We start from the raw sequence: 283,758 nt of genomic DNA on the forward strand, positions 1-283,758 counted from the left end.
TTCAGGCGTGCCGACATTATATTGATGAAATGACGTTTTATTGACAAAATGACAGTTTAATACTGAGCTTTCCTCAAGCTGTATATCTAATCAATTGCCTCATTCTGCGAGCGAGCCCATCGGGGTAAGAACCAGGTAAATCTGTCTGTCTGCTCTGCGTGTTCTCCGCAGATCCGCGCGGGGGCGGGGGGGTGTGCACGCAGCATCACCGCACCTCGCGCGGATTTCGGTGAAGCTTTTGGGTGAATACCAGAGCGTGTTCACTCCTGCCGTGCTTATCTGATGATATAATATTGCTTTCCTTTCACAACAGTCTGCAGTCACAGCTCTTACAGGCCCAAGTTCGCTTTTGCCCCCTCTCGTGGGTTGAATGGTGTCCCCCACACCCACAAATGCTCGTGTTGATGTTCTGCATTGACTCAGGACGTGCCCCATTTAGAGAAGCGGGACTTTCCTGATGACCACGTGAAGGTGAGGTCATCAGGGAGGGTCCTAGCCCAGTAGCCCCGGTGTCTGCACAGAAAGGGAACCTTTGGCCCCGCCCATGAGCGCAGGGAGAAGATGAGATAAAGCCTGGAGCTCTGTGGCCCCAAATCAAGGACCCATAGAAGCCAGGAGAGGTGCCCAGAGCAGACCCTCCTCAGCACGCTCGGGGAGCCTGGCCACGTCCAGACTCCGGCCTGCAGGCTGGGGGCCGTGACCGCCGTTTGTCAGCTGCGCGCTTTCTCTGGTCTGCTCTGGCAGCCCTAGGCGGCCACCGCATGCAGCTTCCAAACCGTGAGTACCTTCGCTGCTCTCTGGACATGCAGAGACCCCAGAGCCAGGACTGCGCCAAGGGTCTGCTGTTCAGGCTTTGCTGTGGAGCCCAGTCTCCCAGAACTGGAGTGGCGGTGCCGCCGCTAAGTCGTGTCTGACTCTCCGTGACCCCGTGTACTGTAGCCCATCAGGCTCCTCGGTTCCTGGGATTCTCCAGGCACGAGTACTGGGGTGGGTTTGTTCCTTTCTCCTTCCCGACCCAGGGATCGAACCCTCATCTCCTGCCTCTCCTGCACTGCAGGCAGACTCTTTACCACTGAGCCACCAGGGAACCCCAGGAGGGATCTGGGTGGTTCCCCTTACATGGGTTTAGATGACGGTTAAATACGGGTGGGGGTGTGGGAGGGATGGAATGCTCAGGAACCGGTCTGGGTCAGCTCTCAGATCAGAGGTGGGGGAGACTGAAGCTGGTGGAGGCTGGACCGCAGCGTGGTCAGCCGCTGCTCAGGGAGCCTCCAGCCAAGCTCTTCACATGATCCTGCCTCCGTAGCACCTCCTGAACGAGTGTGGCTGCCCGGGCCTTCTTCCTTTAACCCCCACCCCACCCCAGGTGGCCTGGGTAACAAGGTACCAGGTGCTGAGGCTGTGGGATGCAGGCGGGGGGCGGGGGGCAGAGAGGGGCCCTCTCTGGAGCGGAACCAGCATGCTGGCAGGGACAGGAGAGGGCCTGGCAGGGGCATGCAGCGCCAAGGCTGCCTCAAGGACAGTGAGCGTCCCCCCCGACTGGTCACCTGGGGTCAGAAGGAGGTCAGTGGCTGCTCACCGGCAGAGCCACCCAAAAGCCGCCTGGCATCTGGTGAGACGTGCTGGTTTCAAGCCATCTCGGAGCCGGTGGGAACCCACATCCCTCTTAAAGCACTATCTTAATTGGCAATTTCAGCAGAGAGGTCCAAGAACGAATGAGGATCATTACTGGGTACAGCTTCATCCGCTCCGCTGTGCCGTGAGCATTTATCAGGAGGGCCACCGATGTATTTATCACGAGGAGTGCGGCTGCCAGCCTTCCTTTCGTCATTTCTCCATTACGCCGGTCGATGGCCGAGTTGGCAGGCCATCCCTGCCCTTGCGTGGGTCAGGCTTCTCCTTGATCCTGCCAGCGGCGGGCTCAGAGGCACCTCCCCAGCCAGGCTGGTGGGCTGGTCCTCCAGCAGGACTCGGCCCTACACCCCCCCAAGCCCACCCCCAGTGGAGTCAGCTCTCCTGACCTGGGGTGTGTGCTGGTCCTTGAAGAGTCACTCAGTCAAGCTGGGACCTTGTCCCCGAGATGAGGGTTCGAGCCCTGGGTCGGGAAGATCCCCTGGAGGAGGGCATGGCAACCCACTCCAGTTTTCTGGCCTGGGGAATCCCATGGACAGAGGAGCCTGGTGGGCTACAGTGCACGGGGCTGCAGAGAGTCGGACACGACTGAACAGGCACTGGCTGGCCGGCTGTAGGTTATACATACACTACAGAGTGTGGACTCCGGACTCTTTTTGGTCTGACTCTCACTCAGCCTGATTATTTTGAGGTTCAGCCACACTGTATCATGTATCACTAGTTCACTCCCCCTTTTTTACATTCTTTTTAAGGTGAAACTGAAAGTCACTCAGTTGTGTCCGAATCTTGCGACCCCATGAACTATACAGTCCGTGGAACTCTCCAGGCCAGAATAGTGGTGTGAGGAGCTGTTCCCTTCTCCAGGGGATCTTCCCAACCCAGGGGTTGAACCCAGGTCTCCCACATTGCAGGAGGATTCTTTACTGTCTGAGCCACAAGGGAAGCCGTTCTTTTTAAAACATCGTGGTAAAAAGCCTATTCTTGAGTAATATCTTCTGCCATTTCCCCCATGAGGCGCTCAGCCTTTTCTTATTGACTTATCAAAGTTCTACACGTACATACCGAAGGCCTTCACCCTTTAGTTATCACATTCATTGCCAGTGTTTTCCCCAGATTTTACTTTATAACTTAATTGTTGCTATTTAAAAAAATATACGTCAATATTTAAGAGCGGTCTTACAGACTGGTCCTCGTAGCAAAGAGAAATGGCACCAGTTCCAGGCCGTCTGAGACGGCCTGCGTCTTCTCGGGAGATCACAGCCCAGCGCGGCCCCGTGCGATGCGGCGGGGCGGGGCAGCCCGCCAGGAGCAGCGGTGAGTGGGCTCTGGGGAGAGAGCACCCTTCAGGTAGCCCAGCGGCGGGCTGTTTCGTCCAGATTCCCAGGTCTGCACGGCATATGTTCACCATCCGAAACTCCTTTGCACCGGCGTGCCACCCCCGGTCTGACCCTCGTCCTGCAAATCTCCAAGGGGATTACAGGAACACGTTCTGTCCTCGCGTCTGCAGCTGAGCAGACACCCACGCCGACTGTCTCAGCTCCAGTGGGTGGTCGTGGCGCTCGAATCGCACCCCCTCCCCAGCTCCCGTCTGCCCCTCCCCAGCCTCTGGTGACCGCTCATCTACTTCCTGTGCCAATGGACTAGCCTCTTCTGGATGCTGTATAAACGGGCTCACACGCCATGTGAACTTCTGCGTCCGCCTCTCTCACTGAGCGTGCTCGAGGATCGCACGCTGCAGCCTCCGTCAGGGCCTGCTTTCTTCTTGCAAACACTGTCTCCTCGTGTGGATGGACCAGGGACATCTATTCTTTCATCAGCCGGGGGGCATTTAGGTTGTTCCTGTCTTTTGGCTGTTAGCAGAAATGTTGCTTTGACATTTCGTGGGCAAGCTTTTGTGTGGATGCACGTTTTCATTTCCCCTCACTTATACTTAGGAGTGGAATGGCTGAGTCGTCTGGTAACACAATACAGAACATTTTGAGGAATGTGTGATGCTTCACTTATGTGTCAACTTGGCTGCCCCGCGGGTGCCCGGAGGTTTGGTCTGACGCTGCTCTGGGCATGTCTATGAGGGTGTTTCTGGATGAGATGAAAGTTTGAAACTATAGACTAAGGCTCATGCTCCCCAAGGCTGGGCCTCATCAGTCACCGGGAGGCCTGGCTGGAAGGAAGAGCAGAGTAAAGGAACCCTGCTGCCTGATGAGACTAGCTGGAAAGCTGGTCTTTTCCAACCTTTGCACTTACTCTTACCCGCTGATGGCTCAGAGGGTAAAGAATACACCTGCGATGTAGGAGACACAGGAGACTCGGGTTTGATCCCTGAGTCAGGAAGATACCCTGGAGAAGGGAATGGCTACCCACTCCAGTATTCTTGCCTGGGAAATCCCATGGACAGAGGAGCCTGGTGGGCTAAAGTCCATGGGGTCACAAAGAGTCGGACACGGCTGTGCGACTAGACAGCAATAACAAGACTCCAGAGCCTCTCTCCCTCTGTGTTCCCTCTCCCCCTCTCTCCCCACTATGTTAGGGCACGGAGAGAGGGTGACCATTTCCAGCCAGGAGGGGAGCCCTCCTCCAGACTTGCAGCACCTTGATCAGAGACTTGCCATCGTCCAGAACTGTGAGAAGGAAATTCTACTCTTCATGCCACCCCATCATGGTGGTGTGTGTTAGCACCCTTGCTGTTGACCATGGTAACGTACAAGGTTCTCCATGTCCTTACAACGCTTCTATCACCTGTCATTTTATTGCAGCCACCCTCGTCTGTGTGATGTGGTCTGTCATTGCAGTTTTGACTTCTCTTGGGGCTTCCCTGGTGGCTCAGCTGGTAAAGAATCCACCTGCAGTGTGGAAGACCTGGGTTCGATCCCTGCTTTGGGAAGATCCCCTGGAGAAGGGAAAGGGTACCCACTCCAGTATTCTGCCCTGCAGAATCGCATGGACAGAGGAGCCTGGCAGGCTACAGTCCATGGGGTCACAAAGAGTTGGACATGACTGAGTGACTTCACTTTCACTTCCTAATGTCTAGTGAAGTTGAACATCTTTTCATGTCTTTAGTGGTCACTTGAATATCTTCACTGGAGAATCATCTGTTCAGATCCTTTGCTTGTTTTTAATGGGTTATTTGTCTTTATCATCCAATTGTAAGAGTTCTTCATATATTCCTGATACAGGTTCTTTTTCTGTTGTATGATTTGCAAGAATTTTCTTCCACCTTGTCTCTTCACTTTCTGGATGGTGTTCTTGGAAGAACAAAAGTGTTTCGTTTTGACAAAGTCAAGCTTACTTATTTTTCTTTTGTCATTTGTGCTTTTAATGTCCTAAAAGCCTAAGAAGTCTTTACCTAACCCAGGTTATAAAGATTTGCTACTGTGTTTTCCTCTAAGAACTTGATAGTTTGACCTCTTAAATTTAGATCTAAGGGGACTTCCCTGGTGGGCCAGTGGCTAAGACTTGGGGCTCCCAACATGGGGTGCCTGGGTTCAATCCTCAGTCAGGGGGCTAAGACCCCACATGCTGCGACTAAGATGCCCCAACAAGACCAAGTGCAGCCAAATTAATGAACATTTTAAAATATAGGTCCGTGATCTATTATGAGTGAACTACCTTTTGCATGGTGTGAGGGTCCGGATTCATCATTTTGCTGTGGATATATCCTGTTGTCCTAGGACCACCTGCTGCAAAGGCGGTCATTCATATCTCCCCCACTGTGCTGCCTCGGGAACCGAGTGGGGCACCAGCGGACTGTACGTGTGAGGGCTCAGCCTGGATCCACAGTTCTTTTCCGTCCGTCGACACCGAGCTTTGCCTGTGCCTCACTCTCTTGATCGCCCTGCTCTGTAGAACGCTTGTCCATTGGCACAGCGAGTCCTCCAGCGCTGTTGCTCCTCTCCTTCCAGGCTGTTTTGGCTGGGGGGAGCATCTCCCGGGCCCTCTGCTCAGGCTCCCCTGCAGCCTGTCTCCTCCTGCTGGGACGTGTGGGAGGGAGCCCGTGTGCTGGGTGCAGCCCACCTGTCTGGGTCCCCGCCCAGTGGATGCAGGGGTTCCTGCATCTTCCTTGCGGCGCTGTCTTTGGGATCCAGGATACCCTCTCTAGGTGGTTTCTGTGCTTCACCTGATGCTGCTTTTCCATCATTTTCTCAGGTTCCTCCTGTTTCCCCAAGCTCTAGACACTGGAATGCGCCATGCTCCGCCCTTGACTTTTTTTTCTTCCTTAGGTCAAGTCTTTCCTCCGTGACTTCCTTCAGTCTCGTGGCTTTCAATATCCACAGTAAAGGTCAATAAATATCAGTTGAATAAAACAATAGCTGTCTTCATTTGAATGAATGAATGTGGTAGGCAGAATGATCACCCTTCCAAAGAACGTACTTGTGCATGTGGGCTCAGCCGTGTCCGACTGTGGGTAGGGGTCAGGTCAGTGATGGAAAACCAAGCAAAGAACAAGCTCTTGGAGGTGACCTAACATCTCCATTGTGTCCTCTTTACTCATTTATGTAAGGATGCTCTGACCGCTGTGTGGAGAGGCGGCTGATGAGAGAGCCGACAGCAGCAGTAGCACAACCCCAGCATTTCTGACGGAACAACCGTGCCCGGACCACCAGGAGGTCACCTGGGCAGACGTGTGGTGTCTCCACCCCAGTCTCCAGCCCTGGGACTGAGCGCCAGCAGAAGTGGGGACCGCACCGTCCGGGAAACCCAGCTGCTGTAAGCACTGGTCAGCATAAAGACCCTCTAGGTCCTGGGCAAGGCAGGGATTAGCATAACGAAGGGAGAATGAGTATTGATATTCTGTGTATCTGCAGCCTGATCCTGCTCTAGGAAGAGAGAGATCTCAGTACTAATGGAAATGTAATTGATGTACAAGTGCGATTCTCCCAGTGACTCAGAAAGCAAAACGCTGGCTCGTAAAATAGATAAGATTGGAGGCAGCACCAGGGATCCCGGGGCATTAATCCCAGCTGTGTTCATGGTGCCAAACGCTAATAAGCCAGTGATTGTTCGAATTCACACAGGTACCACCCATATTTATTGTCTCCTCTGGATCAGGCCTGCCTGCTGATGAGTGAATCAATAAGAACCCGTCATAATTTCATTTCTTCTCCCTCAACAGCATGTCAATGCACAGGATGACAATCCGGGGGGAGGCCGGAAAAGGCGCATCGGCAGGAGTCCCGAGTTCAGAGTGGAGGATCTGTGATTCTGTGTTTCCCGCATGTGGTCACTCGGGGGCTCCTGCATGTGGGGCTGCCCAGCCTTGCCAGGCCCCTCCCACTGTCCTGCTGGGGCCACTGCAGCCCCAGGAGCCAGGTGATGGCCCGGGTGATGACCCTTCACGATGCCAGCCCCAGCCCCCGCAGGACTGGGGACTCAGCCAGAGGAGGCACAGGTGGCTTTCTGGAAGCCGGGGGAAGGGAGGGGTGGGTAGCCTTCCTCTCAGAGGGTCTTGGCAGCGGGCGTCTCTGCCACAGGCCCAGCTGCCTCTGGAGTCTGGGACCCTGTCCCCCTCTGTCTTCTCTTCGAGGGATGGTAGTGGTTCCACTGCCACAGCTTCTGAGAGTCTTTCCGCCCCTGCTCAGTGGCCTGGCCCCCCGCTCCTGAGGCCCCCTCCACCCCGAGTCGCCGCCCTTTAGTCCTTGACCATTTTCCTGGTTCAAACCCGGCTCCTGTCCCCTCTTAGAGGATCACGAGATGATCTTGTGAGTCACAGGCGCTTTGGCCCCTTGGTAGAGCCCAGGGACTCGCTTCTCAGAGGAAAGGTTTTCAGGGTGTGATACAACATGTGAAAGGAACATGTTAGTCACTCCTTCGTGTCCGACTCTGTGCGACCCCCTGGCTCTGTGCAGCCCGCCAGGCTCCTCTGTCCATGGGATTCTCCAGGCAAGAGTACAGGAGTGGGTAACCATTCCCTCCTCCAGGGGATCTTCCTGACCCAGGGATCGAACCCATATCTCCTGCATTACAGATGTGTGGGGGCTTATAAAGGAGAACAATTGTTCTGAAACATATTTATCAAAACATTTGAACAAATGTGTGAGAGTAACATGCTCGCCTCTTAACCAGTGACTTAAACCACAAGGTCCCTGGTGTGGACGCCTCTGAAGGACGGACATGTGTAAGACACCTGGTGAGATCTGTGCACAAGTGTGGGGCGGCCCAAGTCTGCAGTCACATGATAGAAGTCTGCAGTCATGTGATAGTACATGTGTCTGCTTCGTCCTGCTGATGGTGGGTTGTTGCCATTCATAATTAAAGGCCTGTGAATTTCTGGTTGCAGGTTAGTGAAAACAAAGAGATTATTTCCTATCCAGGTACAGGGACTCCTGAATTTTATCCACAGAACTCTTAATATTTTTTTTTTAACTTTTTATTGGAGTCATGCTGATTTACAATGTTGCGTTAGTTTCAGGTGAGAAGCAAAGTGAATCAGTTATACATAGACATATACCCACTTTTTTTGGATTCTTTTCCCATACAGGTCATTACAGAGTATTGAGTAGTCCCCTGCACCATACAGTAGGTTCTTATCATTTGTCTATTTACATATATACAGTGCGGGAGACCTGGGTTCAAGCCCTGGGTTGGGAAGATCTCCTGGAGAAGGGAAAGCCTACCCACTCCAGTATCCTGGCCTGGAGAAACCCATGGACTGTATAGTCCACGGGGTCACAAAGAGTTGGATACGACTGAGCGACTTCCACTTCCCTTCACATTTTTATATATAGTAGCATGTATATGTCAGTCCCAGTCTCCCAATTTATTTGTATCCCCTTCCCCTGCCCTTGGTAACCTGCGTTACAGGCATAAGCTTGCTTTCTACATCTGTGACTCTATTTCTGTTTTGTAAATAAGTTTGTTTTCTGTATATCTGACTATTTCTGTTCATTTGCACCACTTTTCATGATTCCACATGTAAGGGACATCATGGGATATTCGTCCTTCTCTGGCTTACTTCATTCAGTGGGAGTCTCTAGGTCCATCCACGCTGCCACACACGGTCTGCAGACCTCCCGGGGGAGGGCCCCTGTGACACCTCAGCTCACAGCCCTGCGTGGATGAGACGCACTGTCCTTGAAGTTCAGCTGGAGACTCACTGCCCTTCTCCCACTGGCCAGCTCACTGTCACCCAGGTTTCTGAGTGACCGCTGCTTTCTCTGCCCCCCAGACATCTGGCCACATGGCTGCCTTCACCCTGCTGTGACCTCAGGGTGGGCGGAAGTTTGCTGGTCTCCGAAGCTGGGTGCTCTCAGCGGGCACAGCAGAAACCCACTTTCCCAAGACTGCTTTCAGGTTAGGAAGCCTGACTTCACTCCAGAGCCCTTCAGCCATCTCCTCTTCAGGGGAGGGAATCAGCAGGTGTGGCTCTCACAGCCGAACTCCACTTTTAATATTTTATGGAAATTATAGGAGAATGCATCTTCTCAGGGGAGACAGTTTCCTGGCCCCAAGCAAGCCATTCATCGCTGGTGGCTGGAGCAACCTTCCTTCCTGATGGAGTCACAGGCATGCATCTCTGGCCTCAGCGGTGTCCCCAACCGGATCAGTCAGGTGCTTTCCCAGGCATCCAGGGGTCAAGGCCAGGCCTGAGGCCAGGGATCCAGCACAGCGCCAGAGACCCCATCCTAGGGTCAAGGGGCTGGAAGGCTCCTCCATGGAAAGACCGTATAAATTCAGGCAAACTGCTGGTGAAAGCCAGAAAAAACAATCACTGAAACCAGCTGTTCAACTAAATTGTTTTTTCTCCTCCCTTTAATTAAATTGGTTGGTTGGGTAAAAAAATGATCCGTGTGACTCGTGTGTGTGGATCCCGCCTTCCCGTGACTCATGGGGTCATGGGTCCCTGTAGGAGGTAACTCACTACACACTTTGCGTTATTAGAGTCCTGGGGCTGCTGGAGCAAAGTGCCACTAGGGCGGCTTTCTTGTTGCTCAGCCGCTCAGTCGTGTCTGACTCTTTGCAACCCCATGGACCGTAGCATACTAGGCTTCCCTGACCTTACTGTCTCCCAGAGTTTGCTCAAATTCATATCCTTTGCAGTGGAAATGTATTATCAGCGTCCTGGAGGCTGGAGGCCCGAGACCAAGGTGTGGGCAGGGTGGGGTCCTGCTGGGGCCGCGAGAGCACCTCGGTCCCAGGCCTTCCCCCAGTTCCAGTGGCCTCTACTGTCCTTGGTGTCCCTGGGCTTGTAGGAGCATCACCCCCAGGCCTGCCTCCATCTTCACGTGGGGTCTTCTGGGTGGGCATCTGTCTCTGTGTCCAGGTCCCCTCCATGTGGAGGACAGTCCTGTGGGATCAGGACCCACCCTAATGACCTCATCTTAACTTGCTCACATCGGCAAAGACCTGATTTGCAAGTGAGGCCCCTTCTGAGGTTCGGGGTTAGGACTCCAATGTGTGAATCGGGGCGGGGAGAATGTAATTCAACTGATAAAGCACATGATATCTTATGAAATTGGGAACTTCTCAAAGCAGGAACCAGGTCCCACTTCTGTCTCATCTCTCAGACGCGGTGGCATCACTAACATCGGGTGAGCCCACGCTCAGACCAGCCCAGGGTTGGAAAAGTGGAGCCTACAGAAGTGATGCAACTGGAGAGAGGTCTTCGTGGGCTCAGGTCCACTGCTGTCCTCCCTGTGGGTGTCCTCTCCGCCGCGGCTGGGCTTGAAGTTGCTGGCCGGTGGGGCACACTGTCACCCCATCTGGCTGATTAATACCCGCCAGCCACTGTCCAGACAACTGTGCTGATGACTGAATAGCAGTGGTTCCTACTCCCAGATGGAAAGGGGCCCACCCGGGACTTGGGGTCTCCCCTTCTGCAGGACAGAGGTCAGTGGCCCTTAGGTGGGAGTGCAGGAGAGGTGGGTGGGGGAGGCTCATGCCTCTCACTGTGAATGTTGGGGAGCATTCCCATGGAAGTGGGAGCAGGATGGAGCTGGGAGAACACAGGAAGCTGGAAGAGTGTCCCGGGCTCAGCTCTGCCCCGGTGACCGTGGCTGGCCCCTTGCCGACCTCAGCCCCACTGTCTCCCTCTGGGGCAGGAGGTCCTGCCCCCTGGCCAGGCGTCCTCACGGCTCCTCTGTGACCTTCCACCTGGGGGTCCAGAGGGGGTCGGAGCAGCCCAGAACTCCTGCCACGTCGTCCTTACCAAGGGGTGTCCAGCTCTGCGGAGCAGTCACCCCTCACCCTAGCTGGGGTAAGCGGGGCTTAGAGAGGAGAGTCATCAGGCCATGAAATAAGTCATTGAGCCTCAGACGGTGATTTTTTTCTCTAAACCCAACCCTCTTAGTCAAACAACTCAGGTCCACAGAGATGAGCCAAGTCATGTTTGGTTTCAGGACACCAAGGCTGCTGATGGACTAACTGACCTTCGCCGGGCGGTCCTTCAGTGGGTGGAACAGAAGCACCTTCTGCACCAGGGACACGTCCCTGAAATCCTGTGGGCATCGCCTGCTTTCAAGGGTTCTCACCTGGGCACCCTCACCACCGCTGCCTCCCCCTGGCCCAGGAGAGCCCTCATTCTAGGCGGTAACTTCCAGAACACTGCCTGCCCTCCATCTGCAAAGCACCCCCTCCCCTGGCCCGCCCCCTCCTTCTGGAGCCTTCTCTCTTTCCCCGAGCTCTCCCAGTATGGCTGAAGCTTTCCACACCCCATTCCTGATCGCAGTCGCTACAGGGTTCCCCTCCCTCCCCTCTGAGTACAAGCCCCCATCTTTTTTAAAAAATTTATTTATGTATTTATTTTTGGCTGCGCTGGGTCTTCCTTGCTGCAGGCCTGCTTTCTCCGGTTGAGGCGCGCGGGGGCTGCCCTCCAGCTGTGTTGCACAGGCTACTCACTAGGGCGGTGTCTTCTCCTGTTGCAGAGCACGGGCTTTAGGGCTTGTGGGCTCAGGAGTCGTGGCATGCGGGCTTAGTTGCCCTGACAAACATGGGCTACTCCAGGACCAGGGACCGAACTCCTGTTCCCCACATCAGCAGGCGGGTTCTTATCTATTGCACTGCCGGGAAGTCCCACAGCCCCCCAGTTCTAGAATGTTCCAGCAGGCGCTTGGTTTAGGTTGATGTTCTGGACAGGGTTAGAGCCATTCTTGAGATGACTAAGTTAAAATGTATTTTAAAAAAGAGGGATCTCTGTGCACTGAGTAACCCGGATTGTGTCTCTCCGCCGGCGTGTGTCAGCCTCTTTGCCTGTCCCCGTGCAGGCCTCCTGGGGAAGTTCCGTGAAGGTGCCCGGCCAGCCCGGGCACGCCAGCGAGAGCACTCACCCTCCTGGGCCCCAGCCCGTCCTTCCTGCATGCTACAGAAAAGGTGCAGCCGTGCCGGGCGGGCTGGGCCAGGCTCAGGAGGTTTATTAGACTGCCCCCACTCCCCATTATAAGGCGCTTCCTGTTCCAATCGACACTGTTTGCAGGTAACCTAGCACCTTTGATCCAAGGTTGTTTACCTGCCCAGGGACACCAATAACTCCCTGAACCGTGGCTCAGCTCCAAGAGTTCCCGGGGACCCAGGTCTAGTTCCAGAACAATCAACTCTAAGTTGTTTAAGAAGCTTGTGTACATTAAAACAGCTATAAATCACAGTAATGAATCCACCAGCCTGGAGAGACATTCATTACACGTCTGATCAGGGGCTACATCATGTGCCTTGGAGGGCGATAATGCCGGATGAAAATGCAGTATCAACACACCGCCCCTAGGCAGAAAAAGCCCACATTTGGGGGGGGGGGGTGGATAGAGAGGAAAGAATCCCCCTCCTGCTCCCAACACATACGTCTTTATTATTGTAAGATTTCTTGGGGCCAACAGTTCAGCAAGGAGGATTTATAAACATATCATTTCAACCCTTGGAAGGATTTCAGCATAATTTGCTGGGGCTCCTTAAGTGAGGTGAAAGTGTCTCCAGGGCTTTGCAAGGTAATAAAAGAGGGAGCCTGGCTGTTTGTGTGCCTGTGACTTCATGGCCTCCGAGATGCTCCTACTTTCTCAACTAAGTAGGTCTGCTGGGGACCCGCGGGCCTGGCAGGCCAGGAACGTCTGGAAAAGACACAAGACACTCAGAGCCGGCGGCCTGGGCCTGCCAGGCACCCCAAGGTCAGTTGTCTTTCTGAAATCCTTTCATTTGGAAGGGAAAACGCTGATGCATTTCGGCACAGCCCTCATCTGATTTCCATTTGCAAATGAACAGGAATGATTTCTTCCACTTACCCTTGGTGATTAACCGCTGGCAATCAACACCACGCACACAAATGCGCCTGCCCCAGTTTCGGCTCCAGCGGCTGGCCCCTTCGGAAATGTCCCAGCTGCGGCTTCTGGGTCAGGAGCGGGCAGGCCCGGGAAAGAGCAGGTGCTTCACCTTGAGCCCGGGGCTGGGCCCTTCTCGCTGCAGTCTCTTCCTCTCAAGTCCGAGTGGGCCCTCTCCAGTGGGCAGCGCTGCCTCATGCCTGCTGTGAAGGACATAGCTGGCGGCGCCGATGTGGGCAAAGAGGCCGTGGGGTCATGTGGACCTTTATTCTGGGGTCAGGACGCCTCCCCCAGAGGGTCAGCTCAGGGGCCTCTGGGGCAGCCCCTGCCCCTCGCTGGCCCCCAACGCCGTCAGGACACTGTCCCTCTGGGTGTCTCGGGTCCTCGGCCCCCTGGAGACGCCCCTGGGTGGCTCCTCACATCTCAGGGCGAGACCCTCCCCTTCCTCAGTCTGCAGCCCAGACCCTCGGGGGCACTTGTCTGGAGAAACCCCCTCCCGCGTGCCTGCGGTTTTTGCCCTGGATGAACTTGACCTTGGGACGTCCGTGATGTCCACAACGTTCAGTCTGGAGCAAGCATCCCATCCTCACCTCTGTCCCCCGAGGGGGCCTCCGGCAGACTCTGGTTGGTGGGAGGGGCTTAGAGGAAGTCATCTGGCCACGGAGAAAGTTATCTAGCCTCAGACCTTCATTTTTTTTTTTAAGATTTACCACTGGCCTCCTCCTCTGTCCTGTCTGACTGTTCCTGCTCCAACTCCCTTGCAAGTTCAAATCCCGCGCTGCCAAGAACACCCTCAGAGACTGGTCCCGAGCTGCAGGGCCTTCTGCCCAAGCAGCTCCGGGACCGCGCCCTCCCCAGTGGCCGCCTCCACCCCACAGCGCCTGGCTGAGCTCCCTGCGTCTGGGAAGTGTTGCGTTTTCTCAGGGTTCAGGCCTGCGCCTCTTCTCACTGCAGGCGCTCTTCCTGTGCTCCTGACCTCATTTCGCGATTCTGACTCCCCGATCGGATCAACGTCTTTGCCCACCGCCTCTGTTTAGAGCCCCAGGCCGAAACAGTCCCCGCCTGCATCAGGTCTTCACTCGGGTGTCTCGCGGGCAATTCAGATTCACCACGCCCAGGACCAGACTCTCCTCCTCGCCCCACATCTGCAGCGTCAGTCCCGGGGGCTGAGCCAGGCACGTGGGGTCCCCGTGGTCCTCCCCGCCCTCCGCTGACACGGCAGACCCGCCACCAGGACAGCTAGAGTCTCCCACCTGAACCGCTCCTGAATCGACTTCTCTTCAGCCCTCTCATCCTCGTCCGAAGCTTCATCAGTACCAGCCTCAATTCTGCAATAGCTCGAAGCTCCTTCTGCATTTATATTGCCTTCCTTGAACCCATGTTCCACAGTGAAGCCAAAATGGCATTTCGGACAATATGTGCTCGGGATGAAGTCTGACCCCGGTCAGGGCCGTGAGTCCTGCAGGGTTTGACTGCTCTGCTGGCCTCACTTGAGCCACTTTATACTCAGTTTCTTCCCAGCACAAGACTGGAAGATCTGACAACATGCTGTCCCTTACTGAACATTCTTTCACAACTTATCATGATGACCTGGATGGGAGCGGGTGAAAAAGACACTATCAGCTGTCAAAAATGTTGCAGAGATGGCTGGAACTCTCCCGTACTGTTGATGGCAACATAAGTTGGTTCAACCACTTTGGGAAACTGTTCAATAGTATCTATACAGCCGATCATACAACCTATGACCCACTAATTCTACATCTTCCTATGAACCCAAAATGCAAACCCAGTCAACCAAAAGACGCAACCAGCAATGTTCATATCAACAAAATTTGTTATAACCCCCAACTGGAAATAACCCAAATTCATCAACAACAGAATGGATAACAATTGGTGGTATATTCATTCAATGAAACACTTGATGGTAATGAAAATCAAACTGTTGCTGTAGATAACAATATAGATTATTGTTCAGTCACTAAATCGTGTCTGACTCTTCACGACCCCATGGACTGCAGCAGGTCAGGCTCCTTTGTTCTCCACTATCTCAGTGAGTTTGCTCAAATTTATATCTATTGACTCAGTGACGCCATCCAACCATCTTATCCTCTGTCACCCCCTTCTCCTCCTACTCTGTGTCTTTCCCAGCATCAGGGTCTTTTCCAGTGAGTCAGCTCTTCGCATCAGGTGGCCAAAATATTGGCGCTTCAGCTTCATCATCAGTCCTTCCAATGAATATTCAGGGTTGATTTCCTTTAGGATGGACTGGCTGGATCTCCTTGCTGTCCAAGGGACTCCCAAGAGTCTTCTCCAGCACCACAATTCAAAAGCATCAATTCTTTGGCGCTCAGCCATCTTTATGGTCCAACAGTATCTCAAATGTACTTCCGTTAAAAGTTTTCTTTGAAAGACAATGGGCTAAAAAAAAAAAAAAAAGATAATGGGCTATATGCTTATCAAACCCAATCTAGAGGTCCATGTCCTTCAGTTCTGGGAAAAGTGCTGGTATTACTTTTTTGTTAATTTCCTCTTTTTTGTTGCATCTCCTCTCCTTTTCTGGAATTCCTGTTAGTGGAATGTGTGACTTTTGGGGGTTGATCCTCAAGTTTCCTTATTTTTTATGCTACTCCATCTCTTTGTCTTCTTGTATTTTTTTTTTCCTGAGAGATTTCTTCAACTTCCTTTACCAAACTTTCTAAATTTTTAAATATTTCTTATACTTTCTGTGTAAGAGAACTTTCTTACTTACAGGTTGTTCCCCTGTTAAAATAACATTCTGTTCTATTGCTGCATGAATCCGATATCTTCTCTTATTTCTCTGCAGATATTAATTATAGTAGGTTTGGTGGGTTTTTTGTTGTTGTTGTTTTGTTCTCTTATTTTCCTATATTGTCTGTGCTTTTTATAGTTTCTTTTACTTTTCTTTATCTTTGTCTTCATATTGGAGGCTTTCTCCAAATGTCTTCTGATATGTGGCCATCAGCTCACATTTGATAAGTCATTGAAAAACTGTTCAGAGCTCTGGGTATGTGGCTTAAATATAGCCATAAATTCCTTCTATTCCTCCCGTTGAGTTACATCCTGAGAGTTCTAAGGTCAGATCATAAACAGCCTTGTTTTTGCTGCCCCAGCCTCTTGGAGTTCTTGCCGATGCAGTTCAGCTGCCATGCTGTGGGGAAGCGCAAGCAGCCCTTGGAGAGGCCCACGTGGAGAGGATCAGCAGCCTGGTCTGAGCCCCCCACTGACAGCCCTGGGGCTGCGCCATTTTAGAAGCTGATCCTCCAGCCCCAGTCACGCCAGCCCATCGTATGGAGGAGAAACGAGCTGTCCATACCGAGTTCTGCCAAACTGGGCTTGTGCGCAAATGACTGCCATTGTTTTAAGGTGCTACATTTTGGGGTGATTTGGTACCCAGCATAGACAACCACTTCTGCAGCTAGGCGGGGGGTTTCAGCTGTGTGCTTACTCGGGGGTGGTCAGGTGGCAAACTGGCCTCTAGTTTGGTGAACCCCTGGGTTCCTGACCGTAGACAAGATGTGGCCACCTCCCGCCTGGAGCCAGCGTGGGAACTCCACCAGAACCCACCCCCTCCCCCGTCTGCCTGCACCCGCGTCCTTATGTAAGAAGCCTCTTTCATTCAGTCATTCCAGAGAAGAAATCGTCAGTCTCCTGAAGGAAGGGGACACGCAAGTTTCATGGTGATATTTCACGTAGAGGCAGCGAACAAGTACATGAAAATTTGGTCATCCGAGACATGGAAATGGAAACCACACGAGATGTCACTACACATCTGTCAAAATTAAGAGTTGTGATAAAACCAAATGCTGCCAGAGCTGCAGAGAAACTAGGTCATTTGTACGTTTCTGATGGGGATGCACAATGGTCCAGCCACCATGAACATAGTTTGGCAATTTCTTTAAAAATTAGAAATAGACTTCTCCTGCAACCCAGCAATTATCCATATATTCCAGAGAAATGAAAATCTATTTTCACATAGAAACCTGTACGCAAATATTCATAGCAACTTTATTTGTATTAGCCCCAAACTGGAAACTTCCTGAGTGCCCTTCAGAAGGTGAATGGCTAAACCGACGGGCATAGCCATCCTAGGCCACAGGATTCAGCCACAAATCGGAACCAGCACTAATACACACAACAACTTGGATGAGCCTCAAGGAAATTATTCTGCCTGTAAGGAAACATGCGGCTTGAGTAAGATAATGTAATTATCAGATTAGTTGTTGCTGGGAGTTAGGGACAAGGGGGAGACGATAAAGGGGTCTGTGGTGATGATTCAGCTCGGTAGCTTGATTGTGGTGGCTGCTTGAGGCTACACGTGTGATAAATCACACAGAAGAGACACACACATGAGTTTTTGTCTCTGGCTTTGACAGTGTACCACAGTGACAGACGATGCTCATAGCGGGTGGGGGATGACAGTGAAGGGTGCATGGGACCTTCCTGTGCATTTCTTTGCAACTTCCTGTGACTCTCAATTATTGACAAATTAAGGGTTTTCAAAAGATAGGCTGGGCCTGGGACTTCCCTGGTGGTCCAGTGGCTGAGACTCTGAGCTCCCAATGCAGGGGTCCTGGGTTTGATCCCCGATCAGGGAGCTGGATCCCATATGCTGAAACTAAGACTCAGCACAGCCAAATAAATAAATACTTTTTTTAAAATAGGCTGGGCCCATGGACAGAGAGGGGTTTCCAAGGTGGTGCAGTGGTAAAGAATCCACCACCATTGCAGGAGACGCAGGAGATGCAGGTTCAGTCCCTGGGTCGGGAAGATTCCCTGGAAGAGGGAGTGCAACCCACTCCGGTATTCTTGCCTGGAGAATCCCATGGACAGAGAAACCTGGAGGGCCACAGTCATGGGGTCACAGAGACTTGGACACAACTGAGCATGCAAGGACACACATGGACAGTGATAAATAAGCGGGAACTGAAAGCTGTGGACAACCTTCCAAAGTCAATCAGACTCCCCTCCTCAATCTTTATATTCCTCCTGCCATGCTTTCCCATTTCCTGGAAAGAGTGATGCTCTAACCCATCTTCAGTGGAGGCTGCTAGACTACCCCCAGGATCTGTGTCTCTTCTCTGACAATAGAATCCCTGACTCTTAGCTGCCTATTAATATATATCCACCCAGAACAAAGATGGCCTTTTTCAGCCTTCCCTACATCTAGTGGTTCTGTGACTAGGTTCTAGTCAGTGCTTTGTAAGCAGAAGAGGTGTCTGGAGTGGACGCTTAATGCAAGAGAAGGGACCCTTGCCTCATCCTTCTTCCTGGAATATAGACACGATGGCTGGAACTCAAGCATCCTCTTGAATCAAGAGGTGAAGGCCACCACTATTCTGGACTTTCTATCCTTTGTGGTCAAACTCACTGATTCACCATCTCAAGGCTTCTGCACACTAGTCCCAGGATAGAATTCCTCTCTGTTGTGTTTCTGCTCAAATCAGGCCTTTTTATTTTTAAGATTTTAGATTAAATTCTGCTTCCTCCAGAAAATCTTCCCTGAGTTGAATCTAAGGTGAGGCATGAGCCCCTGTGGGGTGTTCTCCATTTTCGTAATGATTTCCACTCGTGGATAACGGCCATCTCTCTAAAAGCAAAGTCCCAGAGGAGGACCCCAGAGCTACCTCTGTGTACCACCGTTGACTTTGGGGCAGCTGAACCTTGACTCAGCCTGGGCCATGCAGGGTCTCTGCTCCAGGGACAGGGGATCGAGACTCAGCAACTGTCAATCCTCACAGGTTGAGCCTTGAGCCTGGGCTGTCTCGGTGCTGTTACTGGAACTGAGTGACCGAAACCAACCCAGAGAAGGGAGCAGAAGTGGGGTGTGTGGAGGCCCAGGTGTTTCATTCCTGCCAGGACAGGCTTCTCTCTCCACAGTTAACTCAGGCACCACTACAACCTTATTATCATCATATTAAATCCTACCCTGCTCTTTTTTAGATTGTTGTTGCTCAGTTGCTAAATCATGTCCAACTCTTTGTGATCTCATGGACTGCAGCACGCCAGGCTTGCCCATCCTTCAGTATCTCCTGGAGTTTGCTCAGACTCATGTCCACTGAGTCAGTGATCCCACCCAACCATCTCGTCCTCTGTCGTCCCCTTCTCCTTCTGCCCTCAGTCTTTCCCAGCATCAGGGTCTTCTCCAATGGGTCGACTCTTTGCATCAGGTGGCCAGAGTATGCATAACATAAAACTGACCATCTTAAGCATTTGTAAGTGACAGTTCAGCGACAGTCTATCCCTTCACGTTGCTGTGCATCCATCACCCCTTCCATCTCCCGGACTCCTTTCATCTGGCAAAACTGAAACTCTATCACCTTCTGAATCAGCTCCAGGTGGTTTCTATTACTTGCCACTAAGAGTTCTAACCAGGACACGTGGGACTGGGCCAGGCATGTGTACTTCCTGGAGGGTTTGGCCGTGTGTGTGAGAAGCTAAGGTGGAAGGTCAGCTTGGAGGGGCCGCGTGGGTGGTGAGGAAGGCTGAGCTGGAGCCCCTGTCCCCTGGCCGTGGGGGAACACCACAGGTGTCTAAGCAGCGGGTGACAAGTGGGAAGTCTGACTTGGCAGTGGTGAGCAGTGCGGATTGAGGAGGAATATTAAAGGACACGGGATGAGTCCATTAACTCAGCAAGTGCTTATCGAGCTCCTGTGATCCTCCTGGCCCCATGCTTGGCCCTGCGAATACAGCGAGGGACAGGACAGACAAGGTCTCTGCTGTCATGAAATTTATACTCTACTTGTGGGAAGACACGTGGTGTGCAAGTCGATAAATACACAAGATGATTTCAGATAGCAAAACTGTTATTAATGGAATAAAATGCAACAATAAGATAAACAGTGACTGGGAAGGGTGTAGTCTCTTTTACCAAGACCTTGACTTAGTGTGAGGGGATGGAAGTGGTATGAGGGCAGAGTCTAACCCAGGAGGGAGTCATTCATTCCAGTTAAATTTCATGAATTGTTATGCACCTATTGTCATCAAAACTGGGCCATGTCTATACTAGCTTACAGTCGGGTAGTTTTGCGCCTAGATGGGATTGGGGTTGAACACAGGTCAGAGGTTAGGGGGCACACAAAGGGCTGGAGAAGAAAGCTACAGAGCCGCTGGAAAGAGGCTGGAATGTCTGCAGGAGGATTAGTTTAGGAGAAAGTTGATTTATTCAGCTTGGGACCTGGTGGTTTGGGGGTACAAATGGGACCCTTGAGTGGAAATGGTCAGCTGACCTGAGGTCAAGCCTGGAAAAGTCAGTCCCAGAAGCAGCCCAGCCTGCCCCTCCCTTCGCCTCCTGAGGCCGCATCTGGGCACCCACGGCTTGTGTGATTGCCCTCATGGTGCGAGGCACTCAGGCCGGGCTTCAGAAATGCTAGCTTCGAGTGAGGGGCAGCTGTATCTGAGATGTGCAAGAAGACTGGAAAGCTAAGCTGCTGAAATCAGGAGTTGGTGGCATTTTCATACTTTTTTCCCAGACGGTCAGGAAAAGGAGGCCTATCGGGCAGGAACACCTTGGCCCTAGGGATGCCTCATCCCTCAGCGCTCTGCTGTCTGCAGGGAGGTAATGGGGCACCTGGCACCATGAAGGAAGCTGGGGCTTTAAGGAGGGGCGCACGCTCACATGTCTGGGGGCCCCAGAGCAGTCCTGAGCAGCGAGCATCCCTTTCTGGGGCCATCTTTTGATCTTGGGTCACACTCCTCCCCTCAACCTCACCACCCTCTCCACTAATTAATATATGTTCTGGTGCTAAGTCACTTCAGTTGTGTCCAACTCTTTGGGACCCTATGGACTGAAGTCCACCAGGCTCCTCTGTCCATGGGATTCTCTAGGCAAGAATACTAGAGAGGGTTGCCATGCCCTCCTCCAGGGGATCTTCCTGACCCAGGGATCAAATTCACACCTCCCGAGACTCCTGAGTTGGCAGGCAGGTTCTTTACCACTAGTGCCACCTGGGAAACCCAATATATGACCTGATTACCCTGAAATATCTAGGTAATGAACTTGGAGTCAGGGAAAGTTTTTGCAGAGTGAGGAAATTGAGGTTGAGAGACTGCAAGTCACTTCTTCAGGGTCACACAGCAGATTAGTGGCAGCAGATGGTAGACAAGGCCTTCTTCCAAAAATAAAATCACACCTTCGTGCTTCCAAACTTGAGACAGTCAGCTCCAAGCAGCTGTGGGGCAGCTAAAGACGAGCACTGCTAGGTTGTCCCAGAATGAATCCCTTTCCTCCCTCCCCTGCACCCTTCAGACAAGATTTACTGAAGTCAAGTGAACCTTGGTTCAACCTTGTTCGCAGGTTCTAAGTGGTCGTTTCATTTAAGACATTTAACTAAAAGCCCTTTCCATGGAACCAACTCCTGCAGGCATGCTGCCAGCAATTAATGAAAGATGATAAAATAATAAAAGAAGTAATACATTAACTATATTATCCTTGCACATTTGGGCAGTCCTTTTCATTATATCCTCTTTATGGACATTCTCCAGCAACATTTGAAGAGCTCCTTTATTGCTGTTCTGTGACTGTTTAGGCTTCCAGACATTAACAGGCCACTTAAATGCTAATGCTCTCCTCTGCTCTCCGCCTTCGCTGGTAGGCTGGGAGGGTGCAACGCATCCATACCTCTCCCTTTTTGCTTGGCGAGTGAGCTGACAGAGAACTTGGGATGACGGATTTCATTTTTGGACTCTCAGCCTCTGAAAGAGATTGGTTTGCTAATTAAGAGAAATGATGCAATTGGCCTCCATCTCTAATTTGCTTAAAGAACAATTTGGTCCAGAAGCTAAGTGTCCCCGTGGAGACATAATTTCCAGGTCACAGTCCGTGGTGGGCATAACTGAGATCTTTCATGCCCTGAACAGAGGCCCTGTGGTGACATACTACATGCTGTGTGTGCGTGCCTCTTCTCTACCCAACTGACCTTCCGCTTTCCCCAGATTTTTACCAGACTCTTTAATACCCGTCGGACTCCTCCACTTAAGGCCCGGGTCTTTACTCACAAAAGAACTCTGAAGGACTTCCCTGGTGGTCCAGAGGTGAAAAATCCACCTTCCAATGCAAGGGACACAGGTTCGATCCCTGGTCGGGGAACTGAGATTCCATTTGTCTCAGGACAATTGAGTCCACACCACAACTAGAGATAGGCCCGAATACCATACCTAAAACCTGATGCAGCCAAATTAATTAATTAATTTTTTAAAAAAGAACTCTGTATTTGGAGGAGGGGAAATGTGCCCGACAAAAACACTAGTGCTCCAAAGCCTCTCTTGAAACTGTGGTGGCCATGTGACACAGTTCTGACCAATGGGATGTGAGTAGAGGTATGGAGGAGGCTGCTGGGAAAGTTTATGTGACCATGTGACACAGTTCTGACCAATGAGATGTAAGGAGCTGTGTGCGTGTGGCTTCTGGGAAGGCGCAGGTCACCATGTGACTCAGTTCTGACCAATGGGATGTAAGGAGCTGTGTGCGTGTGACTTCTGGGAAGGCGCAGGTGACCATGTGACTCAGTTCTGACCAATGGGATGTAAGGAGCTGTGTGCGTGTGACTTCTGGGAAGGCGCAGGTGACCATGTGACATAGTTCTAACCAATGGGATGTAAGGAGCTGTGTGCGTGTGACTTCTGGGAAGGCTGCAGGTGACCATGTGACACAGTTCTGACCAATGAGATGTAAGGAGCTGTGTGCGTGTGACTTCTGGGAAAGGGCAGGTGACCATGTGACACAGTTCTGACCAATGGGATGTAAGGAGCTGTGTGCGTGTGACTTCTGGGAAAGGGCAGGTGACCATGTGACACAGTTCTGACCAATGGGATGTAAGGAGCTGTGTGCGTGTGACTTCTGGGAAAGGGCAGGTGACCATGTGACACAGTTCTGACCAATGGGAGGTAAGGAGCTGTGTGCGTGTGACTTCTGGGAAGGCGCAGGTGACCATGTGACTCAGTTCTGACCAATGGGATGTAAGGAGCTGTGTGCGTGTGACTTCTGGGAAGGCGCAGGTGACCATGTGACATAGTTCTAACCAATGAGATGTAAGGAGCTGTGTGCGTGTGGCTTCTGGGAAGGCGCAGGTGACCATGTGACACAGTTCTGACCAATGGGATGTAAGGAGCTGTGTGCGTGTGGCTTCTGGGAAGGCGCAGGTGACCATGTGACTCAGTTCTGACCAATGGGATGTAAGGAGCTGTGTGCGTGTGACTTCTGGGAAAGGGCAGGTGACCATGTGACACAGTTCTGACCAATGGGATGTAAGGAGCTGTGTGCGTGTGACTTCTGGGAAGGCGCAGGTGACCTTGTGACAGAGTTCTGACCAATGAGATGTAAGGAGCTGTGTGCGTGTGACTTCTGGGAAAGGGCAGGTGACCATGTGACTCAGTTCTGACCAATGAGATGTAAGGAGCTGTGTGCGTGTGACTTCTGGGAAGGCGCAGGTGACCATGTGACTCAGTTCTGACCAATGAGATGTAAGGAGCTGTGTGCGTGTGGCTTCTGGGAAGGCGCAGGTGACCATGTGACTCAGTTCTGACCAATGGGATGTAAGGAGCTGTGTGCGTGTGGCTTCTGGGAAAGTACAGGTCACCATGTGACAGAGTTCTAATCAATGAGATGTATGAGCACGATTTCTGGGAGAGTTCAGCTAACCAGACACGGGACGCACTCCTTCCTTCTCTTTCTTTCCCTTTTCGTCTCTTCCCTTCCCTTCTCCCTCAAAACCATTGGGTGATAAGTCTGAGTCTGGAAGCTCGCATACCAGGCAGGATGGAGCAGAGAGAGATGGAGTCTCTGGCAGTGTTTTTCAGCTTCTGCACCTACGTGGATCACCCACCTTGGGACTTCTTACAATGTGAGGCCGACTCCAACTAATAAAATAAAATTTAATTAAAAAAAAAAAAATGTGTGGCTGAGTTCCCAGGCATGGGGGCCACTGTCGGACTGGTTTCGTACTTGCAGCTGGTTGCCTTCCCGGTGATACAGGACCTCATCAGGGTGACTTGGGCAGGATGAGCCGTGGTAACCCTGTAGGCTTGGATAAGGATGAGTATCTGCCAGGGGCCACTCAGGCCAGTTCCAGCCTCCTCTCTGCTATAAACTTAACTCTTACAGGCTCTGGTGTCTCAGACGGTAAAGAATCCATCTGACATGCGGGACACCTGGATTTAGTCCCTGGGTCAGGAAGATCTGCTGGAGACGGGAATGGCAACCCACTCCAGTACTCTTGCCTGGAGAATCCCGTGGATAGAGGAGCCTGGCCAGCTATAGTCCACGGGGTCACAAAGAGTCAGACACGACTTAGCAACTACACTTAACACTTTCATGGCCTCCTGTGCTGATTGCTCTTGTTCCTGAGCTTGCCTGGCAACAACTGACCTCTTGAGTCCTTGACCATGACTTCTGCTGGGGGCTTCTCTCCTTTCCCAGCATCTTTCACCCCAAACTCAGCCTCAGTTTCCAGTCCTGATCATCGTGTTAAGGGGGATACAGGCCCCGTCCCCCACACCTCTGCCTTCACCAGAAGCTGACTGGCCTGGGGGCAGCCTGTGGATCCAGCAGACAGTGAGAGAAGGAGCAGGAGACCTCAGACAACACGCTGTGAGTGTCCTTATGCCCAGGCTGTGTTCACCCACCACGAAGCACATTCTGCAGCCTCCAAGCATCATCCTTCCCTCTCTGAGCCCTCAGTCTAGGAACCTGACTGGCTTTTCTGAGCAAATCAAAGGAAAGGCGAGAGCCTTAAAAAATCAGAGTGCCCGGGGAGTGAGGGGTGGGGGTGGGGATGGCTCATCGGACCCTGACAGCTGGGGCTTCACTTGGGGTCTCAGACAATCTCTGTGAGGATGGGAGGGTCTCTCTTAACTGAAGCACACACTAAAAGAGGTCTCTCGTCACTTTGTTTTCCAGCTGTTTCTATCAGGAACGTCGTTTTCACTGCAGAGGTCCGTTTACCTAATTAAGTTTCAGGTCTGGGCCGCTGCTTGTCTGGCCAGCTTGCTTCCACAGCGGCAGCCACGCTTCCCCTTCAGTTGTGGAGGACGATGTCCCTCAGGGAGTCTTCTTCCCGCGAGAGAGTGAAATGGGTCTGGGCTGCACTGGGAACACAGGACGGAGAAGCTGTGCGAGAGGCTCCAGGAAGAGGTCAAGGTCAGAGCCCAAGAGGTCAGCCAGTCCCTGCCAGGCAGGCCCGGGAACAAGTGCAGCCAGGGGCAGGAGAGGCCTGGGAGCCTGGAAGAGAGCAGGCTTTTCCAACTTCAAGTGCATCCCTGCCCCTGCTTCCTCACCTGACCTTCTCGGACGGGCCCGCCTGTGTGCTGGGCATCCGGATGTCTCTTTGCTCCTGGCGTTCAGAGCCATCCTCCGGTCTGACCCCTCACTGTGACCGGCTGACTTCCCAGGCCAGCACAGGCCACGTTGCCCTCCGCCCCAGAGGGAGCGGTGTGGTCTTGGCTGGACAGCTGGTGTGTGGTTGTCCTGACCTTGGATCTGGCCCTGACTGCAGGGGACATGGTGAGGGCTGTTCAGAGGGGTGACCTAAAACTGACCCAGCCGGCCCCTTACAACACCCTTTGTTTGTGAACTGCACTGCTGTTGAGGGCTTTGAGGCCGGCAAAGCTTCAAGCTTCAGTGCTCAAGGCAATAGGAGTTTTTGCAAAAGGAGAAGAACAAAACGCCTAGGGCAAACCTTCCTGAATCAACAATAAAAGGCCCTGGTTTTGCCTAAACCCGCTCACTCAGTGATCAGTGATTTCGGTTTGCTCACTGGTGAAACAATGGCCTATATTTCCTATATTAAAATTTTGTGAACGATTACTCTTAGGTATCCTTTTTTTAATTCCTTTTCATTTTGCTCTTGGAAGAAATCCTCATAACCTTTCAATTTAGCGATTTCGTATTATTCACTAAGGAAATCAGAAAACTTTGCCAGATTGGAACTGAAATGTCAATTAATTGTCAATTCGTCACATTGAGTAATTGATTAATTGGCACAATGTTAATCTCTAAATCAGTGGTAATAAATTACTTGGTTTTTAATCTTGACCTTCAAAGTGCTAAAACTCTTCAAATTGCCACTGTTTCTGCAGGAAATGACTGATGAAGACACGTTCCTCCCATAATTTTTGTTGCTCCTAAAATTCCTGCCTAATTGAGACTCACAGGCGTGTCTGCAAGCCAACTTTGCTGGAGCGCGCCCAGCCGTGCCCAGACATCAGGTGGAAACGGCTGGAAACTGGGCCACCGAGGGCTGGAACGGGGAGGACACTGCAGGCGAGGATTTTTTGCAAAGCTAATCACTTTACTATCACACAGAATTAATTTAATAGTTGCCCTATTTACCACAAAATTTATAGCTAAACCACTGGGAAAGTTGCTCTTTTCTCTCACTCTCTCTTTTTTTTTTTCATTTATGGGACAGAGAACAGAGTAAGTCTTTACTGATTTCTGCTGGGGGTTTTGTGTGGTTTGTTTGTTTATATTTATTTATTTACTTTTGGCTGTGGGGGTCTTTGTTGCCGCGCTGGCTTCTCTCTGGCTGTGATGTGTAGGCTTCTCACTGGGGTGACTCTCCCGTGGAGCACAGGCCGTAGAGCAGGTTCAGTAGCTGCGGTGCCGCGGTCTTGGTTGCTCCGTGGCATGTGAGATATTCCTGGACCAGGGATTGAACCTGTGTCTCCTCCATTGACAGGCAGATTCTTTACCACTGAGCCACCAGGGCAGCGGCTATTTCTTTTTTTTTTTTAACCTGATTTTCCTGTGTTTTAGTTTCATATTATAAATCCTACATTCTCCTTGAGCAAAGCAATATGTCGTTAAATAAATGCACTGAGCCTGACCCCAAATGGCTTGTAAAGGTTAATGTTTTTGTAATCTGGAGAGCTTTGGGAAGAGTGCCTTTGAATTTTCTTTCTGAACCTAGACTTGGCTGTCTGTCCGGAATCAAGGTGAAGCTGTGGAGCAGGTGGGAGGTCACTTGCTTCTGGCTATTCCGTTCTCTTTCTTTCTTTTTCCTTTTTTTTCCTTCCGTTCTCTCTCCAGCCCTCCCTTTGGCCTCCACTCTGATGCGGCAGAGAAGTGTGGACCTGCCAACTGTCAGGGCTACTTGAGAATTAACCATCCTCCTGAAGCCCTCTAACGTCCTTCCCTTGACGCCCTGGGGCCCGGTGGGCCGTCCTGGCCCCTCTGAGCGCTATCTTCCTTGGGTGTTTGTTTGTGGGCTCTCTGGGTGACCCAGGCACAGCAGGCCGAGGTCCCATCTGGAAAGCTCTTTCTCTAGCCTCTTAGTGATCGTGCGGCTCCGGTGCATGAACACTGCCCGATGTCCACACGCTGCCTTGTGCTGGCCACTGTCTATCTGTCTCTAGGAAGCCACTTGCATCAGTAAAATGAGATGAATGTTGCTGACCTCACCAGATAGCTGTGAAAATTACTACATGAAAAAATGTTTAGGAAATGTAGTGTTGTATATATAAATTAGGCAGTGCTGTTACTTTTTTTTCTTTTTCTTTTTCTTTTCTTTTTTTTTTTTTGACATTTCTAGGAGTTCTGGCAGAATTCATGGCTTTTCTGAGAACCCCAAACCACAAGTCCATCAGGCCTGGAGGTGTCCTGGGGCTAACACAGCAAGTCCTTCACAGTCAGCGGGGTGGTGGAGGACGCAGCCGGAACCCACACATAAACCATCAGGCTGCTTGTGGGTCCCTTCCCAAGCTGTGTGTGAAACTTGCGTGGATCTGAACTTCCACAATTCAGCTTTAAACCAGTCAATCCTAAGGGACATAAATCCTGAATATTCATTGGAAGGACTGATGCTAACACTGAAGCTACAATACTTTGGTCACCTGATGTGAAGAGCTGACTCACTGAAAAAGACTCTGATGCTGGGAAAGATTAAGGGATGGAAGAGAAGGGGACAACAGAGGATGAGATGGTTGGATGGCATCACTGACTCAATAGACATGAATCTGAGCAAACACTGGGAAACATTGAAGGACAGAGGAGCCTGGCATGCTGCAGTTCATGGGGTCGCAAAGAGTCAGACACGACTGAGCAACTAAATAACAACAACAGGGGGCCACTGGGGAAATGTGAACATTACATGATGTGGCTGAGTTGTCTGCTCTCTTTGGTATGATAAGGATAGTGTGGTTGCATAAGTCGCTTTAGGAGATGGAGTATTTAGGAGTGAAAAGTCATGCTTGCTCAGTTCAGTTCAGTCACTCAGTTGTGTCCGACTCTTTGTGACCCCAAGGACTGCAGCACTCCAGGCCTCTCTGTCCTTCACCAACTCCTGGAGTTCACCCAAACTCGTGTCCATTGAGCTGGTGATACCATCCAAACATCTCATCCTCTGAAATCCCCTTCTCCTCCTGCCCTCAATCTTTCCCAGCATCAGGGTCTTTACCAATGAGTCAGTTCTTCCCATCAGATGGTCAAAGTATTGGAGCATCAGCTTCTGCATCAATCCTACCAATGAACATCCAGAACTAATCTCCTTTAGGATGGACTGATTGGATCTCCTTACAGTCCAAGGGACTCTCAAGAGTCTTCTCCAACACCACTGTTCAAAAGCATCAAGTCTTCAGTGCTCAGCTTTCTTTATAGTCCAACTCTCACATCCATACATGACTAATGGAAAATCCATAGCTTGATGGACCTTTGTTGGCAAAGTAATGTCTCTGCTTTTTAATATGCTGTCAAGGTTTGTCATAGCTTTATTTCCAATGAGTAAGCGTCTTTTAATTTCATGGCTGCAGTCACCATCTGCAGTGATTTTGGAGCCTAAGAAAATAAAGTCTATCACCGTTTCCAGCCATCTATTTGCCATGAAGTGATGGGACCGGATGCCATGATCTTAGTTTTCTGAGTGTTGAGTTTTAAGCCAACTTTTTCATGTTTGCTACTTGCTTTCAAATGTTTCAGCTAAAAGTGTGTCTACACACATCCACACACGCACACCTACACCCACATCGCCACAGGCAGGCACACCTCCTTTTGTCGCACTTTGCTTTACTGGGCTTCACAGACACTGCATTCTGTACAGACTGAAGGTTTGTGGCAACCCCGAGTCCAGCAAGTCTGCAGACACATTTCTCCACATTTTGCCCACTTCATGTCTCTGTCCTATTTTGGTGATTCCCACAATGTTTGAAGCTGTCCATTATTATTATATTAGTTTTGAGATCCGTGGTCAGTGGTATTCGCTGTGGCTGTTTTGGGACTCCACGCACTGGCCCTGTACAGGATGGGAAACTTTCTCAGTGTCGTGTGTTCTGACTGCTCCATTAACCAGCTGTTTCCCGTCACGCCCCCTCTCCTCGGCCACCCTGTCCCCTGAGACAACAGTATCGAAATGAGGCCAAATAATAAGCCTACAATGGCCTCTCAGGGTTCAAGAAAGAGAGTGATAAAACGCTAGAGATTGAATAAAACACATCTGTGGCCTGGATTTAACTGTCTGTCTGTAATAAATTTTGGAACTGGAAGTTACCTAAAAAAAATTTTTTAAGGTGGAAACCTATGGGATTTTTAAAATTTTATTTATCCACTTCTTTTTGGCTGCTGCTATGAGTGGGGCTACTTTTAGTTGAGGTGCACAGGCTTCTCACTGTGGTGCTTGTCTTGTTGCGGAGCACGGGTTCTAGAGCACACCAGAAATTCACTTAAACTTATATTCCAATTTTCTTGCATCTTTTAAGCTGCTGTAGCTTAAACATATACATATTTGAGAATAAGTGGAGAAATGGCACTTGCAAATTGCTCTAGCCTTTTCCTTCTTTTTTCAGATTCCCAGGGGGACCTTAAATTGCAGGGAGAAAGGTCTTGCTAAGTGTGCAAAATACTTCCTAAATTTATGGAGTTGAATAGACCGGAGAACTGAGCTGTAGCCACAGATAAGGAAATCATTCTGGATTCTCATAATTGCCCAGAGACTGTAGCTTCACAAGGATAGGGCTTGTTAATCCCCTGTGTTCTTCGAGCCTGTTCCAATGACCGTGAGTGATTGGTTCCTGGGTGCAGTGAGAAAGGCAAGTGGGGTTGTTTCTCCCCATCACTCCCAGGGGTTGGGTGTTGGCTGGTGTCAGAGACCTTGGGGGGCGGTGTTTGGATCCTAATTTTCATGGGTTAAGTCCTCTCCTGGGTTCTCCCCCTCCAAGAGATGTTCTTCTGTGTCCAGTGTGAAACAAGACTGAAGAATGTCCCAGAACACTCTGGAACTTTTCAGTTCGATTCTTCCCTTGCTATCCGGGAGGCTGCTTATCTTTACACTAATTAGAAAGAAGAAGCATGTCTATTCCTGGTAATGCCCAGGTTCAGTTCAGTTCAGTTCAGTTGCCCAGTTGTGTCCAACTCTTTGCGACCCCATGGACCACAGCACAGCAGGCCTCCCTGTCCATTACCAACTCCCGGAGTCCACCCAAACCCATGTCCATTGAGTCGGTGATGCCATCCAACCATCTCATCCTCTGTCGTCCCCTTCTCCTCCTGCCCTCAATCTTTCTCAGCATCAGAGTCTTTTCAAATGAGTCAACTCTCCACATCAGGTGACCAAAGTATTGGAGTTCAACTTCAGAACCAGTCCTTCCAATGAACACCCAGGACAGATCTCCTTTAGGATGGACTGGTTGGATCTCCTTGCAGTCCAAGGGACTCTCAAGAGTCTTCTACAACACCACAGTTCAAAAGCATCAATTCTTCGGTGCTCAGCTTTCTTTACAGTCCAACTCTCACATCCATACATGACCACTGGAAAAACCATAGCCTTGACTAGACGGACCTTTGTTGCAAAGCAATGTCTCTGCTTTTTAATATGCTGTCTAGGTTGGTCCTAACTTTCCTGCCAAGGAATAAGCGTCTTTTAATGCTCAGGGGCCTGGTCTTTAACTTGCTCTCCGTGCTGAGGTAGTAATGGGTGCAGCTATATGCTCACCTCACCGGGTGAGAAGATGGAGGTGGGGCCTGGCTGGAGCAGACCCCGGACACTTCAGAGCACAGGCGTCTGTGGCCGGAGGCCAGCTCCTCTGTCTGGATCGCCTGCACTGTTTCTCTTCGGGCCACTGGTTTGGTAGCTGGCACTGCGCGGGCCTTCGGGGGAACTTACTGTTGTTTCTCCACCTTCGGACCCTATAGAGGGCAGGTCTAGGGGACCCAGAGTCCGGGCTGTGAGTCAGCCTGTCGGGGGGAAGCGGAGCTCAGGGCTCAGTGCCCACCTGCCCGTTACAGATGGGAAAAGCCAGGTTGTGGTCTCTCTGCTGCCCAGTCTCCTCCCGGACGGAGCCTGTGAGACCAGCCTCGTTGCGTCCCCTCCAGACCCAGCCCTGGGGTGGGGGGACGCCAGCAGCCAGGCTGAGAGAGTGGGGGGACGCAGCTGCACCCCATCTGAGACAAGCCTACCAGTCTCAGAGCGCACACACATGCGTGGGCTCCTGACCTGCAGTGTCCTAACCAAATGCAAAATACAAAAAACCTCAGCAAGGCCGACGGCGGAGGAGGCTGAGTGCAGAGGAGTGTGGAGTCACAGAAGCCGCCCCGGGAAGGGGAGGGAGGGGAGATGTGGGTGGCTGTGCCCGGCCGGGGACCCTGATGGGCCCCGTGCTCCCCACCCCCCACAAGTCCGGCTTCCCTGGGCCTCGTTTCCTGCCGCTTATGCACTGGAAAGTGGTGGGAAGGAGAGGAGAGCGGGCCCGCGCACAGGGTGTTCACAGGTGTCTGGTTCCCATGCAACACTCCAGCTGCCCCCGACCCGAGAGGCTGCCCAGCGTCCAGGAGCACCAGGGTCCCCCCGGGGGCCAGTGACCACGGCTCTAGTGCCGGGGTCGGGGAGTCTCATGTCCTGTGGGATCCAACGTGACCCCATCCATGCCTTAACTAAGACCTCGGAGAGACTCCTGCCTGGATTCCAGCCTGTCCCTCTCACCAAGGGCAGACAGACCGCCGGGTGGCTTTGGGTTGCCGGGGACAGAGGGAGGGGAAGGAGGGGACAAAGAGGTGGCCCCCGGGCCTGGGCTCTGCGGGCACCACGGAGGACCTCGGGGGTCCAGGTGCGAACTCTCCTCCCTGAGTCACGGCATCTTCTGTCTGAAGGATGCAAATAACCCCTTCCTCCTTTTCTGCGAAGACAACCAGAGAAGTTTCATTTTCTTTGAAAGCATTCTTTCACCCTCTCTCTCGACTCTGCCTACCTACACGCAGAGGAGATGATAAACAGTAAATGGTGTTGACTACATCTGCCCTTCCAGCAGGTGGCTTTCCAGTTCCAGAGCAAGAAGACGAACGTGCATGGATGGACCTCTACCAAGATTTCTGTTTCCCTTGCTCGCTCTTCCCTCTGGGATGCAGCTTCTCAGAGCAGGGGTGCCTGCTCTCTGTGACGCCCTGAGTGGCCCCGCAGCGCCTGCCTCCAGCAGGGCACAGCCTGGACGCCACCCCCGTCCAGCGGGGCGGCCCTGCTGTCTTTGGAGAAAAGCCAGGAGACCTCAGCTCGGAGGCCCGGCCTGCACCTTCGGGTTCCTTGCCAGAGCCACTTGTCCGGGGCACAGCGCTCGCGGTCAGGAGCCCCCGGGAGCAGGGACAGATGGCTGGCCGGCCTCCAGTGTGAGACGTGACCCCACAGATGGCTGCCTTTTCTTCCACAGGCACCAGCTAAGCTGTTTCACACCCAGATCCGTTACATGAGCAGGAGAGGGAGTGTCAGACGGAGAGGCGAGGCTCCTTTTCAGACCGAGGGTTTCTCCCCAGCCGAGGGCTGCTCCCCAGGCCTATGGCTGCTCCCAGGCAGGGTGATTGGATTCACGCCCTCGGAGCCCACTTGTGAACTAAATCATTGTCCTTGGGCTTGGGGGCGGTTTCCAAGGAAGGTCCTGTGAAAAGGAACCCAGGGGAAGACAAATGACCCATTTGTTTGGAAGGAAAAGTGCTACAGATCAATACTGGGGGGCGAGGGGGAAGCGGGGAGCAGAGGTCGGGGACAAGAAGTGGGGAGAGACAGGCTCGGCCGGCCGTAGGTACAGTACCGGAAGCATTTAAAATGCAATCCCAGTTTTTACACCTAAAAATGTAAAGATGTCAATTTTCATTAAGGATGAAGCAAATGAAATCTAGATGGTGCCAAATAATTAATGACTTTTAATAACCCTAATAAATTTAGGTTTCATCAAAACCATGTTGCTGATAAGCGGTGATCACCAGCGAGGCTAGGGGCGGGGGGTGTCAGGGGGGCCTCACACCTGTGTGGGAACCCGGGCCGCTGACATCTTTCCCAGGTACATCAATTACAATTAAAGAGTCATAAGAATGCCAAAACGGACTTCTTTAGGGCTTTGGTACGGAGGCCCTTGCATTTAAAATTAAAGCCATTAATTGTAACTACGGTGCCTTGTGATCCCCCAGGTAACACACAAGCTGATTCACTGCCTTGGCAGTCACACCCATCCTGTTCATTAAGGATCTTGATTTATCCCACACGGGGAGCGCTGCATGTGTGCCCCAAACCACACTGATAGAGGGTCGCCAGACACTGCGCTACAGACAGGCTAGGAACTCACCATGAATTACGTCTCCAGAACCTGGATCGGACCTGACCGGAGACAGACATACGGGTGGCAGGCTCAACAAGGACCAGCCATCCGCATTCCCACCAGGGCAGAGGCTGGTTTTTCCCTCGTGCCCACTCCACGAAAATTTATTCTAAAGTAGAAGTTTTTATATGGTGCTTGGCAGGTTTGCTGACTGTTTCAGGTGGCAGGCTTTGTGATTCATCAGTTTTGACATAGACCCGGGGAGGCCGTTGGGAGAGGAGGAAAGATGGGCTTCCCAAGGGCCAGGTGGGTCTGTCGGAGGAGGAACTCAGGGCCGAGGGACTGGCACCCCCCTGGGCTACCACTAGCCTGGTAGGCACCTCGGCAACTGGCCCCCCAGCCGGGCAGGCACCTCGGGGATGGCCCCGCAGGGCTACTGTTAGCCGGGCGGGCACCTTGGCAACTGGCCTCCAAGCCGGGCGGGCACCTCAGGGACTGGCCCCCCAGGGCTGCCGTTAGCCGGGCGGGCACCTCAGGGACTGGCCCCCCAGGGCTGCCGTTAGTTGGATGGGCACCTTGGCAACTGGTCCTTAAGCTGGGCGGGCACCTCGGGGACTGGCACCCCAACCGGGCAGGCACCTTGGGAACTGGCCCCTCAGCCGTGCAGGCACCTTGGGGACTGGCCCCCCAGCTGGGCAGGCACCTCAGGGATGGCCCTGCAGGGCTGCTGTTAGCCGGGTGGGCACCTCGGTGACTGGCCCCCCAGGGCTGCCGTTAGCCAGGCGGGCAACTCGGCGACTGGCCCCCAAGCCGGGCAGGCACCTCGGGGACTGGCCCCCCAGCCGGGCAGGCACCTCAGGGATGGCCCTGCAGGGCTGCTGTTAGCTGGGTGGGCACCTCGGTGACTGGCCCCCCAGGGCTCCCATTAGCCGGGCGGGCATCTCTGGGTGCAGGTGACCCTTCCTCCTCTGGTGGGAGGAGAATTGGAGCAGCAGGGAGTGGCATCCACGGGCCCTGGCGCTGGCCCTTTCTCGGGGGAGGCCACCTGGAAGGAGGGGCTGGGTCCAGGGCTGACAAGCCCCCCTCCCGAGACCAGGAGTGCAGGGCACCCCGCACAGGTGGGCGAGAGGACAGCGGACACCCAGGTGCCGACAGGCTTTGGATAACAACGGGGAACACGGAGGTGCTGCCCGAGAGCCCAGTGCCCGACGCTCCTCCAGACCTGCTTAGGGAGACGCGTGATGTGGGGACACTGACCGCTCGCCCGGAGAGGCGAGAACAGCCTGCGAGAGGCCGAGGGCGGCCAGCGGCCGGGGGCAGCGACCTGGGTGGGACTGGCGCGTGGTGGCCGGCATGCGGACAGGAAGGGGCAGGACAGGAGAGCGGAGTCCAGGGGAGCCAGCCCCCGGCTGAGGCCAAGACGACGGTGTCCTGGGGCGCCCCGGACCGTCCACGGGTTCAGGGGCAGAAAGGCGCCCGTGGGGCCGGCGGGTGGGCAGCCAGGTCTGGAGCCTAGAGCGGAGGCAGACAGATGGCAGGGGGTGGATGGCACTCTGGGGCTGTGACGGGCAGGGAGAGTGGCGGGCGAGGGCCAGTCTCTTCTGTGCCTGCTCCCGAGGCCCCTGCTCGCTGCCCCAGGGCCCTAGCGCGGCCCTGCCCCACCTCCCCTCCCAGCCTTGCCTTTCTCGGTGCTTGTGTGTCCCTGAACCAGACGACGACATCCTCAGGACAGCCGTCCCTCGGTCACAGCTCACAGCAGGCGTTCAAAAAGCGCTCTGCACGGGGAACTCAGCTGGGTGGCACCGCTCCTGGTCTCAGAGACCCTTCGGGTTCTGTGGACAAAGGCCGCTGTGACGCAGCCGCCGGGCGTCACGGCTGGGGTCACTCTCTGGCTCCCCGCCGAGGCGAGAGGCTGCCCCCCACCCCCGGCCCTAGGTGTCACGGGGTAGCTCCGCTGCTCTGATAACCCTGAATGCTGCCTCTGGTCCTCTCAGAAAAGCTTCTCCTCCTTCAGTGTGAAAGGGAAAAGTTAGTAGCTGAGTCGTGTCTGACTCCTCGCGATCTCATGGACTGTAGCCTGCCAGGCTCCTCTCTCCATGGAACTCTCCAGGCAAGAGTATCTTAAATAAGAAACACACTCATGGCTGGTGGGCTCAAGACCCCGTGGAGATGCCCACAGGATGATCCCCAGAGCCTCTGGGCACCTCACGTTGCTAGACACAGGAGCCTTCTGCAGGCGTGATGGTGTTAAAGAATACAGACTTGATGGATTGTCCTGGATTATCTGGGTGGGTCCTTAATAAGAGAGAGCCAGGAGGAGATGTGCTGGGGAGGCAGAGGGGGAGTGAAGTGATGGCTGGGAGGAGCCATGAGTCTGGCGTGACTGTCTGCAGAAGCCAGAAAGATGAGAAGACAGATGCTCCCCTAAGTCGCAGGAGGACCCAGAACACACAGCTGTTGTAAGCATCTGAGTCTGTGGTCTTCCGTCACGGCCAGCAGGGAAAGGAATGCAGTGTGACGTGGTCACCTCCTACAATGGGAAACATAAGCCTTGCTTGCTTCATAAGAGCAAACTTTAATAGAATCAAGAAGCTCTGCCCAGGACTCCCCTGGTGGTCCAGTGGGTGGGAGTCCACCTGCCAAGGCAGGGGACATGGGTTCGATCCCTGGGCCGAGAAGATTCCATGTGCCTCGGGGCACCTGAGGCCGAGCGACACAGCCACTGTGCCCAAGGGCCAAGAGCCTGTGCCCCATGAGGCAAGCCACCGCGATGAGAGGCCCGCTCCCGCAGTGAAGGCCCCGAACAGCCAGAAAAGCAAATATGTGCATGAATACACATTTTTTTTTAATGGCCTGCCCAGAATCTCTGGGAAATGACCACCTCGATGCTCGCGGCCAGAGCATCAGCTGACCCTCTTGCTAGGGTTTGTTCAGCCGGCTGCCACAGCACCAAGGTCCCCAGGAGGCCCCAGCTGACTTCTGCGGTTACTAGTTATTACCCTAAGACTGTCTGACACAAGGAGCAAGCCAGTCTGAGTTGCCCAATGCGTGAACAATCCATCACACATTCAAAATAACAGCCATTTCGGCAGCCTCGGTGGGACAGTCTCTGCTTTTGGATTTTGAAATTCTAGACTTTATTTTCATTTCAAAATACCCTTCCAATGTATTTATCCTCACAGCAGACCAGGTAATCTGATGTTCATACTTTAAGTCAAAGAGAGTTAAAAATGTATTTTCATCTTGAGGGTTTTTTTTTTTCCCCAACTTGTGTTTTAAGGCTCTGAATTCCTTGGGAAGGTTCCAGGGTTTCACAAGCTCGGGCTTAGATCCTTGTCAGGTACAACAGACGGACGGCTATTGTACACGCCGACCATCGCCACGTGCCTGATTTATATGCTGCAACGTGCCTCTCGCTGGGGACGTGAGAGCAGCGCCCACACGAGGCTGGGCTGCTCCTCATCAAGATATTATGAAAAACATCTCCAAAATGTGCTGCTTCGGTGACAAAATCCTGTCCAAGTTGTTCTAAGATAGGTCTGAAAAATTCCGAGCAGCGTCCAAAAAAGAAATGAGTTTAAAATCATTTTAGCAGGAGGCGCGCTCCCATCCCAGAGAGCGGGGACTTGTCAAAATGAGTCTGGAGGGCAATTTCTAGAGCAAAAAGCTCCAAGCGGTTCTTGTTTGGGTTTATGAATTGCTTGTCTGGAGGCAGAGACCCCCGGTGGTGGCCTTCTGCCTGGGCCCGGCACAGACCAAGAAACTGGAAATGCTAGGTCTGTCCCGGCTTCATTTCATTGCACAGGCCGAGTATATTTTATGGGTTTTCGTGAAAGACATGATTTATGCTTTGAGACTCCTGGAAGAGCTTGCGGCTTTTAAAAATAATTTCTGAAAATGAATTTCTTTTTAGGGTCAGCGACTTCGGCATGTAGCTCAGGAAGACACAGGGCTTGCCAGCAGCAACAGCTTAGATGCTTTCCTCTTCCTTCAGGATGCGTGTGATCTTCTGAAATCTTCAGGAACTGATTAGCCACGGAACACACGCACCTCTGTGTATCATTGGCACGTTGGATATTTGTAGTCCCTTCGCCCAGCGTTACCTTAGCGCCCTCGCTGGTCTGACTGCATCTCAGGGCCCCTGCAAACACTTCCTGACGTAAAAACAGCAGACTGGGCTGAAGACCCAGCTGCAAGGCCTCATGGGTGTTTTACATCCCTACATGTCATGAAAAATCCACCCACCCATCACCTTCCATAGTGATGGTCGCTGAGTCGTGGGAACTGTTGTGTTGGGATCCAACAGCCTCCCTGAGAATTTAAAGTATACAGATCACACTGTTAACTGGAGTCACATGGCCATGCCTTGGGTTTCCACAACCTATCCTTCTTCTGTAACTGAAACTGGGAACCATCGACAAACACCTCTCCAAGCCCAGCCCCCAGCCCCGGGCACTCACCACACATATCTTAGTTCCCTGACCAGGGTTTGAACCTGTGTCCCCTGTGTTGGAAGCGTGGAGTCTTAACCACTGGATGGTTAAAGAAGTCCTCAGTTTGACTGTTTTAGATTCCACATCTAAGTGAGATCATGCAATACCTGTCCTTCTGAGACTAGATCTGGCCTTTTTTTTTTTTTAAGCATAATGTCCTACAGCTCTGTCCATGTCATTGCAAATGACATCTTTCTTTTTTGAGGCTGGCTAGTATTGTATTATCTGGAGAAGGCGATGGCCGCCCACTCCAGTACTCTTGCCTGGGAAATCCCATGGACGGAGGAGCCTGGTAGGCTGCAGTCCATGGGTCGCTCAGTTGGACAGGACTGAGCGACTTCACTAGTGTTGTATTGTGACATTTACCACATCATCTTTATCCACTCAGCCAGAGAAGGACATTTAGTTTGTTCTCATGTCTTGGCCATCACGAACGATGCTGCAGTGAACCCGAAGATGCAAGTGTCTTCTTGAGATTCTGATATTAAATCGTCTGGATAAATACCCACAAGTGGGATTTGCTGAATTGCAAGGCAGTTCCATTTTTAATTTTTTGAGGAACCTCCATGCTGTTTTCCATTACGGCTGCACCAGCTTATGTTTCAACAGTGTACAAGGGTTCCCTTTTCTTGACATCCTTGCAAACATTCACAAGCTTTTGCTTTTTTTTGGTAATAGCCATTCTGGCAGGTGCAAGGTGATGTCTCATTGTGGTTTTGATTTGCATTTCCCTGATGTTTAGCGACGTTGAGCATCTTTTTATGCATTTGTTGGCCGTCTCTATCCCTTCTTTAGAAAAATGTCTATTCAGGTCCTGTGTCTCTGCTTCAGCCTGGTTATTTATTTGTTGTTATTGAGTTGTACGGGTTCCTTGTGGACTTTGGAGAGGCCACATGATGGAAAGAGCTGACTCACTGGAAAAGACCCTGATGCTAGGAAAGATTGAGAGTAGGAAGAGAAGGGGGTGACAGAGGATGAGATGGTTGGAGGGCATCACTGACTCTGTGGACATGAGTCTGAGGAAGCTCTGAGAGATGGGGAAGGACAGGGAGGTCTGGCGTGCTGCCGTCCGTGGGGTCACAGAGACGGACACGACTGAGCGACTGAACAGCAACAGCCCCTCATCAGCTATGTAATTGGCATGTCTTACTCCCAGGCTGGAGGTTGCCATTCATTGCCCTGGCGGTTTCCTTAGTCTGGCACAAGACTCTCAGGCTGATGCCGACCCGCTGGCCTAGTGCCTAGTCTGCCCACCCACCCTCACCCCTCAGCTCACACCCACTCATCAGGATTCCTGAGGGTCCCCTGAAGCGGCTGGGCTCCACTTTCACTATGCCCACTCCTCTCTTTGAAAGGACCCCTTCCTCCCTAGCAGCAGCCTAGGAGGATGCACGGCCAACACCTTCTTCAGCTCAGAATGCCGTCAACCTTTCCGTGGGTCAGCCCCAGGGCAGGAGGGTGGAGAGAAGGGAATACAAGGGCAAGGAGGACGGGGAGTCGCCCGGGGACTCAGGGTCTGCACGAGGACTAACAGCACGAGGGCAGGGAGGACGGGGAGTCGCCCGGGGACTCGGGGTCTGCACGAGGACTACCCAGCCCCACAGTCAGGCAGCTTCTCCCTCCGTCTGGGGGTTGCGGTTGTATTACTTGGAGAAACTGGAGGCAGACCCCAGATTGGTCACCAGGCACATGGAGGGAGGAGGGGGGATGCGGCCGCGGGCCATGCCGTCAGGACCAGCCCGCAGGCCTCCCCACCCCCAGCTCCAGGGAGGAGTTCCGCTCTGCAGCCTGGGGGCAGCCTTGGGGCGGCCCCAAGCATCCTGCCCTGGAGACACAGGGCTACATGGAGCAGGATATGCAGTTATTGACCTTCGGGGTTTCTAGTCAAAGCACAGACGCCACCAAATATGGAAATGTTTTCCAAGGGACAAGCCCGCATTTGACACGCCAATTTCTCTCCACTCACACAACTTCCAAAGGTTTCTTTTTTAGTGCTGTGATCAGTTGAATGGGCAATGAAGAACATTATGGGATGCTTCCAACATCCCATAAAAAAAGAGAGAAAAGCAAGTGAAATGATGAAAGGGACTCAGACGAAGCAGAGACCATGGAAGGAGTGGAAGAAAATTACTAAATAATTGCCAACCTCTTCAAACTAACAAGAGAGAAGACTGTAGCTTTAAGGCACAGGAAAACTACAAATGAAAGTCAGAAAACAGGAAAGAGAATAGTGAACAAGCAGATAAAAGTTGAAGGAATTCACCCCAGGACTGCAGCCCCTGTCCATGGAATTCTCCAGGCAAGAATACTGGAGTGGGTTGCCATTCCCTTCTCCAGGGGATCTTCCCCACCCAGGGATTGAACCTGGGTCTCCCACATCACAGGCAGATTCTTTTACCATCTGAGCCACCAGGAAAGCTCCAATAAATAAAAGAACAAGAAAGAGAATAATGAACAAGCAGATAAGAGTTGAAAGAATTCTCTCAGAGAGTCTGCAGACAAAGGGATGCTCAGAGAGACTCGTGAGACCAGAGGGGCACGTGGGAGCCTGATCTGGAACTGTGATTGTCTCAGGAAGTTCTGAGACTGAAAGGGGCCCTTTCCACACCCCAGAATCAAGAATGTAAAAAGTCCCACATGGTGTGAAGTTCAAAATATGATGGGTGAGATCCTAAATGATTCCAGAGAGAAAAGAATCCCAAAGTTCTGTGCAAGGGATCGAGGTTGGAGCCTCCTCGCATCCTCAAAGACGCCGTGGAATCCAGCGCCCTATAGGCAACCAAAATGTTAGTCCCGCACGAGTGTGGAAAAAGAATTCACAGACATCGAGGACCTCACAGAGTCTACTTGACTCATATTCTTCCTCAGGAAGCTACTGGCAGATGCGTCCCATCCAGTGATGGGTGAGCCAGGTGGAAGGGGATCACAGCATTTCCAGAGAAACGGCATGGCTGATGGGGGTACTCACATCAACAGCTCACTGGGAACAATGGGGCACATTTTATATGGCTCTTGGAGATGAGGACACATTGCAAAAAGAAAGGAATGTATAAAAACATAGACAGTTATTAACTTAGGAAAAGAGTTACACAAGGAAGGAAATACAATCATAGTATAGAGCCAATGTGCTGCCAAATGACAACCCTGAGATGGGAGTGGCCACTGAAATTGTAATTAACTAGAAAGAAACAAAATTCAGCTCCTTAGCTGCATTAGTCACAAAGCTCATTGCCACCTATGTCTGGGATTAGGCCTCTCAGATGTAAAACATTTTCATCATTTCAGGAAGTTCTGTTGGACAGCGCCTGCCAGCATGGAGCTTTGGGTCAGCAGAGACAAATATTTACATCATCATAATGATGAAAACACTAAACGTCAATGTAATATGAACCTGTGACGCATCTGTCTGGGGAAGCTGGTGGGGAGGGGTATTAGAGAGCTTAAATCCTCTTCTATCAGGTCATGTCATTATGACGTCATGACGTCATCATGGTGAAGACTGAATCCAGAGTTTGCTGCATATGCTCCTTATACAGAAAGAACCAGAATAAAAAACTTGAACGTGGCCATCCAGGGGATTGGGGGTAGAGACTTAAATTTTTTTTTAATTTAGAAATATACCAAAAAACTGTGCATATTTAATGCATAATGTCCTCTGATTTCATCTGTGATGTCACAAATGATGGAAATTCCTTATGGAAGGCTGAAAAGCATTCCATCATATATGTATATGTGTAAAAATACATATATGATAAAAGTGAAAGTCACTCAGGCGCATCCAACTTTTTGCAACCCCATGGACTATACAGTCCCTGGAACTCTCCAGGCCAGAATGCTGGGATGGGTAGCGTTTCCCTTCTCCAGAAGATCTTCCCAACCCAGGGATCAAATGCAGGGCTCCCACATTGCAGGCAGATTCTTTACCAACTGAACCACAAGGGAAGCCCACATATATATGATACCTACAGCTAAATTTTTAAAATGTATTCACTCACTCTCTTTTCTATAATTATCCCTTGAAATCTTTACAGCTCTATTTGGGTTTTCGTCATCTTTGCATGACTGGAAAAGGTCAGTTTTCATTCCAATCCCAAAAAAGGGCAATGACAAAGAAATGTTCAAACTACTGCACGACTATGCTCATTTCACATGCTAGCAAGTCCTTCAAGCTCGGCTTCAACAGTACCTGAGCTGAGAACTTCCAGTTGTACAAGCTGGATTTAGAAAAGGCAGAAGAACCAGAGATCAAATTGCCAACATCTGTTGGATCATAGAAAAAGCAAGGGAATTCCAGAAAATCATTTATTTCTGCTTTTTTGACTAGGCTAAAGCCTTTGACTGGGTAGATCACAATGAGTGCAACTGTGAGGTAGTCTGAACATTCTTTGACACTGCCTTTCTTTGGGATTAAAATGAAAACTGACCTTTTCCAGTCCTGTGGCCACTGCTTACTTTTCCAAACTTGCCAGCATATGGAGTGCAGTACTTTAACAGCATCATCTTTTAGGATTTGAAATAGTCAAAGGGAATTCTATCACTTCCACTATCTTTGTAATGATGCCTCCTAAGACCCACTTGACTTCGAATTCCAGGATATCTGGCTCTAGGTGAGTGATCACACCATCATGGTTATCAGGGTCATGAAGATCTTTTTTGTACAGTTCTTCTGTGTATTGTTGCCACCTCTTCTTAATATTTTCTCCTTCTGTTAGGTCCACACCATTTCTATCCTTTATTGTGCCCATCCTTGCGTGAAATGTTCCCTTGGTATCTTTAATTTTCTTGAAGAGATCTGTAGTCTTTCCCATTCTATTGTTTTCCTCTATTTCTTTGCATTGATCTCTGAGGAAGGCTTTCTTATCTCTCCTTGCTTTTGTCGAGAACTCTGCAAACAGTTGGGTGTATCTTTCCCTTTCTCCTTTGCTTTTCACTTCTCTTCTTTTCTCAGCTGTTGGTAAGGCCTCCGCAGACAGCCGCTTTGCCTTTCTGCATTCCTTTTGCTGGGGGTGGTTTTGGTCACCGCCTCCTATAGTGTTACGAAACTCCGTCCACAGTTCTTCAGGCACTCTGTCAACCAGACCTAGTCCCTTGAATCTATTCGTCACCTCCACTGTATAATCATAAGGGATTTGATTAGGTCATACGTGAGTGGACTAGTGGTTTTCCCTACTTTCTTCAATTGGAGCCTGAATTGTGCAGTAAGGAGTTCATGATCTGAGCCACAGTCAGCTCCCGGTATTGTTTTTGCTGACTGTATAGAGCTTCTCCATCTTTGGCTGCAAAGAATTTAATCAGTTTGATTTTGGTACTGACCATCTTCATGAACTGTATGAAAAAGCTGTTCACCTGCTTCCTGGAAAAAGTAGTAGCTCTCTGTAGTATCGTGGAATTTTATTGCAGGAAGTGGGACCCCTTCCACGGCCCAAGAGTGGGCTCTTGACTAACACTCGGAAATGAATTGCCCGAGGAGACACATGTCTGACAAAGCCAGAGATTTTATTGGGAAGGGGCGCCCGGGCAGACAGCAGGAGGGTCAGGGAACCCAGGAGAACTGCTCGGCCGCATGGTTTGAGTTCTCGGTTTGATGGTGATGGGATTAGTTTCCGGGTTGTCTTTGGCCAATTGTTCTGACTCAGAGACAGAGTGGTATACACCTTGTTCAGCTGGTATACACCTTGTTCAGCTAAGATGGAAGCCAGAGAGAGTGATTCTGGGAGGTGTTCGGACACGTGGCGTCTCCTTTTGACCTTTCCCGAACTCCTCTGGTGGCTGGAGGCTTATTGGTTCCGTGTTCCTTACCAGGACTTCCTGTCATAAAACAACTCACGGAAATAGTTACTATGGTACCTGTCCAGGGTGGGCGGTTTCAGTCAGCGTGTTTCTCCTAACAGTTTGAGTGGAACCAAATCTCTGCCATCAAAAACTGGCCTTATATTGAACTATACATTGAGAAATCAATCAGAATAAGTGTTTACTTTCAAAAAAATAAAGGAACGTGAATAATGCCTCAATGAACTTGGGAGTGCAGACAGCTCCTGGAGGGCCTGATTTCATGACCTTTGGATAACTATTAATATCCAGACGTAGAATTGCTGAATCATCTGGTAGTTCTATTTTTAATTTTCTGAGGAACCTCCTTACTGCTTTCCATAGTGGCTGCACCAATGTACATTCCTGCCGACAGCACACAAGGCTTCCCTATTCTCTACATCCCTACCCGCACCGGTTATCTTTTTCTGGTTTGTTTGTTTTGGTGATAGTGGGTTTAACAGTAAGAGATCAGACCTCACTGTGGCTTTGATTTGCATTTCCCTGGTGATGAAGTGACATTGAGCACCTTTCCACGGATCTGTAGGCCACTTGTACGTCTTTGGAGAAATGACTGACTATTCATTTCCTTTGTCTCTTTTTCAATTGAATTATTTGCTTGTTTGTTATTGAGTTGTTACTGGAAAGACCTGCTTTTGTTTTCAGCCATGTAGTACTGCTTGATTTTGAAAACGATGCCTGTGTATTACTTTGATAAAGATTAAATCTAAGAACACTCCAAGCCGTACAATACGTGGACACACAGGACCGGTGGTAGGGCTGAATGGCTGGGGGAACACACAGCTTCCTTAGCAAACCACCTTGGGGTTGGGGGCGGACAGGGTAACTGGGAGGCAACCTGAGGGCTCCAACAACTGCTGGCGTTTTATTTCTTTAAGGAAAAAGAATGTGTGAGCTTCCCTAGCCTCCTGGTGGTTAAGACCCTGTGCTTCCACTGCAGGGGCTGCGGGTTCAGTTCCTGGTCTGGGAAGCTCCATATGGTGCATGGTGCAGCACCCCCCTCCACCCACCAAAAATGGAAAAAAAGTGTGAAGCAAAAGCGGGGAATGATTCCTAAATCTAGGTGACGAGGACACAGGGTATATTTGCTATACTCCATGTACTCGTGTCTGAAACATTTCATGAGAAAGATGAGTGAGAACTCTCACAAACTCTCCCTCGTCTGCACATGACATTGTCATCTGCTGTGTTTCTGCCAGAAAGCATTACGATGGGTTCCATCAAAAATGGAGCCAGCATCGTGTATGTGGAGCCTGGTATACCTCGTCATCCCACATCAAGGAAGCTATCAAAGACGGCAAGAGTCCTGCCCGACGGGCTCCGGAGCTGAGTCTACCAGTCTCCCCCAGCCAAAGATGGGGTGATATAAGCACCAGTAAGAACACTAGCTATAGCAGGCTAAGACATACCGCCTATGGTGTCTTTTTCTTATTCTTAAAGAAATTTCCTGGTGGTCCAGTAGCCATGACTCTGAGCTTCCAGTACAGTGGGCCCGAGTTCAATCTATGTTCAGGGAACTGGATTCTGCATGCTGCACCTAGGACCCAGAGTAACCTAATAAATAAGTAAGTAGAAATATATTTTAAAAAAAGAAGAAAAAACCTCTGCAAGCACCGATGATTCCAGTCTCATTGAAGCAGAGGATACAAATCAGAACCAGCCGAAGGGAGAGGCAGAGGGTGGGACAGGCGTGTCCTGGTCTTCAGGCCTCCTGAGCTCCCGGCACCCGCGTGTGACTGAGCTCCCGGAGGAGGACTCCTCCTGGACCTCCAGCCCACTGCTCACTGGGCCTCGCCCCCTGAGGATGTGTGGGCCTTTCCTGGGGGCCACCCCCTCATTAGCATAAGTGGGCGGGTGGTCCATGCACTTAAGGAGGACCCTCCATCACTCAGGAAGGCCTAGAGCATCCCTCCAAGGGATGGGAAAGACCAGCCAAGCTCCTAATGAGACAGCTGGCAAAACATGGAGGGTACCCAGGAACCAGTATGAAATCTTCAGAGCTGGTGGAGAAAGGGAAAAACCAATCAAGCATGTGCCTTCCTTTCCTGTGTCAACTGTATTGGGTCACAGAGGAGCCTGGCATGCTGCAGTCCATGGGGTCGCAAAGAGTTGGACATGACTGAGTGACTCAACAACAACAACATTGCCACCTATTTCCAGGTCAGTAGCTAAGACTAGGGATCTAGGAAATCAGGATACAGGACGGATACCCTTGATCAAGAGGACTTACCCATGGTGTCTGCAGAGAGCAGATCCCTGGCCTGGACGATGCAGTCCGGGGCTCTGGCCAGGCAACCTGCTCAGCTAGTCCTCAGGGCGTTTTGTTAAATATCCTCCCAGTCCTAAAATGCAAGGAAAAAGGCTCGCTTTGAAACATGATTGAGATAATTTTAGAATAATAAGCAAAGGCATGGTGATATTAATATAAAGAATGGGAGTTGGAATTTGCATCCATTTGGGTAATTTTCTTGATTTCTCAGAGTTCAAATTTTCTAATCTGTAAAATGAGGGGGTTGGACAAGATCCATAGCTATCAATCTCTGTTCTATTTAATATTGATCTATTTAATATCTGTATGTCAGTCTTTGCACCTCAAAAAAAACATAAAATATTTTTAAGTAATCACATTTCCTCAGGAAAAATACAATCATAAACCTACTTACCAAATTTAATTTGAAAGACAAGCCACAGGTGGATTAAGGCGCTTGCTTTCTAGTCCAATATTTGTGGCTCTGTGTTCATTTATTATTATAGTCTGTATTTTGTGTAGAAGTGACTGTGAAACCCAGATTCCAGGATATGACTAACTTGTTATCACAAATTTTTAATTTTAAATCTCTGTTGCACATCAATTCTATATATATTTTTATTACAAAGTCTCAGGACTTATGCTCTTAAATAGACTATGAATCAGTCACATTTTCAGTTTCAAGAGGAAAACCTCTGTGCCTCTGAGGCCTGGCATTGTGCTCCTCCACTGAATCACAGCCTTGCAACTACTCTCTGAGCAACTGTCCTGGGTGGAAAAGCATCTGAGTCACACTTTGCTTTCTCACGGCTGCGTGTGCTAAGTGACTTCAGCCATGTCCGACTCTGTGCAATCCTATGGATTGTAGCTTGCGAAGCTCCTCTGTCCATGGGATTCTCCAGGCAAGAATGCTGGAGTGGGTGCCATTCCTTCCTCCAGGGGATCGTCCCAACCCAGGGACTGAACCCACAGCTCCTGCATTGGCAAGCAGTTTCTTTACCATTAGCGCCACCTAGGAAGCCCCTTTCTCATGCATACCAGAATTCATGTTTTCTTTTTGCTGCTCTGATTTTGCCATAAGGGAGAAGTTTGCCTTTACATTTCAGGTGTTTTCAGCACCTAGCTGTGTCAGTTCAGCTCAGTTCAGTTCAGTCACTCAGTCGTGTCCGACTCCTTGCGACCCCATGGACCACAGCATGCCAGGCCTCCCTGTCCATCACCAACTCCCGGAGTTCACTCAAACTCATGTCCATCGAGTCAGTGATGCCATCCCACCATCTCATCCTCTGTCATTCCCTTCTCCTCCCACCTTCAATATTTCACAGCATCAAGATCTTTTCTAATGAGACAGTTCTTCACATCAGGTGACCAAAGTATTGGAGTTTCAGCTTCAGCATTAGTCCCTCCTATGAATACTCAGGACTGATTTCCTTTAGGAAGGACTGGTTGGATCTCCTTGCAGTTCAAGGGGCTCTCAAGTCTTCTCCAACACCATAGTTCAAAAGCATCAATTCTTCGGCACTCAGCCTTCTTTATAGGCCAACTCTCACATCCATACTTGACTATTAGAAAAACCATAGCTTTGACTAGTTAGACCTTTGTCAGTAAAGTAATTTCTCTGCTTTTTAATATGCTGTCAAGGTTTGTCATAGCTTTTCTTCCAAGGAGCAAGTGTCTTTTAATTTCATGGCTGCAGTCACCATCTGCAGTGATTTTGGAGCCCCCCAAAATAAAGTCAGCCACTGTTTCCCCACCTATTTGCCATGAAGTAATGGGACTGGATGCCATGATTTTTGTTTTCTGAATGTTGAATTTTAAGCCAGCTCTTTCACTCTGCTCTTTCACTTTCATCAAGAGGCTCTTTAGTTCTTCTTCACTTTCTGCCATAAGGGTGGTGTCATCTCCACATCTGAGGTTATTGATATTTTCCCCAGCAATCTTGATTCCAGCTTGTGCTTCATTCAGTTTAGCGTTTCATATGACGTACTCTGCATATAAGTTAAATAAGTATAAATAAATGACCCTTTTACCAATTTGGAATCTAGCTGTGTGCCCAAAGGAATAAAAAATAGGGACTCAAACGTGCTTGTACACCAACGATCAGAGCATCATTCGCAGTATCCGGAACATGGAAACAACCCAAGCTTCCACCAACAGATGAATGAACAAACTCAGTGAGGTCCTTCCACATGGAAGAATATCGGCCTTAAAAAGGAAAGAAACCCCGACCCCTGCGACAACGTGGATGAGCCTTGAGGACATCATGCTCGGTGAAATGTGCCAGACACGAAAGGACAAGTATACTCCTGGGAGCTTGCACTCATGATGGGGATGGGGGAGGGAAGGATTGGAGTTTGGGATCAGCATGTTAGTTTAGGTGATATACAGGATGGATAAGCAACAAGCTCCCACTCTACAGCACAGTGAACTGTATTTAATAGCCTGTGATAAACCGTTAATGGAAAAGAATATTTAAAAAAAAAAGAATGAGGGAACATCCCTGGTGGTTCAGTGGTTAAGACGCCGCCTTCCAACGCAGGGATGCAGGTTCAATCCTGGTCAGGGATCTAAGATCCCACATGCTGCAGAGCAACCAAGTCCTCAGGCCACAGCTGCGGAGTCTGCGTGCTCCGGGACCCAAGGACCACGACTAGAGAGGCTCTCATATGCGTGATGAAAGAGCCCACTGCTGCAACCAAGAGCAAGGCAGCCAAATAAATGTAAAAAAAGGAATGTGTGTGTGTGTGTAGCTGAATCACTTCCCTGGACAGCAGTAATTAACACAGCGTTGTAAATCAGGTCTACTTCAATTACAAAATAAACTTGTGGGGAATGAAAAGATGAGGCAGCCTCATCCAAGGCTCCGCTTTCAAGATGGCCCCCGGCCTGCTTGTCCGCGGGACGTGTCAGTTCTCTGTAACCTGTGCTCTGCCATGGGGGGCCTTGATGACCCCGGAGGAACTGCCTACCCCAGGGTCAGCCAGTTCCTGGAGAACGCGGCCACGTGGCCACCGGTGAGTGCGCTTCATGAAAGCAAACCTGCCCATGGTGCCCGCACCCCATCACCCCTCGTGCGTCGGGCTCTCCAAGGGTGGGCCACCGTCCACCAGCGCAAACCAGCTCGGGGCCAGTCCCAACAACGAGCGGCCACCCCTCTGCCCCAGCTCACCTGCCACTCCAGTGCCTGCGGCCACACCCGTCTCTTCCTGCAGAAACCACAGTAAATGCTCTAGACCAGGGAGCTCCGACCTCTGGGATCTAATGCCCGATGATCTGACGTGGAGCTGATGGAAAAATAATAGAAATAAAATGCACGGTAAATGTACTGCACTTGAATCATCCCGGAACCAGGCCCACCCTCGCCCCATCTGTGGAAAAACTGTCTTACATGCAACCGTGCCTGGTGCCAAAAAGGCTGGGACTGCCGCTCTAGCCCTGAACCCCCTCACCTCTTGCCTTGCGCTGGGCCTCCGGCGCGGTGGCACGCCCCTCCTCCTAGGATCTGTGAGTAACAGCTGGTTCTCTGCATCCCTCGCAGACACTCACCCAACACCGTTGCAGACCTGGGTGAGGGCATCGTTGGAGGCCACCCCTCTGGGATCTTGTTGAGGGGACAGTGAACCGTGTGGCCGGGTGTCACGGGGAGAGCTCTGAACAAGGTGTCGTTGTCTCTGGGTTTCCTTCCAGGCTCATCGCTGCCCAGAAGCTTGGCTCTCAAATAAGCTCTTTGTATCACAAGAGATTTACTACCCTAAGTATATCTGTATCTCGATTTAATGAAAATGTTAAGGATACTTTGATGGTCTTGCGCCAGTGTAATTTTAAATAAAATGTCTTCATTCTTTGGCAGCACATGCGGCCTTGATGTTTAACCGTCGGGAGGTACTTAAGTGGAGTGCTCTCTCCAATATTGTCTTTACAGCACTGGCTTGTTTCACAGCACTGTTTGTTTTTTTTTTCCCCAGAGTAAACAAAAAAAGTTTTATGGAAGTCTTTGAGGCAAAGCCTCAATTATGTTGCTAGAAATTGAACCTGGGCTGACTGTAGATTATAAGGTGATATGTTTGAAGGAAAACACCAGGCTTTGGAGCATCAGCTATGCACTGACAGGCTGTCAAATTGCTCAACTCTGAATATTCATTGGAAGGACTGATGCTGAAGCTGAAACTCCAATACTTTGACCACCTGATGGGAAGAACTGATTCACTGAAAAGACCCTGATGTTGGGAAAGATTGAAGGCAGGAGGAGAAGTGGACGACAGAGGGCGAGATGGTTGGATGGCATCACCAACTCGATGGACATGAGTTCGAGCAAACTGGGAGATAGTGAAGGACAGGGAAGCCTGGCGTGCTGCGGTCCATGGGATCACAAAGAGTCGGACACGACTGAGTGAACAACAAAGGCTTTGGAGCATCGGCTGTGTGCTGAGCGGCTGTCAAGTCGCTAACCCCCTCCTGTGTCCAGTCTCTGCACTGGTCAAATGTGGAGAATGACATTTAGGTCACAGGGCTGCCGTGAGAAGTATCTGAGTAACAGTCTATGTAGCATAGAGTGTAACGTCTGATAGAGCGTGAATGCCCAATAAACAGCAGCTTTTATTTTCCACTGCTGTGTTGATATACTCCTGCACTCAAATATTTTAGGTGACTTTGAACAGAAGTAAAGTCTAGCTAGCTTTCCAAACCCCGGTTCGCTTGGAGATTTAATACTTGAGCTGAGCTTCGGGAAGAGGCCCTCTCCTTGGTGATGCTGGCAGCTCGTGTCTGTGTAAGGCCGTCTGGAGCTTTTGCAATTTGGCTTCCCACTTCCCGCTCGCGGACTTACTGCCAAGCACACTCTTAAATGTCTAACCTTTTTAAATGATTAAAATGATGGTGATGATAATGCATAAAAATAGTAGCAGTAAAATGTTAACAGCATATTAATACTTGCTCTTTCAATATTGTTTGTTGTTAAAAAAAAATTTTTTTTTTTTGGCCTATGAACTTAGCAAAGTCCTACAGATGTTTCAGGCTAGCGACAATAGTTGGAAACAACTCGGCTTCATTGAGTGGGCTTGTGTCACCAAAGTACAGGCCTCAAGAGCCACGTGGACCAGGCCTTGCCTTCAACCCAGGGAGCATTTGGTCCACGTGGCAAACGAAGTCGGTGGGGGTCAGTGGCTGACCCAAAGTCATGCAGTTAGAGAGGGCAGGGCTCAAATGTGTCTAATCAATGCTTGACCATGGGAAAAAAAACACCTTAAAAATTTCTTTTATTGAGGTATAGTTGATTTACAAGGTTGTGGTAATTTCTGCTGTATGGTAAATATTCAACTATACATGTACACACATACACAATCTTTTTCATGTTTTTTTCCTTTATGGTTTATCACGGGATAGCGAACACGGTTCCCTGTGCTAAACACTGGGCCCCTGTTACTTATCCACCCCGTAGGTATTAGTCTGCATCTGCTAATCCCAGCCTCCCAGTCCTTCCCTTCCCTCCCCCGGCAACCACGGGTCTGCTCTCTATGTCTATGAGTCTATTCACTTGTGTCGTAGTTTAGACTCCACCTGTAAGTGATATCATGTGGTATCTGTCTTCCGTGAGCACATACCTTAAACTTCCTTTGTACGTTGACAGCAAGCATGGATATCTACGAATAGTATTTAATCTGTCATAGACAGCGTGAACCTGGTTTCACTCAAGAATAACAGCATCTCTGCAGCATACCTGGAAACGAAGAAGCATGGGCCATTTTGTTTCGGACACAGTCTAGTTTTTAGTAAAGAAAAGAATCAGAATTCTTCATCTTGTCTGGGAAGATTCCACATGGCGTGGGGCAGCCAAGTCTGTGTGCCACAGCTAACTACCGGGCCCACAGACTGCAGCTACCAAGCCCGAGTGCCGCAGCTGCTGACGTCCGTGTGCCTAGAGCCTGTGCTCCACAACGGGAGAAGCCACTGCAGTGAGAAGCGTGAGCACCACAGGGAAGCCTGGCCCCCGCTCGCCGCCACTAGAGAAAGCCCTTGCGCGGCAACGGAGAGCCAGCACAGCGAAATAAATAAATATCAGTTCAGTTCAGCTGCTCGGTCAGGTTCGACTCTTTGTGACCCCATGGACTGCAGCACGCCAGGCCTCCTTGTCCATCACCAACTCCTGGAGTTTACTCAAACTCATGTCCATTGAGTCAGTGATGCCATCCAACCATCTCATCCTCTGTCGCCCCCTTCTCCTCCTGCCTACAATCTTCCCCAGCATCAGGGTCTTTTCTGGTGAGTCAGTTCTTTGCATCAGGAGGCCAAAGTATTGGAGTTTCAGCTTCAGCATCAGTCCTTCCAATGAATATTCAGGACTGATTTCTTTTAGGATGGACTGGTGGATCTCTTTGCAGTCCAAGGGACTCTCAAGAGTCTTCTCCAACACCACAGTTCAAAAGCATCAATTCTTCGGCACTCACTCTCACATCCATATGTGACTACTGGAAAAACCATAGCTTTGGCTAGATGGACCTTTGTTGACAAAGTAATGTCTCTGCTTTTTAATATGCTGTCTAGGTTGGTCATAACTTTTCTTTCAAGGAGAAAGCGTCTTTTAATTTCATGGCTGCAATCACCATCTGCAGTGATTTTGGAGCCCCAAAAAATAAAGTTTGTCACTGTTTCCACTGTTTCCCCATCTATTTGCCATGAAGTCATGGGACCAGATGCCATGATCTTAGTTTTCTGAATGGTGAGTTTTAAGCCAACTTTTTCACTCTCCTCTTTCACTTTCATCAAGAGGCTCTTTAGTTCCTCTCTTTCTGCCATAAGGTTGGTGTCATCTGGTATCAATATCTGAGGTTACTGATATTTCTCCCGGCAATCTTGATTCCAGCTTGTGCTTCTTCCAGCCCAGCGTTTCTCATGATGTACTCTGCATATAACTTAAATAAGTAGGGTGACAACAAACAGCCTTGACGTACTCCTTTCCCTATTTGGAACCAGTCTGTTGTTCCATGTCCAGTTCTAACTGTTGCTTCCTGACCTGCATACAGGCTTCTCAAGAGGCAAGTCAGGTGGTCTGGTATTCCCATCTCTTTCAGAGTTTTCCACAGTTTATTGTGATCCACACAGTCAAAGGCTTTGGCATACTCAATAAAGCAGAAGCAGATACGTTTTTGGGACTTTCTTGCTTTTTTGATGATCAAATGGATATCGGCAATTAGATCACTGGTTCCTCTGCCTTTTTTAAATCCAGCTTGAGCATCTGAAGTTCATGTTTCTTGTACTGTTGAAGCCTGGCTTGGAGAATTTTGAGCATTACTGCACTAGTGTGTGAGATGAATGCAATTGTGCAGTAGTTTGAGCATTCTTTGGCATTGCCTTTCTTTGGGATTGTAATGAAAACTGACCTTTTCCAGTTTTGTGGCTGGAAATACATAAATAAATATATGTATTTTTAAAAGGAGCTTTATGATAAAAAGGAAAAGGTTCACCGCTGACAATTGCCAGTCTGAGAGTGTGGAATCAGCCTTCCTGAGCTCTCTACCCAGCACTTGCCTCCCACCGCTTGACTCCTGCCGGCCTTGGCTTGACCTGCACCCCTGTCACTCCTGAACTCCAGGTTCACACCGGTCTGGCCTCCTCTCTGCAGGAGTCCCTGGTCTCTACATTCGGCTGCAATGCGCCTCTGAGGCCTGCAAACATGCCTCAGGCCTTGGGTACAGGGGCATGCCAGTGTGGGGCCCTGGCAGGGCATGGGCCTGGGCCCCCCGCGGTTTGGGGCAGCACGCTGAGCCAGGCCCCACCAGGGCGGCACTGCTCACAGCCTGCGCGGCAGCTGGCTCCTCGTTGCCTCAGGGGAAGAGAATGCTCGCTGGGGACCACGTGCAGTGTTGGCCCGTGCAGGTAGCGACAGATGATGGTTGGTTTGCGCACATGTGAATGCCATGTGTCTGGGCCTTTAATGTGTGAGACTGTTCACTCGGGCCCAGCTGGAAGGGCATCTCAGCCACCCCACCAGGGCTCTTGGAAGGAGGGCCGGCCAGCAGCTGGCCTGGACTTCAGCTCACGGCATGGACTGTGTTGGGTGGAGGACAGACAGAGGGACGGGTTCCTGGTGACCCCATGGCAACTCCTATAGAGGCTTCAGCTCGGGACTCTCAGCTGGATCCAAAGTGGAGGAGCAGGAACCTTCCACAGTGAGGGGCCACAGGTGGAGGGCCGCCACGCCTCAGAACAGCTTCGGAGCCCCCGTCAGCCAATGTCACAGGCATAGCTGGGCATCGAGCACCAGGGATACAGGGCTTGGGGGAGCGGGGAGAGACTTGGGGTCTTGGATCCGTGAACTGGGAGAGAAAGGCCCTCCAGCCAGCCTGGTCGTGGCGAAGTGTGACAAGGCGGAAGGCAGCAGAGTGTGGGTACCACTTTGCAAAAAGCAGCATTTGCCCAGGTGTTTGCCCAAGCGTCCCATCGCTTCAATGGTGCAATGATTACACGCCTCATAGGAACTGAGAGCTCAGAGCATCGACTCTGGACACAGCAGATCTGTGAACTTCAAGAATTTTCCACCCACCTCTTCAATGCCCTTGAGCGCCCGCTGTGGGCCACATCCCTCATGACGATTTGCACTCACTTCTGGTTTCCCTTCTGATTTCTTCTTTGATGCTGGGGCTACTTAGAAGCTAATTTCCACATTGGTGAATTTCCTGTTTTTTCCTTGTCCTTGATTTCATCCCACTGTGGTCGGAGGACACCGTCTGTAGTTCTGTCTTTCTGCCGAAGGGCCCGGCGTGTGCTCCGGGTACCCCTGGGTGGAGTAGGTGCTCTGATGTGGGAAGCGGATGCACCCCACAGTCTGGGAGTCAGGTTGCTAAGAATGGCTTTAGAATCTTCATTCCTTGTTGATCTTTTGTCTAGATGTTCTGGCCAGCATTCAAACTGGGTGTCTGAAGCCTACAACTAATATTCTCAAATTGTCAATTTTTCCCTTCATTTCTGTCCATTTTTTCACATTTTGATTTTTTTGGTCTTTTTCACCTCTGGATTTAATCTTGCAAAGAGATTTAATTTTTGTCCTCTAATGTTGCCTGAAATATGATAATGGAAGAGGAGTATATGTTTAAATTTAGGGCATTTTACTGTTGCCAATTTATAAATGAATGTTACGGACTGCGTCCCCCTCACCCTAAATTCATGTGTTGAATCGTAACCTCCAGTGTGATGGTGTTGAGAGGTGATGAGGTCACAAGTGTAGAGCCCTCCTGAATGGGGATGAGGGTCCTTGTAAAAGCAACCCCCCCACCCCAGCGGTCCCTTGTCCCCTCCCTGACATGACGACACGGAGGCAAGGCACTAGTGATCAATCAGGAAGTGAGTCCTCACTTGACACCGAATCTGCCAGGCCTGATCCGGAACTTCCAGCCTCCGAACTGTGGGAAATAAATTTCCGTTTTTTATAAGCCACCCAGTCTGTGGTATTCTATCAAAGAATCCTGAACAAAGATAATGAAACTTCTTTTTCTGAAAGAAATTCATCATTAAAATTATTATACACATAGAAAGCATATTAAACATCTATCAACACTTTGAAAGACAAGCCTGGAAAGACTATGCAGATTGAGAAACAACGCTGCCAGTCACCTCCTTCCACCTCAGGTCTCCTTCCAGCAGGAACTACCATCTCCACTTTGGGACAAAATTTTCTGTATATTTCTTCATTGCTTTATTCATTGGAATTATCTTGGTATTTTATTATCGGAGATTCTGATTGTGATCACTTAACCTCATTGCATGAGATCTGAGGAATTGTACTGGATAGTGTGGGATGGTAAAAGTAGTGAATTTCCAGCCTCAGGTCTACAGTGGCCTTGGTGTTAATTTAACAGATGTTCTCTTGGACCCACTCCAGGGTCTCTGGAGCCAGCACCTACATAGCTGGAGGAGAGGCTGTGTATTCTCTGAGGACAGCAGGGAACAGATCTCATCAGAGGTAAGCCTGCGGCCCTACAACCCAGCCGCAACGCTTTAGGGTGTCTTTCCTGCAGAGAGAACTCAGTTCTGGATGCAAGCATGTTCCTGAAGTACAATTTGTAACAACGACAAAATGGAGTCAGCCTAAGTGCCAACAAGAGGGAAATGGTGAGATAATAAATTATAGCCCGTCCCATCCCCAGGAGGGGCACAACCCTGATTTTAGCCCGGAGAGACTTCGGACCTCCAGAACCATAAGACAATATGTTCATGTTGTTTAAGCCACTAAGTTTATGGTAATTTGTTACAACAATGATAGGAAACTAAGATAGACAATTCAGAAAATTTGAAAAATACCCTTAATTACCAACAAAGCTGAAGTGGAGAACTAAGTTTGGTGTCCTGGTTAAATGGGCCCCTGCTCCTCATTTGTGGCTTGGACCTTGGAAGAGTTCATTTGGGGCAGAACCTGAGACCTCAGAGCAGACTCACTGAGGACACAGAATGGATATTATCAATATTTTAATTTTTGTCATCTGACAGGTTAAAAAAAAAGTGATGATTTATTTACAAAATCTGTAAAATTTAAAAATTGACACAACTTGGACATACTTGATGAATCAAGGATTTCTTGACATATCAGAGTAGGTTATATATTAACTGGGAAGCCACACTATCATTGACTTTCAAAGTTTTTTGATCCTATTGCGACCTAATTCTCGTTTTATATATATATGTGTGTGTGTGTGTATCTGTCTGTGTACATGGCAGAATTTTTCAAACTAAGATTGAAACCCATTAGAGGGTTGCGAAATGTACTTAGTGGTTTGCAGCTAGTGTTAAAAAAAGACAACAGAGTAAAAGAAAACAGTGCATCTCGCATAGAAATGGAAGTATTAGATTTTACGATTTTGATTTTACTCGTGTGTATATGAAACGTATATATGTATCTGATATATATGTGTGTATGCGATATCTATTTCTCTGTGTATATTATACGTTTGTATGTATGTATATATGTGCATATATGTACTTGTGTATATCTTGACGTGCTTTTGACATTTACGCAAGAGTATGTATGTGTACACGATATACTTCTATGCTGTGCATGTGCTACACGCTTCTATCTGTGCGTATGATGTATACGTGTATATGTGTGTACTAAGTTCGCACATTAACTAGGTCACAACGTTTAGTGATGCACTCTCTAAGGGCGTTAAGTAATAAAGCTGATCTTTCTCCTATCGTATCAGTTAAGCCTGGTATCTTACGGAAAGCCTGGAGCCGGCTTCCCAGAAAAGTGCACACACGGGATCCGAGTCCAGCTTCGGGACGCAGGCGCCCACGCAGCCGGCCCCGGAGCACTGTGCACGCGGGACGCTTCAGCAACCCTCGGACAGCGCCCTCTGCCCGGCGGCACCTGCTGGGGGCGCTCCCTGCCCCCGCACCTGCGCCGCAGCGACGCGCCCCGGCCCAAACCCCGCCCCGCCCCGCCCCAAACCCCGCCCCGCCCCGCCCGGCCCTGGCCCCGCCCCGCCCCGCCCCGCCCGGCCCTTGCCCCGCCCCCGAAGGCCTAGCCCCGCCCCTCACCCCTCACCCCCCCCACCCCCCGCCACAGCTCAGGGCCCCGCGGTTTCTTCCCACGCTCCGCTGCGCCGTCGACAGGGGCGCGCGCACGCGAGCCGGGCGCTGAGAGCGGCGCGGCGGCGTCCGTGCCGGGCGCGCGCACGCCGGCGGGGCGGAGCACGGCAGCGGCGGCGGCAGCGGCGGCGGCGGCCATCTTTCCTCACAGCGGCCGCTCTGGGTGCGAGTCAAGGGTCCGCGGCCCCCGTCGGCGCTCGGGCCCGGCCGGAGTGGCGGCGAGGCGTGGATGAGGGGAGCGGCGGTAGCCGAGGGCCGCCCCCTGTGTTACCACCCCCCCGCCCACCCAGGGCAGGCCGAGCCGGCAGCACGCCGGCGGGCGCGGGCGCGGGGTCCCTGCCCGGCGCGGCCTCCCCGCCGGGGCGCTTCCCTGGCGCCCGCCAGCTGCCCGCGCTCTCTGGGTCGGGCCCCCCAGATGGGATAGGCTGTAAAGATGTTTAGTTTTGAGGGGGACTTCAAAACCAGGCCCAAGGTGTCCCTGGGAGGCGCGAGCCGGAAGGTAAGAGCGGCCTGCGAGCGGCGGCGCCTCGGGGCCGGGCGGGGGCGGGGCGCGTCCGTCCCGCCGGTCGGGCGGCAGGGTCACCCCCCGCCCCGCCCAGGGTCACACCGGGTTCGGGAGGAAGGCTGATGGGGGCCGGGGCCGTGTGCACCGGCATCGCCCAGGAGCTGCGAGGATGCTGAGGGCAGACGGCCCTTCACATTTAGGCGGTGAAAAGCTCGGGGCCAGGGACACAGTGTTTCTTTCCGAAATGAGCTTTGGATACTTTGTCAGCCTTGACATCTGATGGTGACTGCTTTTCTGGAGTTCTCCTCTGTTGTAGGAGGTGAGCAGGATGTATTCGTTCTTGACGACAATCTCTGAAATTGAGGCGTACTCCTCGTCTTTGGCCGTATGTTTGAATCCAAGAGCATGAAAATTATTCTTTAGTAACCCTTTGGAAACATTTCTGGAGAGACTCTAGAACTTTTTTTCTGTTATGATAGTTGTTTTTGTTGTTGTTAGTCTTGTCTGACTCTGTGATCCGAGGGACTGCCACAGGCCAGGCTTCCCTGTCCTTCACAATCTCCCCGAGTTTGCTCAGATTCGTGTCCATTTGAGTCGGTGATGCCATCCAGCCATCACATCCTCGGTCGTCCCTTTCTCCTCCTGCCTTCAGTCTTTCCCAGCATCAGGGTTTTTTCTAATGAGTCAGCTCTTTGCATCAGGTGGTCAAAGTATTGAGGTTCAGCTTCAGCATCAGTCTTTCCAATGAACATTCAGGGTTGATTTCTTTTAGGATTGACAGTTATTCTTGGGATAACAGTTGAGAGTAAGAGTGGACAGACTAGTTACTCTGCTGTCCTCTCTGATGACTGGCATCTGCTGATTGGCTGGAATTGCTGGTAAGTAGCTCAGCGTCAGTGTTGTTTCATTTGCTTGCTTTCCACTACCTCTAGCTAAATCCCTTTTCTGCCTGTTTTAGTTTTATCAGGCTGAAAATAAAAGTGTGGTTCCCCCCTACTTAGGGTGTTTGGAAAGTTCAAGTGAGTATAATTAGCTGTTTACTAAATATTAGTTTTCTAAAATGTTCTTTAAGTGCTTCGTGTATTTTTTATTCTATATTAGTATATTGTTTGTTACATTTAACGATTGGGTTGGCTTGTGACTCTAAAGTGATTGCTCAATGTCAGGATATCCATTTTAAATTGTACTGTGAGCGTATGTGGGCTTCCCAGGTGGCATAGTGGTAAAGAATCTGCCTGCTAATGCAGGAGATGCAAGAGACTTCGGTTCAGTGCCTGGGTCAAGAACATCCCCTGGAAAAGGGAATGGCTACACACTCCAGTATTCTTGCCTAGAAAATTCCACAGTCAGAGGAAGCCTGGTGGGCTACAATCCATGGAGTCATAAGAGAGTCAGACAAGACTGAGCACACATGGGGGTAGGTTATGTGATCGTTGCTGAGGGCAGAGGGTGGGATCCCAGCAGGGAGTTGGGAGAGAGTGTGCTGGTAGTTTTCAAATTTGGGTTTTGCAAGATGGTGATTGGTTGAATGTAGCTGGCTGCAGAACAGGGTACCTGTTGAAGTGTGGCAGTGCTGGCATGGGCCATATTTGGGCTTGGCTGATCATGAAAATTCCAGGTGAGATCAAAGGATTTCTGCCCTTGGAAGGGGCCTTGAAGACCCTGTGGGCCAGAGTTAGTTTTCAGGTGGGATATTGGGTGACTGCATGGCCATGTGGCCCGGCTGTAGGTCACCGCCTGAGAGTCCATGTCCCTGCAGTTCTGTCGACCTTGTGAGCTGGGTCCCGACACGTGCCCCGCAGCTCCTGCTCAGGTGCTGATCCTGTTCTCTCTCCAGGGACCACGTCTCGTCTCTGAGGAAAATAGTGATCCATCGATCAGAAGCTCAAGAAGAGATTGTGTATCTGGCTTTTCAACTGTGTGAAACCGTTTTTTTTTTTTTTCCCCTTTTATTCCCCTTTTCATTGACGTTTAGACTTAACATACAGTCAAGGCACAAACATTAAGTGTCTGAATCTTAGGCCATGTCCTCTAGAAGCCTGAGGAGGAAATCCTTGTGCGAGTGAAGTTGAAGGAAGAGGAGAACTCAGGGGACGAGGGTTACAGTCCAGCTTTTTAGCCAGTCCTGCTGGTAGCTTTGGAGTGTGGCTGGCATCACAGACTTGTCCCTTCTTGTATCACTTAGTCATTGTCTGCAGGCCGCCCCCGGCATGGGTGAGAGTGCAGTTCTCCTGAGAGGTAGCAGTTACTCTCAGGTGGTTGGGTGATGGAATCTGGGCAGGGAATTAACTGTAGGTTCTGCTGGAAGGATTTTTACATGTGAACATACCTCGGGGCCCATCATTCCCATCAGCTCACGTACCCAGCATCCCAGAGGCTCCCTTCTGCACCCTTCCATTCTGAGCCCTCCTTTCCAGAGATAGGGAACATTTCATTCAAGGATGGGCACATTAAAAGGACAGATGGCAAGGAGCTAACTGAAGCAGAAGAGATTAAAGAAGAGGTGGCATGAATACAGAGAACTATATTTTAAAAAGGTCTTAATGACCTGGATGAGCAGTGATGGTGTGATCACTGCCCTAGACCCAGATCCTGGAGTGTGAAGTCAAGTGGAACTTAGAAAGCATTACTACAAACAGAGCTAGTGGAAGTGATGAAATTCCAGCTAAGCTATTTCATATCCTAGAAGATGCTATAAACATCCTGTTTAGAAAACTCAGCAGTGGCCACAGGACTGGAAAAAGTCAGTTTTCCTTCTAATTCCAAAGAAAAGCAATGCCAAAGAGTGTTCAAACTATCATACAATTGTCCTCATTTCACATGCTAGCAAGGTAATGCTCAAAATCCTTCAAGCTGGGCTCAGGCAGGAAAGAATCTGCCTGCAATTCGGGAGGTCTGGGTTTGATCCTTGGGTTGGGAAGATCCCCTGGAGGAAGGCATGGCAGCCTACTCCAATATTCCTGCCTGGAGAATCACCATGGACAGAGGTGCCTGGCAGGCTACAGTCCATAGGGTCACGAAGAGTCAGACACGACTGAGTGACTAAGCACATCACAGGCTTCAACAGTATGTGAACCAAGAAGTTCCAGATATACAAGTTGGATTTAGAAAAGGCAGAGGAACCAGAGATCAAATCGCCAGCATCTGTTGCATCATTTAAAAAAGCAAGCAAATTCCAGAAACATCTGCTTTACTGACTAAGCCTTTGATTGTGTGGATCACAACAAACTGGAAAATTGTTAAATAGATGATAATACCAGACCTTCTTACCTGCTTCCTGAGAAACCAGTATGCAGGTCAAGAAGCAACAGTTGAGAACCAGACATGAATCAATGGACTGCTTCAGAAATTGAGAAAGGCATTCATCAAGGCTGTATATTGTCACCCTCCTTATTTAACTTGTATGCAGAGTGCATCATGTAAAATGTCAGACTAAATGAGTTACAAGTTGGAATCAAGATTACCAGGAGAAACATCAACAACCTCAGATATGCAGATAATAATACCACCTTAATGGCAGAAAGTGAAGAGGAACTAAAGAGCCTCTTTTATCAAGAGGGTAAAAGAGGAGAATGAAAAAGCTGACTTGAAACTCAGCATTCAAAAAACTTAAGATCATGGCACCCGGTCCCATCATTTCATGGCAAATAAAAGGGGAAAAAGTGGAAACAGTGACAGATTTTATTTTCTAGGCTCCAGAATCACTGTGGACGGTCAGTGCAGCCATGAAAGTAAAAGACACTTGCTCCTTGGAAGAAAAGCTATGACAAACCTAGACAGCATGTTAAAAAGCAGAAACTTCACTTTGCTGATAAATGTCCATCTAGCCAAAGCTATGGTTTCTCCAGTAGTCATGTACAGATGTGAGAATTGGACCGTAAAGAAGGCTGAGTGGTGAAGAATTGATGCTTTTGAACTGTGGTGTTGGAGAAGACTCTGGAGAGTTCCTTGGACATCAAGGAGATCAAACCAGTCAATCCTAAAGGAAATCAACCCTGAACATTCACTGGGAGGACTGATGCTGAAGCTGAAACTCCAATACTTTGGCCACCTGATGCCAAGAGCTGACTCATTGGAAAAGACCCTGATGCTGGGAAGGATTGAGGGCAGGAGGAGAAGGGGACGACAGAGGATGACATGGTTGGATGGCATCATTGACTCAATGGACATGAGTTTGAGTAAACTCCGGGAGTTGGGGATGGACAGGGAGGTCTGGCGTGCTGCAGTCCATGGGGTTGAAGAGAGTTGAAATGACAGTGACTGAACAACAGCTCAGAGGTGTCCCCTGCTCCCACCTTTATCACCGCAGGGTAGTTGCGCCTGTCGAGCTTCCTGTGCTGGGAACCCCCTCTTTTTGGAGCTGGCTCTTGTGGCTCAGCGTTCCATCTGAGGGGTGGAGCCCGTCGTCTTATTTGGATGCGTTGTCTGAACGTGGCGCAGCTGACCCACGTGCAGTTGTGAGTCTCTGGGTGGACGCCTGCTCTCAAGTGCTGGCCACGCGTCGCACACGGGTGTAGCTCTAGTGTGCTCTGCCCCGTCCTCTTGGAGGCAGACTCGCAGTGTCTGAGCGTTTCAGGGGCTCCACTTCTTGCCACACTTAGTAATGTCAGTCCTTTTAATTTGAAAGTTCTGTTGTTCTGGCGGGTATGTAGTTTCATTGTTGTTTTGATTTTGTTTCCTAACAAACTAAATGATATTTGAGTACCCACATTTGCTTATTTTCTTTAATTCTTTTTCTCTGCAACTTAAGTCCTTTCTCTTATTTCTTAAGCTTAGTGGAAACTGAATAGTTGCCACTTTTTCAGTGAATATAAATTTTTCTTTCAAGTTAAATGAATATTTAATATATTTATTTGTGAAGGTTCTTTGAAGGATCTGAAACATTGTAAGGAAAAGTTCATGCCTTCTTTGTAATCTTGTTGGGGTGGTAAGACTTAAATAGTTAAACCTTAAATAACCATAGAGGGAGTAAGTACCACATTCTGGATTTCCCTTGGGGCTGACTCAGGAAAGGACAGAGTTGGTGGGCTTGATCTTGAAGGGTGGGTTGAACAAATGTGGGTGGGAAGCAAGTATTCCAGGTGGGTGAGAGGATGTGCGTGTATCGGTGTATACTGGATTCCTCTAATGCTAAGTCGCTATGGTTTCTACTTAGTATTTCTGAAGTCAGAGTACATCTTGATAACATGACACAGTTTATTGGCAGTATTTTTTTTTTCTCAGTCATGCATAGAAGAATATCTTAGAGGTCATTTGATTATAGGTTTAGAAATCTCTTGTCAGCACCTTGCCCTGTTGTTCAGTCACTCTGTCCTGTCCGACTCTTTGCGACCCCATAGGCTGCAGCACGCCAGGCTTCCTTGTCCTTCACCGTCTCCCAGAGTTTGCTCAAACTCGTGTCCATCGAGTCGGTGATGCCATCCAACCATCTCGCCCTCTGTCGTCCCCTTCTCCTGCCCTCAGGTCTTTCCCAGCATCAGGATCTTTTCCAGTGAGTTGGCTCTTGCCATCAGATGGCCAGAGGATTGGCGCTTCAGCATCAGTCCTCCCAGTGAATATTCAGGGTTGATTTCCTTTCGGATGGACTGGTTGGATCTCCTTGCAGTCCAAGGGACTCTCGAGTCTTCTCCAACACCACAGTTCAAAAGCATCAGTTCTTCAGCGCTCAGCCTTTATGGTCCAGTTCTCACATTTGTACATGACTCATGGAAAAACCATGTCTTTGGCTAGATGGACCTTTGTCCGCAAAGTGATGTCTCTGCTTTTTAATATATTGTCTTAGTTTGTCATAGCTTTTCTTCCAAGGAGCAGGCAACTTTTAATTTCATGGCTGCACTAACTGCCTGCAGTGATTTTGTAGCCTGGGAATATAAAACCTGTCACTGTTTCCGCTTTTTCCCCTTCTATTTGCCATGAAGTGATGGGACCAGATGCCATAATCTTAGTTTTTTGAATGTTGAGTCTCTAGCCAGGTTTTTCACTCTCCTCTTTTACGTTGTCGATAAAAGAGGCTCTTTAGTTCCTCCTCACTTTCTGCCATTAGAGTGGTATCATCTGCATATCTGAGGTTGTTGATGTTTCTCCTGGTAATCTCAGTTCCTGCTTGTGATTCATCCAGCCCAGGATTTCACATGATGTCCTCTGCATAGAAGTTAAGTAAGCAGGGTGACAATATTGCAGCCTTGACAAACTCCTTTCTCAATTTTGGACCCGTCTGTTCCATTTCTAGTTCTAACTGTTGCTTCTTGACCTGCATACAGATTTCTCAGGAGGCAGGTCAGGTGGTCTGCTATTCCCATCTCTTTAAGAATTTTCCACAGTTTTTGTTGTGATCCACACAGTCAAAGGCCTTAGTTTAGTCATTGAAGCAGATGTAGTTGTCGTTCTGGAATGCCCTTGCTTTCTATATGATCCAACAGGTGTTGGCAATTTGATATCTGGTTCCTATACCTTTTCTAAATCCAGCTTGTACATCTGAAAGTTCAGTACCTCTTGCTCTAGTGTGGTTCATTTGTTGCATTGATAAACCAGTATTACTACATTAAAATTCATTCTTTGTCTTACATTAAGTGGGTTCTGACATGTGTATAATGACGTGTATCCTCCATTGCAGTGTCACAGAGCATAGTTTGTTGCCCTAATACCCTCTTTTCCCTGTCCATCTCCCTTATCCCATGCTTCCCCGCCGCCGCCCGCTCACCCCCAGTCTCTGGCCTCCACTGATCTTTTTACTGTCACCATAGTTTTGCGCTTCTAGCATGTCATGTGGTTGGAATCATACAGTGCGTAGTCTTTTCAGTTGGCTTCTTTCACTCAGCAGCATGCATTTAAGGTTCTTCTTGCCTTTTTGTAAGCTTGATAGCTTGATTTTTTTTTTAATCTTATTTTCTATTAGCAAACTATTTTATTAGAGCGGTTGTATGCTTGCAGAAAAAACTGCTGGGAAAGTGCAGGGAGTTCTCACATGCTCCCCCTCTGCAGCCTTTTGCTTCCTGTCGCATTTCCATCTTGCTGTTATGTGGACATTTGCTACAATTGATGGATTAATATTGATACATTATTATTAAGTCAGCTTATATCAGAATTCGCTCCAGGTGTTGTACATTCTGTGGGTTTTGATCTTTTGAAACTGGCTTCTTGAATTTAGGAATTTTCTTCTAAGGTTGCTCCATGTCTTTTGTGGTCTAATTTTTTTTCTCTGGATGCACCCCACATCATGTGGGACCTTGGTCCCCCGACCAGGGATCAAACCCTCGCGCCTGCATTGGAAGGTGGAGGCTTAACCCCTGGGCCACCAGGGAAGTCCCTTTTGTGGCCTGATAGCTTCCCCCACTCCCCAGTTGTTGAATAATATTCCGTTGTCTGGATGGACCACAGTTCATTCGTTCCTTCACCTTCCGAAGCACATCTTGGTTGCTTCCAAGTTTTAGCATCAGTTGTGACTAAAGCCACCATCAACATCCAGTTCAGGCCCTGCGTGGATATAGTGTTCAGCTCCTTTGGGTAGATATCAAGGAGTGGGATTGCCTGATTGTCTGATAAGATTACGTTCAGTTTTGTAATTGACTGAAAAACTGTCTTCCAAAGTGGCTGTGCGTTCATGCCAAGTCACTTCAGGCATGTCCGACTCTTTGAAACCATGGACTGTAGCCTGCCAGGCTCCTCTGTCCATGGATTCTCCAGGCAAGAATACTGGAGTGGGTTGCCATCTTCTTCAGAAGTGGCTGTTCCATTTTGCATTTCCACCAGCAGTGAGCGCTCCTGTTACTCCACGTCCTTGTCAGCGTTTTCTGTTGCCAGGTTCACATTTGGCCTTTCTGATGGGTGTGTGGTGGTGTCTCACTGTTTTAGTTTGCATTTCCCTGATGACATGTGACATGGAGCATCTTTTCATAGGTGCTTATTTACCATCTGTCTGCTTTGTTGAGGTGTTTGTTCAGGTCTTTATTCTATATTTTAATCAGGTTGTTTTCTTACTGTTAAGTTTTAAGAGTTTCTTACATACATTTTTAATGTACTTTTATATATTTTGTATATGTAAACTCCTTTTTCCAGATATGTTTTTTGCATATATCTTGCCCTAGTTTTTAACTTGTCTTCTTGTTTTCTTAATAACTGTCTTTTGCAGAGCAGAAGTTTTTAATTGTAATGAAGTCCTGTTTTATCAGTTTTTTTCTTATATGAAGTGTCTCATGTTGCATCTAAAAAGTCATGCCAGGGCTTCCATGGTGGCTCAGTGGTAAAGAATCTGCCTGCCAATGCAGGAGACATGGGTTGGATCCCTGGTATGGGAGGATCCCAGGTGCCTCGGAGCAACTAAGCCCATGAGCCACAACTGTTGAGCCTGTGCTCTGTGGCCCGGGAACAGCTGCTGAGCCTTCGTGCTGCAGCTGCTGAAACCTGAGCACCCTAGAGCCCGTGCTCCACAACAGGAGAAGCCACTGCAATGAGCAACCCACGCAAGGCAGCTAGAGAGTGGCCCCCACTTGCCAAAACTGGAGAAAAGCTTGTGAAGCAGCAAAGAGCCAGCAAGGCCAAAAAATAAATAAAATTCTTTAAAAAAAAAAAGTCATGCCAAACAGAATGTCACCTGGTTTTTCTCCTGTGTTACCTTCTAGTAGTTTTATAATTTTGTATTTCACCTTTTCATCTGTGATCCATTTTGGGTTAATTTTTGTGAACTATGTTAAGGTCTGTGTCTAGATTTTTTTTTTTTCCTTCCTGTTTTGGCATGTGAATATCCAGTTTGAACACGTTTGTTGAAAAGCTGCTCTTTCTCCATTGGATTGCCTTTGCTCTCGTCAAATATCAGTTGGCTCAATTGTGTGTGTGTTTCTGGGCTTGGTATTCTGGTCCATGGATCCATTTGTCTATTTTGGATTTTTTGGTTCATTTTGCTCTGTTCTTGCCAGTGCCATATTGTCTTGATTTCCACAGCCTTTATAGTAAGTCTCAGAGTTGGGTAGTGTCAGTCCTCTGACTTTGTTCACATTTTTCTTCAGCATCGTGTTGGCTTTTTTGAATCTTTTGCCCTTTCATAGCAACCATAGAGTCACTTTGTTGATAATCACAAAATAACTTACTGTGCTTTTTATTAAAAAAAAAAACAACCCATTGTGTTTTAAGTGTGCTTGTTACATCAGGTTTTTTAAGTACAGTTAATGTACAATATTACATAAATTGCAGGTGTTCAGTAAGTCACAGTTGTTAAAGGTTATGCTCCATTTATGGTTGTTATTGGAGAAGGAAATGGCAGCCCATGGATAGAGATAGAGGAGCCTGGCAGGCTATAGTCCAAGGGGTCTCGAGAGTCAGATATGACTTAGCAACTAAACCACCACTACCATGGTTATATACAATATTGGCTGTGTTCTCTGTGTTGTATGGACTTACTGGGGTTTTGATTGGGATTGTGTTGAATCTGTAAATCGAAAGAGCAGCCCCTGGAGGGGTTGCTTCCCAGGAGATGCTAGTGGGAAAGAATCTGCCTGTCAGTGCAGGAGACACAGGACGTGGGTTCAGTCCCTGGATCAGGAAGGTCCCCTGAAGTAGGAAATGGCAGCCCACTCCAGTATTCTTGCTTAGGAAATACCATGGACAGAGAGCCTGGCGGGCTGCCAGCCATGGGGTTGCAGAGTTGGACATGACTGACGAGCTGAGCTCTGATGTGATTATATGCTTTTTCTTTAGTTTGTTGTTATAATGGATTATACCAAGTGTTTTATTAGGTTGGTGCAAAAGTAATTGCAGTTTTGCATTGTTGAACTTTGCCATTTGGTGTTGGAATGCATTCTTAAATGTGTCTATGTTATGCATCATTTAAGTCTTATGTTTTTTCACTAACAACTCATTACTTGCAGTTTTATATTTATTTTAGACTAGGGAAATGATGTTAGACAAAAAGCAAATTTGAGCAATTTTCTTTTAATTAGAGTTCAAAATGCTTCATAAAGCTGCAGAGACAACTCACAACATCAGCGATGCATTTGGCCCAGGAACTGCTAACAAATGTACAGTGCAGTGGTGGTTTTAGAAGTTCTGCTAAAGAGCCCAGAGCCTTGAAGATGAGGAGCCCTGTGGCCAATCATCAGAAGTTGACAATGACCAGTTGAGAGGATCCCCAAAGTTGAAAAAACTCGATAAGTGAGTGCCTCATGAGCTGTGTGTGCTTAGTCGTTCAGTCGTGTCTGACTCTCTGCGACCCCGTGGACTGCAGTCCTGCCAGGCTCCTCTGTCCATGGAGTTCTCCAGGCAAGAATGCTGGAGTGGGCTGCCATGCTCTCCAACCAAGGGATCGAACCCAGGTCTCCTGCGTTGCAGGCTGATTCTTTATTGTCTGAGCCACCGGGGAAGCCCCTCATGAGCTGGCTGCAAATCAAAAAAATTGTTGTTTTGAAATGTCATCTTCTCTTATTCTGTGCAACAACAAGTAGCCATTTCTTGATTGGATTTTGGCTTGCCATGAAAAGTGGATTTTATACAACTAACTAGCGATGGCCAGCTCAGTAGTTGGACTGAGAAGAAGCTCCAAAACACTTCCCAAAGCCAAACTTGCACCAAAAAAAGGTCATGGTCACTGTTGGGTGGTCTGCTACCTGTCTGATTGACTGCCCCTGTAATGGATTTGCTGGAATCTGAATCCTGGCAAAACCATTATATCTGAGAAGTATGCTCAGCAAGTGGATTAGATGCACTGAAATCTGCAGCTGGCACTGGTCAACAGAAAGGGTCTGGTTCTTCTCAACAATGCCTGACCGCCTGTCGCACAACCAACACTTCAAATGAATTGGGCTGCAAAACTTTGCCTCGTCCTCCATATTCACCTGACGTCTCACCAACCTACTACCACTTTTTCATACATCTCAACAACTTTTTGCAGTGAAAATGCTTCCACAACCAGCAGGATGCAGAAAATGCCTTCCAAGTTCATCAAATCCCCAAGCATGGATTTTTTTTGCTACAGAAATAAACAGAGTTATTTCTTTTTGGCAAAAATGTGTTGATTGTAATGGTTCCTGTTTTGATTAATAAAGATGTGTTTGAGCCTAGTTATCACAATATAAAATTTATGGCCCGAAACTGCAATTACTTTTTCACCAACCTAATAAATGCCGAACCCGCCCTGCATACCTAGCATAAGTCTCACTTGGTTGTGATATATAATTCTTTTTATACATTGTTTGTAGTGTTTTGTTTAGTTTGTAGTGTTTTATTTGGGGGTTCTTGCACCTATGTTCAGGGGAGAGCTGTCCGTAGGTCTCACCTCCTGTGCTGTCTTTTTCTGGTTTGGGTGTTAGGGTGCCGCCGGTTCACAGAGCGGTTTTACTCTAGAGCTCCCCGAAGCCCATTACTGGGATTTTCACTCCGCCTTTTCCTAAGTGTAGACCGCTCTTAAGATTGCAAGCTCTCTGACTGCTTAGCTTTATACAGCTGCCCTCTGTTGTATAATTGAAGGTCTTACCTTAAATATTTTAACTTAAGAAAATATGCTGTTTCACTTTGAAAAGCTGACACTCAGTATGTGTGTTGTTGTTCTGTACTTTGTGTACGCTGCAGTGCGGCATAAGCTGTCTCTTAGAGGCCTGACATCAAGGGAAGCAGAATGTTTTCTAAGATCAGATTTTAAAATTCACTGTCAGGACTGGTATTATTACCTTACCATTTTTCCCAGTGGCCCCAGTCTGTCCTCTTGGATATGATTATCTGTAGCCTTCACGTATGAGACCAGAAATCTGAGTTCCCTGTCACAGATAAAGTCAGAAGTTCTTGATCTAGTTCTCAGGGAAAGTAAACAGAATGGAAGAGCTGAGGCTTTGTTTAATTGTCTTTGGACTTCAGAGGGTGAGGCGAGCAGCGGACTTAGGGCACAGCGTCCAGGGAGGCGCTGACTGGGGGTGCGCGGGTGCAGGGCTTAAGGCGGACCCCAGGGGCTGCGTGGTCCTGGGTGTGAGCGCCTCCTTCCGCGTGTCCGGCGCCCGCCTTGGTGGCCTTCCCTGTCCTGTCTGACTTCGCACACTTGTGTGCCCTGATTCTCTGGAGTTACAGAGTTAGTTGCCAACTAGGTCTCTTAATTAAGGTAATAAACAAGTCATCTCATAGGGCTATAGAAGAGCCCTCAAAAGGGTTATTGCAAAAGCAGTGAAGAGATTTCCTCTGTGACTTTCCCTTTTTCTTATAATTTCAAAGCATGCGGGCACCTAGGAGTTTGGAAGTTAAGTGTGTTATTCTTTGCCCACGACTTGTTCTCTGACCATGGCCTCTTCACCCTTTCCGTCTCCTCTGCCATCTGTGAGCACGAAGGCAGGAGCAGGCACTTCTGTCCAGCGTCCCCAGAGTCCATCATCTGCAGTGCCGACCACGCTAAAGACGGGAGTACCTGTGGAGGTGTGGGTGGCAGCATGAGTTGGCACAGTCTACCTGGGGGACCATTTAACAGCAAGTACCCAGAGTCACAAACAGGTGCGACCCTTCTAAATCCAGCAATTCTATTTTTAGAAATTTATTTTATTAAACTGATTGAACAGGTGCCTGGCCTAGATGCCTGGGAAAGAAAAGATGATGGTTGTGGCATTGCTTGTGTTATTGAAAAGTGCAAAACAGCCTAAATGTCTAACAGTAGAAGATGTGTTAAACAAATGGTAATATAACAGTACAGTGGGGTGCTATACAGCTGTTTAAAGTGGTCATGATCTATAGTTTTTAATACTTATAATTTATTGATGTCTGTTCCTCATATGTATTAGAATGTCATTGTTGATGGAAATTAGATTGCAAAACATTACTCCATTTAAATTATATTCATCTGAACAGTCATGATCTCTTACTTTACCAGTCTCTTAATTTCCAGTGAATAAAGGTTTAGTTGTCTTATTTCTGCATCCTACTGGCTTAAAGCAGTACATTTTCGCTCTCTGTGGGGCCAGTTATCTCAGGGCTGGTGCGGCGGTCTTTTGGAGGCCTAGGCGTTGGAAACCAGGAATCCATTGTGTGGTTCTGGGGGCTTCTTCCTGGGGCTGGCTCGTGCCTGTGCCTGGAGGTTAGAGCTGGGTCTTGGAGGGAGACGTCTGCTCCCTGCCCCTTGGACGGCACTCGAGGGCTGCTTGGGCATCCTCCTGACACAGCAGCTGGCTCCCCCAGAGCTGGTGATGCAGGAGAGCAGGGAGAATGTGGCAGTGCCTGTTGGGAGGCGTCCTGAAGGTCAGGCATTGTCCCTTCTGTCCTGTTTGATGGTCCAGTCCACTCTTCAGGTGAAGCCCACCAGTGTGGAGATATAACAAGGGAAGAAACTAGTGAACTAGGAAGAGCGGAGCAAACTGGCCAATTAGGGAACTGACTTAAAATTCCCTTTCCCCAGGCAAGACTTCCCGATGGAGCTGTTACCTTATGCTGCTCAAAAAAGGCTTACCTGCAGAGTATTACCTGAATTGTTAGTGATCACTCACTTAGAGCCAGACATCCTGGAATGTAAAGTCAAGTGGGCCTTAGAAAGCATCACTACAACAAAGCTAGTGGAGGTGATGCAATTCCAGTTGAGCTATTTCAAATCCTGAAAGATGATGCTGTGAAAGTGCTGCACTCAATATGCCAACAAATTTGGAAAACTCAGCAGTGGCCACAGGACTGGAAAAGGTCAGTTTTCATTCCAGTCCCTAAGAAAGGCAATCCCAAAGAATGCTCAAACTACCGCACAGTTGCACTCATCTCACACGCTAATGAGGTAATGCTCAAAATTATCCAAGCCAGGCTTCAGCAATACATGAACCAAAAACTTCCAGATGTTCAAGCTGGTTTTAGAAAAGGCAGAGGCACTAGAGATGCTGGATCATTGAAAAAGCAAGAGAGTTCCAGAAAAACATCTATTTCTGCTTTATTGACTATGCCAAAGCCTTTGACTATGTGGGTCACAATAAACTGTGGAAAATTCTGAAGGAGATGGGAATACCAGACCACCTGACCTGCCTCTTGAGAAACCTGTATGCAGGTCAGGAAGCAACAATTAGAATTTGACATGGAACAACAGACTGGTTCCCAATAGGAAAAGGAGTACTTCAAGGCTGTATATTGTCACCCTGCTTATTTAACTTATATGCAGAGTACATCATGAGAAATGCTGGGCTGGAAGAAGCACAAGCTGGAATCAAGATTGCCAGGAGAAATATCAATAATCTCAGATATGCAGATGACACCACCCTTATGGCAGAAAGTGAAGAGGAACTAAAAAGCCTCTTGATGAAAGTGAAAGAGGAGAGTGAAAATGTTGGCTTAAAGCTTAACATTCAGAAAACTAAGATCATGGCATCTGGTCCCATCACCTCATGGGAAATAGATGGGTCGACAGTGGAAATAGTGTCAGACTTTTTTGGGGGGGGCTCCAAAATCACTGCGGATGGTGACTGCAGCCATGAAATTAAAAGACGCTTGCTCCTTGGAAGTAAAGTTATGACCAACCTAGATAGCATATTAAAAAGCAGAGATATTACTTTGCCAACAAAGGTCCATCTGGTCAAGGCTATGATTTTCCAGTGGTCATGTATGGATGTGAGAGTTGGACTGTGAAGAAAGCTGAGCACCGAAAAGTTGATGCTTTTGGTGTTGGAGAAGACTCTTGAGAGTCCCTTGGACTGCAAGGAGATCCAACCAGTCCATCCTGAAGGAAATCTGTCCTGGGTATTCATTGGAAGGACTGATGCTGAAGCTGAAACTCCAGTACTTTGGCCACCTCATGCGAAGAGTTGACTTATTTGAAAAGACCCTGATGCTGGGAGGGGTTGGGGGCAGGAGGAGAAGGGGACGACAGAGGATGAGATGGCTGGATGGCATCACCGACTCGATGGACATATGAGTTTGAGTAAACTCCAGGAGTTGGTGATGGACAGGGAGGCCTGGTGTGCTGTGGTTCATGGGGTCGCAAGGAGTCGGATATGACTGAGCAACTGAACTGAACTGAAGTGATTTGGGAATGAAGGGGTTTGGATTGTCAGCCTGACGGTCACAGGGCAGGCTGGGGGAGATGGTGAGGTCAGAGGGGACTGAAGTGTGTTTCTGCCCTGGGCAGTCTGGTTCCGGGACACGCGGCGGAAGCTCCCCCCTCCCCCCACTTAAAGTGCCTGCCCTCGAACCCCGCGCTGGTGCCTGCAGCTCCATGTGCTGGGCTCCATGCTCGCCCGGGCTCTGATGGAGCATTGTTGCTGCCAGTGAGAAGCCGTGGGCAGAGCTGTCCGACCGTGGGAAAGCGGCCGTCACTTACAGACCATGCGGCTGGCTGGAGACAAGGCGGTGGGGGGGACGGCAGTTGGGCCAGCTCGTCCCTCGGGGGCGGTGTGGGGCCGGACTCCAGGCGAGAGGCCGCTGTAGTCGTGCAGAGTAGTTGGGCCTGAGGCAGGTGGCTGACCCCGCGGGGAGGGCTCCAGTGCTGGTGAGGAACTAGAGTTGATGAGATCTGCGGGGACCAGCTACAATTCAGGTGTCAGTCTGGGGTGATGGGAGTGGACAGTGGACCATGATCCGAGACGCTGAGGAGTCCCTAGGATGTGCTCAGTGTGAAATGCTTGGGGATGTGCAGTTGGCAGGAGCAGCTTCAGGGAGACTGGGAGTCCATTCTGTTGGTCTATCAGTAGGTAGTTGAAACTGTGCCATGCTCTGGAAAGTTCTGCTGAGAAGACGCGTGAGCTCAGGACAAAACTCCAAGGGACGCCAGCATTCACAGGAACAACAGAGAGACCCTTGCTAGGGCCCCGGGCATCGCCAGCCAGCATGCGTGTCTCTGTGTCTGCAACTGCAGACAGTAGTTCTGACACAGAGGCAATAGCAGAGCAGAGCTCCTTGGAGAAGTGAGGCTTGTTGGAGGACCTTGCACCTTTGGTACTGGTTTTGTGGTTTTATTTGCTGCAGCTAAGACTCTATCCTGTGGACTGACCATGGGGCATTTATATATATTCCAGGTTATCCCAAAGCTGAGGGTCCAGTTGTTTAGTCTGTTTTATGAAATTACATGCTGCAGAGCAACTAAGCCCGTGCGCCCCAATGCCTGAGCCTCTGCCCTGGGAGCCACAACTGTGAAGCCTGCGCAGCGCAACTAGAGAAAAGCCCATGGGGCAGCGAAGGGCCCCACAGTCAAACATAAATTAAAAGTTTTTTTAATTAAAAAAAGAGACTCCTGGAAAAAACTTACTGTGCATGTTCTTTGTATGAGCTGTGTCTGAAGTGTATGTGTTCATGCTTTACTATTGGGCTTGTACATCATTTCTCTCCTATTGTGAACACCATCTTTATAGCCAGTGGTTTATAATTATTTTTAGGATAGATTGCAGAAAGAAGCTGAATTGCTTGGTCACCATGTGCACATCCATTTTGGCGTGTCCCCTGGGCTCAGCAGTCCTGCTGCCTAAGCAGCTGATTGCGCTGGTCACAGAGGGCCGCGGCAAGCAGCCTCAGCCTCCGCGGGCGCTTTCTCTCCGGGGGAATCTCTGTTTTTCTGCTTCTTTGTGGCCGTGAGCCGGGCCGTCCCTCAGGGTTTGTCTGCCTGCCTGCGTGTGCTCTTGGCTCTTCCTGACTCCCTCTGTGAGGCAGAGATACTAGCAGCCTGTGGAGTAGAAATCAGGGCTCAGAGACTCAGATCACTGAGGGAAAAGCATGAAGCTCAAGTGTGTGAACCCTGGTGTGAACGTTGTGTAGCCTGCATGTCTTGTGTTGTGTCTAAAGCTTTGCGTACGCTTTCACTGTTTGGCAAGTTGAGGACCCTGTCCTGCAGTCACTGGAAGGGCAACTTTAGCAGTCCTGTGTCTTTTTGAGTTGATTTTCTTAGAATGCAACCTTAATGTTCCCTTTAACTTTAGGGGGAATGTTAGCAGGCAGCACAGTTCATAGCACGTCTTTACTGTGAAAGGTGAAATTGTAAAAAGTATGATGAGGACTTGACAAAATGCTTATCTCTGTAACCAGTTATCTGCAATATAGTTACTCATTTTTCTGGGCTTCTGTTTCTCAAACTTTGTAATGAGAAAGTCATAATTTTTTATAATGAGACGATTAGATTATCACTAATCTTCCTTAAGTCTGGTAATGTTTCCATTTCTAATCTCCAGTCTTTGGCCATCAAAAAAAGTTTCTTTTTTTTAAATTGGAAAAAGTTTTAAAAACAGATTATTCTAAAGGGCATATATAATGAAGCCTTCCTTTCACTAAGATCCCAAACTTCCCCACTATTACCGGCTTCCTCAAGGTTTCCAAAGTTATTACCAGCTTCCTCAGGGTTTCCAAAATTAGAGTAAATATAAACACGTCCCCCTGACATTTTAAATCACTGCAAGAGCTGCTGTTCTTCCTCAGCACAGTGTCTAGGCAGTGATTCCACACCAGCACCTTGACGTGTAGCTTCTTTCCGTGGATGCATAATGTTCCTCGACCACCTTTTTGTTGGTGGGTGAATGTGCGGTTTGTTTCTAAGGTCTTGCTAGTACAACTGCCGTACTTACCACACAATTCTGGTGTAAGAACAGAAGGTCTTTTGGAATTTACTGTGATGTAATGTACACTATTACATTTTATTGTGATACTTTAAATGAGCATAAATTTTATTTTTAAATCAGCATAAATGCAGTTTTCTATGTAGATTTTGGATTGGGAATCATATTACATTGTTTTATAAATATGATTTTCGTAATTTGTCACTCTATTTTGTTCCAGTTTTAGGATGTGAAAGCATTAGTCGCTCAGTCGTGCCCGAGTCTTTGCGACCCCGTGGGCTGCAGCCCGCCAGGCTCCTCTGTCCATGGGATTCTCCAGTCAGGAATACTGGGGTGGGTTGCCATTCCTTCTCCAGGGATCATTGCCTTCTCCTATCTGCATTGTAGGCAGATTCTTTACCATCTGAGCCACCAGGAGGTCTCCAGGTTTAAGATATGTGCTGCCAAAGTGAGCACTTATTACTGTATTTTGATGCACCTTTTAACTATTTTTTGCCTGTATGTGAGGTTGGTTGCCATTGTATTTTCATAAAGATTCTTTCTTATAGGCCTATAAAAGAAGGGAAAATCCAGAGATCATAGGTTGTACATTATTCAGAAAACATCTCCTAATTTTAATTAACTCAAAGTATTTTACTTGAATATTCTTCAAATTATGTAAAAGTATTAGTGTTGTTCGTGCATAACTTGGAACAGATGTGAGACTGAGTGTTCTGTTTATATTGGTAAATGGAGTAAATTGTTAGTGGAAAATAGCCCATATAGATAGAAGAGAAAATCTCACGTTGTTTTTTAAAATAAAGGTATTAATAAACATGCTGAAGTTCTTTTAAGTGGTTAGCAGTCAGTTTGAGTGTTTGTCTTTATGGAAATTGTCATGTAAACTTAGTTTAACCTATAGTCAAATTTTTGACTGAATTTTAAAAAAATTCTGATGGTTAATGAAATCTACTTTAAACTGTATGACTTTTTTTAAAAAGTTCATTTTATTAACACTGAATTCATTTGCATGAAGAAAGCATTTTTTCCCCTTGGAAAAACATCTTTATTAATGGTATTTGTTAAGTTTGGCCATGTTTAATCTTCAGAGAAGATAAGATAATGTGCCCGAAGGTCAAAGGTCAAATAGAGAAGCCTGCTGTGGTTTACTGTTGCTTACTCATTGATGAATAGGGCTGGTGTCCCAGCTATGAGGTGAGCGAGTGGCACTGAGAGCAGCAGGTCTGCGACAGGACAACAGAGTTGGTCGTTCCCAAAGCCCTGTCTCAGCGCCTTTCACAAACCTAGTGTGTAGCTGCCACTGGGAATCCCTGACTTGTCTAGGCCTGTAGATGCTAAAGGGAAAAGATACTTTCAAGTGTAGTAAATTGAAACCAGCAACCTGTTAAAAATCAAAGTCTGAATCTGCTTTTGGCTGGCACCTTAACTGCTGTCTTCCTCCCAGTCACACATGTCATGAACTTATTCTTGGCTTTGTTGAGCTGCATTTAAAAACTTATGTTGTGGAGTAGCTTCGTTAGCTTCTTGGTCTAAAAGAGTGAGAGGGTATTTGTTGTACTTGGATAATAATTCAAACAGAAGAAGATAAGATTCAGATAAAAGAAGCGTCTCCCGGCCTTTCAGCACTGCTGCTCACCCCCCAGTCTGATCCTTCTAAGTGGCCTTGCAGAGCTGTGTTCTGTGTGTGAGTCACAGAGGTGTGTGCACTCTGTTTGAATGCATGCTGGAGCGCTCTGAACCCACTGCTGCACCCCCGCCCCGCCCATCACTGTGTCTGGAGGTAGTTCAGGTCTGTACAGATGGATCTCCTGCACTTAAAAGCAGTTCTCTGTAATCCTCCCTGTGACGAGTGTTCTGAAGCTATCTAGCTGTCATGTAGTTTAATGGCCATTTAGGTTGTTTTTGACTTTTTTTGCTAATTTAAGCAGCATTGGGTGCGTATACTTATATATGTGCCAGTAATATTTGCAGGTTAAGTTTTAGGAGGGTTGATCAAAGTCTATATACATTGTGAATTTTTATAGTTATTTACAAATTTCCCTCTAAGGAGATCATATCAGTGCATGAAAGTAGCTGCTGCCCATCTTCATCTCAGCCTGTTATCTGAGGTTTAAATTTGCCAGTTAGGTTAAAACCTATCATTGCATTTTTATTGCTTTTTTCCCCTAAAAATGAGTAAAAATGAAGTTATGTTTAAAATATGTTTTTATTTCCTCATTTTTCTATTTGACTGTTGATATTTTAAAATTATTCTTGAGAACTTTTACAAATAGCTGGTTTTGCAGTGTTACAGATAATTCCCACTGTCACCTTTTTAAACCTTGGATATAATATTTTTCTGTGTATAAAGTTTTAATTTTTATGAGATCAAACTTATAATTCTTAAATAAGTTAATGACAAACTAACAGATTTCATGTGTGGAGTGGTGTTTCTTTCTTAGAGAAAGTCTTCCTCCACACTAAGAGTTGGAAAGCAATCGTCGTGTCGTCCTCACGTGTTTTCTAGTGCTCTGTGTGTGTGCAGGTCTCCAGTCCATCAGTAGTCTGTGGTGATGGGAGGACTCAGGCCCGTCAGGAGTCTGTGCTGACGGGAGGACTGAGGGATGTAGCGGCCCTGTGTTACTTAGCTGTTGCACTGCTGTTCACTGACCAGCACACCTCGCTTTCTCCCAGGCTGCCTCTCCGTCTTCATCGCTGTCTACCTGGAGACCCGCTGCGCGAGCCTTGTCTGTTCCTGCCTCAGCCTCTGGGTGTAGCTCAATGTTTGTCCCAGGGTGTGGAGTCTGGCGTTTCCGGTGGGACCTGAGAGAACATGCAAAAATGTAATCGTGTTTATTCAACACCCAGTAGAGAAGTTGAGCTCGGATGCGAGTCTGTTCGGGTGTGGAGCAGGCCCACCTTCGGAGTGTGCGCCTGGGGCGGACTGCCTCTCCCGCCGAGGCCCACGCCGCTGGTGTGGGTCCTCGACCGCCGAGGCCCACGCCGCTGGTGTGGGTCCTCGACCGCCGAGGCCCACGCCGCTGGTGTGGGTCCTCGACCCCGACTCCCTGTGTGTGGTAGCAGGCTTGCTGGGTTACTCTCTTAGCAGTGTGGTGAAATTTCACTTTCAAAAGCTGATGGCTGTTTACAGTTCCGGGCCACGTGCAGGCACTCAGAATTATGAGTTAGGGTCTGGCTTGTGCCTTTATTTTCCCCTGCCTGACCGCAGGGCCTGACATACTGTGAAAGTGAAAGTCGCTTGGTCATGTCCAACTCTTTGTGTCTCTACAGTCCATGGAATTCTCTAGGCCAGAATAATACTGGAGTGGGTAGCCGTTCCCTTCTCCAGGGGATGTTCCCCACCCAGGGATTGAACCCAGGTCTCCTGCATTGCAGGCGGATTCTTTACCAACTGAGACAAGGGAAGCCCAAGGATACTGGACTGGGTAGCCTTTCTCCTCTCCAGGGGATCATCCCAACCCGGGGATCGAACCAGGGTCTCCTGCACTGCAAGCTGATTCTTTATCACTTGAGCCACCAGGGAAGCCCCTTGACACGCTGTGATCATTGCTTATGCCTTTTCAGGTGATGGGACTCGTCTTGTTTTCTTATTTTCTGCTCTTCTCTGGAAAGGCCACTACCCCGCTGGCCCTGTTGGCTTCACCTGCTGAAGAGTGACCGTCCTCGGCATCTGGCGGCCACGTCTTTGTGGGTGATGCCCATGCGGCTTCGGGGTTCTGACTGCAGATACAGGCGTAGTCTGCGTGCTGAGTAGTGCGCCCTGTGTGCTGGGTATGCGTCCGTGAGTGTCGTGTGTGCTCGCCGTCTCGGCTTGAGGGAGCTCCCCATCGATGTGTGGCAGAGTGGGGGTGGGGGGTGCTGGTCTCCCCTTCTGGAAGAGGCGTACGCGTCAGTGTCAGGAGAGAAGGCCAGGTGGGAGGAGGGCAGGGCGACAGAGGCTTGAGGGGCTCACCGTGCAGGAGGCGGCCCCCAGAGGTGGTTGGGGGACGTGGGGCAGGGGGGACAAGCAGCCGCTGTTTGACCACACTGCCTCTGCTGTGACGCGGTCCATCTCGTTACCCTCCGGAGCACATCCTTTCAGGGCTCCTCTGGACTCTGCACGATCTCTGAGCCGTCGGGGGCGCCCACGTGTGTTGAGATATGTGCCCCGGGGGAACCGGCGTCTGCTGTTGTCATCGCTGGTGTGCAGGAGTGAGTCCAGCCACAGTGGGTGTGCAGTGGACAGGCCACTCCCACGTCCAGCAATTGTGTGCTCCTGTATCGCTTTAAAATAGCCACTGCCTCGCACGACACGGGACTCAGCGAGTATCTGTTGAGTGAGCGAATTCCTCTCTCGTGCCTCATTTGAACATCCTCGGAACGCAGACGGTGTCTGAGCTGGCAGGTGGCGGCTCTGGTTCCGCTGTGAGCTTGGGACCCGCCGAGGCGTGCAGTCTGGTGGTGGGCCTGCTTTCTGGACGTCGCCTCCCGTTGCACTTCTCTCTGTGCGCTGACTGCGCTCAGGGCAGCCTTCCCCCCGGCCTCCCACTGCCTGTCTCCCCTTCCCGGGGCCTTTCTCGAGCCCTCCTGCCCTCCCACCCCGTCCCTTCTGAACTCAGGCCCAGTTTTGGCGACCCTCGTTTTTTCCTATGGCCTCGTCCTCTGCCGGCTCCTTTATGATAGATCTTCCAAATTATATATCTGTTACAAAGACAAAAGATTTTTTTAATTTTCTCAAAATGTAAAATAATATGATCATACATAATTTTTTTTTTTTTTTTCAGAGTAAGTAGTCCATGGCTCAATGGCTGAGGCTCCAGACCCTTCCCGAGTCCAGATCTTGGCTCTGCCTCTCTGAACCTCACTTTTGTTGTCCGTAAACAGGGAAAATGATAGTCCTTAAAGCACGTTGGTTGTTCTGAGGGACACCTGGGTTACCCAGATCCAGGGTGCGGAACGTTGCTGAGTGCCCTCGCCCGGGGCCCATGGTGGGCAGAGCACTAGATGGTGGTGGTGGCTGGCGCGTCCCGTGTGGCTGATGTGCCCTGTGGGCTTGGCAGACCGTTCTCTCCTCTGTGAAGCATTTAGGGAGTGTGAGTGCTCTTTGAAAGGCTTCACATTTTTTAAACTACAATTTTATGGTTGAAGTCACATGTCAGGGTCTTTGTGTATGTGTGTCCAGGACTGTGGGTTTGCTGGCTATGCTTATTTTACAGTGTTTGAAATGAGCTGTTTTAAGTAGGAATCTTTGTAGCTCTTGGAGAAGGGAATGGCAACCCACTCCAGTGTTCTTGCCTGGAGAATTCTGTGGACAGAGAAGCCCGGCCATCTGCAGTCCATGAGATCCCAAAGAGTCGGACACGCCTGAGCAAGCCTCGCCTCACTTTGTAGCTCTTCAGCACAGGCGCGAGGAAGCGCCTGCACCGTGACCATGGTGTCCTGCGCCCAGGGGTTTTCACGTGCAGGTCTGCAGAGGGGAGGACGTTCGCTCTCGGCGTGCCTCTGGGTGTCTGTCACCCTGTCAAATCCTGTGCTTCAGACCTAATGGAATTTCTAAGAAATGCTAGCACTCACTCAGCACCCGGGTACGCTTTTTGGTGACTAGTACCCATTGTGACTTTCAGGATATTGCAGCCTACGTGCAGTGCTGCAGGTGCTCAGAAGTGCTTTTCAGCTGTTAATGGTTACTCCTCCCTTTAGACGTCTTTGCTTTACTTAAATGTTCGTTCATTCATTTTGTAAGGATTTATTAAATCCCTGCATGTGCCGGACGTTGAAGCCAATGGTAGTGAACTGGTGGTAAGAGACAGGCCCAGCCCTGGAACCCTCACCCCTGGGTCATTTAGGTTAGTGATGCTGCAACTTACTCGTAAAGTCAGTTTGGTGACTGTTTTGCTGACTCTCCAGGTGGCTTAGATGGTAAAGTGTCTGCCTACAATTTGAGAGACCCAGGTTCGATCCCTGGGTCGGAAGATCCTCTGGAGAAGGAAATGGCAGCCCACTCCAGTACTCTTGCCTGGAAAATCCCATGGACGGGGAGCATGGTAGGCTACAGTCCATGGGGCCGCAAAGAGGCGGACACAACTAAGAGACTTCACTTTGCTGACATGTACCTTTTTTAAAAGGTAAAACATGGTTTTAAATATATTTTCTCATAGTTGTAACAGCATTTTAAGAAGTCTTGGCTCTTTAGTTGTACCCAAGTAATGAATATACATTAAATCTGGGCAAAGGGAGAAGAAGAAGAAATTACAGATGTATACTTACCACTCCTATTCATAAATAAAGAGAATAACTAGAAGTATGGTTGTATATTTATCTAGAACCTTTCCATAATTCTGAGCATTATAACTGCACTTTTTGCTTTAGGTTTTTCTGTTCCCCCTCCCCTTTTAATTAATCAGTTAAAAATAAAATATTTCTCTGACCTTTAACGTGTGGTAACTTTAAAGGTTTTTTTATTTGAATCCAAGAAATGAAATTTTCTATAGTGGAAAATATCTGGAGGATTTATTTCTTTGGCTGTAAATTTTGTCAGTGAGAAACTTTTGTTATATACATTGTGTATTCTTTCACATATCAAAGTTGATTTTAATTTGGCTCATTGCTTACTGACACTATTCTGATGAGCTGTATGTGTTAACAGATTTAATTTTATTTTTCTAATGATTTGTATGTTAAGATCTTGGACCTTTAATTTTATTTTGGATTAAATTCACAAAAATAAAATGCCCTTGCAGTATGGACTGAAACTATTCTGGGGGAGGAGTAAGTATTTTTATTTGAAGCATTTAACTTTCCCATTTGTTATTTCAGTTCCTTCTGCATATCAAGTAATTTTGGTTAAAATGCAGTTTTTCTTATGATGAAAATAATTTTCTAAAACTCTGGTAGCAATGAAAAGTTGAGTTTTTCTCTGACATTTTTATTGAGACAATTGTACAGTCACATGGAGAGCTGTGGAAACACCACATGGAGGCCTTGTGTTGGCCTGGCCTTTTCCCTGGGGTGCTCTTGCAGAGCCGTGGTGTGAGCTCACAGGAGGGTGCTGGCACTCAGACCCGAGTTTTACTTGAACTAACTGTGTGTGTGTGTGTGTGTGTGTGTAAAGAAATCAGATTCTATTAGAAAACTGCTAATGTTATTAACATTAACTTGATATGTGACCTGGGGGTGGGGTGGAGTGGGCTGGGGGAGGGGCCATTTAACCCCTCCTGCCTGGGATTTCTTATTGTCAGACAGTTCAATTGGATGATCTCTAGAATTCTTTTGGGCCACAGCATTCTGTAATTCTTGTATGAGAGCATTTTAGAATTTGAAATTACACCTTTTGTCTTTTCTCTCTTTTTGTGTTTAGGAAGAAAAGGCTTCCCTTTTACATCGTACTCAGGAAGAAAGAAAAAAGAGAGAGGTAAGTGTGACAGTCCCCGTCGATAAGCAGTTCCCATAGCATTTAGCTAAGCCCTGCTTTTACTGTTTTATATACATATAAATATGTATATATATATACATGTAGGTATGTATATGTGACATAACGTGTATTTGCATGTATGTTAAACTTCTGAAACCATTCTGGATTTGTTGATTTTATGGTGACTCATCTAATGTAGATGGGCTAAAAGAATGTAGAAATGATGGGTTAAAAGAGCAGTTTGCAGAATAAGGGGAGAACATAGACTTTCGGTTCACGTAGTTGCTTATGGCGTGGCTTCCAGAAGATATAGAAAGTCTTAGAGTATAATGTTCGTATTTTACCAAGTAGGAGTGTTATGCCCGATGTCCGAATCCCCGAGCGGGAAGAGAGAAGGCTTCTAAGGCAATGCAACTCGCAAAAAAAGGGAAGTTTATTACTGACTCGAGCCAGGGCCTTCTGCCTCCGCCATCACAGTGGTGCAGGGTCAGAAAAGCCCTGAGCCCAAGCTGTTACAGAAATTTATAAGACATGCATAATCAATTAGTAGCTGGCTTAAGCGGATTGGTTACATGTTTACAAAGCAATTCTATTGGTACAGACTTTCGCGGGCTTTTTCAAACCTGGGCTTTCGCGGGCTTTCTCAGACCTGGGCTTTCGCGGGCTTTTCAGCTTTCCCCTTTGTCTCTTACTGGGCGCATATTGATTGGCTGGCTTCAGGTTACCTGATGGGGGTGGGGAATCTTACCATTTGGGGAAAGCTAAAACTTAGGTCCAGGCTGCCTGTCATGGAATTAACCCTGGCAGCCTCACATTCCCCCCTGTCTTCTTGTTTCTATAGAGGAATCTTTTTCTTCATCCTGGGCTACCATCTGATATTGCTGCCTTAATACCATAATCTGAATTGTATTGAGACGTTCTTTAATAAATGACATTAGCCGGTTTAAAATACAAGGGCCAAATGTAAGTGTTAATAATAGCACTATAAGTGGCCCCAGGAGGGTGGAAACTAAGGTGGTCAGCCAGGGGGAGCGTTGAAACCAAGACTCAAACCATCTCTGTTGGGCCTCTCGTTCCCTCTTACGTTGCGCCAGCCCTTCTCTCACTTTTGCCATAGATTCTCTTACCACTCCTGTATGGTCTGCATAGAAACAACATTCTTCTCCCAGAGCCGCGCAGACCCCACCCTGTTGGAGAAAAATTAAGTCTAATCCTCTCCTATTCTGCAAGACCACTTCAGACAATGAAGTCAGAGACTTCTCTAAGTGGCTGATTGATTTTTCTATGCGAGCTATATCTTTATCTATGGCGGCTCCTAGGGAGGAAAACCCTTGGCCTTGCAGAGACAGTGAAGCTATTCCTGTCCCTGCTCCTGCCAGCCCAAGACTGAACAAGGCTGCCATGGTAATCGCACTGATTGGCTCTCTCTTTTGTCTTAGCAATTCCCGGTCCCAATGTGAGTATATAACCTCTTTAGAGTGGTATAAGATTTTTGGCATTACAGCAACCAGGACACAGAATTCTTGATTTTGGTTAAAAACCTTCACATTTAAACATGGGGTTAGCCCAGTATGTGAACAAATCTACTAACCCCCAGCCTCTGGCACAATCTAATTTTTGCCATGTAAGCGTAGGTTACTGATAGTCCGGGCACAGAGGGGAGTTTTATCACGTGGCACTGTGCCCAAACAGAGTCCCTGTCCCCAAACTTCATTCATTGTGAGGCCAACCTTGCGTTCTTCCCATCGGCATTGGGGCGGGTTCTGGCCTGAAGACAAGTGGTAAGAGACATTGAGGCCTATAGCCTCATAAAAGGGTGGGTGAAGATTATAACAAAGCCAACAGGACTGGGTCGCGTTAGGGTTGGTATGGTTTAAGACCGTAAAGGCTGCATTCACTAAGGCCCATAGGGGGTCCTGAATTGTTGAGCTAATGGTAACAGCCAGAGGGCCAGGGGTCTCTGTCAATTTGCCTCTAAGGCTCGGAGTAGAGGAGATGTTAAATGTTCCCGGCGAGCTTGGTCTGAAGGTAGTTGGCTTGGGGGTCGCCTTGTGCCCCTGTAACGTTTTGATCAGATTGGGACCTAAACTATGTACCTGCACTGGCTCAATAACCTGTTTAATGATCAAAAGCTCGCCTGGGTAGGGGCCGGGCCAATTTACATGAAGCTGAAAACCCCAAGTCAGTCCTGAGGTCCAGCGGTTTTTTTTTTTCGCCCGTTCCTGGTTAAATTGTACTCGTACCTGAGGGCCATGGTGTCTACGGTCCTTGAAGGTGAAGCTAACTAGATCTCTGTTTCCGACATCCCACCTCTGGGGTCCATCACAAGAGGTCACACAACTCCAGCTCCTGCAATAATAGCTTTCTATGCCACCACAGGTTTTCCAGTTATTTCTTACATAGCCCGGGCAAGCCCAGAACCCCAACCTATGGTTTTTTATCCCATCCCTATAATACTTATCATAGAGACCGTCCTGCTTTGCGAAGAGGCTTGAGAGGTCGAAGTTCAGGTCCGGCCACCAGGTGTTCGGAGGGTGGATTCCTGATGTCTCATTGAGCAGCTCATGAGTTTGCCCGTCGCTGAGTTTCCAGGTGATCTTAGCAGGTTGATGGGGGTTATGACTGGTCGCTCCTGGGTCGATGAGAGCTGCCATCAGCAGGAGAATTAGGAGGCCTCCCGGCGGGCGAGTTTCAGTTTTAAAGGATTTGACGGGTGAGGACTCGCCTTCCATTCTGCTCGTGCTTTTTCCTGTTCTTCCGGCGTGGCTTGCCGCACGTGATTGCAGTGAACCCAGGGTCCAATTCCGTCGACCTTGACAGCAGTAGGAGTGGTAAGGAGAACAACATAAGGGCCTTTCCATCTAGGTTCTAATACTCTAGATTGGTGTCGTTTTACCCAAACCCAATCACCTGGGCCAATATTATGTGAGGGAAGAGCCCTCCTGTTTTGGCCCTCGTGTATCTCTCGAATCAATTTCCAAACATGGTTATGCACCTTACTTAATGCCATCAGAGTTTGCTGGAATTGTCCCAAAGTAGGGGGTGGCAGGCATTTTCCTTCGAAAATAGGATACACTGGAGGGGGTCTCCCATATAAAATCTCAAAAGGAGTAAGATTCAGCTTATAAGGGGTGTTACGCGCCCGAAAGAGTGCAAAGGGAAGGAGGGTCACCCAGTCCCCGCCAGTCTCTATTGCCAACTTTGTCAAAGTTTCTTTTAGGGTCCGATTCATTTTCTCAACCTGTCCTGAGCTCTGGGGATTATATTCGCAATGTAACTTCTATTTCGTCCCCAGAGCTTGGGCCAGCCCTTGTACAATCTGGCTCACAAAGGCAGGTCCGTTATCAGAGCCCATAGTCACCGGCAGCCCATACCTAGGCACTATCTCCTCTAAGATCTTCTTAGCAACCACTATTGCTGTCTCTCCCTTAGTGGGGAAAGCTTCTACCCACCCCGAGAAGGTATCTACCAGAACCAACAGATAGCGATACCCGTACTTGCCTGGCCTTACCTCAGTGAAATCTATCTCCCAGTGTTGCCCTGGCTCCTCCCCCCGGTACCTCATTCCCGAGTGCTGCTTCTTCTCTGTCCTCATCAGCTGGCACGCTTCGCAGGCTTGAATTATCTCTCGTACAGCTGCATTTTGTCGAGGGAACCTCAGGCAGGCCGTCTGGAGAAGTGTTAGGGTCTTTTTTTCTCTCAAGTGGGTAGTTGTGTGCAGGTGTTCACACAGGTGACGACCCAGGGTGGCAGGCAATATCAGGTTGTTGTTTTGGTCCCGGTACCATCCATCTTGGTCATCCTTCTGGAGGGTGGCATCCTTGTTGATCCAAGCGAGATCAGGGAGGGAATAGTCGGGGACTGGCGGCAGAGTCCCCATACCAGGAGGTGGAAGTCCCACAGCTAATATGGGGGCGGCGTAGTCCCGGCTAGCCGCTTCTCGAGCGGCCGCATCAGCGGCACGATTGCCCCGCGCCTTAAGGTCTTCTCCTTTCTGGTGACCGGGGACATGTACTATTGCTACTGCCCGGGGCAGTTGGACAGCCTCCAGGAGCCTGCGAATCTCGGGCAGATTTTTGACCTCTTTTCTCTCAGCTGTCCGAAATCCCCTTTCTTGGTATATGGGACCTTGAATATGGGCAGTGCTGAAAGCATATCGGCTGTCAGTATAAATGGTGACTCTCTTCCCTTTGGCTTGCTCTAGAGCCTGTATTAGGGCAATCAATTTTGCTTTTTGCGCAGAAGTGTTTGGGGGAAGTGTCTCAGCCCATATCGTCTGCCCTGAATCATCAACTATGGCGGCTCCCGCCTTCTTTTGCCCATCTTTTACATAGCTGCTCCCATCGGTGAACCATACTAGCTCACTGTTGCTTAAGGGAACATCAGTTAAGTCTTTTCGTGCCGCCAGGGCCTCAGCCAGTATCTCATTGCAGTCATGGAGAGGGCGGTCCTTTTCTGGGTTAGGTAGGAGCGTGGCCGGATTTAGGAAGCAAGGGGTCTGGAAACGCACCCGTGGGGCATCGAGCAGCAAGGCCTGGTAGTGTGTCAAGCGGGCATTGGAGATCCACTTACCCGGCGGCTGCTTTAAAACCCCTTCGATGGCGTGGGGGGTGTACACCGAGAGTTGCTGTCCATACGTCAACTTGTCGGCGTCGCGGACGAGGAGGGCTGTAGCTGCAATGATGCGAAGGCAAGGGGGCCACCCAGCGGCCACCGGGTCTAATCGCTTCGAAAGGTATGCTACCGGCCGCTTCCATGGTCCCCATTGTTGCGTCAAGACCCCCTTTCCTATTCCTTGCTTTTCATCTACAAACAGCTGGAATGGCTTATTTGGGTTAGGCAGGGCAAGGGCTGGGGCTTCTAGTAGGGCCTGTCTAAGCGTCTGGAAAGCCTTTTTCATTGGCTCAGTCCAAGTCTAGTTTGGGGTCTCTTTACTTCCCTCATACAAGGGCCGGGCCTTCTCAGTAAACCCCATAATCCACAGTCTGCAATATCCAACAGTCCCCAGAAACTCTCTCACCTGGCGAGGGGTTTTGGGCTCTGGTATCTGCAATATTGTTTCTTTCATGGCCTGAGTTAGCCACCTTTGTCCCTGCCGGATCTTATACCCCAAATAGGTGACCTCTTGCCGGGCTATTTGTGCCTTTTTTGCGCTAGCACGATACCCCAAGATGCCTAGGGTCTGTAAGAGGTCCCCGGTGGCACGGCTGCATGCCTCCTCTGTGGTTCCAGCCAACATGAGGTCATCTACATATTGTAGCAGAATGACCTCTGGGTGGCAAGCCCGATATTCGCAGAGGTCCTCACTCAGAGCCTCATTAAACAAGGTAGGGGAATTTTTGAACCCCTGTGGGAGACGGGTCCAAGTTAATTGTACTACCGGTTGGCCCTCCCCCTCAGTCCACTCAAAGGCAAATATCTCCTGGCTCTGGGCCGCCAGGGGTAGGCTGAAAAAGGCATCCTTCAAGTCCAACACAGTATACCAAGTGTACTCAGGCAGTAAACTGCTCAGGAGGGTATATGGGTTAGGGACAGTGGGGTGTATGTCACTCACCCGCTTGTTGACTTCTCGCAGGTCTTGGACAGGTCTGTAATCTGTCCCCCCTGGCTTCTTCACCGGCAGTAAGGGGGTGTTCCAAGGGGATTGGCATCGCCTGAGAATTCCGGCATCCATGAGACGTCGAATGTGGGGAGTGATCCCCCGCCGAGCTTCCTGGCTCATGGGGTACTGTTTCACCCTCACAGGAACTGCCTCTGCCTTTAGCTCGATGACGACCGGATGTCTCTGTTTGGCTAGTCCCATCCCTGCCGTTTCTGCCCAGGCCAATGGGTATTTATGGACCCACGGTTGTACATCTAGTGCTATGGTCTCTGAGGGCTTAGGCACAAAAAGTCTGTATTCATCTCTTAAGGCTAGGGACAAGACATGTATCGGTTGTCCAAGTCCATCCGTGACTGACATTCCCCCAGGGTCAAAATGGATCTGAGCATTAACTTTAGTCAACAAGTCCCGTCCAAGTAGAGGGGCTGGGCATTCTGGTATCACCAAAAACGAATGGGACACCTGGTGGGTCCCCAGATTTACTTTCCGTTCTGTGGTCCAACAATATCTTTTTGTCCCCGTGGCTCCTTGCACTAAGCTGGTTTTTTTAGACATTGGTCCCAGTTTTTTATTTAAAACAGAGTGTTGGGCGCCAGTATCTACCATGAAGCCAACGGGTTTCCCCTCCACATATATGGTTACCCAGGACTCGGGGAGGGGCACCGAGTCTTGACTCCCCTAGTCACTGTCTTCCCCCGCATATAGAACTCGAGTTCCAGGGGAAATTTTCTCTCTCTGGGTCATTCCTCTCTTTGAGTCCCTCTTAGGGCACTCGTTTTTCCAGTGCCCCTGTTCTTTGCAGTAGGCGCACTGATCCTTCTTTAGGGCCTGCCTTTTTGGTTTTTCTTTTTCTCCCATCCGGGGGTCTCGAGGTTCCCTCAATTCTGTTTCGGCCTTTATCCCAGCAAAAAGGATCTGGGCTAGCTCCCTCTGGTTCTTCCGGTTTTTCCTCGCCCTATGTTCCCTATCTTCTTTCCTGATCTTCTCAGCTAATTCCCTTTCCTCCCGTCGAATTTGTTCTTCCCTTTCTTCTGGGGTCTCCCTATTATTAAATACCTTTTCAGCTACTTTCAGTAAATCCTGTATTGTCTGTTCTCCCAATCCCTCTACCTTTTGTAATTTCTTCCTAATATCTGGGGCTGCCTGATTTACAAACGCTAACAGAACTGCAGCGCGTGACTCCTCAGCCTGGGGGTCTATAGGTGTATATTGCCTGAAAGCTTTCATCAGCCTCTCTAGGAAGGCTGCTGGGCTCTCAGTGGGCTCTTGCCTTACTAGATTTACCTTTGCCAGATTCGTCGGCTTTTTTGCTGCAGCCCGCAGGCCAGCCATTAGAGTCTGGCGGTACACTCGGAGATGCTCTCTACCCTCCACCCGCTCAAAATCTCAGTTAGGCCGCAACAGAGGAAACCCCTCGTCCACGAGATGAGGCTGGGCGGTTGGTCTCCCGTCGGCCCCCGGGACCCGTTTCCGTGCCTCTGCCAGGATTCGCTCTCGTTCTTCCGTGGTGAAGAGCACCTGCAACAGCTGTTGACAATCGTCCCAGGTGGGGTTATGAGTGAACAAAATGGAATCTAAGAGGTCAATGAGGCCTTGGGGTTTCTCTGAGAAAGGAGGGTTCTGGGTTCTCCAATTGTACAGGTCACTCGTGGAAAAGGGCCAGTACTGATAGGTTCGCTCTCCGTCCGGGTTAGCTGGTCCCACTCGGACGGGGAGCGCCTGAACAGTGGATGAAGGTAACTCTGGGTCCCCAGGGTCTTGTCCACCTCTATCTCTCCTAGTTCTCCCCCGGGTCCCCAGTGCCGGTCCCCCCTCATGGTCAGTTCCCGTTGGCCCTTTTAAACCTCTCGGTTCACCCGTGGGAGCTTCTCTCCTCGGAGGGGGTTGCGAGGAGGGCACATATGGCGGAGGCCTTATCTCCGTTTCTAGATCTATCAGGTTTGGATAAGATGATTCCTGAAGGACTGGTTTTGGGTCTTCTTTCTTTTTGGTTTCCTCCGGGGGGATCTCCATCACCAGGACCTGTGAATTGGAGGAACTAGGAAGTGTATAAACAAAAGGTTTTAACCATTTAGGTGGATTTTCTACTAAATCCTGCCAGACCATGACATAGGGGACCTGATTCGGATGGCCCCAGGGATCAGGAGCCATAATCTTTTCCTTCACAGCCTGTATGATGGACGGTTGAAAGGTGCCTTCCGGAGGCCATCTTACCCGAAAGGCGGGCCACTCTGCAGAACAAAAAGTTATTAATTTACTTTTCTTGACTAGTAAAGACAAGTTATGGGCCCTGGCCCTGACATCCGAAAAATGGTCAGTCATGAGAGAAAGTGGGGTAGATTCTCTCTGACCCATGGTTAAAATAAATGGTAAGGAAGAAAGAGAGAAAGTCACTGAGAACGACCACCAAAAATCCTACCGGGAGTGGTGGCGGCCAAGAGGTTGGGCTTATGGTATGCTTTTGGAACTGTTTATGTGCCTACGTCGTTGCACGGAAGTTTTCTTGCTGGGGGCGGGCACCCTAGGGGTTTCTAGCCCGTTCCGTGACCCCCTTATCCTCTCACGGGAGTCTTCAAGTGGCAGGCGCCCTAATGGCCTTTAAGTGCCTGACCCGTGCCCACAAGAAGAATTTTAGGCCACGTCCTCAGTTAGGGATGTTAAAGGAGAGTTTCACCCGGTCGGGCTCTAGTTACTGAGGCTCACTTATTGTAGGGCCTTCAGAGTCCGCCAGAGTGTAGCCCTGGCCAGGATTCATCAATTGCCCCACAACCGTTCGCCTGTTTACTGAAACTCCCGAAAAGAAAAGGAGTGGAGGGGAGATCGGAGAAGAAGAGAAGGAGAATAAGTCAGAAGAGAAAAGAACGATGCCCCAGAAGAGAACGAGAATAGAGACAATGCCGGCACACACAAAAACACGGAGAGCCGAAGACAAACACACGGACAAACGTCGGCCGACGACACAGCGCTGGATTTTCGGGCCCCCTGAATTTTACCTTACCGAATGGCGTCCGCTGTTCACCAGACTCGGGGTCGGGAGAGGAACTTTCTTCCGCGCGGAGTCGGCTGCCTCCCAGCGCGTCCGCTGGCCTTGGCCTTACGCCGGCTGGTCCCCCCCCCTTTCTAGAAAGCCTTCCCTGCAGAGTCGGCTGCCTCCCAGCGCGTCCGCTGGCCTTGGCCTTACGCCGCTTAGTCCCCCGTTACAGAAAGCCTTCCTTCTGTGCCAGATACGCACCCTCTTGCTCCCCAACAGGGCCCTGAATTTACTGTGGTCTTTCCTGAGCACCGGTGTTATTATTTATCCTTCCCCCTTTGTCCTGGAAGCGTTCTCTTCTCCCGGTCAAGGGATCCCGGACGAGCCCCCAAATGTTATGCCCGATGTCCGAATCCCCGAGCGGGAAGAGAGAAGGCTTCTAAGGCAATGCAACTCGCAAAAAAAGGGAAGTTTATTACTGACTCGAGCCAGGGCCTTCTGCCTCCGCCATCACAGTGGTGCAGGGTCAGAAAAGCCCTGAGCCCAAGCTGTTACAGAAATTTATAAGACATGCATAATCAATTAGTAGCTGGCTTAAGCGGATTGGTTACATGTTTACAAAGCAATTCTATTGGTACAGACTTTCGCGGGCTTTTTCAAACCTGGGCTTTCGCGGGCTTTCTCAGACCTGGGCTTTCGCGGGCTTTTCAGCTTTCCCCTTTGTCTCTTACTGGGCGCATATTGATTGGCTGGCTTCAGGTTACCTGATGGGGGTGGGGAATCTTACCATTTGGGGAAAGCTAAAACTTAGGTCCAGGCTGCCTGTCATGAAATTAACCCTGGCAGCCTCACAGGAGGAGAAGACTCCCTGTGAAGGCAGGCTGTCTGCATTATTTGTGTGTTTGTGAAGAAGCTGAATACGCGAAAGGGGCTAGGGACCCCTTTTGTTCCAGTCTCTCTCACGTTTCATCTTCGGAGATAATTTCTTAAAGTGGCTTTGCCGTGTTGACTAATCAGCAGTTGTGATTAGTTTCTTGTTTTGTTTTTAATAAGTCATCCATTCCTTTCACACACGCATACTGAGAACTCATTGTGTTCCAGGTAGTGCTCTGCCGGCTGGGTGTGTAGGTGGGGAATAACAGAACAGTGTTCCTGCTGGCCGGGGACCGCAGGTGTGAGTCGGGGTCCTGCAACGGGGACCCGGAGGGCCTGCTGTGCGTCGGTGTTGAGGGACGGCGTCTCTGAGCTTGTCAGAGCTGAGTGAATTCCTGGATGACGGAGCAGAAATGCCATGGGAAGCTGGAACACCTTCTGGGCTAGGGAGCCGCAGGTGCAAGGACTCTGGGGCAGGATCTCCCGGCCTCCAGGCAGCTGACGTATGTCCTGGGCCAGGCGGTGCCTTGTTGGGCGCCTGCCCACACACTGCAGGGTTAGCCCATCTCTTGACCTCTACATTGGTTCCAGATGACCCACCATAAAATCAACAAATCCAGAATGGTTTCTGAAGTTTAAGATACATACAAATACATGTTATGTCACACATACACACATAGGGCCTCTCCAGCAGATGCCGCGACCCTCCCTCCCCACACTGAGAAACTGCAGATGTCTCCAGAAATCACCGAATGTTTCCTTGGTGGTGAAACAGCCCTCACTTGAAAGTCACTGGTCAAACAAGAAAAGTATACTGACAAACAAGAGAATGATACTGTAGTGGGTAGCCATTCCCTTCTGCAGAGAATCTCCGTGACCCAGCGTTCAAACCTGGGTCTCCTGCTCTGCAGGTGGATTCTTCACCGGCTGAGCCGCCAGGGAAGCCCCTGTACTGGTTGCTATATTTCATCTTTTCTGGGGCGTCCTCAGCCAGCCCTCTCTCCCCATGGAGCTTCTGCTCCATTCCCCCTCCCCTCCTCCTCCTCCTGGACTCACGTTGCAGATGCATCCGACCTTCACGTTCTGTCCTGTGTGTCTCCTCTCCTCTCTGTGTTTATCCTTTTGAATATCTATGCTTTGACTTGGCTAGTCTCTTTTTGTTTAACTTCTGATTTACAAATTATCTCTTTTAGTGATGTTTGATTATTAAATACATCCACTGAATTCTGAATTCTGATTTTTATTTCAGTTCTAGAATTTTCTTTGATTATTTTATTTACCAGTTCTCTTGTCTTTTAATTTCTTGAACATAATTGTAGATTTTTAAGCATAATGTTTAAACTCCAGTATTTGGAATTCCTATGGGTTTGTTTGTGTTGTTTGTCCTCTTGATTTTAAATTCTTATCTTTTGCCTGGTTATTTTGGTTGAATACTGGACATCGTATGTCCTAGACAGAATGATGCCTTCAGGTTCTATCTAGAATATGACCTTTTCTTTTTGGAGAGCATCGCATTCGTTTCTGGCAGGCAACAAGGAGAGGAACAGTAAATCCCCTTTAACTGTTGTGGGGATGAGCTGACTTGAGGCTGACTTTCAGGCCTTGTGAGGGTTGATCTATTTCTGGTACACCTGCTAGAGAACTGGAGTGTTACTGAGACTTCCTCCCTAGTTAACCACTAAATGAACACAATGAATGTGTTGGAAATGCCTGGGATGATCTATGAGTTTGTCATCAAGTACCCTTAGAATCATAGTTAGGAATTGATGCCCAAACTTGGTTCCGGCTCAGGAGTTCCCTCGTAACTGCCTCAAGCTCAGAGCGTGCACTTCTGTGACCTGACGGTGTGCTCTCTAATCCCAAGGCTGCGTGAGTGTGTGCGCCGTTCATGCCTGTCGGTGGCATTCAGAGGTGCTGTGAAACGACATCGCGTGCTAAGACAGAGCACAGGCTTTCGTGTCACACCTGAGTTTGCTTTCTGACTCAGAGCGCTTGGCACCCTCAGTCTTTATGGAGAGCTCAGGCTCTGTGTCTTTCAAACAGAAGTGGCGCTCACCTGTCAGGGTACCGTGTGGATGCCTGTGGGTTGTCTTGGGCAGGCACATGGTGGGCCCTCAGCGTGCGGCAGCTGCGGAGGTTGGAACAGTGATGAGTATTGTTTTTGCTCGGTCACTGAAAGTTTTAAAGACAGTCTCAGGTGGTTCATAATTGGAGTTTTCTGCTTGGAAATAGAGTGACCTTTAAAGTAAATGCTTGTATAAATGCAGGAGGGGGTGTGGAGAAAAGGGAGCCCTCTTACACTGTTGGTGGGAATGCAAACTAGTACAGCCGCTATGGAGAACAGTGTGGAGATTCCTTAAAAAACTGGAAATAGAACTGCCATATGACCCAGCAATCCCAGTCCTGGGCATACACACCGAGGAAACCAGATCTGAAAGAGACACGTGCACCCCAATTTCATCGCAGCACTGTTTATAATAGCCAGGACATGGAAGCAACCTAGATGCCCATCAGCAGATGAATGGATAAGAAAGCTGCAGTACATATACACAATGGAATATTACTCAGCCTTTAAAATAATTCATTTGAATCAGTTCTAATGAGATGGATGAAACTGGAACCCATTATACAGAGTGAAGTAAGCCAGAAAGATAAACACCAATACAGTATACTAACGAGTATATATGGAATTTAGAAAGATGGTAACGATAACCCCATATGCAAGACAGAAAAAGAGACACAGATGTATAGAACAGACTTTGGGACTCTGTGGGAGAAGGTGAGCGTGGGGTGATCTGAGAGAACAGCATCGAAACATGTATATTATCAAGTGTGAAACAGATCGCCAGTCGAGGTTGGATGCGTGAGACAGGTGCTTGGGGCTGGTGCACTGGGATGACCCAGAGGGATGGGATGGGGAAGGAGGTGGGAAGGGGGGTTCAGGATGGGGAACACATGAACATTCATGGCTGATTCATGTCAGTGTATGGCAAAAACCACTACAATGTTGTAAAGTAATTAGCCTCCAACTAATAAAAATAAATGAAAAATTAAAATAAAATGCTTCTGTTTGTTGTTTTTTTTTAATACTTAAAACCTTTTAAATTAAAATTTTAATTGGACTCTAATTACTTTACAGTATTGTAGTGATTTTTGCCATACATTGACATGAATCAGCCAGGGGTGTACATGTGTTCCCTATCTTGAACCGCCCTCCCACCTCCCTCCCCATCCCATCCCTCAGGGTCATCCCAGTTAAAAGCTTTTTTCAAAAAGTCTGACTGTGCTGGCAGAATTGTAAAATGGTTAGCTGTTTTGGAAAACAGTCCAGCAGTTCCTCAAATATTAATTCTATGCCCGGGTATACACCCAAGAGAATTGAAAACCTGTGTCCCCACAAAAGTCGGTACATGAGTGTCCACATCAGCATTATTCCTAATAGCCTAGAGTGGAAAGAGCCCAGTGTCCACCAGCTAGTGAGCGGGTAAGCAAGGAAGACCGTCGGACGGCGAAGCGGCTGTAGAAAGGGGTGAGGTACTCACACGGGATGCGCCAGGGGTGAGGCTTGAGGACACAGTGCCGAGTGGGCGGTCAGGCTCAGAGGCTGCATGTCATGGTTCCCTTGTGTGTAAGCTCCAGAATGGGGAGTTCCATGGGGGTAGCAAGTTGATCAGTGATTGCCTGATCACTGATCAGGGTGGAGGGGTGGGGTGGGACAGAGTGTGAGGGCTGACTGACGACCAGCGGGTCAGGAGTTTTATGGGGCCAGTGATGAAAGTGTTCTGAAAGTAGACAGTGGGCATGACTGCACAACTTTGAATATATTAGAAATTGTTTCAAATATATATATGTTTCAAAGAGTGGATGTTGTGATCTGTAGTCTTAACTAGTATATGTCATTTTCACTGATCCTGACCAATTGTTCTTCCTCCCAATGTTATTCAGGAAGAAAGGCGAAGATTGAAAAATGCAATAATTATCCAGTCATTTATTCGAGGCTATAGAGACAGAAAACAGCAAGTAAGTTTGCTTTTAAATTGAGAAGGAATTAAAAAGGCATGAGAAAACTTATTTTGAATATAGCATTGGATTCTTAGAGGTGGAATTCATTTTGTGTGCATTTTTATGTGTACTTGTTTAATGAAAATTAATGTGGATAATACTTTGCCCAATGATTAATTTGCTAGTTTATATAAAAATATATGGATAGATGAGGTTTTTGGTGGTTTTTAAGTTATGAAATAGAAACCTAGGCCAAAGTGCGGCTACAGATCACGGTAGATAGAGGTGGTGGTAGCCCCTGTGGAGGGTCTGTAACAGACACACTCCCGGCTCTCCGGCCGTGACTTCCCAGTGACGTAACCCTAGCGGGCGGTCTGCGCTCTGCTGACCGCGGGCCGCGCGAGCACTGATGCTGTCCTGTGTCTCGCTCTGTTTCCAGTGTTCCATCCAGAGGACTGCGTTCGACCGCTGTGCCAGCCTGGCCCAGTCTGGCGGCACTTTTCCCCTTGCCAGCGGCCCCAACCTTACCCTCCTGGTGAGGCAGCTTCTGTTTTTTTACAGACAGAGTGAAGACTCCAAGCGTTTGGTGAGTGTTGGCTCTGCTCTCACTAGCCTTGTGTACGTGCTTTCCAGCTTGTGGTTTCCTGTGGCCAGGCCACCCCCAGCAAGGCTCTCCTTGTGAGCTTGCGCAGTCAGCGGCGGGGGGCTGTCTTTCTCACCATGTGATTTCCCTCTTGAAGGTGATAGACGACCAGTAGGCTTTTTCATTTGTTTTTTTACGGAAAATTTCAAACATAAGAAGCAGTGGGGTGCTGTGTGGTGCATGCACTGCGCAGCGTTACGGCGCGCGGCCCACACTTGCTCAGCACGGAGCCCGCCTTTGTCTCTGGGATGCCGTCCTCTCTGTCACAGCGTTAACCCGGGGGCGCTTTAACCCTGACCTCCAGGGTCTCGCGCTGAAACATTGAAACATAATGGTATGACTTAAAGCATTTTATAGGCTTGTGATGTTACCAGTGATGAGGAACGGTGTGTATTAACGGGGGACATGCATGACTGTCAGTCTTTTTAAAAAGTAGAACTTGCCGCTGTGTCCAGCTTCCCAGGAAATAGTAGAGATTCGCGTGTAATTACTAGGTTAAATACATACTTATTCTTAGAAGTCTTTACTTGTAATAAAAATTTAAAATTAAAGGATGAGTCTACAGTAAAAAGTAAGCCTTCCGTGGTCCAGCCGTGCGACTGGCAGCACCCTTGGGTGAAACTCAAGTACAGGAGATGGAGGGTGCTGCCCTGCCCGAGTGGGCTCTGGCTCTGACACCCACGCTGCTTCCGGTTCTGAGCCAGGATGGGCCGTGGGAGGAACAGTCCATAGATCTCGAGAGTGGTGAAGGTGGCTGCCTTAGACGCACCTTTTCTTGGCTCTGTCTGAAGCCGATGAGGAGAGGAATAACAAATGCACAGCAGCAGGGCTCGGAGCTCTGTCTGGAGCAAACTATCCCTCCTTCCCCTGCTCTGAGCTCCCGGACTGAAGGTCAGGTGTGGAGCACAGCCGGGGGGCGAGAGGGTCAGGAGGGTCGAGCGTCTGTCCAGAGCGCCCTTGCCTTTGGAGAGCTGCCCCTGGCTGCCCTGAGGTCCGGTCAGCAGTCCTGCGTGGTTTCTAGGCGGGCAGCCGCCTGGCCCCATGGCCCTACGTGAACGTAGAATTGGCCAGCTCCTCAAACCTGGCTCATACGACAAAAACGAACCAGATGGTTTATTCAGTTTGCAAACAAAAATGCAAGAACAATGAACCAGTCACATAATATGTGGAGGGTAGGTCTCCTGCCCCATCTTCAGGTTCCCTGCTTCCTATCTTAAGAGCAGGCGTGACACCACTGTTGGGAGTTTATTTATTTAATGTGCTTCGTACAAAACAGCATATGTGGCTTTCCCTTCCTCACCTACTCCCTTGACTTATTTTTTATTGTTATGACTAAATATGCTCGCTGCTAAAGTGACGTTTTGTGTAGTCTTCCTGAATTCCTCTGGCGTTAGCACTGGGTCACTGTTATCTCATCTTTGCGCCTCTTGAGGGCCAGGTCCTCTTCTACCCCTGCTCAGCCAGGCCCTGGTGCGTGCCCCTACCCCCGCCCCGAGCCGCCTGCTGCACCCCGGGGGCGCGCTGCACTGTTATCCTGGGAAAACCCTTGCTTTGTTTCTCTTCGGTTTCAGATCCTCTCTCCTGAGTCCATTCCTTTTTGCTTGCTTGATTTGCTCCCTCGTTTTATTGATATACACCTTCAGTTGACTTCCTGAGAAAGGATGCATAAGAAGGAAAGTTTATATATCTGAATTTAGTGGGAAAAAAACAACAACAAACAACAAAAGAGTTAAGCAGAGAAAAAAAGTGAAGCAAAGCAGGTATTTAATGTACTTAGAACTTTGGGAATGATGATGTTGGTGCATTTGTCAAGAAATTTAAAAACAGTGTCAAAGTCCAGTCCACTCCAGAGATATATTATACAGCACAGGGAATAAAACCAGTATTTTATAATAACTATAAGTGGCATATAACCTTTGAACATTTTAATTGTTATGTTGTATCTACGAAACTTATATAATATTGTCCATCAGTTATGTGTGCATGTGTGCTCAGTCACGTCTGACTCTTGAGACCCCAGGGACCGTAGCCCTCCAGGCTCCTCTGTCTGTGGGATGTTCCAGGCAAAGATACTGGAGTGAGTTGCCATTTCCTCCTCCAGGGACATCAGTTGTTCCTTAATTAAAAAGAAAACAAACCCAGTCCAAGAAGTGTTAAAGAAAGTGCTTTGAGGGTTTCTTTATGGGGTTGAACCATAATTACTTGATTAGTGTATTTACAGCCTTATTCTTAGAGTTCCTACAGTTGCCCATTAGATTGTTACAGTGTTTACTGCACCTTCTACTGTTATTTGTTAATGGCTTAAGAGATGGGAATTCCAGAGCACCTGACCTGCCTCCTGAGAAATCTGTAACAGGTCAGGAAGCGACAGCACTGGACACGGAGCAACAGACTGGTTCCAAATTGGGAAAGGAGTACGTCAAAACGGCATATTGTCACCCTGCTTATTTAACTTATATGCAGAGTACATCATGAGAAACACTGGACTGGAAGAAGCACAAGCTGGAATTAAGATTGTGGGGAGAAATATCAGTGACCTCAGATATTGATACCAGATGACACCACCCTTATGGCAGAAAGCGAAGAACTAAAGAGCCTCTTGATGAAAGTGAAAGAGGACAGTGAAACAGTTGGCTTAAAACTCAGCGTTCAGATAGCTAAGATCATGGCCTCTGGTCCCATCACCTCATGGCAAATAGATGAGGAAACAGTGGAAACAGTGACAAACTTTATTTTTTGGGCTCCAAAATCACTGCAGATGGTGATTGTAGCCATGAAATTAAAAGATGCTTGTTCCTTGGAAGAAAAGCTATAACCAACCTAGACAGCATGTTGAAAAGCAGAGACATTACTTTTCCAACAGAGGTCCGTCTAGTCAAAGCAGTGGTTTTTCCAGTAATCATGTATGGATGTGAGAGTTGGACTATAAAGAGAGCTGAGTGCCGAAGAACTGATGGTTTTGAACTCTGGTGTTGGAGAAGACTCTTGAGGGTCCCTTGGACTGCAAGGAGATCCAACCAGTCCATCCTGAAGGAAACCAGTCCTGAGTATTCATTGGAAGGACTGCTGCTGAAGCTGAAGCACCAGTCCTTTGGCCCTCTGATGTGAAGAACTGACTCATTTGAAAAGACCCTGATGCTGGGAAAGATTATAGGCAGAAGGAGAAGGGGGCGACAGAGGATGAGATGGTTGGGTGGCATCACTGACTCGATGGACTTGAGTTTGAGCAAACTCTGGGATTTGGTGATGGACAGGGAGGCCTGGCGTGCTGTGGTCCATGGGGTCGCAAAGAGCCGGACACGATGATGAGTGGCTGAACCAAACTGAACTGAAAGGGTAGTGTGAATTTTAGAATGCACTGCTTGTCAGATAGTGCAGAAAACGTGTGTGTCACACTGGTTCCTCAGGAAATAGGGGCAAGCAGCTCCAAATGCCTCAAGTTGAGCTTCTGTGTAGGCAGATGAACAGTTGGGCGGGGTCTCAGAGTTCCTTTCCACCTACTTTGGACCCACTGGGATTTACCAGGCAGAACACTTGTGCTCAGACTTTGATAACATCTCATATCAAGTAAGCTTTACTGTCAAAGGAGAGATTGAACATGACAGGCACACGTGAGAGGCTCTCTCAATTGTAACTGTTTCTGTTGATAAATGAACAGGTAGCAAAAAATATATCGTAGAGAAAGTGAGTCCAGCAGGACTCATAACAGCAGCGTCCACACTTGCTGGGTGGAGCTGGATGGAGGTCTGAGGCCACGCTTGCTGAGCTTGGGGCCCCATCGCTGGTCGTGTCCATGACAATGGGAGTTCAGGCCATCCCCCCACAGCTCTGACCTTTGCTCCCCTTGAGCATGCTGCAGTATAATTGACAAATAAAGCTGTAATATTTTAGTGCGCACTGTGATGGTTTGTATAAACACTGTGATGCGATTCCTCCATCTAGCTGTGACATAACTCTCACCTGACGTGTTACACGCCTGGCCTTTTATCGGGGGTGGTGGGGCTGTAAGATTGCTTTTTCCACCAGCATTTCATGGACTGGGGAGGAGAGCATCCACAGGAGCAGTGCTGGAAGCTAGAGAAGACAGGTGAGAAGGAACCGCTGTCCTTTGTAATTTAGGATTAAGACTGTGACTCTCACTGTTTTTATTGTGGACTGCTAAATTTTGTAAATGAACTGTTTCTGTTTCACTTTTATGTGAGTTTTCTAATACTTTTAGTCTTAAGTAATTTAACTTCATGCTGATGTGCTTTTTTAGGATGGAAAAGTCAGGATGTGTGTATCCTTCTCACTAAAACTTTGACTTAGAAGATTGATTTCTCAGCCATGTTTTGATTATTTTGATTGTGTCTGCCAGTTAAGGAAATTTGGCATGTTATATAATTAGAAAACAGTTAACTTTTTACAGACTAACGAGTTGTATGTTTTGCTCTTTCAGATATGGATGTATCAGAACCTGATTAAACACAGCGCTCTGTTTGTCCAGCAGTTGGAAGGATCTGAGAGACTCACATGCCTGTTTCAAATAAAGAGGTTGATGAGCCTCTGCTGCAGGTAAACCCGTTGTCGTCCCCAGCTTGGGTGATGTGGTGATCTCGTTGTCTAGAAAAATACTGTTTGTGTTTCAGTGTCTTAGTGGTTTTCCCTTTGTTGTTGGTTTTTTTGAGACTGAAATGTTACTGTTTTCAGTTTTTACTTCTGTGATCCTCCCTTTAGAAATTAAAATGTAGTTAAGCATACCTTCCAAGGGATGTTTTCTTCCAGCTGTGGCCTGGAATCGCTCTGTGGGACGTCAGGCATCTGGTTGCTTGGCGAGTGGACAGGCCAGCTGAAAGACCCGTCTCTGTGCCGATGGTCACTGCTCCCAGGCCCCAGGGTCGCTGCCCGCAGGTTAAGGGTCAGGCCTTTCCTCAGGCTCTCCTGCCCTGTGTCCTGGACTCAGTTCAGAGCATACTGAGGTGATGTGACTAGTAGCACTTGAATGAAAAAGCAAATTAGCATCTTCACCATTTTTCTGAAATTTGATGATGTCTGCACCGTAGCCAACTTTCAAATGGTTCTGAGCCTTTGATACACTTTCAGCTAATTTTCTGGAAGCTGCGTGTAGTAAGGTTTATTTAGGGTTCCAATGAGAATGAGGCCTGTTAGCTCAGATCCTGATGTTCTTGAGAGCCTGAGCTGCACTAGAAACAAAGTGGAAAACCCCCAAAGAGAGAATGTGGATGATCGAGAGCCCCAGGAAATTTTTTTTCCCCCAAACCCCTTTTATTTCTCGAAAAATGTCCTTTGAAAAACACATCGTATGTGTTGATTTGCTGGAGCAGGAGTTTGTGGACCTTCTCTGTAGACGCCTGCATGGCACAGTGAGGTCTGGGCACCGTGGCCTCTGTTACACACACGGCTTTTCCTCACAAGCCCTCAGAGGTGTCAGGCGTGCCCTCCCCCAGAGCAGCATAGTCTGGGGCTCTCTTGACCTGGGGGGTGTAGTTTGTGGCACTTAATGTGCTTTTGAAGGTATTCATCCAGCAAGTAATTTTAATAGATGATAGATCCAAATGCAATTTCTGCTTCTTTTCCCCAACTTTCTGTCTTGGAAAATTTCTGACACGAGAAAAGTGGCAAGAACACCTTATATCCTCCTCCTGGATTCCAGTTCCATTTGCTGCATTTCCTTTCTCTCTGTCTGCACACGCACAGTATGCTGTTTTTCTAAAGCGTGTGGAAGGGAGCTGCTGGCAGCCTGGCGCTTCACCACTCCCCTCTGCTTCTCCTGGGAAAGCACACTCGTAACCACAGTGCTGCTCTCGCCTCTGAGAGAACAAACGGTAATTCTGTGGTGTCGGTAATTCTGTGGTGTCGTGTGATATACTCCCTATTCAGTGTTCCTCAGTTATCTCGAAAGCTTTATCTTCTCTGTTTGTTTTGATGACCCTAGCATCCGTTTGCTTCCCTGGTTCCTTCATCTCCTCTGTTTCAACGGAGTGTCAGGTCTGGAGGAATGCTTTTCTCCCCTTTCCCGATGCCATTTGGGGCCGATGCAGCCTCTGCGGTGGGCGTGGCCCTGTGGGGCGTGGCCCTGTGGGGCGTGGCCCTGTGGGGCGTGGCCCTGTGGGGCGTGGCCCTGTGGGGCGTGGCCCTGTGGGGGGCGGTGTTTGCTCACCAGGACCCTGGCCTGCAGCCACTTGAGCCTGTAGGTCTCCAGACACTGCCCAGTGGCCCCCCATGAGAGTTGCTGGTGTGGGGCACACTTGATTCGGTCTAAACGTGCATGAGCAGACTTCCTCGGAGCAGGGCATGTGAGAGCCCTAGCACCTCAGCCCACAGACGCGTCCCTAGGCGTGTCTGTGCTCAGTGAGGCCAGGTGCAGGCAGAGACTCCGCTCCATGTTGTGCAGGCCCACGTTCTCCTCTGTCGCTAGGGTGCCACCTTCCCCCGGGGCTTTTCACATCTGGTGATCTGGGCTTGATACTGTTGTTATGTCCATGGCTCATTCAGTGCTGATTTTTCTAACGGTAATGTCTCTTCAGTGCTGGCTAGTTGGCTTGTTTGTGAAGAGGTCCCTGCCTCCTTTCCCTTTTGGCTCATTCGGCCTTATGTTCTCTTTCAGCGCTTGATGGAGGGAGCTCTTCTCAGAAGCCCTCCATCCCCGCCCCGTCTTTCGAGCCTCAGTATCTCCTGGGACCATGCTACTTTGGGCTCACTTAATACCACCCCTGCCTGAGCTTTGGGCTGTTTTCTCTGGGCAATCTGATTCTCTTAGATCAGGAATGAAATTTTAACAAGGTTAAAGAAGAAAGAAATTTTAACCAAGTAAAATTAAAACAGTAATCTGTTAGAAACTTCAGTTGTTTTATGTTACTTGCCACGTGCCAGGCACTGAATTTTAGGTGTGTAGGCAAGTTACCAGAGAAGGGGCATATGCCATGCCTTCTCTTTTAGTCTCCGTGGGAATTCAGGTCAACTGTTTAGAGCAAGAAAAGTGTAGATAGTGAACCAGAGGCTGGTCCCTGCTGTGAGAGGAGGTGGAGCCCAGGATGGAGCGGGAGAGTCCAGGCACAGCATGGGGGGTGCAGTCGGAATTGATGGTTGAGTTGGTAATACTCAGTGTTGAGTCAGGACTCGCGTGTGAGCACGTGTCAATGACGTCACTTAACTGGTTACTCAAGGAGGGAACCAGTAAGATGTTCCATCTGATTCAGATGAACCTGCCTCAGGGAATTTGTATTCCCTGTCTGACAGAGCCCTCTGCATTGCCAGGAACAGGAGTAGTTTGTGTAGCTCTGTGTGGGAAACATTTGCATTGCCGTCAGCGTTCTCCAGGCTCGCGCCTGTCTGCAGAGTTGGGGGCCAGCCTGTGGAAGGCGGGGATGGAGGGAACCCAGTGACTGAGCTGGGCCAGCCACCAGACTCCCTCCCCCCTCCTCCCCCCATTTCACAGAATGGCGATTTTTCCCTGCATTAAGGCCGTTGGTGCCTGTGATGACAGCTGTGATGGAGGGTGGGCACGGGGGTCTGGTTGGCGCGGCTGTAAGAGGAATTGAGAAGGGAGAAGAGCTCTGCACGGGCACCGACGCGGGCCAGGGTGGGGAGAGGTTTTGGCGTCTGGAGAGTGGCAAGGGGACCTGGCAGCCTGGTTGGCGAGAATCCAGGGACAGCGAGACAGGCCTGGGGAGCCCGGCCTTAAGTGGGCAGAGGCTGTGTGGCTGGAGGGCCTGGGGTGGGGCCGGGGTGCAGCCAGAATGGGTTACTCATTTTCTCAAGAGACAGCCCATGGCAGAGGAGACATGCGAATGACCCCGAGCACCAGAAGCCCAGGGTCAGCCCCTGGTGAAGCATGCTGGTCCGGCTGCCGGAGCAGCTGCGGCTTGACAGTGTCAGGACGTGTGTGGTGGGCGCGGAACAGCTGGGACGCTCAGCCCTGCCTCTCAGCTTGATGGTTCCTTGTGATGCCCGGCTGCCATGTGACCTGTAGTTCCTCGCCCAGGAGCTGACCCAGGAGAAGTGAGGCAGGTCCACAAGGCTGCTTTGAATGTTCAGACAGCTTTATATATAACAAGAAAAGACTGGCAGTGACCCAGGTCCCTGTCAGCATGTGAATAGATAACAGAAACATGGTGTTTGCATGCTGTGGACTAGTACTCGCTGTGAAGGGACCACATTGTTAACATAGGCCGGCTGGGTCTCAGAAAGTGCTGAGGGAAGGCTCTGGACATTGATGTGTGCGTTCTCTGTGATTGCTTCTGTTTAGAGCAGAGTCTGTAGTGACAGCGTTGCTGCGGCGGGGGTGGGGCTGGGGGAGAATGGGGGGAGGATTTACTGCAGGGCCGAGAGGTGGAGGGAGATGTGCTCTGTGTCTGCGTCGGGTGTGGTGTCGGAACTCACTGTCGCTGCTGCTGTTCAGTCGCTCAGGCGTGTCCGACTCTTTGCGGCCCCATGGACCACAGCACGCCAGGCCTCCCAGAGCCTGCTCAGACTGATGTCCATTGAGTCAGTGATGCCACCCAACCATCTCGTCCTCTCTTGTCCCCCTCTCCTCAATCTTTCCCACCATCAGAGTCGTTTCTAATGAGTCAGCCCTTCCCATCAGGTGGCCAAAGCATTGGAGCGTCAGCTTTAGCATCAGTCCTTCCAGTGAGTATTCAAGGTTGATTTCATTTAGGATTGACTGGTTTGATCTCCTGGCATTCCAAGGGACTCTCAAGAGTCTTCTCCAGCACCACACAATTCAAAAGCATCAATTCTTTGGTGTTCTTTATGGTCCAACTCTCACATCTGTACACGACTACTGGCAAAACCATAGGGACTTGGGACTTTAGTACTACGGAGCTTTGTCAGCAAAATAATGTCTCTGCTTTTTATTACGCTGTCTATGTTTGTTACAACTTTCCTTCTAAGGAGCAAGTGTCTTAATTTTGTGGCTGCAATCACTGTCTCTGGTGATATTTGAGCCCAAGAAAATAAAATTTGCCACTGTTGGCCACTTTTCTCCTATCTATTTGCCTCAAAGTGATGGGACTGGATGCCACGATCTTAGTTTTTTTAATGAACTCACTGTATTGCCTGCTTTGCTGCTGCTAAGTCGCTTTAGTCATATCCAACTCCGTGAGACCCCATAGACGGCAGCCTACCAGGCTCCTCCGTCCATGGGATTTTCCAGGCAAGAGTACTGGAGTGGGTTGCCATTGCCTTCTTCAATTGCCTGTTTTAAATGAGTACAAATTATCGCATGTAAATTATGTCTCCATAAAGTTGATTTTTATCTTATTTTTTATTTTTTTTTTCACGTCAGACAGGTAAATGTGCCGATGTCGTAACAAGGTTTAGAGGGAGGCACATATCACGCAGCAGCGTGAACACCCAGTCATCATGCTCATGAACTGCAAAAGGATCATAAAGTTGATTTTTAAAAAAGACTTTCTCTGTTTTCACATAAAACTTAGTTTTATAACAGCTAAGCCCTCCTTTCTGCCTATAATTCTCATAGTGAGATGAGAGTCTTTAGTTAAAATGCTGGGTGACTTAGGACCAGAAGTAGATTAAACTGTCTTCTTGGGGGATGTTTTGGGCATGGGAAATCTTGAAGGAGGCATGTTCGAAGAGGCTCATGGGCACTTTTAAGGAGCCCCCCCAGCTGAGCTGGGTTAGATGGAGCGTGGGTAAGTTAGGGGCGCTCCCTGGTCAGACCTTCCCCACACTGAGTTTCCTTGTCTGCTTCTCCCTTCCTCCTTGATGGCACATTTTTCCTCTCTCAGCCTGGAGCCAGCATCCTGTGTGGCTCATAATGAGGACTCAAGGTGTGAGTGACATGGTGCTTGGCTGTTTCCTGAGGCCTGTCTGTTTTCGGGGACATTGTAGGACTAGAGCAGAGGGGCCCGAGCACTTCCCGTGCTCGAGTGAGGAGAGTGTGAGGACCTCTTGGTGGCGCTTGCCGTCTAGTGCCTCTGGGACACCTTTTCCACTTTTACAGGTTGCTGCAGAGCTGTAACGATGACAGTCTGAATGTTGCGCTTCCCATGAGGATGCTGGAGGTGTTCTCCTCTGAGGACACTTACTTGCCTGTTTTACAAGATGCTAGCTACGTGGTGTCCGTCATTGAACAAATTTTGCACTACATGATTCAGAATGGTGAGTTGGCGGTGTCAGAACTGAGGGTGGTGCTGTTGTGAGCGGTCAGCAGTGGCCAGGGCACTTTTCAGGGTGGGGACCGCGAGTCTGCGGCTAGGATGGGACCTTTGTGGGTCACAGATTCTAGCATCTCTCCTCTTCTCTACCCGCCTCAGAATTTGGAAATGCATCTAATCTCTAACTCTCCCTGTTGCGTGAAAGTGAAGGAAAACTAGGTCATCCCCGGTGCAGATACGTGGGCCGGCTGGGGCTGGGCTGTGCTGCCGTGGCTAAACCTGGCCTTGGTGCTGGGCACAGCCAGCCTCCAGCATGGCGACATGCTGACCGCCCTGGGAAGAGCTTGCCCCAGGAATCAGGTGGTTCAGTAGAGGAGAGGGAGGTGCTCAGTGTGTTTGAAGCTTCTCGTTAAGTCAGTGACACCTGTCTTCAAGTGACTGCACTGTCGGGGTAATAACCTCCATCTGAAAGTCCCCTGAGGACGCCTTAGCGACGCAGGCAGAAGGACGAGGACGTGCACACGGTTCTTTAGACTTCTGTGACAGTTGAGTACTGTAAAATAAACCTTCTCAAGAGTTTGATTCCAGGGAGTTCCTGGTGGCCTTGTGGTCAGGACTCGGCGCTCTCAGTGCCAGGGACCCTGGTTCAGCCCTCACTGGGGAACTGAGATCCCACAGGCCGTGTGATGTGGTCAGCAACAGCAGGAAATCTCTGACTTTGTTCTCACAGGTGGGGTATCGGATGCTGCTGGGTTCCTGGACTCCAGGAGCGTTAACGTTAAAATGGGTGTGTTACTGGTCATAAAAGGAGCTATCAAAAGACATTCCAGGAAGCAACAGTTACTGATAAAAACATAATTTTGCTTTTGTTTTCTTGATGGACTACTATAGGTTAAATCTAGCTAATTTAATCCTCAAGATTAAAATTGTAGAAATTAAATTCTTATACATCCAGCCTTACTGATTGGCTTAGGTTAAAAAAAAAAAAAACCTTAGTTTGTTGAAAACTTAGAGAAATTACTGAGTTAATTAAAAATAAATTGGAAATTTTGAAATTTGATCTTTAAAAAACAAATTTTAAAGTCCACTGTGTATTGATGTATTATTGTATATATTGATATTAGTAAGGCTAAGCATTTGATAAAAGGTTTTCCTTTTGCTTTCTAAAAGTGTGAAGATTACTAAGGAATATGCCTTTTTTAGAGTATGTCTTGAACTAGGAAGTGCTTCAAAATCGTACATAGAAAGGGCTGCTTCCAGCATCTTCTGTGGCATAGCTATATTTCATCTTTTTTGATAAATTACTTCCTGACAGTACTAGTCTATAACATTTTAACATCTTGTTTATTCGTAAGTTTGTGTTGTTGTCGTACACCATGTTGACTTAACCTGAAGCTTTTCACAGTTGCGACTAAACTACTTAATAAGCTGTTCATGCTGTCAGTCTGTCCAGTATACACACGTGAGATGTTGGTATAGTAATGTGATACTTCAGAATTCTTCTTGGTATGTTCAACACTTTTTTGATGTATTTGTTTTTTCAGGTTTTTTTAAAAAAAAATTTTAGTGTTTTTTGACTGTGGTGGATTTTCATTGCTGAGTGGCTTTCTCTGGTTGCAGCGAGTAGGGGCTACTCTCTAGTTACTTGGGTCCTTGGGCTTCTCATTGCAGTGGTTTGGTTACAGCTCCCGGGTTCTAGAGCACAGGCTTGATAGCTGTGGCTCACGGGCTTCGTTGCTCCCTGGCATGTGGGGTCTGTGTGGACCAGGGATCAGACCTGTGTCTCCTGCATTGGCAGGTGGGTCCTTAACTACCGGACCACCAGGGAGGTCCCTGTATTTTCAGTTTTATAGCAGAAGAGCTTTCCCTGTCTTGTTGAGTGTTGCTGGTTAAGCAGTGTCTGTGAGGTTAGGGTTGGGGTGGTTACAGAGCAGGTCTAGTGGTCCCCTGCGGGGACGCCCTGTTCAGCAGCCAAACCTCGGGTGCAGAGTGGAGAGCCCCCAATGGGTGGGGAGCGAGGTACTCACAGACTACAGCTGGAGATGCGCGTCCTGCCGCGGAGAGGACGCAGCCCCGCGGGGCTGGTGGCCTGGGCTGTTAGAGGTGGCAGAGGAGCCCTTCCACGGCTTAGGCGGGCCGTGCCCGTGTGTCTGCTTCACACAGGTCCCTGTAAAACACCTGAGTCCCTCGGTGCCCACACTGTGGCCTCCAGAGGGAGCCTTTCCTTTAAAAGGAACTTGAGTCCTGGGAGGAACGGCTGGGAGATGAGCAGGCGGGACCCGGATATCTTGTCCAGTCAGAAGGCAGAGGCACTCACCTGCCCGAGCCTGTTGGCGGAGTCCAGGCACGGGTGGCAGCCGGGAGCACAGCGCGGTGGATGGAGTCTACTCAGGGCCTGCAGTCCTGGGTCAGCGTGATGGTCTCTACAGCCACACAGCGGCGTGGTTCCTTGGAGGATGCTGAGGAGACAGCTTTTGAGAATCCCCTTGTGGGCTTTTTACTTGGATCCTGATTCAGGCAAACTACTTTAAAAAACTTTATAAGACAGCTGGACACTTGGTCACTGATAGGTATTTGTGGTATTAAGGAATTGCTATTAATTTATTTTAAGAAAATAGAGTCCTTTGATGATGTGCTGAAGTAATTCTGTCTTGGCTGGTCCCAGATGAGAGGTGGTGTTGGTGATTGGCTGGAGTTGATCACTGTTGGTGCTGAGCAGTGGGTTCCTGGACTGTACACCTCACTTCAAACTACTTAGGAACCACAAGGTTTACTCGATAAAACCTTGAAGGAAAAACTAACTTGATTTTGGACCTATGGAGATTTATAAAGAGCAGTTAAAAATTGCCAAGTTTTTTCCTTCTTGTTGTAAAAAGGGGGGGGGGGGGCTACTGATATCTTAATACAAATTGATACAACTTATAAATATTTTTTTCTTTTCTTTTAGGGTATTATAGATCTCTCTATTTGTTAATTAACAGCAAGCTTCCATCAAGTATTGAATATTCTGATTTATCTCGAGTTCCTATAGCAAAAATTTTGCTAGAGAATGTTTTAAAACCATTGCACTTTACTTACAACTCCTGTCCAGAAGGTGCAAGGTGAGAATGGAATCAATTTATTGATTTTGTAATTTTGCAAGATCTGTATCTAACTTTGACACAGGATGCTATCTTAAATATAGACTTGAAAGTCAATTTTGCTTTATTAGTGTGACTCAGTTTAAAGAAAAAAGTACTTTTTCTATCTGGCCTGCACCCAACATAAATTTATAATTCCGATGACCTAATTATTTTCTTGCTTTCTAGTATCTATGAGAAGATAGAAAAACATAGCAAAGTTTTCTGTTGTTTTTTTTTAATAGGAATGATACAGCATTAAGTTCAGAGTGCTCTAGTTAATCTGGGAAACTTAACATTGATGAAAAGGTTATTTTGTGAACAGTGGTTTTGTGAACAGCGTGTTTTGATTTGATTACGAGCTTCCGTTTTTCTTCATTAGGCAACAGGTTTTTACAGCCTTCACAAAGGAGGTCCTGGCGGCCCCCTTCACGGAGCAGATCTTCCACTTCGTCATCCCTGCCCTGGCGGACGCGCGGACCGTCTTCCCCTACGAGCCCTTCCTGGCTGCACTGCTGTCCCTGGAGGGCGGACGCTCCACCACCAGCGGGGGGGTGCCCTGGCTCTTCTACTTCGTTCTGACTGTTGGTGACAATTATTTGGGTATGAAACGTAGAATGTAGGATGTCCTGCGAGCTCACGCAGAGGCAGCGTGAGTAGATAGCAGGGCGGGGCGGGGCGGGGTGCACGGCCGGCAGTCCCCTTGTCAGCACAGCACGGCCTCTGGGGGAGAAGCTCCTTGGAAGAGTGCGTTTGCTTAAGACCACAGCCTGGCTGGTGTCCCCGGGCATAGTATCCAGGCAGAATAAAAAGTCTGATTTAGCGGGGCCACACAGATTAAAAAGAATTTGAGTTGAATGGGCCAATTTCTGTGAGTGCAGGTTCTTTTTCCCCGTTTATGCTAAACTACTGGGTTGCCTGGTGTAGCGTTTTGGTATCTTTTGCTAATATATTTGAACGCACACATCCGCACATGAAATATTAGAAATGTAATGTATGTCCTGGTCAGAAATGCCTCTTGGAGTTCAGGAGAAACGACCCCCTGAGGTTTCCAGCTTCTCACCCCTCCTAACTAACGACTGTGACTGTCTCACCAAGGCACGCTCTCTGAGGACGGGCTGCTGGTGTACCTGCGAGTCCTCCAGGCCTTCCTTTCCCAGCTGCCCGTCTCACCCGCCAGCACCAGCTGCCAGGATGCGGCCAGCGACTCCGACGACGAGGAGGGGGAGGAGACCGACAGGCAGACGAGCACTCCGGTAAGCTCCTGGCCGTGCGTCTGGCCTGCACCGCGTTCTGCACGGTCCTCTGGTGTCGGCAGTCACCTCAGCTCTGCGTCCGCCCTGTTTCCAGTGAGATGAGGAGCGCATCAGGTGTTCTCACAACCAGCCTGCGCTCTCCATGCCTTTTCCTTGCAGCCACACACAGATGTGTGGACACATGCGGATTTGCGTTTGGTTTTTCAGTATAAAGTAGGATCGCAGTGTATATCAGTTTAGTTTGTTGTTCAGTCGCTAAGTCATGTCCAACTCTTTGTGACCCCGTGAACCGCAGCACGCCCGGCCTCCCTGTCCATCACCAGCTCCCAGAGTCCACCCAAACTTGTGTCCATCGAGTCAGTGATGCCATCCAACCATCTCATCCTCTGTCGTCCCCTTCTCCCTTTGCCTTCAGTCTTTCCCAGCATCATGGTCTTTTCCAACACAGAGAGATGCAGTTTTATGTTTGGTCGTTCAATGCAAAGTAGGGCTGCTCTGTGTGTCAGTTTATTACTCAGGACACCACTCTTCGAGTGAAGCCATTGGGTTGGAAGGTTAAGCTCCGGTTTACAGGAAGAACACTTACCGTGTGCCAGGCATTATTCCACTCTTACTTTTAAGAATTTTTAGCATTTCTCCATCAGCCTGGAAGGACGTCACGGTTGAGCCGTTGAGAAGAAAAACTGCCATGTCCACTGCTTTGGCAAAACCTCAGATGCGTGGCCTCCTGGCCAGACGTCTGCGATTTCATATTGTTGGAGCATTCACGGTCTCCCTGGGGTTTGCAGCTTTCTATAAGTTTGCTATGGCTGAACGAAGAAAGAAGGCATATGTAGATCTCTACACAAATTATGATTCCATGAAAGATTTTGAGGAGTTTAGGAAGGCTGGTATCTTTCAGAGTGCAAAGTGATTTGGAATATAAAGAATTTCTTTGGGTTGAGTTCCATGGAAGTTTGTCACTTTCCTGTGTTCCTGAACTATGAAACTGACTATCCAGGGTGAGAAATAGTCTTTCAATAAATAAACAATTAACAAATACTGTGAAAAAAAAAGAATTTTTAAAAATAACAGCTTGATTGAGATACATTTTACCGTAAAATTCACCCTTTTTCATTTTTTTAAATAAATTCTTATCTATTTGTTTGTTTGCCTCACAGCATGTGGATCTTGTGGGATCTTAGTTCCCCGACCAGGAATTGAACTGTGTCTTCTGCAGTGGAAGTACAGAGTTCTAACCACTGGACCACCAGGAAAGTCCCAGAATGAACCCATTTAAAGTAATAGACTCTTCAGTGACTTTTCAGTGTTACAAACATAACTAGGCATCTGTTGCCACTAAGTCTAGAACATTTTCATCACACCACAGAGAAGCCCCAATCAGGCCCTTTCCTTCTTCTGCCCAGCCCCTAAAAGAAAAGCAAGGTCAAGTTTCCTCTTAACTATCTCTTGAACACTGCAGAACATCTTTTGTCTATTTTCACAGATTTTATAGATGATAAACATTATGATTTACTTTAAAATTCATTTTATATACATTGTCACATTTTATCTCCAACTTCCCCTTCTCCCACTTCTCACCTAGCACTGTTTTCTGTATGTTTTCAAGGAATAAAAAGCTTTATGTCACACACATGCTGTTTTTCTTACCTAGATGGTATAGTCTGCCACTGATGTCTTTTTCTCTTAATTACACGATCACAATGCCTTGAGGTGTGGCTATACTAGGTTTAAGGGTTTTTTTGTTAGAGCATGTCTCCTTCATCGGTGCCAAGTCTAGTCCCAGGAGAATATACTTGAGAATATGCCGGGGGTGGGGCCTCCCTTAGCAGAGAGGAAGCCGGCCCGGCAGGAGGATGGGGGCAGCTGGTGTGGCCAGGGCTCAGGCCAGGGCTTGTTACAAAGGGCAAAACAGAGGGCTTTGGTGGGTGCTGGAACTCTTGCCACATCTTATTAAAACTCAGATGCAAAAAAGAGTGAATTGTATGGTCCCAAAAAAAGGTAAGATCTGATAAATGAAAAGTAGATAAAGCCTTTGTTTTCAGAAGACAGTTTGTTCATACTTACCTTCTAGAGACTCTGTGACATTTAAATATTATCTGTGTAGGCATACCTCGTTTTATTATACTTCTCAGATACTCTGTTTTTTATACGTTAAAGGTTTTTGGCAATTCTGTGTTGTCAGATGATGGTGAGCATTTTTAGCAATAAAACATTTTTAAATTAAGGTAGGTGCATTGTTTTATTAGACATTGCCATCACATTATGCACTTAATAGGCTACAATAGAGAATAAACACAATTTTCACATGCACTGGTAAACCAGGAAGTTCATATGACTCACTTTATTTCGATGTTCGCTTTGTTGTGGTGATCTGGAGCCACCCCTGAACTGTCTCCACTGTGTGGTGCTACACAATATAATTTGTCCCTAAGTGGTGAAAAAGGAGAATGAGAAAGCTGGCTTAAAACATTCAAAAAACAAAGATCATGGCACCCGGTCCCATCACTTCATGGCAAATACATGGGGGAAAAGTGGAAACAGTGACAGATTTTACTTTCCTGGGCTCCAGAATCACTGCAGACAGTGACTGCAGCCATGAAATTAAGACACTTGGTCCTTGGAAGGAAAGCTGTGACAAACATAGACAGAGCAGAGACACCAGTTTGTTGACAAGGGTCTGCTAGTCAAAGCTACTGGTTTTTCAAGTAGTTATATACAGATGTGAGAGTTGGACCATAAAGAAGGCTGAATGCTAAAGAATTGATGCTTTTGAACTGTGATGTTGGAAAAGACTCTTGAGAGTTCCTTGGACAGCAAGGAAATGAAACCAGTTATTCCTAAAGGAAATCAGTCCTGAATATTCATTAAAGGACTGATGCTGAAGCTGAAGTTCCAACACTTTGGAAGAGCTGACTCATTGGAAAAGACCCTGATGCTAGGAAAGATAGAAGGCAAAAGGAGAAGGGGACGACAGAGGATGAGATGGTTGGATGGCATCACCGACTGAATGGACATGAGTTTGAGCAAACTCTGGGAGATAGTGAAAGACAGGGAAGCCTGACGTGCTGCAGTCTATGGGGTCACAGAGTCAGACATGACTGAGTGAACAGCAACAGCAAAGTGAAGATACATATGTATGAGATACATCCCTCATACAGGGTTTTATTTGGTACATTGTTACAGATTACATGAATTACGTTCATCCAGGTTTCCAAAGAGTACAGTCAGCAATACCCAAAACTGTGTATATAGTCATATTTTATTTACTCATATATATGTGTGTATATGTGCATACACATATGAGAAAAGTATATCTTTCGTTAACAGATAGGTAAACTTCATTGAATATTAGCTCAGATTTTAGTCAGTGTATCAGATATTCTAGAGAAGATACAAAATGACAGGTTTATATATTTCTTTTGTTTTTTTTTTTTAAGTTTTTAAATATTTGCTTAAACTGATCTCAAGTAATTTAAAGTGGAAATTTTGCCAGATGATAATCCGTGTTCACACAGGTGTGCTTATTCAGTCTAGAGCAGTCTGAACACCTTGGAGTGAGCCTGCGGTCAGTGTGAGGACTGCGAGCTCCGTCACTCCCCCGGCGGCAGCTGCGTGCCCGCGTCCCCACTCGGCAGGCAGAGGGGCCCGCCGCAGGGGGTGCCTTCGGGTCTGCAGGGGACGGGGGAGCCTTCGGTGCCAGACTTAGAGGCGCTGATGTTGTTGGTTGCCATGCGGATAACGTTTAGATAACGCTTCTCTGAGCTCTGCCAGGACGTGGCTAACTGAGCCGCCCCTCTGCCTTTCAGGAGGACGGGCGGCTGTCGGTGCTCTACATCGCCGAGGAGTGTCTGAAGAAGCTGGACACGAAGCAGCAGACCAACACCCTGCTGAGCCTGGTGTGGAGGGACTCGGCCAGCGAGGAGGCCTTCACGCTGATGGCGGCCATCTGCCACACGCTCATGGTGCAGCACCGCGTCATGGTGCCCCGGGCAAGGCGAGTGCTGCGGCCGTGGCCTCGGGGGCCTCGGGCTCCCTTCCCTTTGCGGGGCGCAGGCCTGCCCCGGGCCCATGTGAGGGAGCCCGCTTTGCTCTGCCGGCTGTGTCATGGCTCGGTCCGTCAGATTGCCCGTGGCGGTTGACTGTTTCCTGAGGGATGGACTAAACATGGAAGTTTAAATATGGCCGGTGGATGTGACAGTGACTTCCGGCTCCCCTCTCCCTGCGCTCTGAGTGGTAGCCAAGCAGTTGCCTGGACTGCAGCAGACGCGTGCTCAGGGCAGGACGTGAGAGTGGACGCGGACGTGGCGGAGCCACCAGCAGCTAAGGGCCACCCGCTGTGGGCGCGTGGGGAGTGCGTCCCTGGCGGCCCGGCAGAGCCCCCTCCTCTTGTGAAGTGCTGCTGCTTTGGCTAGGAAAGCATTCTTTGACGTGAACGGTGTGCAGGGAACACCCGGCCGCCCGCCTTGTAAACGGTCGTGCAGCCAGCTCATTAGGAGCTATCTTGGCTCGCTGGTGTTTAATGCTGTCTGGGGAAGTGAGGCACGGTGAGGCAGTGAGCCCTGGCTAAGCTGATGAGCTCACTGTGGGCTAATTGCGTCAGAGCAGATGTGAGATCTGAGGACCTGCAGCCTAAGCAGGCCGCTGCTTTTATTGGAGCTCAAAGTCCATTGCTCTGGGCAGTAATGATTGAACTTAATGTATCACTGCCCTGGCCTGAGGTTTACTAGGGAACCGCTTCCAAAAGGTGTTTAATGGGAGAGGAGCTTTATATGTAGCCTGGATTTTATGAGTACAGCACCTGTTTCCTCTAAGAACGTACTCTAGGAATTTTATTTGTGGTTTAAATATATTAGGTTCTGAGTATTTAGAGTGTTTTTCATAGCTCGTAAAAGAGCAAATAGGCTTATTTTGGCTGTTGAGATGCTAACTGCTTTCAGCTTTTTCTGAAGGTATTTAAAAGGTGATTAGTGAAGTCTAGGCTGATAACTCACTCTCAGCTCCTCCCAGGCTCATAGTGGTCCCTAAATTTCAGGGCTGAGATTTGTGGCTTTAGCTTCTGTCTAACATTGATCGTCAGGAAGTCTGAAGGAATTTGGAGGCCCTTTCTACACTGATATGGGAAGCTTTCTAAGATACATGTTTAAGTGAAAAAAAGAAGTTTCAGAACAATGAGTATTAATGTTTTGTGTCTTAAAGGTGGGAAAAGGTAGAATGTGTATTTGCATAAAGAAACCTGGAAGCATTCACAAGAAATTCATAGATGAGATTAATCATATGTCTGGTTTTGTGGGGGTCGGGGTGGGAGCCAGGAGAGTGGATTTTGAACTGTATACTTTTTAACAGGGTTTTGGCTTTTGAATTATGTGAATTATTTTAATTTTTAAAGATGAGGTAGTTAATGAACCTCAATCTTTTATGAAAGTCTGTCGATCTTACTTGGAAATGTGAATACATTTTTTAATTTAAAAATTGTTTTTCTTTTGAAAAACATATTCACTCACTTTGAATGTGAATGGGCATTCACTTGTGCTGGGGGCGGGGAGAAGGCCTGCTCTCTTCCAGTGTCTCGAGAACTGAGCCTCGCACATGGATACGTCGCAGCCACGGAGGACAGCGGCTGGCAGGCGCTCAGCCTTGCCCTGGCCAACTCTCCTCTGGCTTCGCGGGCAGGGGTCTGGTGTTTTAGCGGTGGGTTCGTGCTGCTGGGGGCCGTCCACGGTGCACGAGGGCACCCCGCGTGGTGGTGGGACTCTGAGCCCTGTCTCCCTCTCCACCACGTCCCCGTCCTTGGAGCCGGTGTGTGTGTTGCCTGATAGACGCAAGGCTCGCCTGAGTTTCCCTTTGCTCCTGGGCTGCTCCTGCTCACTGCCTTCTGCAGGTTCCTCTTGGTCTCTGTTTCCATGTTTCTTCAGCCTTCACCCTCTCCTTGTGTTCATTTTCTTAGTTCCTTTCTGCTCCTCTGGGTGGGTTCTCTGGGGGTCTCGTCCACGCCTTCCCAAGCCCCAGACTCGACTCCAGGCCCTTCCCTGGGGCCATCGTCTCCTTTCACAGTGCCTGAGGTGGAGCTCAGCATCTTCTGTAAAACCTGGGGGTCACGCTGGGGCTGCAGTGTCCCGAGGGTGGCCACTAGTGAAGGGTGGCCCCTCCGCATCCCCGGGCACACCAGCCGAGTTGCAGGTGCTCACTGATCGTGTGCAGCGGGCAGTTGCCATTTCGGGCAGCCCCCCGCGGACCGGCTCCCCATCACAGACGCTGGGCGGGCAGTGCTGCCCGGGCGTTCAGGCTGAGAGTCACACCTGTCTCCATGATTCCTTGTGTGCATTCAGTCCCCGTGGTGTGTGAGGGCTGCCAACTTCGTGTCACGTGTTACCAGACTGAATCGTCAGAATACGACCCTCGCTATTCCGTTGTGTTGCTTAAGCATCTACTGGTGCATCCTTCTGTTCGGGAAAACTCCCCATTCCTTTGCTGACTGCGGCGCGGTGTCCCTTCCAAAACCAGCGTTGCTTACCTCTCCAGCTGTTTCTCGCTGTGGAAGACTCTGTCCCTGCCTCAGCCAGGCTTCATTACTTTTGCTTTGTTGCTCTTCTCTGTGCCTCCCAGGTGTTTCACACCTCTCCCCTTGGCCTGCACTAGTGTCTGTCCAGGGCACTTGCCGCCTCCCTGCGTCTTCCTGGCTGCCTTGTCCATCAGAGCTCTGCAGAGGTTGTCACCTTTCAGAATCCCTCCTGGTATATATCCTGAGATTTCACCTGTGATTACAGCTCCCAGTGAAATTTTCATTTTATCGTAGGGTCTCCCTTTTAGAGAGCTGATTTTAAGGAGCTTGGGTTTATACTTAAGGTGGGCAGAAGAGCATATTCTTGGGGGCTCTTTTGTTTCATTAACATCTAAAGACTTTGAAATGGAATTTTAAAGGTAATGTTTTAAGGGTCACGGCCTCCCTGGTAGCTCAGTAGTAAGGATATCTGCCTGCAATTTGGGAGACTTGGGTTCGATCCCTGAGTCGGGAAGATCCCCTGGAGAAGGAAATGGCAACTCACTCCAGTATTCTTGCCTGGAGAATCCCATGGATGGAGGAGCCTGGTAGGCTACAGTCCATGGGGTCGCAAAGGGTCGGACACGACTGAGCGACCACACTTTAAGGATCAGAAAGGTTGATGTGACCATTCTCCTCTGGTTTTCTTGTTCATAAATCATAAGCCATTAGAATTAGTTTTATTGTATCCTGTGCTTAATTTTTCTACCAGAAATTAGAACGAGCCAGCCTAATTGTGTCTTACGTTATTAATCACTGATTTAGGCAGTTGTGTGCACTATCTCCTTGTCTGTTCTCTAAACACTACTAATGTGGTCATGGACACTCTTTAGCTCTTGATTATAGAATCATATTTTTAATAATTTGAGATAGAATGATTATGCAAATGACTTCAGAGGAGAAGAATACAAATTTGTGTTTCGTGTATGTTCCAGAAGTAGTCTACACTGTTCATGTGTTTGTAAACAAATTTTTATAGGATTTAGAACCAATACCGAGACTGTACCTACAGAGGGAAACAATTTTTTGAGGGGTGGCTGTGATTTCATGTTTACTTTTATTATCAATGGTATTTTCAATATAAATGATAGATTTAAGGAGCTGTTTGATTATTGTTATAACTTGTTACAAAGATCACATAAAATTTGTGAGCTTTTTAACATTTCAGTACACAATGATTTTATTGTCTATCTTGAACTCATATTTAGATTTTAAATGAATTGGCAGCAGTTACTGTTGGAAATATCAAATTTATAAACTAGGCCTGCTTTAGTCAAATTTAGGAATATAATTTATGTGAGTTTTGAAACATCTTATAATTTTCTCAATGATTTTGACTGACATTTCACAGGAAATACAAGTCAACTTGGAAAAGCATACACAAAGCCTATTTAAAAGTTTTTTTTGTTTTTTTGTTTTAAGTATCCTTGTAAGAAAAGCAAGGGGAGGGGTTACCCAAGAAGTTATGTAAAAGGTAACAGTGGTGCTTCTGCTGTCTCTGTAAACTGCAGTCGGAGTACATTTCTTCAGTCTCTTCATCTTTTTTTTTTTTTTTAACCCCCTCCCCCTACCAGTTTCTTCATCTTGAGTGGAAACTTTGAAGGAGCCGTGTCGTCAGGGAGAGGGAGCTGTCTGTTTAGACTGTTGTGGTGTTGGTGCTGGGACGTTAACGGAGCGCAGTTCTGTGTCGAAGCTGATCTTCTGTCCTTAGTTCCCGATTTGTCTGTGAAGGAAAGATGTTTTATCAGGTTGCCTCAAACTGAAATTCATCTTAAAACTTTCATTATCATTCAGGAAATTGGAGTTTATTTTTATCTTAAGTTATCTCACAGATGAAATTTATATATGTATTTTCGTATTGATTTTGCCAAAAAAGCGATCGTTTGAGCAGGAAGACACAAAGGTCCCGTTTGCGCCTGTGGCTGCAGGGCTGGTCCTTGGGCGGCCGGCCTCCCGTGCTTCTCTCAGCTGTGACGCCCTTACACACAGGGGAGGCCTCTGAGAACGCCTTGCTGTCGTGACCTTTACTGCCTGTGTGTGAGCAGGGGTCTTCCACTGTGTTCTTTCATAACTTAAGTCGTCCTTGCAGACAGACCGCTCTGAATTTATGACCTGGGTTGGAAATGTTGCCCTTTACTGATTAACTCATAGCGTTGTCTCGGCTAAGTAAAACTTAATGCGTAGTTGTAACTATATCCTAGTGTATGTAAAGCATGTGTCACTTCCTCACCTTTTAGCAGTCAAGTCCCAAATAACATTAACTTACAGAAAAAGGTTTAATAATTTGCATTTTTATTGCCTATTGAGTGATTAATTTAGAAACTGTTTCATAATGTTGACTTGAATTATAACTTATGAAATGCGTGTGTGTACTCATGTGGAAAGATGTGAATACAACCTTGGGTGAAAGGCTGTTAGAGGAGGGTGTGTTGGGAGAACCCACTTTTGTCTGCTGCTGTCCGTGTATCTGGGTGATTGACTCCGAGATGCTGTCTCGGACTACTTCTGGGAAGATGGGTGAAAGGCTGCGGAAGGCCTTGTCTCTCGTCTTGCTGCCGTTAAGAAGAAAGAATAGAGGACGTGCCTCCTTACAGCAGTCGTTCCTCGGATCTCTGAGGAGCTAAGACATCATATCAGTGAAGTTATACAGGATAGTACATTCTTTCACAGAGACCTCAGTTTCTTGATTAAAGACAAATAAGGCAAGCAGAACCACCTTGAATTCTTTTATGTTGAAAGTTCATGGTTTTCATAGCTTTGTTTCTCTTGTTTTCCACGGTTTGTTTAATTGATCTCCTATTGTGTTCTTTCCATTTTTCATTATTCCAGTGATTCTTATTTTTTAATTTCTCAACTGAATAAAGTAGTGTAGTGCCAATACCATTTGTAAGTGTGTACTCAGGGCAGGTCTGACTCACTTTTGTAGACTCATCATATTTCTAAGCTGGAAGAGACGTTATCCTTGGTGTGGTTGGATCCCCTCATTCTCTGATGAAAACATTGCTCTGGGCCACATGACGCTTGAAGAGTGGTTGGGCCGAACGGTCTTTCTAGCCTGAGACTCACGATTCTAGGTGCATTTCACATAGTCTTTCATGCTTCCAGTAGTTTTTAAATGATTATCTTTTTTTAGATGCACTTATTTTTGGCAGCGCTGGGTCTTTGCTGCTGTGAGAGGGCCTCCTCTCTCTTGTGATCTTGGTTGTGGTGCTGGGCTTCTCACTGTGGCGGCTTCTCTTGTCACAGAGCCCGGGCTGTCGGCCTGTGGGCTCAGACTTGTGGCCCTCGGGCTTTGTTATGGGATCTTCCCAGACCAGGGCTCGAACCTGCGTCCCCTGCGTTGGCGGGTGAATTCTTATCCACTGGACCACCAGGGACACACAGTGATTATGCTTTTAATGTCATGTGGACATCTCAAAAGGCACCATGCTAAAATAGGATTGGATTTTTAAAAACCGGTACTCTATAACCCTTATTGTGTACTTAGGAAAGGCTACTGCTGAGGAGTATATCTGATGTTTTTGATTGAATGCAGGAAAATAACCAACTTGAGACTTGAAGAGTGATTTATTTATCTAAACCCCATTCATTTCTCTTCTACTATGGGCATTTAAACTAATACACTCTTGGCAAAGTTCAGTCTGTTAAAATACTTTTTATTACACTCAGAACAATATTTACAGCAACTGGAAATGAACTCGGTAGAGAATTGTGGATACACATTACATGGTGCTTTTATTTAGATCATCCCGTTACTCTTAATGGCTGGTCTGAGGAAACCCCAGGGCTGGTGGCCTCACTGTTGAGGAGTTAGGGTAGCCTCTGCTGGCTCCTCAGGAGCCTTCGGGATGCTGCTTGCTCCGTACAAGTTTGCTTGACAACTTGGGTCCAATGCCATCTCAGTGGTCTTTTCCACCCTGAAAATCCATTTAAGACTAGATGATATGTACGTTTTCAAAATACAGAATTTTGACTGTTTTCATCCTTAAGTTTTGGTACCAGGCTCATTCCTCGTGCGTTCTCTAACTCCACCATGAAGGTTTGAAATTTAATTTCTGAGTCCTGCCTGTCTAAAAATGTGACCGGAAATTAAATCCTATTACAAAATGCAGTATACTAAGTTAAGCTGATTTAAAATTAAACATGGTTACCCACAAAGCTCATTAGTCTTTTGATATTCTACAGGAGGGGTTTTTAAAGCTTTTAAAATATATTTTTACATTTAAGTTAATTTTGACATGTTAGCATTAAAAAACACGTTTGCACATTTTTGTGTGCTTGTTTTAAAGGTAGGGCATTAAAATCAGTTGCTAGATGTTAATGTGTATTAGTAATATTAATGATAGATAGTACTGCAGTATATTACTGTATTGTGATATGTCCTGAGGGGCGGCACACTCAGGTGTGCCTTTGAAGGGCACGCCCAGCTCTCTCTGGGGTCAGTCTCGTGGGCGCAGCTCGGGGCCGGCTTGGCGCTGTAGCAGTGTAGACAGGGCCCCAGCAGTCGGGGTGCTCGGGGTGTTCTCAGCTGTGGGGGGCAGCCCGCCGTGGGAGGTGTCGGTGCAATCACCTTCTCAGTTGTGTGTTGTCTTCTGCTTGTCACTTTTCTCTTTTTGAAGAAATGTATTGAAGGACGACTTGCTAACTCTTACTTGTTTTCCCCATTCCTCTTTAGGCTTCTCTACAGCTTAGCCTTCAATGCCAGGTTTCTGAGACATCTCTGGTTTCTCATCTCCTCTATGACGACGCAGATGATCACAGGGTAGGTGCTACACGGACTGACACGTTGGGCTTAAGGACATGGCGCGCGGCCACCAAGTAAAAAGCACTGTGAGGAGGTGTTTTAAGTACTGTTTATTCCACCTTATTTCATTAAGGAAAAAGTCTAGATGGTCTCAGTTTCACAAAACGGAAAAATTAATTTCTAATCTGTGTATATTTTTAAGTGTATGGCTTTATCTGAGGGTAAATTTGTTTTAAAAATCGTAAGTTGGAACTTCCCTGGGGTCTGGTGGTCAAGACTCTGAGCTTCCACTGTAGGTGGTGCAGGTGGGATCCCTGGTCATGGAACTAAGACCCTGATGCTGCATGGTGTGGCCACAAAAAAAATAAAAATCCTAGTCATTTTTTGGAAACGAGAGACTCGACATTTCTTTGCTCCATATGTCTTTTGTATGCTTTTGGTAGTGAAGATACAGACCTGAAGCAAATTTACCAGCATTACAAACATTAAAACATATAAAATATTATAAAAATTGGTTTCTAAACCTCTTTGTTGAAATAATTTGATTTTTATACATGAAGCATTGTGTAACTTGCAGGCTAGAACCTTTAAAGTACGTATTTACTGAATGTGTGTAATATGTCAAGAATTCATTCGATTCTCAGAAACCCTTCATGGTAAGCAGACAGAACCCGTTGCCATGCTGAATTTCTCTGTCAGGGCTCCGTCCTCTGTGGGGTAGTGTGAGAACAAGTGTGAGCTCAGTTCTCGGAGACTCGGCTTCCCAGACGCGCTTGCCTGCGGTGGTCACTGCCGGAGGTCCCGCCTGCAGCCGCCAGCCTGCCTCCCCCAGCCGCAGGACAGGCCTTTGGCAGGAAGGGACCCGAGACAGGAAGCCATGTTGGAGTCTGGGGTGCCTGGCACTGCGCTCTGTGACCGCCGCCCGCGCCGTGCTCTCTGGGTTGGAGCTTGTCGGTGTGGAGGGTGGAAGAGCGCCTGTGGGTGGGCCCCCGCCGGCCCTGTGCCAGGAAGCCTCCGAGAGGGAGTGGCAGGCGATCGTAACAGAGGCTGAGGTGCTTTCGTGTGATTTTAGCGTATCTTTGTGAGTGTGGGTTCTGAGTGGCCACGCTGCAGCTGGTGGAACTCGGAGCGGTGAGGCCCTGCACCCCAGAGCAGCAGCAGGGACGTGGGAGAAGTGGGTGCCGGTCCAGAGCGCGTCTTCTGTGTCCTTTCATTTTCAAATTACAACGAGCGGCCTCTGGTTTCCTTGAGTGTGTGTGTCTCAGCCACTGGTGGCTGTGCCCACCTTGGCGCTGGTGAGCCACAGATTTGTTTAGGTAAGAGAGCCTGGGGGTCACTGGGCAGGAAGTTGTCATCGCCCTGCAGGTGTCTTAGCAACAGGAGCCCCACCCCACCGTGCCTGCTGAGGGCCTGTTTGTTCCCGGCACTGGCCTCCCACGGCGGAGGGAGCCACAGTGTGTGCAAGTGTCGCCGTCAAGGCAGTGTTGGTTGTATTAAATTGCTAGCGTTATAAGTCAGCGAAGTTACACACATTTTAAAAAACCCATTATTTCTTAGAAAGCCCACTTGAGATTGTTTCTTTTTACTTGTATGATTTATTCAAGTCCCACAAGAAACTTACAGTGTATTTTAACACCTTCCTGGTGTGTGTCTCATCATGTTTATTATCAGAATAAATGAAGGCAAAGTGCCTTATTCCCCTGAAAACAGCACGAAGGGTATTTTGAAAGTGGTTTGGCAGCAGGGCTTACACAGCTGGGACTCCTGAGCTTTGGCAAGCACGAGGCTAATCGGGAGTGTGTCCCGGTGTGGACTCCTGCTCCCCACCTGCCTTGGTCTTGGAGCGCACCGGCTCCTCGGTGGTTGGGGTGCAGGTGCAGCTGAGGGGGCCAGAACCTAGCCTGTCACGGGCCTGTGCGACAAAGCTGGCCTGCTGCTTCGTTGTCTCTAACTCAGCGGGGACTGTTGTGATTACATCCTGCCCGTGTCTTTTCACATTGACCGCAACTGCTAGTAGTACTACAGTAGTCCTCTTAAAGCTTTTCAAGACAAGAATGCATTCTCTGAAAGCTTCTAGAGAAGACGAGAAGCTCTGTCAGTTCAGGGGGTGAGGGCAGTTGCCAAAGAGTTTCCCCTGTGGAGACCCTTGTTCTGGGGGTGCCTGCAGAAGGGAGGGCTTGTCGGACGTCTCGTTGATGCTGCTGGTCCAACCAGCTCTCTCAGTCACAAGGTAGTGTCTTTTCATTTCATTGTAGTAAGTTATGGACTTTTTATTTGCACAAGGAGATCAAACCAGTCAGTCCTAGAAGAAATCAACCCTGAATATTCATTGGAAGGACGGATGCTGAAGCTGAAGCTCCAATACTTTGGCCACCTGATGTGAAGAGCTAACTCATTGTAATAGACCCTGATGCTGGGGACATTTGAGGGCAGGAGCAGAAGGAGATGACAGAGGATGAGATGATTGGATGGCATCCCCAACTCAATGGACCTGAGTTTGCCAAGCTCCAGGAGATAGTGAAGGACATGGAAGCCTGGTGTGCTGCAGTCCATGGGGTCGAAAAGACTTGGACGTGACTGAGCAGCAAGTCTTTGAGATGGACCTGTTTTCAGAGAAATATTTGAATCGGTGTTAATGGCAGAAAGAATGGTCAGCAGAGAGTCGAGAGACAATATTCATGTCCATCCTGGTTGGTTGAGACCACAGGCACATAACTGACCCTTCTTGACAGTCACCTTTCTGTTCAGATGAACTGACCTCACGGGGGTTAAAGAGAACAAGTGAACTAACGTTGAATGCTTGCCCCCTATCTTGTTTTCGGGCAGCGGTGTAAGAGTTTTGTGCATCCTGGCACACGAGTGCGTGGCGGGCGATGAGGATTTCAAGTGCGAGTGTTGTCAGCAGGGCCACAGCTAAGCAGTTGAATCATACGTTTAGATTCAGGAAATGCTCTGTCCACCGGCAGCCGGTCAGCCCGACTCGTCCCGTGTTCCCCTCAGTATCGTCTGTCGGCATTTACAGTTTTTGTGCTTCTGCAGTTAGTGACGAGGGAGCTAAAAGATGGAAACCATTGGCTTCACTCACTCAGCAGAACAAGCGGCTTGACGCCTTTTCTCCTCTGCTCTGCAGGCGGCACAGGACTGGGCTGGGTGGGTGACTCGGCGGCGGCGGGGGCCCCTCGCCCTCGGGCCGGCCTTGCTCAGGGCGCACAGCCTTTCCCTGTGGGCCTGAGGCCCGAGGCGAGGGGGGCTGGGGCGGGGGCAGGGCAGCTGTGCTGGTCTCTCTGTGCGCGTGCTCTCACTGCGCTGTCTCTGTGGGCGGGTGGCTTCCCTCGGCGGGGTGCTCTGCGCCGAGTGCCGCTGCATGTCTGGGCCGTGTTTCCGCCCAGCCGGGCCCCTGTGTGAGCGCCGGAGCGGGCCTGCTGGAGGCCTGGGATGGTGGCAGCGCTGGCGGCGGGCCAGCCCCTGGAGAGCCGCGCCTCGCCTCCTCGACGGGAGTTGGACTGAGGCCCGAGGAGAGGCGGGCTGGGGCAGGTGACAGCCGGCTGGCCGGGGACTGGGTGGGTGTGTGCTGAAGGCCGGGGAAGCTGTGTGAGCCAGTGTCCGTGGGGAAGGGTGAGCGCCCCAGCTCTCGGGAGGGAAGGGCCAGCCCACCTAGAGCTGCCCCGGGCCACGGGTCTCCTACCAGGGAACGCAGTTGCAGGTCAGGTGAGTGGAGGCGCGGCCCAGGACTGACGGGGTGACGGTTCTGCAGCTTCGTCTCTGGGAACTGCCTCCCTGTTCTCAGTCTAAGCGCCTGGACACGCTTTTCCTGAGATCAGAGCCGTCTGCCTTTGTAGAGGGGACGGGGTTCAGCAGAAGCAGCAGAGTGTGTGTCCTGAGGAGTGCTGCCGCAGACGCTGACTGACCCTTGGGGCCTCAGCTCCCTCTCAAACAGCTGGCTCCATCCGGTGGAGCATCACAGCAGGGACGTTAATAAAGAGTGGGGGCTTGGCGTCCTGTTCTTTAATTTACGCTATTTATTAACCTGTGTTGTTAGAGTGACTTTGCCTCCCCTCTCGGTCTTTGAATTGCTAATGCAAAGGTTATTTTCCCTGATTATATTTGTCTGATGTCATGTCTTAATTTGTTCCCAAACTCAGCCATTGTGTTTTTTTCTCCTTTCTCCCAATTCAAGGTCTATGGTACCATTGCTTCAGGTGATATCAAGGGGCTCACCTATGTCTTTTGAAGATTCTAGTAGAATCATCCCACTCTTTTACCTGTTTAGCTCCTTGTTCAGTCACTCACTGATTTCCATACATGACAATGAATTCTTCGGAGACCCCATAGAAGGTGAGAATTCTGAGCAATCCCCTTGTTGCGGACCTCATGCTGTGTCCATTTCCATAGATGATAGGAAAGTTTTAAGCCTTTTAAGTCTTTGAGTGTGTAAGAGATGGGAAGGGGAGCCCAAATATAATAGGAAGTTGGATTATGTTTTTCAGTTGTAGGTCAAAGACAATCGTCAATGATGCCTTTCACTTTAGAAGAGCTGGTAGTGTTGTCTCGGTGCCTTCGCGACGCGTGCTTAGGGATCATCAAACTGGCATACCCAGAGACAAAGCCGGAAGTTCGAGAAGAATATATCACCGCCTTTCAAAGTATTGGAGCAACTACCAGTTCTGAAATGCAGCAGTGTATACAAATGGAGCAGAAGCGATGGATTCAGTTATTTAAGGTAATGAGTGTATGAGTATTTTTGTTTACTGAGGTAAAATAATGTACAGGTTTTTTTTTTTGATGATGATGACTCCTTTTAGAAGACTAGAGTTACAGGTTTGTTTCCAGCTTGATTGTTAATTTGCAAAACTTATAAGAAAAGTCTTTTTCATTTTATATTTGTCTCCTTTTAAAGCCTTGTTTTTACATTGTTAAATATATCTTTTATAACTTGCGCCAAGTACTTTCAGTGACAAGGTGATGTATAATTAAAAATTTTTTTTATTTTTCACGAAAAGATCTCTTATGAGTTTTATTTATTTAATCTTAAGAAATTGATTAACAAAGGTGGAATAAGATCATTAATTTAATGCAAGTTGAATATAAGTTATTTTAAAATACCTTCATTTTTAATCGTGCAGAAAGAGAAGTTATGAGTTACTGTGGCTGAATTGTTGGCAAGAAACCACCACCACTGAGAGAATACAACTACTGGGGTAGAAAAAAAGAAAAGAAAAAGGGTGCTTGACTTCCCATGAAATTTCTGCAGCAAACACATCTCGTCAGCTAAAATCGCTCATTAGAGCAGTGAGAGCAGAAGAAATGCATTTTCCAAATTGAATGCTAGATTTACAGTCCGTTCAGTACCAGCGACCTCTCGCACACTAATGTTCAGTTGGAGTCATCAGCTGTCCCTGCAGGTCTTTTATCACTGCTTTTGTCAAGCTATCTATTTAATTGAAAGAAGTTAATTGAATGAAAATGATCAACTAAGCTTGTATTAATATTGCTAATGGAACTTTCTTCTTGGCCATGTTTGGAGAAAGATGTCAAGCTAGACTTTAGGAAAGGCCCATTAATGCTTGCACTTAACCTGATGGGCTAATTAAGGACTGCTTATTCATCCTTCGAGCCCACGATGGGCTCTGTGCAGCCCGTTCTGCCTGGTTTTACAACACATTTCACTTCTGAGCACAAGCATTAGTAGCAGTGAGAGTAACTGATAATGTTTTGATTGCACTGAATACAGTACTAATGCATCATTGAATTTATAATATGTGCGGATTGATGTGATATATATTTGCACAATTTATTTTAATTACCTGTCTCTATATTCCTAAGTAAACTTTTAAGGTCACATGTTGAGCCCTTAATATATCCTTGCTTAAAGACTAACACTTTTGCATCTTTTCTGAGTTAAAAATAAGCTATGTCACCCATTTAAAACTTGTAATTCTTGTGTAAGCTTTTCCTGGATGTGGCTGTTAATGGTAGCATATGTTTTTCTTTGAAGGATCTAATTAAACTCTGGTATCTTTGTTACTAAAACTTTCCGTTATGCGTGTTATCAGGTTTTGTGTACAGTATCAGATAAGTTCATTATTTTATAGCACCTATATTCACAGTTTTGTGATTTTCATAAACCAGGCTTATCTTTAGCACCCAGAACCTTCTGGATTTAATTATGCTGTATTAAGATGTTTTTCCCCGGTCCTGCTTTATTTTGCATAAGCATTAAGTGAAAATTTTGTAGTGAATTTGTTCTTAGGCCTCAAAATGGTTCATTACTACTTTATTAAGGATTGCGGGGTTTTTGTTTGTTTTAAAAATTAGCGTGAACATTCATCTTTTCTGAAACAGGGTTGTCTTTAGGTTTCAAATTGAGTTATGAAGATCTGAATTTAGAGCAGACTTGTTTGAAGACAAGTTTTTGAATAAGATTCCTCTTCTTTGTAAAGATTTTGTTGTTGTTCTGCCTGCTGTTGAACTAAGCCCACCCTCCACCCCCACCCCCTGCAAAAAAAGAAAAAAATCAAGGCACGGTCTTTGAACAGATTCAGCTGATATTAGTTATTTTCTTTTAAGAATTTAAGTCTCAGTGGTTGCTGTCTTAGACAGCATTCTGAGGACTTTACAGGGGCCAGTCCACGCGAGTGGTAGTTCTGTGAGGAGGGCACTGCAGGGGTCCCGTCTTGCAGACGGGAACACACAGCCTGGGGCTGGGGAGCCAGCATGCGCACTGTGCTGCTGCTCTCCACCGCCCCCGGGAAGTGTGCAGGTGAAAGTTTAGTGTTTTCTGTATGTTTCAGTATCGCACTGAGGTGAAGAATTCAGGGAATAGAATCCACCAAAGAAAGCAGTAGCATTTTGCAGTGATTGCCTGCATTCTGCTGATTTTGACAGAGCTGCACATAAGGAGACCTGGCTCCTCCAGCCACCAGCCATTTTCATTTTTTAGCCCCTGATAGTCCTCCCAGACCGGTTTCCGAGAGGGTCTCTGTGGGCTAGTCACAGAACAGACTTCTAAGTGGATGGAGTCATCCTTCTTTGTCACTGTAGGAACTGAGGTCAGTTCTGAGCCCCGCACTGACACTGCTAAAACAGTTGGTGCATTTATCAAGCTTATCAGCTCCTCTCCGAGTGTAATTTACAGCTGTAACTGCGTTAGGCCTGGGAGGCGGCAGGAGCTCCTGTTGGATGTGCCTTGGTGAGCAGCTGCCAGGCTGCGCTGGGGCTCCTCCTTGGGGGGAAGGTGCGCAGAGGGGTGGGAGAGGACGAGCTTTCTCCTACCTGGTGGTTGGTTTGGATTTTTCAGTGTCAAAAACACTCCTTAAAAAGTGAAAACAGAAAACCACAGCAGTACCCTAGCTGTGATTGAACCGCGCTACCATTGTCCATCAGTGTTGACCAGTGAGGCAGGTCCAGGCTTCCTCTAAAGTGGCCGAGCTGCCTGCCATGTCTTTCTCTGTCTTTGAAAGTTTTTTTTGGCTTTGGTTTTGCCTACTCAATAAAGTGGATACCTTATGAAGTAATTTTGTAGTGTTTTAAACATGCTGGAGAATACTGATAACTAACGGCTCTATAAAATTAGGTTAGCCATCGACAGCAAGAATCCATATCAAATACTTAAGGACTTTTATAGACTGGGGTATCATTACTGTCAATTATTTTAAACACCCACGGTGTTTATCCCAGGAACCCTGGCTCTGCCCTGTGCTGGGGAACCATGAATGAAATGGAACAGAGTCCCTGTTCTTTGAGCATCACTACACAAGGAAGAGACTCAGCAGCAACGCTCGGAGCATGCAGGCAGGCACAGAACTGCTGAAGGCGTTCAGAGCTTAGGGCTACAAGGGGAAATCATTCTGGCCTTCTGAGAGAGAATAGTCTTAGAACCGTCACTTTACTGGTTTTTCTTGTGCTTCCTTTTCACACACTCTTCGTTGGGAAATCGAAATCTAAAAAACTGTTTATTATATATTAATCACATCACACATTTACCACAGGTAGGTACCCATAAATTATGTGCCTTGTCCTGATGTTTGTTTTAAAGTTTTAAGGCAATTACCTAAGATAGTTTGATTTTGCCTACTACATTTAAGATCAAAAGATTATTACAGGTACCTTTGTAATTTTGGAATATATATGCTTTTCTGTGGTTGCACTAATAAAGTTAAATGTCAGTGGTCTCCACTCAGAAATGTCATAGTTGAGCATTCATAGCTTTAAGTTCTCATCAGATACATTATTTATGTGTGTGAATTTTCTTATATGATGTAAAATATGTAATGCTTAAGACTATTTCCCTAAGGTCATTAGTCAAGATTTTCTTGTGATCTTGATAGCCAGTGGACTTTCAAACATACAGTAATCTTTGAAACAGTGCTTGTTAAATTAAAACCTTGAGCTTGGACAGTGGTCAGGTGTGACTTCTATGAGACATCTGTGTGTCTCTCACCAGCTCTCGGCTTGGTCTTTTAACATTGGGTTTAAGGGAAACCTGCTCCCGGGTGTCAGTGTTTGGTTTCCCAGCTCCCTAACAAGGGAGTGGCCCCAGGGCCCTCAGCAGCGACAGCACAGAGTCCTGGCCCCCAGACCACCCGGGAGTGCCTGTTTTTCATTTCAGTGGCAAGTAATCAGACACATAGCAGTTTAGTGCATTTCTGAATATTTGCTTAAATAGTCTTGGTAGTTCTCAAGTGTTTATTTAAGGTTTAGCTCCAGCGCGGAAGAGTACAATGTGGGAGCTGAGTAAAACGCACGGCATAAACACGAAAAGACACATTTATAACTGCTAGAAGTCTGCTAAAACTGTGTGTTGAGCTGGTACATCTTAGTCATCCTGGTGTTTGCTTGTTTGTTATCTTTGTTCATATTGTGTAACACACTGGTTCTCGGGTCTTACTGTCTCAGGATCTCCTCAGGATCGGTTGACAGCTGTTGGCTGGAGTTAGAGTTGCTGCTGGTGGTGCCTTTTGCGGGTGCTTGTCAGCGGAGGCTCCAGGCCGGGGTGCAGTCAGTCCCCATGGGGCAGGCATCAGTGACCTCGTGTCTCAGTGTGCAGACTTGCACCCCAGTGACTGAAGCCCTGTTTAAATCTAAAACCTGCCCGTCTCTCGGTGTCCATACTGTCTTCTGTAGTAGGCATATCTGCGCCAGGAAGTCTAATAAAATTAACTGAGAGGAAAACTGTCTTTTTGATCTCAGCACTGGGTGTGTGTTGGTCCAGTTTAAAACTGTTACTCCAGTCTTCACTGCCTTTGACACTCTTTCATCACTTCATGTGGTTTTTTAATGGTTACTTCTGTGAGCTTTGGTTTTCCAGTACTAAATATTTCTAGCAGCTTGTGGTACTAAAAATGGATGTACAAAAAGGGAATATGTTTAAAGGTGTTTTGAAATCACAGAATTTGAGTTGTGTCTGACTCTTTGCGACCCCATGGACTGCACCACACCAGGCCTCCCTGTCCATCACCATCTCCCGGAGCTTGCTCAAACTCATGTCCATTGAGTTGGTGATGCCATCCAACCATCTCATCCTCTGTCGCCCCCTTCTCCTCCTGCCCTCAGTCTTTCCCAGCTTCAGGGTCTTTTCCAGTGAGTTGGCTGTTTGCATCAGGTGGCCAGAGTATTGGAGCTTCAGCTTTAGCATTAGTCCTCCCAATGAATATTCAGGGTTGGTTTCATTTCGAATGGACTGGTTGGATCTCCTTGCAGTCCAAGGGATTCTCAAGAGTCTTCTCCAGCACAATTCCAAAGCATCAGTTCTTCAGCCCTCAGCCTTCATTATGGTCCAACTCTCACATCCATACATGACTACTAGAAAAATCACAGCTTTGACTGTATGACTTTGTAGACAAAGTGATGTCTCTGCTTTTTAATACACTGTCTAGGTTTGTCATAACTTTTCTTCCAAGGAGCAAACATATTTTAATTTCATGGCTGCAGCCATCATCCACAGTGATTTTGGAGGCCAGGGAAATAAAATGCATTGCTGTTTCCACTTTTTCCCCCATCTATTTGCCATGAAGTGATGGGACCAGATGCCATGATCTTCGTTGTTGAATGTTGAGTTTTAAGCCAGCTTTTCACTCTCCTCTTTCTCCCTCTTCAAGAGGCTCGCTATTTAGTTCCTCTTCGCTTTTTGTCATTAGAGTGGTATCATCTGCATATCTAAAGTTGTTATTTTTCCCGACAGTCTTCCAGCCCGGCATTTCACATGATGTACTCTGCATGTAAGTGAAATAAGCAGGGTGACAATATACATCCTTGATGTACTTGTTTCTCAATTTTGAACAAGTCCATTGTTCCATGTTCAGTTCTAACTATTGCTTCTTGACCTGCTTACAGGTTTCTTAGGAGGCAGGTAAGGTGGTCTGGTATTCTTATCTCTTAAGAATATTCCATAGTTGTGATCCACACAGTCAGAGGATTTAGCGTACTCAGTGAAGCAGATGTAGATGTTTTTCTGGATTCTCTTGCTTTATCTGATCCAACAGATGTTGGCAATTTGATCTCTAGTTCCTCTGCCTTTTTAAAATCCAGCTTGTACATCTGGAATTTCTCAGTTCATGTACTGTTGAGGCCTAGTTTGAAGGATTTTGAGCTTTACTTTGCTAGCATATGGGCTTCCTTGGTGGCTCAGCGGTAAAGAATCCGCCTGCAATGCAGGAGACCTGAATTCAGCCCCTGGGTTGGATGGATCCCCTGGAGAAGGGAATGGTAACCACTCCAGTATTCTTGTCTGGAGAGTTCCGTGGACAGAAGAGCCTCGCAGGCTACAGTCTATGGGGTAACAGAGAGTCGGACAGCATTGAGTGACTAGCACTTTGCTGTCACGTGAAATCAGTGCAATTGTCCGGTAGTTTGAACATTCTTTGGCATTGCCTTTCTTTGGGATTGGAATGAAAACTGACCTTTTCCTGTCCTGTGGCCACTGTGGTGGTTTCCAAATTTGCTGGCATATTGAGTGCAGCACTTTCAGAGCATCATCTTTTAGGATTTCAAATAGCTCACCTGATATTCCATCACCTCCACTAGCTTTGTTCGTAGTGATGCTTCCACTTGACTTCACTCCACTTGACTTCACATCCTTCACTCCAGGATGTCTGGCTCTAGGTAAGTGATCACACACACCGTCGTGGTTATCCGGGTCAATAAGATCTTTTTTGTGTAGTTCTTCTGTGTATTCTTGCCACCTCTTCTTAACATCTTCTACTTCTATTAGGTCCTTTCTGTTTCTTTCCTTTATTGTACCCATCTTTGCATGAAATGTTCCCTTGGTATCTCTAATTTTCTTGGAGAGATCTCTAGTCTTTCCCATTCTATTGTTCTCCTCAGTTTCTTTACAGTGTTAACTTCAGAAGGCTTTCTTATCGTCTTGCTGTTTGGAACTCTGCATTCAGGTGGGTTTCTCTTTCTCCTTTGCCTTTCACTGCTCTTTTCTCAGCTGCTTGTAAGGCCTCCTCAGACAATTGCATTGCCTTCTTGGTTTGTTTTTCTTGGGGGTGGTCTTGGTTAGCGCTTCCTATATACAGTGTTACAGACTTCTGTCCATAGTTCCTCAGGCACTCTGTCTACCAAATCTAGTCATTTGAATCTATTTGTCACCTCCGTTGTATAATCATAGGGGATTTAATTTAGGTCATACTGGAATGATTAGTGGTTTTCCCTACTTTTTCAATTTAAGTCTGAATTTTGCCATAAGGAGCTGATGATCTGAGCCACAGTCAGCTCCAGGTCTTGTTTTTGCTGACTGTATAGAGCTTCTCCTTTTTTTTTTTTTTTAGCTTCTCCATTTGTGTCTGTGAAGACTATAATCAATATGATTTTGGTATTGACCCTCTGGATCCAGTTAAATTTTCACGGTTTCTTAAAATTTGTATTTTTCTCTACAACTTAGAAAAAATAGCTTAAATAAAGGACAGAAATGTTCTTAGGAGATACGACATTTCTAAAATATTTTGGGAATTAGCCCAGGGCTCATGTTGCCAAATATAACATTTAAAAATACGTGTCACCTAGTTAAATTTGGATTTCAGATAAACAGCAAATGCATTTTAGATACAAGTATATCCTATGTGATATTTGGGGTACATTTATACTTTTTAAAAACGTGTATTTGAGATACTATTTGAATAGAGCACTGTTTAGAAGAGAGTTACACTAAGAACTTTATTTGATGTTTGTCTGAGAGCTTTACCAGCTGTGCTCTGTTCTGCATGGCGTCTTCAAGTCTTGTTTCCTGAGCCCTTTCAGATGCGCTTTTCCCAGTGGCTTCTGCCACCCCTGCCTCGCTGGCGCTCAGGCCCCGCTCACCCTGTGCCTTGTCCTTCCTCCTTTCTCCCCTCTGCCATGCCCACCTTTCCCTTTCCTTTAGCTTTTAAAAGGGTTGAGGTGTGTATTTTCTTTGGGCTGTGCTGGTCTTCGTTGCCGCAGAGCTGTTCTTGAGCCGTGGGAGCGGGGCTGCTCCCCAGTGGCTGCGACACGCTCCTCGTGGCGGTGGCATCTCCAGTGCAGCACGGGCTCTCGGGCTCCGGGGCTGCGGCCCCCAGAGCTAGCTGCTCCAGAGCACACGGGATCTTCCTGAATGAGGGATCAAGCCCTGGTCTCCTGCACTGGCTGGCGGATTCTTGACCACTGAGCCTCCAGGCAAGCCTTCTTTCCTGTATTTTTGAAAGTGGATCAGTGATACCAGGATAGGACATTTTATGTTACTTCTTTTTCATCTTTAGAAGATGAAAGTACGGAAGGGAATACCTGTATTGAAAGTGTATCTTCAGTTTCACAGTAATTTAAAGTAAATTATGGCATTAATTAGCTCTGAAGATTTGAATCGTGTTTGCCACCTCTGGAACAGAAGCATCCTCGGCAGGAGGGGTTGGCTGGTGTTGAGCACCAGGAGGTGGAGGACAGCTGTCTCCTGGGGTCAGGCGGCTGTGACCACGCTGCAGAGCGCCGTCTCCAGCCGTGCTGTGCGAAGGAGTCAGGGCGCGGGGCGGGCGCGGGGCGGGGTGCGTGGGAGCCGCGGGTGAACCGGTGCCTGTGAGTAAACACAGTAACTGCCAGAAGGCACGGCTTCTGTCGACAGTGGTGGGTGGTGGGTAAGTTTCAGCACAGTAGCTGTTAAACCTGAATTTACTTAAAATACCAGTGTGGGTGTATAACAGGAGAGAGACGGTGTCACGTTCATCGTACCCAGGGAATCTGCTTCTGTCCCACTGTTGGAAGAGCACTCAAAACATACCTCACTGAGATGTTACCCTTTCCCCTGAAGAGCAAAACAGAGACACCCAGGAGTCAGGTACATTAGGTCAGCGGCCAGGCTTTGCTTGGGACCAGCAGTTAGCCAGGTGGAACCGGGCGCTCGGCTCTTCCCAGTCCACTTCAACCGCGCTTCATACCAGTCATCATCAAACAGTGCATGTGTGTGGCCTAACCCCCGCGCTGGCGCCGTGGCTGCGGGTGGAGGATAACCAGCTCTCACTGCCCACCTGTACTGGCTCCTTGCCATAGCGTCTTAGTAGGCTTTAAGATGCCGTGTGGTGGGCATCACAGCGAAGTTGACAGCATACGCCTACCAGTGTAAGAGCTGTGTTCTAGATCTTGAGCAGTTTTCACTGGTGTCGTTCTGTCTGGATGGCCACGCTGCTCAGGTGTTACTTTTTCTCTTTCCTGGTTATATGATCCAGCTGGAGTCTGTGTCATGGAGGCCCGAGATAGCAACCACCTCTCTCCAACTTTGGTTGGACGCAGAATGACATTTCCTAATTCTTTGTTCAAATTGTATTTTACTGAGTTAGAGGCAGTGTGTACAGAAGCCTGGCTGACTATCAGAAAATGCAGTCAGAGTCACTAAGTACACAGTGGTTGCAGGATCAGCTCCTGCTTGTAAAGGCCTTGGTCTTGTAAAGACACTTTGGTCTCCCAGTTTTGTGTTGGTTTATCTTTGTTTACTGCAAAACACATTTCTGTTTAGTGTGTAACTTCGTGTCTTTTGAAGCCCGACAGTACTGTTAGATATCTTTAATCATCCATCACAAGATTTACCACTGTCAATCATTGGGTGCCAACTGCTTTTCTAGGTAGGCAGTTGCGTTCTCTTTCGGGGGGCTGATGGCAGGGTTCTGTTTACCGAGAGGCTGATGTTCCCAGCAGTGCGGGTCTGGGCTGGGATAGCAGGTGGCGTTGGGTAACCAGAGCGTGCGGGAAGGCTTTCTGAAGGAGGGTCGGCTGGGGTTGTGTGGAATTCGTGAGGACATAGACGAACTCAAGAGGCTTCTGTTCGGTAGATACTGAAAATGTCTCTGGAAGATGTACAAGGTGCATCTAGGACCCTGCCCCCCTCTTCCCACCAGCACCCTCAAACGGAGTGTTTTTCAGAAAAAATTACTGCCTCCCTTGTAGTTTTTAAAAAGTCAGCCCTTGCACAAGTTTGTGTCATTTGCTCTCTTTGTTGGTGGGCGCTTGACCACTTTGTACATAAGCTTCCTCCTGTGGTCACAGTGAGACACTCTCCCGTGAGTGGGTTTGCTGTTGGTCCAGCGGCCCCTCACGGAGGGCCCCCATCCCGGGCGCGGAGGGAAGCTGTGCGTGCCTCTGCCTCCGTGGTGTGCGGGTGTCCCCGGGCTGCCTGCGTGACCTGGTCCTGCTCCCCCCTCAGGTCATCACCAACCTGGTGAAGATGCTGAAGTCCAGGGACACACGGAGGAACTTCTGCCCCCCCAATCACTGGCTGTCAGAGCAAGAGGATATTAAAGCAGATAAGGTATTCCTGGAAGATCTCTTACATATTCTTCATTAAACTTACTTTTTCAGTTTGTATATTTTCTGAGAAGAATAAATCTTTTGAAGTTGTTTATTTTGTAATTAATATTAACAGTAAACTTGTTGCTGACTCTCAGATCACATAAGAGAACGCATAACAGTATCACTGGCTTACACATGCATCTTACATTTGTTGTTAATCCTAATTTGCTTTAAACCACAAAGTGTATTGGTGTGTAATGGTTTTTTTTGGGGGGGGGGGTTGAAAAACTTTTTCTTTTATTGTATCAATATATTTTTAGTATTAACACTTAAAAGAGATGGAACTTATTTATGATTTTCTAAAGGGACAGAGACAAATGTGAATATTACTAAGATCTAGATGTAAAGTAAATTCAGTAGTGTAACATATTCTGAAATAATGAAAATAACATTACCAAAGGACTCGGAGTGTTTTCATTTTTGTTTGTCAGGAAAACACATGACTGGATTCATCTTAGAATCTTGGGGCTGGGGGCAGAGAGTGACTAGGTATAGAAGAAGCATAACTACAGAAATGTTAAAGAAAAGAAACATCAGGAGTGTTTTAGAAGCATTGCTTTGTCCGCATGCATGCTGCATCTTTGCATTAAGCGTGTGGCGCCCAGCCCTGCCCACGGCCCAGGCTGAGGAGCTGCGGCTGGTCCTGTAGCAGTGAGGGCCTCGGGCCCGTGGGCGTTTCTGACCGGGTCAGATGGAGGGGATCTGCGAGACAGTGGGTTAATACTCTACCAGCCTTATTTGGCTACTCATTCACACAACTTCTTTTAATCATGAGAACATGAATATTTGATAATGGTAATAAACTGGTAGTTTTTAAGGGTGATATGGCTTCTTTGTGAAGCGATCATTTTGTGGTGATTCACTATGTCCAGATATTACATGTTGTTGATTAGAGCAAGTAGAGAGTTCCCTGGAGTGTATTTAGGAAGCATAACTGCAGTGTGAAAGTGTAGAGGGTGGCCCGCGTAGGGGAGAGAGCGTGGGAAGGTCCTCTGGGAAGGCGCGGGTGGGACTGAGGTCGGGCAGGCGCTGAGCAGGCTGTGGCCCCACAGGTCACCCAGCTCTACGTCCCGGCGTCCAGGAGTGCGTGGCGGTTCCGGCGGATGGGGAGGATTGGGCCGCTGCGGTCCACACTGGACGGTGAGTGCTCTACGGGCTCCCGGCCTGTGGTTTCTGACCTCGGTCGTCGCGGGAGAGCGCCTCGTGCCCAGGTGGCCAGCCCCACCCCGCCCTTGGCAGCCTCAGTAGTACCCCCTGCCTCACAGAGCGCAGCCCCGAGTCTGGAGGGGATGGGCGGCCTCACAGGGCGTTCTCTGCTTGCAGTAGGTCTGGAGTCCCCGCCGCTGTCCGTGTCCGAGGAGAGGCAGCTTGCCATCCTGACCCAGCTGCCCTTTGTGGTTCCGTTTGAGGAGCGGGTGAAGGTATGCAGTTGGTTCTGTGCTGATTGACTCAGCGGGCTCAGTCTTTAAAAGTAACACCAGTGGGAAATTTTCTAAAGCTGGCTAGTGCCTGTGATTAAGTAGTATGTTTTCTCACTAGATGTAGTAGTTGACCATGGTTTATAAAAGCATAACTGAACTAAATACCTGTTGAAGGATGTTTTGTTTGTATTCACCAACTTAGCAAGTTTCTGAAAACTGCCACACTTCACTGCTTACCAAACAGCTTCAAGAGGGTGTTTTTAGGCCTGCCCACTCTTCTCACAGGGTGAACATTTAACACTGTTGAGATTTCTTCATTAAAACACACACATTAACACAACATTGTAAATCAACTATATTCCAGTAAAAAGTAACAAAAAAGAAACCCCACACACGCTTGCAAACTCATACACACATGGTGTTCCGTAACTCCTGAGCACCCTCTACTGGACTTTTAGCGTAAAACCTATTCCTGGGGTTTTCTCACCCTGGGGATCGCCCTACTGATGCCAGCAGCATCAGTGCACCGCTTCTCACAGCCGCCCTGTGAATCCTGCTCCACCTGGAGTTGTATAGAATCCTGCTCCACCTGGAGTTGTATAGAAATCTCCAGAAGGAAGTAACGAAAATGTGCCATAGCAGGGGATTTTAAAAATTCGTTGTCAAGTGGGGAAAAGGAGCAATATTACGTAAATACTGCACATTTATTGATAAGGTATAGCATCAGTATTTGGTATCTTGGCCTTTAAAACTTGTCTCGGGATTTATGCATATAAAGAAGTTAAGGTTTATTTAATAGTTTTCCTTTTGGTTGCTTGTGTTTATGACGAAATGTCTGTTGTTTTCAAGTAACCTTATAGTTTCTCCTCTGTTAGATCTTTCAAAGGTTGATTTATGCAGATAAGCAGGAAGTTCAAGGAGATGGTCCATTTCTGGATGGAATTAATGTCACAATAAGAAGGAATTATATTTATGAAGATGCTTATGACAAGCTTTCCCCTGAAAATGGTATGTATCATTCTCTCTGTGTGTGTTCATATGGCAGGGGGAGGCTGGGGTGATAGGAGAGGCTGATCGTTACAAAAATTGGTGTTGACCTTCTTATTCTGTGATGACTGTGTAAAACAAACGTAGTGCATCAGATTTGGGGGAGTGTCTGTTATCAGATAATAATTCTAAGGTCGGCAAATGCTTACTGCTACAGAAGCCTTTCAGATGTTGTTTTTGTTGTTTCTTTTCTTAAGAAACTCTTCCTGCCCCCAAATATCTGTCTTTAAAATTTAGTTGACAAGCTTTAATTATAAAAATGTTGGAGAGACACATACAGACTGTATTTTGTTTATAACAGTCTATGTAAATATTATAAAATGTAAGCCAAGTTAAATATAGTAAATACCATTGCAATCCAAATTTCTTGATAAAAACGTGAGTGTGCTTCAGTGACACTTCTGTTAGATAAAAGAGAATTATGTTAATTTGGACAGCGTTTAGAGGTGAATGACACATTTTTGTCTTATGTTAATCTTTGGCGGTCAGTGCTAACAGTTTTAGTGTTATTAATTTAGTTATTAATAATTCTAACTTCGGAATTTGGTATCCATGCTATCACATGAAATCAGTGTTACATCAGTGCAGGTGACGGGAGGCTGCCAGATGTGGGATACCAACTGCCTGTTCTTCTGGGGCAGCAGTTTAATTTTCTTCCAGAAAAGCAGAGCCTCTTATTTTGAATACTTTCTCTCTTCTCAGATATAAAGCTACTTTTGTCATTTTGTAGGAACAGTAGAGGAAGGCTGACATCACTTGTTCCCTTACTGTGTTCTTGATTTTGTGTGCAAAATTTTTGTTTTTCGCGTAACTTAGTTTTGTTACATAGTCTGTGCCGTGGCCCTCTAAGGTCAAGTGCCGCAGACTGAATGCGCCACTGCACAGGTTACCCTCACCTGGGAGGTCATGTCTTCAAAGCTTTTTGTGTAAGTGAGACAACAGTCAGATACCCTGATTCCTAGTCTGACATATTTTGGGGAAGAAGCACAAGTTCTCCCTCCTTTGGGGCCTGCAGTCCCTCACAGATGAGTTACGTAGTCGTCGTCTTATTGCGTGTCACTGTGCTGGCAGTCCTGTCTCTGTGTCTCCCGCTTCACTGAGGGCCTCGTGCTCTGAGCCAGGGTCCCCACAGCTAGCGCTCAGTAGATGTTTGTTGAATTTGTGCTTGAAAACAAGAAAAACAAGCTGTAACAGAGAGTTCAATTGGCCACGATTGGCAGAGGGTTCAGGGAAGAGCCGGGTATGCTTGATGCTGGGGGCTTCCTGAGGCGCACCACGTGAGGCAGGACTTGGGAACCAGGAGCCCAGTGCCACGCGAGGGGTCCCAGGGGAGGGCGTGGCTGTTCACGGCAGACCCGCTTCTGCGCTTGGTGGACCTGGGCTTCCGGCAGGGGCTCGAGTATCTGAGCTCTTCCGCCAAAATGAGAACACGTGCTTAGCAACACCTTTCAGTTAACTCTAAAACCATTTCATGGAGGGTACGACATTACTGCTCAGTGACACCAGCCCCGGGTTTCTGATGAGTCCTTCGTTAGGACTGAGAGTCACTCAGAACCACTTGAGAGGCACTCAGAAGTTGGTCCTGCTCCAGCTCCTCAGTTGTGCGTGCTGACAGTCTCATGGAGATTAAAGAATTTGGAAAAATCATATAATATCTATATTATAATGCTTTAAATCTTTAAAGTATTCTTTAAGTCTGACCTTACTAATAAGTTTTAAACCATATATTAAAATTTTTCATATTTTGCTATGCAGATTGTAAAATTAAATATCATCTCAGTATGTTTAATTTACTTACGGAAAATTGAAGTGCTTTGTTGCCTGGTCATTTACATCTAATCAATTAACATGATTTTTCCATATATCATCTAGTCACTGACAAATAGTGGCCATTTCTTATGGGCTCTCATATCGTCTCAGAACAGTCTTCTGAGTTGTGGGTCTCGCCTCTTTTGACAAGCGAGCTGATGTGTGGAGCTCAGAGCAGCTGCGTGGTCTCTCTCGCAGTTGGGAGCTCGGTGAGCAGGGTGACACATGCGTTTGTCTGTGTGGACTGTGGGCAGGGAGCGTGCCTGCCCTGGGAGTCCCATGGCTCTGAGAGGGCGGTGGAGCTGGCGCCTCCCATCACGGCAAGCTCCGTGTGGTCCGCTGTGCGGGGCGAGGCGGCTGCAGCCATGCTGGACTCGGTTCCTGAGAGTGCGCTCATGCTCCCCCGCGTGTTGGTTTTATTTTGTTTAGTGGGCAAGATTTGTTACCTTGTTTTTCTGAAGAAGAATTGATAATAGGGTAAAATCAAAGTCCAGTTGACCCTTGAACAATGCAGGTTTGAACTTCGCAGGTCCACTTAGGCAGATTTTTTTTTTTTCCAAGAAATACATTGCCAAACTTTTTAGAGATTTGTGACAATTTCAAAACACTGGTAGATAAAACTACTCAGTCTAGAACACTGAAAAAATTAAGAACTGTTTGTCATGAATGCACGAAATATATGTAGATGCTAGTATGTTGTATCATTTGTTGCCAAAATTATGCACAAATTTATTATAAAAAGTTAAAATGTGTCAAAACTGATGGAAACACTCAGAACATGTGTGGGGCCCCCAGCAGCTGGGAGAAGTGGAAACAAGCCTGCAGGTGCGGTGGGGAATTGGAGCCGTGGGAACCCCCTGTCTGTCTGCAGTCCGCTCTGACGATTCCGGGGCCGCCACTGGTTGCTCCCGCCCGGAGCTCAGTGTGGTCATACGCTGACCCCTAAACTCCGCCTGAGCACGCCCCCTGCGGCAAATGGGATCCAGTGAGAAGTGCCCGTTGCACTTCCCTGTGTTTTCGTCATGGCTAGTGCAGTCCCGTGAGTGTTGCTCATGGCGCTGGGCGCACTCCTGGGGCGCAGGGAAGAGGCAGGACGCTCCTGGAAGATGTCCAGCTGTCTGGTCTGTGTCCGCAGCTGTGGGGACCACCCCTGCAAGACAGGGAATGCAGTGAGGACCACTGCCAAGGAGAAGAGATTTGTGAAGGTGTGGCGGCAGCTACACACAGGCACAGAAGCTTTGCACTTCTTGTGACATCCCTTTTTATCTCGCATTGGAAGTGTGTTCAGGATTGCCATAAGAAAGGCATTTCTACAGACACGATTTGAGAAAAAGTGAAGTCCATATGTATAATAACGTTTTTTCTTCTATGCGTTCTTTTACTAATTCTGTTTAATTTCCAGTGACATTGATGTAATTAAAAATTACTAAGCAATTGTGATGTGTTATTTTCATAATATTTTAAGTTTACATATTTTATTTATACAAAATTCAGATACGTTTTTAGTTAATTTACTTTTTCTGAAAAATTTTCAAGCTCAAAGTATATCCATATGTTTTGTTAAAGCTTTACTTTATCTTGGGTTTAGTTGCTAAGTCGTGTCCAACTCTTGCGATCCCATGGACTGTAGCCTGCCAGGCTCCTCTGTCCATGGGATTCTCCAGGCAAGGATACTGGAGTGGGTTACCATTTCCTTCTGCAACGTTTATCTTACATACCTTAAAATTTACTTTCTCTTACTAGTCGTAAAGAAGAAAAAAAAAATTTAGTAACCCTGTTGCTTTAAAAATTGTCAAGAGTTTTCAAGAGAGCCTTAAAATTGTGAAGAGAACCCTAAAATTTGCTTCTAGTTTGTTCAAAATTGCATATTATGCTGCTCTTTCATACCTTATATGACAGCATGCAGCAAAAGGAAGGTGACAGAGCCGGAACGGAAGAGCTGAACGCCAGGGAAGCATGACTTTATGAGTGTAGAAAGCAGTCTGGCTTTACAGCTGCCGTGAGGACGGAGAAGCAGCGCTTGGCCCTCACGGGCAGCAGAGTGCTCCCCGTGCCGTCGGGACGGTCACTGAGCAGAAGGGACCGCTGCCTGGACAGATTTCCAGCCGGACAGCGGTGCCTGTTCTGGGAAAGACCGCCAGAAAGGGCAGTTTCTAGGGCAGGTCCTCTGCGCGAGCGCTTGAGTTTGTGGTCAGTCTCTAAAGCTGCTCACCCCCAGCAGTCCATCCTTTGGTGAGATGGTGGGAGGGCCAGAACCCGAGAGCCCTTTTTCTGTATTTTTCTGTCAATGCCTGGTCCTTACCATCAGGAAGCACCTGGTGGTTCAGAACGGCCTTCATGGGGGCTCTGACCTCAGGCAGTGCCCGTGGCCACCAGACCCCATGAAAGGACAGGAAGGTCTGCTGGCTCAGAGAGCACGTTTCTAATGGAACCTCTAGGCTGGGGCCACGGGGACCTTCCAGGCTCTGTATGCACGGTTTTCCAAGGAAAGGCTCACCAGCAACGTGTCAGAGACCCCGACAGAGAGAGCGTCACGTGAGCTTGGGAGGCCCACAGCCTTGAAGATGCCATCCTTGCTGGAGAGAGGGCTGAGAACGCCCCCAGGTCAGGGGCAACACATTCCTGCTGGGGAGACGTCCGGACGCGTCATGTGATTTCACAGGACTTGTGGCTGAGCCAGTCAGGGAAGGCATGGTGGGGGGTGGGGACAGGCGTGGGGGGCCTTGGAGCAGGACGCGGGCAGCCGGAGGACGCCACATGAGGGGAGCTCCCGGGGGACGACTGGGTGGGGACCACAGCCTCCGGCCCAGACCTGACGACATCGAAGAGGCGCCAGGGAGGCGGCAGAGTTGGGGCACACACGGCAGACCCCCAGGCAGCGCGCTGTGGTCATCGAGGACGGCTGCTGACCTGCGTCACACCGTGGGTCTTCTGGGATACGGGCGCCGAGACTACAGCGAACAGTGGGCGCGGGGTCGGTGCTGTACGGACGTGGGTGCAGGGAAGAGCGCGGGCGCCAGGGCAGGAGCTGCGATGTGTCTCCATCACGTGAGGCCGAATGGGCCTGCCCGTCCTGCCCCTCCACCTCCCGCCTCGGCCACCCTGGGCAGCAAGACTGCCCCTCTGCCCGCTCCTCCCCCGCCCCCAGCCCAGTGAGCCTGAAGACCGGAGGGGGCAGGCTTCTGTAATGACCCACCTCCACCTCACGGTGAAGAATCGTCACGCCGCCCAGTAACACATTCGCTGCTGTGAATGTGAGCGTCTTCCTGTGAAAACCCGGTGTCTTTGTCTGTGAAGACACATAGACTTCAGTGTCTTCATCGCCCTCCTCCTCGTCACCCGAGCATTCATCCTGCAGACCATCATGAGCAGGACTTGCAAGGAAGTGGACAGCCTGTGCTTTCAGAAGCATGGAGTGAGTGATGCTGACCATAAAATTATTGCCGTGTTAGCTTTCTTCCTGTTTTATGACTTGGCCTTCAGAGAGTTATATTACCAAACACTATGCCTCTCTCGCTCATGATTGAGGAAACTGCTAATCACCTTATCATCACAGGTAAGGGATGTTTGAAACATGGAGCGGTGGTACCAGCCCTGAATGACGAACAGGACTGTAACAGTGCGCACTGTAAGCATTCCTCGGCATTCGATCCTTCGTGTACAGGCTAGACTGCTGTATAGCGTGTTCCTGATGCTTCATCAGCCGTGCCTGGGTCATTACACCCCTAAACAAATAGGAATTTCTTTTCCGCATTATTGTTCAGTCACTAAGTTGTGTCTGACTCTTTGTGACCCCATGGACTGCAGCACGCCAGGCTTCCCTGTCCCTCAGTATCTCCTAGACTTTGCTCTTCCCTGGTGGCTCAGATGATAAAGAATCTGCCTGCACTGGTTTTTTTACCCAGGGTTTGATGCCTGGGTCAGGACGATCCCCTGGTGGAGGGCAACCCACTCTAGTACTTGCCTGGAGAATTCCATGGATGAGGAGCCTAGGACACTACAGCCCATAGGGTCGCAAGGAGCTGGACACGACTGAGCAGCTAACACTCCTTCATGTTTTTCCATGTTTGGTATCAGGTGTTAGTGAGACACACAGCGTCTTCCGTGTTGTGTGTCGTATAAGACCGTGTTGTCGCGGGTAGTGACAGCCCGCTGGTTGTTCCTGAAAGCAGATGGTGTACACCTGAGGTGGCAGTAAACAAGTACAGTGCTGTGAATGTATTCTCTCTTGCTTTTGACTTTTGTAAGAACAGTTTTCCTTTTCCTCAGTTACTTCCTTGTAAGAGTACAGTATGTAACTCGTACACCATATGAAACGTGCTGATTGACTGTTTGTGTTAATCAGTAAGAGAGGCAAAAGTTACACGTGGATTCTCAACTGTGTGGACCCCTGACTCCTGAATTGTTCAAGGGTCAATTTATAAGGGCCCCCCCAGTCTTACTCCACACGTGGGTGCTTTTAATTTGTCTTTTGAATCAAGAAGTGGCAAGAAGACTAGATTTGATTCTGTAAATATTGTGTTGTTGTGTCTTGTTGTTAACAGAAGTGCGCTTCGGGGAGCCACAGACCCTTAGTTCTAGCCAGAACTGCGAGGTGGCTTCTGTGGAGTCTCTTCCCCCGCCTGGACTGTCATTGCCAAGATTTGAGACAGCAGTTAACGTGTGTACCTTGGTTGAGTGTTTCCCAGTTACAGAACGTTTATTTACACTTAGAACTTTCAAAATCTAATGCTGCTAGCTGTTGACATTCAGTTCAAGAAATATTGTATATGATGAATGCTTATAGTTCATCCTTAAAGCTGAGTATTGAGATGATAGATGTAAAGGTTGTGTTGCATCCATAGTTTACCTGCTTAGAATTCTCTCTGAGAATGAATGTGTTTGGTAATTGTATTGCTCAAAATAGATGCAAATAGCATGTCTGTGGAATTCAGTCATCAGTGAAAAGTTCTTCATTTGAGTAAAGTTAGATTTTAAATAGTGTGTGTTAAATTACAGCCCTGCCCTTGACACTGTTTACTCCACGTCCTTGGATAAATAATTCACCGTCCCTGTCCTTGGTTTCGTCACAAGAGAATGGGCTGTTCTTACCGGAGACTGTTGGAGTGTTGCAGTGGTTACTCTGTGTGTGCGGTCCCTGGCGGGGACTCCTGCCCAAGGTGGGACTCAGAGGTGGCTGCTCCTTAGGGGGCGCGAGCGGACGTGAGAGGACGCGGCCCCCTGACTAGGTGCAGGCGCAGCGCTCGTCCCGCCTGGCGGGGCAGGTGGCCCTCACGCAGGCGCGGTCAGGCACAGACTCACGCCCCAGGTCCTGGGGCCTTGACGCTGACACTTGCGCATCGCGCTGTTGGGGTTCAGTGGACCCTGTGCTGGCGAAACTCCTTTCCAGGCTCTCTCCTGGAGGTCCCCGGGCGCTCTGAGAGGCCTTGGGTCGGACGCGTGTGAGCAACTGCACGCTGCCTGAGAGGTGGCCGTGGTGCAGACCTGCAGCCGGGCTTCCGCGCCCACCCCTTCTGTGCCGCCTGGGGGACGCCAGCGGGAAACGATGCAGGACGCGTCAGTTACGCGGTCAGACCTGCCTCCTCAGGGGTTAAGCCGGACGGGACCTTTCTGACTTGTGGAGTTGTCTTTCATGGCCCGTGTCTTGAAGCCCATACTGAAAACTGTTGCATTCATTGCAAGTGAGTCTGGGGCCTGGTGTTCCTACTTCTGCGAGCTGTCCTTATGAGGACTGTGTACAGGTGTGTCTCACATGTCAGGTAGACTTCAGCTTTGCAGCTTTTTAAAAAAATTGAATCTTGTGGTACATTATATAACCAAAACTTTTGCCCGTTTTTCAGCCAAATATTGTTTTAAATGATGATGTAGCTTCTGGCGTTCTGACTCTGTCACTCACTTCTTTCAGAATGTCTGTGTGATGCTAACTTCAGTGGCTTCTTTGTCTGTCTCTTTGCCTTCCTCGGTGACTTTCTGTTCCCATGTTATCCTTAGATCCTAACTCTGCCTGCTCCCCTCCTAGTGTTTGAGTCTGTTACTGTGGGGGGGTTTCATATACTCTCCTGATCACCCCCTCCTGCCCCTGCCCGCTCCACTTTTGGTCAGAGTGGAGGAGTCCGAGGGAAGCCCTGGTCAGCCTAGCTCATTGTCTCAATGTTGTTGGTTTTTTTTAAGCCTTGCTTTAAAATAGTTTTAATATTCTTGCTCCCCTTCCCTAACTTCCTGTAATACCAACTTATTTTATTGCTTTTTAAAAAGATATTTTCTCCTCGCCCCACCCCCCTTTTTTAACAGAGCCTGACTTGAAAAAGCGGATCCGTGTGCACTTACTGAATGCGCACGGCCTGGACGAAGCCGGCATTGACGGTGGTGGTATTTTCAGAGAGTTTCTAAATGAACTACTGAAGTCAGGGTTTAACCCCAACCAGGGGTTCTTTAAGACCACTAACGAAGGGCTTCTGTACCCCAACCCAGCCGCTCAGATGCTTGTGGGCGATGCCTTTGCCAGACATTACTACTTCCTGGGCAGGATGCTTGGAAAGGTAATGTAAACTCGACGTGAACGTGGGTCTCTGACTGTGGGGTGCTGACTGTGTGTGTTTCTGTGTGGCTGCTGTCTGTTTCCTTGAGGATCTGTGTTCAGAATGGCTTACGTAATTTTGATGAACCTTGAATAGTGGTTTCTTTTATGGCTACATTACACGCACACGTACATTAAAAATTACTCGTGTAGGAGAAGGGGGAGGGGCCAGGGGGGTAACCCGGGCGGCTACAGTGGCAGCGGAGAAAAATTTTAGAAAATTTACGTGTGTAGAGAACAGAGAGCACAGCTCTGCACCGTAATTACCTGCTTGCACAGGTAGCGTAGATACTTTAACTGTTCACAGTTGCTCTTGTTGATAACTAGCATTAAAAGTGATTCTTCTAAAGTTCTATGAAGTGTTCAAAGTGCTGTGAGACAGAAGGCCGTAGTTCCTCAGCGTAAGTTAAATGTTTATGTTATATGCCGTTTCTTTTGACGTTTGGCCCCTTAAGGACACTGCAGTAACCAGAATGTAATGGTGTGCACGTCTTGGCAAACACAGCTTACTTACCCTTTGTTGTAGACGAAAGGGAAATTTAACTGTATAACCTGGTGGAGGCTTCCTGTTTAGCGATGCAACTCTGAAAGCACACGTTCCCATTGAAGTCGGGAGCAGGACAGTCGTCATCACTGAGCTCGCCCAGCCCTGGCTCGGTCTGTCCAGGCTGCTGCAGCAGGGTGCTACAATCCGGGCAGCCTACACAGATTGGCTTCTCACAGCCCGGGGCCGGCCTCTGGGTCAGGGCAGCACGTGTCCTGTTTGGCGCAGCCCCCACCCTGGGCCCTAACCGGAGCCTGTGTCCTCACACGGTGCAAGGGCCCAGGGAGCCCCGTGGGGCTTCTCTGTAAGGGCGCTAACAGTGTTCCTGAGAGCCGCACCCTCGTGACCTAAGCACCAGCGGCCGCCTCTCCCAGCACTGTCACGTGGTGCGGTTGGGGGAAGTCAGACTGCGGCGGAGCCTGCAGATGTGCCAGGCCTAGCCCACAGGTGTGCAGTTTCTGTGTGGTTCTTTTACTTCTGTCTGAGATGATAGAGAGGAATGCCTGATGTTTAATCGCTGTCCACCACCTTTTTAGAAACAGACTGGATTGTAACACAGGGACAGGAATCAGTTCATCTTCTGAAGGTCAAAGGAGTGACCAGAGGCAACTCTGAAACTCAGGGCAGCAGACTATAGCCCCTGACCAAGCCTACCCCCTGTTTCATTGTTTAAGAAACGAACAAGGCTCTCCTGCGATCTGGCTGAACTGGCTGCTTTCCCCGTGGTGGGAGCAGGTGGGCAGTTTCCCTGGGGTCTGTGCTCTGGGGCCCATTCCCTCCCCAGTCCATCAGCCGGCAGCCCAGACGCAACGGCCAGGGTCTCTGTGGCGGGAAGCTGTCCCCCCGGGCCGTGGCTGTGCAGCCTCTGTCCTCAGCAAGTGCTGCGGTGACAGGTGTGCTGGTTTTAGGGAGGCCCTGTGGAAGCCTGAGGACAGTGGTCTCCAGAGGCGGGGACAGCAACCCAGCCCTGGCGCTGGTGCCCGGGTTCCTGGAGACGCGTGTGAGGATGGAAAAGTGATACTGGATTCGTGAGCACACTTTTGTGTCCCGGGTGGTTTTTTTTTTACTTGTCATGTTTTTTTATTGAGATAGAATTTGCCAGCCATGCAGCTCACCCAGTTGAAAAGCACATATGAGCAGCTTCAGTGCATTCACGGAGTTGCACGGCCATCACAAGTTTAGGACATTTTCATCACCTGTATTAACTCCTTCCCCTTCCCCCCAAAGAAAATCTAGGCAGACGCCGGTCGACTTTCTGTCCTTTTTCTGCTCTCAATAAGTCTACCATTTGTCTCCTGTTGGTGTTCTTCTGCACGTGTCCTGTGAAGTGTATGCCTCTATGATCGGCTCCTTTCCCCATTTTCAAGGGCCGTTCAGGTTGTGATATGTCAGGACTGTGTTCCTGTTATTGCCAAGTGGTCCTCGGTCCTGTGACAACCACGTTATGTAACCGTCCTTCAGTCGTGGACCTGAAGGTTGTTCTGGGTGATGTTTTTAGGGGGCAGCATGATAGAAATGAGTTCTTCAGGTGCTTACAGGGGAGTGGGTGGGAGGGTTAAGGTCGATCGTGTCGGCCTATCAGCAGGCCTGGCCCCCAAGGGATGAGAGAGGTTCTGGGGAAGAACGGTGGGTGGGTGGGTGGGTGGATTGGTGTTCCCAGGTGGGGTGGCCGTCTTTGGTGAAGTGACCGTGGATGCAGAACCAGATGGGGAGGTGGTGGTTTGGGATCCTGGGAGACGCTCAGGATCAGAAGCAGAAGCTGCGCCCTCCGGGGATGAGCGGTGGGCTGCCCTGGGCTGGCACGGGCTCTGCCCCGTGGGGTCTTTCTGGCATCGTGGCGCGGAGCAGGCCTGGGGCGGGGCCGGGCGCTGTGCGGTTAGACGAGGTGAGGGGCGGGGCGATGTGAGGGGCGGGGCCGCTGGGGCGTCACAGCGCGGGAGGCCGCGGAGGAGGGGTCTCCGTCTGGAGGAGGCTGAGCGGTGCGGGCAAGGCCGCTGTGGGCTTAGGGAGGTGGGCGCAGGGAGGGCACGGTTCTCCTGGCGGCGGGACACACAGCCTGGGGGACAGACCAAACGGGAGCCCTGTGCGAGGATCCGTGTCCAAGGGTGGTGACCCAGTAGCTTTGTCATCCTTAAGTAATTTAGAGACTAGTGTTGCGATATAATTTTCTATAAAAGTTAATCAGAACTGTAGTAAATTTCAACTTTAGCATTAAATTCCTGCGTGGAGCGCATCTGTGGTCTGTTCCGTGCGGTCCAGGTTGTCTTCAGCAGACCTCCGCTCTCCCCCTGGAGTTCCGTGGACGGAGTGGCCCGTTTGAGAAGCACCCTAATTAAAAATCAGGGCCTGCAGAGCAGACCATGCTCTTGTGACTTATTTGAAGTAACTGTTTTTGAAGTACAGTTCACATTCCATGAAATTCTGCCTTAAAAAGGAGTACAATTCAGTGATTTCTAGTATGTTCACTGAGGTGTGCAGCCATCGCCGCTAAGATTTCAGAACAACATAGTGAAAAAGGAAACCTCGTGTTCATTAACAATTATTCTCCTTCTGCTCCAGTCCTACCAGTCCTGGGCCACCACTAACCTACTTTTTGTCTCTGTGGTTTGCCTGTTCTAGACTTTTCATGTGAACGGAATCACACAACAGGTGGCCATTCAGGACTGGCTTATTTGCCTTGGCGTAATGTTTTCAGGGTTCCTCCGCGTGGTATCAGATTATCAGTGCTTCATTCCTTTCTTGTCTGAGTAGTATGTCCTTGTGTGAGGAAATACCAGGTTATCAGTTCATTATCTCATGGAGGTTCAGGTTGTTTCCACTCTTGGCTCTTATGAGTAATTCTGCTGTGAACATTCATGTACAAGGTTTTGTGTGGACATTGTTTGCGTGTTCTGTTGCGTGTAGATAGATGTCTGGCCGTCCTGGCACTCTTGCTGACAGTCAGTTGACCACACCTGTGAGGGTTTGTTTCTACTCTGTTCCGTTCCTCTCTGTGTCCAGCCTTCTGCCAGTGTGACCCTGTTGTGATTGCGTGGGGGGGTTTGTGTGTGCACACTGACGACAGAGGTGATGGAGCCCCAGACCTAACGAAGCAGAGACTGAGTCCTAGTTATAAAACCGTGCCCCTTAGTCGCATCTCTTTGAGATTCATCATTACAGGCCCGGTTATGATTTATTTGTTCAGATTCCGAACGTTGCTGTTTCAATAACCAACATTAAGTGTTCTTCAGCATTAGTGATGGGCTTCCACTTGACCGTTTGGACAGGAAGTTTTCCTCAGGCTCACCCATTTCAGTGGCAGGTTTCAGGCAGTGACCTGATGTTTAGGTTCCTTAGCATGAGTTTCAGACAGATCACTTTCCTACCATAGTTCATTTAAGGCACAGTGTATTGCTCCCGCCTGGAGCCATGCGTGGTTCTGGGATCAGCGCGCAGACCACCTCCCCTATCCACAGCCCCTCTCCACCCCGCCTCAGCTCCCTCCCAGGGATGGTTTCAAAACTCATTGCCCAAAAATCTGAAGTGATGTGCTGTCATTGTTTCTATGAAGATGAGCCTTGATTTTGCTAGGCTAACCTGAAAAGCGCCCTAAATGCTGTGGTTCTCATACCATGCAATGCCAGACAGCAGAGTGATTTCATGTGCATGAATTAAGTCTTACTACAATTCTGTGTGCTTTTCCTTCCTGAATGTGAGACTTGTCCCGTCTTGATCAGCAGGCGGTCCTGGCTGGCTGGAGCTTTGAGGTCCAACACTCGACCGCTCTCTGTGTCTGCATAGTGATGCTGCTCACGCGTGTGTGTGTCTGCATAGTGACACTGCTCACGTGTGTGTGTCTGCATACTGACGCTGCTCACGTGCGTGTGTGTCTGCATAGTGACACTGCTCACGTGCGTGTGTGTCTGCATAGTGACGCTGCTCACATGTGTCTGTGTCTGCATAGTGATGCTGCTCACGTGTGTGTCTGCATAGTGACGCTGCTCACATGTGTGTGTGTCTGCATAGTGACGCTGCTCACGTGTGTGTGTGTCTGCATAGTGACACTGCTCACGTGTGTGTCTGCATAGTGACGCTGCTCACATGTGTCTGTGTCTGCATAGTGACGCTGCTCACGTGTGTGTCTGCATAGTGACGCTGCTCACGTGCATGTGTGTCTGCATAGTGACGCTGCTCACGTGTGTGTCTGCATAGTGACGCTGCTCACGTGTGTGTCTGCATAGTGACGCTGCTCACGTGCGTGTGTCTGCATAGTGACACTGCTCATGTGTGTCTGTGTCTGCATTGTGACGCTGCTCACGTGTGTGTCTGCATACTGACGCTGCTCACGTGCATGTGTGTCTGCATAGTGACGCTGCTCACGTGTGTGTCTGCATAGTGACGCTGCTCACATGTGTCTGTGTCTGCATTGTGACGCTGCTCACGTGTGTGTCTGCATAGTGACACTGCTCACGTGCATGTGTGTCTGCATAGTGACGCTGCTCACGTGTGTGTCTGCATAGTGACGCTGCTCACGTGTGTGTCTGCATAGTGACGCTGCTCACGTGCGTGTGTCTGCATAGTGACACTGCTCATGTGTGTCTGTGTCTGCATTGTGACGCTGCTCACGTGTGTGTCTGCATACTGACGCTGCTCACGTGCATGTGTGTCTGTGTCTGCATTGTGACGCTGCTCACGTGTGTGTCTGCATAGTGACGCTGCTCACGTGTGTGTCTGCATAGTGACGCTGCTCACGTGCGTGTGTCTGCATAGTGACACTGCTCATGTGTGTCTGTGTCTGCATTGTGACGCTGCTCACGTGTGTGTCTGCATACTGACGCTGCTCACGTGCATGTGTGTCTGCATAGTGACACTGCTCACGTGTGTCTGTGTCTGCATTGTGACGCTGCTCACGTGTGTGTCTGCATAGTGACGCTGCTCACGTGCATGTGTGTCTGCATAGTGACGCTGCTCACGTGTGTGTCTGCATTGTGATGCTGCTCACGTGCATGTGTGTCTGCATAGTGACGCTGCTCACGTGTGTGTCTGCATTGTGACGCTGCTCACGTGCGTGTGTCTGCATAGTGACGCTGCTCATGTGTGTCTGTGTCTGCATTGTGACGCTGCTCACGTGTGTGTCTGCATAGTGACGCTGCTCACGTGCATGTGTGTCTGCATAGTGACGCTGCTCACGTGCGTGTGTCTGCATAGTGACGCTGCTCATGTGTGTCTGTGTCTGCATAGTGACGCTGCTCACGTGTGTGTCTGCATAGTGACGCTGCTCACGTGCATGTGTGTCTGCATAGTGATGCTGCTCACGTGTGTGTGTCTGCATAGTGGCACGTGTGTGTGCACGTGTGCGTAGTGGCACTATTCACGTGTGTGTGCGTGTGCACATAGTGACGCTGCTCACGTGTGTGTGTCTGCATAGTGATGCTCACGTGTGTGTCTACATAGTGACGCTGCTCACGTGCGTGTGTGTCTGCATAGTGACGCTGCTCACGTGCGTGTGTCTGCATAGTGACGCTGCTCACGTGCGTGTGTCTGCATAGTGACACTGCTCACGTGTGTGTGTGTCTGCATAGTGATGCTGCTCACGTGCGTGTGTCTGCATAGTGGCACGTGTGTGTGCACGCGTGCATAGTGGCACTATTCATGTGTGTGTGCGTGTGTCTGCATAGTGATGCTGCTCACGTGTGTGTGTCTGCATAGTGGCACGTGTGTGTGCACGCGTGCATAGTGACGCTGCTCACGTGTGTGTGTGTGTGTCTGCATAGTGACGCTGCTCACGTGTGTGTGTCTGCATAGTGATGCTGCTCACATGTGTGTGTCTGCATAGTGGCACGTGTGTGCACGCGTGCATAGCAGCACTGTTCACATGTGTGTGTGTCTGCATAGTGATGCTGCTCACGTGTGTGTGTCTGCATAGTGACACTGCTCACGTGTGTGTGTGTCTGCATAGTGATGCTGCTCCGTGTGTGTGTGTCTGCATAGTGGCACGTGTGTGTGCACGCGTGCATAGCAGCACTGTTCACGTGTGTGTGCGCGTGCGCATCTGCATAGTGATGTTGCTCACGCGCGCACACGGGCATAGTGGTGCTATGCTACTTGTGTGGGAGCCGCCCTGAGGACACATCTGCTGTGAAGGTGCAGAACCAAAAGGGAGCAGACCCTCTTACTCCTATGTTCCAAATGTATCAGCTCTGTAAACCAGATTCAGGTCCTAAAGATGAAGTGTGTATAAATTCTGTCTTAATAAAGATCTTGAAATAATAAAGTTTAGACAAAAGCAAGAACAAAACTATAGTTGTTTGAAAATGGTATTTAATTTAGTTTCTCATTTTACAGATTTTACTTGTATAATTTTCTGCAAGGGAACTGCTGAGGGAGCACTAGTTTCTAAAACATATCTGACTATAAATGGTTAAATTTGTACCAACATGTTAAAAATTGTCCAGATCTAAGTGAGTGTAGTAGTATAGAACTAATAGTGTGGTATCTGAACATTAAATCTTTAAGAGAAGAAAACTGTCTATTGATTGATTATGATATTTATTGGGTCATAATGTATTTAAATTTTCTTTAATGCATATGTTAGTGATTGTTTACTGTGATGAAGTGCAGTGAGGTCCTCGGGAGCACTCCTGCATAGGAAGAATTACCTCATGTCACTGGTCACTTCTCGCTGAAAGTTCCATTAGCAGATGATTCCTGCTCTGGTGTGGGTTGTGATTGCATTTTATCGCCTGTAAATCAGACTCTGGACAGGGAATAAATAAACAGTTCAAGGATGTGGTAATGTCATCTTGAACTTTTTTAAACAGATAGAAGCACCTATGTCCATTTAAGCCAATTAAGTTCAGAATATTTATTGGAGGAAATCTTTTATCATATTTGTATTCTACTTGGAAATTTTTTTTCCCTTGCTTTGGAATATTGATATTATTGGAACAGAATGCCTATAAATCAGGTTGTTTGATAATATCTTGGTCATATATTTCAAATTTTTAATTAACAGATGGTAAAACTTCAACATAGTTTATAATTTTGTATTTGAGTGGAATTCAGTCTACACTTAATGAATCATAGAGTGTAGTATTGGCAGTTAACAGTTTATCCTGAGATTTTTGAGAGTTGGGAAAATTTATTTTTGTATTCATTAGAATCCTTTTATAGAATGCTCACTGAATTTGCTGAGGCTTTGAAACTGTCGGCTGAGGTGAATACTTACTAGCATTTATGTTACTTTGGTCCTTAAATGACAAAGCTTCTGTTTTATAATATCTTGTTTAGAGCTCTTCAACTCAATAAGGGTCAGCATAGTTGAGCTGCTTCATCTGATTGAGCTCTGAAGTTAATGTATCTTTCCCTTAGGTTTTTTAAAGCATATCATTCAGCAAATAGTTGATCATTCTGTGCTAAGCACAAGTCTTCCAATCAAGACTTGCATGTTGAGACTCACTAATGTTAAGACTCTTTTTATTTAGAGGTCATCGGATTTGAGAAGCAGGCTTTCTCTGAATCTCCCAGTTAATTAACCACAGGGATGATTCACCATGCGTTTCCTATTGTTGACATTCAACTCTTTTGAGAAACAGAAAAATCAAAGATCATAATTAACAAATATGTAAAACTTATAATTTAAAAGTGATTACTTATATGACCCTATCCCTTCGGAGAACTGTACTGCTTTTATAGCATTCGACTCACAATTTATATTCTTTTCCATTAAAAGCAACGCGTTCCCAAATCTGGAGATTATCTCTCTTCCTAGTTAAGGTCATAGTTTTCTATGCAAGTTTGTTTCTTCAAAATTAAGCATGAAGTTAAAATGGTCTTATTGTACAGTAAAAATGGCCAGTGTATGCCAGAATTCAGTTGACTTCAGTACCTAAAAGTATTATTGAAGTTTTAGCTATTCTGAGATATTCACCAGAATTCTTTCTGCCCCTGCATAAGTAGATTTTGCTTTCCATTTGAGATATCCTTTGTCACATTTTAAAAAACTTCTCTTTATTTAAAAAAAAAATACTTTTTTGGCTGTGCTGGTCTGCAAGGACTCCCCAGTTGGGGCGGGTGGGGGCCCCTCCGGCGGCCGTGTGTGGGCCTCTCCCGGCAGTGGCTTCTCTGGCTGTGGACAGGCTCTAGGGCGTCAGTAGTGTCCTGGCTCCGGAGCGCAGGCTGAGCGGTTCCAGTGCGTGGACTTCCTTCTCACACTTTTAGGCCCTCCTACACACTAGTTTAACAGGGGTCAGTGTTACACTAGGGCTGTTTTTCTTTTTCTAAGTCATGCTAGATTCTCACCGGGAAAATTAGGAGCACCGACTTCTGCTGGTGCTGCTTAAAGTGTACTGCATGTCTTTCCTTGGGCTTTATTTGTGCAATAAGGACAGTAATTATCTAAAAAATAGATAAAATCAGCCCATTTAAATCTTTCTACACATTTCAGTAGTCGCTTTTGGATCTTCCTGGTGGTCCAGTGTTCCCAATGCAGGGGGCCTGGGTTCGATCCCTGGTCAGAAAACTAGACCCCACGTATCACAGCAAAGACCCAGCACAGCCAAATAAATACATTTTAAAGATAAATGAATAGTCATTGTGAAAAGTGAGCCAGGTGAAGATGTGTGTTGCTGCTGCTGTTCCTCGAATCGGGGTAACTTCTCTGGGAGGCGGCAGGGGGCTGCTGAGCTCCTCCGTGAGTGAAACAGACCAGGCAGGGTCTCCTGGTTCCACCGCCGGGGTCAGAGAGACGAGGTCAGCAGGCCTCCTGGCCTCTGCTGGTGTGGGTGGCCACAGGCAGCAGGAACTCAGGCAGAGCACCGTCAGAGGTGCCCCGGGGCTGGGCGGCTCACCCAGAGGTGCGTGTGGCTACAGAAAAGGCGTCCCGAGAGTTCTGGGCTGGGGGTGCAGGAGGTGAGGCAGTGACAGCCCAGAGCTCACGGTTTCTGCTGGTGGGGGGCAGGGGCGGTGGGTGAAATGTTCAAAACTCAGTTGGAGGGTGACGGCCGCTCAGCTGTGTGAATATATCAGTACTGACTTCTCGTGAGTGGAAATGGGACGTGACTTTTCTATCACCTGGTGGGCAGAGCAGCCTCGGAGGAGCCTGAGCCAGGAGGAGCGGCCAGGAGTGGGCACTTGCTGTGCAGTGGCTGTGCACCCAGGTGGGTTTCCCGATGCCCAGTGAGAGGACCGACTTGGAGGCGTGACCTCTTGTCTCCCACCCACCGAGCATCCTCAGAGCTTTTCAGAAGTGAACGGACTGTTTTCAGAAATAAAGCTGTCAAATCCTCAGTGCAGATTACCAGTTGCAATGACTGAGTAAGTCTCTCCTTGGCTTCCAGGGCTGGTGGGACGCCTTGTCCTCCTAGGTGGTGAGGGGGCAGGGAAGACCCAACACATAGCACGCCCTCCTCACTGAGCGTCAGGCAGCCGTGTAGACAGAGCTAAAGGAGTAAGCAGTTAGGATTTGAAGCGAATCTCCATGTGTGTAATTTTGACAACCTGAAATGTCTCAAAAGAGAATAAATGGTTTTTTGCAAACCAGTCTGTGAGTGCAGAATTCCATCCCGCCAATAGAGGTCCCCACACACAGCGGGCACTCACTCTGCGCTCAGTGACTGGGCACCATCAGTGCGTTTGCGGTGCGCTTGCTCACGGCCAGGAGCACCCCCCGCCCTGCAGGAGCCTCATCCTGAGAGTCCGCAGTAGCCCAGCCAGAGAGCACGGCTTTCAACTCGCCGTTATTTCTTCTGAGACACAACTGCTAAATTAAATAGCATATTAGTATCAGCTTACATCCTTATTTTACATATCTTTAATTTTGTAGACTCCAAGGTTAGCTTGATCTAAAATAATTAAAATTATTATCTCCTTGTTCAATTAGAGTGGCCTTGAAACAGGACATCTCTGATATAGTTTTTAGATTAAGTTATAAATGTTCACTTTAGAACTACCTGAAGATTGATAGAGATGCATTTGAAAAGCATTATTTTTTTTATTGATTCTTAATGTAGTAAATTACTGAAGTTATTTGGCAGCAAACAGAACCAGCCTGAGATGCAGCTCACGCCGCCCGTCCAGGCAGGGCCACAGTTTGCATTAATTGCATGGTGACTGCACTCACTTATATTAAAAGGCTTCTACCATAATTAATCCTTTTTATTTCAGATCATTTTGGCACAATTTCTAGCTATAAACACTCATAAAAGACAGACAGTTGAAAAATACGGTACAGGTTTTCTCCATATACCTATTGCTATGTTTTCATGACAAGTGGTTATTGATACGCTTCTAGGAACAAGTATGCAGTGGACTGAGGATTGAGGCCAGTATGAAAAATGCTAAGTGGATTATTTTGCATAAAAAATTGGCAGTTTTTGAAGTTGTATAATTAACCTGTGTTTAGGAAATACCTTGATTTATGCTTACATTTGTATCTCAGTTGCATACATTATGGAAATTTAATTTATAATCCATTTAGCTGATGCAGTCACAGTTTTTAGTGCTATCATTTATTAGTGCTTGTATATTAAATGCTCTAAAGGTTTAAACCTGCCTCGTGTAAAAAATTATACCTGTGCATTTACATTTTATGAGTCACAGTGGAGTTTCTGTTTAAAATTCAGGTAGCTCTGATGGATTGAGTGGACTTCCCAAGTTTATTGTTACTAATGCAGGAATGGCAAACAATGACCTTCCATACTCAACACACCCGATGATTTACTCTCTGAGTTTACTCACAGACCACCGTACAAATGACGCTTTTCTCGACACCTGGGATCAGTCTTGTCGTCTCTGCAGAATGCTCCTTAGGTTTGACGGCATCATTCATTAGAAGTAATGGGGTTCCTAAGTGGGCCAGGTTAATAGTATTGGCCATTCTTAACTTGAGGCAAAGCCTGGCTTCTCAAAACAGCCCTTCTTTACATCATCAGGAGAGACCTAAGTGCCAGTTGCCATTTTATTACTCATTCTCTCATTAAGAAAGCCTTTTTTGCCTTCTTTTCAGAACTAATTGAGTAATCATCAGTCTTCAAATCAGAAAGAGAAGTGCAGGGACATAGCTGGAGGCGGGGCGGGTGAGCCTGAACTCCAAGTGCGGTGACCGCCTTCGGGGAGGTGGTGTCCGGGCGCCCACGCAGTGCCCTCTGGACGTCTGCCTCTGGGAGGACGTTAGCCTCTGGGAGGACTCTCTCTTTTGGGGGACATTCCATGGCTGTTTTGTAGTCTGCTCCAGTCACATCAGTGGGTGAGAGTTAACGTGGGTTTCAGAGGGTATCTGAGCCTAACGTGAGTGTGTAAGGTTGGTGCATTTAAGGGTCATGATTGTAGACTGCCCCGCGTGTGAGACGGCTGTCCAGGGGTGCAGCAGAGCCGGCCGCGTGCGCACGGAAGGGCCCCTCCCGGGTGGGCTGTGGCACAAGGCTGCCGTCAGGTGGTGGGGGACAGGGCGGAAGTGACGCCACACGTCCGGCTCTTGAGCCCTGGGCTTAGCCTTTGGCGGGCATGGGTGTGGCCAGGCGGGCGACCCCTCTGCGGGAAGAGCGGCTGTGGTCACTGAGCTAAGAATGCTGCCTTCTCCCCGTTTGATGGTTGAAAAAAAATCTAAAGAAGAATCATCTTCCTTGACTTGGGAAAGTACACGAAACCCGACTCTGGCACATAGTGGCCATGCCCTCGCGCTTTGGCTCCACCCAGAGGGGAGGCGCGGCCACCCAGGCGCCGGCCCGCCTGCCACTTTGGGCAGGACTGCGACCCCAGGAAGATTCGCTCTGAGTCCTACTGTCCTGTACTGTGAGAGAAAGTGAAAGTGATAGTCGCTTAGTCACTCTCTGTGACTCCATGGACTGTAGCCCGCCTGGCTTCTCTGTCCGTGGAATTCTTCTGGTAAGAATACTGGAGTGGCAACTGTTACCTTCTCCTGGGGATCTTCCCAGCCCAGGTATTGAACCCGGGTCTCCTGCATCGCAGGCAGACTCTTTACTGCTGAGCCACCAGGGAAGCCCTGTCCCTGTGAGTGGGGCCTTATTTGGAAAGACATCTTTGCATATGTAAGCAAGCTCAGCGGAGGTCATCCTGGGTGGAGTGAGTCCCAGGATCCAGTGACTGGCGTCTGCATCAGAGGCAGGAGGGCAGGGTGGAGGCACAGAGCAGATTGAGGGGGAGCAGCCCCGCAGAGGCTGGGGAGCCGGCAGCCCTGCAGCTGGCAGGACCTTCCCAGAGAGCGTGACCTGCTGCTGACACCTGGGTTCAGACCTTTCCAGACTGTTGTTTGAAGCCACTGGTCAGTGCGCTTATTACAGCAGCCCCGGAAGACTGATCCACCTGCAGAGCTTCACAGACACGCTTGGCAGGGTCTTGTCACGTGAGGAGGTGGCCCTTAAAGGCCGCTGCCACACTTGGGCCCTCAGGTCCTCCGCTGTCTGCTGTAGGGCGCTCTGCGCGCTGTGTGTATGAACGCCTGCACCACGTGCGGGCACATGGTGAAGCTTGTCATCCTTGTCCGCCTGGGGCAGAGGGGTCTGCTGTCTCAGGGTCTGTGGGGACCAGGCTGAACATACCGTCTCTTACTTGTAGGAAGGATGAGAGGCGACCCTATGAAATGCTAACCGGTGGTCCCTGCTTCGTTCAAAGGCTCTCTATGAGAACATGCTGGTGGAGCTGCCCTTCGCCGGCTTCTTCCTGTCCAAGCTGCTGGGGACCAGCGCGGATGTGGATATCCACCACCTGGCGTCCCTAGACCCCGAGGTGTACAGAAACCTGCTTTTCCTCAAGAGCTACGAGGGCGACGTGGAGGAGCTGGGGCTGAACTTCACGGTGGTGAACAACGACCTCGGCGAGGCGCAGGCAAGTGGGGCTGGGGCTCCCGCACCCGCCCGTGTCCTGCTGCGTGCGCATGCTGGCGCGACCTCGGAGAGGCGCAGGCAAGTGGGGCTGGGGCTCCCGCACCCGCCTGTGTCCTGCTGCGTGCGCACGCTGGTGCAACCTCGGCGAGGTGCAGGCAGGTGGAGCCGTCACCCCTGGGCATGCCCTTCTGCGTGCACACGCGGCCTTCATGCTGTGGGAGCTTGTGCACATCTCAGTTGGAGAATCGCAGGACAGAGAGCCAGGGCTCAGGGAGCCGGCCAAGTGCCGCCTCACCTCCCCGTTCTGCGTGCGGCTGCAAGGCACCCTGCCTTTCTGCCTCATTTCTGGAGCCTGGGGCTCGGTGGTGCTTCTTGGCTCCTCACCCTGCAGAGTGGCCCTCAGCTGCTGAACCTGTCCATCTGGGTGCTCTCGCTATTTTTATCCTTAAAAAGAAATATACTAGAGATTCAAACTAAGTTTTGGAACAGCTGCTTTACTGAGGTGTGATCTAGGTGCCATAAATTCCACCCTGAACCATGTGCATGAGGGTTAGTGCAGCCAGCCCCAACATCCAAATTTTAGGACACTTTGGCCATACGGAGGCGACTGCGTGCCCGTTAGCAGGTCACACCTGCCCCTGGGTCTGCCACACCCTGCTCCTCCGGTCCCTGGACCCTGTCCTCTGGACAGTTTTCACACCTGGAATCTCAGGGCGTGTGGCCTGTGGTGCTTCACTTACTGGGGGCTACAAGTGCTGGTACTTCCCTCCCTTTTTCGGCCTAGTGATGTCCAGAAATGGTGTGTGGATAGACCATATTTTCTTTACCAGCTGATGGACATCTGAGTTATTTCCACTTTTTTGGCTCTTATGAATAATACTGCCATGTACATTCATGCACTACATACATACTTAACTATTCTAGTCCCGTGAGAACAGGGCCAGTGGGTATAGGCACAGGGGGCCTAGGTTGACTGTGTAGAGATGCTTGCAGAAGGTGGGGGCGGGACAGAGGGGCCTGTCATGCCATTCCGTCTGCTAGAGCAGGTGTTCAGATGTTCCCATGATTTACAGAACTTCTCAAAGTGCATACAGGCAAATCAGATTGTTTGTTAATATCTTGTTGGATTTTTGAAGTAACCAGCTTGTATGATAATCCTCATTGGATCACTTTGTTTCTAGTTGTTTTAAGTGGCTCTTGCTTCTCTGTGCAATATGCAGTTAATTCTGGAGAGAATAAGGAAGATAACAAGTGACTCTGGAGGAGAAGCGTTAATTCACTTCAAATTTAAGACTACAGAGCAAATTTGACTAACTGTAGCATAAAACATAATTTTTTCTCCCTGATTAAAATAATCTCATTTAGCATTTTCTCAGTATCAGTTTCTCTTTTCCTATTTGTTATACTCCATCACCGGTATTCTCATTTTCAGAAATGTTTTCTGCATTCTTCCATTTAATATTAACACTTTATTTAGTGAGAGGTGAAGCGAACTGTGTACATAAAACATAACTACATTATAGTTTCAGTCAGCATTCTGATGAGGATGGATTCTGATGAATTTAACTATGCAATAACATACCAGGAGAAATGACAGAATAAAAATCAAATCTTTAAGAGTAATTGTGACCTGGTGTCTATTTGGAATTCTAAAATTATATTAGTATGTATATACTTGTAATATATTTTCAGTCAGATTAAAAGAATTCTAACTCTTGGAAAGTAACCAGCTGTGTTTTTCTCATTCACACTTGTTCCAGACAAACGCATCTCTTTTGCAGGGAAACTGCATCTTTCCTGTTGTCCTTACGCAGATAGATTAGACTGATGGTCTTTTTTGCAACTCGTGGTTGGATTTTAGCTGTGAAAGTAGTATTCACTTTAGACTTCATAATTGCTTCTCTAACTTTTTGTTATTACTTGATTTCTAGTCCAGGCTTTCAAAAGTGATCAGCTTTGCCAGCTTAAAAATAACTGCATATTAAATAGGTCCTAGTGTTCAGTCCAGGCGGCACTGCCTGTAAGCTCGCCCCCACAGTGCCTGACCCCCGGGGTGCAGCGCTGACCGTTGATTTTGGCGAACACATACACTGAACCCGTTTTGGATGTTTTTTCTCTCCTTCCTCGCTTACCTCCACGCTGCTCTCCCTTCCTCCGTCACTCAGGAGGTACTGGTGACTGTGCACTGGCCTTGAGCTCAGCAGAGGAGGTGTGTGTTAGTAAGAGCACACTCATCCTCACAAGAGGCAGATACGGTCCGTGTCGTGAGACCTGTGCTGTTTAGCGCAATAGAAGCTCAGAAGGAGTGCTCCTGGAGAGCTGCCTGAAGGAGGCCCGTGATGCGCGATAAGGGGTCAGCAGGCCAGTGAACAGATTTGGGCGAGGCTGGGGTTTAGCAGTCGTGGAGGAGAGTAGGTAGAGATGCTGTGGAGACCCTTTCGAGGACTCAGGCTTCAGGAACGCTGAGCCTACACCTGTTAGGGTAAGAGCCTAACAGGTGTGTTTCAGAGCTACTAGAATAGGGTTTCCCTGTGGCTCAGATGGTAAAGAATCCATCTGCAGTGCGGGAGACCCGGGTTCAATCCCTAGATCAGGAAGATCCCCTGGAGAATGAAATGGCAAGCCACTCCAGTACACATGCCTGGAGAATCCCACAGACAGGAGAGGCTGGTGGGCTACAGTCTGTGGGGCCCCAAAGAGTCGAACATGACTGAGCGGCTGACACTTTCGCTTTCAGGAAAGGGAAAGATGAGAAGGCATCTGGGTCTGCTGTCAGCAGAAGCGGAGGTTCTGGTTCTGTGAGCCCAGGTATCTCTGGGTCAGGCAGTTCCAGAATTCACAGAAACTACAACTTGGTTAAGCAATGAAAGTTCTAATGAGAGGAGTTCAACTGTAATGTTCATCTTTCAAATTACATTCTGTAGATCAGTATCTGGAACTAAGATTGTCTTTGAGTTGGAGAAGGGGTGCGCTGGGTGGGACATTCTGATACTAAACTACCCTCCACCAGCTCCTGGCTCGCACCTTTCTGCTTTCTGTCTCTAGGACTGACGGCCTCAGGCCCCTCCTGTGAGTGGAGTCAGACAGTACTTGTCCTTAAGTGAGTGGTTTACCTCGCTGAGCATCGTGCCTTCCAGAGTCACCGTGATGTGCAGCAGGTGTCAGAGTTCCTTCTTCTCAAGCTGATGAGTCTGCCGTTGTCGGCCGTGTTAACGTTTGTTTATCCATCTGTTGATGGACCGACCGTTGTAACTGTCGGGAACACGGAGGCCACGGCCACTGCTGTACAAGTGTCTTTGAGGGCCCTGTCTTCAGGTATTTTGGGTGTGTACCTGAAAGTGGAATCGTTGGGTCATACGAAGGTTCTGAGTTTTCCACATGCTCTTCTACACTTGTTATTTTCTGCTTTCTTTCCCTCTGTTTCTTAAACTACAGCCCTCATACCAGGTATGAAGTGCTGTCTCTCTGGGGCGTTACACACAGTACACAGTGCTGTATGTGGTACCAAGAGCCCCTCAGGAGAATGGGAGACGTTTTGTGTCTTGTTATTTCTTCCTCCCTAGACTCAGAAGTGTTCTGTAGCTTATGCACCATCATGATGTCTTCTAAAAAGCAAAGCAAAAAGCATACACAAAGATTCATACATCCTCCTGTCTAAACCTTCTTGATATTTTTTAAATGACCATCTTTGTGGGTTTTTTATTTTTCCATCTCTCTTTGTCTGTAAAGTTCTCTGTCTCAGAAATAGGTGGGACTGAATCCCAACCAGTGACAAGGAAGTAATGCTTCCTCCTGCCTGCTGAGGTCCAGGCATCTCTGCGAGCTGCAGGGATGCTGTGAGACACAGGGTGAGGGCTCAGAGCCGGGTGTCCGTTGGTTGCTTATCTTCTTCCTTCTCATGGAGCTGAAATCTCAGCACTGCAAAGTGAAAGGTTTTTGAAGGCAGGGTTGATCACCGTCAGAAGGAAATGTCAGCGTACAGTGTTGCTGCCCCCTGGCCCCACCTAGTGGATGTCTTGGGCTGTATTAAGGACCTGTCTGAGGCCTTTGCTAATGGGGTGTTTCCCATTTCCCTTCTGAAATAGATGGTAATGGTGGAATGTCGCATATGTATGTTCCATTAAAGTGCCACTGATAATACTGTAATCTGTTAAAAGTGAATGTGTGAAGATGTTCCAATTATTCATAGAAATTCCCACTGAGTAGAGATTATAGATGATAATGCATAAGAATAATTATACTAAAGAGTCTAATTGGAAAAATTAGAGTCACTGGTAAAGTACCTAATTTGGGGAGAGATCATATGGATTTCTGTAGAAACATATATAAAAACCTAGTTCTCTGATAGAGGTTTAGGTTTATAAAATGTCATGATTTAAAGATTGGTAGTATGCAAATACTTCATTATGTTAGCAGCTTATGTTAATGAATCTTCCCTTTTAGAATAATGATGTTGCGCTCAATTTTTTTTTTCTTTAATCAATATGGCTGCTTGTTAGCCTACTTAAAAACAAACATGAAATTTCAGATCACTGATTTATACACATATCTCCCTTGAGGAGAATGCTCAGGGTTTAAGATGGATCCATAAATCATCATCTGTTCTGTGGAAAAGCATCGAACTTGAGTCACGAGACCTTGGTTAAAGCCCGGGTTTTGCTGCTTTGCTGTGTGGCCTTGGGCAAGTCGTTCACCCTAGCTCTTCCAGCAGGGACGGGGTGCCGGGAGGGTGGGGCAAGCGCCTGCGCCTGCATGATAGCGACGATGCCTCCGCGGTGGCCCCTGTGCGTGCGTGACTGCCCCTGCATTGCGTGACGGCGGCTGCGTGTGCGTGGCGGTGACGGCCCCTGCGCGTCCTGAAGGAAGCAGCGTGCAGACATTCCAGGCTTGCAGGTGCTCCTCAGAACGGAGCTCCGAAGGAGAGCTGTGACATGATGCCCTTCAGGTGCAGCGTGAGAGGCAAGTTTGAACCAGCAGAGTCACCACTCTAAAGTTGTCGGAAATGCTGCTGGTAACGGGCGGGGGCCTCTGTGTTCCAGACCACGGGCACCACCCCCTCTAGTGCCTGCCTGCCTGTGATCCAGGCTGTCTCAGCTGTAACCCAGAGCAGCCAGGGCCGCGGCTCGAGTGACAGCGAGCTGTGAGAGGTGGCCCCCCACCCCCACCCGGCGCCTTGTCAGACCTTGCACTTTTAGCGTGAATCTGGAGCGGTGAGGTGTTGTCAGACCCTGTGGGCGGCTTTCACCACACATGGCTGTGTAACCTTCCCACAGGACCATTTAGGTAGAACTTTCAGCAGGTTCTAAAGTACCATTTCTGTAAAGTGACAATTAAAAAAAAAAAATAAGGTGAAATGCTGGCCCTCAGAGGGAGCAGGCGTGTTTGGGCTGCCCCTGGAATACAGCGGCTCCCCAGAGGCCCAAGGCAGAGAAGGAAACCGTGGTGCGGGAAGGTGTCGAGCGCTCCTCCGCTCTCACCCCAGGCGCCCCCCGGCCCCCCGCTCACCAGGCGTCTGAGCCCTGCTCAGTACCACCGCTGGCAGCGCCCCTGTGCCCTCTCCACGCCCTGGCAGTGTTCAGGGTTGCAGGCGTGCCTGTGTTTCTTTATCCTTGGCGGAGACTGCCTCGCCCTCGTCCCGAGAGTGGGCACCAGCAGACCCGGGTTCTACAAGTCTACAGTTGTAAGTCAGGCGGACGTGTCTAGTCGTCTGTGGAGTTGCGTTAGTCAGCTTTGTTTGTGTGCGTTCACATAATCCCAGCCCCAAGATGGACAAGGTACCACCCCAACGACAGCGGGCTTTGGGGGCCGAGGGACTCCTCGGTGGCATGTACTGAAGTGGGGGCAGGGTGCCCGAGTCCGCTCCTCCTCCCCACTGTACCTCAGGGACGCTCCGCGGGGTCCTAACCCTGCACTCGACCCGAGAGTGTGTGTCCCTGTGCAGCGATGCAGAAGTTCTGTCAGATGCCTGCAGGTGCATCAGAAATGGACTAACCAGTTGTGCCTGATGATGACCACTGCCCTCCGTATCATATCTGCAGTACTGTACAGCCACCTGATGCGAAGAGCTAACTCATTTGAAAAGACCCTGATGCTGGGAAAGATTGAGGGCAGGAGGAGAAGGGGATGACAGAGGATGAGATGGTTGGGTGGTATCACCGACTCAGTGGACATGGGTTTGGGTGAACTCTGCAAGTTGGTGATGGACAGGGAGGCCTGGCGTGCTGCAGTTCATGGGGTCGCAAAAACTTGGACAGGACTGAGCGACTAAACTGAACAGTAGTCATAGAAATCCAGAGGGGATGTATGCTGCCTGTGCACACATGAGTCCCCGTCTCTACGGCATTAATTCCTTAACATTGCCTTTTCTCCACAGTGAAGCCCTTCTGATCCTTGCTGATCGTTTGGTTTGTATCTTTGCCCTCTGTGATCTCTAATTTCTTTTGTAATGAAATGACATGATTGCATTGTAACATCGTCCCTCAGGACTTTGCAGAAAGCAGGGGTGGTTAGTGAGTTAAGATGCAGAGTAGGATGCCGAGCTCTGGAGAGCCCCATCAGAGGACTCTTCCCTGTCTATGAGGTCATGTGTGCTGGTCACACACCTTTCACTAAAATGTTCATGTGCGGAGCAACACAGTCAATCAAGTTCCCTTGAAATAAGTGTTTCTTGCTCTTGTTTTGCCCGGTGGCCATACTCAGAGACATTTCCAACTCTTGTTTTAAATCCATAGGTAGTTGAACTGAAATCTGGTGGGAAGGACATCCCAGTGACCAGTGCCAATCGCATTGCGTACATCCACCTGGTGGCCGACTACCGGCTCAACCGGCAGATCCGCCCACACTGCCTGGCGTTCCGGCAGGGCCTGGCCAACGTGGTGAGCCTGGAGTGGCTGCGGATGTTCGACCAGCAGGAGATCCAGGTCCACTTCTTGTGCTTGGGGACACAGTTTTTTCCTGACATGAAAATCTTTCTTAAAATCCACCTCAAATTTTATAACGTGAACTTTTTTTTTAGGTGTTGATTTCTGGTGCACAAGTTCCCATAAGTCTGGAGGACCTAAAATCCTTTACAAACTATTCAGGTATGTTATCACTACTTGTTTATTATTCCTGAATATGTTATCGATGGTCATATTTCCAAAGTAATTCTAATGTGCTTCTTTATATGGGCAGTTTGCTCACATGGTTTAACACCCAGGCAATGCGAGGTTACAGTGAGACCCACTTCCTGTTTCCTCCCCTGCCCGTGCCCATTGTGAGTAACCACTGTGCTTGGCGTCTTTACGTGTTTACACACAAGTGCAAACTCCATTTTTGTTTTCTTTGTTTGTGCACACCATTCCGCATCCTGCTTTTTTTCTCTTCATAGCTTATCCTCTTAAGCCACTGCGTGCGGTGCTGTCACTTCAGTCTGGTCTCTTTGTGACCATGTGGACCATAGTCTACAAGGCTCCTCTGGCCATGGGATTCTCCAGGCAAGAATAGTGGAGTAGATTGCCATTTCCTCCTCTAGAAGATCTTCTCAGGGATTGAATCTCATTTTCTTACTGTCTCCTGGCATTGGCAGGCAGGTTCTTTACCACTAGTGCCACCTGGGAAGCCCTGTAAGCCTCTACTTATGGCTGTTGGGTTGTGTCCAGTCTTCTGCTTTGAAAAACAGTGCTAAACCCCCCTCCCCCCCCCAAAAAATAAGACCACTAACAGTAAAAGAAAATAAGAATTGAGCCTTGTCAGGATATTTACTTTTGATTAAAGTTTGACTTCCCTGGTGGTGAGGTAGATAAGAATCTGCCTGCCATTGCAGGGGACATGGGTTCGGTCCCTGAGCTGGGCAGGTCCCACATGCTGTGGAGCAGCTTAGCCTGTGCTGCACAGCTCCTGAAGTCCACACACCACAGCAGGAGAAGCCACGGCAGTGAGAAGCCCATGCCCCACAACAAAGAGCAGCCCTCACTGATCAGCGATCAACACAGAGCAGTGCTGTCTGCAGTGGTCTCATGGAGCCTTAACCACTGGACCACCAGCGAAGTCCCATTAACTCTACTTTACGTATTTGAGGGCAACGAAAAAGAAAAAAAAATTCTGCCTCAAACAAATACTGTTATTTTGGTGTCTTTTCCTTAATCATAGTCTGTTATTCTAGTATTTTCAGGGTTTTTTGGTAAAAGCCAACAGACTGATTTTTTAATTTATATGGAAACGTAAAGGACCTAAAATAGTCAAAACATTTTGTAGGAACAAAGTTGAACGACTAACACTCTGATTTAAAACTTACTATAGGGGTTTCCAAAGAATGTTCAAAGTACTGCACAATTGCATTCATCTCACACACTAGCAAAGTAAGGCTTAAAATTCTCTAAGCCAGTCTTCAAGAGTACGTGAACCGTGAACTTCCAGATGTTCAAGCTGGATTTAGAAAAGACAGGGATCAAATTGCCAACATCTGTTAGATCATAGAAAAAGCAAGAGTTCCAGAAAAACATCTATTTCTGCTTTATTGATTACGCCAAAGCCTTTAACTGTGTGGAGCACAACAAACTGTGGAGAATTCTTAAAGAGATGGGAATACCTGCCCACCTTGCCTGCCTCCTGAGAAAACTGTATGCAGGTCAAGAAGCAACAGTTAGAATTGGACATGGAAAAACAGACGGGTTCCACATCAGGAAAGGAGTACGTCAAGGCTGTATATTGTCACCCTGCTTATTTAACTTATATGCAGAGTACATCATGCGAAATGCCAGGCTGGATGAAGCACAAGCTGGAATCAAGATTGCTGGGAGAAATATCAGTAATCTCAGATATGCAGATGAAGCCACCCTTATGGCAGAAAGCAAAGAGCTAAAGATCATCCTAATGAAAGTGAAAGAGGAGAGTGAAAAGGTTTTGTTAAAACTCAGCATTCAGAAAACTAAAATCATTGCATCCAGTCCCATCACTTCATGGCAAATAGGTGGGGAAACAATGGAAACAGTGACAGACTCTATTTTTTGGTCTCCAAAATCACTACAGATCATGGCTGCAGGCATGAAATTAAAAGACACTTGCTCCTTGGAAGAAAAGCTATGATCAACCTAGACAGCATATTAAAAAGCAGAGACATTGCTTTGTGAACACAGGTCCGTCTAGTCAAAGCTATGGTTTTCCAGTAGTCATGTATGAATGTGAGAGCTGGACTATAAAGAAAGTGCCAAAGAATTGATGCTTTTGAACTGTGGTGTTGGAGAAGACTCTTGAGAATCCCTTGGACTTCAGGGAGGTCCAACCAGTCCATTCTAAAGGAAGTCAGTCCTGAATATTCATTGGAAGGACTGATGCTGAAGCTGAAATTCCAATACTTTGGCCACCTCATGCAAGGAACTGACTCATTGGAAAAGACCCTGATGCTGGGAAAGATTGAAGGCGGGAGGAGAAGGGGACGACAGAGGATGAGACGGTTGGATGGCATCAGCGACTTGATGGACATGAGTTTGAGCAAGATCTGGGAGTTGGTGATGGATAGGGAGGCCTGGCATGCTGCAGTCCGTGGGGTCGCAAAGAGTCGGACATGACTGAGGGACTGAACTGAGCTGATAGGGGCTTCCCTGGTGGCTCAGTAGTAAACATCCGCCCGCTGGTACAGCAGGCGTCCAGTTCGGTCCCTGGTCCAGGAAAGTTGGACGTGCCGTGCAGCGACGCAGCCTGTGCAGCACAAGTGCTGAAGCCTACACACCCTGGAGCCCATGCTCTGCAACTGGAGAGCCACTGCAGTGAGAGACACGCACTGCAGCTGAGAGCGACCCCCACTCTGCGGCTGGAGGAAGCCTGTGCGCAGCAGCAAAGGCCCAGCACAGACAGAAATACGCAAGAGTATTCAAAGAAAGATGTCGTGGAGTCGTCACAATGATAGGCACACTGGTCGATGGAAAGTAATGGGGAGACAGAAACGAATCCCTAGATTTACAGCCAGTGACTTTGAGCAGCTCACTGGTGCTGGGATGTGAGCACTTGGAGAAGAAGTGCTTAGACCTGACCTCACACAGTGTGCAGGAGTGAGGTCAACAGGATCAGAGGCCTGTCGTTAAAAGCCAGCGCTATAAAGCTCCTGGAAGAACATAGGAGAAAGTTCTCATGACTTTTGGACTAGGCAGAGTTTTTAGTTATACACCAAAAGCATGGTCTAGAAAAAAGAAATGGATAAAAATTTGGACATCCTCAAAATTACAGATTTTGTGCTTCAAAAAAATACCATCAAAAAAGTGAAAAAACAAGCCACAGGTTAAGAGAAAATATTTTCAAGTAATGTATCTAATAATGGCTTCTGTTCCTGTGTATCAAGAACTTCTGTAACTCAATAAAAAGATAAACAATTGATTTTTAAAACATGGGCCAAAAAACCCAAAAAAGTGTTTCACTTAAGATATATACAAATATCTGATAAGCAAATAAGCACATGAACACTATTAATCATTAAAGAAATGCAAATTAAATTGTACTGTGATACTACTACATACCCACTAGAATGACTTATCAAAAAGATAGCAATACTTAGTGTTAGTATGTGAAGAAATTTGAGCTCTCTTGACTGGTAGCAATGTAAAATTTAGAACTTCTTTGGGAAAGTTTACAGTTATATAAAAAGTTAATTGTAGAACAACTGGATTTTTGCATAAGAATGAAGCTGTACCCACAAGTCACACCATGTACAAAAATTAACTCAAAATGGTTCAAGAACCTTAGTACCTAAAACCATAAAAGTCTTAGGAGAACATGGGGATAACACCTCATGACCTTGGACTTGGCAGTAAGTTCTTGGATATGACACCAAAAGCACAACCAGAAGAAGGAAAGGTAAATGAATAGAACTTCATCAAAATTAGATTATAAATCTAGTCAAAGAGCATTGTTAAGAAAGTGAAAAGACAGCCTTCAGAATTGGAGAAAACACTTGGAAATCATGTATCTGGTGAGGGTCTGGTACCCAAATTGCATAAAGAACCCTTACAGCTCAATTAGGCAGACAGGCTGGTTCAACAACGGGCAAAGGACTTGAGTAGACCTTTGCCAAAGAAGGTACCACCGAAGGCTGGTATGCTCCAGAAGATACTCAGCGTCACTGACCACTCGGGAAATGAAAACCAGAGCCCAAGGGAGAGGCGCACACACAGAAGACAAGTGTTAGTGAGGGTGTGGTGAGACCGGAGCCCTCATTCGTTGCTGGCGGAAAAGTGAAGTAGCAACTGTGGGAAACGGTGGTTCCCAGAAAGCTCAGCGTGGACTTACTCTGTGAACCAACAACTCTGCTCTGTACCCAAGGGGATTGGAGGCAGGGGCCGAAACATCTGTGTTCACGAGACGTTGTTCACAGGAGCCAGAAGCTGCAAATAACCCCAGTATCCACCAAGATGGTGGATAAGGAAGTATGCTATAGACGTACGGTGGGACTGTCATTAAGTCTTGAAGGAATGATGTTCGTTACACGCTTCAATGTGGATGAACTCTTGAAAGCATTATGATAAGTGAAATAATGACAGACATAGAGGATGTATATTGTAGGACTCACCTTACATGAAATGCCTAGAAGAGGCAGGTTCCTAGACACGGGACTAGAGTCATCAGGGGCCGGGAAGGGCATGGGCAGTCCTGCCTCCTGGTCGTTCAGTGTCTGCCTGGGATGAGAGGGCGGTGGTGGCTGCACGCCAGTGTGCGTGGGATCAGCGCCTGGGATTACACACCTGAAAGGGGCTGAAATGGTAGATTTTATCGTGTGTCTTTTACCACAGCTAAAAGAGTCCATCCAGACTCATCTACCCAGAGCCCTCTGTTCTGTTGAGTGCTATCACCCCACCTTTCCCCCAGGGTCACTTTTGAGAAGGTTTTGGAAACGGATGTGTATGTAAACATGTGCTTGCATCTCCGCTTTCGGTAATTGCTCTTTTGTATTTCTCTAAATTGAGCTCTGATGTTCATGTCCAGGGAGATAATACCTAAGGTCACGTTGTCCTCCCCATCGGTCCAGCCTTTCCTGGCCCAGAAGTGGTCTTGGCCTGTTTGCATTATCCTGTCTGCACTGATAGCATTTACCTTTAATGATCTCAACTGTTCCTATTCCAGTAAATAGGTTTAAAATATTACCATATTCATTTTGGTGCCAATTAATACACTTAAGATACTTTATTGATGATATTTCTGTAGTATATTAACAGTGAGGGAACAATATATAGCAATTATTTTAGTTTTAGGAAGCACTTAACTAGATTAAAAGTTGTAAGTAGCAGATATTACTCTTCAGAGCATTGGTCTAATCGAGGGCTGGGGTTGGTTGTTATCCATGGTCTGTACCTTGTCAGAAGGATGGGTGATAAATTTACATACTAAGATGTGTTGGTGAAATAACTCGCTCTGTTAAAAATAAAAATCCCAGTGTGTCTGCCATTTGTAGGTGCGTGACCATCATGCGAGTCCTGTGTTATGTAGAGTCTGCTCCCCAGCCAAAGCCGAGTCTCAGCTCCTCGCAGAGCTCTGGAAGCTCAGATCCTTAGCAGCACGTTTCTCTGCCAGAGTCCATCTTGTTTGTTCCTCACTCTGGCCTCTGGTGCTTTATCCTTCTGTCCCCTGCATCCTTGCCCATCGTCCCCCAGGACAGGGTCGGCTTTAAACCACAAGCCGCTGCCCCACCCTGGCCTGGCACGACAGAGAGGAGCTGCTCTGGTGCCTTTGGGAGAACCCCGATTCTGCACTCACCTTGTTTTTCCTGAAGATGTCTTCCTCTTTGTCCTAGGAGGCTACTCTGCCGAGCACCCTGTGATCAAGGTCTTCTGGAGAGTCGTGGAGGGCTTCACAGACGAGGAGAAGCGCAAACTGCTCAAATTTGTGACCAGCTGTTCCCGGCCCCCCCTCTTGGGGTTTAAGGTGCACAGGCTCGGGGCCCAGCGGTGTTTGGGGCGGGGCAGTAGGGGCCACGTGAGCCAGTGTGCACACGGCGTGTTCAGAGAACAGTCTTTTCTGCAGTGGTCACAGCGCCCAGGCTGTTATTTTTTACCGTGTCTGTAGCCTCATTACAGAGAAGGCACCCCACTCCAGTACTCTTGCCTGGAAAACCCCATGGACGGAGGAGCCTGGTAGGCTGCGGTCCATGGGGTCTCTAAGAGTGGGACACGACTGAGCGACTTCACTTTCACTTTTCACTTTCATGCATTGGAGAAGGAACTGGGTTCTTGCCTGGAGAATCCCAGGGACAGGGGAGCCTGGTGGGCTGCTGTCTATGGGGTCACACAGAGTCAGACACGACTGAAGTGCCTTAGCAACAGCAGCAGTAGCCTCATTAACCCAGTGTTTCAACTTGGTCACTGAAGGATTGGCTGTTATCTGTGTACCTAGAGCTGGTTTTATTTGGGTTTTTTCCTGCGTTCACAGTCCTGACCCATCGCTGGGGTGTCGCTGGGACGAGGCTTAAACGTGAGCAGATGCAGCCGGGCGGGCTGACACTGACGTCCGTCACCCGTCCTGGGGTCTGTGCAGCTCAGGCTGGCCTCCCTTCCCAGCTGAAGAGAGCGTGGGCTCCACGTGTTCGTGTGTCTGTTGCCAGGAGTGATACAAGAGCAGGAGTTGATCTCTTCTTGGTGCTTCTCTGTTACTTCATTTCACGTTACTTGGCCTTAGTGTGTCGTTTCTGGTAGTTCATGTTGATCTTATACATTGGCTGAATATTTTTATCAGTTGAAATTGGTCATGGGACAGCTTGGGTTTTCCTTACTCATATAAAAGAAATGAAGTTAGTTTTAATAAAGAGAAAGACAGTGGTTGTATATAACATGAAGTGATGCCGGGTTAGGGGAACATGTACATTGGGTGTGCTTGTGAAGCTCACAGATTGACATTCGCCTTCCAATAACCTTTCATTGATGAGTTATATGTCAGTTATTTTACTTTGAAATTACTTACAATGTGTAGAAAAGTTGTAAGAATTGAACAGAGAACTTATCAGCCCAGGTTGACCAGTTGTTAACATTGTGTCACATTTGTTTTGTCATTCTGTATTCATGTATTTCTTTTCAGAATCATTTGGGAGTAAGTTGAAAATATCATGTTACTTGCACATTTTTCTTGCAACACCAATCTCTCTTAAAAACCACAATTAAATTAATCAAAAATAAGGAGTGTGCAATGATAGATTGAGATTATCTAATCCTCTGGTTCACAAGTATGATCCTGAGACCAGCAGCTTCAGCATCACCTGAGAAGTCGTTACAGGTAAACATTGTCAGGGCTCACCCAGACCCCCCCGAATCAGCTCAGGAAGGGGCCAGCCACCCGTTTCCACCTTCCCTCAGGTGTCGGCGCGCCTGCAGTGGCTCCAGCCCCACGGCGTCCTCTGTGGACCTTGCGCTTCCCAGTCTGGAGTCCAGTATGAGGCCGCACGTTATGTTAGCGGCCGGTTCCCTCCGGTCTGTGCCGTCTTCAGCAGTCCAGTCACATTATCTGAGAATGCCCCTCAGCGCACTGGAGCAGTTCCAGCCTCAGGACACGGGTGCTCAAGGCAGACACCCTCACACATTCACGCAGCGCTCACAGAACTGCAGCCGCCCACAGCTGGTCATGGAGAAAGGGAATGTGGTCTGTCCAGGCAGTGGGGTGTGTTCGGAAATTAAACGGAATGGATTGCTGATACAGATGCTCTGTGTGTGAGCATTGAGAACGTTGTGCTCAGTGAAGGGAGTGAGACACTGGAGGTTCTGTGGTTCCTTTTACACAAACTGTCTTTAAAGGGGTGGATAAAAAAAATAAAGGGGTGGATAATGGAGAACTTTGGCAGAGAAATGGCAGCATTCTGAAGTTGAATTTAAACTACATTTAAATGAATAAATATTATAGTATGTGAATTACACTTTAAAATGTTTTTTTTTTAATTGACATTAATAGCTTAATATAGTGTCCCAAAAAGTGTCCCAGAACTAGAGCAGTGGGAATGTCCCTGGTCGTCCAGTGGTTGAGAATCCGCCTTGCAATGCAGGGGCCAAGGGTTTGATCCCTGGTTGGGGAACTAAGACCCCACATGCCGGAAGGCAGCTAAGCCCATGTACCGCAACAAAGGCTCCTGTGTGCTGCTAAGACTTAAGACCCGACTAAGCCAAATAAAATAAAGGAGTGGACAGTGCAGTAGAGACATGGGGCGTGAGCTGTGGCGCAAGTGCAGTGATGCTGTTCCCACAGGAGGTGGGGAGCAGTGAGTAATAGACGTGAGTGTGAGCAATTAGTGAATAAAGTGCTCAATGATACTAGCAGAACCGAGTCTCTTCTGTCTTCCAAATTCTCAGAGGGAGAAAATAAAGCCTGCGAAACAGGACAGCCAGAACCAGCTGTGTTTACCAGATAACAGAACTCAAAGTTAATGTGGACACTCAGAAAGCAGAAAACGCAGAAATGAGAGCAGGCTGAAGTGTCAGAGCAGTGAACGTGCAGAGGGAAAATGCAGGAATGAGAAGGAAGAGCCGGGCCTGAGGTGGAGAAACTGCCGGGCGCAAGCCAGACCTGCAGGCGTCACAGGCCTGGGGCTGCGGAGCTGCGGGGCCTGTGTTAGCGCCTGCAGTCTCAGGTAGAATGGCAGGCAGGCTTAGTGATGCTTCTGGCCTGGGATAGAAGCCCCCCCTTCTCAAAAGAAATGGATGGGTAGGCTGGATGGGTTTAAGCCCTGATCTGCAGAACCAGGTGTCAGAATTGGGCAGCAGCTTGCAAGGAGCACGTCTCTGCTTTTTGGTTCCTCTGAGGCTTGCAGTGAAGTCTGGAAACCGTGCTGTGTAGGAGCATTTAAAGAGCAGGAAGAGTGCAGATGAGACGTGCCCAGTGGCTCGTGTGCATGGGGTTAATATAACGGGCTTTCCCATCGACCAGAAGTTTCTGTCGTCTACTGGTATAAACAGTCACATGAGTTAAATCCTTATATATTAAGATTTTAGTGTGACTAGGTAATTTTGTCAGTAAGATTTATAATGAGAGACAAAGCTTATAGTGTCTTCCAGTTTCAAAACCACACTAAACCTGGAAGAAAACCGAGTGTGTGGTTTCAGGAAGGGAAGTTTGGAGGACCTGCTCCATCAGAGAGCTGAGTGGAAGGCATCCGCTTTGGCAGAAGTGAGGAATCGGGCTTGAGGAGTCCAGATGCTCCGGCCAGTGGGGGAGCCAGTTGTGTGTCACAGGTTTGGGTGGGAAAGCTGAGGGACTTGTTTCAAGTCCCAAGTAGAATTGCAGTTAAAATTCTCTGGTCGGCTGTTGATGATCCCGTATAATCATAATTGAGTTATAATTATACCATGAAAAATAATTTTTTGGACGCCATGAAATAGTCATCCTGATATTTCAGGGTTTTTTTCAGTGATGGAAATCATATTAAATGTGAGGTTAATTAAGTGTTTTCCAGTGCTTTTGACGTCATTCTTAGACTCCAGATTTGGGGAAGCCACTGTGATGTGTGTGCTCCCCAGTTTGCTCAGGGTGCCTGCTGGCGGGGTGGCAGACTCAGACTTGAAAGCAGAGAGCGGCTCTTGGCTGAAGTGCCCTCAGCAGCCAGGGTGGTCGCACGTAATCTGGAAGTTAGGCCTCTGCTCATGGCCAGTTTGCTGAGAAGAGCAGCATCTGCTGAAGCTAATTAAAGCTTAATATGCTTAACGAATGTGACTGTTACAGACGCAGAAATCATTAAAGTGCTGTAGAAAATTGTTAAATTGCCATCAGGCCTCATAATAAATTGATGATTTTTCTCACTCTGAATTAATGCAAATTCCCGTTGTACTCTGCTTAGTTATGCACAGAATGGTGCCCTTGACTCAGATTTCAACGAAGAACTTCATTTTTTTAAGTTTTGAGACTCCAAGTAGGAAATTCAATTAGCATTATGAAAAAAACAGTAAAATGTGGCATATATCTGCAAAATGTATTTCAGACTTTCCATTGAGCACTGACTGCGTGTGCAGCGATCCTTCTGTTTCAAAAATGTGTTTTTAATATATTCAAGCATCTGAGAAAATTGTTTCCCTCAACATCTTCAGAGTGCTACGTAATAAATGCAACAGATATTCTTTCTGTTCCTCTTTTGGTTTCTACTGAAGCATCTTAAGCGGCATTTAAAGTGGCACATAAACTATAATTAGGGGAAAGACGGCGGTTTTAGCAGAGTTGCCTGCCACGGAGACTGCTGAGACGAGGCTTGTGCTCCGCAGTGGAGAAGCGCGCAGAAATGGAGCAGGTAGTGTGTGGGCTGTGCTCACGCTCATGCCCACGTTGTAAAGTGTGTGCCAAATTCAACATGTAGGTGACAGAGTCCAGGTGGAACATGGTTTCGCTGGTCAGGCACCTGTGGGGTGACCGGCGCTCTGAGTCCCCGCCAGGCAGGAGCGGCACTCCAGCCTTGCTCTCGGTTCTCCTCGGCAGTGGTCAGTAATTATTCGTTACCCTGTTCATGTTTTTCCTGTAACAGAGTTAGCGTTGTCACTACAGAAAGCTGAGGGCCGTGGTCAGTTATGAGAGGAAACAGTCCTGTAGCTGCTCTGCCTGTGCCTGCTGTGGGCGTCCTGGCACCCGGGAGCTGGGCCGTCCCTGTGCAGGGCCTCCGCCCAGACCAGTCTTCACTGGCCTGAACACGCCCATGTCCCGGTGTATCGTTTCTTCCTTTCTAGCTGGATTTCTGTAAAGAAAAGCTATTTTTTCTTATCAGCTCTTAGGCTACCGTGAGGACCGCTGGTACAGAAAAGATGGAGTAAATCTTGACTATTCCTCATTTACCAGTTATTGAGGGGGATAACTAGCGTTTTGGGGACAGCCAGTACATTTTAGTTTTACTATCATTCTGAACCTTTAGCATTTGCTTTTTTCAGTCCATGGCACCCCCTCCCTTTGATCTTCCATGTCCCATCTGCGGGTGGGCGGTGGGCTCAGGGTCTGTAAATAAGTCCCAAGCAGCTGTGGGTGGCTTCTTGCTTCCTGATGTGATGGGATAGTGACACTTGCTGTGTGCATCTTCTGGCCCATGTCGGGATCACATGTTTTCCAAGAAGCCCTGGTTCCTTTCCTGGAGACCAAGTTGGTAGAGAGCAGGGCTGGGCCCTTGGCCTGCTCGTTGTCACCGGAGGTCACTGTGTTCAGGCCTTTCCAGGGCACAGAGCTGGGACATGGGCACTCTCTTCTTGAGAGAAAAATTCATCAAAGTTCACACTACTTTTTCCAACTGACATTCAGGTGTGTGAGGTTTTTATTTCTTTGTTTGTATATTTGGATCTCTCTACCAGTGATTAATCTTGGCTCCTATTATTAATAGTTCATTTGCTTGCTCTGGTAAATTCTAGGATCCTACAATAAGTTATATGTAATTTTCATGTAATAGTTGTATGTAACACTACAGTGATTTTAGAACAACAGTACCAGTAATTTACGGTGACATTTCTGAAAACCATTTAAGATTCTGGCCCCCCCTGTTTTTTTTGGCTACGCCACATGGCATGTGGGATCTTGGTTCCCCAACCAGAGTTTGAACCCCCAAAACCTTCGTTGGGAGCTCGTGCCTTAACCACTGCCCGCCAGGAAAGTCCCTGTGGTTCTAAGACACGGGCAACACTGCCCTCTGTGAGTGCGCCACCAGCACCCAACGTCCTGTGTTTAGAGGGGCCGCCTTCTCTCCTTGATGGAGACTGCCGCCTCCCCCTGCTCCCGGGTCCCTTTGTGGTTCACTTGGAGAACAGGCACCTCTGCTTTTCCCATGTTTTCAGCAAAGAGGTTTATTTATACATTCCTCTCTTTACCCTGTATCTTTTAAAATTTTAAACTAATTTTTAAAAGGCAAAAAAATGAAAACTTTAGAGGCCTTTTCACCAAAAAGATTCTGTATTCACTTCCATGCATTTACGCTGTTCTCTGTCCCTTTTTATGCCTGAAGCCCATACACAGTATTGGGTAGAAACTTGGAGCCAAGTTTGAGGGCAGTGAAAAAGCGGGTGTCCCCGTGGGGACAGGCGAGAACAGGCGTCACTTCCTGCGTGAGTCTGAAAGGCTCCCTGCAGGCCGTGTTTGGTGACTGCGCCGTGCACCCGCTGTCTTGCAGGAGCTGTACCCCGCGTTCTGCATCCACAACGGGGGCTCCGACCTGGAGCGGCTGCCCACAGCCAGCACCTGCATGAACCTGCTGAAGCTCCCCGAGTTCCAGGACGAGGCGCTGCTGCGGAGCAAACTCCTCTACGCCATCGAGTGCGCCGCGGGCTTCGAGCTGAGCTGACCCGTGGCGGCGGCCCACCCTCTGCGGAGACGGCCGGGTCTGCGCGCCCCCGGCTAGCAGGGCGCGCGCCGGACTCCCAGCTCTCCCGGGTCCCTCCCCGCCACCCTCCCTGCATTTTTAAGTGATTTATTAAGTTGTGCTCACCTATTTAGATGGACGTTGCTTTTCAAATAACTTAAAATAACAGATGTTACATGCCACGTGGCTAACATAGTAATTTTGCCAAGAAGAGCACAGTTTTAAGACTGGTGGCAACTCAGTGAAATTAACCAAAGATGAAGCTTTGGCTCTGCTGCGGACGAGCCACCCAAGCTGGCGACGCGGCGCCTGGCGGGGGCGCTGCTCGGACCTGCCTCGGGTCTGCAGAGACACGGGCCTCTGGCGGCCACTGCTTCTCGTGTGGTTGAATTGTTTACAAGCCTCATTGTTAAAACTAAAGGCTTTTTTTTTTTTTTTTTTCTGCTGCCTTTTCCCAAAGTGGTTAGGTTGGAAAATAGATAACAATGGTAATATTTTATTTGTGTTTTTTAAGCCATCTCCCCAGAACGGGACTAGCATGCTTGTTTCCGGTCTGCCGCTGACCTGCATCGTGATGGTTTGGACATTCCTGTGTGTGGGTGTGTGTGAGGCGGGTCCTTCACTCTCTTCCTTTCTGTCTCCACCTCGTGCCTGGAGAGCTTTCGGGGTGGGGGGGGCCTCCGTCCTGCTCCTGCGCGTGTGCGACCCGCGTGAGCGATCCTGGGGGAGGAGGCCCGCAGCCCCTCCCGAGTCACTTGAACCAAAGTGGCGCTGCGCCTTTGCACTGCGGCCCGGGCCGCGCCCCCTCGCTTCCGGGCGCTGCGGTGCAGGGGGCGGGCGCCCGGGGCGGGGCGGTCCTCTCGGGATTCGGCACTTTATCGGGACCTGGCGAGGGGAGCGTCTGAGAACTCGCCGGAGGACGCAAGTGCTGGCCGGTGTTCGCTGTCACTGGAGCTCTGGGCTGGCGTGGGGGACGGGCCACAATTAGCAATATCCTTTTAAATGTGGGGGAGCCGAATGACACTTTTAAGACAATGACCATTATCAAAACAAAATGTATAATTTCTTAATTTGAAGAATAAATTAAGTGTTTAAATGCTATTTGTAGTCTTGATATACAGAAATAAAATAATTAGGGTTTGTCCTTGGTTTTAATTTTTTTATTTTAGGTCGTTTTATGTTGAATGGTCTATATCTTCTTTACTTCTTAATTGATTTGTATATTAGCAGTATTTTGGAAATGGAATATCTGAGACTGAAGAGAAATGGGCAGTTACTCTTAACTTGGATTTTCTTCCTCGGCTACTCTGAGCTTATTTATTTATTTGTATGTTCCAATGGCTAAATATTTGCATTAAATTTTTTTCCCAAGTTTGTGTTGGAGTCATACCCCAAATCATTGTGATTGGTTCTGTTCTGCCCTAGTAAAGCCACAGCTTCTAAATGTCAGTTTATCACGTTGTTTAAATGTCAACAGTTGAAACAGGGCAGTAACAGGCTATGGTTCAGAATCTGGTATACCAGACAGTGACGCCTGGCATCTGAAATGCCCCAGGCGAGGCTTCGAGAAGGCTGACCGGAAGCAGCACCCCCAGCTCAGGCCTTGGGGAGAGCCAGGCTCGCCGGTTCCCCGAGGGCCTGGTGTTAGATTACTGAGAAGCACTCAGGTAAGGTTCGCCCTTCTCCATCATCCTGTTGCCATTTCCTGGTCGGTCCTGGCGTGCTGCTTCGTGCTGCTGTGTTGGCACTCGTGCCAGGGAGGACCGCTGAAGGCCTCGAACCAGAGCCACGCTGCCCTTGGTCACCTGTCCCAAGTTCCTCTGCTCCGGGTCTGAAAGGCTTTCAGGAGCAAAGCGAAGGGTGCCCCAGATCACACAGCCTCTCTGCCACAGAGAGCAGCAGACGCCCCTGGAGTCTGTCCTGGGAGGAGTTAACGTCCACTCCCCAAACAGGGTGAGTTGCTGAGCCCGCTCTGGGCTTCGGAAGGCTCCTTCCCAGCGTCGCGGTGGTGGCCAACCACCGAGTGCACAACCGAGGCCGGGGACCAGCAGGCGCCGGTGGGCAGTCGGGAGAGGGCTGAGAGCGTGGAGGCGGGGCCGGCCGGGAGCCCCTGGTACCCTGGAGAGCACCAGAGGCCTCTGCTTCCAGAAAACTCGGCGAGTTCTTAGGCCTGAGTACTTTGTACCTCAGCTTACCTATCTGTGAAATGGGGACAATTAAATACCGGTCTCCCCCCCAGGACCCACTTCAGCACCTGTTTTTGGTAACCAAAAGAAATTCAACAAGGATTTGTGCTTTTACCAAGAAAAATGGGCGAAAGGTGAAGATTGAGTTTGCTCAGCCTGTCTTGCAGGGAGCGTTTCAGAGGCGGTGTCCACCCCACAGGGAGTGGCCCAGCTCCTTCCTTCCCGGGGACCACACGCAGCATCTCAGCATTGAGCCGCCACGGTGTGAACTGTGTCTGTGAGCATCTGGGCTTTGTCGGTTTATCTTGTGTGTCTGTGAGCAAGACGGCTCCTCCAGTGACTGCTGCTTCCCTTTAGGCCTCTGCGACTCAGGAAGGGTTTCCGTTGGAAAGTGGGGGACCCTGGGCTTCAGCTTCACAGGAGGGTTACACAGCTTTGATGAGGGCTGTAAATAAGCTTGTGATGTCAACATTTATGGGCATAATTATAGAACCTTGTTTTAACTTAAGCAGTTTGATGTCTCAGGTACCTTTTGAGTTAGTACCTTGATTGTAACATTGTCACCCTTAGGCAACACTGTTCCCTTTTCCTCTGAGGCCATGAGCAGAAACGTCAAGCTTCAGCACCTCCTTTCTCTGGGTGACCCCACCTCTGGGAGCACGTGGGGTTGCTGGCAGCGCCCTCGGGACGGCGGGTGGCTGGGCCCCAGCCCTGGGCGCTGCGCCCATGCAGGCAGGCAGGAGAGGTGAGGAACACAGGGGCCAGCGCCCGTGAAATGAGTGTGCCGAGACATTGATGCTTTATTACCTTTCATGGGTCAGATGAAAAGTCGCTTGTTGTGACGTGGCACCTAGAGAAGAGGCCAGCCTGTCCCGACATGAGTGTCTGAGGGCCCACCTTCCCTTCCCCTTCCCGCCCTGCCCCCGAACCCTCAGGAGGCTGGGCCATCGAGGGAACCGTGCAGGTTAGGGCCCGGGGCATGGCGGGTGGTGTGCGGCAGTTCAGGGCCAGCCTTCGGGGTCCCTGCCAGGGGCAGTGCGGCTTGGGCGTGCTGCCCGGGGAAGCTCACCGAGGCCCAGTGACCAGGGTTTGGGGGCCTCCCATGGGCTTCCCAGGTAGCATCAGAGGTAAAGAACCCACCTCCCACTGCAGGAGACGAGAGATGTGTTCGATCCGTGGGTTGAGAAGATCCCCTGGAGGAGGAGATGGCGGGCCACGGTCCATGGGGTCACAGAGTTGGGCATGGCTGAGCGACCTAGCACACATGCACACACGTGTCTCTATGTTGCACCTGTGTCCCCCGGGAGAGCAGAGCCCACAGCGCGGGCCGGGCTGGCCCAGAGCTGGGGCTGCTGAGTGCCGGGGTAGGAGCCCCACACGTGCCGCGCTTTGGGGATGATCCCGGGCACCCAGGGTGTGCACTGCTGCTGCGGCACCGGCAGGGCGGCTGCCTCTCCACCTCTCGGCCCTCCTTTCCCTGGGACCCCACACCCGCGGAGCCCTCTCCCCATGCGGCCGGCAGGGGGCGCTGGGGCTGCACACAGCACACCCAGGGTCAGACGTGTATGTGCACGCTTGTACACACACACACACAGAAGGGGAGGGTTCCCGAGGGGAGGAGGGCCTCAGCCCGGTGTGGAAGCACGGAGGGCTGACGGGACAGACCGGGGGACAAGATCTGGCCTCCCCGCCCTGTGGACGCGCCCCCCGCGGGCGCTGGCCCTGCCCCTGCCGCCACTGCACCACCTTCGGGACGCGACGCCCTCTGGGGCCACCCAGCCCACTGCAGGCAGCCCTGAACCCGTGGGGTCTTGGTTCCCCATCCCGGGATGGAACCCGCTGCAGCGGGAGCGCGGGGAGTCAGTCCCTGGCCCGCGGGGAAGCTCCGCCCTGGTGTATTTGGCCTCCTTTCCTGCTAAGGCCTGCTGCTGGTTTAAGTATTTTCTCAGCCCCTCCCTCTGCTGGGCGTGTTTCCCCGGCCGCGGGCCCTCCCTGCCTGCGAGCCTCAGGGCCCAGCGCTCAGGGCGGGCTCTTCAGGGACCCCACCTTCCCACCCAACCCCACGTCCCTCCCTCCATCATCCGTGGTGATTTTAGCTGCTGCTTTTGTTCAGAGTTGCACATGCTCGCCGTAAAAAGAGTCTGTTGATTCTTTAATTTGATAAAATTACAAAAAGAACTCCCCGACCCCCACCCACGGCCGCCTGAACCCCGCACTGCACGCCGCGTGGCACAGAGGTGGACGCGCAGGACTCACTGAGGTCTGACGCTCAGCTGAGCAGAGAGAAGGACAAGCGCCGTGTGCAACTGCGGGGCACACAGGCCTGGAAGGCCTTGTCGCCCATCTGGGGCTCCGGGCAGCCTGGGCAGCCGCCGTCTCAGCTGAGGGCCTTCCTTCCGAGCCGCTCCTGGACTCCTGGGGCATCTGCATCCCACCGTCATCGTGGCGGGCGGGTCCCCTGCAGGACCGCGGGGCAGGTGTGGACAGAGGAGGAGACCCCGGGCCCCTCTCGGGTCAGGCACCTTCCCCGGGGTTGGCTAGGCTGAAGCATGAAACCCGAGGACCAGGAGGCGGCCGTGCAGAGACCGCCGGGGACAGGGGTGTCTGGGGTCAGGGAGGCCGCAGGGGGCAGGGCCTGCGGGGCGGCGTTCCTGCCCGCGGGCACTGTTCTGAGCGTGCCGCACGTCTGGGGGCAGGGGCAAAGCCCGGCACGGAGAGCGGCTGCTGGCCGTTCAGGGTCTCTCTGGAGTGCAGAGCCATTTGGTGAGCGTGCTGGGCAGGGACACCGAGGTCAGCACAGCTGCCGACCCTGGCCCAGGGCTGCTGTCTGGGTCACTCGGGCAACACCCGTGCCAGCCTGGTGACCAGACCTCCTCAGCGCTGCGAGGCTTGAAGAACACGTTTCCAACCTGGCTGCCCCTGGGGGCGGCGCCCGGAGGCGGCGCTCCTTCAAGGCCCAGCGGAAGCGGCCACCCCAGACCCCCGTGAGCCGCGGGGTCTCCAGGGGTTCTCCGCCGTCTCTGGCACTGAGCGCCTTGTGTGACAACCTGCTGCCCCCTCGCCTGTCTCTGCCGCTGCACCCCCCCCAGGAGACATCAGCCACCCTCTGGGCACCTTCTGGGGTGTCACAGCCGGTGGGGGCAGGGAGACCCCGGCAGGAGGCGGGTGGGAGGCTCGGTGGCTGTGCCCCCCTGGCCCAGCCCCCTGTGAGGAGCGGCCAGTCGAGCGAGTCCGTGGTTCCCGGACACCTGATCTCGGCCTCTGCTCTCATCCGCCAGCTCACACCCTCCCCAGAGGCGTCCTCGCTCAGTTTCCATGAGCAGGAGGCGCCAGACTGTGCTGAGGGGCTTGCAGAGCACATTCAGTCAACAGTAACTGAAGACAGAGCTTCAATTATTCATGGCGTCGGCAGAAGCATCAGTCTCATGAGGCGCTGCCATCTGTGCCAATGCCCAACCCACAGGGACGTGCAAGTGGCCCACGGGTGGGGAACGTGGCTTCTCGCACCCTCTGCGGGGGCTTCAGGCCACGCAGTGCCCAGTGCCACCCCCAGGGCTCAGCTACCAGGGCGAGCGGGCAGCATGGGGCACCTGGGTGCCAGGTCCCCGGGCACCAGCCCCAAGGGGAGGTCATGGTCGCCCCGAGAGGTCACGGCCCCCCAGGGAGGTCATAGCTACCCCCAGAGGTCATGGCCCCCCAGGGAGGTCACAGCTACCCCCAGAGGTCACGGCCCCCCAGGGAGGTCACAGCTGCCCTCAGAGGTCACGGCCCCCCAGGGAAGTCACAGCTACCCCCAGAGGTCACGGCCCCCCAGGGAGGTCACAGCCCCCATGAGAGGTCACAGCTACCCCCAGAGGTCACGGCCCCCCAGGGAGGTCATGGCCCCCATGAGAGGTCACAGCTACTCCCTGAGGTCACGGTCCTCCAGGGAGGTCACAGCTGCCCTCAGAGGTCATGGCCCCCCAGAGAGGTCACAGCTACCCCCAGAGGTCACGGACCCCCAGGGAGGTCATGGCCCCCATGAGAGGTCACAGCTACCCCCAGAGGTCACGGTCCTCCAGGGAGGTCATGGCCCCCATGAGAGGTCACAGCTACCCCCAGAGGTCATGGCCCCCATAGCAAGGTCATGGCTGTCCCCAGGCCTGCAAGCTGATGTCCAGCGGGAAGGGGTCTCAGGCCGACAGTGGACAGTGGCCCGCAGCACGGGTGGAATTCCCACCTCCCGGGAGTCCCGTGTGTGCTCTGGCAGCCTACCCAGGGAGCACAGTGGGTCCGCAGGTCGGCACGGGCAGATAGTGGGCAGAGGTGCAGCAGGGTGACCAGCTGCACTGCCGGCCCCCCAGGTCACCGGGCATCTTCAGATCCTCCTCCAGTCACTCCAGGGCCAGGGGAAGGAGGCAGGCCTGCTGGGGCAGAGGGCAGAGGGCAGCTGGATCCAGGTCCAGACGCTGGAACAGCCCGAGCCCGAGGTTGGGGGTCAGGACAGAGCGTTCGGGTCAGGTGGACTTTGTCCAGCCCAGCCCAGCCCTGGGGGCAAAGGGCCAGAGAGTCTGCAGACAAGAAGCGGGGTGGACACAGCATGCAAGGACAGGGGTGGTCCCAGGGGGAGGGGAGGCCGCTCGTCACCCCTCAGTAGCGTGGGGGCCACCAGCAGGGTTGCACCCAGCCGTGGTGCACCCCATTATCCCGGTGGCTCCAGTGGGAGCTGAACGCCACCCTCTGAGGCGCCTCGGGGTGGCCGGGCAGCCTTCCCTGCCCCAGAGCACGCTGTGCCCACTCTGGGACTGCCGTGACGTCTGGGGCTGCTCGCCTGGAGCGACCCTCATCCTGCCCCTACCGGCGTCCTGATGCCTGGCCTGTCAGCGCTCCTCAAATGTCACCCCAGGCTTCCCGACTCGGTGAAGTGAAATCACACTTGCACACACCCTGTGTGAACACTGGAGACCATCCACAAGCTGTTTTCCTGGCCCTCCCAAGGGGTGCGGGGCCAGTCTGCTCTGGGCCGCTGGGAGCAAGCCTGCTCAGGGTTGCTGCCCTCCCGATCCACGTGTTCCGGGGGTAAACATGTACCGGGGGGACCAGGAGAGGGGAAGAGCAGGCCCCGGCGCAGGGGGGAATGTACTTGGGCCTGCCCCGCGGGGCGCTGGGCCGAGGCCCCCTGCGTGGGTGCCCCCACGGCGGCCGCCCTGGGAGGTCCACTCGCTGAGTCGCCCTTTGGGCTCCCGGCGGCCGCGCCCCATGTGAATCAGGGCTGCCCGGCTGGGTGGGGCCCCAGACTCCATGAGCTAATGGCGTTGTCTCTAATTGTGGCTGCAGGTCTGCTGGCACACAAGTGGGCATTGGAGCCCCGCCTGGCCCAGGGGGTGGGGGGTGTTGTGCCCAGACTGTTGGCTGCAGGCCCCCCGGGGCCTGGAGTTCTAGCCACCTGTTCACAGCCGCCTCCATCTCCCTCATGACCTCCTGGCAGGCAGGGCCCTCAGCCAGTCACTCTGCATCCCAGGGCCTCGCCCCGGGTGTGGTCAGAGTTCTCAAAGCGTTGGATGAACAAGGGCCTGATACAGCTGCGGAGGGCAGGGAGCGATGACCAGAGGGAAGGGACCATCTCTGGGCGGGGCGTCCGGCGTCCTGAATTCCTGACGGGTGTTCATCCTTGAGAGTCCAGGGCAGGAAGTCAGAACACCTGAGAATTTCCACGACTCTAATGCTGATTGCTTAAAATGACTGAATCATTTTCCTATGATAGGTTGTGTTGAAAGCTTGAGGGCCTGGGACTTCCCGGTGGTCCGGTGGTTAATTAAGACTCCCGGCTTCAAAGGCAGGGAGCTCGGTGTTCCACCCCTGGTAAGAGGACTAAGATCCCACATGCCACTCAGTAGCCGCCCCCCCAAAAAAAAAGTTTGGTGGCTTTTCTGTTTCCTTTATTTTTATGTATTTACGTTTTTGGCTGCCCTAGGCGGCTTGTGGAATCTGAGTTCCCCAACCAGGGATTGAACCCGGGCCCCCAGCAGTGAAAGCACCAGGAAGTTCCCTTTGCTATTTTAGAAAGATATGATAATAAATGCACCATTCTCTATGATTTAAAACAGCTCTGGCCACAGACTACCTTTATCGTTCTTAAAATACTTGCAGCATTTCTCAGACCCTCTTCATCACCGTGGATGTTTAGAGAGTTCTGTTTAAGGAGGAACATTAGGTCCGGGACGACGTGATGAAGACCTGGACCCCCCGAGGACGCTGCTCCTCAGCGCATCCCGCAGGGTTTGAACGGAGTGCTGGGCCTATGTGCCGACTGCGCTGCAGTTTGTGGGCTGGAATGACTCACGGGCCCTCGGGCACATTCTGCCCTGCCAGCGGCTCGCAGGGAGGCTGCGTGGACCTCTCCCACACGGGGCACAGCCCGGTTCCTGAACCTGCCCACACCGCCGTCCCCGTTCCCAGCTCTGATGTGACTCCAGGGGCTTCCCCAGCTGGCAGTGTCTCTGTGTTGATTAGCAAGCTCTGATCCTTCTGGGGGCATGATCATCTGTTTTCCCGTCTTACTGATTTCTCTTGGGATTCAAAAATACATGTGAATTTCCTGAGAACTGGAAGGAAGTTCTGCGGGGAAACAGGACTCAGTCAGGCTTGGCCATTGGCCGGCCAGCCACAAGTCAGTGAGCGGGTCTCTGAGGCCAGCACCCTGCGGGCGGAGCAGCATGGGCGCAGCCCGGGCGGCCTCAGGGGGCGGGGTGGGGGCTGCAAAGGCCCCTAGACTGGCCTTTAGGTTCCCCCTGGCTGGGGCTAACAGTGCTTCTGTCGGGGGCAATCAAACAGGTGGGCACTGAGACATCTATCTGGCACAGGGAGAAAGGAGAGGTTCTATTTAGATTTAATTTTTGTTAAAAAAATATTAAAAATTTGGGCTTCATTGATATTTCATATATAGATCCACTTTAAAAAAAGAAATTTGGCTTTTCATTTTTGTTACTCAGTCACTAAGTTGTATCTGACTCATTGCAACCCCATGGACTGCAGCACGCCAGGCCTCCCTGTCCATCACCATCTCTCAGAGCTTACTCAAACTCATGTCCCTCGAGTGGGTGATGCCATCCAACCATCTCATCCTCTGTCGTCCCCTTCTCCTCCCACCTTCAGTCTTTCCCAGCATCAGGGTCTTTTCCAACGAGTCAGTTCTTCACATCAGGTGGCCAAAGTATTGGAGCTTCAGCTTCAGCATCAGTCCTTCCAATGAATACTCAGGACAGATTTCCTTTCGGATGGACTGGTTGGATCTCCTTGCAGTCCAAGGGACTCTCAAGAGTTTTCTCCAACACCACAGTTCAAAAGCATCAATTCTTCAGCTCTCAGATTTCTTTATAGTCCAGCTCTCACATCCATACATGACCACTGTAAAAACCATAGCTTTGACTAGATGGACCTTTGTCAGCAAAGTGATGTCTCTGCTTTTTAGTATGCTGTCTAGGTTGGTCATAGCTTTTCTTCCAAGGAGCAAGAATCTTAATTTTGTGGCTGCAGTCACCATCCACAGTGACTTTTAGAGACCAAGAAAACACTGTCACTGTTTCGATTGTTTCCCCATCTATTTGCCATGAAGTGATGCGACCAGATGCCATGATGTTCGTTTTTTGAATGTTGAGTTTTAAGCCAACTTTTTCACTCTCCTCTTTCACCCTCATCAAGAGGCTCTTTAGCTCCTCTTCACTTTTTGCCATTAGAGCAGTATCATTTGCACATCTGAGGTTGTTGATATTTCTCCCAGCAATCTTGATTCCAGCTTGTGATTCAACCCAGCATTTCGCATGATGTGTTCTACATATAAGTTAAATAAGCAGGGTGACAATATACAGCTTTGACATACTCTTTTCCCCATTTTGAACCAGTCAATTTTTCCATGTTCGATTCTGTTGCTTCTTGACCTACATACAGATTTCTCAGGAGGCAAGTAAGGTGGTCTGGTATTCCCATCTCTTTAAGAATTTTTCACAGTTTGTTGTGATCCATACAGTCAAAAGCTTTAGTATAGTCAATGAAGCAGATTCTTTCTGGAATTCTCTTGCTTTTTCTATGATCCAACAGATGTTGGGAATTTGACCTCTGGTTCCTCTGCCTTTCCTAAATCCTACTTGTAGATCTGGAAATTCTTAGTTCATGTACTGTTGAGGCCTAGGTTGAAGGATTTTGCACTTTACTTTGCTAGCATGTGAAATGAGTGCAATTGTGTGATAATTTGAACATTCTTGGGCCTTGTCCTTCTTTGGTATTGGAATAAAAGTCGCCCTTTCCCAGTCGTGTGGCCACTGCCAAATTTTCCTAATCTGCTGCTGTATTGAGTGCAGCACTTTAACGGCATCGTCTTTTAGGATTTGAAACAGCTCAGATGGAATTCCGTCACCTCCACTACCTTTGTTCTTAGTAACGCTTCCTAAGGCCCACTTGACTTCGAAGTCCAGGATGTCTGACTCTAGGTGAGTGATCACACCATCATGGTTATCCGGGTCATTAAGACCCTTTTTGTAGTTTTTCTGTGTATTGTTGCCACTTCTTCTTTGTCAGGAAGCATTTAACAAGAGGGTTCCTGTGTGCTGTTTTGGATCTGTCAGGAACCCTCTGGCCCTTATTGATTCCTGAATATTCAGGAATTAAGAGGAGAGGCACACCTTTCCCTTTCCCGGCATTTCTCATTACAGTGATAAGTACCCTCTTCCTTATTATGAGCCAAATGGTAAAAGGTGATTGTTTGCAACTCTCTCTTTGATAGGGATCATCTTATGTTTTGTTAAGTCTGGAATTTTAATCTTTGTCTTTGCTGAGAATAACCACCTTGTAAGACAGTATATATGCCCACACCATGTTGATTAAAACACCTTTGCTCCATCAGAGCTTTGGTCCCCGTGTCTGTCTTTCTTTTCTCTCTCTCTCTATTTCTGGCTAATCCCTTGGAGCGCGGAGGCCCACTGAGCTCACTTTCTTGCCCGGGCTTCTAAGACCCTCTCAAGAAGGCACACTGTGCCTTCACCCACTCAAGAGGGTGCCTGGTGCCTGCGTGCAGCAGCGCGAGCCCTAAGAATAGGACTCTATTGGCTTTCCGCGTAAACCAGGGGACATCAGCCTCTTTCTCTCTCTTACTCTCCGGACCACCAGGTTCCAGTCCATTAAAGGACCAACAAGCGCTATCAGCCTCTTTCTCTCTCTTACTTTCTTATCGTCAACTCCAGACCACCAGGTTCCGGTCCATTAAAGAACCAACACTTCTTAATATCTTCTGCTTCTGTTAGGTTCATACCGTTTCTGTCCTTTATTGAACCCATCTTTGCATGAAATGTTCCCTTGGTATCTCTGATTTTCTTGAAGTCTCTAGTCTTTCCCATTCTGTTGTTTTCCTCTATTTCTTTGCACTGATCACTGAGGAAGGTTTTCCTGTCTCTCCTTTTTATTCTCGAGCTCTGCATTCAGTTGGGTATATCTTTCCCTTTCTCCCTTGCCTTTTGCTTTTCTTTTCTCAGCCATTTGTAAGGCCTTTCGCTCCCCTTAAGCCTTTTTTTTTCTCGTTGAGACACCAGGGCTCCAGGGCTCCTGTGCATGTGGGCTGTAGTTCCCAGGTCAAGGATCAAACCCGAGTCCCTGCCCTGGAAGGCAGATTCTCAACCACTGGACCAGGGGTGTCCAGCATGTTAGGTCTCAATCTGGGGACAACACTTAACTTTCAAAGTTGACAGCAAGGGAGGCCGACCTGTTACAAGCTTGATGGGGCCTCAGGAGGCGGAGGTTTTAGACACACATCACGGCCCGCACACACATTTATCTATCGGGGTGTCCAGTCGTAGAGGCCTGAAGGCCACCAGCCAGACCAGGAGCAGCAGAGTAGGTCCCCGAGGGTCCCTGAGAGAGCCAGGGCTGGGGGTCGCCTCCCGCCGGGCCAAGGGGACCCCAGGCCCACGAGGCCCTGCCGCGCCTGGTGCTGGGGCCGGCGCCCTGTGCCTGGCCTGGCCGGCTCTGGTGTGGGGTCGCCGGACGGTTGTTCCGTCGCTCAGTCGTGTCCGACTCTTGGCGACCCCGTGGACTGCAGCCCGCCAGGCCTTGGTGTCCATCACCGTCTCCCCGGGTGGGGTCACCAACTGAAGCAGGCAGGGGCTCAGGCAGGGCTGACAAAGAGGAAAGAAGCCTGCGATAAGACCCAGCGTCAGAGGGATTTCATTTCCCTGAGGCGGAGAAAGGGCTTCTTGTTTGCAGCCTCCCCCCACACACGCCCATTGTAGGAGAGGACAGAGCTCGCCCAGGTGGCCAGGGCAGGCGCTCAGCTGGCGGTGGGGCCTGAGGTCTCCTCTGAGCTTTGCCCCCAGCGAGTCCCTATGTGTCACCAAGGCGGGGGCTCGCCAAGCACCCGCGGCCCTCCTCAAGGCAGAAACAAGCCGGAGCCCGCCCCCCGACTCACCCGGGGACCCAGCAGTACACTGAGGAGAACTGTAGATTTTTGTTGGGCCACCGCCTGGAGCCCGGCCCGCGGAGCGGTCAGTGCCGGCCGCCCCCTGGCCGCACGGAGACCCAGAGAGGACGCAATCCGGGTCCCAGGACGCCTGGATGCCACCCGAGGAAGCAGGCCTGTCCCAGCCCCAGGGCGCAGGACAGGCATCCTGAGAGGCCTGCTTGTCCTGCCCGAGGTTCCTCACACGCAGGCCTTTCTCTGGGGACCCGAGGCCTCCGGCCGGGCCCCTCCCGCCCCGCCCCTGCCGCTCCCAGACCTGCCCCGGCCCTGAATGGCCCTCTGTCTCCAGAGGCAGAGTCAGCGCCTGGACGGCAGCCGCGGTGGGCGCGTGGTGGGGGCGGGGTCTGCAGGAGGGGCGGGGCGGGCCGGCGGGGCTGGGCGCCGAGAAAGGTGAGGGGCCGTCTGCCCGCTGGGGGGCGGGGCGCTGAGAAAGGTGAGGGGCCGTCTGCCCGCTGGGGGGCGCCGAGAAAGGTGAGGGGCCGTCTGCCCGCTGGGGGGCGCCGAGAAAGGTGAGGGGCCGTCTGCCCGCTGGGGGCGGGGCGCCGAGAAAGGTGAGGGGCCGTCTGCCCGCTGGGGGGGCGCCGAGAAAGGTGAGGGGCCGTCTGCCCGCTGGGGGGCGCCGAGAAAGGTGAGGGGCCGTCTGCCCGCTGGGGGGCGCCGAGAAAGGTGAGGGGCCGTCTGCCCGCTGGGGGGCGGGGCGCTGAGAAAGGTGAGGGACCGTCTGCCCGCTGGGGGGCGCCGAGAAAGGTGAGGGGCCGTCTGCCCGCTGGGGGGCGCCGAGAAAGGTGAGGGGCCGTCTGCCCGCTGGGGGCGGGGCGCCGAGAAAGGTGAGGGGCCGTCTGCCCGCTGGGGGGGCGCCGAGAAAGGTGAGGGGCCGTCTGCCCGCTGGGGGGCGCCGAGAAAGGTGAGGGGCCGTCTGCCCGCTGGGGGGCGGGGCGCTGAGAAAGGTGAGGGACCGTCTGCCCGCTGGGGGGCGCCGAGAAAGGTGAGGGGCCGTCTGCCCGCTGGGGGCGGGGCGCCGAGAAAGGTGAGGGGCCGTCTGCCCGCTGGGGGGCGCCGAGAAAGGTGAGGGGCCGTCTGCCCGCTGGGGGGGCGCCGAGAAAGGTGAGGGGCCGTCTGCCCGCTGGGGGGGCGCTGAGAAAGGTGAGGGGCCGTCTGCCCGCTGGGGGAGCGCTGAGAAAGGTGAGGGGCCGTCTGCCCGCTGGGGGGGCGCCGAGAAAGGTGAGGGGCCGTCTGCCCGCTGGGGGGGCGCCGAGAAAGGTGAGGGGCCGTCTGCCCGCTGGGGGGGCGCTGAGAAAGGTGAGGGGCCGTCTGCCCGCTGGGGGCGGGGCGCTGAGAAAGGTGAGGGACCGTCTGCCCGCTGGGGGGGCGCTGAGAAAGGTGAGGGGCCGTCTGCCCGCTGGGGGAGCGCTGAGAAAGGTGAGGGGCCGTCTGCCCGCTGGGGGCGGGGCGCTGAGAAAGGTGAGGGGCCGTCTGCCCGCTGGGGGAGCGCTGAGAAAGGTGAGGGGCCGTCTGCCCGCTGGGGGCGGGGCGCTGAGAAAGGTGAGGGGCCGTCTGCCCGCTGGGGGCGGGGCGCCGAGAAAGGTGAGGGGCCGTCTGCCCGCTGGGGGGGCGCCGAGAAAGGTGAGGGGCCGTCTGCCCGCTGGGGGGGCGCTGAGAAAGGTGAGGGGCCGTCTGCCCGCTGGGGGGGCGCTGAGAAAGGTGAGGGGCCGTCTGCCCGCTGGGGGAGCGCTGAGAAAGGTGAGGGGCCGTCTGCCCGCTGGGAGCGGGGCGCTGAGAAAGGTGAGGGGCCGTCTGCCCGCTGGGCGGGGTGCTGAGAAAGGTGAGGGGCCGTCTGCCCGCTGGGGGCGGGGCGCTGAGAAAGGTGAGGGGCCGTCTGCCCGCTGGGCGGGGCGCTGAGAAAGGTGAGGGGCCGTCTGCCCGCTGGGGGGCGGGGTGCTGAGAAAGGTGAGGGGCCGTCTGCCCGCTGGGGGGCGGGGTGCTGAGAAAGGTGAGGGGCCGTCTGCCTGCGGGGCGGGGCCTCAGGCGGCCCGGAGTCAGGGCGGGAGACTGGCAGGCACACAGCTGGACTGGTCAGGGAGGTTCGGGGCGTGCCCCCTGCAGAACCGGCCTCGAGTCCACGGCAGACTGACCGGGCTCCCTGCCCACAGCCCTCACCCACCTGAGGCCACCAAGGTTCCCGGAGGAAATGCAAATGTTTCCGGAACCAAGGCGAGCATCCAGGGCAACCGGTCGGTCACCTGGGACGCCTGCGGGGCCAGGAGCGCCCGGCATGAGGAGCAGCCTGGGAGGTGCAGAAAGGCCAGGCCCGACCTCCGGGGCTCCCAGTGGGCGCCGGGCCCGGGGCACCAGGGCTGAGCCCTGAGGACCCTGCGTCCACCTGTCTGTCCGTGCGTCTGTCCACCTGTCCGTCTGCTCTGGGATGCGGATGCAAGAGGAGCCGTGGGTGCCGCTGCCAGGCGCTCAGAGCGGCCGGTGACAGTCACCTGTTGGGTCGTCCCTCGCGTTCATCTGGCGCCGGCTTGGAGCCCAGCAGGGCGACCTCTGCAGCGTCTGGGGGAGGCCCCTGCCCCTAGTGCTGGGCTGGAGAAGGGGTGCAGGCAGGGCCTGTCCTGGGTGGAGACAGCCCCAGGGGGACAGTCTAAACAGATTCCCGGGGTGTTCAGCCTCAGCGGGGGAGGGAATCCTGCCTGACTGTGCCTCTAGGGTGAACCCTGGGGACAGACGCTCAGTGAGAGAAGCCAGAAGCAAGGAAAACACTGGTTCCACGTATGTGGGATCCTGGGATCGTCAGATTCCTAGATACAGAGACAGAAGGCGGGGTCTGAGGATGGGGGTGGGGGGAGGGGGTGACGTATTTGATGTGGAAGGTTCTGGAAATTATGCAGATATGGTGGTTGCACAACCACCTGACCCAGCGACTTTCCTGGGGCTCCAGTGGCTAAGACTCCATGTCCCCAGGCAGGGGGCCCGGGGTTCGATCCCTGGTCAGGGAGCAAGATCCCACATGACTCAACTAAGACCCAGTACAAATAAATAATGTGAACCTAAACTGTGCACTTAAAACTGGTGACAGTGGTAAATTTTATGTCGGGAGTATTATTACTGCAATCCAAAAAAGAAAAGAAACCCAGAAGTGAAGGTAAAGGACAGATCAACAGGCAAGAGAAGATAAGAGCAGAGACAGGGGCAGGGCTGGAGGGCACGAAGCAGCACTCTGGGAACCAGCCGGAGCAGGTCTGCCCCTCCCGGGAGGCTCCGCAGGCAGGCGTCTGAGGTTGGCATGACCCGTAAGTAAAGGACAGACAGTCACTGCCTCAGGGTGGAGGACTCATTAGCGCTGTTTGAATATTTACTGTGGGCCAGTGCTAACATCGCAATTTAAAACATTGGTTTTAAGAAGGAAATGGCACCCCACTCCAGTACCCTTGCCTGGAAAATCCTATGGATGGAGGAACCTGGTAGGCTACAGTCCATGGGGTCACAAAGAGTCGCACGCGACTGAGTGACTTCACTTTCACTCTCACAAAGCATCCCCAGGTAGTCCAGAGGTTAAGACACCACGCTGCCAAGGTAGGGGCGCAGGTTTGGCCCCTGGTTGGGGAGCTGACAAGTCACGGTCCCTGTGGCTAAGTAAATGAAAAGGGTTTCCCAGGTGGCTCAGCTGGTAAAGAATCAGCCTGCAATGCAGGAGACCTGGGTTCAATCCCTAGGTTGGAAAGATCCCCTGGAGGAGGGCGTGGCTACCCACTCCAGTATTCTTGCCTGGAGAATCCCATGGACAGTGGAGCCTGGAGGGCTACAGTCCATGGGGTCACAGAGTCAGACACGACTGAGCGACTGACACGTCCACTTTCACTTTCAAACCAAAGACACACCTAAGGGTAAGTGTTAAGGTGCCCATTGTTACAGGGCAAACCTCTTCTTTGTCCCCAGACCTTCAGTGAAGGGCGATGGGAGCTCCCGTGACCCGGTGTGAGCCTGCAGGGAGCATGCGTGTACAGGACCGGGAGTGTGCACATGTATGTGCCAGTATGCGTGTGTGCCTGTGGCACTACTGGCCCCAGCAGGCCTGGAGAGCCATCCACGGGGCACAGGGCGCTCACACGCCTGTGAGTTGGCAGCGTCCCCTCGCTGTGGCACCAGAGCCCGGACCCTCCACGTCAGCTCTGCAGGGGCCCGGGCCTCGGCCGAGGGGCACCAGGCGGCGGGCAGGGGGGGCTGGGAGGCCCATGGTCAAGGTGATGGAGGCCTAGCCACAGCTCCGGCCACAGTGAGCACTGGGCGAGGCCAGGATCTGTGGGCTCAGCCCTGGGTGCGGACGGCAGGGTGGGGCTGCCCGGTGGCCAACCCCAGGGCAGGCCCCGGAAAGCCCCGGGCCTGCGTTGGACGATGGCCCAGGTCCCCACGGGCGGGAGGGTCAGCCTGTACCTGCGGCGTGGCCGTGCCCGCCGTTAGCAAGTGAACCCGAAGGAAGGCAGGAAGGGGCGCCTATCTTATCAGGACTGCCTGGCCCAGCCTCCCCTGTGCCTGCCTCGGGCCATGTGCCCCCAGGAGCACCTGGGCACAGTAGGCCTTGACCTCCATTCGAGCGCCCGCTGGAACTTTCTGGAAACGTTCTGATCCGTGGTGGAGCTGGGCCAGGTGAACGCACTACTGCCTGGGCTCTGAGGGCAAGCGAGTCCTTTCCGGGGCAGGACCTTCATTCCAACCTCCCCGGACGCAGAAGTGACAGGAGTCCATTTCCTGAGGGGTGTCCCATCCAGACCCTTCTGTCAGGATCACCTCTCCAGGTCTGCATGGGTTTAAGTGCAAAAGGCAGAAATGTCAGAGAAGCAAAGGTGAATCACAGATCCCAATGCAAGCATCCTATCCGAACCTGAAACTGTTAGTCACTCAGTCATGTCTGACTCTTTGAGAGTCCATGGACTGTAGCCCACCAAGCTCCTCTGTCCATGGGATTCTCCAGGCAAGAGTACTAGACTGGGGTGCCATTTCCTCTTCCAGGGAATCTTCCCAACCCAGCGATTGAACCCAGGTCTCCTTCATGGCAGGCAGATTCTTTACTGTCTCAGCCACCAGGGAAGCCCTATCCCACTTGATCACCAGCCTAAAAACTGTCTCTGCTGCCGCGTGAGTCCATCAGCCCTCCTCTCCTCCCAGCCCCCATCCTCGCGTCCCAGGTTCATTCATCACCTGTCCATTCGAAGGTCGCCTCTGGGGCGTCTGGGTGCGGGCGGCCCCGCACAGGCTGCAGGACACGGGGCAGACGAGGCCCCTGACCTCACGTGTGGACCCTGAGTCTGCATTCCACAAGCTGGGTTTCAGTTAGAGCTCTGAGAAGTGCTGTGAAGGGAGCCCACGGGCCCAGCCCAGCTGTCCTGGACAGAGCCCGAGTCCACTCACCTGGCGAGCAGCAGAGCCCACCCCTGACCCCGGGTCGCAGTGCAGAAAGCTGCAGTGTTTGCTGCAGGGCCTACCAAGGAGAACCGGCCATTCGGGCTCAAAAGACCCAAACTCCCAGAAGGCCCTCAGGGGAGGGGCTTTGAAGGCGAAGTTTGGGGTGAGGGTTGTAGCTCACGCACTTCCTTCTGCCTGGCTGGGGTGAGGGGACAGGTTGGTGCTCCAGGAACCTCGGTCATCAGCCTTCTGGGGTCCGGTGCTTGTGGTCAGCGCTGGTCACGGTGCTCCCTGTTCCCGCCGCCCAGAGGCGTGCTTCGGGCTGTCACGCAGGTTCCCTGAGGAGGAGCTAGGACACGTCTGTGCGGAACCGTCCTTGCTTTCCTTGCTCGACTGTCTTTCTTTTGTCCCCGTTCCGTTTTCTCACGTCCCTGGTTAGTCACTGCATGCGTCCACTCTCTGGAACTCAGGGAGGGCCTCGGAGCCCAAAGCCTTTCTCCACAAGCAAGAAACAGAACAAACAGGACCCCAGGGGCTTCTGCACCCAGGAGGGCCCCAGAGGGTCCTGCTTGGTTTCAGGGCCAGCTTTTCCCGATGCTCCTCAACCCCCAGGGACAGAGGGAATAAAGCGTGGGACGGCACTCACGAGTGCGGCCGAGGAGCTCGGTTTCGGGGGGCCTGGCTTCGTGGAAGCCTGTAGAAGTGCTGGCAATTTGGACTCTGAGAAGTGAGGACCTGGCCAGGGAGTGGGAGGAGGGGGCGGGGAGGACAGCTGCAGGCACTGGGAGACACTCAGGGGAGTGGCGAGCCTGGGAGAGGACGCTGGGCGGCACTCCCTGACCCTGGCCGGACCTTGACCTCGGGGGAGCCTGGGGGTGAGCAGGGCCCACTGGTAGAGTGGACTTCAGCTTCGGGTGCTGAGCAGCGCTGGCCCACCCAGAGCCCCGCTCGGCGCCCAGCTGACCCGTCCCCCCGGCTCGGGGCACGGCCGCCGGGCTGGGAGAGTCCACATCACACAGGGAGGCCCTGGGACCTGACCCAGCGTGACATCCGGCCCACCGAGCCCTCAGAGGACAGCCAGGCCCACCCGCCCCACGAGAGAGCATTAAATCCCCGGGTTAAAGCAGTCGATGGCCCTGGGGCCTGCAAGGGTGTTCACTGGCTTTAACTTCCTTGATCCCAGAAGGGCTTGTCCCTGACCAGAGGCCAGGTGGGCGTGCAAGGTGGGCACCTCTGCCTTCACAGGCAGCACAGGTGTGCAGAGTCGGTGGGCCCACGCTTGTGATCCCCTGCCCCACCCCGCTGCCCCCAGCCCTGCCTTTCTCTCACCCCTTCCACAGGATTCTAACAGCCCAAGAGGATCTGCGATCACCTTGCAGTTCCCATTGATCGAGCTGCCTAATCACACGTGGTGGGGAGCCATCGACACACGCTCTGAGGGCATTGTTTCGTTCCACTGCGTGTGGCCTTTAAGCTCCCTGACCGGGGTTCTCCTGCGCCCCTGTACTGGGAGTGCGGAGTCTTAACCACAGGACCGCCAGGGAAGTCCCTGAGGGCACCACTGCTCCATCCCCGCTCTTGGCGAACTGGGGATTCCCCGGAGATTGGAGATCGCAGGTGAAGTTTCTGTGAGAGCAGAAAGCAAAGCTGAAAAGGAAGCCCCAGCAGCAAAAACCCTGCGGAGGCTCAGACTGCTGAGAACGCCCTGGGGCCGTTTTCCCTGGGCCAGAGGTCCTTCTCCTGGGCTAGCACCCAGGGAGGGAGCGACTCCCTCACGGCTAGGGTTTGTTTCCGGTGACCCCTTGAGTTACCGCCTGCTGAGCAAGGGCCACGTGGGCGCTGCCCTTGGTCACGTCTCGGGCCCCTGGGACCTACAGCAAAACGTTGTCATCCTGCTAAGGCCGTTACAGGGGAGCGTCTGCTCACAGTGAAAACCAGGCCCCGAGCTGTCACCCACGCTGAGGCCCAGGACACCTGACCTTACCGGAGGCTCGGCCTCCCCAGGGACGTCCCCGCGTCCACCAGCCTGTAATCCCAGTGGCCCAGCAGGGTCATCTGTCCTGAGGCCGCTCCGTCCCCGAGGAAGACGGTCCTGCCTTTCTCTCGCTCACAACTCCTTGCTCTGCCTTCCTTCTGCCTAAGAAAACGATCCACTTTGCGCAGCCTCCCGCAGAACCTGCTCTTCACCAGATGGGACGCGGCCCATCTGTGAAGCACTTCACGGAGCCCATTAGATCTGGAAGCTTCCGGGACGTCCCTGGTGCTCCAGTGGTTAGGACTCCATGCTTCCACTACTGGGGGCCCAGGCTCCATCCTTGGTCAGGAAACTAGGATCCCCCTCAAAAGAGGACACTCCCCACCTCCGCAGAAAAAAATAAAAGATCTTCAAAAGTACTGGGTCGAACAATAAATGTTTTAACAATATTGATCTTTGAAATTGAACACAACAGGCGTGGCTCTTCCATGTTCTGAGTGCGGGGACCACGTTTGACTCCAAAACCTGACTGGGGCCCCTCCAGCAGCAGCAATTCTAATTTGCTTATTTATCGACAGGAGGAAATTCAGGAGCACTGACCTTGGGTCTTAGTCCGTTAGAGTTGCACACGTGTGTTTTGTCTCACTTTTCTAGCAGCCATGCTTTCCATCGATGTCCGGGTCTGCTGTGTGCACAACGCCTGGGGTGGCAGCCCACCAGGAGGACCCCGAGCTGGGAGGCGCAGCCTCCGAACAGAACAGGCCGTCTTTACAGGTCTGCACTCTGGGGGATTGAACTGTGTTTCCAGAAAGACGTGTGACGGCCCCGGACTTGTGAATCCTTGCAGATGTGATCAAGGTGAGGTCCTCCTGGAACAGGGTGGCCGTGTAAGGAGGGGGCCGTGTAAGGCCGTGTAAGGAGCCACAGGGAGAAAGCCCCGAGAGAGGCAGAGACCGCAAGGATCGCCAGCCACCCAGAAACCAGGGAAGGCAGGGGCCACCGCTTCCTTCCCTTGGGTTCCCAGACCCATTCCAGTCTGTGCGGATGTGTGTGTGTGCGTGTGTGTGTCTGTGTGTGTACATGTGTGTGCGTGTGTGTCTGTGTACATGTGTGTGCGTGTGTGTCTGTGTGTCTCTCTGTGTCTGTGTGTGTGTCTGTGTCTGTGTGTGTGTCTGTGTCTGTGTACATGTGTGTGTGTATGAGTGTGTGTCTGTGTGTGTACATGTGTGTGCGTGTGTGTCTGTGTACATGTGTGTGCGTGTGTGTCTGTGTGTCTCTCTGTGTCTGTGTGTGTGTCTGTGTCTGTGTACATGTGGGTGTATGAGTGTGTGTCTGTGTGTGCGTGTGTATGTGTGTACATGTGTGTGCGTGTATGTCTGTGTTTGTGTCTGTGTACACGTGTGTGTGTCTGTGTGTGTATCTCTGTGTGTGTGTCTCTGTCTGTGTGTCTCTGTGTGTGTCTGTGTACATGTGTGTGCGTGTGTGTCTGTGTGGTTTCCCTATTTGTTGATGTTGTTGTTTAGCTGCTAAGTCATGTCCGACTCTTTGCGACCCCATGGACTGCAGCACGCCAGGCCTCCCTGTCCATCACCAACTCCCAGAGCGTGTTCTAACTCATGTCCATCAAGTCGGAGATGCCCATCCAACCATCTCATTGTCCATCGTCCCCTTCTCCCACCTTCAATCTTTCCCAGCATCAGGGTCTTTTCCAGTGAGTCGGCTCTTAGCATCAGGTGGCTTCCCCATGTCAACAGGCGATTCCCAGACACCAGCGGCTCTCTGAGAATCCAGCACAGCATGGACATGTACTCAGACCCAACCCTGAAGGGCTCAGTCCCGTGGGACACCTCTCCCTGTCAGACACCCAGTTGCAAGTCTGTTGTCATCTGTTCAGTTCAGTCGCTCAGTTGTGTCCGACTCTTTGCGACCCCATGGACTGCAGCACACCAGGCCTCCCTGTCCATCACCAACTCCCTGAGTTCACTCAAACTCATGTCCATGGATTCGGTGATGCCATCCAGCCATCTCATCCTCTGTCGCCCCCTTCCTTTCCCACCTTCAATCTTTCCCAGTCCAGGGATCGAACCCAGGTCTCCTGCATTGCAGGCCGATTATTTACCAGCTGAGCTGCCAGGGAAGTCTTGTCGTAACCTGTACTTCTTACTAGCTGTCTACATATATGCATGCATTCTAATAAATTTTATTGGGGTATAGTTGATTTCCAATGTTGTATTAGTTTCTCCTGTACAATAAAGTGACTCAGTTATATATATACATATATCCACTCTTTTTTAGATTATTTTCTCATATAGGTCATTGCAGAGTATTGAGTAGAGTCCCCTGTACTGTAGAAGAGATTATTGGTTATCTATTCTATATATAGCAGTGTGTATATGGGCTTCCCTGATGACTCAGATGGTAAAGAATCTGCCTGCAATGCAGGAGACCTAATTCAATCCCTGGGTCAGGAAGATCCCCCGGAGAAGGAAATGGCAACCACTCCAGTATTCTTTTCTGAAGAATCTCATGGCCAGAGGAGCCTAGAGGTCTACAGTCCATGGGCTTGTAAAGAGTTGGACATCACTGAGCAACTAACACTTCCATTTGGCTGTGCATGTCAATCCCAGTCTCTGTTGCTTCCCCTCTTCGCCGCGCTGGTAACCATAATTTGCTTTTTACATCTGTGGCTTTATTTCTGTTTCCTAGGTATGTTCATTTGTACTTTTTTTTTAGATTCAACATATAAGTAATATCCTATGATATTTGTCTTTGTCTGGCTTATTCCACTTAGCATCATAATCTCTGGGTCTGTCCTTGTTTCTGCAAATGGCATTATTTCATTCTTTTTCTGTAACTGAATATATACTCCATTGTATATATGTACCACATCTTTTTTTTTATATTTTATTTTTAATTCAAAAAAATTAAAAAAATTTTATGTAGCAAAATATAACAGCACTTTATTGTTTTTGGACTTCACTTCTTGCTTAAAAATGTCATGCCTAACTCAAATTTATAAAAAAAATCATGTACACTTCTAATGTTTACACTTCTAATATTTCTTGAATTCATATTTATAAATGGAATGCAGTAGAGCTCTAGCATTTTAAAAAATTAATAGCCAAGTCCCACCATCATAATTAACCCATTCTGATTTTTTTTTCCATTCTGATTTTAAAATATCTTTAAAAAAAACTTTTAATTTTTTATTGGGTTATAGCCAGTTAACAAACAATGTTATTAAGTTTCAGATGAACAGTGAAGAGACTCAACCATACATATTCATGTATCCATTTTCCCCTAAACCTCCCACCCATCCAGTTCAGTTCAGTTCAGTTCAATCTCTCAGTTGTGTCCATAGCACGCCAGGCCTCCCTGTCTGTCACCAACTCCCGGAGTCCACCCAAACCCATGTCCATCGAGTCGGTGATGCCATCCAACCATCTCATCCTCTGTCGTCCCCTTCTCCTGCCCTCAATCTTTCCCAGCATCAGGGTCTTTTCAAATGAGTCAGCTCTTCACATCAGGTGGCCAAAGTATTGGAGTTTCAGCTTCAGCATCAGTCCTTCCAATGAACACCCAGGACTGATCTCCTTTAGGATGGACTGGTTGGCTCTCCTTGCAGTCCAAGGGACTCTCAAGAGTCTTCTCAAGCACCACAGTTCAAAAGTATCAATTCTTTGGCACTCAGCTTTCTTTTTAGTCCAGCTCTCACATCCATACATGACCACTGGAAAAACCAGAGCCTTGACTAGATGGACTTTTGTGGATAAAGTCATGTCTCTGCTTTTTAATATGCTGTCAGGTTGGTCATAACTTTCCTTCCAAGGAGTAAGTGTCTTTTAATTTCATGGCTGCAATCACCACCTGCAGTGATTTTGAAGCCCAGAAAAATAAAGTCAGCCACTGCTTCCACTGTTTCCCCATCTATTTGCCATGAAGTGATGGGACCAGATGCCATGATCTTAGTTTTCTGAATGTTGAGCTTTAAGCCAACTTTTTCACTCTCCTCTTTCACTTTCATCAAGAGGTTCTTTAGTTCCTCTTCACTTTCTGCTATAAGGGTGGTATCATCTGCATATCTGAGGTTATCGATATTTCTCCCAGCAATCGTGATTCCAGCTTGTGCTTCCTCCAGCCCAGCATTTCTCATGAGGTACTCTGCATACAAGTTAAATAAGCTGCCACATAACATTGAGGAGAATTTCCATACAATAGGTCCATGTTGGTTATCTATTTTAAATACAGCAGTGTGTACCTGCTCATCCCAAATTCCCTAACCATCCCATCTCCCTACCCTTCCCCCAGCAACCATAACTTAGTTCTCTAAGTCTGTGAGTCTGTTTTTCTTTTATAAGTTCATTTGTGAGTGTGTGCATGCATGCTTCAATCGTGTCTGGCCCATTTCCATCCCATGGACTGTAGTCCACCAGGCTCTCTGTCCATCAGATTTCCTAGACAAGAATACTGGAGTGGGGTGCCATGCCCCTCTCCAGGGGATCTTCCTGACCCAGGGATCAAACCCAAGTCTCTTTTGTCTCCTGCATTGGCAGGTGACTTCTTTACCCCTGGCACCATCTGGGAAACCCAAGTTCATTTGTATCGCTTTTTTTTTAGATGCCACATATAAGGGAAGTCATACAATATTTCTTCTCTATCTGTCTTCAGTCAGTATGACACTCTCTAGGTCTATCCATGTTGCTGCAAGTGGCCTTATTTCATTCTTTGAATGGCTGAGTAATATTCCGTTGTATATGCGTACCGTGTCTTCCTTATCCAACCCCTGCTAATGGACATCTCGGTGGCTTCCACGTCCTAGCTATTGTAAACAGTGCTGCAATGAACACTGGGGTACGTGTACCTTTCTGAATCATGGCTTTATCTGGATACATGCCCAGGAGTGGGATTGCTGGATCATTTTTAGCTCTGTTTATTTTTTTAAGGAACCTCCATGGTGGTTGTCCAACTGGCCCAGATCGGAGGGTACCAAGATGCCCTCCTTGGATTCAGTTCATCTGCTAGTTCAGCTCACAGAGTCGAGGAAGACTTGCTTAATTTCCTGGATCCCCAGCTTCCTATAAAGGATGCAGTCAGGTGAAGGCCCCCGACGGGGAGCGGGCACAGGCTTTCCTGCCCCCGAGATGCACGTTCCTCGCCCCCTTGCTCGCCAACCCACCTGCCCCTGCCTGGGGCTTCTGGGTCTTTATGGAGCCTCGCCTCCCAGGATGACTGACTCGCTCCTCAGCCTCTGCGATGGGTTCACCCTGGCCCACTCTTAGCTCAGGTGGCGGGGGTGGGGTGGAAAGTTCCAACCCTCTAATCACAGAGGGGCTTCTCCCGGCAACCAGCCCCCACCCCTGGGTGGCATCCAAAAGTCCCCTTCCCCGATGTGTTGTCCAGAATTGAGGACAGGAGACAGACCTTATCCCGTCCCTCAGGAAATTCCGAGGGCTTGGGAGCCGTGGACGGTGTGGACAGCTGCTCCACAGCCGTGGCCACTCAGCCCGCCTCCCCGGAGCCAGCCGGGGTGCTGTGGGACGGTGGTTTGTTTCTTTTTCACTGCGGGGCGGTATCCAAGGCTCGTGTGCCAGAGACCTGCTGAAGGGCCGGGCTGCTCCAGTTCACCGCGTTTACTTCTGGTGAGTCAAGCTGCTGAGCCTCTGTGTACAGGTTTCCCGGTGAACAGTTAGCCCTTCTCTCAAACAAACTCCAGGAGAGCTTGGTTTTGTAATCACCGAGAGCACTGGTATTTATTTCTTAGAGAAGCAGGAAATCACTCAATGATGGGCTGTCACAAAGACAGGCGCTGTGCCAACCGCCCCTGCTGCGTGCATTGGCCCTGCCGTCCTCCGCTTTCTCTGCCTTACCCCGCGTTGGCCGTCGTGTGGATGGACCCCTGACCCTGACAAAGGCCAGGGCTGCTGGGGGTGAATCGGGAGCTGCTTAGAACAGGACCGGACAAACCGAGTGGGGAGGGGGAAACCACGCAGGCTCTGTCTGGTAGAGTCGGCAGAACAGCCAGAATGCGGCTCGTTCATTCTTTACACAGCCCTCCCTGTGCCCCCCGACCTCCAGCAGCAGAGAGGACGTTGGCTGCGTCCTGCCTGCCTCCCGGCGCTAGGATGGATGTTGGGGGGCGGGGGACCCCAACCCCTCAGCTGTTCCCTGTCACTTACGCTGCCTCCATGGGGTGCTCCTCTGACTTTGCTCAGCGTCATCCCTGCGGAAACTGAGACCCCACAGCCCTGCCTCCCGCGGGGACAGTGGCTACAGCCCTGGTACCAAATGCAGTCAGACAGATTTTGCATGGCCCTGGAGCCAGCAGCAGCTTTTCCGTTTTCTTTTTATAAAGGGTTGCAAACTTCAGGAGGTCCTGAAGGACAGGGAAGCTTGGCGCACTGCAGTCTACAGGGTCGCAAAGAGTCGGACACGACTGAGCGACTGAACAATAATGAAATGTAAGGATTGTAAAAAAGCAACCAAGGACAGACAGACAATGGAGACCACATGTGGGCCCAGAAGGTCTAAACTTCTGTCTGGCCCTTCACAGACACCCTGGATTACACCCCCTTCACGGACACTCTGGGTTGGACCCCCTTCACAGGACACTGGGTTGGACCCCCTTCATGGACACTCTATATTAGACCCCCTTCACGGGACATGGAATTAGACCCCCTTCACAGACACTCTGGGTTGGACCCCCTTCACAGACAGTCTGGGGGTTGGACCCCCGCCTCCTGCTCATGGAGGCAGGACATTGTCGTGGAGACAAGGGTGGTCCCTTAGACTGCGGACCAGCAAAGGATGGATACGCCGTGAGGGGTCTGGAATCAGCTGGCGTGGGAAATGCCCACATCCTAGAAAGTGAGCCTGTAACAGAGAGATGTGTGTCTGAAACAACGCCCCTCACAGCTCTGGGAGATGTTTGGAGGGGTGAGCCAAACCACAGAGCGGACAGCAAGAAGTCAAGCTGGTGAGTGATTCATTTAAAACCGCAGAGCTGGAGGGGCCGGAGCGGCGCGCAGGCCGCGTGAACTCGGGGCAGACCGCGTGGGCCGCAAGCCTCTGTCCTCTCTGCTGGTGGAACAGGGCTGTTATGAGAGCCTCCCCGCGCCGGGCCGCGAACACCACAGAGGGCGGTTGTCCCCCAAGCCCAGGTCTCGGTGTCAGCAGGGCTGCTTCCAGCAGAGGCTTGAGGGGCCGCTCTGCGCCCCTCTCCTTGGCGTGTATGCGGCCGTCTCCTCCCTGCAGCCTGCTCACCCCCCCCACCTCCGGGCCTGTGTTCAGATTTCCCCTCTGTGAAGGGACGCCAGACATGCTGGGTAGGGTCACCCAAGCTGCCCAGGGCGCTTCCCTGGGGGCTCAGCAGTAAAGACCCCGCCTGCAGTGCAGGAGACATGCCCCGGGTCGGGAAGCGCCCCTGGAGGAGGAAACGGCAGCCCACTCCAGTATTCTTGCCTGGAGAATCCCACGGACAGAGGGGCCTGGCGGGCTACAGAGGTGCAAAGGGGTTGCAGAGAGTCAGACTTGACTTGGTAACTGAAGCAAACAAGGGACTCTGAGGACTCAGGCCGCCTGCTCGCCCTGCTCACCCTGTCTCCAGATGCGGTCCCTGGGGGGACCGGGGGTCAGGACTCCAGCATGTGACCCTTGGGGACGCACTTCAGCCCTAACATACAGCCTCAGTGGAAATGCTCGGTCTCTGCCTCTGAGGAAAAGTGGGGAGATCCCCTTTCAGCCAGAAAAGGGGAAGTCAGAGAAAGCAGTTTAGTGGGAGCTGATGGGACTGCATCTGAGGAGGCCGGGCTGACCGGTCCCCTGATGGGGGCGGGGATGGAGGGCGGATAGAGGGGTGGGGATGGAGGAGAGGATGAAGGGCAGGGGAGCCCGCTCCGCGTTACCCCAACCCCCAACTTCCCTGCCCCCCGCCCCTCCCCCACCCGGGATGCCAGCCTCCCCCGCAGCCTGGAGAGATAACCGCTGTTCTGGAAACCAAACAAACTCAAGCGTAACAACCGACAAACCACACACTTCTGTTTGCATGAGGTGTGCTCACCCAGCGACGGGGATGACAAGGTTGGATTCTCAGAAGCCTGATACCCGAAGGGTCTGAGCCGAGTTCCGGCAGCTCCCCTGACCACGTGGGCGCCTGGTGCGCGGGTGAGCGTCCTCAGTGGTTTCCTGACTTGCCTGCTTGCTGGGTTTTGTCGCCTCGTGGTGAATTGATTTCTATTTTTTTTCTGGCCACACTGCACACAGTTCCCTGCCATCTCTGTGGAAGCATGGAGCCCTAACCCCCAGGCCCCCGGGGAAGTCCCGACTTCGGTTTGTATTTCTGGATTTTAATCTATTTCCTGTAATACAGAAATGCACGTTCATTATGAAAAATGGACGACCTTCTGCGCCAGACCAGGATACACATGAAGATGCCGGGGTTTCGTGCTCGAGCCGCGGGCGTCGGGGCTTATTCCGTGTTTGCGTCTCTGATATGAGCACGTGCCTGAACTGTACGACGGGTGTCCTCTCAGCAGAGCTGGGGGCAAAGGTCATGTACATCTTCTCTGATCCTGACTAGGTCAAGAGGGCACGCTCAAGGGCTCCCGGTTCTAGCACATCGCTGCTGCTGTGCTGCGTGAAACCCAGATTAGTCTAAAGGAAAAGGACGGAAGAGACTCTTTTCACGTGGATCACCCCGGGCTGGCAGAGGCAGAGCGACACAGGGTTCTGGGCTGAGAGCGCCGCAGATGTCCCGGTGTCGCTGCCAGAAAGCCGTACAGCCAGAGAATGTTCAGAGACGGTGAAGAGGGTGAATTTTATGTATGTGAACTGGGTCTCGATGGAAGATCTAAAACTGAACCTAACTTGAGAAGGTGATGCATGTTCGACATCCAGATACTGTCCCCCCAGAAAGGCTGCAGCGGTCCCCAAAGTGCTCGGAACCCCGGGGCCCGCCCGTTCCCGCCGAATTCAGCACTGCCGCCCCGCTGCTCAGCGGCTGTGTCTCGCTCTTGGGGGTGGCGGCCCGCCTCTGATCACTACGGGAGGTTCGTGCTTATGTTTATGAGAGGGTCACAGGCTGGAGGGCCAGGGGGTCTCCAAGCGGAGGAAACAGGCTGCAAGTGTCTCTTCAAATTCTGTGTTGCTTTGACGACACCTGATTCCACCTGAACTTAGCTTTTCTCACACCTTGGGCTAACCTATGCGGTTTTTCTTATGGAAATATTTTCCTTAAACTATGTTAATGAAACGATGCGTTTGCTTTGGAATTTGGCTTTCTTCAAAATGGCCCCACTTAAAGCTAACTTTTGACTGATAATAGCTCAGCAAACCAGTATTCACATCGGCTGTTTTGTGGCTGGGGGATGGCACACTTCCTGTCTCAAAAATGCACATTGTGGGAGAGGGGCCTGCCGAAGCCCCCTCAGCCTTGAGGCGGCTCTCTTTACCTGATTCATCGCTTTCCGACAGACAGAGCACAGCTTGCTAAAACTAGCGCGGGGGGGCTCGCTGCGTCCCCCTTCTGATGTCTATGTCAGAAGCTTTCCCAGTCCCTTTTTATACTTTAATAAAACTCTGCTACACAAAAGCTCTTGAGTGATCAAGCCTGGTCCCTGGTCCTGCAGCTAAATCTTCCCCTTCGGAGATCACGAATCTGACACCGTTCCCCGTACGCTGTCATGTCCAGTCACTTGCATTTCTTCCGTAACTCACTGGACTCCTGCCTGTGGAGCTCAGGTGGGGACCCTGGCTTCCACCGCCCGGGGCCAGCGTTCTGCTCTGGCCGCCTCGCTGGCAGGCACTGCCCCAGGCCCTTGTCCTTCATCCCGTGGCTGGAACCCACCTTGTTCCCAGGCCTTCTTTCCTGAGATGCCCCCGGCCCTGGAAGACGGGGCTGTGACAGCATTCGTGGTTTAAGGATTTCCTTGGCCCCCGCACCTTGTTCTGGTGTGTTCCAGAATGCATTTGAGTATCTTCGAGCCTTTCTGTACAAGAAGAGACTTTTCAAAAAAGAACTTCAGACTTTCACAGAATACTAACAGTTATTCTTGGCAATGATGTGTAAAAATAGAAATCATTTCAGTTGTGAGATTTCTGGAAAAGATTTAATATGGGTAATATGGAATTTGGAGGGGCGAGTGAAGACTCTGAGAGCAAGAGGACGTGGTCAAGGGGTGAATGTCTGCAGTCCTCTGGGCTGGTGGGAGTTGATGGGAACGGCCTCTGCAGGCCGGGGTGTGGGAGGGCAGGCCGTCCTCAGGGCAGATCAGGGCACAGCCAGTACCTTCCAGGAGTCCCTGGCACCAGGCTGAAAGTATCAGAGCAGGTCAGCCGCTCCCGGGCCGCCCCTGCCTTGGGCCCAACTGCTCAGGGCAGCGACCCGGGCGCTCTGTCCCCCAGCCCTGAGCGGCCTTCCCTCTGGCCTTCTGCAAAACCCAAGTGTGGTGGACCTGAGCGCTCAGACGCTGCTGCTGCGGGTCAGGTACCGTCCCTCTGGCTGGACGGCAGGCTGCTCAAGCTGCGGAATCGCTACAGAGATGCTCGGTTAAGCCTTCATAAAACCGGCGAGAATTTCACCCTGAGGTCCTTTGTCCTTGGGATCAGACTGATGGCACTGCAGCTCCCGTGAGACAAAGGGAAGAGTCCTTCCGGCAGCTCCACATCCGTGTCTCCCATCCTCCACAGAATCCAGAAATGCCGGGCCAAGTATGACCATGTTCAAGTCTCTGCAGGGGTTAGAATCTAGAAACTGAAAGGCAGTTTCCCTAGTGGGTCTAGGCAGGAACAGCTGCCTCTAAAGATGTTGCCAAAAATAAAATAAAATAAAATAAAGATGTTGCCAAAACACTCTTTGGACAGACCTTCCACCGGGAACTGCATTTTTGCGTTTACCAAGGTACTAGATGTCAGTTCTTTAAGGGTAGGCATTGTGACACTTCTTGTTGGCTTGTCAATTCTTTTCTGGGTATGATTTTACACTGGCATTCGTGAATATGAAAATGAAGTCCATGAGTTCAAGTTTATCTTGTAGGGGAGGAAAAACTTTTTTCTCTACCCTGTTATGTTCTGTCCATGAGGCACTGCAAATTAAACTAACAAAGAGCCAGATTAACAGGAGGGGAAAAACCCAGAGTTGAGTTCCACATGTAACACACTTAGACGCAGGAGAACTCAATGGTGAGTAACTCAAAAGGGTGGTTGGAATTGGGGTTTAAATACCATGTTAGCATGTGAGGCGGAATGGAAGGCACTTGTGGGAAAAGATGACTCTTGGGGAAGATAGGTGGTTTTCAGGAGAGCAGACAGGAGATAACGCTTGGGGTGCTGTCAGCCCGCACAGGGGCGAGCAGCCTTCCCTTCCCCTCCAAGGCCAGGCACCCGCCCTGGGAAGGAGCCGGGTGGCTTTTCTTCTCCCTGCTGCTCAGGAGGGGGCTCCTGGTGGCCTCACTTCCTAGCAGCCACTGTCTCAGCCAGCCAGGAAGGGGAGGGGCAGGCCTCGTCCCTCGCCTGCAGACTCGGGAGTCCGGAGCCTCAGACGCGCTCTCTGCTGACTACACCTTCATACCCCCCAGTCCCTGCCGCGATCCCAGCCGACCTGGGGCCTGACGGGCCTGACGGGCCTGCTGACTCAGCTCTGCGAGGTCACCTCCCCTCACAGTTACTCATCCTGCAGAGGACTTCCAGCGGTGGTTCTCATGTGGGGTTCCTGGAAATGTGCCAGAAGTGTCTGTTCTCAGGCCCCACCCAGACCTGCTTGAGCAAACTCCGGGGGAGGGGCCCGGAAAGCTGGGTGCTCACGACTCTCCAGGTAATTCCAACTGGTGTTAGAATTTGAGAACCACCAACAGAATGTGGGAAAACCGCCTGGAACCTGAGGCCAAGAAAATGTTCTTTATTTTTAGAGTAAAATAATCATAACACCAACAACAAAAGTAATTATTAGTTTTGAAGAGTCGGACACGCCTGAGCGACTAACACTTTTACTTTACGCTTTCACCTTCATGGACGCAGAACCCTTGTATTATGTTTTCTACAATTACAGAGTCATAAAGTATCTCCAGGACAATGAAAGGCGTAAATAACTGATGGCTAAGCTATTGCACACGGCATACCTTGTAACCACTTTTTTACTCTTGTAGAAATTTTTTGCTACATTTTCCGACAGCTTGTTCTTGTGGTTTAGTCGATAAGTCGTGTCCTACTCTTTTGCCACCCCATGGACTCTATCCTGCCAGGTTCCTCTGTCTGTGGGATGTCCCAGGCAAGAATACTGGAGTGGGTTGCCGTTTCCTTCTCCAGGGGATCTTTCTGACCCGCGTCTGAACCTGCATCTCCTGCATTGCAGATGGATACTTTACTGCTGAGCCACCAGGGAAGCCCCTTCCCTAGGGAAGCTAGGATCTCACCAATTTAGAAAGATGGATACAGAACAGATTATGAGGGGGGAAGCTTAGAAACGACTGAAATGTCCATCAACAAGAAGCTGTTGATTGAAGGCAGTCCCTTGACCACAGATGACGGCGCAGCAACGCCTGTGTTCCTTCCAGGGCGGGCTGGGCGGGCTCCACCGCCTAACCACCCTTTGAGTTCAATCTGTGTGTGTATCTATCTCTACAAGACACTGTATTCACAATTTGGAAACACAAAAATCTCTACAAAGCACATTTTTCCCCCACAGGTCATTGGGTGTGAAACCTGATGTAAACTGACCTGAGGCCATTTATAATTGTCAGTGTGAACATTCATCCATTTCATGGCAAGGAATTCCAGAATGTGGCAGCTGAAAAAACACACACAAAAGTTTTGAGTTTGGGTTTATTGAGGGAACTTACTGAGGACTATAGCTGGAAAACCGTCCTCTCCGAAGTCTCTGGGGAACTGCTCCAAAGAGGCCAGGGAGGAGCCAGGAGTTCTGGTGAAAAAAAAAGTTGAACATCAAAACATTCCTGCTAATCACATAAACCAGCTATTCAAGTTAGTGATTTTAGTGCTTTGCTGTGTGGGGGGAGATGCAAGAGTCTGGGGTGATTCAAATTAATCATACATATGTCTCAGCTGCGGAGGGCCTGCGAGCTGTTTCTCCACATCCTGAATTCAGCATGCACTGTCCAGGGGTGGGGTGGGCGGGCCCGCAGTGACTGATGCCTGGGTGGTGGGTAACATGCTTCTGTCCACAGATACTAGGGAATATACAGTTCTCGCACTGAATTACCTCTCCAAGTCAGGGAGAATTCAGAAGTCCAAAGCATATTTGGCCCCAGGAGTTTCTCAGAAGGGCTTGCTGACCCACCCGTGTGTATTGCATGTAACAGGTGTGGCACTTGAGGCTCTGAGTGGCTGGAAGTGACCTGCCCAGAGCACTCTGTCTGCATGGGTTCGGCTGGATGCTGACTTCATAAGACGTTGCACTGGATTGAACAGTGTTCCTGGTTTTCATGTCCACGCAGGGCCTCAGGATGGGGCCTTATATGGAGAAGCGTTTCTGCAGGTGTCCTGAGTGAAGGTGAGGTCTTACGGGGTGGGAGTGGTGACCCCAAAACCAGTGACTAGCACTGTGATTGAAAATGGAGGAAAGTGATCATCTGCACTCACATCACACCATTGGTCCTTCTCATTACCGCACTGGACAACGCTGTTGGTCAGTCAGTCCTGTCCGAATCTTTGTGACCGCGAGGACTAGCCCGGCTCCTCTGCCCATGGCGTTCTCCAGGCACGAGCACTGGAGTGGGCTGCCGTGCCCTCCAACACGCACTCACTGCTGCTCTCCAAATGAGGGGAGCTGCACTCACCAAGCAACCCGGGAACCCAGCTGGGGGGCCTGCAGTTTAGCTCAGCTCTGACGTGATGATCTACCTGGCCCCCTCCCAGAAGCCGGCCCCAAGCCCAGGTCATCCCCTGTGCCTCTGCCCAGCCCGCTCCACAGCAGAGTCCAAGACCCCGTCCTCCAGTCCAGCCCCTTCCAGAGCTGCTCGCAGGATGCTGGGCAGCAGTTCATTCATAACGGATGCAGGTCAGGACCAGCCGGCTGGGAGAGACCCCCAGGCCAGATTTTGGGGGGCACTGAACCTTCTTTTCTCCTGGGGTGCCCCACCCTCCCAGAGCCCCCATGTAGCCTCTGACTTGGAAGCTTCCCTTCAGGTAGTGGTTTTCATGTACGTATAGCTTCACTGTACAGGTGAGCTGGGTTAAACGAACGCCTGCTGGTGATGAAACTGGGGTTGTTTCAGGGGGGCCCAAAGAGCTCCTGGACCGTGGCCCTTTATGTCCTGATGTAGAGAAGAATTCAGTGAGAGGGAAAGTGATTTATTAGAAAAGGACGCTAGTGAGGTTCACAAGCGGGCTGGTGAGGGGGTGCGGTGCCCTGAGCACTTACTGGGCTCCAGCTGTATAATCAAAGGGGAACGGGGCAGGGAGAGACCTTCTCTGTCTTTCCTGAGCAGACCGCATGCTCCCATCATCAGTTCCTCCTCCAGGTTGAGCAGGGGAGTTTTCTGGTCCCTGCATGGTCAAGCTGGGTCCACACATCATTGATCTTCCCATGTGCAGAGGACACGTCCTTGGGATCATCAGTCCCTGAGCTCGCTGGGCAGCGGGCGGGTCTCCTGCCCCCATGGTTTCACGGTCTGGGTCAGTCTGGCTCCTGCTGCCTGGTTTTGTTGCCAAGCTAGCCTGCTTGGTTTTGTGGTTAAGCAAACCTGCTTCCTTGAGTGGTCATTTACTCATAGGGTCTCCCATATTTTCCTGCTTACACTCCCATAGCGGGACGAGCGGTTTAATCGCCTGCTGTTCCCCTTTGCTCTGTCCCCATCAGAGATGAGCTCAACCCCAGTGCTTCCCCCGCCCGGAGATCACCAGGGTGGGGCTGACAGTCCAACTCCTAATGACGGGGTGGTTCCCCTGGCGATCCTCCTGGGGGGTTCCCCAAAGTCACCCCATTCACAGGAGCGCAGGTGTGGTTGAAAGGGGCTTCTTATGAATCTCCAGTTATGGCCCAGGAAAGCCCCAGGGTCTCAGCGGTCTGGGCCAGACCTGGCGCCGGCTGGCCGGCAGCGTCGGTGTCCCTCTGCCGTTCCTAAGCTTGGCCCCAGCCTTCCTTCAGCCGCACAGCATGCGGGCTCCCAGCTCCTTGACCGGATTGAACCCTCGTCCGGCACTGAAGGCCGGGACCCTTAACCCCTGCACCGCCAGGGAAGTCCCAATCCTAACCTTCTTGGGATTCCGGAGTACTTCCTGCTGTGTTCATCAGGGTGAGTGGGCAGAGAGGAGGGACCCGGTGCCGGCCTGGATGTGGCCCTTAGTGGGAGGGTGGTGGGCGGAGTCCAGGCCCAGGACAGGCAGGGGGACGGGGCAGGGGTGGTGGTGGGGAGTCCAGGACGGGGCAGGCTGGGGGGACGGGGCAGGGGGCAGAAGGGGGGAGTCCAGGATGGGGCAGGAGGGTCTTTTCAAATGAGTAGTATAATTAAAACAACTTTTGGGGGAAAAAGAATTAATTTCCCATCACTCCAAAATCTTCTCTGATCGTAATAGACATAAGAAGTTACATTTATTTTACTGTGTTGAAATCAGTGTACAGTTCTAACTGGCCAAGAACCTAGAACCCGAGGCTTAATTCTAGAGAACAAAGTGGGGAAAGTGTAGGCAGGGCAGTTTCTACCAAATCCTCCCTGGAAACAATCATCTGCTGACCCAGCGGGACTGAGGCTTCAACCCCAGAGCCCTGAGTTCCCTAAGGACCAGGAACCGCCCCCTGCCCCCCATCACATCAGAGCCCTGAGTTCCCTCAGGACCAGGAGCCGCCCCCGTCAGGACAGGGGGGCCCACCAGCTAACGGAGGATCTCGGCTCTCCCGGGGTGGCTGGAACGTGCCCCGCAGCCCCACGGGGACACTGGCTGACATCCCCCCTCCAGACGCAGCTGCAGCTCTTTGGCTCGGAAAGGATTTAAATCCCGTCCAGTTGGATCTGGTTCCTCTGCCTCTATCGTTCTGACCCGCAAATCCTGCTAATACCATGACTGTTTGCCAAGTGATGAGGGGCTAGAAAGACAGGGGCGTCCAGCTGCTGTCAGGGCGCTGAGAGCCACGTGGGTGCAGACAGAAAGGAAAGGAATGTGGGTCGTGGCCAGCGGGCGCCGGGCACCCGGGAAGCTGGGCACGGACGCGGGCTTGCTCGCCTGTCAGGTCAGGTGAGCGAGACTTCCATCACCTGGTGCCCGGAGAAAGGGGCCTGGAGCTGGGCGGTGAGCCGCCCACCCCCGGGGAAGCCACTGGGGGAGCAGCGGGACTCCAGCGGGTGAACCACGCAACCGTCCTGGTGTTCCAGCTTCGTGACTGCTTTCACTCTGCATAAAAAGAGTGAGGTTAGGACAGACAAGAGCCCGCCTTAGTTTCAGCCCTCGCGTGTGGCTGTCCTATGCTGTCCTCATCTGTTGAGCGGTGTGAGGTTTCCTGGGGTCATCCTGGTGACGGCCATGGGTCTGAGAGCCAGACGGTGTCTACGTGAGGGCAGCGGGCGGGCTCCCAGAACTGCCTTCTTTCTGGAAAACAGATGCCCGTGCCGCTGATGCTCAGCGGGTGTGCAAGATGTCGTCAGGCGTGCAGATGTGCGCCTGGTGGGGTCCCTTTGCTGGGCCTTTGGGGCCCAGCTCTCAGAGCCCTGGGGGCTCCTGCGGCCCCAGCCAGAGAAGCTTCATCTCTAAACACCTCTGAGCGGCTGGTGGTCCACCTGTGTCCCCCCGCCCCCAGCACAGGGAGGCCTCTCCTTCCAGGACGGTGACCTCTGGCCGAGCCGGCGGCTGAGCCAGTGGCCCCCGAGTCCATCAGTGGGTGAGCCGGGCACAGGAGAGGAGCCGGCAGGGACCGGGCACGGGGGCGCGTCTGTGTGGCGCTCCTCCGCCTGCACAGCACCGGGGGCTGTGGGGCGTGGGGTCGTGGGAAGGCAGCCCCCCTGTGCCTGCATTCCTCAGTGGGGCTCAGCCCTCCGAGCCTGATGCCCCCACGGTGGGCAGGACTGTGAGCCTGGAACCCTGGGAGCTCCCTCACCCCAGTCGGCAGGCTGCCCTCCGGCTGCACAACCGCCCCCAGCTCCCTAGGTTGCTCTTTGGGCCCCGGGCTGGCCGTCAGCATCCCTTGGGCTGGAATGAGCCTTCTGGGCCAAGGTCCTCCTGGACCACCATCTCCAGACTCTGGGTGCAGGAAGGTGTCAGCACGCATTCAGCCATCTAGTCCATAAACGTTTGCGGAGACCTACTCCGTGCCTCAGATCCTGGAAGGCGCTGGGGGTTGGGCACGGGGCTTCGGGTGCTGGCTGGAGGGGTAGCCAGCACTGGGAGGGTTCAGGCCACAGCGATGCTGATGGGGGTCCCCAGGGAGGAGAGGCCTGGGAGGGTCTACTTCCACAGGGCCTGATTTCCAGGGTACGGGGTACAGAAGACCCAGGTGCTGGGCGCAGCTGCACAGAACAGGCCCCTCGCAGCCAGGGTACTTGGGAACGATGGGGAGCAGGCCTTCTCTCCAGACTGGGGAGCTGACCCGAGGTGATCCCCGCGTGGGCAGCGGCCCGGGACGCCGCTGCTCCCCCACGTCTGCTCCACTCCACACCAGCCCTTCCTCGGGCAGACTGGGAGTATCTTCCTCCTCCTCGACGTCAGAACAAGGTGAAGACGCTGTGGACACAATTGGGGATGTTTAAAAACAGATTCTGTTGGGGAGAAAAATCTGTCCTTGCTCTTCTAGGTTCTTTGGCCAGTCTAAGAGTTAAACTGACATAAGACAGGTTAACAGGAAAAAAGCTCCTTCCATCGATGCGGGGGTCCCATAAAAGCACAAGACTCCACGGCAGGCAGGGAGCTGAGACATCTAAGCCCTCCCAAGCGAAGGAGACGGGCAGGAGTCTGGGTTCAAAGTTGGGGGGGTGGCGCACTTCAGAGAGGGTGAGAGGGACAACTGTGTGGGTCCAAGGCCCATCTCTTCCAGGGCTCCGCCCTGCCGTGCAGATTTCTGATGTGAAAATTTATCTCCAGGAATAGCTGTTTTCCTAGGCTAGGCACTTGTCTAGATTCTTTCAGGCAGTTAAGGGAGCAGTAAGAAAGTTTTCTTTTCACGTGCGGAGTGGTATGTTTTGGGGTGACTTACGTTAGGCACATGCATGCTCAGTCATCTCTAACTCTGTGACCCCATGGGCTGCAGCCCTCCAGGCTCCCCCGTCCTGCGGAGTCTCCAGGCAAGAACGCTGGAGTGAGCTGCCACGCCCTCCTCCCGGGGATCTTCCCCACCCCGGGATCGAACCTCTGACTCCCATTCTTCTTACTCTTCACCCACGGCATCGACAGTGGGTTCTTTACCACTAGCGCCACCTGGGAAGCCCAGGGTTACTCTGGCCCCCTTCAATTACACATTAGATCATGTTCTTGAATGAATGTCTCTTTTCTTATGAGTGATGACAGTATTGAGGTTATATAGGAAGCTTTCCTCATGAGATCATACATGCTGAGATAGCTGGAGGCAAAATGTCAGGATGTCCATAACCTGCGTTCAGATGATTCAGCAAAAACTGGAAAAGGGAGAAAGAGTCTGAGCTGTGGGGAGGCAGCAGCTGTTGACGAATGGAGGTGAAGATACCTGTTCGTTCGACTGGTTTTTCAATTTTCCCGGAGTTCTGGAAAATTAAGAACTCACGGTGGGGGAGGCAGGGTCTGTGTTGAAGGGAAGTCCGTTAGAGCCCGGGGGCCGGGGGCTGCCCTGGTTTGTCTGCCTGAACCTGGCTCCGTCCGGGGGGGCCTCCGTTTGCTGGTGGCTGCGTGCTGGGAAGCTCTGTCCTGCGGCCACAGGTTCCATTTCAACCCCAGACAGCCCTTTGCAGGTTCATCGGGGCTTCAGAACAGTAGGGTGTGTGAGGGAGGCTCGGGGCGGGGGGGACATCTGTCTACCTACGGCTGATTCATGTGGATGTTTGGCAGAAACCAGCACGATCCTGCAATGCAGTTATCCTTCAATTAAAAGTAAATTGTTTTAAAAAAGTAAAAAATGTTAAGAGATAAAATAAATAAAGCAATAAAATAGTGGGGGGAAGTGAGGGAAACACGTCAGCTTACTGGGAACCAGGACACGTCATCCTGCAGGAATGCTGCCGGAGAGGAGAGGTCGTCCGTTGGAGAAGCTTCCCAGAGCAAGCGAGGACCCACATTGGCTTCAGTTACAGAACCTGTGCTCCTCTCTGCTCGTCCTTCTCGGAGTGCAGGAAGGACGGTGACAGGCGGCAGATTTCTGGGACCGGCGGGTTTCCGCTTCCTCCTCTTCTCAGCTGGGTGCTGTGTGTCCAGGCAGTGGGTCTGAGCTCTAACGGAAAGGAGCCAAGCTGCTCTCGCTTCTTTTCGGAGCAAGTGGTGATCCACTGGAGGAGGCCTCGCCTCCAGGAACCACTCCCTTCCTGTTCCCAGGCCCCAGAGGCTGCCTCGGGCATCCGTCTGCCTTGTCTCCGAGCCTCAGTTTCCCCCTCTGGAGGTCCGAGGTACCTGGTTCTGGGCAGAGCAGCCGTGGAGAGGAAAGGCCAAGGGCTCTGAGCAGGGCCTTTGCATGCTGCTCGCACTGGTATGAAGGCTCCCGCTGCCTAAGGGTGTCTGGTTTGTGGCTTCACATTTCCCCACACCCTCTCCAGCCCTTGTTTGTAGACTTCTTGAGCGTTCTGACCTGTGTGGAGACTTTTGATTGACATATTCCTGTCGGCCGTTGAAGGCGGTGTTCTGAGTAGAGAAACATATACACTAAATATATATGTGAAACTGCCCACGTCTCACTCAACGCCTGGAGCTTTCACCATACCCTTTATCTGCGACTCTCAAAGAACTAATCTTCAAAGTTCCAGCGCACAAACGAGGCACAGCAGTCACCGTCATTCCTATTTCACCGACAGGGAACCGGGGCTCGTGGCAGAGTCAACGTCACAGCATCGTCAACACTGACGCTTCACTGGGCCTCCCGGGGGCGCAGGGCACAAAGCCGAGCTCACGCAGCAAGTCCTGGTGGTCCCAACAGAAACACAGCCTTTCTCCTTCTCGGCCCGGCGCTGGCGCTCTGTCCCCTTCCTGCTCACCCAAGACCACACTGTCCAGGGGTCCGGCAGTGTGATGGTTTTCAGTTACAAGCTCCTACATGTTCGTTGTCTGTTGAGATGGAAGACCTACTCTATTGCTTGCTCTTTATGCGTGCTGAATGTGTTCTGGAATCCCAAAGCTCCTCACAGCTCTCTGCAATCCATCTGTGTCCTCCTTGCCTCCTCCCCTGGGGGCCCTGCTTCAGATGGGGATCTCCCACCTCTGATCCCTCTGTCACTACCCCCTCGATTTCCCATCTGTTTTAAAGGAAGGTGAGTTTCTCGACTTTTACACCCGGGTTCCAAGCATTCAGACTCCTTGAGAATGACTTTAACCTTCGCTTTCTCTCCAGCATCTTCAGTTCCTTGTCTGTCCACGGCCTCTTTAATTAGAAACACGCAGGAATGTCTGTCTTTGCAGAAACAAACACAAGACAGCCAGGTAAGCACCAGGCCTTCCCGTGACCTTCTCTTTCTGGGTATCTTCTTTCCTTCCTTCTCTCCTGGGGACAAATCCATCTAACTGCTGCCAGGGTTTCCCAGCAAGCACCGGGCTGTAATCCAGTCTCCTGCAATTACTCCAAAAAAGCCCACCGACCTGCGAACCACGAATGTGTCTCAGCTCCCACCCCTCTTTTCTTCCTTGACGATGTTAACTGTTTCCTAGGTTCACCCCCACCACCAGCTTTTTGCCCAGCTGCTCTTTCGCTTGCCATGGCAACGAGGCTCTTACAGCTTGATGAGCGGCTCTGACAGGTCTTGGAAGGCCTGGGTAACCAGCGACATCACCTGCTGGGGGTTTTCAGTGGACCCCATGGTCCCCTTCCTCCCCACAGCCAGCATCTGCACTCTGTCTTCTTCACCCACACCGGCTCTTCCTCCTGGTCAGAGCCTTCACAGTGTGGAATCGAGTTTTCCTTTCCTTCATCCCCACACCTCATCAGGCACAGGTGCTTGAGATTTTTCTTTTTCTTCTATAACCGAAAAACATTTCCAAGGTTTCACGATCACCGTTTCCTTCCATTGTCCAATGAAATAATTTGAGTCTCCTTCTAAAGTGACTGCAAGGACTTCTCTGGTGGTCCAGTGGATAAGAATCCACCTGCCAGTGCAGGGGACCCGGGTTGGATGCCTGGTCCGGGAAGATCCCACAACAAAGCCCAAGGGCCGCAACTACTGAGCCTGCAGTCCTAGAGCCTGTGCTCCGGAACAAGAGAAACCACCACAGTGTGAAGCCCTCGCATCACAACTGGAGTGTAGCCCCCGCTCACAGAGACTAGAGAAAGCCCCCAAGCAGCAACAAAGACCCAGGCCGGCTACGCTCAACCAATCATTCTTAAAACATGGTTAAAAAAAGAGAGTACATCTATTAAAAAATAATAACATGACTGCAAGAAATTCAGAACCTGTCCCCTCACTGGGCTCCTCTTCTAGGGTCTCCTGGCTGGGATATGCCCCGTGGTCACTGTCTTCTGAACACAGGCCCAGCCCCTGCTTCATTCCTCAAGATGACCTTTCTCACACAGAAAGAGAACACCAGGCTGTAAAGGCTGACACACAGTTCTGCAACCCTGAGATGTCACAGAAGGAGTGAAACGCTTGGAAACAGCTCTTCATGATCACAGGTGCCCGGCTCCCTGCTCAGTCGTTCCTGAGGTGGCCCCTTCCACCACCCTCCCAACCAGGCCTCTACCCCTCCCCAGCCCTCCCTTCCTGTCCACCTTCTGCAGTTAAGCAGTCACAGCTTTCGCAAAGATGCTCTCCTCCACAGTGGCACCACATCACGCAGCCCTCCAGTTGGCCTCTGTCTCCTAGGCCTTGTTGACATCTGTACCTTTGCAGAGCCGAAAAGGAGGTTTCCTTCTGAAATGAGAGGCCTGTCACCCTTCCTCCAGTGTGGAACAGCTTTAGTTTTAGAAAGAGTACTCATCAGTCATTCAATCAGCTTCTTGGTCACCCTTGGAAAGGACTTCCTCTGTCTGGAGTTATCTCCACCCACACAGGGCTTCAAACATTAACTCCTCCTGGTCTTTCAGAACTCACTCAAGACGGCCGCTTCTGAATGGATATGCAGACGTAGAGAGCTGACCCGGACGCCGGAGGGAGGTGGGGGGTACGTAGCATCAGCATACATACACTAGCCTGTGTAAAGTGGGTCGTTGATGGGAGCCCAGGCTGGCGCTCTGTGATGACCTAGAGGGGTGGGGTGAGGGGAGACGGGGGCGGGGGGGGGGGACTCGAGAGGGAGGGGCTATGTGTATAATTATGGTTGATTAGAATTTGCCTGCAATGCAGGAGACCTGGGTTCCATCCCCGGGTGGGGAAGATACCCCGGAGGAGGGAATGGCTACCCATTCCAGTATTCTTGCCTGGAGAATCCCAAGGACAGAGGAGCCTTGTGGGTTACAGTCCTTGGAATCACAGAGTCAGACATGACTGAATGATGAAGACTTTTCATTTTCCTTTTGCATTTTTTGTGTTTTTCATAGGTAAGAAGTAGATTTATTCAGATTCAGAGAGAAGCACTCTCCACAGAGTGTGGGCCATCGCAGAGAGCGAGTGCAGCTTTGCATTTTTGTATGGCAGAAACCAACACAACATTGTAAAAATTAAAAAGACAAAGCAAACAAACAAAGATTGGCTTTTTCTGAGCAGTTTTTCTTCATCTGTGCCCTGCCCTACCCACTCCCACCCCAACCCCCATCCTGGTTTGAATGTCTCTCCTCTGGGACCTGGAGCCTGTAACCTTCGATCCTCCAAGCTCTGGCTTTTGGACCTGTCTTCCTCAACAGATGCAAAGGTCCTCCAGGGGAGGAGTCCTACCTTCTTTGAGTCCTGGTGTACAGTTGATGCTCAACATATGCTCATGAGATGGATAAACGAAGATATACTCGTGTTTATCCTACAGCTGTATACAATCTCTCACCACTTCATACCACTGTACTATGCAGTTATGGAAGACACATGATTTCAACTTCATAAACATGATTTTATTAGTTTTGAAAAGTAATAGTAAAATAAAAATATTTTACACACAACACAAAAGTTGTGTGTAACAACACAAAACAATACTTCAAATCAGGAAAAAGAAAGTGACGGGACTTCCCTGGTGGTCCAAGCTCCCAGTGCATAGGGCCAGGGTTCGATCCCTGGTCAAGGAATGAGATCCCACGTGCTGCAACTAAAGATCTGGCATGTCACAAGTAAGGCCCGGAAATATTTTTTTAAAAAAGAAAATAAAAAAGTGAAAAATTATGTGAAATACTCTTTATTGAACATTCTTTCAGGTTTCCGTGAGTGTATTGAACTCGTAGAATATGCCATCCTAGGTATGACTCTTGGGCATAAAGATTATTTGTCAACTTCCTTTATTTTTGAGAAACTGCAGGAGCAGGAGAAACTGAGAACAAAATTAAACTCTACCCTTTTGTTGGGGAAATTTGCATTTGTAAGGGAAATTTCCATTTGTATATGCATCTTCCTCCCTCTGAGGGGCTTCCCAGGCAGCAGTGGTAAAGACTCAGCCCGCAGTGCTGGAGACTCCAGTTCCATCTCAGGGTTGGGAAGATCCCTGGAGATGGAAATGGCAACCCACTCCACTTATTCTTGCCTGAAATCTCATTGACAGAGGAGACTGGCAGGCTACAGCCCATGGGGTTGCAAAGAGAGGGACACAACTGAGAACATACATGTTAATAAAACCTGTATTTGTTTTTCTCTTTTGTATATTTCATTATAGGGAGTTTCATTATAGCCAAGAACTCAAAAGCAAAGGCAGAAAATTATATGTGTACCGCCCCATTCCCCCCCCCCCCCCACGCAAATACAATTTTACAAGAAGGAGAGCACTATACCCAGTGTCTCAATAATGCAAGTTGGATACATTCGATGTTAGTAAGCATAATTACATTATTACTTTTATGACTTGCAAAGTATTCCTGATAAGGAGGAACAGATTATCTCCAAACTCGGTATCAGCAACCTTGTATGTTCTTTTTTCTTTCATTTTCTGTTCTTGCATTTATTGCCTTAGGGCAAATTATTTACAACTGTTATTCTTCCATCAGAGATGAGTTTTTCAGTATAATAAAAATTGCCAAGCTGTCATTGAGGAACTTCACCTTTGGTTCCTGGACTCGGCAGGCTGCCTGTGTGTGCGTGTGTGCCGGGTCCACAAATTTTCTCCTATCACTTGCACGTTTGGCTGGGGAGAAGTCCCTGCCTTTTATCAGTTTCTCGAAGAGGCAGAAGTTTCTCGACACAGAAGAGCTACGATTTCCTGACTATCGCTATGTGATAGGCAGAGCTCAGCGCAGACCACGAACCTTCCCAGGAAGTCCATGTACCCATTCTACAGAGGGGGAGCCAGAGTCACCGTCTCCCTGCTCCTCCTTCCAGCCTACAAACTGCAGATTGGTCCTGGCCCGGCTTCCCTTCCTACCAGGCTAACGGCCCGAGGCCCTTCCCCCAACGCGTCTGCAAATGCAAGTCCTCGCGGTTCCCTCTTGTAATCTTCTTCCAGTAAAGTCTGTCCGGCAGCACCGCCATCTGAGCTAACACTTACTGTACAGTGTCTGTCATCTCTGAAGATCTTCCCTGTTGTTTCACAGACCGCTCTTTACATATGGAGTATTGGCTAACGTTCAGGGTGTTTGTCCCCCTGGGATGCCGGGAGGCGCTTTGTTGGTTCCTCCTGACACAGGTCACTGCATGAACAGACGTTTTAATACGTATTTTTGGAGGAAGACCAAGTTATTTGTGGTTAGCCCACTAGACCCCACGTCTCTTGCTGCCTGCATGTCCAGGTTAGCTCCCGCTCGCCTCAGGTGGGGTCTCATTAAATGTGAGACGTCGCTCGTCGCTCGACAGCACTGTCACCCCGGAGGGAAAGAAACCGGCGGGCCTGCAGGCAGATAGGGTTGCGTGCGGCGCCGGTACTGAGGGAAATTCCAGCCCCGCCGAGGTCATCTACGCTTCATCAGGAGACGCGAAAACCCAACACCGCTGAGCCGCCACGCCCGGCGAGGATTCTGTAACCTTCTGAAGGAAGGGACCGAGAACTGACTCAGAGTAAACACATTTTCTTTCGCTAACTGGTCACCTGCCCAGAGCCAGGTATGTAAGACAGAGAGGGCTGAAGAAACACAAGAAATGACTCCACAGAATCCAGGGCGGGAAGACCAAAACCCGCAGCGCCCACGCCTCAGGCCCCAAAGGACACTGAACCCGCGCCAGAAACCCACACGCCGAGGCGCGCTGCTGCCGGCGACGGGGCCTCGGCTACGCATGCGCGCTGCCTGACGCGTCCCGGGCCGCGCAGAATCTTCGGGAAGGCGGGGGAGGTGAGGGGGTCGGGGCGGTCGGTGCTTTGCGCACGCGCGGCCTCAGGGCCGGGCGGAAGTCCCGTCGCCGCGCCGCCGCCGCCTGACGCACTTCCTGTTTGTTGTTGGAGAAAGGAGAGAAAGGAAAGCGCGAGGACCGTCGCCGCCTCCGCCACCGCGCCGCCGCGCCGGAGCCGAGGAGCCCCGGCCGTAGCCCCAGCGCGCCTTCCGCCGCCGGCTCCCGCGTCCTCGGTGAGGGCCGTCAGCGGCCGGGGGGAGGGCCCGGCGGCCCACCTTACCCGGGCCTCGGCTGCGGCGTGTGGGGCCGGGGGCAGAGGACTCGGGGAAGGGGCCTGAGGGCTGGAGACGGGGTTTGGTGTGGGGCCGGGCCGGGCGCGCCGGGGACGGCGGTAGGCCGCGGCCCGGGTTGGGGGTCGCGTGTCGGGGCGGGCTCCGTCCTGTTCCCTCGTCCCCTTCACCGCTCACTGCTCCTCCCCCTCCCGGCCGCCGCCGCCTGTCCCGGCGGCCCCTTCCTCCCCGCGCCCTGGGGGCCCCGCGCCGGCAGTTGGGGCCGGGCGGGTGCCGGGCCGGAGCGGCGGGCTCGGGCTGGAGTGGCTGAGCAGCGGCCAGGGAAGGGGGCGAGGGAGCTGCCGCGTGGTAGGCTGAGGGTCTAAGTGTTTGAAAGCCCGGCGGGGACGTCCCTGAGCCCAGGAGGGAGGTGGGTTTGCGGGAGGAGTTGGGGGGCCGTGGGCGGGGTCCGCGTGTCCGGAAGTCCCCGCCTGCTCCTCCGAAGCGTGTGGATGGACGGTCAAAATGCAGTGTTTGGCTTCCACCTCACCGAAAAAATCGGTTTGCTTGGTTTCTGTTCAGGCTGTATGGCGGTTTATATAACTGAAGTTTCTGTCAAGTTTTGCCCAAGTAAGGAAAGAATTGACGCAAGAAGTGGAAATTGCAAACTTGTGTTGTCTCGCGAATCGTTTTCAGAGTGTGTGTGGGTCGCCAGTTAAGACAAGACGTTTAAATCTCACTGCTAACTCACGAACCACGGAAAGGACACGGCCTTTGTGGAAAGGTCTCCGCACCAACCCGAGGGGGCTGCCTGGCAAGCATGAGCGGGGCGGCGCCCTTTGTATTCTCAGCGTTTTTATTGCAATTGTGGACTCGTACTAAGACTATAGCTAGAATATTTTAAGGCGACTAATTGATTTAGTGGAAAAGTTAGGCCGAATGACCAAAAAAGGAAAGAGAAACTCTTATCATTTGAACTTGCTTGTTAATGTTTTAGTCGCTTTTTTCCTGGTAGTTAAGCGAATCAATGTTATTTTGATTTGTGAAAGGCATTTTTGTACTTCTTTCCCCAACCTATTTCTAGACCACCCCTCCCCCTGATTCTGTCTGGGACGTTTAATTCACACTTCTCTTGTTTCCAGTCAGAGACCTTAGCTCCTATGGGTGTGTTTGTGTGTGTTAGTCCCTCTTTCTCGTGTCCGACTCTGCTACGCTGTGGACTCTAGTCGGCTAGTTTTTTCTGTCATGGAATTCTCCAGGCAAGAATAGTTGGAGGGGGTAGCCCTTCCCTTCTCCAGGGGATCTTCCCAACCCAGGGATCGAACCCAAGTCTCCTGCATCGCAGGCAGTTTCTTTACCAGCTGAACCATTATGAGTGTCCTTTTGCGTGCTAAGGAACTGTGGAATTTGGGGGGTCATACAGAGTATGAACTTGGGGAGTAAATTGGCTGGGTTAGTTGTTTGTAGGTGTGGATGACTTGAAGTGGGAGGAGAACAAAAGGGGATGAGATGTTGGTTTTAGAAACTGGCTTCAGCAGGCTTGGTGTGTAGTGCTGTACAATAGGAGAAAGTTAGGAATTTAAGGATTTTTCCAGAAATTTGACATGTGTTCAGCACCCTCTTAAAAACATCATTGTGTTAAATTCGTATTTTCTTGACCTGTAAGTGGTAGGTTTGAGAATTATTTCTGGCTGCTGGAGAGAGACTTACCTGGAGGGCTGGGTGGAGAGTGTGGTTTGAGTAACACTCTGGGTACTTAGTGGAGAATAGGGAGTTGTGGTGTGCCTGCCTGCAGTGAGTGCAAACGATAACCTTACTCTTCAGGCAAACCCATGGAATTTTTAGGTGTTTGATCTCAGGGTAGGACCATTTCCCCTTGTATTGACTATTTTGGACAGCTCCAAACAGAATTGTGCTCCTCACCAGCAGTGACGTTTTCCACCTGGACTCAGGTTTGGGGTGGAATGCGTCTGTACCTTTCATACTTTTAAAGAAGACACAGTTATTTTCAGTTCGGTTTTTCAGCATCGCAGTGTAATCCTCAGCGTGTCAGCTTAGTGATGTAGAGGTCACCTCACCTTCCACTGGGGTGCAGTCTATGTGACTGCACGTTCAAGGTCAGCTGCTGCTACCTTGGTTAATGCTTAAAGATGATTAAATGTCACTCTTGGTGTCTGTTGCTAAGAAGTAAGTGAACGTAGTCAGTCGTTTGATATTTTAACAGAATTTTTAGAAAGCATGTTTTTTGTTTTTGCCTTTTCACTTCCTTGGAAATGATCTAGAATGTAGGCCGGTGTTCTGTGATTTAAACCTGGTTTGCTTAAAATTCGTCCAGGATGCCACCCAGTGGCAAGAGCAGGTTAACTGCAGGCTTATTTGTGAATTAGGATGGGATCAGTGGCAAGATTTAAGAAGTGCTGTGGTTTCTCTTGGTGAATAGAATTTAAGAGAACTTCAAACTTAAAAAAAGTGAGATAAATGAAGAAAGGAGAAGTTGTTGAAGGTAAGAATAGTGCATAGAAAGACAGTTTTAGAGCCTGATTGAAGAAAGTGGCTTACTGGATTTGTCAGCAAGAAAAAAAAGTTGAAAAAGTTGGTGCTTCTATTATAGATTATAAAGTGTTTTTCAAACGTTTATTTTTAGGGAGACAAACAAAAAATAGTTGACTACTTTTGTTTCAATATCCTACTTAAGTAAATGTTGGAGAGTGCTTTAGCAGGCAAGCTTGTCCCTATCCATTCTTCTATCAGAGTAAAATTTTTTATTTCTGAACTGAGAAAAGTACATTTTAAAAATACTTCATTTTTAAAGTGAGGGGAGTTTCTGGAAAAAAGACTAAAAAGTTAAATTTCTAAATGTTGCAGTATATATCAAAGTAGAGAAGATTCTAATTTATATTCTAAACCTAACTTCAAAATCTATTCCTTATTTAGGCATGGTTTGGTTTTCTCTAAAAATTGTTAACCTATTTGTAAGGACTTCTTGACTATTCTAAATAAAAAGCAGCAATCATTGCATTTGGCTGTGAGGCAGTGGCTCTATTTGTATGTCAGAATACTCCAGGTATTTTAGGTTTCTTAAACTCAGGTGCAAAGATCACGTCTTTGGAATGGTGACTTTTTACAGCAGCATGTGATTTTGTGTCCTTTGAAATTTTCATCCTATCTTTGTCACCAAGAGAGGTGGGGAAATGGCAGCCCACTCCAGGGTTCTCGTCTGGAGAAGCCCTTGGACTGGGGAGCCTGGCAGGCTAGTCCATGGGGTTGTAGAGAGTCGGACCAGACCGAGTGACTAGAGTTCATTCTTTCACTGTGTGTGCTGGCGCCCTGGGCCCTCCTGTGAGGGCCTTTGGGCAAACCTGGAATTTTCCACCGTGTGCTTCTGTGACTGTAGTGTTGACCTGGACCCAGAGTGCTCGGAAAATATTGGTTGAATTAGATCCTTTTTTCCTGGTTTATCTGTGTCCCTTCTGTGGTTAATAATGGAATCCAGAGCTTAGGGGAGTTTAGAAAACAATATGGTTAGTGTACAAATTCAGTTCAGAAGCACCAGGACTGATGAAACACCATTACTTGCTATGTATTATTTTAATGAAAGGAAGTTAGTCATACCTATAAGTGTCTAATGGGTGATGATTGCCAGATGAGAGAATGGTCTTGGATCTTGAGTTATAGAGGAAATAAGTTCCCTTGTTTGTTTCTGGAATACTTTAAGGCATGTTGAGTAAGAACAAGATATGTAAGATGATTTGTGATAAGGAGCGACACTTGACCTCTGTCTTTGCCCCTTACTCTCTGTGCTACATCTCATTCATCAGATAATGAGATGATGTGGAGGAACTTGTCCACTATTTTTGCCATCTATTTCTTTTTAAAGTTGCCTCTTTCCTTTCCATTAAGCAGTAGTGTTGCACAACATTAGTTCCATGTCACAACATGAAATCAGTATTTAAACAAGATGTTTTCTTTCAAGTTTCTGCACTTGTAAGTTAGAAGTAACAAGTATCTTGATCTGCTGATTTTTTAAGTTGAAGAATAGAGAATGTCTTCAAGAGACAAATTGCATTATGTAAAACATTGTGTAATATGTAGCAATCTGTGGGGGCAAAGCTATCTGGAAGGAGGAATGTTGATTTTTTTCCCCCCTTCAGCTCCATTTTCAACATGGAGTCTTTTGGATTGGAAAGGAATAAGGAGCATTTTTATTACAAGCAGAGCAAGGTTTCTTAGATGTTAGATGAAGAGATATTTGAGAACAGTCTCTTGGGTGGAAAGATGGTTATTTAAAATTTTTTATTTTGCTGTGCTGTGTGGCATGTGGGATCTTAGTTCCCCAGCCAGGGATCAGACCCATGCCTCCTGCAGGGGGATTGAGGAGCTCAAACCACTGGGGTGCCAGGTAATTCTCAGGGTTTTCAGGTTGGCCCAGTTACACACTTTTAATTTGTGTGGACAGCAAAATTTGGGACAAAAAGCCAAAGGACTCAGTGCAGAGATGTCTTTGTCACACCCAGAGCTTGAGGGACATGACTTGAGGGTCATCATGTAGAGGCTGGAAGGCTGGTGTGTTGGTAACAGTTGTGTTGGGCACAAAAGTTCTTTAGTGTCGATGAGACCATGGGACATGTAAATGACTTGGAAATTCTCCTTTAGAAATTCAGTAGAGACACAGTGTTATAACTTAAAAGGGACTAGTTACGCAGTTCAAGAAACTTGGCTTTTCAGAGCTGACTCATAGGGCACCTCTTCTGGATGGATATTTGTGACTGTCACCTGAGGTGCTTGTTTAGAGTCTTGCATGTGAATAGTTGAAGAGGGAAAGGAAATGCTCCTCTGAGTGGGCCATTGTAAGTTAATTTCTACACCTCCATCCTGGCACCGCCCCCCCCCCCCCTTAACCATTGAGATGAGCGACCCAGGCTGAGGAAGGAGAGGCCCGCACCTTGGAAGGTTTACAGCTCTGTCTCAAGTGTTCGTGGTGTTGTGGTGTGTGCCCCGTGAGACCTGTACAGTCACACTCACTCTCAGAAGGAGGGGCGTCCTGGGAAACCCTTCCTGAGCCACAGAGGCCTCAAGGGAAGAAACAGTTAGCTGAGGACCCATCTTGTTCACCAATGCACAAAATAAATGGAGGGGAAGCCCAGGTGTTCACAGACACAGTTCACAGCTCACAGCTGTTGCTGCTCCAGGCTGAGGAGCTGTGTTTGGTCCCTGGCAAGGAGCGTGGCCGCTCACTGCTGGAGTTGGGCACTGCCGCTAATGTTTCCTTTTCTTGTAAAAGTGAAAATCCACTTCGGATTTCTTGTGATTGTCAAAAACGGGTACTAAATGTGGGTTGTTTTTTTTTAACGCATTCTTTTTTTTAAATTATATATTTGGCTGCACCAGGTCTCAGATGTGGCACGGGAGTCCTTAGTAGTGGCATGCCAGCTCCCAGCTGTGACACATGGGGTCCAGTTCCCCAGCCCGGGCCCTGCATTGCGAGCGTGGAGTCCCAGTCACTGGGCCACCAGGGAAATTCCACGTGGGTCTTGATTAACGGTGAAGTGTTGTGACCAGAGCTCTGGAAAAGCAGGGCACATCTGTGTTACTGAACTGGTCAAGGGGTGAAAGACTGCAGCAACTGGATCTTCGTGCTGACGACCACCTCTTTGTCAGCTGTGCGTCTCTTCTTCCAGGGAACCTTGGGATAGTAGCTAATTACCATGTGAAACCATGTTTGGTGTTAAGTACAGACAAGTATTCCTTGTTTCAGCATTTATAATTTTGGTTTTGATGTGCGTAGTAGTAGTTCAGGCCCAGGCCAGCCCCGTTTTATAGCGGTTCACTTTAGTGCAGGTGTTGCCTCCCCCTTCCCCCAAACTGATGGTTTGTGACAGTCTTGCGTCGATCAAGTCTATTGGTCCCGTTTTTCTCACAGCGTTTGCTCACTTCGTGACTGTCACAGTTTGTCATTCTCATGATATTGTCAAGGTTTTTCATTATTAGATTAATGATCTGTGATCGGTGATCTCTGATGTTGTAATTGTTTTAGGCCCTTCTAAGACCATCTAAGACCCTGTGTTCTCACTGCTTCACCAACCCACCATCTTTCTCCCCCTCCTCAGGCCTCCCTGTTCCCTGAGACACAACAATACTGAAATTAGGCCAGTTATATCTCTGCAGTGGGCTCTTCAAATGAAAGGAAGAGTCTCCAGTCTTATTTTAAATTAGAAGCCAGGAATGAAGATGCTTAGTGATGAAGGCTTGTGGAAAGCTAATAGGCTGGGAGCTAGGCCTCTTGTATGCAACAGCCAGGTTCTGAATGCAAAGAGAAGATTCTTAAGGGAAAGGGCTACTCCAGTGAACACAGGAGTGGTGAGAAAGCAAAATCACCTTACTGCAGTTGTGGAGAAAGTTTTCGTGGTCTGGAGAGATCACTAAACCAGCCACAGTGTTGCCTTAAGCCAAAGCCCAGGCAGGGCCCTAACTCTTCAGTTCTGTGAAGGCTGACAGAGATGAGGAAGCTGCTGGGGAAAGTCTGAAGCTGGCAGAAGCTGGTTCATGAAGTTTGAGCGAAGAAGCTGTCTCTGTAACATCATGCGCAAGCAAGGTGAAGCAGCAGGTGCTGATGTGGAAGCCGCAGCAAGTTATCCAGAAGATCCAGCTCAGATCATTGGAGAAGGTGGCTGCACGGAACAGCAGATTTTCAGTGTGAATGAATCAGCCTGATGTTGGAAGAAGACTGTTGGGACGTTCATACTAGAGAGGAGAAGTCAGTGCCTGACTTCAGAGCTTCTGAGGACAGGCTGGCTCTCTCTGAGAGGCTAATGTGGCTGGGCCTGAAGTTGAAGCCACTGCTCATTGACCATCTGGGAATCCTGGAGCCCTTGTCAATTATGCTAAACCTACTCTGCCTGTGCTATGTAAATGGAGCAAAGCCTGGATGACAGCACATCTATTGACAGGGCCGTTTCCTGAATATTTTACACCCACTGTTGAGACCTACTGCTCAGATTAAAAAATTCTTTCAAAAATTGCTGCTCATTGACAATAACCCAAGAACTCTGGAGATGTATAGTGAAATTCATGTTGTTTTTATTCCAGCTAACACAACCTCTATTCTGCAGCCCATGGGTCAAGGAGTAATTTTAGACTTTCCAGTCTTGTTATTTAAGAAATACACTTTGTAAGGCTATTGCTGCCATAGACAGTGATTCCTCTGATGATCTGGGCAAAGTCAATTGAAAACTCTGAGGACTCACCGTTCTAGATGCCATTAAAGAATATTTGCAATTCATGGGAAGAGGTCAAAACACCAACTAATTATAATTAACGGGAGTTTGGGATAAGTTGGTTCTGACCCTCATGGATGACTCAGGGGTTCAAGACTCAGTGGAGGAAGTAACGGCAGATGTGGTGGAGACAGCTGGAGAACTAGATTTAGAAGTGGAGCCTGAAGATGGGACTGAACTCCTGCAGTCTTGTAAGAACCTGTGAGTGGTAGAGGAGCTGCTTCTTTAAAAGAATGCACAAAGAAAGTGGTTTTTTGAGATGGAATCTACTCCTGGTGAAGATGTTCTGAGGATTGTCTACCTAACAACAGATTGAGAATACTACATAAACTTAGTTGAAAAAGCAGTGGCAATATTTGAGGATTGAGTCCAATTTTGAAAGAAGTTTGAAAGATGGCATAGGCTGGCTCCATAAACTTATCTCTTTGTCCCACTGTAACCTCTCCCCAACATTGTTCATACTTTCTTATTGTGTATGCCTAAGTTTTTTTTTTACATGTCTGTCTTCTGAACTTGGTAACTTGCTCCCAAAAGTGTCACGATTGTTTTTGCGTAGTAAGTATACATAAATTTGCTCAGAATTACTTTAGTTTTTTCCTGAGAATGAATGTGTTGATGGTATAATTGATACCCAAAAGGTTTTGATCTGTTGAGTCAGTGGGCCAAGATACCCAAGGTGGAATGTATCAGGCAAGCCGTGGACTTCACTTATCTGGAGAGCTACAGTCGCACAAAGGGAATAGCAGGAGAGAGGACGTGACTGCAGGCCTGAAAAGACCACGACTCAGCCTGGTTTGTGTTGCCCATCAAGTTCCAAGGTTTCCCAGAGGAGCTGACACAGCACTCACAACTTGAGAAGAAAAACAGTAGTGGGATCCACTGTGCCTCCTGCAGTGGAAGAGCGAAGTGCTGACCCCTGGACCACCAGAGCATCCCTGGTGTCTGTACTTGAAATGCATGAAAGTCACTCCAGTTACCAGAGAGAGAAATACTAGGAATTTAGGGTACACCCTAAGAAATATAATTAACACTGCTATACGTTATATAGAAAAGTTAAGAGTAAATCCAAAGAGTTCTCATCACAAGGAAAAATACTTTTCTATTTCTTTCATTTTGTATTTATATGAGATGGTGGTGGTTGTTTAGTTGCTAAGTCATGTCTGACTCTTTTGTGACCCCATGAACTGTAGCCTGCCAGGCTACAGGCTCCTTTGTCCATGGGATTTCCCAGGCAAGAATACTGGAGTGGGTTGCCAGTTTCTTCTCTAGGAGATTTTCCTGACCCAGGGATCAAACCTAAGTCTCCTGCATTGGCGGGCAGGTTCTTTACCGCTGAGCCCCCAGGGGAGCCCCATATGAGATGATAGATGTTCACTAAACTGATTGTGGTAATCTTGTCATGATGCAAGTCAGATCGTGATTCTGTACACCTTAAATGTGCATAGTGGTATATGCCAGTTATGGCTCAATGAAACTGGACGGAAAAAAGACACATCAGCCATTCTTTTGATGTTCAGAATCCCTTCTGATCTGTGGATGTTTCGTCAGTTTTGTTCTGCTGTCATTTTGACATAGTTGTACTTTTTTTTCCTTTTGACTTATTTTAACTTTTTATTTTAAAACCATTGTGTGATTTATAGAAGAGTTGCAGAGATAATACAAGAATTTTCCTGTATGCCTCTTACCCAGCTTTCCTTAGTATAACATGTAACCATGGTGTGTTTATGAAAAATAAAAAATTAGGTTGGTATAGTACTGCAAACTACAGACTTCATTCACGTCACACCAGTTTCCCGCCCCACCCCCATCCCCCAGCATTCTCTTCCTGCCCCAGATACCAGTCCAGGAGCTCAGACGGCACTTAGTTATCATTTATTCTTAGTCACTTCCAAGCTGACACCGTTCTGCAGTCTTTCCTTGTTTTTTTCCTGACCAGGTCTGCAGTTTTTGTTAGTAGCATCTTTACTTTCTTGATTGACAGCATCTCCTAGGCTTGTCTTGTACCTTTCCTGTTCCAGACCTAGCATTAGCTAGGGCAGTAAAGCGTCATTCCGTGAATCCCCAGTGGAGCTGACCGTGTCCTTCAGAGCTGGTTTTCTCTGGTCTGGACAGCATGTTGTATCTGTTGTGATAGAGTTTGCATATTTATAGCTCATCTTGGCTGTGAGAAAAGAGGCTCCCACAGGATTTCAGAAAGGGTATGTGGTGCCACCAAAGATAGAGAAAAGTGACGGGGTTTGAGGGGTCTGCAGTGAGTGAACTGCACTAAACTGTGGATTGGTTTGTTGTGTGTGGGTGGAGCGGTGTAGAGCGTGGTGAGGGTTTCCAGCATGGAGTAGAATTATAGGAAAAGGCCAGGTGGGAGTGGGGAGGAAAGAGCATGAGATGTGGTCATGTTCTATTTGGGGTGTCTTGTCAGACATCCAAGTGGCTGTGTTGAGAGCCATCTGTCTATTTGTGTCTGAAATGCCAAAGTGAGGCCTGTGATTGGGGCTAACATTGAGGGAACCATTGCTCCATAAATGGTATTTTAATAACGGAGCAGATGAAAGCGCGGGAGTAGGGTGGGAGGCCTCTGAGCCCCCGGCGTTCCCACTGCTGACGGAGGGGAGCAGGCGGGCAGGTGGGGGGCAAGCTGGTGGCCTCCGAGAAGAAAGCCCAGTGTGCTTGGGGCTGCCAAGTTCGCCAGCCTGAGCCCTGAGAATGTGCCCTGGGTGTTAATGGGGGAAGTGCTTCCTCGTGACCGTTAATCAGTGAGGTTCAGGTGGGCTGCCTGGTGCTGGCCAGGACTGTGGTGAAGGCACTTCCTTCCTGGGCTGTCTCCACTGAGAAAGAAACAGCCCCCATGGCCTAGCGCCTCTGTCCCCAGTGCTGGTGCTGGTCCTGGGGATGGGCGGCTCTTCCCGGGGACGCAGTAGGTGCCAGCAACGGTCACCTTTGGCGGGCGTGGCCCGAGTTGAGGCCCATCCTGCCGTGTCTGTGCTACCGGCCTCGAGGGTCTTGCTCTTCCCACCATCGTCAGCACAGACACTGGCACATTGTTGCCAATGCAGGGCAAAGCGACTGGACTTAGGAAATCGTGAGCTTTGAACTAGGAACAAAGGTGTCTCTTGTTCACTCGGTAAGTTGTGTGTAACTGTGTGTGACCATGGACTGCAGCACCCCAAGCCTCCCTGTCCTCCTCTGTCTCCTGAAATGGGCTCAAACTCATGTCCATTGAGTCGGTGGTGCCATCCAGCCGTCTTATACTATCACCCCTTTTCTTCTCCTGACCTTAATCTTTCACAGCATCAGGGTCTTTTCCAGTGAGTCAGCTCTTCACATCAGGTGGTCAGACTATTGGAGCTTCAGCTTTAGTGTCAGTCTTTCCAGTGAATATTCAGGGTTGATTTCCTTTAGGATCAACTGATTTCATCTCCTTGAAGTCCAGGGGACTTTCAAGAGTCTTCTCCTGCAACGCAGTTCAAAAGCATCAATTCTTTGACACTTAACCTTCCCTGGTGGCTCAGATGGTAAAAGAATCTGCCTGCAATGCAGATAGACCTGGGTTCAGTCCCTGGGTTGGGAAGATCCCCTGGAGAAGGGAATGGCAACCCCCTCCAGTATTTTTACCTGGAGAATTTTGTGGACAGAATAACCTGTTGGGCTGCAGTCCATGGGGTTGAAAAGAGTTGGACACAACTGAGTGACTAACATTTTTAGCCTTCTTTATGGTCCAACTCTCACATCCGTACATGACAACTGGAAAAACCATAGCTTTGACTAAATGAACCTTTATTGGCAAAGTGATGTCTCTGCTTTTTAATACGCTATCTAGGTTTGTCACAGCTTTCCTTCCAAGGAGCAAGTGTCTTAATTTCATGGCTGCAGTCGCTGTCCGCAGTGATTCTGGAGCCCAGGAAAGTAAAATCTGTCACTGTTTTGATTGTTTCCCCATATATTTGCCATGAAGTGATGGGACCAGATGCCATGATCTTCATTTTTTGAATTTTGAGTTTTAAGCCAGCTTTTTCACTCTCCTCTTCGTTTTCTGCCGTCAGAGTGGTATCTGCGTTTGTTGATGTTTCTCCTGGCAGTCTTGATTTTGTGATTCATCCAGTATGGCATTTTGCATGATATACTACTGTACATATAAGTTAAATAAACAGGGTGACAATATACAGCCTTGACGTACTCCTTTCCCAGTTTTGAACCAGTCGGTTGTTCCATGTCCGGTTCTAACTGTTGCTTCTTGACCTGCATACAGATTTCTCAGGAGGCAGGTCAGGTGGTCTGGTATTCCCATCTCTTGAAGAATTTTCCACAGCTTATTGTGATCCACACAGTCAAAGGCTTTAGCATAGTCAGTGAAGCATAAGTAGATTTTGTTTGGATTCCCTTGCTTTTTCTAGGATCCAGTGGATGTTGGTGATTTGATCTCTGGTTCCTCTGCCTTTTCTAAACCCAACTTCTATATCTGGAAGTTCTTGGTTCACATACTGTTGAAGCCTGGCTTGAAGAATTTTGAGATTTATCTTGCTAGCCTGTGAAATGAGTGCAGTTGTGTGGTAGTTTGAACATTTCTTTGGCATTGCGTTTCTTTGGGTTTGAAATGAAAACTGACCTTTTCCTGTCCTGTGGCCCGTGCTTAGTTTTCCAAATTTGCTGGCATATTGAGTGCAGCACTTTAACAGTATCTTCTTTTAGGATTTGAAATAGCTCAGCTGAAATTTCATCACCTCTAGTTGCTTTGTTCATAGTGATGCTTCCCAAGGTCCGCTTGACTTCGCACTCGTAAGATGTCAGGCTCTCTCTAGATTGAGTGACCACACCGTCATGGTTATCTGAGTCAATAAGACCTTTCTGTATAGTTTTTCTGTATATTCCTGCCACCTCTTAATCTCTTCTGCTTCTGTTACGTCATTGTCATTTCTGTCTTTTATTGTACCCATCTTTGCATGAAATTTTTCCTTGGTATCTCCAGTTTTCTTGAAGAGATCTCTAGTCTTGCCCGTTCTGTTGTTTTCCTCTATTTCTTTGCGTTGTTCACTTAAGGCTTTTCTGTCTCCTTGATATTCTCTGGAACTCTGCATTCAGTTAGGTATATTTTTTCCTTTCACCTTTGCCTTCTGTTCCTTTTCTTTTCTCAGCTTTTTATAAGTCCTCAGGAAACCACTTAGCCTTTTTGCATTTTTTTTCTTAGGGATGGATTTGGTCACCACCTCTTGTGCAGTGTTATAGACCTCCGTCCATAGTTCTTCAGGCATCCTGTCTATCAGATCTAATCCCTTGAATTTATTCGTCACCTCCACTGCATAATCAGAATGGATTTGATTTAGGTCATACCTGAATAGCCTAGTGGTTTTCCCTACTTTTTTCAGTTTAAACCTGAGTTTTGCAACAAGGAGCTGATTGAGCTGAGCCACAGTTGACTCCAGGTCTTGTTTTGCTGACTGTATAGAGCTTCTCCACCTTTGACTGCAAAGATTTTGATGTTGGCCATCTGGTGATGTCCGTGTGTAGAGTCGTCTTGTGTTGTTGGAAGGTGTTTGCTATGACTGATGCATTCTCTCGACAGAGCTCTGTTAGCCTTTGCCTTGCTTCATTTTGTACTCCACAGCCAAACTTGCCTGTTACTCCAGGTATCTCTCGTCTTCCTACTTTTCGTATTCCAATCCGCAGTGATGAAAAAGACATCTTTTTTTTTTTGGTGTTAGTTCCAAAAGGTCTCGTAAGTTTTCACAGAACCGTTCAACTGTAGCTTTTTCGACATTAATGGTTGGGCATAGACTTGGATTACCGGGATGTTGAGTGGTTTGCCTTGGAAGTGAACTGAGATGATTCTGTCGTTTTTTAGTTTGCACCCCAGTACTGCATTTTGGACCCTTTTGTTGACTGTGAGAGCTACTCCATTTCTTCTAAGGGATTCTTGCCCACATTAGTAGTTTTAATTGTCATCTGAGTTACATTTGCCCATTCTCATTCATTTTAGTGATTCCTAAAAGTGTCAGTGTTCATTCTTGCCATCTTGACAATGTGCAGTATACCTTGATTCATGGACCTAACATTCCAGGTTTATATACAGTATTGTTCTTTACAGCATCGAACTTTACTTTCACCACCAGACACATCCAAAACTCAGCATCAGTTCAGCTTTGGCCCAGCCTCTTCATTCTTTCTGGAACTATTTCTCTGCTCTTTTCTATTAGCATTTTAGACATCTACCGACCTGGGGGACTCATCTCTGGCGTCATATCTTTTTGCCTTTTCATACAGTTAATGGGGTTTTTGAGGCAAGAATATTGGAGTGGTTTTCCATTCTCTCCTCCAGTGGAGCACATTTTGTTAGAACTGTCCACCATGACCCGTCCGTCTTGGGTGGCCGGGTATGACATGGTTCATAGCTTCATTGAGTTACGCGTGACTGTGATCCATGTGATCATTCTGGTTAGCTTTCTGTGGTTGTGTGTTTGCTTCTGGAGGCTGTGGAATTGTAGTTCTTGCCTCTTCTGTCTGCCCTCTGACGGATGAGGATTAATGGCTTATGCAGGTTTCCTGATGGGAGGGACTGGCTGTGGGGAAAACTCAGCCTTGCTCTGGTGGAGACCCTCGCACACTCCCAGGCACGTCTGACTCGGTCTCCTGTGGGGTCACTGCTCCTTTGCCTGGGTCCTGGTGCGCACATGCTGGTCTGTGTGCTCTGCAGGGGTCTGTTCCCCCAGCCCGGGGAGGTTCTGAAGTGTCTAAGCGGTGGCATTGGGTACACTGGGGCTCTGTGTTTCAGAGTGGTTCAGGCAGTGGCTTACTCTTAGGAGAGGGAAGCGCCGTCCTGAGGCTTCTCCCTTCATCCCTTTGGTGACTGTGGTCTCGTAGGGTCTCCCCACATGTTTCTGCTGGGCGCTGAGATGTCCCCTCGTAGCAGCAGCAGCTGGAGCTCAGAAGTCACAGTAACCGCCGGGGGAATCACTTGTCAGCAGAGGGTCAGTTAGTCGTCTCATGTTAGCTGAGTCCGTTGTTAGCAGATTGGAGTACAGGTGGCTGCCTGCTGGTTCCTGCTGCGCTCGAACTGCCCCTGGCCGTGGGCAGGTATCTCATCCCCGAAGGTGTGCGGTTGCTGGGCGCCTACCAGCCGTGTCTTCTGAGCAGTGTGCTTTGGATTGTGGAACTACCAGTGAGAAACACTTCTATATTATAATTGGGTGCTCACTCCCATATCTGATTGCATTTAAAACAAGATACCCGATACTTTTTGTTGAGCATACGCAGACACAATTGAAAAAAACTGTACATTGAACAACCTTGTACACAAAAGTACATTCTCCAGTTAGTGTTTTGTTAATCTGTTATGTATCTGTCATAGCTGATTTTAATGTTAAAATGATTGGATAAATTACAAGAAAATAGTAACCATATAGTTTTTTCTAATTTGTAATTTAAAAAAACTCTGGGATTTTATTTGCTAAAGATATCTATTAATATTTTTATATTCTAAAGAAGGGCAAATGTTGTCTGTTTTGAGTTCTTAACCTTCTAACGTCTGTAGCTTTTATTAATGTATTTGGGGTCCTTAATTTCATTTTGGCCAGTTGATGAAATTGATAAGTAGTTCATGTACGTCGAATATCCTAACATCCTTATAATTTTTTTGACCCAAAAGCGTTCTTAAAAAACGTTTGTTACCACAGCTATTTCTTTGTGGTCTCAGATATTGTTTAAGTATACTCCATCTTGTGGGTGTATGCTTGGTATTTTATAGCTGTTAGTTCCAGGTCCCTGTTTTATGTCCCATTACATCAGGTCTGTTAAATGTGCTCAAATCTTACAAGTTAACTCTCTGTCCGATTAATCATATGATTGTGGGTGTGTCTTTTAAAAATATTTTTTTTATAAATTTCAGCATAGCTTATTTTTTACATGACAGAAAATGCACCCTGTTACATTCACATTGTTGTGTGTTTTATCAGCACCATCATCTCCAGAACATTTCTGTCCTCCCACCTTGAAACTCTACACCCACTAAAGGGTAACTCCCCACTCCCCCTCCATCCAGCCCTGTGGGAATGTTTCCTTTTTCCCCTTGTAATGCACTTCCTGATTGGAAGTCGTGGAGGCCTTGTGAGTTTATCCGCGTGAATCTGTGGTTCCCCAGCAGGCCGTGTTCCACTGCTTCCTTTCATAGACGCCTGTTGCTGACACATGCCTCCTTCTATAGACTCCTTTGCTGACACTTGCCTCCTTGGTGTGCCCTTGTGTGTCTTTCTGCACCACGACTTTGGATTTTTTTCTGTCTCTTGAGTGTACAGTTGACTCTTGAACAATGTGGGACTTAGAGGTGCAGATCCCCTGCAGTTGAAAAGCTGCGCATGACTCTCGACTCCCCCAAAACGTACCTAGTAGCCTGCTGCTGACTGGAGCCTTGCCAGTAATGCAGCATTGATTAGCACATTCTTTGTGTGTTATGTTGCTGTAGTCTTAAAGTAAGCTAGAGAAGATATTTAAAAACTTCTTTAAGAGAAACTGTATTAACTGCATTTATTTATTGATGCTCTACGTTTATATTATTACAAGATGGATTGTCTCTCACTATCTACATCAGTGTTGTCTTACATGATACCAAATCCTGTAGATGTGTTCGTAACATGGGCCAAGAAAAGTGAAAAGATAGCGTAAGGAAGAAATTCCTGGTGGTTTTTAAGTATAATGCATCCATTATAATGAAGTGGGAGCAGTGTGGTTGCTTTATGGTGGCCTAGCCTATACGCTAGTGAATCCACTGTGACATGTGACAGTATTGTGCTGTCACATACTGACATTGTGACAGTATTATACTCATTCATAATACGGTGTTGGAAACATATTTAAAAAAAGAACCCACCTACCTATGATGATAAACTGGTACTGGGGGGAGAGACGTACTGTGTAAATATGTAATCCTTTGAAAGCAAAGTTACAGAACAGAAAACTAAAATGTTGCTGTTCAATCATTTTGTATTAAACGTCACTCCCTTAGCCTTTGCATTCTTGACAGTTTTAAAAGATTTTTCAGTATTTCTAGGCTACATGGTTCTTCCGTGAGCTTTCTTAAGTTGTAAGTCTCCAAAAAATCTTTACCAATATTGAGAAATATTGAGAAAAATACGCATGCAAGTAGACCTGTGCAGCCAAACCTGCCTTATGCAAAGGTCATTTGTAGTTTTTAAAAAATCCAGTTTTAATGAAACTAAGGTGCCCAGTGCACACTTTAAACTTGGAGCAGTTGAATGTCGGTTGTGTCTGCATAAAGCTGGAGAAACCGCCTAAGACACCGTTAGGAAGTCACTGATCTTACTTTCGTTACTGTTGGAATTAAATGAGGTACTGTTTACAGAACACTTAGAATTATTCTCACTAACCATGTTTTGTTAAAATAAGAAATATTAAAGTCCTGCTTGGTGCTTTTTCACAGAGTTTCCTGTGTGCACCTTCCTGTCATCAATAAGGTTACATTTTATTTTAAAAAATTAGATACAATTGACTGGAGACTTGCTGATTTGAATCGTTTCTGTATTGCTGTGATTGCCACCTGAGTTAGCCTACACCCCTTTCATTGTGAAATGACCATTCCTTGGAGGGATAGCATTTAAGATCTGGTTTCCTAGCGACTCTGAATGAATGACACAGTCTTGTGGGCAGCAGTGACCGTGTGGGCATTAGATCGCCACAGCTCACTGAAAACTCCCCACACCATTAGGTGTGTGCAAGCTGGTGGTAAAGTTAACTGCTCTCTGGAGATCGGCGGTAAAGAAGCGCCAGCAGTGCAGGAGATGGAGGCTTGATCCTGGGGTCAGAAGATCCCCTGGAGGAGGGAATGGCAACCCACTCCAGTGTTCTTGCCTGGAGAATCCCAGGGACAGAGGAGCCTAGTGGGCTACAGTCCATGGAGTCGCAAAGAGTCAGACACGACTGAGCAAGTAAAGCAACAAACTTCTCCAGCCCAGCTTTCTCTTGTCTCCCAATCCTGGGATTGTATTTGGTGGCTTTGGGGTGCTGGGGGCATTGTGGGTTAGTGGAGGCGGTGGGACTGCCTTCGCGGTTCTGAGGCTTAATGCTTCGATTCTCAGTGATGCCGTTTTCCAGTTTAGTGGGGAGTTTTTCTCGTCCCCTTTTCCTGCAATTACAGCCTTTCAGTTCACTCGCTCAGTCGTGTCCAACTCTTTGCAACCCCATGAACTGCAGCACACCAGGCTTCCCTGTCCATCACTGACTCCCAGAGCTTACTCAAACTCATGTCCATGGAATCGGTGCTGCCATCCAACCATCTCATCCTCTGTCAACCCCTTCTCCCACCTTCAATCTTTCCCAGCATCGGGGTCTGGGAGTCAGTTCTTTGCATCAGGTGGCCAAAGTATTGGCACTTCAGCTTCAGCATCAGTCCTTCCAGTGACTGTTCAGGACTGACCTCCTTTAGGATGGACTGGTTGGCTCTCCTTGCAGTCCAAGGGATTCTCAAGAGTCTTCTCCAACATCACAGTTCAAAAGCATCAATTCTTCAGTGCTGAGCTTTCTTTATGGCCCAACTCTCACATCCATACATGACCACTGGAAAAACCATAGCCTTGACTAGATGGACCTTTGTTGGCAAAGTAACGTCTTTGCTTTTTAATATGCTGTCTAGGTTGGTCATAACTTCTTCCAAGGAGTTTTTTTAATTTCTTTTCATTTCATGGCTGCAGTCAACCATCTGCAGTGATTTTGGAGTCTAAAAAGATAAAATGTGTCACTGTTTCCATTGTTTCCCCATTTATTTGCCATGAAGTGATGGGACCAGATGCCACGATCTTATTAGTTTTCTGAATGTTGAGTTTAAGCCAGGTTTTTCACTCTCCTCTTTGACTTTCATCAAGAGGCTCTTTAGTTCTTCACTTTCTGCCATAAGGCTGGTGTCATCTGCATATCTGAGGTTATTGATATTTCTCCTGACAGTCTTGATTCCAGCTTGTGCTTCCTCCAGCCCAGCATTTCACATGATGTACTCTGCATAGAAGTTAAATAAACAGGGTGACAATATACAGCCCTAACATAACTCCTTTCCCAATTTGGAACCAGTCTGTTGTTCCATGTCCAGTTTTAACTGTTGCTTTTTGACTGGCACATAGATTTCTCAGGAGGCAGGTCAGGTGGTCTGGTATTCCCACCTCTTGAAGAATTTTCCAGTTTGTTGTGATCCACACAGTCAAAGGTTTTGGCGTAGTCAGTGAAGCAAAAGGAGATGCTTTTATTGATTTCTCTTGCTTCTTCAGTGATCCAGCTGATGCTGGCAGTTTGATCTCTGGTTCCTCTGCCTTTTCTAAAACCAGCTTGAATATCTGGAAGTTCATGGTTCACATACTGTTGAATCCCAGCTTAGAGAATTTTGAGCATTACTTTGCTAGCGTGTGAGATGAGTGCTAGAACTAACACCCAAAAAAGATGTCCTTTTCATCATAGGGACGAATGCAAAAGTAGGATGTCAAGAGATATGTGAAATAACAGGCAAATTTGGCCTTGAAGTACAGAATGAAGCAGGGCAAAGGCTAACGGTTTTGCCAAGAAAACTCACTGGTCATAGCAAATATCCTCTTCCTGCAACACAAGAGAAGACTCTACGCATGGACGTCACCGGATGGTCAATACCAAAATCAGATTGATCATATTCTTTGCAGCCACAGAATGGAGAAGCTCTATACAGTCAGCAAAAACAACACCGGGAGCTGACTGTGGCTCAGATCATGAACTCCTTCTTGCCAAATTCAGACTTTAATTGAAGAAAGTAGGGAAAACCAGTAGAGCATTCAGGTATGACCTAAAGCAAATCCCTTACGATCATACAGTGGAAGTGACAAATAAATTCATGATATTAGATCTGATAGACAGAGTGCCTGAAGAGGCTGGACAGAGGTTCGTGACATTGTACAGGAGGAGGCAGTGAGTAAGACCATCCCCAAGAAAAAGAAGTGCAAAAAAGGCAAAATAGCTGTCTGAGGAGGTCTTAAAAAACAAATAGCTGTGAAAAGAAGAGGAGCTAAAGGCAAAGGAGAAAAGGAAAGATATGCCCATTTGAATGCAGTGTTCCAAAGAGTAACAAGGAGAAATAAGAAAGCCTTCCTCAGTGATCAATGCAAGAGAAATAGAGGAAAAATAGTAGAATGGGAAAGACTAGAGATCTCAAGAAAATTAGAGATACCAAGGGAACATTTCATGCAAAGGTGGGTACAATAAAGGACAGAAATGGTATGAACCTAACAGAAGCAGAACTTATTAAGAAGAGGTGGCAAGAATAAACAGAACTGTATAAAAAAGATCTTAAAAAAAAAAAAAAAGATCTTTACAACCCAGTCAGTCATGATGGTGTGATCACTCACCTAGAGCCAGACATCCTGGAATGTGAAGTCAAGCGGGCCTTAGGAAGTGTCACTATGAACAAAGCTAGTGGAGGTGGTGGAATTCCAGTTGAGCTATTTCAAGCCAAAGATGATGCTGTGAAAGTGCTGCACTCAATATGCCAGCTAATTTGGAAAATTCAGCAGTGGCCACAGGACTGGAAAAGGTCAGTTTTCATTCCAGTCCTGAAGGTGGTGCCAAGAAATGTTGGAACCTTTAGAGGAACCTGTATTCTGTGGATCCTCATCGCAGCTGTTCGTTTCCTGTCCAGCAAAACAAGTCCCATCTTGAAAACACAGCAAGAACAAAACCGCCCCCCAATCTCGGGATCACCATTCTTGGTGTAATTAACTGTTTCTGGTACTTGAGGTCCTGCTTTCCTGGGCGCTCAGCTGGCTCTTCAGATGTGTGTGTTGGGTTTTTACCTATCACTTTACCTATCACTGGGGAGTTTGAGTTGGTCAGAGGGGTTTCTAGTTTTGATTCTGCTTTGATATCTATTATTTTCTGCGTGAAGTCGTTGGACTGGTAAGGAGGGCTTCTCCCTGTGTCTTTCTGATGCTCAGATAGATGCAGCCAGCCTTCTATAAATTCAAGGAGGGCTGTGCCGGCGGGTGTGCATACCTGCATGCTGAGTCACGATGCAGCAGACTTGTTTTTTTTACCATGAGTTGCTCCCCAGTTTGGAAAAGTGGAAACACAATACAGTTGTGCGCCCGGTGTGGAGAGACACAGTGTGTTCCGGTTGGGGCCATATTTATATCTAACCTCAGCAGAATGGTCTCAGGGAGGTTATGGTCTCGTAAATTTGTTTACAGTCAGAATATTTCTTCTCAAAACGTGGTCTTAGAATTTGGGGGAAGGCTACTGAAAGCCTGGCTTCAGTTCAGGGCTCAGTTGCCAAACAGAAAACCTTGACTTACTGGCTGAAATAATTCTGAATGCTTGTGTGGTGTAGGTCTGTTTCAGGTCAGTTGTTGGTCATTGGTTTAATGAGGTGGCTTAGCCAGTCAGATTAGAGATGGACTTCGCTGGACTTCACGTCTTGAGAGGCGGCAGGTGTGTCAGTCGTGATTGGCGTGTGACTCGAGGCCCCACCGTTGTAGAGGAGGTGAACGCGGGGGTTCCCGTCCCGTGAGTCCCTGCAGGCCCGCTCCGAGGCTGCCGTCTCCCTGCGCTGCCGGCAGGGTGGTGCTGGAGGCCCGGGAGGCAGTCACAGGAACAGCCCCGAGTCAGAGCTCCGAGTCAGGCGGGGCAGCCTGCCGTGGAGGGTGTCTGCGGTTCCCTGTGGCGTCCCCAGGCTGGGGACGGGGTGCCGGTCAGGTGGCTGCAGTCTTGCCCAGCGCCCGGCACAGGGCGTGAGGAGGGGACGACGCTCCAGTCGGTCTGGACCAGGGGCCTGGCAGCTGGTGGGCAGCGGGCCCCAAGGCTGCTGCAGAGTCACCTGTCGGTTTTATTTAGTTGAGGCTATTCTTAGCCTATTTCAAAGCGTTTTTTCCTACATCAGGAAGGGTCTTAGGGTGTGAGACTTGGAAGCGGCTCCCAGACGAGGCTCTGGGCTGACAGGCTGGTGGTTAGTGCCCGGGCGAGGTGACAGCTCCCACCTCCTTCTCCGTCCCCCCACCCCGTACCCCCGCTACCAGCCCAGCCTGGACCGTCTCGTCACTGACCGTGGATTTCTGATTGCAGGACTCGTTCCAGCAGCCTGTTAAAACATGGTGGATTACTATGAAGTTCTAGGCGTGCAGAGACACGCCTCGGCCGAGGATATTAAGAAGGCGTAAGTAATCGTGTTCTGAAAGAGTGCCTCTGCGCACCTGTGGTGTGACTTTTCACGGCCTCTGGAAGCCAGATGGCGGTTTGCGTGCTGTGAGTTTCTGCTGCGGTCTAGTTGGAATGTTAGATAGCGGTTAACAAGTTAGCTTGTGCCTCTTCAGACCTAGGCCCACCTGTCATTCAGGGAGAAGGCCACTTGGTTTCCTCTGGTACTGTATCTTGGGACATGGACTCCATTTCTGCTGGAATTAGATCAGAAACGCACTGAGGGTATGAGATCAGCCCAAAGAACTTTGATGTTGGACTTAAAACAGGACTGCCTTGGCGCTCATGGGGCGCCGCCATGACGTCCTCGTGGGCTTGCTTCCAGTCCCCGCCATGTGGCCGGTTCCGGTCCAGGTGGCGTTTGAACCCTGCATCCCTGTGTCCTTGCTGCAGCTTTGTGACCAGGGCCTGGCCCCAGGGACGGACCTGAGGAAAGTCTCAGGTCACAGGCAGCTCTCAGGGTAAACTGGGATCTATTTGAGTCACTTGGTATTAATGTATAGCAGAAAATGGATGGTGTTTCAGCTGTGTCACAGTGGGCTGTGGGATTTCTCACGCTGTGCATGGTCACACCCAGGAACGCCATGGTGCAGGACTCTTCTTAAATAGGGTGTGACTGGCTTAGAGATCACCACCCAGAGGGGTGGGCCTGTCCTCTGTTCTCATACGCGGGTGTGGGGGGCGTCACTGCTGCTGCCCCTGGGGGAAGGGCAGGGTGTGTCTGTCTGGTCTCTGATTAGAGCTCTTGCTTTGAAAATGCTTGCTTCATGTGACATGTTAGACACCACCCTGGATGTCGGATGTGATCAGTACCCTTAACTCCTTTTTAAGATATCGGAAACTGGCACTGAAGTGGCATCCAGATAAAAACCCCGAGAACAAGGAAGAAGCGGAGAGAAAATTCAAGCAAGTAGCTGAGGCGTATGAGGTGTTGTCAGACGGTGAGTGGGGAGTGTGGGGGCTGCACCCCCCGGGCGGGGCCTGCAGAGGGAGGCGTGGCCGGGGGGTTTGAGGCCGTGAGGGGGGTTTTCTGGGCAGACTGGGCGTCCTGTCCCTGCCAGCCTCCCAATAAGGCCCTGTGAGTGCTGCAGGCGCCCTGGCCTCCAGGAGTCTCCTGGGTGGCTCTGTGAGAGGACGGGCAGGCCCAGACGCTGCCTGGCGCTGGAGGCCGCCTGGGTTGGGGTGTCGTGGCCTCTCGCCCCCGCCCTTTCCTGAGCGCCCGGCGCTGAGGTGCTCACCTCCCCCTTGGAAGGCCCTCCTGAGTGTTGGGAAGTCAGGTGTTGCGCACACAGTTGAGGTTTGGACTCCACAGCTTATAGATTTCCCTGCCCTGTTGGAGTTAGGAATTGAAGAGCACTGGAAGCTCAGGTCTGTTGGTTTAGTTTCAGGGATCGTACAGAGAGTGTTAGCCAGGCCTTGGGTTCTCAGTAAGAACAGCCTTGGGGCAGGGAGCGGACTGTGGAACTTTGTAAGAAAACTGGAAAAGTACTGACACCACCTTGCCAGGAAGCAGTTCTGAATGACCTGGTGTGAATCAAGGCCAAGGCATCTAAAAGGCTAGAGGTGGATTCACTGAGCAGAGGAAGTGGACACCTGCTTTATTTTAAAAGAAGGCTTAGTCATCTTACTTCACGAGTATCTTTTGTCATTGACTGTCGTTGTCCTGTTTGTGTGCCTGATCCAGCACTCCCAGATTTGTGGATTCACAGACCAAGAACATTAGAAAATTTGAGAAGTAAATTCAAATGTCAAACGTGATTTTTGGCAGCAGTAGAACCTTTAAACTCCCATGAAAATGCTACTTTTTGTGTGTTTTTGTAAGGGGGAGTATATTCTTCATGCGTCCTTAGGAAGCCTTCAGTTCCAGGAGTCACCGGCACAGACCCACAGTTACTGTTCTTAAGGCTCTGATGACCACACTTGTTTCCCCATTACCCCGTTACTTGCCACACACAGGTGTGTCTACAGAAGCTACGTGTCTGAGCAGGGCTGCACTGTGACTGCTCCTATTCTAGAGCCTGAGTGGCGAGACGGCTGTCGTCCGGGCTTGGGCGGGGGCTGCTGCCTCACCCAGGGCCGAGCCAGGCTGCGGGCCGTCCCCCAGTGTGGCTCCTTTCTACCCTCACCCAGGCCCTGTCCTGGTCCTGGTCGTGCCCTGGGTCTTCTCCCCAAGTTGGACTTTGGAGTGAGGTCCATGTTTAGGTGTGGAGTTGCTTTGCAACTTTGTAGTGGGGTTTTGATGGAGTGCATGGGCACACGTTGAGCAGTAGAGTGAAATTAAGTTTTTTTCTTTTTTTTTAATAAGTCTTTTAAATTTAACTTAAAAATACTCTGAGGTGTTTTTAAGGGAGTGTTGTTGGTCAGTCCCTAAGTTGCAGCCGATTCTTTGCAACCCTGGGGACTGCAGCCCACCAGACTTTGATGGCCTTAAGTGTCCCTGCTTCCTATTTTCACTTACAGTAAGGGAGTCCTAGCTCTTCAAAAGGAGTTGTGGACATTGAGAGCTGTGGTGGGTCTTTGGTTTACAGCTACAGAAACGTTTTATTGAATTTGAGGGAAGAGAGCTCGGTCATTACTGACTTGTCTTTTTAAATTTATAGCTAAAAAACGGGACATCTATGACAGATACGGCAAAGAAGGATTAAATGGTGGTGGTGGAGGTACGTGCGTCGACACGGGTCTTTCTCCTGGCCTCGTGATGAAAAGAGGTGGTCTGATGACACAGTCTTACGGGGATTCAGTCTGTCAGTAAATACGGATGCAGTTTGGAGAGTGGGTTGAACTGGGGAGAGGAAGGAGAAATTGATAGCCTGGAAAAGGCCTATTAAAAATCTTGTTGTACTAGAAAGTACATACTGGTGTACCTTTTGTAGATATTAAATAATGTAAAACTTTATTATAACACACTGTGAGTTTGTACCCTGGGATCAATACTGGATGTTGTGTCAAAAATCCTCACTGGATGTTCTATCAAAAAACTAAATAACCACCGAAGTAACTGCTGCTGGTGGTGAGGCTTAGATGCGTCTGTTTTTGATGAAAAGTTATGCAGTAACCTGCTGTCCTGTGAGCTCCACGGGGGGTGTTGGGACACGCACGCTTCAGACCTCCTGTACACACACCTGAACACCTGTTTCTGAGCCTGAAATGCTGTGTGTTGGTGACGCATCCAGAGTTGGTGGCAGTCCTCAGCACGCGTGTGACTGGGGGATGTTGACCTGCATGCGTTTCCCAGCTCCCGGTGCAGGAGGCTTTGCTCTCAGCAGGACTTGAGCGAGCTTCGGGTTTATGAAACTTTTTCCTTCTTTGGGTCAGGATGCGTGTAGTAATGTTTTGTAGACAGTGGTTATGTGCCTGCCACGTGGGAGTCCCTGACTGAGCTGTGCTTGCTTCTGTAGGTGGAAGTCACTTCGACAGTCCGTTTGAGTTTGGCTTCACATTCCGAAACCCAGAAGACGTCTTCAGGGAATTTTTTGGTGGAAGGGACCCATTTTCATTCGACTTCTTCGGTAAGTTCATCATCTGGGTCGTCGTTTACGTAACGTTCATGACTCACGAAGATGGACACACCCTTACCCTTTCACCACTGTTGTAACCTGTCCTTAAACTTGCTATCTGAGCAGTACGTGAGTTTAACTAAATCCTTTTCCCTTCTTCCTTTGGAAGATGTTTCGGAATTTATACCTTGCACGTTAACATAATAAGGGTTTGAATGTGGAATTTACACCTTGCACATGAACATCATAAAGGTTTGAATGAGTTGTGTCCTTGGCCGTGTGTTTCACTCATTAGCTTCCTCTGCAGTGGGAAGGAGGTGGGGCTGCTCCTGGTGGGACAGTGAATTCTTTGAATTTCCCATGTAGGAGTCTGATTGAAAACACTAAGCATCAAGGCAGATGTTGCTCAGAAGACGTTTGATCCATAAACTTGTCTTTGTTTTTCTGATTGTGGTGTTAGGACTGTTGAGTTTGCAGTTCTTGGAAAGAAAGGACACCTCTAGAGCAAGGCACCATGAGTGTTCATCTTTGAGAATAGCTTTGCTGGGAGACCTTGCTGCTCTGGCTGCTCGTCGCTGTAGGAGAGGGCTCCCAGCCGCCGGCCTCCACGTCCTGGCGCCCGAGGCGAGGCGCCGTGGCAGGGACGCGTGTCAGGCTCTGGGGTTGGCGGTGGTGCGGAGCTGGGCCAGTTACCGTGCGCACCGCGACATCTGTTGTCTCTGGCCCCAGGATGGGGAGACAGCGCTCTGTGTCTGCTCCTTCACTGCCTGGAGCCTGGTTGAAAAGACAAGAGACACCTGCTGCAACCCCTCAGGAGGGCAGCAGGAAGAGCAGTTCTGTCTGCAGGTCACACAGGGGAGCCGTGGACCTGCACGTCGCAGGCGTGGCGAGGAGTCAGGCCCTGCCGTGTCTGGTAGGTGTGGGCCCGTCACAGGATGCAGTCCTGCCGTCACTCCGTGTGGGGGTCGGTGAGGCCGTGCTGACTGTTCACTGTGGTACAGCTTGCTTTTTGGGAGAGTGGCTTGTGGAGGAGGGATGTGTGTATATGCTAGTGTATAAAATGCAACAACAAAAGCTAAGCAGGGGAGTGTTGGGGTGGGGGAAGAGCCTCATTTAAGGCTCTTTTGCATTACTTACTGGTGCAGTAAACAAGTACGTCCTGGGAAGGCTCCCTGTAAGGGTCATATGATATGTGATTATGCTCTTTTTTGATTGTCCTTTATAACTGTAGGAAATATTACTGTGAGAAAAAGAGAGAAGAGTTTTAATGACTTTTCTGCCTTAAAATTACCTTTGTGGCTCATTACAACCTTAACAAGCTCCCGATGTGTTTTGGGGGAGCAGGGTAGTGTCTGGTGAAACTGGCCAGGAGTCTGCCCGCTTGAGCCGGGCATGGAGGGTCCCTCAGGCCTGAGGAGGGCAGGGCAGGCCGCCTCACCATGCCCGAGGCCGGCCCGCCCACACTAGCTCTGGCACAGGGTGGTTTTCTTTAAAAAGAGTGTCAGGACAGGGTCCTCAGTGTGTAATGGTAGCCAGATTGTGTTTTTCTTGGGGAAGAAAGTCTGACAGGTTAAGCTTTCTCACTAAGAAGGGTTTTCCTTGAGCAGCTCTTCTGGAGTGAAGAGAGGGAGACAGGGTAATTGGGGGTGGAAGAGTGAGTAATGCGGTTTTACCCTTGTGAGCACTGACCTTCACGTCTTCTGAGGTGAGCTTTGTGCACTCGAGGGAATCTTGATGTGCATGTGAACTTGAGTCGGAAGAGTTAATGGTTTGCAGGACGCTGGGTGGAGTTTTCTTCTCCTGGGTTCAGAGTCTGTTGGGGGACGGGCCCCTCAGCCTCTGCCTGGGACTTGGAGACGCGCACGCTCTGCGCAAGCAGTTTCCCGTTTCTCGTGGTCCCTGTGGCAGTGATACTTCTCCAATCCATTCTTGTAGGTGTTCTAGATGACTTCCATTTTCAGGCTCTCAGGATTTACACGCGGGAGGGAAGAGAAGCTGCTCCATGGCTACTACATGTATGAAGTGACAGTGCAGCCCGCAGCGGTACGTTTAGTGCAGGGCTCAGTGGCCGTAGGGCTGAGGGTGCTCTGCTTCAGCAGGCATGGAGTTGATGTTTCTCAGCAGCCGCATCAACCCTGTTACAGAACGTTTAGAGGAGTGTGTTCTTTTTTGTCGTAATTTTCCACACAACCAACTTTTTTCCTTTCCCGTTTTCCAAAAAAAAAAGTAGCTCAAAGTCTGTTAAAAGACATTCTGAGCTTCAGTTTGCATTTATCAGAATGTAAAAACCCCGTGTCTGATTTCAGAGGCCCAGATGAAAGGGGAGGGACCTTGAAGAAGCTGGTGGGAAGGACTGAGTCCTGTGCCCAAGGACTGCGTTCGTTGTGAAGCATGCCGCCTGTGGGCAGAGGCTGCAGGCCCGGGAGTGGAGGAGAAGCCAGTTTTGAGACAAGGTGGGCCGGCGGGGCTGTCCGGGTTAGCTGACTTCCCCACAGCCCTCGGAGAACCTCCTTTGGAAACATTCAAGTGTAGGGATCATATTACTTTAAATTACGGTGATCCCTTCCTTGGTTTGTCATTGAAGGATGGTGTCAGTGAAGTGATGTTCTCAGACGGAAGAGCCACTGAGCCCTGGAGTCCTAGCAGGAGCCACCGTGTGGGAGGCACTTCTGTGACCCAGCTCTGAAGCCGGGAGCTTCCCTGGGAGCGCGTTCACGTTGGCCGGTGCTGGGGTGACGGGAGAGGAAGGGACGAGCCAGGCAGGCCCACCCGGCACTGCGCTGGAGGGTAGTGAGCCGGTTGTTCTCCCCCCAGGGTTCGAGGAGGCGGCCAGCGAGGAGTTGGAGCCTGAAGAGGAGGCGGTGGCGGAGAGCGCGAGCGAGGAGGACAGTGAGGTGCTGGACGTGATGTCCAGCGAGGAGCTCGACCTCTTTAGTGATGATGAACCCAGCGAGGGCGCTAGCCTGGGCGGGGGCGAGCTCCCCAGTGAGGACTTGGAGTTCATCTCTAGTGAGGACGAGGCCAGCCCCGGGGACCCAGAGGAGCTCATCGAGGAGTGTGAGGAGCTGCTGAGTGAGGACAGTGGGCCCGAGCCCGAGGCCCTGCCGCTGCCCCCTGAGCAGAGCCTCTAGAATAAAGCATTTCCACGACCTGTGCCTGAAGGCTCCCTGCGGCCCCGGAGGGGACTGGGGGCGTGGGAAGGGCAGCGCCGTATGCGGCAGCTGCAGACCCGAGGCCGGCCGTCTGAGTGGGCGCCTGGGCCCGGGCCCCTCCCCGGCACTCGCCCGCTGCTCTGGCCGCCTCGGCCGGCCTGCGTCTTCACACGGTGTCTCCTCTGCACATCCGCGTGTCCCTTCTTAGGTGGACAGGAGTGACGGGACGGAGCCGCCTGTCTGCAGTGGCCCTGCCTCCCACCTGAGGTCAGGGTCGCGGGCCATTGTTGGGGGCCCTGTGCGTCCTGTGGTGTGTAGACAGCTTGGAGGCAGCGTGGTTTGGAAGCAGGCACTGGTGAAGTTGGGCTGCGGCTGTGGAGGCAGGGCAGGTGTGGTGGCCCCTCCCGGGGGGCAGTCCCCTGTGGCTCAGCGACTGTGAAGGCCCTGCTGAGCCCCTGTCCCCCTCGGGGGGTGGGGGTGCTGGGTTGGCCCGGCCCATTAGTGGCTGGGACCTCCTCCTGTTGAGGGTGGAGCTGGCGTTTCAGGACAGTTCTGTGTGGGTGGGTGCCGGGCAGATGAGCCTTGTGGTCCTACCACCTCTGCCCTCGACAGGGAGGGGAAAGGCTTCTTGAGAAGGTCACTCTCAGGGTTGTTTTCTGGGTCACGAGAGCAGTGGCTGGGCCCCAGGCTTTGTGTGATCTCCCTGGGAATCCGGAGTTGGTTCCGAGACTTTAATGGCCTTCCCAGCTCCCCGTGGCGGAGCTTTCCAAGCCCATGCAGGGGTCCAGGCTGGACTCCTTCCTCGTGGCGTGGTCCCTGTGGCTGAGGGCTGTGGGCTGTCCTGGCCGCAGGTCAGGGGGAGGGCGGCTCCCTCACAGCTCCTTGGCAAGGGGTAGAGTTGCAGGGACCCCAGCCTCTGTCACGACTGAAGTAGGGGGTTTGGATCCCTTGTGTGTGCTTGACATCCTTGGCTTGGGTAGATTTTTATAACTGTTAGAAAATAGAGTGTTCCAATTAGGCCTGTGGTATGACTAGAAATTGCATTTTGTAACGAAGCTGTGTGCACAGTTGAAAGTATGATGCTCGTTTGCCAAGTATTAATCCCAGGGTTGCCCTTCAGTGCTAGTAGACACCACCCAGATGCTGGGTCAGCCCTGGAGAAGTGCTTCAAAGCCTTCCTCCCTTGGGTTCCAGTCTGTGTCACCCATGGCTGTTTCTGAGTCACTTAAGTTTGTTTATTTCAGATTCTTTTCAAATATGTTTTCTGCTTCTGAACATGTGAGAAGAAAATGTTATAAACTTAGAGTTGTTGTGAAGGAGTGTTTTGATTTTAGCTTGTGGCATTGGGCTTAATGAGGATGGGGTGATCGCATTGGAGTCTTGTCTGCTGTCTTGGCTTTTGAGTTTCATGTGTCGCTCTTTCCTCAGGGTTGCTGTGGCTTAGCGTTGAGACTGTAGTGGAGTGGCCCGTTTTCTTTGTTTGAAATGTTCAGGATGCTTGTTAAGAGTTTGTGGTGTTTTCCTTTGTTGTGCAGTTGTGTGTGTGTGTGTGCGTGTGTGTGTGGCCTGGGGACTGGGTGGTGAGCTCCGTGAAAACACTGCGGGCTCAGTTTGCTGAGCGCCTCGGTTGGGCCCTTAGCTCTGCTCCTGGGGGCATGTATGGCTCTAAATACCCTTCACTTAGTTCTTCCCTTAAGTCTTCTTACATTTATGTACTCGCGTAAACATTTGTGACATGTTTTCTGTTGTTTTTTTCATAGCATTCAGTTAATGTATTTTTTGTCGTATGTTTGACATCATTACTTAGGTATTTTGCAAGCATCACCTTAGTGGATTTGGCTTGGTATTTCTGAGAAGAGCAGGACTGTGTAGGATTACGGAGGAGTGTTTATCCAAGACACCTGAACAGGGAGCCAGAAGAGTTAAGTCTTCATTAACTTGACAGGCTGGACACGGGCCTGTTTCCTTGTGTCTGTATCCCATGATGCAGCGTTGTTGCGGGAAAGCACCTGGCTGAACACACGTGTGCCGTGACCGGCGAGGTGTTTCTGACAGACTGGTCAATCCTGTGTTTAGGTTCTCCCGAGAGACAGACCCAGCAGCGTGTGCCCCTCTCTCTGTGTCAGAAGTTTAGCATACTCATGGGCTTGTTTGATTATGAGAACACACACCTTCCAGATCTGCGGGCCAATGTCCCAGTTTGACTCCGAAAGCCGTCAGGCTGAAGAACCAGCAGTGTTCCAGGTCAGAGGCCGTCGGACGGGAGAAGGCTTTTGTGTTTGTGGGAAGCGTCGGCCTTGTGGTCTGTTTAGCCCACGTGTGATGGGAGGGGCCCATCCCTTGGGATGCCAGTCTTCTCCACAAGGCTGTCTGATTCACAAGTTCCTCTCATCCGAGAACACCCTTGAGGTGGCCCCTTCACGTGGACACAGAATTTGTCCACTCCTTGACATCTACACGTGCTATCTCCTTCAACCATAATTCATCTCCAGCAAACCATAGCAAGGTCGTAACTGAGCTGAACTTGATAAGGAACATGCGTGTCGTGGAGAACACGCTGACCTCCCAAGTAGGAGGTGAGATCCGGGCGCTGACCTCTCCTGGAGGGACCCCTGCTGAAACGCTGACCCAGAGATGCATCTGCTGTGCTGTGGCAGGGTGTAGACAGGCAAGAAGACACAGCTGTGTGCAGTGGTGTGAACATGTGTACAGCGGGCTCAAGAACGTAGGGGTAGGCTGTAGCTCTGGGCAGCTGGGGCCTGCTCCGGACAGGACCTGTGCCTCTGCCCGCAGCCGCCCCTCTGCACCCGCCGCATCCCCGTGCCCTCGCCCTCAGCAGCACCTCCGCCTCAGCTGGCGGGTTGCTTCTGGGCACTTGGTGGAGTGACATCAAACACATCCTTGGCAATATGTTCGGTTATATTATGTCTGATTCAAATTTACTTACAAGTTAAATGCAGTTTTTACTCCTTTTAACCTCAAAAATAATAACCATACAGACTGAACATAAGAATTTGGAAAACAAAAATGAGATAAAAGAACAGAGCGGGGAACCAACCTTTGTCTTGTCACCAGTTGCAAGCCCACTGAATGCTTTTCAGATGTTAGAGTTGTGATGTGTACTTTTTCTAAAGCTTAAACTTGATGACCCTTTAAAAAGCTTCATTTAACATGCTCTCCATTTGTATATTGAAAAATTACGTAGTCAGGTTATTTTCTGTTTTCACTGTAAATGCTTGGGGGTCCTTTAGTAAGTTATTTCCATGTTTGATGAGTTGATGTCCCTGAAGTAGATTGAATTGCTGGATGAGAAAGTCTTTAACTGTTGTATTTAGCTTGGAGGCTGAAGGTTGTGAAAGCTTATGACGTGCTGAGTCGCGTCTGATTCTTCTGTGACCCCATGAACTGTAGTCCGCCAGGCTCCTCTGTCCATGGGAGTTCCCATGGCCAAGAATGCCAGAGTAGATTTCCATTTTCTCCTCCAGGGGATCTTCCCCACCCAGGGATCAAACCCATGTCTCCTGCATTGGCAGGCAGGCTCTTTACCACTAAGCCACCTGGGAAGCCCGAAAGCTCAATGCCACCTACTCTCCACATCCACAGCAGCCTGTGATGGGAGGTCGGAATGCTGGTCTCAGAGTGGCTCCTGTTAACACATCACCATAATCATGACTTTTAATTTGTTTTTTACTGTCACCATGACTTACAGATGAGACTTTTCATTTTTAGGGTTAACTGTTGTGACTTTACTGTCTGAAATTAAACGTTAAAATTCGGTGGCTACTGGAATTGTAAAACCTCCGTATTTAGGCTGTATAATAGAAAAACGTGCAAGGTAAAAAAAAAAAAAAAGACTTCAAAAACGCAAGAATACAAGAAAACAAAAAAATAAAACTGAACTGGCCTTATTCTTACAACATCACTCAATCATCTTATGAAGTAGCTTCTGAACGAGGTTGTTTTATAATTATGAAAGTTCATTTAGCTTCATGTAAACAAAATCATTTAATGGTGGTATCAAATGGATACTGGTTTAAGTTGGTCCCAGGAGTTTTGTGAAGAGTCTTTGAAGATTTCAGTTGCTGTATGAACCCTAAATTATAAGTAAACAGATTCTTAGAGCAGTAATAAGAGGAACATTGCAGGCGGCACGACTGTGTAATTGTTTATAAAGTAAACTTGGGAGCCTGCGGAAGACCATGGTTTAGGAGCGCACATGAGGGCAGTGAGCATCTGAAGCTGCTCCTGTTGATGGTTCTTGATGGCTGCTTCCTGAGGAGGTGATCACACGGAGTTTAAACTGCACTCTGTGCCTTGACCTGGGCCGTTGTAACATGAGTGATGACCTGCTGTCCTGGGATTGGATGAGTGGAAAGCAGTGTCGCTGTGTAGACCTCTGACAAGGATAAGGTGAAAGGTAACTTAATAGGACGCTTGGGTTTTGTTTGAACAGGATGAAGTCTCTAGAGATTTATAAAATGTTTTAACTCTGAAGTTTATGATTAAACTCTGTGTTTATACTTGTAAATGTGGTAAGGGACTGTCGGCCCTGCTCACAGAGTAGCTGACACGAGTGACTTTCTTCACATTCTGTCTCACACGGTGGCGTGCACCGTGGGGCGCGGGAGCTGCGGTCCAGAGGCAGCGGCCTCTGGGCTCCTCCCAGCGCGGCCCGGGACCCCGGCTCCCGATGGGGCTGGAGCAGTGTCAGCGCTGGGCTTGTTCCTGTTCGCTCCGCCTCCCCCTCCTGCCCTCCTTAGAGATCTCTAAAGAAGCCGCCAGTGACCATGCTTTCTAAACAGCTGCTTCTTCAGGCCTGCTTTCCTGCATTTTTAAAGGCTCTCTTAAGAAAGGCTTGTAGTGTTTCCACCTGCTTCCCCGTCCCCACTCTGAGCGCTCCTTAAGCCCCAGTCTGCCTCCGGTCACTGCCGGTTCCCTGGGGGTTCTCGCGTCATGTCTATCTGTAAGCACGGGTGCACTGTGAGCCTCAGTTTCTGCTTGGTTTTGTGCTCACCAGCTTGTTCTGTTTACTGTTCCGCTCCTTTCACTGCTCAAACGTGTTAATCTCCCGCTTGGGTCACACGAGCCTTGGTTTAGAAGCATGCCATGCTGTTTATCGTGTCTCTGGGTCGTGGGTGCTTTTCTCTTACCATCCGTTAGGAGTCTTTGCTTTCATTTCTCAGAGAATTCCTATTGCTTAGAAAAAATGCAGCACTGATTGATTTCATAGTGAATTTACTAGTGAACCTCAGTGAATTTTTTTTAAAGTCTGTATAATTCATGTTTTCAGTAAGTGCTCATTGACTGATAACAACAACCAAAAAGAGCTCTGTGTGAAGAGCTCCGTTCGCAGACCTCTGTCCAGGTCTGCGGTGCGTATTGATGACCTTGAGCTTTATGTTGGGACACGTCGTGTTCTGTTTTTAGATGAGTCTTGGAAGCCGCAGAAAGCCGCAGGTTAGACGGACTGGTGCTCTGAAGGTGAGCTGCACTGTGGAGAAGCTTGGCTCCTGCTGGAACAGTGTCAGGAGGCATCGCCCACATTCCCTTTGCAGCTCTCCTGTGAAGAAGCACCCTGGGGTCCAGGTTTCACTAAGCACTTCTGTTTCTTTTTAGAAGACCCGTTTGAGGACTTCTTTGGGAGTCGAAGGGGCCCCCGCGGAAGCCGGAGCCGAGGCACAGGCTCGTTCTTCTCTACTTTCAGCGGATTCCCCTCCTTTGGAGGGGCATTTCCTTCCTTTGATGCAGGTACTGCACCCTCAGACTTACCCTGGTGTCTGAGCAGACGCCGGCGCAGGCTGCTTTAATTTAGGGCACTTTGCATTGTGCACATGCCTTTTGTGGAACAGCTTAGATTCACCATTGTTTGTGTGTATACGAATCTTTGCTTAGTAACCCACATTTTTTCTCCTAATTTTACCAAGAATGTTATACTTGAGAGCCTGCTTCTAATCTTAAATTATTGGTTAAAAGGAGTGAGGTTTTGGGATAAATAACTGAAATAACTCAGATAATCTCATTAAATCCTTTTTAATCTAACCTCCTTGGCAGTTTAAAAAAAAAAACCAAAAGAAGTGTCCTAGGGGAGTCCAAGTTGATGGGATCAGGAGCTGAGGCTGTGGTAGGGCCTGCGTGTACGCGAGCCGTGTGGAGTCTACTGGTGAGGTTTGGTGACTGGCGACTGGCGGCCGTGCGTCAGCTGGAGTCAGGCACGCGGCCACGTGCAGAGTTAGCATCTCCGCTCTGCGCCGATGCCCGCCCAGTTCCTCTGTCTGTTCTGGGCCGCCCTTGTGTGTGTGTCACACGCTCTGTGGGCAGCACAGGGGATGCAGCTCCCAGACTCTGCCCCTCCGAAGCCAGGGGCTGCGTCACCCAGGGCAGCGGCAGCGTGCTTTCCCCCGGCAGGTCCGCTCCTCAGATACCGTGTAGTATGCCGGAACTTAAGGGAGAGTCAAAGAAGAGAAAGCTGGCACACCTGTCAAACGGCACTTCACTTAAGCAGTGTGTGTGGCACGCAGCCCTCCCCTTCAGGGAGCCGTGGGAAGGGCCGTGGGGAGGGCGTGTTTCTGCAGTAAGGGGGCATTCAGGGTGGGACAGGCAGCGGGCTCTCCAACAGGCAGAGCAGCCTCAGCGCCAGCCCAGAGTGGACGTGCTGTTGCGACTTGTGAAAGGCAGGGTTTCGTGTCCTAGGTGAGCTCCTCGTTGCTGAGAATTAGTCCGTGAGCTCCAGACCCACACTTCCCCGATAGTTGTTGTGGTGTTATTGCTAAGGTTGTTCAGCTGCTTGGTGATCCAGGTCTGCATCCCCTCTGGTCACAGTTACAAGGAGCCAGCAGAAATTTGCGGGGTGTGCTCCATCCTGGGAGGCGTGGGGGGCAGGGTGCCGGCCCGTCGGTAGGGAGGTGCCTGGGCGGCCCCGCAGCCTGTGCAGGGCCTGGCTCCACAGGGGCGCGTCTGCTTCCCCGGGCCGGCCGCGCGTGCTGCGCGCGTCCATAACCTCTGCTGTCTTCTTACAGGGTTCTCTTCCTTCGGCTCGCTAAGCCACGGGGGCCTCACAGCGTTTTCCTCCTCCTCGGCCTTCGGCGGGAGCGGGATGGGCAACTACAAGTCCATATCGACGTCGACGAAGGTGGTGAACGGCAGGAAGATCACCACCAAGAGGTGTGGGCCTGGCGTCTGTTCTCAGGTGTAGGCGTGGGGGGCGTCACCAGTGCCACCCCCGGGAAGGGCAGGGTGTCTGGGACGGCCGCCCAGTCTCCGATCAGAGCTTTTCCTTTGAAGCGTCAGCTTCAGGTGACACATTGGACACCATCCCGTGTAGTGTGCAGTGGTGCGCTGGGATGGAATGCATCCGTTGTGGCACCTTGACTGTTTGGCTGGCCTGTGCCTCTTGGTTCAGTGTCAGAGCCATCTCCTTTAAGAAATGTCCATGCTCAGGACCTTGGCTGCAGCCACAGAGTCAGTGACTTCAGGTGTATCCGTGGCAAGTCCTCTAAAGATACGCACTCAGGCTCACATATATGTCTACTCGTTTAATACTACGAGTTTAAGATGTGTTTTACCCCCTTGCCTCCCCTCCCGCAGGATTGTCGAGAATGGTCAAGAAAGGGTGGAAGTTGAAGAAGACGGCCAGTTAAAGTCCTTGACGATAAATGGTAAGGAGCAGCTGCTGCGCTTGGATAACAAGTAGCTGACCGCACGCGCGTAGCAGAACCCTAACTCTGGCACGCGCCATGCGAGGATTAACAGGAACATTTTTTTGAAGATTTCAAACGAACTCGACTTTGAGTATACCTGTACCTAATCTAAAGTATTTATACACAGCTCGTCAGAGCCCTGTTTGTCATAGACTGTTGAGTTTACTGTTGGGACCACGTAATAGGACCATTTTATTTGTCTTTAAAATTGTTGTAAATCTCTGTATGCACTTTGCTTTTTATTAAACGTAATCCAAGGTGGCCGTGACTCTTTCGTACACTAACACCAGCACGGACTGCTTTCCCATTGTGTTTGAAACGTGAGCCGAGTAGTCTCAGCCTGCTGTGAAGTTAACATTGCCAGGATGACTCTTCCACAGAATAATCTCAGTTTTTTCAGTATTTAGTAGTGATGATATTAATACATTAATGGTAATACATTTCTGGTTTAATGTGCATTGAGGATGTTTTCCAGTTGTGCATGAATGCTGGCAACTTAGTAAGTTTTGACAATTGTTTAAATATGTAATGTTAAGCTTAGGTTTAAAAAAGTTAAGCTGGTAAACTGGGTCTTTGTCATTTGCTTTTAAAAAAAAAAAAGAAAATAAATGCAAATGTGTTCGGTGCATTCTTTCCTGAGTGGGGCCTGCCCTCCTGTGTCTGACTCCATGCCTGGGCTCTTGGAGCCCTTCGTTCTGCTGCGTCTGGACGCTGAGGCTGGCGCTGGACCTCACTGACACGTGTTCTTTGTTGTATTTGGAGAGTGTATGAAAATTCCCTGTTGATGTGGAATAATGATTAGCAACTTATTGAACATGTCTTCAGGGAGGGAAGAAACAGCTGTCCACCTTTCCATCGTTCGGAGTATGTTCTAGTTCTCCAGGCTGTGTTTAATGCCAGCTTATTTAAAGATAACGTGCCTAGGACAGTCACGTAGTGAAGCTGGCATGGGCAGACACACAGGTGTTTTCTTTCGTTTTTCGATCAGTGTGATCTGTCATGATGACCCCTGATAACTGGAATTCCAGCCAGAGGGATGTTACACAAGAGCTAGATGGTCTTTTTACTACCCTACTCAAGTTTGTTTTGAATCTAAACAGTGTGAAACTGCTAGAAGAAGCTATTTAAAGAAGCATTGCATACTCGAATGTAAGTATGGGAAGACAGCTGGGCCTAGCAAGACATGGGAAGGGCGGCCGTGCGGCTCCGTCTTGGCACACGGGGCCGGCTAGGAGGCTGGTGTGGGCGGTCACGCTGGAAAGCCACGCTGCTGACGGCCTGACCCGGGGCGATGGCCTGGCCCTGGGGGGTGTGCTGGGTCTGTGCTCTCAGCCTGTGGCTGGCCTCAGTCACTCAGGGGGAGGGTCCCGGGACTTGAAATTGGTGTCTGACGGGTGGGATGAACTGCCGGGGAGAACAGGTTCAGGGCCGCCCTGGGACACCAGGTCGGTGAGGAGGAGTCTGGTGCGCCCCTCAGCGGCCTGTGTGCCTGAGAGCGCGTCGCTGGGCGTGGCGTCCGCCCTCGGCACGTCCTGGGCTGGCCGAGCGCGGGAGAAGAGGGCCGTCTTCCAGCGATGGTGTTCTGGGGGCGCCACTGTCCCCGCTCGGGGAGTCGCCGGTGTGGGCATGACCGTGGATGGGCCTGCCGTGACGCGGGCGGAGAGCTCGGCGCGGTCAGGCCTCAGGCCTTCTTCCCAGAGAGCCCTGGGACGCGGTCAGGTTGGCGCCTGCAGCCTCGGGCCCCTGTGCCGGGCGGCGGCTATGCACGCATGGGCAGGCTGCTGGGCGTGGCACCGCCAGCGTCACGGGCCCGGCCCCGCGAGCAGCGGCGTCTCACTGTCCTCACGGGTCTGCGCTGTTGTTGAAGACCAGGTGAAAGTCTTCCTGGAGCCCGGGGGTCTTTGCAGGAGGAAACTGAGCCCCTCTTCCCCCAAGACTGCTGGTGGCCATGCTCCAGGCTGTCTGGTCACCCGTGTGCTCTGTCCACGTTCGGGGCGTCCTCTACCGTCAGGATGGAGGCCTTCGTTTAGTCCTTGGAGTCCAGTCTCAACGGGACAGCGGTGCCGTAGTTCTTAACGCTCACACCGTTTCTCCTTTCTTGTCTTTGCCCCGCCGCTGGCCGGGGTAGTTCGTGATGGCTGGTGCCGCCTCCCTGTCTTTTCTGGGCTTCAAAGTTTTCAGGTTTGCGTTCTGAAGCCCAGTCCGGGTTTCTTTGTGATACAGATGATCCTGGTGCTCATGCTGCTCCCCTTCCTCCCGATGGTCCATGCAGGGCACGTTGTTTAGGCTTGCCGTGAGCTGTAGAGTCCCTGCAGCTAGCCCCGGGACCCCGTGTCCCTGGTCTGCCAGGGTCTCGGCCACCGTTCTGTGGGATGGCATCGTTCAGTCGGTTTTCACTTCATCGTCTGCTGAAGCCTCACCCTGCCTGCCTGGTCACCCACCAGCTGTCCTCGGCCTCTGCAGGGACGGTTTCACGTAACCAGAAGCCAGCAGTAGTTTTGTAATCAGTTGCCTCTGGTCTTCTCAGTGATTAGTCGTCAGGAAGTTCACAGACAAGACAGAGGGGATCACTGTGGCTTCAGGGGGCTTTCGAGCAGGATTGTTGAGTGAGTTTGCTCCCTTGCTGTTGTGTGCCTTGGTTGGGGTGCACGTATGTGACCAGTGGCCTTTTAGTTTAAACCCCGGACCCTGCCCCCCCTTGAGTGATTCCCGAGGTAATTGCTGCCTTCAGAGTGGGTGGTTAGTGACACAGGTGTGAAGGCGTTGACGTGAATTATCGGTTCCTTCCTCTGTCATCCGTGGCGCATCCTTTAAGTCTGAGGCTTCTGCTTCTAGAACTGGTCTTGAGGTGGCTTTCCACCCTTGTCTTGCAGCTTTGAATCTGCTAGTCCTTGCAGTTGTAATGAACTGGGTTAGCTACATGGAGATTTAGTACCGTGTGTGACCAGTTAAAATGTGGTCAGACTTTTTTGTTTGTTTGTTTTTTGGTACTAGTCATACTGTCTTGCTGCTTACCAAGGTCAGAGGAAGGGAGGTCACAGTAGCTCTTTCTCTGTGAGCAGGAATCTCTGCATCACGGTGATGAGGGGTGTGCAGGACTAGGCCTCGCTGGGACTCTGCAGAGTCGTCTTGTCAGTGAGCAGGGGGACTGGGCCTCGGAAGGCCCGTTGCTTGCTCTGCTCACGCTCCGTCCACCCGTCTCACCAGACTGCCCCCCTGGGCCTTGACTGAAGTTTGTAGTGGGCGAGGTGTGCGCCTCGTGGAAACCATGGCTGGACGTCTTCCCCTTTCCGTCTGACGCAGTACTCGGAGAACAGAGTTGCCTCTGCGTCCCAGCCGCTGTGGGAGGACAGAACCCACGAGGGCGGGCTGTCTGTTCCTGCTCTGCCCCCTGCAGGGCTCACTCCAGCAGCCCCTGCAGAGCTGCCCCTGTGAGCTGGGCGCCGTGTCCCCCAGGCCTGCTGCCCGCTGTGACCACCGTGTCCGGCGCGGGAGGCCGCAGGGCACCTCCCGGTGTGCTGTTCCAGTTCTTTGGACACTGCCTCGTGGATCCCCATGGTTGGGTCTCACAGCGGATACCGCAGTGAGATTATGGTCCTCATGGGGGACCCATGAGCGAGGGGCGAGCCCAGGGTTGTAGGCCCTCGGACCCGGGGGTGCTGGAGCGGATTGCGGAGGCCGAGCTGCCTCCTGGGGGTGTGGGGCGCCCTGCCCTCGCGGAGCCCCCTCAGGCGGGTGGTCAGCAGTGGGCACCCACAGGCTGGGCAGGGCGGGACGCCCGGGAGAGCCCCGGGGCGGCCTGCCTCAGTGGAGGGTGGTCAGCCCTCGGCCTTTCGGGGCCGCCCTTGTCCTGTAACCACCCCTCCACGCCGACGCACCTGGTCTTGAGAGACGTCTTAGGCTTCTCCTGTTTTTTTTTTTTTTCCTTCCAATAATTGAGGTATATTGGTGGTTTTGAGGATCAATACACAGGACATTGCACACAGTTGTTACTATGTATCCAAAGTCTAAAAAGTCATGTACCTGTGATTCTTTTTTAAGCAGTAATTGCAAGTGACTTTCCAGCTTAAAATTGGGAGTCATAATTTCCTTAAAAGGATGTCAAGTACCAGCACCTTGAGAAGTGGCCAGACTGTTACGGCCTGAGTCCAGCAGCTGCCCGGTTTGCTTTCACACGCGCTGTGCGACTCACGTGTATACGTCGGTCGACCCCTGGACGGACGGACAGCCCAGCCCCGTGGGGTGGAGGTCAGCAGTGAGGCAGTGGGGGAGGCGGGGGTGGAAGTTACTTAAAATAGTCCAGACCCAGGAGCTGTGTGATGTGTGATAACGCCAGACACTGGCTTCCCAGGTGGCCCAGCGCTTAAGAGTCCCCCTGCGACACGGGAGCCGCACAAGACGTGAGTCCGATCCCTGGGTCGGGAAGACCCCCTGGAGAAGGAACCCACGCCAGTACTCTTGCCTGGAGGGGCATTCCTTGGACTGGGAGCCTGGCAAGCTGTGGTCCTACCACCTTTGTGATGTTTGTTGACACTCAAAAATCACTCTTTTCTGCTTGCACCAAAAAAACACCCCACGTGATTTGACCTCTTCGAGAGCATTTACACTTAAAAGTGGAGTGAGGTGGAATTGCCTTCTATTTAAAAATGCTTCTGGAGCTCCTAGAAAGACGGTGCAGTTACCGAGGGGTTGACAGCACACCCCTGAGATTGCCGGGACCTCCCCGTTGGCGTGGCCGTGCCCCTTGAGGGCCAGTGCAGGCAGGCCCTGCCGGCCTTTCCTGCTGCTGTCTGCCCATGCTGACGAGCCTTCCCCTCCCTGGAGCCAGCAGCCCGAGGCCCTGACACATGTGGAGGCGACGACGGGGAGCCCGGAGCTGGGCGGGGGGAGAGGTGGTCCCTCCAAAACCCGCCTGTGCCTGCCTTCTCTGGGGGCTGGGAGCAGCCGTGTGGCTGACCTGGGCTCGAGTCTGAGGAGCGGCAGGGAAGGCTCCTGTGGAGTCTGGGGCCTGGCTGCTGGCATCCTGCCACGTGGGGTCCGGGTTCCGGTTACTTCTGGAACGGCCGAGGCCCCGCGGGTATGGCCGGGGCAGCCCTCGAGCCATGGTCTGCTGGTGGCCCCCGCCCCAGGGCTTGTGCCGCCTGGTGAAGCGTGGACGTTCACTCGTTCTGACCGTCCGGGTGTCTGCTTGGGGTGGTGTTCCCGTAGGAGTGGTCCTCCTGAACTCGCTGTCTGGACAGTGTGGAGTAATCGGGTGCGGAAGCGTGTGCGTTGAAAGCGGGTCGTCATTAGTCACCTCCCCCAGGGAGCAGAGCGGGTGCTCCTGTGCCCTTCACGGTTCTCGGGTGACGCGGAGCCTCTGCTGGAGGGGGGCGTCAGGCGTCCCGGTTTTCCTGCAGTCGTCCCCAGATCTCACAGGCGTCCTGTTCCACCGTCGTTTGCTGTTGCTTGCCCTGATAAAGTGATTTCCCTCTTCAGCTGTCACATGTTCATTTGACTTAAAACTGTGTTGTGTTTGGGGGTAGCCTTTGGTTGAATGGCGTACATGTTGCGCATCTGAACGTTTTTTATTTTTCCTTCACGTATTTTCACTTGTATTTGTCCGTGTGTGGCTTTGATGACTTGGAACATTGGTATGTGTTGAAGTCACCCAGCTTGCTCCCAGATTCCTTGCCAGCAGTAGTGTCTCCGAAATCTCGTCCGACGTGCCCCTGCTGGGGACTCGGTCCTCTTGTCCTCTGGGTCTTCTTTCCACCCGGGTTGCACTGTCACTGGTGCTCGCTGGTGGGGTGTTTTGATGAAATGCCTGCGAGTTCCTTGGCACATGCCTGCTAGCCTATATAATATGGGTTTTAAAAAATGTTTTTAATGGATATCAATACTGAGAGGAGACTAGACTTGCTTCTTCTGAGATTTTTATGTGGCTTCAATGGTGTCTTGAGAAAAGTCGAGTTTTGTGACCGTGGGGCCCTGCAGAAATCAGTCTGTCCTCTCTGATGGTTTATGTTGGTCAGAGTCTGTGGGGACGGCCTTTGGTCATCCTGGGGAGAGCCCCACTTCCGCAGACGAGCCCGGGAGGGCCCAGGCCGCCCCTCAGGTGCTTAGGGCCCCGGGCCGTTCACACCAGAGGAGTGTGCCCGCCTCCCTCCTCCGCTCCCACCTGGCCCTGACCTGGCTTCTCTCCTGAGGCCTCTTCCAGCCGCGTGGCCCCAGGCGCCAGCCAGCAGTCTCTGTGGGAGGCAGCCTGGGCCTGCCGGCCTGCGGGCCTGGGGCTCTGCAGCAGGCCTGGGGCTCTGCAACCGGGGTGGGCGGGGGAGGGCATCTGTGGGCTGGGGCCTCTGCGGGGGAGGGGAGGGGGCTGTGGGCGAGCTGCTGGACTCCCGCCCGGGGCCGCGTCCCCTCTTGCCGGGTGCTCAGCCTGGCCGCTCCTGAGGGCAGATGCGGGTCCCCCAAGGCCTCCTCGAGAGCAGAGAGGGGGCCTGGACGGGGGCCCTCAGGCGGCCCCTGCATCCATGGGGGGCGGCTGGGCCCTGCCTTCCTGGTGGCCGTCCCGCAGGCCTCCTCCAGCCATCCACCCCTGGTGTGTGAGCGGTGGGCCTGTGTCTGGAGCAGCCCGCAGCTCACGGACGCCCCTTGTGACGAGCCCCACAGGCTCTTGGGAGAGCGGGCGCCCGTGGGGGGCTGCCTTAGGGCAGGGTGAGGGGCACAGGGTCGCTGCTGGGGCGGCCGGCCCCCCGGGCGTCAGCGGCATGGGTGCTCTGCAGGGCTTGGGTTCTGGCGGCCGGCTCTTGCCTTGGCCTCCGCACCCAGCCGCGTCCCTCCCCCCTCACACGGGCGCCCTCCTGACTCCTCCCTGCCGCCGCCTGCCTCCTCGCCTGCCTGTGGTTGAGGCCTGTACCTACCGTGTGCCCCTCCATCTCCTCCTGGGGACCGCTCCCGCCCGCCCCCATGGGTCTGCGTCCCCGGCCCGGGCCCGAGTGTGAGCTCACGCCGCGGGGCCAGCTGAGCCGCGTGAGAACAGGCAGCGTCCTGAGTGCCGGCGCATGCCAGGCCCTGCGCCCTGGGATCCCCTCTCGGGCCAGTGGTGCATTTTTGGGTGTCTGAGTGATCCCAGTGTGTGTCAGTGGAATTCCTCCTGTGGGGAAGCGTGGGGTTAACCCCGCCCCACCCCCTCAACAAGAGAAAAATCAGCCACCCCCGAGGCCTGGGGGTGTTGTACATACTTGGAAAAAGTCACTGCTGTTTTTATGTGAGGAGGCTTGCTTTCATTTGTGTGTTATCTGCCAGATTCCTGTGTGTGCTGGGACTCCATCTGGGGAAAGGAGCGAAGCGTGTGGGGTCCCGGCTGCGTGCGTGGCCGCCTCTGGGCCGTGCCGCTCCGCTCCTCGCTGGCTTCGCCGAGCTTCTGCACGGGGGGGCAGCGGGTTAGCGTGGTTTCTCTCGCTTGGCGCCACGGGGCAGGATGTTTCTGCTTGTACAGTTGCCCAAGTGCAGAGGATGCGTGAATGCAGCCCACAGGCGCGTTAGCGGCTAGTTCCTGCACAGGGAAAAGGCTAGCAGCAGTGACAGCAAAACAGTCACTTCGGTTTGGCTGGTTGAACTGGATGTGACTGACTTGCCTTCGAGTGCGTGCTTTGCGTTTACCTAGTAAGTTGCTGAAACAAAAGACACGGTGAATTCTCACGGGAGAGGAATGTCTTGTAATTGATGGGATCGTGTGGAAAGCTCGGAAGAAGCTGTATAAAGAAGCCCAAAATGTGGGTTGGCTTTCCGCAGGTGTGACGTTAGGTGTGGGGGTGGGATGGCAGTGGCCGTCCTCACATGCTGGTTTAAACTCCTGGGATTTCAGGTCGTGGCACGGGGCGGCGCCTGCACTCGTGAGGATGTTGGTGCCGTGCTGTGGTGGGTGGGTCGGTGGGGGGCTGTCCCCTGCAGGGTGTGGGGTGGCCTGCAGCGGGAGACTTCTCTGTTAAAGGTTGGGGTCTGGGGCGTGATACAGGCGCTAAACAGTGATACAAAGGTCAGTGGTGGCGCTCTGCATCCCGTGACCCTTGGCAGACAGCGTGCTGTTTCTGGAGAAGGTTTCTGTTTGGCAAGGAGCAGCCCTGGATCATCGTTGAACTGTCCACAGCGGGGCCGGGGGTGGGCCTGGGGGTCATCCCGGGGCCGGGGTCGTGAGTGCGGAGGGGACCCGACGGAAGGAGAGGTGGATGCCGCTGTGCGGGGCCCTGGCCCCGAGTGTAGCAGCTGAGCATTGCGGGGCCCAAGGCTATGACTTAAAGTGCAAGACTGGCTGGCTGCAGGCGTTTCCTGGGGTGGGGGCAGATCTGGGGTTCGGGGCCACCCTGTCCTTAGGGAAGAGCCTCTGTCGGCCTCCCGGGCAGCGTCCGCCGCCTGGAGGCACCGTTTCGGTGGCAGGGGTCTCGGGCAGCGTGTCTCCTCTCCCACTGGATTCATGGCTGGTGTGAGTCCCGCCCTCCGGCTGCCTGAAATCGGGACCCTAAGTGCTTCCGCAGAGCGACCGGGCCTCAGAGGACTGGTCGCCCCTGTGGGAAACACGCTGTCCAGCCCAAAACCGAGGACGGGCTCGGAGATCCGAAGCACAGCGAACGCCAGACTCTGACCGTCCCGCAGACCCGGCATCTCAGCCATGCAGGCACACCCCGCAGTCTCTCTGGGCGCCAGCCCCCACTCCAGGCCCCCATGGGCTGAGTGCTGTGGGGCGAATGGTCTTCCCAGGCCTCGCGAGGCCTGTTTCCTCGGGGCTCGGGGTGCCTCTGCTGTCCCGGGCTTTCCCGGGAAGGAGCCGGGTCTGTCCTCAGCCGGGGGTGCCTTGCTTCCTGGTGGGCGGAAGCGGTTGGGGCTGGGCCCGTGGCCGCGCCTGCGGGCTGGCTGGGCCCAGACCTCCTCCGCCTTCCAGCAGAGACCGGCGGGTCCTGTCCCGCGGGGCCCTGGGCCTCCCGCTCCGACGGGGACGCACGCAGCCCTGGGGGTGGGGGCAGGTCTTGCAGGAGGACGTGGGTGCCGGGGAGGCCGTGGGCACCAGGACCAGGGCGGCGTGGCCGGGAGCCCCGGAGCGGGTGCAGGCGAGGCCGCCCCAGCTGTCTGTGGCACCTCTGTCTCCAGCGCTGGCCTTGCCTCTGCCAGGAGTGTCCCGCGCCCCCTTGGGATGGGACGTCTGGCTCCCGGGTGGGGAGGGGGGCACTGGCATCCGCGGCCCCGGCCGCCCCGAGCGCAGAGCCGTCTCTGCTCCGGACGCCGCTGCCCTGGGAGAGGCTGGAGACGTCTGGGGCGTTGGCTCAGAGCCTGGGTTGGGGGCGTGCACACCCTTTGCTGGGGACCTTGCAGACCCCTGCCATGCGCGTTCCGTGGCCGTCAGAGCAGCTCCCGGGCTGGGCCTGGCTGTGCCACGTGGAGACCCGACAGGCTGGCCTTGGCTCTGAGATGGCAGCGGGACGCACGTCCGCCAATCCTTCTGCCCCATCCAGGCCTGGTCCCAGCTGCAGTCGCGGCCTGGGGGCCCTCACGGGGCCCGGCTCGCCAGTGCCCAGGCTGTGAAGTGCGCTCACCGTGGGGAGCACCGTGTTCCAGCAGCGGTCTGCGTCACCCGCCACTAGGCACGCTTTTGAGGATGGTGGTGATTCAGTCGCTCAGTCGTGTCCAATTCTGCGACCCCATGGGCTGCAGCACACCAGGCCTCCCTGTCCTTCACCATTCTGGAGTTTGCTTAAGCTCATGTCCATCAGATCCATGATGCCATCCAAGCATCTCATCCTCTGTCATCCCCTTCTTCTCTTGCCCTCAATCTTTCCCAGCATCAGGGTCTTTTCCAGTGAGTCAGTTCTTTGCATCGGGTGGCCAGAGTACTGGAGTTTCAGCTTCAGCATCAGTCCTTCCAGTGAAAACCCCAGGACTCATCTTCTCTGGATGGACTGGTTGGATCTTGCAGTCCAAGGGACTCTCAGGAGTCTTCTCCAACACCACAGTTCAAAAGCATTAATTCTTGGGCTCTCAGCTTTCTTTATAGTCCAACTGTCACATCTGTACTTGGAAAAACCATACTTTGATTATTTGGACCTTTGTCAGCAAAGTGATGTCTCTGCTGTTTAATACATTGTCTAGGTTTGTCATAGCTTTTCTTCCAAGGAACAGGATCTTTTAATTTCATGGCTGCATTCACTGCCTGTAGTTATTTTGGAGAGCAAGAAAATAGTCTCTCACTGTCTCCACTGTTTCCCCATCTATTTGCCATGAAGTGATGGGACCGGATGCCATGATCTTGGTTTTCTGAATGGTGAGTTTTAAGCCAGCTTTTTCACTCTCCTCTTTCACTTTCATCAAGAGGCTCTTTAGTTCCTCTTCACTTTCTGCCATTAGGGTGGTGTCACCTGCATACCTGAGGTTATTCCCTGGCATCAGCTGGTAAAGAATCCACCTGCAATGCAGGAGACCTGGGTTCGATCCTTGGGCTGGGAAGATCCCCTGGAAGAGGGCATGGCAACCCTCTCCAGTATTCTGGCCTGGAGACTCCCCGGCGACAGAGGGTCCTGGTGGGCTACACGGGGTCGGGAAGAGTCGGACACGCCTGAGCGACTAAGCACACGGCCGGCAATCTTGATTTCAGCGTGCGCCTCCTGCAGCCGGGCGTTATGCGTGATGCCTCTGCGTCTAAGAGGATGGTGGCCTCACGTTTTATAAACCTGTTAATGTCCAGTGTTGCTCTGCGTGTAACAGTGGGTTCATAGTGAGCGTGGACACACATGGAAGGATCTCTTTCAGAAGGCACCTAGCAGAACTACTGGGAGAAGTTCTCAGTATCCACGTTTCTTTCTCAAGCCCCGCTCCCCCGCTCCCCCCTCCTGCCCCGCTGAGGACCCTCTCCTGGCAGATGACGCAGGTGGGACTTTAGGGGAGCCTTGTGGGGTCAGTGACCTGATCGTCCTGCTCCAGGCCCAGTGCCTCGGGGACTGCTGGTGCTGCGGGGGGCCGGCCCATGGGCTGGTGAGAAGCCCAGCCGTGCAGGTACCACCCCTTCTCAGGGGCTCCCAGACGCCACGCCTGAGAGCGTGGGCCTCGGTCCCCGGTTCAGAGACCCTGTGGCCTGGTGCTCGTGAGAGAGAGGGCTTCATGGCGGCGGGCAGGAGGCGGGAGGGTGCCCGGACCCGGTGGCCGCCGGGTCAGCACAGCACGGGTCCATCGCCGAGCTGGGTGTGCCCGTGCTGCCCTGGGCTCCTGCCCCGAGGGTGCGTGTGACCAGCTGTCAAATTTAAACATGTTTTTCATTTTATTTATGCCCCCGGGGCACACGGGATCCTATTCCCTGACCAGGGACCGAACCCTCTCCCCCTGCAGTGGAGTGGAAGCGTGGCGTCCTGACCCCTGGATGGGGGGGCTCCCTGCGTGCTCCGAGCGGCAGGCCTGGCGTCTCAGTGACAGCTTCGTGCTCCAGACTGGTGGCAGGTGCAGCCCGGAGCACGGGGGAGGTGCTGGGGCTGGGAGGGTTCCACGGGTCCTGCAGGGTCCCCCTGCCCGTGCGCTGGCGCCCTGGGAGCCCGTCCAGAGCAGGCGGGCCGGCCTCGCCCTCACGAGGACGCGCGGTGGGTTTCCCTGAGCGGGACGGGGCTGGGGGAGCCCCGCCTCTTCCTGGACAGCTGACGGGCCCTGGGGGTCCGAGGTGACCCGAGGTGGGTAGTCCCCAGGACGCCTGTCCCGCCTTCTCCAGGCCGTTGTGGGCACGCGGCCACCCAGAGTGAGCCTGTTGAGCACCTGGGCGGTCGGGCCCCACCTGGCGGCGTGGTGTCCCCGCAAAAGCACGTTGAAGTCACCAGGAACGGACGGCCAGCTGCTTGCTCCCGGGTGGACGGGAGCCAAATGTGGGCCTGGGGGCGGCTCAGCTGCAGGGTGGGGCCGCCCACCTTCCCCCACTCGCCGCGTCCCACGTGGATTGGAGGTCGCGTCGCCATCACGGTGGTGTATCAGCTGTGCCTCTGGGGCCCTCTCCCCTGGAGGGCTCCCCGTATTTGGGGGTCCTGTGTCTGTGTGCTGGACCCCACGGCCCCTAGGCTCCCAGCCCTGCCCCGTCCCGGGCCCCTGCACTCAGGCGCTTTCCTCCTACAGACGGTTGTGTCCCAGAGGTGCTCTGTTTACACACACAGCCCGTGTCCCCACGGTGCTGGCGACCCTCGGGGGTGGTGAGGTGGCTGTGCGCAGGTAGGGGGCGGGGGTGAGGGCCGCGGCCAGGCCTGCTTCCTCAGCCAGCACCCCTCGGGGTGGGCATCTGGTGTGAGAGCGGCCAGGCCCCTGCGCTGGCCGCCAGGCGCCCCTCCCTGTTGCCAGGCTTGCGTTTGCGTCGGGGGGGGGGATCGGGAGGCTGGTGGAGGCCAGCCCCAGTGTGCCCGCCAGGCCTGAGTGTGTGTCGTGGGGGGGATCGGGAGGCTGGTGGAGGCCAGCCCCAGGGCGCCCGCCAGGCCTGCGGGGTGGGCAGAGGCTTCACAGGGCGCCCTGGAAGCACAGGCCCTGGGTCGGGGCCCCTGGGGTTCGGCCTGCATCTCCAGGGTGAGCGTCTGTGCTGCTGGAGGAGGATTATTCCTCAGCCGGGCAGGTATGGGGTTTGGGGAGGAGGCGGCGTCTGGAGAAGACGGAGGCCAGGCCCGGAGCCCCTGCCCAGCACGGAGCCTGGCGCTTGGGGACCAGTTACCAGAGCGAAGCAGCTGTGATTGCAGCTCCATGAAAGAGCAGGGCTCTGGTTACATGTTTCATTTCGGGAGCATCCCCGTCTTTACCTCCCCGGGTAGGGGGGGGTGAGCAGGAGTGGAGCGGGGTCTGCGGTGGGGGGGGCGGGGCCAGGACCTGGGTGACCCAAGGGGGCGCTCGCGTGGAAGACCCCGCGGGGCACGCAGGCCGGGCTCAGGGCTCTGTGCTCGCCCCCTGGGGGCACAGAGGTGCCACCACCGCCCGGGGTCCCCATTTCCCACCGTTACTGAGCTGCTGGCAGCCGTGCCCTCACGGAGGGCGCTGTGACTGCAGAGAAGGAAGCCGGAAGTCGCTCGGTGACAGCGGTCACTTGTTTCCTATTGTTCCTGGTGTTCCCATCACATGCAGAACTCTCTCCCGTCTTCGAAAAGACTGACAGAAGCACAACCCTGAGCGCGGAAGCACGCGCTCGGCCGTGTGTCTGCTGTGACAGGTGACCGTGTGTGCGGGTCCTCGGCTCAGCTTCTGCGCTGCTCCGGCCCCAGCGGGGGACACGGGGTGTCTGCCGCCTCCATCGCGGCAGGGCCTGTGGTTCTAGCTGCCCCAGCAAGGCCCACGGCCGGCCCTGCCCTGGGACCGGCGGGGGGCTTTCGGGGTCCTTGAGCCCAGGGCCGTCGAGGCCCAGCCTGGTTTCCCCTTTCTCTCTGCGAGGCTCAGCTCCGGGCCCGCAGGCGCGAGGACGCGGCCCCGGCCCGGCTCACGCGCGTCTCATCCTGTGTGCTTTCAGGTGTGGCCGATGAGGACGCCTTCGCGGAGGAGTGCCTGCGACGAGGCCAGAGCGCGCTGCCCGCCCAGCCCGCCAGCTCCAGTGCCCGTTCGCTGCGGCCGCCGCGGCCTGCGCCCCCGCCCCGGCCGGCGGCGCACGCCGCGGGGGAGGACGAGGACGCGCCAGGCGCCTTCTGCGCAGGTGTGCACCGGGAAACCGCCCCCCGGCCGCCGCGGGGCCCCCGAGGACCGAGAAGCCTTCTGTGCTGCTGCGTGCTGGCCTGACGGGTGGGTGGGGGTGGCGGGCGCGGCCACATTAAACGGGCGCCAGGCTCCCAGCACCGCATGTGTGTGTTGTCTCGGCAGGGCCCGCGGGCACGGCCTGCCCCCGGGAGCCCTCTGTCTGCGGCCTGAGCCCCGCTCCCCCTCGTGCTGGTCACGGGTGCAGCCTTGGGGCCCCCTGCCCCCGGGGGTCCTCTCGCAGGGTGCTGACCTAGCCTCCCTCCCCCAGGGGAGGTGTCCGCCCGGGACACACAGGCCCTGCTGCGCCCTCTTCCAGCTTCTTGACCCGCCGTTATCTTGGGGGGGGCTGCGGGGGGTGGTCTGTGAACCGTGGTCCCTGTAGAAGGTCCTGGGTCACGTCTGATGACATGGCTGCCTGCAGGCTGAGTCTGAAGCCGGTCGACGGGAATCTATGGTTCGGGTGCCTCCTCTGTTCCAAGTGTTCGTCTTGGTTTTCAGTGCCGGAAGTCGCCAGGTTGACCACAGCTGGCCACGGGGTGGAGGGACAGGTGACCCTCATCCCCCGGGTCAGGGTGACGTCTCAGTGAGGTTGACTCTGCACCTGGGGCAAGGCAGGTACCTGAAGGCTGATGTCCACGGCTTTCTTCTCCTGGAACTTCCTGCTGGGAGCTCAGTGCTTGCAGCCCCCCTGGTGCCCTCCTCACGCGGAGCAGGTCCGGGTCTGCCCCTGAGGACAGGGCTTGTCCCGTCCGCCCGCTGGACGATGGGTGTGCTGGGTCCCGAGCCAGGTCCGCGGGGACCCAGCTCCAGGGAGATGGGCCACGTGGGAGCCATAACCTCTCCTGGGTGGTGAGTGAGAAGCAGAAGCGAAAGGAAGGGCTGGGTGAGCTTGGAACAGGCTGCTTGTGCCTCATGTGGGCCTGGGGCGTCCTCCCCGGGTTTGTCGCCACCTCCTGGCCCCGATGGCACGCAGGCTGGATGGGGGCGGGGGGAACGGCCAGGGCCGTGAGTCCAGCTTCCCGGACACGCAGGACTTGAGTAGGGGTCTCGTGGCTGGAAGGGGTCCCTCTGCTTGGAAGGACCTGCCTCCGATGCAGGGCCCAGGCCTGCCTGCAGGCGCTTGTCTAGACGTCTGGTCAGGAGGTAGAACTGGGGGCCACGGCGAGGCCCGTGCTGCCCGTGGGTAGCGGAGGCCGGCCTGCGGAGGGGAGGACACTGACCACTGCAGGGGGTCTCAGGAGGGGAGGATTCGGCAGGAAAAGCAGTGACAGATCTCATGCTTGGTCAGTTTTCGCCCAGGTGCCTGCAGGTGGGAGGCTGTCGACACCAGCGCGTCCTCACACACGTGGCCCGCGGGGGCTCCGTCTCGACCAGGTGCTGCTCCCACCTGTGTCCCGGGGCGACCTCGGGCAGCCGGGGGGCCTGGCGGAGGCTGGTGCTGCTGGTCCGCCTCTTGCTGTTCACGTCCGCCTCCCGTACTGAGCGCTGAGGACTTCAGCAGCGTGCCAGCGTGAAGCCACCAAAGGGTTCAAGATGCGGTGTCTATGTGACTGTGGTGTGACTGTAGTGAGCTCTTCGACTTCTTACTGGGAGATGACAGAGCTGCTTGCTCCAAAGGAAGGTTCCAGAAACAGACAGTGGAAAAGGTGGCTGGGGTCGCAGGGCGAGCTAGGTCCCCAGCAGGTCAGCTACCTCCGGCACAGTGATGGAACCCGCTGGGCGCCCCCCACCCCGGGTCCCCAAGATAAGCTGCCCCTGGGGGGCGTGCTCCCGTGTGGTGGGGAGGGTCCCGCCGTGACTTTGGCCAGGTTGCCGCGTCCTGGGCCGTTTTCTTTGTGTGTGGGGAGGAGCGTGGCCCCCACAGCATGTCTGGTGTCTCCGCCCGGTGTGTCCCCGCCTTAATGAGGTGCCTGAGGGGCTGGCGGGTGGGTTCTGATCGTGGGCGTGCGCTCAGCCCTCAGGGCGTGGACTTGCGGGCGCGGAGGGTCTCCTGTGTGGACTGCCTGGCCCGTGTGGTTCAGGGTTGGGCCGGTCCGCGGTGGGCATGGGGCAGCCGCAGACAGCTTTGTTCATGCCGATGGGCCCTTCTTGCTGGTGCTTCTGTGAAGTGCAGTGCCCAGCTTTATTCAGAGGGCGCATCGCACGCCTCTCGGGACCGTAAACCGGGCAGCGAGATGTGCAGAAAGGATTAGTGTAGTCCATTTGTGGATTCCACACACACCGGGGGTCTGTCCAGAATGTGGAGCTCTTAAAAATGAGAATTGAAGTTACTCAGCATGAAACAAACTCCTGAGTGAAGAACAGCACTGGTCCTTCACCTTCCCAGACCTGGCTGCGGCGCTGCGGGCCGTCGGGGTCCGGGTCTCACGGTCCGCGAGGCCCGAGTGGGCAGGAGCGGGTCCGGCCCTCGGGTGTGGAGCTAGGGCGCCGCGGCCGCGAGTGGAAGGGCGGCTCCAGGAGATCTGTGTGGGCAGGGCTTGGCAGGTGTCTCCTCCGGGTGTTTTGTGCAGGCAGCCGGGTCTGGGCGAGGATGAGGCCCCACCTCCCTGCGCGAGAGCCTCAGATCCCCTGCCGCGGGCCCTCTGTGGGGCGCTGTGACCCCGGGTGGCCTGCGCGGGGCGCTGCGGGCCCTCTGCAGGGAGGGGGCAGGACACGGGCTGCACCCGGGCCTTGGCGCCCGCCCCCACCGCCCCACGGTCCCAGGGCCTGCAGCCTCGGTCCCAGGAGGCGCCTGTGTCCTTACTCCGCACCCCCGCCCAGAAACGGGCATCGTGATTGGGTCTCGGGCTGCTGTCGGCGCCCATGTGACTAACCCGGGGCCCGCCCGCCGGGTGTTGGTCCTCTGAGAAGGGGTTGCGAGTGGGTGCAGGAGCTCTGAACAGACGGGGCCCCAGCGGTCACGCTCTGAGACGCACCTGCTGTGTAATGTGAAACCCAAGGACGCTCAGCTGGCCTGGGCCGAGGGGCCCACGTGGCCAGCTTACAGACCCGCAGGGACCCTGGTCCGGTTTGGCCCGCACACTCAGCGTCCCCGCCCCCGCGTCCGTGTGGACACGCACACAGGCCGAGCCGTTTGTGCAGAGTGGCCGCCGGCGCCTGGCTCCGGCTGGAACCCCAGAAGGGCGAGCGGGTCAGGCCCGCGTCCTCCTCCCCAGCCTCCGGCAGGCAGGAAGGCGGGACACGGGGCCCCCTGGGCTTCTGCCCGCAGAGGGGCCCCCGGGTGCCTCGGGGCGGGTCGTGGGGCCGGGCGGGCGGGGGGCAGGGGTCTCCAGCGGGCGGGCGGGCACTCGGCCTCCAGGACCGGGGAGCTGGTGTGACAGGCGTTCATCGCCAGGTGTGGAGTCGGCTCACGTTCCCGTCGGGCCTCAGGTACGGAGCAGGCGGGAGTCTGCCGCGGTGCGTCAGCAGGGGAGGGGGCGTTTAGAGACGCGCCGCCGCCCTGCAGCGCCTCACACGCCTGTCTCCTTAGGACTCAAAGAAGGCGGCAAGAGGAAGAAACCGAAGCACAGGGAGGAGTCGAAGAAGAAGAAGCCGACCAAGGGCCCGCTCTAGACGGCCCGGCCCTGCGGGGGGCGCACTGGCGGCGGCGGCGGGCGGGGCGCGGGGGCCCGCCGCCTCGGCTGTGCCGGCCCGGTGCGTGTGCATGCTCTGACACGCCCTCGCCTTGCCGCCGCGTGTGTGAATCTAGGCTCCAGCTAAGCGCAGGGCGGCGTGAAGCTGACCCCCGACTCCGGGCGACCCCTCCCGCAGCTTCAGGGAGCCAGACCCTCCTCAGGCGACAGGCCGCTCGAGGGCTGGAGTCGCCCTCACGTTGACGGTTTCCGTCCCGTCCTCTGCAAGCAGCCCGCGTTCCGCCTCAGCTCGCCCACCTCCGCCCGGACCCGGAGCTGTTCTGGCAGGAAGGCGGGAGTCTACAAGCTTCTGCCCCGCGGGGCCCCTTCCGGCCCCCAGTGTGGGTCCGGGCTCCTCGGGACCTGAGCCCGCGCGCTGAGCTGAGAACTAGAGCGTCGGCTGCGCTCCCCCAGAGAGCTCCCCCCTCGGGCGGGGGTCCCCCGCTTTCCGCAGCCGCCCCGGCAGGGCCTTCCTCCACAGCAGCCCCTCGCCCTCCCCCCGGGCACCGAGGTCTCCGTGAGAAGCTTCCGCGGGGTTTTCACAGGCCAGCGGCCCTTGCCCCGGGGGCCCGCGCCTGCGGGGCAGCTCCGCGAGCCTGGGCCCCGGGAGCGAGCGTGAGGCCGGTGGTTTCCGCGGGACTGTGGGGGGGTAGTGCGGGGCCCTTGGGGGTAGAGTGGGCGGTGTTTGATGCTTAGTGTGGAAGTGTAACTGAAAGCATACCGGATTTTAAGTGCTACCCACGTGAATAAACTGTAAGTGTTCTTGACTGACATCGCTCGGCATCCTGTGTGAACCCCAGTTACTAGTAATTAAACAGAGCAACTCTTCTCCGTCATCTCAGTCATAAGGGATCCAGTGAGGTTTTGGGGTCTAGACCCTGAAATGTGCGAGCGCGGGGGACACGTCCCCCCCACCCCCCGAGCATCGGATGGTGAGACAGCGGCCTTGTGGACGCGTGGGGAGCCAGACAGGCGCCGGCGGTAGGAGTCCGTCCTGGAGGACCACCCCCCCCACGGCCTCTGACTGCGGTCCAGCTCAGCGGGCCACACCCCGGAGCGTCCTGCTGTGGGGACCCAGGGAGGTGCCCGCCTCGGGCAGGTCATCTGCGGTGGGTCAGCCAGCTGCCGCGCCCCCACGTCCGTCTCCACGCGGCCCTGACTGTGCGCACCTCCCGAGTGACCGGGAGGCCGAGGGCGGGGCGGAGCCAGCTGGCCGGTGGGCTGTGCCGGGAGGGAGGCGTCAGTCCTGGGCCGGGTGGGCCCCGATCCCCGGCGGGGCTCCGCGGGTGCCGGGCGGGGAGGCAGGGGGGAGGCATGGGGGCGGGAGGGGTCTGGGTTCAGCCCGCAGGACGCCCTCCAGGCACCACCCCTTCCCCGGTGATAGGGGGCTGAGGACCTCGCTGCGGCAGACGCTGGGAAACAGTCGTTTTGAAAGCGGTGCGCTCTCAGGGGAGAGGCATCGTCGGGCCCCTGTGTCCCGTCCCCAGTCCGTCTGGACAGCATGGAACCAGGACCCGTTCCCGGGGAAGCTTCCAGACTGCTGCTGGAGCCTCAAAGACGTGGGCCCCAGTGATGGTAATAGTCATGCCTGATGTTTTGCCAGAACGAGGTTTTATTTTGTAGATCAGAGGGGCAACTAGGACCCCCCGGGCTCAGGTCCAGGCCACGTCTCTGCCTGCCTGGGGCCCACCTGGCACCTCCCAGCCCGCGGCACGTCCGGCCCCTGTGGGTGTCGTCCTGGGGACCGCCTTGTCCTCGAGATGGATGAGGACCCCTGGGGCTGGGGCCTGGTCCCTGAGGCCCTGACCCCTCTGTCCAGCCCCGGGCGGCTGGGCGGCCCCCAGACCAGACAGCGGGTGGGGGAGCAGGCAGGGCCCTCGGGGCTTGAGCTCCATGTGTCCCCCTTCCCGACCTTGAGGACAGAAGCGGACGGCCGCCTCCCTTGCCCCACACCACCCCCCTGCCTAAAGAGCCCCCTCGGAGCTTCCCGGGGCGGGCCCCCGCTGGCCCTCCGCTGTGCCTGCCTGGCCGGGGGCGCCTGAGGACAGGCCCTGGGGACTGCAGGCTGTCCAGTGAGGTGGCCAGGTGCCCTCGCCACCTTCTCAGCCAGGCAACTCCTCTGAGCTCCCCACCCTTCTGGGACGTGCAAGCCTGTCACCCCCATCGAGAGCAGGGGTCCCACATCCCACCCTCAGGTTGGGGCTGTCACCCCCCGCCCATAGGGTCTGCCCAGAGGCTGTGTACCCCCAGACGGCCAGTGCCCCACCACCCTGGGGCCACCCTGATGGACACACATGGCCCTCTGGCCTGCTCCCCTCACCAGCCCAGCAGTGACGGAGCCAGAGGCCTCGGCCAACAACCGGACACCCTGACAGCTCTGCCTCTATGGCAGAATCAGAGGGGCCTGGCCTGGGACCCTGCCTGACCAGCAGCGTCCAGCCCAGGGCTTCTCAGGGGGCTGCTCAATCCGTGTATCTTGAAGAACTGAATGAGTGAATGAATAAATGGCCGCGTTTGGGAGGCCAAGCTGAGGGGCCCGGCTCCCGGCCTGCGGAGGAGCTGACGGGGGCCGTGGCAGCCACTCCAGCACCTATTTCAAAACGGTGCCATGAGCTGCTGGAGTTTTGTTCTTTTTAATCCTGGTGAAATACTGATGTTCAGTCGCTCAGTCGTGTCCGACTCTGCGACCCCATGAACTGCAGCACGCCGGGCTTTCCTGTCCATCACCAACTCCCAGAGTTTACTCAAACTCATGTCCATCAAGTCGGTGGTGCCATCCCACCATCTCATCCTCTGTCGTCCCCTTCTCCTGCCTTCAAACTTTCCCAGCATCAGGGTCTTTTCCAATGAGTCAGCTCTTCCCATCAGGTGGGTGAAGTACTGGAGCTTCTTAGCATCAGCCCTTCCAGTACTGATAACGTGAATGTTCCCTAGTAACCATTTTTCACTGTGTAGCTCCGGGGTGTTCAGCACGTTCACACAGCTGGGCAGACATCGCACCATTGTTCCCAGGACGGTCTCATCTTCCCAAACTGTCCCCGTCAACACGACCCCGCCCCGTCCTCCTCTCTCTCTGATTCAGGGCCTCCTGTGAGCCTAGGCCGCAGGGTCCGTGCTCCTGTGACTGGCTTGTGTCCCCGAGCCGGCCCATCCTGGGGGCTGAGGGGCGTCCGTGTCAGGGGACCGCCGCCTGCCTGTCCATCGGTCCCAGGAGGGCTGGATGCTGAGCTGCGAGTCACCTGCGTCCCGACGTCCAAGCAGGAGGGCGTCCGTGCTCGGGGGCGGCGCTGTGTCCACTCCCGCCCCGAGTGGCGACTGGCAGGGCTGTCCTGCCGTCTGGGAGTCAGGGGTTCTGGACCCGGCCCGTCCGGCTGCCCTCCTCCCACTCGTGGCCGGCCCTCAGAACAGGCCCCCAACTTCCCACTGCCCCCACGGCTCGCCCAGACCCCGCTGCCACACTGGGAGGCCCCCGGTTCCCTGTTTGCTCTCCCTGTGCCCGGGGCACCTGCCCGCATCCCCGCCGGCCGCATCCCAGTCTGTGGGGTGAGGATGGGGTCAGCAGCCCTCCCGTGTTGGGGTGGGGGTCAGGGCCAGGTGTGGAAGCGCCGTCTCACGGTCGGGGTTCTCGCCCGGCTCAAGGCCACCCTCAGCAGAGGTCACGTGGACCGGTCAGGGGGTGGGCGCCCGGGTCTCAGGTGGACCCCCACCCCGCTGATGCTCATCAGAACACTGCTCAGCTGTTCCGTCAGCACCGCCGGCTTCTATTCCAGGAGAAGCGGACGGACTCCGTCCACACCCCAGCCCAGCAGCTCTGACCGCCCGGAGCCGGGGTGGCTTGACGATGCAGCCGTGTTC

At 50.8% G+C, this 283,758-nt stretch overlaps 2 protein-coding genes and 1 non-coding gene across 7 annotated transcripts; 2 read left to right on the forward strand and 1 right to left on the reverse strand.

The window, feature by feature from the left end:
* Positions 1 to 57,660: 57,660 nt before the first annotated feature.
* UBE3C (ubiquitin protein ligase E3C) lies at positions 57,661 to 182,406 on the forward strand. 3 transcript variants are annotated; one of them, XM_065939603.1, is made up of 23 exons: positions 57,661 to 58,035; positions 82,843 to 82,896; positions 96,288 to 96,362; positions 96,784 to 96,930; positions 101,426 to 101,541; positions 106,955 to 107,112; positions 110,056 to 110,209; positions 110,610 to 110,830; positions 111,326 to 111,483; positions 115,293 to 115,480; positions 122,700 to 122,786; positions 126,946 to 127,103; positions 127,298 to 127,488; positions 137,413 to 137,517; positions 138,611 to 138,698; positions 138,882 to 138,979; positions 139,855 to 139,987; positions 148,127 to 148,374; positions 161,566 to 161,782; positions 168,513 to 168,697; positions 168,793 to 168,859; positions 174,535 to 174,665; positions 180,844 to 182,406. In XM_065939603.1, the coding sequence occupies exons 1-23, from the start codon at positions 57,970 to 57,972 to the stop codon at positions 181,012 to 181,014; spliced, it is 3,216 nt and encodes a 1,071-aa protein (XP_065795675.1). In that variant the 5' UTR covers positions 57,661 to 57,969; the 3' UTR covers positions 181,015 to 182,406. The 3 variants fall into 3 exon arrangements, with proteins under 3 accessions (XP_065795675.1, XP_065795672.1, XP_065795674.1); XM_065939600.1 differs by having other exon boundaries at positions 57,662 to 58,035; positions 127,256 to 127,488; XM_065939602.1 differs by having other exon boundaries at positions 57,662 to 58,035; positions 127,256 to 127,488; positions 138,885 to 138,979.
* Positions 106,271 to 106,376, reverse strand: LOC136171311 (small nucleolar RNA U13). The gene has a single exon (XR_010663850.1). It is a non-coding gene; the product is annotated as a small nucleolar RNA U13 (small nucleolar RNA).
* Positions 182,407 to 226,594: 44,188 nt separating the features above from the next.
* On the forward strand, positions 226,595 to 280,676 carry DNAJB6 (DnaJ heat shock protein family (Hsp40) member B6). Of its 3 annotated transcripts, none has more exons than XM_065939613.1 (10): positions 226,595 to 226,736; positions 248,114 to 248,204; positions 249,077 to 249,186; positions 250,846 to 250,905; positions 251,644 to 251,754; positions 260,511 to 260,642; positions 261,911 to 262,055; positions 262,479 to 262,549; positions 276,072 to 276,251; positions 279,762 to 280,676. In XM_065939613.1, the coding sequence occupies exons 2-10, from the start codon at positions 248,140 to 248,142 to the stop codon at positions 279,842 to 279,844; spliced, it is 957 nt and encodes a 318-aa protein (XP_065795685.1). In that variant the 5' UTR covers positions 226,595 to 226,736; positions 248,114 to 248,139; the 3' UTR covers positions 279,845 to 280,676. The 3 variants fall into 3 exon arrangements, with proteins under 3 accessions (XP_065795685.1, XP_065795687.1, XP_065795688.1); XM_065939615.1 differs by having other exon boundaries at positions 260,514 to 260,642; XM_065939616.1 differs by lacking the exon at positions 260,511 to 260,642.
* The last annotated feature ends 3,082 nt before the right edge of the window (positions 280,677 to 283,758 follow it).

The sequence above is a fragment of the Muntiacus reevesi genome, chromosome 6 (assembly GCF_963930625.1).
Source record: "Muntiacus reevesi chromosome 6, mMunRee1.1, whole genome shotgun sequence".
Classification (NCBI taxonomy): domain Eukaryota; kingdom Metazoa; phylum Chordata; class Mammalia; order Artiodactyla; family Cervidae; genus Muntiacus; species Muntiacus reevesi.

Bases quoted from the DNA above. Each gene is read 5' to 3' on its own strand.
- UBE3C (XM_065939600.1), top strand. From the start codon at position 57,970: ATGTTTAGTTTTGAGGGGGACTTCAAAACCAGGCCCAAGGTGTCCCTG. The intron at 82,897-96,287 runs GTAAGTGTGACA...AATGTTATTCAG, and splicing joins AAGAAAGAAAAAAGAGAGAG to GAAGAAAGGCGAAGATTGAA. The intron at 127,104-127,255 runs GTGAGAATTCTG...TATGTTTTTCAG, and splicing joins CTTCGGAGACCCCATAGAAG to TTGTAGGTCAAAGACAATCG.
- DNAJB6 (XM_065939613.1), top strand. From the start codon at position 248,140: ATGGTGGATTACTATGAAGTTCTAGGCGTGCAGAGACACGCCTCGGCC. The intron at 262,056-262,478 runs GTGTGGGCCTGG...CCCCTCCCGCAG, and splicing joins AGGAAGATCACCACCAAGAG to GATTGTCGAGAATGGTCAAG. The intron at 262,550-276,071 runs GTAAGGAGCAGC...GTGTGCTTTCAG, and splicing joins AAAGTCCTTGACGATAAATG to GTGTGGCCGATGAGGACGCC.